The sequence below is a fragment of the Ascidiella aspersa genome, chromosome 1 (genome assembly GCF_963924565.1).
Source record: "Ascidiella aspersa chromosome 1, kaAscAspe10.2, whole genome shotgun sequence".
Classification (NCBI taxonomy): Eukaryota; Metazoa; Chordata; class Ascidiacea; order Phlebobranchia; family Ascidiidae; genus Ascidiella; species Ascidiella aspersa.
Window position 1 is genome coordinate 26,322,658 of NC_139447.1, and position 278,348 is coordinate 26,601,005.

Consider the following 278,348-nt stretch of genomic DNA (forward strand, 5'->3'; position numbering starts at 1 on the left):
TATTGTACTAGACGAGTTTAATTTCTACTCAATTATATTTTAAACTTTGTAGCAATCCTGACATTAAAGCAAAAGCGTAAAAATAAAAACTCAGGAGAATATGGATAATATTATCTTTTTTAATGATTGGATTGACAAAGCTTTAAATTCGGATGGGTATTGGGCAAGCATACTCTCGACGTTGGTCCATACTGCATTCAGACTAATACTATACCCAAAGGTCTAATACTAATAAATATGCCAAAAAGCCTATAACTTTGAAACAGATAAAACTATGGGCTCGACAAACATTACTAAATTACCATAGGTAGAAAATAGTAAGCATAGACAAATATCTAAACAAATAACTTTAACAAAACGTTAAACCTTTATGTGAAGTGATTTAGGCAGAGGTGATGTTTTTCAGCTAGGCCAAATCTAAATCTACTTAACATATTTTGCAAACGAAGATTATAACACTAACTTCCTTTTGTGGTGAGAAGATGTGAACAGCCTCATTAAATAACCCAACATTCTACAACTGGGTCAAGCAGCGAATTCTTAAGAGTTGAAAACTGTGTTTTGACTAAATGAAACGAAAATAAAACGCTAGAAACAAATTGTTGTCACATTTGCACTGCAAAAATGAAAAAGTATTTTAACAAACAAACAAATTAACTAATAACAGTGTACTAATAAGCGTATAAGTCAGAGTAGAAACGTCGTGTACATAACAAATTTTTATTGAAATTTATTGTCAATAGACTTAGCAAAAAATATTTTGCAAAAACAACTTGCGAATGTTTGTTTTATAAACTTATATGGAACCAAAATACTCATTATCTTTTGGTTCGGTGGAACTGTTTGCATTTTAGGATACGGTTTTATAAAATATATAATAGTGGAGTTCGAGTGCCACGATTACACCGTAAATCCAAGGCAATTTGCGATAAATTAGATGTTTAATAACAGGCAGTTTAACAGAGTGTATTTATATTTTACACTATATCAGCGGAAATAATTTTTGCACATTGTTGCATGTTTCGCCACAACGGGTTGTTTATCAAGATACGACATCGTTGAAAAAATACTTTTACAACCTGCGTATCTTTACAGCGGCAAACTAAACACACAACCATAAGCTGTTTAAACAAGTTTCAAGGTGAAAATTGAAAAGTGATTCCTTTTGACGCTCGTATTATGCACTGTTTGCGCTTAGTGATTTCGACCTGGAGCAGACCGTGTGCCACTTTGAACACCCCTAACTTTAAACTTTGTTAATCTTTATAAAAAAAAACACAGAAAATGCTAAGACATCAATTGTATATAAAATATATCAAATTCATTTTAAAACATATGTAAAAAGTGGATAGTTTGTTTTCTATAGCTCGATTAACAAAAAATTAAGAACGATAGCAAAGGAATGTTTATCATCAGGTTAATTTTTAAAATACGTCCTTTTCTCAAATAGAACTTGGTACAGTAAATGTTCGAACCCTGCGCAACACACAATTTCATACCGCTTAAAAGTCGACAAACAAAAATCAAATATATTTATCTGGTTTTCATGAACTAAGAAATGTCCAGAATGAGATAAATGACAAACAGTTTATGTAGTTCATTGTTGTACTTGTTTGTATATTTACTAAATATAAAAACAGAGTAAACGATGATTCAAAAAACGTAATAAAACTAACTACTACTTACATAAAAAATTTATGGGCACGAAAATATTGTTTTTGTCAGCGAATGGCGAGTTTAGGAAGCGTTTGTTTTTGATAGGGCGCCAATAAACGGACCGTTTCAAACGCTTGTTTTTAGATGATTTTGTTGTGTAGAAAATAGCAAGGAATCGACGATTAATCATAAAACGAAGAACCTTGCCAAGAGCACAAACAACTAGGGCAGTGAGGTGAACGACTTAAAACATCTAAAGTAAAAACGCAAGAGAAAAATACATGAGAGCAGTGTGGTGGCGTTCAGTCCCCATGAGAGATCCGCAGGTTGTTCAGTGATGGAACGTCGGCGATTTTTAGGTTTTTCTCGTTGGCCAGATGCAAGAGACAGGTGAAGGCGAGGGGAACTGAAAGATTTTCGCTTAGGGTCTGCGGCATGCTGTGGGGCAGCTCTTTGTATAGTTGCGAAAACAGCGTGTCACCGTCGGCTTCCGGTAAGACTGAATCGCTGGCGGCTGGGGCGCTCGATTGGCCGCCATCTTTGGTCTCGTCGCCATTGTTATCGTTTGGAACGTCTTCTAACGCTTCGGGTACCTACGAATGGTGCAGCAAGCGTGTTATTTTATATAATAGCCTGACATATCTAGGAAAGGAGGTTTGCTAAGTTGTGCTGAAAACGAATTTAATCCAGCACGGTTAAGCACCTTTTTTAAGGCAATAAACAAGGCATTTTAATCTAGCAATGCGAAAACGGTCTTGGTCCGCGAATTTAAGTGTTTCACTACACTCAACTTCGATATTTTGTTGGGTTTTAATTGCTTCGGGCCAGCAAACACTAAAAAAAGGTACGTTACAATAGATAACATATTTGAAAAAAATGAAATAAAATAAAGGATAATATTTTGTATTGTTTGGTAACGACCAAGCTAGAGTAATGCATGAAGTGCGGGTATGGCTTGCAACTTACCTCAGAATCCTGGGCTTGGACGTTCGTGGCAGTTTGGTTCTTGGAAGGCGAATCCAGAATGGACCACATCGCCGATTTAAGCTTTTTCACGTCGATTCGCTTGGCCCGGGTGGCGAAACCTACGTCTATCTTCGCCACCTGGATAAGTACGCAAGAGTTGAAAGAGATTACGAAACACAGAGTTAACCTGATTTTTAATTAACTTGTGTCTAAGACTCTACTACACGCAATAGAAAAAGGAAAATAGATACGAACTTGAAGTAAAACTATGTAATTTATTTTTGTTCACTTCAGGGTACTGTAAACCTGTGGCACGACATGTGTCTTTAATTTTGCATTAATTTTAATGTACAAAACATTTATGTCCGTTTTGTACTATAAATATAGCAATAAGCCTGATAAAGGTTTTCCATATTAAAAAAAACATTATTTCGTTAAACTTTAAATACCAGTTTTCTCATGAAAAGGCTAAGAAAGGACAGTGTTAAAAGCCCTTAATAGACAGGGATGACTCGTTAACGACGAATACATTGTTAAAATTAAGAGCAATACCTTCTTAGGTTGCGAAATGAGGTGGTCGCCGTGGAAAAGGGTGCTGTATTCGGCGTGGTTCGATCCGTCATTGGATTCTTGGTGCGGTTGCGGCACGAAACCCGGCAGGATCGACTCACTGGCGTTGTAAACGCTGTTCGGAAATCCCAGGTCGGCTTCGTCAACCTCGTCTGTTGTTAAACAGTCAAGACAAGGTTATTTGTCTCCAGGACTATCTTTAAATAGTTTCACTTTTGCAGAAAAACGTTTTTGGGGGCATTAGGACTTCGATTTACTAGTAATCTGGTCTACTTCGCGGATATTGCTAACTTAGAGGAGATTGTAAATCAACCTAAACACGAAATCATACTGTTTTTTTTAATTTACACGGCAATTTTTATGTTTTGAGCCCTCAGAAAACAAAAAATATTGACATTACAAAAAAAAGAATTTAACCACGCAGAACGAAAAAAAATTAGTCAGATACGGCAACAATAGTAGGAAAACAAAGAATCTTGATTAATTAAAAATTTGTTTGAACAAATGTCTAAATCTTTATCTAGTGTCTACTCATTATTCATTGCGCATAACTTATGCTAATATGTGACAATAAAATAAATTTTAATTTAAAATAAATTAAATTCATGGAAAGTAAATTAAATTCATTTTCGATGACGCGTTATTTCCCGATGAACAGTCTCTAAAAATGACATGTCGCAGACAACAATTTGTCCGCAGAAAAAGGCTTGTTTGTAAATCACTACGAATCTCAGCCTCTGTGTAAAAAATCTGTCTTTTCGACTTACCGTTATTGTCCTCAAAGTCACTTTCGACTGGGGCTGGACAAAAGTCATCGTTCTCGTAATTAAACTTTGGCAGGACCTCACCGCCGTCACGCACCGTTACCCCCGCCTTGCTGATCATTTCGGCCGTTAGGGGTTTGATGGTAACAACGCCCTTCACCGTCTTGCAGCTGAACAGAGGAAATCAGAGTTAACAAAAGTGAAAAAGAAGATCTATTCACGCGGAATGTCAGTGTTCATAGTGACATAACCGAGTCAAAAAGATCCACGCAAATCAGGGGAACGTATTTACTTCTACTACATCAGTTATTAATTAAATGCATCGATGGCTTTAAAGCAAGAGAGCACAAGCATAGATTAAAAGCAGTTTAAAAAAAAACGCTTTTATTAAATAACTGGTTTTGTATGGGAGGAAAACTATTATCAGTTGAAATATTCAAGACACAATGTGCTTTGTAATGATTGAAGTAACTAGTCTTACTCATAAAACACTTACACTAAAATTTGCAACAACAAAAGGTTAACAATAACAGATACCATAATCTATGTTGGGACCAAAAAGCATACATGCCCACTCAACACTATAAATATACAAACTATGTGACCCGCTTTAATACCAAAGATAGTCGGTTCGACGTTGGCAGCAACGGAATTCTAAACCAGCAAGACGTTAGTTTTTAAAAGTTGGGTAAGACACGAACGGTCTCTTCTTAAGGCAGCCGAGTGAAATCTAGGTTTTCAGCAGTTTCTTTTCAGGAATGCTTGAGCGTAGGATGGCTAAGCATTATGCTTACGCGAGGATGCTTTTCTGACAGAAGCTGGCGCTCTCGACCCCGAGTTTGTTGTGTCTGCTCGCCTTCAGTTCGTCGTTCTTGGCCTTGGTCAGCTTCTGCGGCTGCAGCTTCTTCTTCTCGACCTTGCCGAGAGTCTGCCACGGTTTCTCCACTTTCTTCTCGCGCTTTTTCGCTTGACTTCCGCCGTCTGTTGATTTTTCACCTAGAAGGTTAAGGTTAGCGAATGATTATTAAAAGGTGAAGTTAGATGGCCGCCTGGGTTAGAAGTATCCGGTTATATCGGACCGGAGCCGATACCCGATATCAAGTGACATTATCCCCACTCGACCAATACTAGGTTCGTATCGGTGCTTAATCCATCTGAAATTAGTGTGTGCAATGTATACGTCAGCCATGCCATTAAAAACGAAGATATTTAGGATTTCAAACTCTATAGAAAAATTGGCCTGAAAACCTGGTAAACAATACCTTTGTATTAAAGGTAAAGTACATACGATTACATTTGCCTGATATAATTATATAATTTCTATTTTCTCAAAGCATTATGTGAAGCATATTTGTTTCATGGGTCGCCAAACTTTATAAACGGGCGAATAACTGCATATATAATCCACGGATAACTTAGATAGATATAAATCAAAAACAACTTCTCGGGTAATTGTAATTGTGAACCAACGTTTCGGCAACCTATACAAGCTGCCTTCGTCAGGGTGAACTTAGATAGATGTTCTAGGGATATCAACTATACAGTATTGTTTTAAACCTATATGACTTGGATGTTGCCCACGAAGGAAACCTAAAAAATTATCAAAATATTTAGAAAGCTGCCTGAAATTCTTGTTTAGTTAAAAAAAATTAGCTTGGAAAATTTGCAGGTCGGTGCCCTCTGCTGGTTAACGGCAATAAATGCGACAGTCAAATAAAAGGGAAAAAACAGCGACATAAACTAACTAGTTTCAGAGGTGCGGGCGCAGTGCCTGGCACTCCTGTGTCGCCAGTGTTCGGGTCCATTGTAGACAGAAAGCACGCTCGGCTTGAAGTAGGAGTACTCGAGGGGCTCGACCGACACGAACTCCGGGTCCAGAAAGTCCAGGTTGATGACGGGCTTGCGGTCTTCCTCGTCGTCTGCGACCCCGTTTACTTGGCAGGCGAACACAGATTCATCGTCGCACAGGTCGGGCTGGAGGTCGTCTGCGAAAAATTAAATCGTGGTCTTTGCGCCCGGGGAACATTTCGCCGACAGGCTGTGGGGTAAAATCACGCTTCGAAAGCATGCGAGTGCGCGGTTTAAGAACGACCTTTAGGTTAGCTAAGATGTATTATAACTGGCCTTCGAACAACATAAATCGCGCAACTTGATATCACCTCTGTTAAAAGAACAAGTTAACAGTAATACAGGTGCGCCTCTTAGCACGTTAAGATAAGGCAGTGTTCTCAACTGGGGTGCCGCGGCACTCAATGGTGCCATTTTTAACGCTCAAACGTGTCGAGAGATATTTAAAATTGTACAGGATCCAATTTTTTGGCTCTATTGGTAAGCTTCTAGATACAATTTTTTGTGTACGATAAAAGTGCCTAAAATTAAAAAGGTATATTCAACCTTGTTGTACAGTTAATACGCTGTTTCAATCTCGTTTATTGTAATGTTACAGTTAACCACTCAGCAAAAATTTTAGCATGGGTGCCGCGAACTATTTATAATTTCTGTAGGGTGCCGCAAGCCAACAAAGGTTGAGAACCACCGAGTTAAGGACTTATATTTACATAAATATCGAAGACTTTGCAAAACATGCAAAAAGCTTAAACAGTCGAGTTATACGAAGCAAAGGAAATACAACAGATTGTTCTGGTTGGGCTTTAACAAACGCCATAAAAAAACCTAACTATTGCTACACGTGGAACAATGAAGTTAGAGTTATAATCTCGTTTACCAGGAAATGTATATTTTGGTGTTTCGAAACTTCTGTAAGCAAACCGAATAATGACCTATATATTTATATTTAACTATTGTTCTTTTAAGACGCGATTTTCATTGAATTGATTCAACAACAAACAAGAAGTAAAACAAATATGCACGCTTTACACACCGTCGTATTATATAATGCATTTGCTGCCTTTGGACTAGAATCCGCGTTACTAATAAGTTCAAATATTTAAGAGCACAAGAGACATTCGACTAGCACTTTCTAGTTTTAAATAAATAATACCAAACAGTTTTTTTTAGTAATTAATTTGTTTTGGTTGTTAAAGATAAAGTAGAAAATGATGTAAACACCTTCAACACTTTCCATGGCAGCAGAAAGAAGATCTTCACTACCTCTGTCACTTCCCAACAATAAGCCCTGAGAATCGTCTGACTGAGATTTCTGTGATTGGTTGAAGTCCATTGGTTCCACAGTTTCCTTAAAAAATTATTCGTTAGGATCTGGTTTAAATTAAAACAAAATTAAAATCTTAAATAAAAAAAATGTTTTTAAGCAAATGCTGCAAGACAAAACTGTCTTATCAAAAAATAAAATTACACTACAGATGAATAATATAGTTGTATTTAGCTTTCTTTCGCAAGTTGATAGGAATTGCGTGTTCCCAAGTTAATAAATTTTTAACATATTGGCCAGAATGAATTCATTATAAATTAAACAAAATATACGCTATTTTTCTAAACTTACGATTCCAAACTCCAAGTCTGATAAAGTTTCACAGGTCATTTTGTTAGAGGGTGCGTCGTGTAACATTGTAAAGCAAATGTCAGGTAAAGAACCCAGTATGTCACAGGATGGTTGCTCAGTTGCTGGATAAGTAAATAGTTCAGTTCTTGTTAATGTTAGGATCGATACCAACAAACTTAGACAGTAATAATGCACAATTTGATTTTAGGTGCTTTTCCGTCTAAAAGACCCATTTTGCTTAATTGCAATACAAGCTTAATTGCAATTTGAACACAATGAGAAAACAATAATATGTTGGTTTTGCACTTCAGCTGGCAAAAACATAACAAAGTTTAAAGAAGACACAAGGTTTAAACAACCCAAAGTAACTGATATTTTCCGAAAGACAAACCCACCATTGGGCACTGGTTCTGGACAACATTGCTCATCAAACATGAGTGTTGCTTCCAACTCGTCGACTGGCGTTTGATTAAGCATCAAGCTCTTGCAACTTGCAGCATCGATGGCCGCAGTTCCGGGTCTTCCACCTAGGTATAATGGCAAGAATGCATTGCTGGCTGGAAGTCTCAAGTTGGCTTCATTGGTCTCCAGAATCTATAAAAACACAGAGGCTTTATATTTTTACAGCTTTGTTGTTAGTATGATAAAGAGGGTTGTCTTTATGATAAAGAGAGTTATCTGCTTTACAAAAGACATTTACAAGAAAAGTCTGGGTATTCTAATTTTACCATCGTAAACACATCAGACAATACATAAGATTTTTATCTTGCCTTTTAAAATGATAGACAGTAACTGAAAGGGTTGTGCAGCTTATAATTGTATAACGAAATTGATGTTTGACATATTATACACTCTTTTAACAATCAAAGAGGGATCTCTATTTATTACAAAATGGGCTTAATTAAAATATAACATAACAATGGAAACACCATACAAAAGGTATAAGCAACATAAATTATATGTTTTTAAATAAATTACTTAAACAAACCTATTGTAGTTCTAACCTTGCTGTTCTTTTTCCTTTTCTTGGTCTTTGGGACACCATCAGCATCATTTTCAACAATTTCATTATCATTTTCAGCATCGTCTTCTTTGTCTCCACCAAGACTACTGAGTACTCTATTTTAACATAACAGTGTTTAAATTGTTTACTATTTTAAACAATATATACATATTTAAGATTATTAGCAATATATACATATTTAAGATTATTAAAATTTTAGACATAAATTGATAAGATTTTTTATTAATACATGATGAAATTATCAACAATTGTGATAAATGTACATTTTGATGTAACATGGTAAACCAGTCAAAGGATATCAATTGTGATTCATAACATGTTTTTGCTAGTTCACATACCAAATGAGCACAAACTTTTTCAAATTATTAAATATTAAGCTTTTAATCGGTTTTAGCTTTTGAAAAACAGGATATATAACATATATATATATATATAAAAACAGGGTTGCAAAAAAAAATTTACAAAGACCTAAAATTCAATTGTACTTTGAATCTAATTTAAAAGCAAAACATCAAGTTCAACACAATGAAAAAATAGTTTGAAAAATAGTTTTACTGCAACACTGTAAAAATACACCATAAATTAAGCTCTATCAAAAAATAAAGAATATTTAAAGAATCTGGGTATAAACAGGGTTTCAAAGACTTTTTAAACATGCAAATCAATTCAAAGTTTTAAAAAAAATTGTAGCAACGGGCAACAACCCTAAAAAAATCAACCTTTATTTTAAAAAAAATTATACAATTTGTAAATCACAATCAATCATATATATATTTCTTGTAATAATTTTAATACTTGTATATTTCCGAGTGAACTGCATCCACCCTAGAGGCATATATCTTCGCTCCTGCAAATATGGTACCACCTGCCAGCCTGAAATTTAGCGAACCGTCCTGTCGAAGCATCTCATTCATATGTTCAATTAACTTCAGATCAAAGGCATTCTTGTGCTAAAGGTAAATAAATACAATTAAATGGAATCTACTGAGCTGTCAGTAATTTAAAGGTATTACTTTTTATTGAGCTAGCTGAAGAAATATTCGTCCTTTTAATTTTTTTTTTTTGAAATAGTTAACTTATTATTGTACCACAAACAGAAAAAAATAAATCGATATGTGCAGTACAGTAGGCACAAATGGATAAAATGTAAATCATATTTATTGCACAAACAAATTGACCATACATTGATTTTATTTTCTTGGGAAAGTTTAATGCACTGTGAATAGTGCTGAAGCAGCTGATCCTTGGTAAAGACTTTAGCTCTTTGATCTGCCAGCTCAGAAATTTGCTGTCAAAAAATATATAGGATAAGTTTTTACAATATATCGCCTCACAACCACAGAGCAATATAACAACAGCAAACATGTTTTGTATTATAGTATTATAACACTTTTCACAACAAATATTCACCACTGCATTTTTAGCATGAAGAGTTTTGCTGAATCCCCTTGAGTGCCTCCTCTGTCTGCTTGTTTCAGAATCTTCTTTGTTGACAACATCGGGCAGGCATGGTGACTGCACAGTGAGCCCGATGCTCATTCTCTTGTGCAGTTGCTTGTTGGGTGCCGACTGTGGGGAAATAAGGGCAACATAGGGGTTTGGCCTCACGGCCACTGGGGTACTAGCCATATCTGCTTATCCTAAATCCTAAAGAGATAATTGGTGGATTTTAGCTAGACCAGGGATGTCCAACACGCGGCATAAAAAAATGGCATACAAGCTTCCCCAAACTACTAAATTTGTTATTCAGCCAATTGTCAAAAAATACTAATTTGTTATACAGCCAATTGTCATTGTTTATTAAAACAATTGCGGCAATTGCGACAACTAACAATTACTTTTAAAACATTAAACTGTAGTGGAGACTAGCATTCACATAATTATATAGCTTGGTATAAAGAAACAAGAAGTAATTGTCATCTCACCGCTGGAAACTTATAATATGCATTAATGCGCACCGCTACTACACAGCTTAAGGGCGATCTTCCGAGTTTGGCTGAAAACAAACGTTTGCAAACAAGCAGTTTCGGCCAATTATGAATGGCTTGCTTAATTAAATAAAGTTACGTTTTTCATGAGCAAACAAATGTTTTAATTATTCAGAGAAAAGCGCTCAATATTAGAAAGAATTAGTTACTAAACTTTGGCACATAAAGAAGTTATAAGTTAAAAATTTGCACACCGGCATGTTTGAGCTGGACATCCCTGAGCTAGACCATAACAATGCTTCCAACCATGTTAAAAAGTTATTGAAGCTTGCATTTTAATTACACAACATAAAACCTAAATAACAAATCGAGCAAAGGTGCAGCAATTAAAAAAGCAGAAGCAATCATTTTAATTCCCTAGCAATCATTTGACTGACAATACAATCAACAAAAGATGATATGTTTAATTCCGCATCTGTTACTTTGTATACAGATTTAATAAAATCTTTGTCGCAAGAAAGCTCAAGGTCTAATAAACTGCCTTTATCGCCTAGTACAGATTTGGAAACAACTTCAGCATCACTTGCTCTACAAACAATGACAAAATTACTTTCAGAGTCCTCCACGCCAAACAATTTAAAACATTCTGATATTTTGTTGCTTGGAGAGAGACAGAAAAGAACTTCTGAAAAAACATTTCTTGTAACAAGTTTGTTATCTGATTCCCGAAGAAAAGCTTTTCCAGCGGCAGCTAACACTTGAAATGTTCCGGCAATCATACTTCCTTTGATGAGGGAAATATGAAGTTGACCATCTGCAACCTTTTGTTTTAGTTCTTTAGTGTTAGTTACATGGTTGAAATGTCCAATTGCTATTTCAACATTGGGAAGAAATGGCGACAATCTAAACCGCTCCATGTCAGAATTGTAAGGTTTAACTATAAACAATATTTTAGGTTTTCAAACAGGCAGTAAAAACTTGTTTTTTTAAATAAACAATATAGCTTAATGCTACAAGTGATCAATTTAAAACTGAAAATAAAAAATAAAATATTATTACTAAGGTCACGCAAATTTTTACATTAAGCTGGTTATAGCCGCATAATTTTAGACTACATTACATCCTTTCCATTGCCAAGTGTCAATCTGCATTGCACACTGGCACTGTATGGTTAATTATGTTATTGTAACAAATCAAGACTTCTCAAACATATCTATATGCACTTTACTTTCGCATATATTAACACAAAACGTGCAATTTTGACGTTTGGTGCACCCATCACTCCATCAGTCAGCCAAATTATTTCGGCAGTGCATCCACAATATGTTGTAGACATCTTACACTCTAGACTGACACATAAACTATTGAAAGTTTGACACCAAAACAGAAAAAGTTGAGGAAATGTTTTTGCAGCCTAAAATTGCATCCGGCTACAAGCAACTGAAGGTTTGCACATTCAATGACTCCTTTTGTGGCAATTTTAATAAAATGAGCGGCTACAGTGGTGAGTGGGATTCCAAATCAAAACTATGATTCATTGCACCCTAAAAGGCGTGATGGGACTGCTAAGATGCAAGAATTGTGGTGTATAAATAACGCAAAGTTTTGGCTAAGGCTAAACTCTTTTGGCAGAATACATGCGACCAAAAGTTATGCAGACAAGCTTGAGTGCGAGGCACAACACGGTAGAGTTTAAGTGTTACTGTACACCCGTTCGTTAGAAATTAGTGCATTTCTAAGCAAAAAGGTCTATGACAATTAGTGCATCCAAAGGATCAAAAAGTCCGACTTTCAGACTTTGAGGTCTTCGACAATGCACTAATTTCATTTAACAATGTGCTTCAAAAGATTAAGTTTAATAATACTTGACCTACCTAAACCCAAACGCTAACCAGCACCCTAACCCCAATAATGTGCATTGAATTAATAATTACATAAACGATTTAGGCTCCAATACCTCAATTTGTGACGTAACAATCCTATGGTACCATAGACGAGAAACTATCTTATGCCCACCTGAGTTTGGGCTTTTTCACCAGCATTCAAATAATTATTACATTAACGCACATTATTTGGGTTATGGTTCGCGTTTGGGTCGGGGTGGGTCAAGTGTTATTAATGCCATCTCACACTGTTTGTAATCTTTTGTGAATGTTTAACGAATATTTTCAATTTATCTACGCCGGGAGTTTACCTAAAGGTCCAAATTAGTGCATTGCCAGGACCTCAAGGTCTAAAAGTCTAGACTTTTCTGTCCTTTTTGCTTAGAAATGCACTAATTTCTAACTGATCGGGTGTACTGTATGTGTTTCACGGGTTTCTGCTACAGCGAAATAGTTTTCAAACGTATATTTACATTTTCAAACAGGTTCCATCTTGTACACGACGTAAGATTAGCAATAGGCAATTTGAAAGACTTTGTACTGCTATTAAAAAGGTAGTTTTCTACAACTATTTAATTTTTACAATGAGAACGAATCGTTGTGAAAATGTTTCCCGCTAAAACCCACTGATGCGCATCCATTAGTTTAAATCACCATAGATAGTTTAGTTAAATTTGTTTTATTAAACCGCAGCTTTTAAACCGCAAAATCTTAATAAAAGAATGATATCTCTCCACTATTCAAACGGTGTAAAATTATAGCAGGTACTCTTTTAGCGATCTCACACAGATGTGATATATGGAGGCCTAATGATTTATCACTTTCAAACGAATCATGTTTTTTTTGTGTGTTGGACAAGGTCATTTAAAAACGAAATAAACTCGAGAGAAACAGACAAATTTGCTGTAGGGCCCTATTGTTTGTAAAATATCGCGTTTATTGCAACTGTAAATACTTTATTGCCGGGCACACAGTTCTGTTCAAACAGGTATACAGGCTATAGCCTAATGCTAACCTGTATGCTGAGAAATATCCAGTATGAACCAAAAAATGTAAAAAGTTTGAACTTTTTGTTTAGCTTTTGTCATTGTATTTACCGCCGTAACGATCACAATAACAATGTTAGCAAACCGTTTCGAGCAGCAACTGACTGAGTGTTAACGCAATACTCCATATCCAAGAAAACTATTCAAACAGCAAAAACTGACTTTTAAGTAGTAAAACTACATTAATGTATAGCAAATGTAATATTAACTACATCGTTTGTGACGTAACAGTGCATGACGATTGAAGGTGTGGCATGCCTGTGATCGACTGTTGTGGTACTGCTCACAAATGCTAAAAAACAAAGTATCAAGAGTAAAATATTTATAAATTTTGACCGGAGTCGGACTCGGGTTTATTTTTTTTTGCCGGAGTCGGACTCGGGAGTTGGAGGGGTACCGAGTCCGGTTCCGGTAAAATGTGCGACCTGAGCCCCGGGTACCACTCTAGCCTGTATTTCACCCATTTACTTAACGTGGTGAAATGTAATATTCATCCACCAAAAATAAATGGTAGGAAAACATTTCGCCTCGGGAGTCGTAAGACATTCTGCGGCCTGAGTCTGACGTGTGCAAGCGCAGCAAAGGCGTAGCCAGGGTATATTGCGCCCGGGGGCAAACTATAAAATTGGCGCTCCTCCATGTTTGGTCACATTTTATATTACATTAACATATTATACATAATTTCATCGCAAAGTATAAAATGTAAAGGTTGTATAGCACGTGGAACCATGTATTTAATGGTTGATTACTGCAAAAGTTGTGCCACTGTAGCATATAGCTATTTTTAGAACGTGCGCTGCGTAAATAACTATTTGTTCTCGAATCAATGAAGTTTTTTGTGTTTAGCGGTACCTTTGTTTATATTTTTCGCGCAAACATGCATTTTTTGTATTGTTTTTATTTCATTTTTATTCAGGCTATAGATTTCCTACTTCTACAATAATTCCTATAATATCCTGTGCAAAATTTCAGAATGCATAATAAGAAAATAGTATTATAGTTTACGTATATGACATTCACTGCGAAAGAAAACTAAATAACAAATATTTTTTTATATGTTTTTATTGTAGGCTACACCGTAATTAATAACAAAAACAAATTAAAAATGACACATTTGAGCAACAGAGCACAATTCCATAATAAGTTAACAAATCCTATGGGTCTTCCTGTTGCTGTTCTTCTTGGGTGCTAGCAGCAGTACAACCAGTATCTGAACATTGGCATGTGAAAGCGTTGGCCCCGTCCACACAGGTTGTCCCCTCTGGGCAGTAGTTCAAAGAGCACTCGTCGAAATCTGAAGACGTTTAAAAATTTTTAGAGGTAATTTAGGCTACGCCATACCGTGACTTTAAGAATTACAAAAACTAACACCACAAGCTATATTTAAGTATACAAATGTCGTATCATTTTATAAAAATGTTTATATATTTTTTTATTGAAAATGCTAAAATTATGACAAGAACAAGCTTATTAAAATATTGTAATTCATCTTTCTACTGAAGTATGGTTCGTCTTATCTATTTTACAGTTCGATTTTTCGTTTAAGGTACAATAATAGTGGCAGACCAGTGAGATCATGCCAAATAACTTGGCTAAATTAGTCGACACATAAACCAATAATTTAGAACTGAATATATTCAATTGCTCGTTTAATTAATTTTACGGTCGGATCTTTCTTTTCTTGAACAATAATACCAAATTTTACTTGTAGGAACACGTCTAACTTGTCACTTCTGCGGACAAACCAACCCTGGGATATAATGAAATGCACTAAGCTGTTTTGTATAAGTCAAAAAGCGATATTGTCCACACAACAACATTAGTGAGCAATCGTGATAAAACACATCGTACAGCTACAGGTTTAGGCAACCGTGGCTCGCAAGCCACATGCACCTTTTTGTGTATACACTGCACTTATCATCGCACAGTTTGTACATAAGCTACTACAAAGGTATATGCATATAGTTTAAAAGCCGTGATCTTCTAAGAAAAAATTTAAGGTTTTCTATTAACACAACACATATTTACAGATTTACATTGCATTTCATACGAAAATATAGGCTTCATAAGACAGAAACAATCAACAGCATATCATTCTTATTCAAATAATGGTCAAAACGACTATTTTTTGTGTTTGCAAAGGTAGAAACTACATTAGAACGAAATTAAACATCGTTTACCTTTTTCGCACAACGTGCCTGTGTATCCTCCATCACACACACAGTTAAACGAACCAGATTCGTTCACGCACTCGCCGTGCAAACACGGGTTATCCGGCAAACACTCGTTTATGTCTTAAAACAACAATAGGCTACTGCAATTTCACGTTTTACTAGTATGAATTATAACTGGTTTATAACCTCTTTGTATGGACATATAAAACTCTGGACATACAAAACTAAAACTTCACAAGATAAGCATGTCATGTGTTTTACGTTTACTGCAGGTGAGGTTTATTTATTGGTGTGAATCACATTAAAATAAGCGCATTTAATTAATCGAAATATTTTTTGGTCATTTATTTTAAAATCTTTGAACGAAAGTGTATTTTTTCAAAGTTTACTTGGCTGCCAAAGTCTAGAAAAGCAACAGCGCCTTTATGGCGAACTTCTAAATCACACCTGTTCATGCAGCGGACTAAGGTAATCCAGCATTCAATAAAGGTTTATTACGAGGTGCTCTACCTCGATGTTAAACCTGGTAACTTCTCACCTTGCGCACAGTCGCTGCCTGTCCAACCAGTCGCACACACACAACCATACGATCCCGGGTTATTTAAGCATGAACCTCCGTTGTGACATAATGTTTGCCACATTTCGCACTCATTCACGTCTAAACAATGTAAACCAAACGGGATTAACCTATAAAAATAAATATAGGTAAAACAATTGTTGGTTTGTGATATGGTTTTACATCAAGAACTTGATTATACTGTACAAACTCAAACAGTTAAAAAAAAACAGACTAAACCAAATTGGTCAACACGTATTTCAAAAGTATTCAACCCAATTAGTACCAACTAAATGAGCAACAAAAATCAATTAAATTTATTGCCACAAGTCTCGCGTTTCTAAAATTTTTATCATTTTTATTTCCACCCTCTACTGGTTTCTTTTAAGCTTATACCGTCGCTAAAACTTCATCCTAAACTACACCGACAAACCCTTCCTTACCGACAGAACAATTGTATCCGCTGTAGCCGCTGTGACAAACGCATCTGAAAGTACCAGGTTCGTCGAAACACGACCCATGTTCACAAGGTTCACTGTCACACTCGTTTACATCTTAACAAATATTATTACATTATGCATACGAGAAAAAACCGACACAACCGAACTGTCATAAACAGCGACCGACATAAATATTTCAAGTGAACTAAGGCAACGGTTTCACTAAAGACCCACATCTGACCATTCTGAGATGTTTGAATAGAAGCTATTTTGCAATTTTGCACTTCACAGGCCATCAAAGCAAAGGAATTTTATCACCAATATCATCGACAATTTTGTATATACCAATGTTTTTCTCACCAACATCACAATTGCTACCGGTCCATCCATGAAGACAATCGCAGCGATAAGATCCTACTTCGTTTATGCAGCTCACGTGCACACCAGAACAAGCATTATCCGAGTCGCACTCATTAATGTCTAAACAAACAATCCCACAAGTATGTAATAAATGCATTATATTATGGACCAATGGTTTAACCACCGTGCTAACCTTTAAAAGAAAGGAATTTTGATAGGTAAAAGGGTGGAACTCCTTTCTTGTATTGACTTATTGTTCCCTGACATGCGACACTTTAAAAATAAATCTATTATGAATTATGATATTTGTTTCGACAATGTGTTCCGCCGTTAATAATGATTTTAAAAATTGCTTCTGCTTGGGGTTAACAAATATGTTGTTCTCAAAACGTCAGTATACTGGCTAAAGTTTGCAAATAACTTCACGATTGCCAGATTTAGCGACCTTTCATGGCTTATGCTCATGTTACCTTGTTAACTAAACCACGTTGCACACCCGACAAACATTTTAAAACAACCTCACTTACGCACGTTGCACACCTGAATGACATTTTAAAACATTAATGGCTGACGTATCATCCTTGTTTATTAACCGATGTCCGTATCAAAGTGTGACTCGTTTCGGGTTAGCGGTTTGATAGTTTTTTTTTTGATAAAAAATCGATCAATCTTGATTTTTAACTTCGATCCTAACTATGAAGCCAAACAAGCAACGTCACACACCAATTTCCAACGAAAAAGGCCGGGTTATTACCTGACACTTATAAAAACACAAATCGGTATTTTGAAAAAATAAGTCGTCAAACTTGAAGCAAAATTGTTTATTTTTTGTAACTGGTGACGCTTATAACCGGTTATGTAGAAAAGTGTTATGGTCTAAAACTTCAATGTTACATTTTATGCGCTTTTGCGACATATTTTTCTGTCATTCAGTGCAAGCAAACCAAAAACAAGACCTCTCTAATCACTGAAATTTATTTTACTCAAACCATTGTTAAAAACATCATACCACTAAAACTGAATAACGCTATCTGACATAACTGCTAAAATGTTTCGTCAGTTGTGTTTTATGTGCCTGCCAGGGGAGGATATAGGTTTTGTTTAGACATGATTTAACGTGCAGATGTAACTTTGTGACGTCACGTTATGAATTAATTTTATCACGTCACGTTATGACTTAATTTTTTTTTAACTTCACGCCTGCCCTAACAAAAATCCCGGATTTTGCCTAATTCACACTCTACCAATGTTGCAGTTGGTTCCAGTAAATCCAGTGGCACAGATACACGTATGGGCATTGTAGCTGTTCTCACATCTGGTTGTGCCCGCCTCATGACAAGGGTTGCTGGCGCATTGATCTGAATGCAGAAAAACAATGCTGGAAAACCGCTTTTCTGTTTGTAATTTTGTTAGTAATACGTATACCACTATAATAAATCCAAAGTTAAAGCTAGAACACAGAACACTCTGAAAGGATCTAGTCTCACCGGTCAATTGTTCCCATTTTTGTCCCTGAAATACAAAAAACATTGTATTTTACTAATTTTCAAAAATGTGTTGTATAAACATGATATTTATAAAGCAGAAAATCGCCTGATTTGGATATACGAATAGGCAAATATCAACCGTACGCTATGATACATATTGTCAGGTTTTTAAACGAACGAAGTACCATCAAGGGTTTAAGCATATAATACCAAACGTACGCACGGACTATATAGAGTTGCAACTTAATCAAATGCATCCTAAATAAATGAGCAAACGAATAACTTACGGCGACTGCGTCGTTTTCAAAAACTTCGCGAACCTCCTCGTAGCTGCACTGCTCTTCAACGCACTCTCGCTCCCAGTTTCCTTGCGCAAATTCCTCCAAAACCCCGTTGTTGGCTCTTTTGGGGCGTGCTAGGAACTGAGATGCCTCTCGTTTACCAAGAAAAGCTGCTCAATACATATACTGGTACGTTATTGCACGTATATTTCTCCGGAAATCGGACTGATTTGTACAAATTAAAAAACATTAAATTAAGTACAACTTTTTGCAAGAAATGCTGCAGGTCACTATTAGGTTTACCTTGGTCTTTGACGCTTGCAACTTCACTAGCCATTATAGCTACAAAGCCAATCAATCGCCAGTTTAGACTGCTCATTTTGTTAACGAAGTAATAAGAATGGCGATAAATTCAAAACCTGCATAAAAGAAAACTATTAAACGAGATTAACCAGACCTTAAAGAATGGTAAACTTAATCCTTGGCAAGATTGTTTATTTCTTTCAACGAACAAGTTGACTGCATTTATATCCTGTTCTAAAAAGTGTTCACAAGATTTGCACATCAAGCCTTTTACAATCGCTGTGTTAGCAAAATTGCTGAACTTTGATATTTGTTATTTATTCATTGCAGCAAAGCGAGTCCAAAGTATCAAACAATGTTTGCGCTCGAACTGAATGTTCTGGCTCTTTTATGGCAACAATCTTAAAAAATAATTCGAGTTTTTTAAATATTACATGCTGTAAATATAACTTTTCAACCACAGAGATATAGCCTAAACACACAAAACGGGTAGTAAAAATGACACTAAGCCATTAGTAAAATAACACGTTTATCTCGTTAAAGTTGATAAACTCTACAATTTAGAAATCACCTATACAACAGAATTTACATGACATTATGACTAAAATAAAATGCGGAAAAACGCTATGGCGAAAACATTTTGATAAACCGGGGATCACCAAACCACTTTATAGTGAGCCGGGTAACTAAACGACTGGCCACCACGGACCGAAACATATGTGTCAAGTTTATTTACTTAACCTAAATAATTATAAGTAAATAATAGAAACTTAAAAAAATACACCTGTCAAATTTTTAATTAAAAAACAAATAATAGTCGTATTTTGGCTTTATTAAGGCAGTATTTCCCCCGAAAGAAGTAACCCGCAGTTGCGGCCAGCGGGCTGCGCTTTGGGAAGTCTTTTGTGTAAAACTAACCTAGATTAACCTTAGTATTGTATTACCACAGTGGAACTGACCTGCCCTCGCCGACTTTACTTAATGATTTAAACTTCTTACAATTTTGATTGTTTTACCTTTGTGGTAAACATATAAAGTTTCTATGTCGTTGGGTAAGTATTTTGCAGATTTTTGATTTTATGACGTCACGTTATGACGTAACTTTGCAACGTCTTTTCTAAAAAAGTCATTGCACTTGACATACATATATTATGTCTCTACAATTAAGCCACTGTACCTTAATAACACATCATTCCGAAATAGCGCTCCTCTTTAGGCTATAATGACAAGAAACAACAACAAAAAAATTGGGGTAATTCCCAAAAGTAAACACAGTTTATTACTTTTCGGAAAGTTTTATTAAAGAATACTGGCAATCGAAAAATCACAGAACGTTTACAGTGTGCTGTTACCAGCAGTTATGTTCAAAATTAGCACATTGTTAAAAAGGATATTGTGCATATCCTTTAATGAAGTAAATAAAACCTGGATGTTTAACCCAGTCAAACGCGTTTCAGGAAGGGAAAAAAATGTTATTCACTCCTTGGAGGCAATTGTTGGAGCTAAAAACGTAATAACCTCCAATGCAGTTTGCGAGCATCATAACCATGATGAATCCTATCACAGGTATCACAGTCCAGAATGCGTTATATGGCCAAACTGTGTAAAAGAGGTCAGTGATGTTGCTAAGATTTGTTCACAACATAGGTTGTCTATGATTCCTTATGGCACTGGTACTGGCTTGGAAGGGGGTGTCGCACCTCTAGCAGAATCAATTTGTGTTAATCTTACCAATATGAATGCCATAACAGATCTTAATGTGGAAGATCTTGATGTAAAGGTACAACCAGGTGTAACGAGGAAGCAGCTAAACACGGATCTTCGTAGTACAGGGTTGTGGTTTCCAGTTGACCCTGGTGCAGATGCTTCTCTTTGTGGAATGGCGGCAACATCTGCATCAGGAACTAATGCAGTTAAATATGGCACAATGAAAGACAATGTTCACAACTTGGAAGTGGTTTTGGCAGATGGAACAATAGTCCATACAGGTGGTGAAAAGAGGAGATGTCGCAAAAGTTCTGCAGGTTATAATTTGACAGATTTGTTTGTGGGCTCAGAAGGTACATTAGGTTTTATAACTTCTGCCACCCTAAAACTTCACCCCATACCTCAATGTGTCTTGTCTGCTGTTTGTTCTTTTCCAACCATATCAAATGCGGTAACTACAGTGACCCAAGTGATGCAATCATGTATTCCTATTGCCAGGATTGAATTGCTGGATCAAGTAACTATGAATGCTGTGAACAAATTCAGTAAGTTAAATTATGAAGTTGCGCCTACCTTGTTTTTGGAATTCCATGGATCGGAAACAGGAACAAAAGAACAAGTTGATGTCACTCGAGAGATTGCTGCTGAAAACTTAGGATCTAAATTTAAATGGGCAGAAACACAAGAGGAAAGGAATCGCTTGTGGCAAGCACGTCATGATGCATTGTATGCTATCATGGCAACAAGACCAGGATCAAATGTATATTCAACTGATGTTTGTGTTCCTGTTACAAGTCTTACAAAAGCTATTGAACATTCTATAGCAGTTTTAAAAACAGTCAATAAGGAGGCTGGAATTGTGGGTCATGTTGGTGATGGAAATTTTCATTGTTTATTTACAGTTGATACCAGTTGCCATGAAGAGGTTATGAAAGTCCAAAAGGCTGCTGATGATATTGCCAGGAAAGGAATCGAGCTTGGTGGTACCTGCACTGGGGAGCACGGCATTGGAATGGGCAAAAAGTCATTACTCTATGAAGAATTAGGACAGAGTGGTATAGAAGTGACCCAGGCAATTAAGCGATCTTTGGATCCCTTGAATTTAATGAATCCCAACAAAGTAATTAATTGCTAAATTATTACTATTACAAGCTGAATTTTTTTATAGCAGCTGTATTTCAAATATATTTTGCAGTAATTTGATGTTTGCAATATAATCACTGTGTAGTTTTTCTATTTCTTTTTTTTAAATAAATCTGATTAACGAAGCATAATTCAAACAGAACTTGACTTTAAGTTGTTAATAATGCAATTTTATGTGGATAGATTCATTATTTGGTGATCATATTGTATTTATGCCATAAATCTTGTATTTTTACTAATTATATATAAAACAAATTGTAAAATTCCTTTAAATTTGATACTTATACTCCAACTTTATTGTAAATTTGTTGCTTTATTGTATTCCATTTATTATAACACTGAGTGTTTTTCCAATTTTATTGTTTACAAAACAAACTAAGATGCACCCCTGATATCTTTATTTTTGCCCTTTTCATTTTAAATGCAACATAAAAATAATACAATCATGCCAACAATGTTTTAGGTTTTACAGTGACTGTTTTGAACTATCGATTTTACTCGCTATTGTTTTCTGATTGTGTGACATTAAATGTCATTTTTATGTTCTTATTCATGTCATGGTGGTTTATGTCACTCATTTTTTTAGCTAATAGTTTTGTAATTCAAAACTGCTAGTACCCTTTTATAATAGGGCTTGGCTTGTACACCATTGAGTATATTTTCTGTTAAGAACCCACCATTCTGCTTTGCCAATCAACTGGGTAAATACAATTTAAAACATCTAATGTATTCCCGCTTTTTCGTCCAGCATAATTATTTACCTTTTTTAGTATTAGTAACCGTAGTTTGTTCGCGTTAAGTAGACACAAATGAGCAGATAAAAAAATGATAAGGTTTGCCAAAAATTAATTGAAATCAGTATCCCAGAGCAAAATCAAATCGAACACGTGTGGTATTTTTTTCAGTTTGTCCAAAACGTTTTGTAGTCTTTCTTAGTTTGCCTAAATGCCAAAATAACGCCCGAATCTGTGTGTTGAGGGTATGGGACGATCGAGGGCCATCGGTCTGGCATCGGCCGTCTTGGCGACTACGTTTGGACGCCCTAGTCTGGCAGGCGCCGCTGTTTTGGCATCGGATTTTGGGGTTATTGGTGGGTAATGGGTGGAGTTAGAAAATCGGTTAGTGTTGAAATTATTAGGGGAGTTAATGATGTACTTAGGGGTGGAGTTTGGGATTAGTTAAAGTGTTGTTTAGGCCTGATTCTGACCTTATAGGTGTTATTCCGACGGATTTAGGACTTATTCCGATTAAGACGGTACTAGTATCATTAGGTATTAGTCCTATATTGTTGTTTATCCTAACGTATAGTAAATACATTAGGAACACGATAAACAAAAAACGATATACCGTAATATAAAAACATTTCAATAAGTCTTAATAAAAAAGAAAATCTGCACAAAGTATTTTCAATGTTTGATGTATCCCCAGTAGTTATGACTTATGAGAGACGTTAATTGAAAGTTGTTTAGGTTTAAAATGGTGTAAGTCTAGCAGAGCGGCCTGGCTGGAGCTTACCAGGTTCAATGAACGTTTTTGTTTCATTTTTACTACCGGTACGTCGTTTTAAGAAAATCTATTCATCCTAAAAATTCACCATGCATATTGTGCCATGCTTCGCCATTTGAATTAATAAACTCCAAAGTGAACTATATTTGCTGTTTTTTTGAGCAATATGCTCTTTTGTGAGCGTAATGCGGCATTTACCCATTTAAATTAGTTGATATCCGTATTTGTCTTCTTTGAAGCTCCAATCAAGTGCCATTGTTCACAAATTGCAATTTTAAGTTAACGACCTTTCGCACTACCGTGCTTCGTCAGATAAGTGTGAGAATCAAAATACGATGGAAACTAGCAAAGCAAAGACGAAAGCGCACTAAGTTAAAGGCGATGTAGACCATCAAACACTTCCACAGGCGCACGTTCGTTCCCTGAGACGAGGACCGACGCAAGAGCATGCGTAGCAGCGCTATTGTACGTATGGCTGCATTTTTTAAATGATGCAATGCGACATGAAACAGAAATTACGATTGAGTCCGGTGTTGAATTTTTTATAACGTGGTGTTCAAAGACGAGCCTGTCGTAGTGTAATTTTTTGTTACTGAGACCCGGACGTCTTTTAAAATGTGTGATTTTTCATTAAAATGTTCATTTCACCAACCGGTTTATCGATGTAGCTAAATCGTATGTCACTTTTGTGGCCGTTGATACGCTTTCTCATGCTTGTCTGGATTCACCAATTTATATTGTATTATTTTCACTCTACGTTGGCTGTGTCGCAGTTGTATTTTCCTCCCACTTTGATTGGGCTGCCATTTGATCCTTTGATGTCGCCATCTGAGCTCAGAGTTAACGTTTAACGCTTTCCGCAAAGCAGTGTTTCCTACGGGGAGCCTACGGGACACCTAAATGTTGCGCATATTGCGTGGTTGTCCAAACAAAGCATCGGTGTCGATCGAATCTACAAAATGAAATTTCTGTTAATATTTCAAGCAATACGCGATTTTCTTTCATGTGCCTATTACGCCATTTTTAAGTCGAAAATTTTGCGATATTAAACAAAAAGCTGCAATTTTTTACGTTTTGCGAAAATAGACTTGTTTTTAGCTACACATTTGTGAACGAGTTGGCTTGAGAACAACAGTTGTTTTTAAAACTGATTTTAGTATGAGGTCATGTTATTTTGTAACGTCATCCCTGAAATATTCATGCAACTTCAGCATGCGACCCGTGATTTTTTGTTCTAGTTGCGATCCTTCTACCATTTTAAGTTGTACAAGCATATCGTAGAATTTATTTAGAAAATCGTTTGTTCTGCTCTTTGTATCTTATATTTTAAGCCAAGCAGATATTCTGTTGCTTAACTAAATGGCGACTAAAAATCCATTATTCACATTAAAGTCTGTTCTTAAAAGACCACCGGTTGACAAAGATTGTCGTGAATGGTTAGATCAGTGGTTCTAGCCATTTTTAGTGGCCCGCGAGTTACTTTTTAATAATTCAGTATTATCATGTAGTTGTGGGCCGCGTGATAGCCGTACGTTCATTGCACTTTATTTTAAAAGTTCGTGTGGCCTAGAATTTTTATACCGGTATGTTTCAGCGTGCTTCAGACCCACGTGCCAAATGTGGTCCTGAGAGCCTATAGAACTATAATTTTTCCAACTTTATGTTAGCGCAAAATTTTTCGCGCTTGGCGCGTATATTCTTCGTTTTAAACTAGTATGTTTTACATTATGGCATGGCGGTGCTTTGGGCATCAAGGCGCCTTTTAATTAATAAAAAAATATCCTCAATCCGTCACTTTTTTGTAGTTGTTTTACGTAGTGGGCCTTCAATAGCACTGAAAAGAGTACTTTGGGCAGCGACAAAAAAGTTTGCCGATCACTGCATTAATGCAACTTACCTGGAAATAAATTGCTGTTCTGCCTTATGTTTTTTGATTTTGCAACAAGGTGGGGCGCGAGTTTTGTTAAAATTGTAAAAGGGGGTCGTGTCTCAAAAAGTTTATGAACCACTGGCTTAGATGAACCGTAAGCCCGGCTAGCAGTGGCGTAGCCAGCCGAAAATTTTGTTTTGGGGGGGAGCAAAAAGTTTTTTTTTTGTTTAGCTTTTGTCATTGTATTAAATGCCGTAATGAACACAAATAACAATGCTAGCCAACCGTTTCGAGCAGCAACTGACTGAGTGTTATACCGCAATACGCAGAAAACAGTCAAAGAGCAAAAAGTAGTAAAACTAAATTATTCTATAGCAAACGTTGTATTAACTACATCGTTTGTGACGTAACAATGCATAACAATTGAAGGTGTGCCACACCTGTGATCGACTTTTGTGGTATTGCTCACAAATGCTAAAAAAACAAATTATTAGGAGTAAAATATTTTCTTCAGTAGAGGTTGTTGTTTTACTGATGACTAGGGCCATTTAACCTAAAAAAAATTTTTTTAACTTTATTTTTATCACATTTTAACTTTATATTAACCTAACGAAATGGCTTGTTTGTACAGGGCACAGTTCTTCCTTGAATTGATGCCAGTTACCCAAAAATAATATTTTGTCGATTTCAGACCCAAACGTAATATTTTGTCGCAAAGTCAAGTTGTTTTATTGATTATAAAAAGTGCTTCGTGTTTTCTGGCGTTAGATTTAGCTTGCTTAGGCATTTTTGTATTACAGAATGTCAGTAGGCTATTTCTAAAATTCAAATTGTTGATCTTCAAACAGACCACATTTATGAAGATAAAGTGTTTTATAAGAATTATTTACATACGTAACAATAAATAAAAAAATGGACAATTTGCGATAAAAGTTACCGCTGATCTAAGTGGGCATTGTGACATTTTGCCTGCTTTTATTGGTTAATATGGTTTAATTGTGTCGCAGTTCCTGACTTACAATTCTTTCACGACGATTTTTACAAAAATTACTCTCAAGAAACAAACAAACTTTGTCAAAAGCCATAATTTGACATATTTTAACTTTATTGAAAAAGTTTAACTTTATTGTAAATTTTAACTTTATTTTAACCTATAAACTATTTAGAAACAGTCCCCTAGGTGCTGAAAACAACTTTATTCTTTGATTCGTGGACAGACGAGGTCCTTAAAAAATGTTAACTTCATTGACTTTTGCGGGCCCTACTGATGACCTTTGTGTCCTGCTATTTCTAGGCTAGTCGTTGTCTGATGAAAATACTCCACAACTCTTCGGTTCCTTCTACATTTTTTGCCAAAAAATATAAGCTAACAAAATTAGTGCAAACCGAATATTTGAAAAAGAAGATATCTCCTCGCCCTAATGCACGTTAGTGACGATAATGACTTCGAATGGTAGCAAAACAGTATAGTTCTATACTGTTTTGCTAACAAAATTAGTTTATTGTTTATGCAAATATAGTAGCCTACTTATTTAATAGATAATTGCTTTCTTTCGATTTTTGCGGTAGCCAATCCCCATCTTTAACAAGTAGCATTCAAAAGTTAAGGAAAGTATATAATGGAATGTTCGATCAAACTAGCAGTTGGGTAAATACAAACACAGTGGTTGAAAATGTTTGTGAGTTTGTTAAAAACCCTTTCAAACAGGGACTTCAAAGCACCTGCTTGTTGTGTCTCCCGTTCTAAACTACTTGAACTTAATTAGTCGCAGAGTCGGTAAGTGGGCGATGATTGCTCTCTCAGCCAACTTCAGCTGAAACTCTTGCAATATTACCTCGTGCCACCGGAACCAAGCCCGACAGAAATGTTGGCGTGGTTCGACGAACCAAAGTGTCAGCCTATTTAATATCGATTCTTTAACATTAACATGTGAGGCTGTTAAGTATGAATACTTACTTTAAGAAACGATGTGAAAATTAAATAGATCAAGATCAATTTTAGTATTTTGCGCTTTGTTCGAAGTCCACATACGGCCTGTGCTGTGTATATGTAGGTTTGTCGTTAGTTTAGACATATGTAGGTTTGTCGTCAGCGAAAGCCAATCTTTTTTTGAGTAGGCTATTGCTGTCCGAACGTTAACTTTGTTAAAACCGTGTGCTTTTGTTAGCGCCGTCGTTGTTTTACTAGGAGCTGGTGAGTATTTACTACAACAGCATGAAAGCTTTATGTTACCGTATCGCTCTGATGTTTGTTGCAATATCTGCCACGATGAAAACCTGTGAAGGAACAAGCCGTTCTCCACAGGACATCATAACCAACACGACACTAAATGAAGAAGAAAAGGCCTTTTCGGTGCTGCGTCATAACCAGGCGAGAAAAAACACAAGTCCAAGCGCTAGCAACATGCAGAAGGTCTTTTGGGACGAGGAGTTGGGCGTGACGGCGCAGGAATACTCACGCAAGTGCATTTACGCTCACAGCACGGGCAGAAAGACGAGCAAGTTCGACTGGGTGGGCGAGAACCTGTACGTTGGCTCGCCAGAGGTGGAGCCGATCAAGATCCTGAACACAGCGATCACGCACTGGGACGACGAGAAGTACAACTACACGTACGCGACTACCGCCTGCACAGTGACGTATTGCAGCCACTATACGCAAGTGGTGTGGGATGACACTTGGGCCGTTGGCTGCGCCATGACCACCTGTCGCGACCTTGACGTAGGCGACGGCGAAACATGGGAGGTCGGCCAGCTTGTTGTGTGCCATTACGGACCTGGCGGAAATCTAAACAACCGACAGCCTTTCGACCTGGGCGCCCATTGCTCCGTTTGTCCAAAAGACTTTGTGTGTGAAGATAACCTTTGCACCAACTCCGCTTACCGCGTTTCGGTGCCTTTTGCTTTTCTTGTTTGGTGCGCTATTTTTTTGTTTGCTTTTGCTTTTTACTTTTAAAGTCGCGTCGGCTTGCTAGCTTTTAGAAAATGACGAGATATTTATTGAAGAGATGGAATCTAGGTTAAACGTTGTAATAAACACCTATTTCTGCTAGTGCTACAACGACAAGCAAAGCAAGGCCATTGAAAATGCTTAAAAATAGCGTTCGTCTGAAAAACTTTGATTTAAAATGTTTAACTGTAAAACGTAAAATCGCTGCTTTAGTACAAAACTGTCACACATTGATCTGTAGGTGTTCCAAGCGTATCTTATATACCCGAAAAAGCGCCTAAATGTCCAAACCTTTTAGTTTTCCGTTTTAGAGAAAGGACGAAAAAGTGCAAAATTATTTGAAAAATTGTACTGCTTAATACATTTTTTTTTTGGTTTTTACAGTGTTAAATTTATTTTTAAGCTTTAAGTTCATAATATATAAACCATAAAATTAGTATTACTTAAAACATTTTTAAAACTGTTAAGCATTAAATATATTTGTTGCGTAACACTTTTGAATTAGGGTATTTAATTACATTAATGCAAAATTATTTTGCGCGAAAATATACATTCACATATAGGCTAATGGTCAGTTAAAGTTTATTACGGTCTGCAGAGATCTTTCTGAGTTTGTTGTTTGCCGTCACTAAAAAAAGGTTGCCGATTCTTGTTTGGTCTTTGCACATTTCGCATCAAGTTTACAAAAAAACACTATTTTGTGATAAAAAACTACCCTTACGAAATGACCGCCTTATAGATAAATTGTGCTGGCATAAACACAAACAGTTTCTTATGAAGGCCTACTTCCGTGCTTTATTTGTTACCATGCTGAAACTTATTCAAATATATTCTTGCTAGTTTAATAAACTTTATTATGCTTGGATGCAAGTCGGTAGTCGTTTTAAAGATTGAGGTAACTTCTAATTAAAAAGGCTACGGTTACACTACCGCATACCCTCATAAAGATTACCCAATTTATATATTTATGTATAGCCTAAGTGCGAGACGCGTGACCTTCCTGAAACAATCCAGGCTAAAAAATTGTGCAATACTCGTCTAATTACATGAGCAAACTAAGGTTTTACAAACGTTATTCTTGGTATACGAATCATAGAGCTAATTTATACAATGTATATTTATTTAACATTGGCAAATAAACAAAACAGTAAACAGGACAACCGTTAACCTACGTGATTATCTCTAGACTCTAGAGCAGGGGTCGGCAACCTTTTTCTAGTCGCGGGCCAAAACCAACCTCAGAAAGGTCTCTGCGGGCCGCACAAAATGTTAACTAAGAATTGTGTTATTTCAATGTTGGAGAACAACTGTGAATCAATCGTGTCTCGAATCTTTTTTTGCACGTAAAAACGTGTTTAATTACATTCAGGAAGGCAGTAAACTATTAGCGCGAAAAAAGCGTTTGTTTGATTTAAAATCCGAGTACACGTCGTACTACTAATTTATACTACTAATGGAAAATGTAATAAAACTACTTTGAGGGAAAGCGTTAAACTAGTTCAGTCTTATTTATCGTTTTAAGTGAAAAGTATAGAAGGGTAATCGTTACCCAACTTCTAAAAGTTCGTCTATACATAGTATCGTGGATGTATTTCCAACCTGTCTATTACGTAGAGCGTAGTACATAAATATCGTGTGATTCAGCCAAACAACGATAGTATACTGTGCAGAAAAGCAGCAAACAAAATCACTATAACGCAGTTAAACGACGTTGTTTGGGGCGAAGAGCTGCACACGTTTTCTTGGCAAGTATAGGGTGGCTCACAATCTACAGTGCACCGCGCTCCTTTCCTTGGTAAAACGTCCCTCTCGCTGTAGCAGTGGTTGATAATGCATCGGCTCGGTGATCGGCAACCGAGACAACCATTGCCTGTGTCAGGTTCTGCAATCGTGGTGACCCCGGACAGCTTTTGATCCCAGAAACAAATTCCCTCTGAGCACACGCGACCGGAGCACAGCGCGTGAGAGCAAGACGATCCGTACATATACGGGATTTTTCGGTTGAAGTTTCCGCCGTGTCCGTATTGACAAACTATAAACAGGTTCTCGGCCTGCAGCTGTCCGCGCACAAAAACGTTGTTGCAAGTTGTCACGCCACAACCCAGCACATATGTTGTGTTCCACACAACTTGACGGTAATGCCCGCACACGCCGCCGACGCATTCCCCGGTGCGACTGTCGAAATACTGTTTTTCGTTTCCCCACGACCGTATAGATTCCCTCAGAAAAACCGGAGTCGCGCTAATCGTACCGGTCACGTACATATTCTCCCCAATGTGGTAAAACTGTTCCGATGTTCTTTCGCTTCCGCTACTGTGCTGCATTATACACCTGCCCGCGTGGCGTCTCGCTCTCTGTTCCAAATCGTTGCCCCACTGTAAGCTTGGCATGAAGGCAGCTGGTGGGTCGACTTTCTTTCTGAATTCAGTGTGCACGTCTAAAATAAGCTGCTTTTCGGATTCCGTTAGGGTTTTAAGCTGGTTACTGTTGCGTTTCAACCTGCTCTTTTCTTCGGCACAGCTTACCGCCATTGGGAAACATAGTTCGATAGAAAAGAAAGCGATTAAGGTCAATTGACAAACGGTTATCCACATTTCTGCCAATAACAATTTCCTGTTGTTGCAAAAAGTCACAAACTGTTGGAATTACGGCTATGCTCTCGCTGAATTATACTAATTGTGTTTCCTTTCTGTTAAAAACACACATCCATAATGTGCTATCGGTGTTCACAGTGCTGTTAACTTTGTGTTCACTCAATTTTATGTAGGCAAACTGGTTCTGCATGTTAAAGTGCGTGTATCAGACCAGGTAGCTGTTTTACATAAACTACCACATAGGTATCACCCTAGTGTCGTTGTTATACCTAGACGACTCATCACTTTCCGCCTAACAGATCACTTCCGGAATTACATATAACGTTTAGCACGTCATGGAAATAGGCTATTCGTCAATCTAAAATGCACTGTGCAATACGGTTTTCAAAATGCAACAGCACATATATGTTTGGTAGTTTTATCTATAAAGCCACCATTAGTAGTACTTTAATCAAAATTTAACATGTGTACAAAACAAAACTTGTGAATTCAAGCATTTGCAACAATGTTTATTTCGTTCGTTCAATTTAATTTGAATACAACATTCAACTGTTTTCGCTAATTAAAGTGCAACTGGCAGACGAAGAACAGCGTTGCGAGAATAAGGTGCAAAGAATACCTTTGTATGGTAGGTGCTCCACTAGTTTTCGAACACATGTTGTCGACGCAGTAAGGGTAATCTTTCGCGCAATCACTACATGAAGAGCCTTGCTTGTAAGGCTGCTTTCCGTAAAAGTTGCCTGCCGGGCCATAATTACAAACCACTATGGAGGACTGAGCAAACGTGCGACCTGCAACCTGAACGTCGGCGCAATAACCAACTCCACATCCGATAGCATAAGAAGAGGCCCAGGCTACCTGTGTGTAGTGACCGCAAACTCCAGTGCAAGCTTGTGTCGCAAAATTGTACACGTTCTTTTCGTCATCCCAAGATCCCACCGCTTTTTCAAACAGATCACTGGGTTCAGTTTGAAAAAGAGTAAAGTACATGTTCTCTCCAATGGAGGACGAAAACTTGGAAGTTTTTCTAGGCGATTGAGGGCTATGTGCAAAGATGCACTTTGAAGCGTAATCTTGCGCCAATGTTTCTAATTCGTAGTCCCATTCCATCTTGAGCATGTTGCTGGCAGTAGGAGACACGATTTTCCTAGCGGCATTGTGACTCTTAACTGCTGCTTGTCTGTCTGCCTCGGTTAGTGACGTCGATTTCATTAGTGAAGCCCGTTTTACCCTTGAAAGTTCACTTTTCTGGCCAAAAGTGACAATATCAGCAGCAATCCAGAAGAACATTAGGTAGGCCAACTTCATTTTGCTAAATGCAATTCGAGTCACATTCATAAATGCAAACTTTTATTTGCTAGAAAATGTCTAAAATGACTGTGTTTTTATTTGCATTGTTACGTTTTTATAGTGACCAAATAACTAATTATTCTTTAACAAAGTCAATCATTTTGGTCCAAGTGAAAACTTGTTATTAGTGTAGCCCAGTGGTTCTCAAACTTTTTTTGTTGCGACGCCTCTGGAAAAGTTTTCTGGACTTGGGACGCACCCGAAAATAAAAGTTAATGAGAAAACTTATTATTTAAGTTCTTCTATTGATACAACAACAAAAAGCAATGTATATTATTGAATGTGGCGTGTGGGCTTGTTTGATTTTAAAAAGTTCATTGAATCTTGGGAGAATTTTGGAAATTACCACACGCATTTCCCTTTCTGTGTTAATTCGTGATTGATATTTGCTTTTATCACCGCCAAGGCAGAAAATCCTGCTTCACATAAATATAGGGCTACCATATTTTCAGCACCCAAAAAGAGGACATTTTTTTGCCTGTAAGTAAAACGAAAGTAGAATTGTTACGTTTGAGAAAAACGTGCCATATCCACAAGTAATGCATTCAGCTTTGAAATCCATACGTCCTTTTCTGAAACAAGGATACTTCTGGCTTAGCTCATCAGTAAACAGAGTTTCGGCGTATTAATTTATTTTGCTTTATGGTTGTCTATATCTAAAGAATAATAAAGAAAAATCAAAGCATCTGCTCAAAACCACCTGTATGCCAGTGGTTCTTAACCTGACCTTTTTCCAGCCGCGCCCACCTTTGGTAATTTTCCTATGTCTTTCGCTTCCCCTCCCCCCACCTACAAAAAGCAATTCGGTATTTTCAATTAAACATTACTGAGAAAACGTGAAAATAGTGATTTTCTTGTCGGTCGCGTAATTGGTCGAGTTGGCGCTAAACGGTAAATTCGGGAGGTAAAAATAGTTCGAACGGTGAATGAGTTTTGTCGTTTATCTATAAGTTAGCAAAATTGTATTTAAATATGGCCGGTATACCTTTGATGATATGAAAACATGCAATGGCACTCAACGAGACTTTGTGCTAAAAAAGTTGACAAACGTAGAAAAACAAGATTCGCGCGGAACGCGAAAATTTTTGGCAGTTTCAATATTCAAGTGGACAAAAAAGAGTTTCTACAGCGCTGTAGGAGTGGTGGACAACCCAACGAAACCATTATAATCATTGCATAAAATTTAACTTAGAGCTCGCCTCCCCCGGTTAAGAACCGCTGTTATACACTTGTAGCAGTACTTCGTCACATTGTTGTTTTTACCACAGAGAATTTTTGTTTATCGCTGTATCACTATAGCCTAAATTCCTTGCAATCGCCTTTCAGTGTTTGCGTTATCTTTGCAGCAAATGTGCAAACTGTACATTTTGACATTTACTGCAAAGATAACGCAAACACTGAAAGGCGATTGCAAGGAATTTAGGCTATGGTGATACAGCGATAAACAAAAATTCTCTGTGGTAAAAACAACACGGTGATACAGCGATAAACAAAAATTATCTGTGGTAAAAACAAATGTGACGAAGTACTGCTACACACTAACTAGACAAGCTTCTGTAAGAAATAAGAACATAGCCACTAGGCCTGCAAAACTTTAATACCTTTGCTTTATTAATGGGCCTTTTTAGATGTGAGGTTCTGTTGCCATTTTTCTGGCGCAATGTTGGTAAAAACAATCAAGAAGGTAGGGCTGGTAGGGCAATTTGTTGGAAAACCTGTTTTAAACCAGCAATTAAGCATGTTTCATGGATACAGTATATTTTTAGGAATAAATACAACGTCTCGCCTAAAATTCTTGTTAAAAGTATAAGCAAGTAACTCCAAATGCGAAAAAAGAGGACATTTGAACATTTTTGAGCGTCCTCGGAGGACAATTCAGTTTTCTTGAGAAAAGAGGACAAATCCTCCTAAAAAGGAAATATAGTAGCCCTACATAAATACGACATGGCAAATGGGATAATAATTCGTAGTGCTTTCTGCACCAAAGCTGGATAATCGGCATTCATTGAAATCCAAAAGTTTGCCGATTTCCTGAATTAAACATCCTTTTCAGGGAATTGTCACAGGAATCGTCAATGTAGGCTTCTTTTTCTTCTGCAGTAAAAAATATATAGTAGGTTGGACAAAAGGGTCACGAATCCATTCGTAGTTTGATAAAAATTTAAATTGTTTTAATTAAGCAATTAATTATAAAATTGCGTTATTTAGCCCAATCTTTGCACATAAAAGAATTTGCTTGTTATATGCTGCTTTTATTTTATTTTTGACTTGAGTTGCTCATAATAATCGGAGGAGTTAGCCGGTTTTCATAATTTAAAGTTTTATTTTTTTGACAAGGGCTGGACTTGAAGTTCACTTGCTCTAATTATGACTTGACTGGGACTTGACTTGGGCAACCGATGACTTGGACTGGGACTTGACTTGTTATTTATTGAAAAAGAATTGACTTGTACTTAAGTTATTTTACGAATGACTTAACTGGGACTTGAGTCATTTCAAAATGACTTGTTTTCAACACTGAGCCTATCTGATATAAGAAAGCATATCACAGTAGATTGTCAATAAGGTTTATCGGTTACCATTTGGGCACTTGCACTCTTATACTTAACTTTACAAGCAATAGGTTGCCTGCTTTAACAGGAATTTTGGTCAAGTAAGTATAGTTACAGTGGTATTATGCAAATTTCACAAAAAATGTTTTTATTTGACTGCTATTGTGTAAATTAGACCGCAGCCTGCTACGCTTAACAATGCGTGAGAAACCTGAGATGAAATACAAAAATTTAGTACACGAACAAGGCAGAACAGTGGGTGTTCTGTTGGTATCGCCTCGTATCGGCATATTTAATGTAAGCTCAGGCTTGGCTAGCAGACAGGGCCGTTTCTTTTAGCAATTTGGCTAGTTGTAAACAAATGAGACTAAGGCATTAAAATATAAGCAAAAAATGTATATTAATCTTTCGGGGTCAGAAATAGCGTACGCAGATGGAACATTCTACAGATTTGAAGTAAGAATATTTTTCTGTCCACTAGAACCACAGATATGAATTAAAAAAATTAAAATAAGTCCACAATTAATACCTTGGATAATGTTTAATGTTGACAAAGCAAAGCTTTTAGATTGGCATTTTTAGCGAATTACATAGTTTTAACTAAACAATTTGTTGAGTTCAGCCGTAGATCCCCTAAATATTCTTTTTTGCTATATTCCGTTTGGTAATAGACAATCCACACACATTATATTTTAGATTTACTCTAGAGTAGCCTACTTAAATCGATCTACACTTATTTCATAACAGGAATCTCAAGAGAAACCATGTTTCACAGGTGATTGCATGTCGATTCAAGCAACAATGCTCACTACCCTAAATTTTATCGAATTAAGGCTTATTGTAACAAGAAAGTGTCTATGTAGTCGTACCACGTGACTCACACACTGCAACAGTTAATGTGACGCACTGTTACGCACATATGACGAATTTAGGAAGTTACGTTACAAGAAAGTCGAGTGGATGCTGATAAAGTTTCATCACAATAAAACGGCCCGTCTTTTTTTCTCTTAAAGGTTAATTGTTTATTAACAGTTCACATCCGTCAATAGATTAACCCGCAGTAATTAGGAAAATTGCATTGTTCTAAGTGTTGAAGCAAATGTTTTATCTATCCTAGCCTATAAACCAGTAAATGGGTTCAAGCTGTTAGAAGGCAACAAGTGGGAGATTGGCTGATATTCTCTTGGCTATTTAATAATTTTTTTCGGGAAATATATCTTTAAATATTTTGGTGTTTTGAGCCCGGGCCCAAACTATTAGTGAGCGTGGGTCACCAAACTGTTAAGGTTTTTACACCATACAATCAACCAAACCATTAGGCAGTCATTGTAAGAATAACAATATTGGATAAAAGCTGCGATAAACGATGTCGGGGTTTTCTACAATATAGATCGACTTCAACGAAACGATACATGTATTTTATTTAAAACATCTTTTGCTCTTTTCTTTTCTTTGTTTTTTCTAGGCTAAATCTGATTACAATTAACACAATAATACTACAATACATTGCTATAAATCGATTTCCCCTAGTTTTGGCCCACCCCAAGCCAAATTTTGTTTATAATAATCATTTTTGTAACAGACATGTGCTCATGGAAAGACAAACTTTAACAAGAATGCTTTCAGAACCAAGTTCTCCACGATGGTATACTGCAATTCGTAATAAACCAAAGAAAATATATTCCAGGATGCTGGGGTGAAAATATATAAATTTTTGGCATTTATTGTGTGCATTTGTAATCAGTTTCAACGTTTCACGTAAAGCTAATGAAGTAATACTCAAATTAATAAAAAGCAACTACTATTAGCAAACAGCAATGTTACAAAGCTCAGAAGAAAGAAGACTTAGTTAACCAGAAGCAACAAGGGCGCAGAAAATTCCCAGGGATGTTGCAAGCAAATGTGGAGCTTTAGGTTTGAGCGACGTTGGCGCAGAAGATGTGGTGCTGGTGAATTCAGTGGTCGAATAAATCGTCACAGAAGTCACCTCGGTTGTGCTTAATGTTGATGCAGGTCGTACTGCAGATACAGTTGAACTAAAATCAGCATCTGTAGATACTGGTAACCTACCTGTAACTGAAGGTTTGACGGCTGTGCTAAGTAATGTCGGTTTTGGAGAGCTCGAATGCGTAGTCGACGACTGCTGAACGGTTGTATATGGCCGAGGAAGGATTTCTTCTGTATGAGGCAGCCGTGCCGAAGGGACACTCTCATCTGTATCTGTAGGTGTTGGCGAATGATCGGGAAAGGTATCAGCGTCAGTCAAAACTCTGGTATCCAGAGAAGTAGGTGCTTTCGTCGAGAATGCTTTTTCCTCTTCTGGCGGACCAGCTGGTTGCTCGCTTGTCTGGACGACGCACAATTTGTTTTCACACGCCGAGTGCGCTTCGGTGCAAGCAGAGCACCAGTCGCCTGCCTCGTAAGGCTGGCCGAGTTCCTCCGCAGTCGGTGCGTAATCGCACACAACCAGGACGGCCGAGCTGGAACTACTCGAACCCAAAACCATGCTGGAACAAACGGTCGCACCGCATCCCACTTTATTTGTGTTGGCCCACGTCAGCTGCTTGTACTGACCACACTGCGAATCGCACTTGTCCGACTCGTAGCGGTAGTTGGTGCGTTGGTCGTGCCACCAGAGCACTGCTTTCTCCAGGTTTTCGGTAACATTAGCGATTGCTGTGATGCTAAAATAAAGGTTCTCGCCGACCTGAGCAACACTTCCTGGATTCCTGTTCGGGTTCATCTTGTAGACGCACTTTCGGCTGTGGGATTCGGCGATTTCTGCCAGCTCGTCGCTCCATGCAAGTTTAAGCATGTCGCTGGCGGCAGGTTCGACCGAGCGACGAAACTCGTTGTGCTTATTAACAATCGCTCGCTGCTCGGCCTGAGTCAGTTTAACAGCGTCACGCACAGACGACCCTCCTCGTTTGCTTCGAGAAATTATTTTGCTGTTTTCCGCCTCGACTACGGAGCGACAACTAACGCTGACCAGCAAATATACGACTGAAATCTTGCGCAAACACATTTTTAGCTTGATGTGCCACAGCAACTTAGTACGCAACCATAACTTAGACACACAGCCATAGTTCTGGCCCGCGAGCGCAGGCGAAACTACAAAAAATGCCACGTTTATACCCCGAGGGGTATAAACTTGCTGCGTTGTGCTCTATCGTGCTCCTTATTGCCAGTGTTTGTTGATAATGCCACAGATTTGTTCTTGTATTCGACTTACTTAAAAAAATGCTGTGACTCTTCACCAGCTCTTGTACACATCTAACTGAACCTATAAAGCTAAGTTTACTATATTCATCCGGGCTTAATGCGTGCTTGCCTGCTATTGCGTTGCTTGCACGAACGAAATTCATTTTGCGTTTTGCTGCCTGTTTAGAACGAAATTCTAATTGCCCATCAAAGCTTATGCGTACCGAAACTCTGGAAATTCCTGTTACAGCAGGTATTTTGTTGCAACACCTAAAATACCTGCCTCGTACGATGTTAAATAGGTCTGTTAAAAAGTACGACAATTCAAAAAGTAAGTGCCGATAGTATTTTAGAACTATTTTTTGGAGGTCCGGTCATATTATTCGCTGCAAAAGCGGACATAATTTTAGGTTGCATTATTTTTTTGAGAATGAATTCGCTGCCAATGTTCATTGCAAGTCTCAACAGCCCTTATTTACAGGCATAAGTCTTAAGATTGTTTATTACGATTTCTTTTACGCGCCATTATCTTAAGTGATTGCATAATGCGGACGTTTCACGCAATTAAGATATGGGAGTCGTTAAAGCATTAGCTAATTGATTGTGGGCTAAGACCATTTACTATATGATGAACTTACATCGGTTTTTATACTTTATAGTATGTAGCCTATCTGATATAAGAAGGCATATCAGAGTAGATTTTTAATAAGGTTTATCGGTTACCATTTGGACACTTGCACTCTTATACTTAACTTTACAGGCAATAGGTTGGCAAAAAGTTTGGTCAAGTGAGTATAGTTACAGTGTTATTATGCAAATTTCACAAAAAATGTCCAGGTTGTATTTATTTGACAGCCATTGTGTAAATTAGTCCGCAGCCTGCTACGCTTAGCGATGCGTGAGAAACCTGAGATGAAATACAAAAAATTTAGTACACGAACAAGGCAAAACAGCGGGTGTTATGTTGGTATCGCCTCATATCGGCATATTTAATGTAAGCTCAGGCTTGGCTAGCAGACAGTGCCGTTTCTTTTAGCAATTTGGCTAGTTGTAAACAAATGAGTCTAAGGCAATAAAATATAAGCAAAAAATGTATATTAATCTTTCGGGGACAGAAATGGCGTACGCAGATGGAACATTCTACAAATTTGAAGTAAGAATACTTTTTTGTCCACTAGAACCACAGATATGAATTCAAAAATTAAGATAAGTCCCCAATGAATACCTTGGATAATGTTTAACGTTGACAAAGCAAAGCTTTAGATTGGTATTTTAAGCGAATTATATAATTATAACAAATTGTTGAGTTCAGCCGTAGATCCTTTAAATATTCTTTTTTGCTATGTTCCTTTCGTAATAGACAACCTACATACGTTATTTTTTAGATTTACTCTAGGGTAACCTACTTAAATCGATCTAAACTTATTACTTAAAACGAATCGTAAAAGAAAACATATTTCACAGGTGATTGCATGTCCATCCAAACAACATACAATACTCACTACCCAAAATTTTATCGAATTTAAGGTTATCCTTACACCAGGGGTTCTTAAACTGGGGTCCATGGATCCCTTGGGGGTCCGTGAACTAGTTTAAGGGGGTCCATGAAGTTATAATTGAAATATTAGTGTATATTTAAGAAGTAATCAGATTATTAAAGAAAACAATTTAATCAAAAATAAAACGGTTTTGCACTAAATGTATTTAGACTCCATTTCACTTTCACATTTTTGGACCAAAATCAGCTAATTTATGAAGTCTATTTGTATTGTGACGTCAATTTATGACGTCATTTTTTTGCCTATTGTGACGTCAATTTATGACGTCATTTTTTTTGCCTATTGTGACGTCAATTTATGACGTCATTTTTTTTTTGTCCGCGCGAGATGAAAGAGAATTTTAGGGGTCTGCGCTAGAAAAAAGTTTAAGAACCCCTGCCTTATACTAACAGGAAAGAGCCAATGTAGTCGTGCCACGTGACTCACACACTGCAACAGATAATGTGACGCACACATGACGAATTTAGGAAGTTACGTTACAAGAAAGTCGAGTGGATGCTGATAAAGTTTCATCGCAATAAAACAGCCCGTCTTTTTTGTCTTAAAGGTTAATTGTTTATTAACTGTTCACATCCGTTAATAGATTAACCCGCAGTAATTAGGCAAACTGCATTGTTCTAAGTGTTGAAGCAAATGTTTTATCTATCCTAGCCTGTAAACCAGTAAATGGGTTTAAGCTGTTAGAAGGCAACAAGTGAAGGACGTGATGATTAGTTAAACCAGGTTACAAAACCAAATTATTGACGAAGTTCTTAGGTAGATTGGCTGATATTCTCTTGGCTCTTTAATAATTTTTCGGGAAATAAATCTTTAAATATATTGGTGTTTTGAGCCCGGGCCCAAATTATTAGTGAGCGTGGGTCACCAAACTGTTAAGGTTTTTATACCATACTATCAACCAAACCATTAGGCAGTCATTGAAAGAATAACAGTATTTGATAAAAGCTGCGATAAACGATGTCCGGGTTTTCTACAATATAGATGACTCGCTTACCGAAAAGCGATAACGAACCTTTGTAGTAGCAACATTGTATTGTCATATTCTGCGGGGTCACGCTCACCTGGGTTCTATCTACCCGTAAAACCTGAAACATTTTCAGTTGCGTTGCTTCTGTATCTGTTCATGCGTTTATATCGATATGTGCGGAAGTGATTTTCATGTTCGTTAGCATTGGTGTTCCTGTTTTAGAAGAACTTTTGTCTGCAGAGCGCATGGGTTTACCACGTATCTGACCGTATGTCACTCCGCACTTGAAAAATGCAACTAAGAATAAGTACGAAATATTAGAACTACAATAAAATTTTTGTTTTCAGAAAGGTAGGAATAACTTGCTTTATTGGTGATGAGCTTTGAGTTAAAAATATTTTGAAATGAAGTTTCTCGGCTTTGTACTTATTTGGGTGACTGTCACCAGTTGCGCAGACAATGAGAACGTACTGAAAAGGTCAAAACGCGGGACTTTAGATAATGCAGCCTCGATAACTCAACAAGTCAAGGAAAAAGCCGTTGCAAGTCACAACAAGGCTAGAAGCACTGTTTCGCCCACCGCTTCTGATATGCTTTTAATGAAGTGGGATGAAGGTTTAGGCAATCTGGCACAAGAGTATTCGAAAAAATGCTTGTTCGAACATAGCTCAAATCGTCAGACCGCCAATTTCACATCATGGATTGGCGAGAATCTCTACATTACCACTGGGACATTCGCACCGGCAGACTTGTTGGTGAAAGCCACCGAAAGCTGGGATGCCGAGAGAAAGGATTATATATATTCGACGTCGGCGTGCACCAAAGTTTGCGGTCACTACACTCAGGTCGCCTGGTCGTCTTCATATGCCCTTGGATGTGGTGCCAGCTCTTGCAGCAACGTGTATATCGACAAGACTACAACGTACAAGAAAGCAATGATAGTGGTGTGTAACTATGGCCCAGGCGGAAATCTTCGCGGCTCAAAGCCGTACAAAACAGGAACTCCCTGCAGTGCCTGTCCCAGCGAATACAAACATTGTGTCGAAAATATGTGCTCTAAGACCGGTGGTGCCCCTGCAATCAACGCTAATATGTTGCATGTTTGTGTTGCTGTTCTTTGTGCTGCTTTATTTTCTTTACAGTGACTAAGCTAGCAATTGGCCAGTTTAAAACTGTTAAAATAGAGAGCCTTTATAAAGGAGCATTATAGTTATACCCTGCGATATAATCGTTTTAAATGCCCGTACTTTAATGTAGGCCTATACACATAATTTTGCACACAGTGATCTGTATAGCAGTTCCATGCTATTGCACGTTTATTTGGCTACCGTTCAACAGTGTTAATGGTTTATGACCGCGAAAAAACAGATTCACAAATAGTGGTCCGTGGTCAAACAAAGTTTGGGAAACCCTGACTTATAATAATGTCATTGTTAAATTAGATATAAAGTGATTTTTCTGTTTTTGTTGTTAAAACCGATGTCATTGGTATTTCTAGTGTTATAAAGTCAATTGTGAAAAATAACAAGCCAAATCTAGCAAGTCATGTGATTTGCATCAATGTAAAATGTTAAACCCGTGCGATCCTCTGCAATATTTTATAGAGAAAGAAAAAAAAGAATAGAAAATAAATACATCGTAGAATATGTTTACAAGATAATTGGTAAAAAAAACGTTTTTGCAACACTGGTTATTTCCGGCATATGTGTTACTCCACGTCATATGTGTTATCAATTTTCGTTGTTGTTATATTCACCTGTTATAATATATGGACACACAATAGCAATTGAAACTTCTGGCAATAAATTTTATATGTTCTAACGTGGGACGTGAAAAATAGCAGAGGTACATTAAACGAATTAATTATTGTTACGCAAAATTTATTTTACAAAATGTATGTTATATTTGCAGTAGGAAACAGAACAGACACCACTACAACGTTACAAATGTAACAACAACCGATAAAAGCGGAGTATATTTTAGGCGACATGGCAGATGTGAAAGTGTAAGTGCTTTGCATTGGAAAGGTTCCAATAATATGTCCTTGTTAACAGGAAGAGATATTTCCATACTCTACAAATAGAAGCACAATTTTATTCGTAGTACATCATACAGCAATATCATGTAGAAGGGATAGGCAGTTAATTGTTTTTGACAGGGGGTGGATAAGAAAATAAGCCACTTAGGTGGCAGGGTTAAAAATAGTGTCTCAATTACAAATAATATCATGTTTTTAAAGAAAGCTGTAATAATCATTGTTTTGACCAGCTGGTAAAAGTAGGGACGTAAGGTATAATAACGCAAAGAGATATTTTTAATGGTTTTGTGCAAAATTGTCCTTTTGTGTTGTTTGGCAATACATTTTAGATTCTCAATCTGGGGTTCTCAAACGTTTTTTACCGCGGAACCCTATTTTTTTTGCTTTGCGTAGACCACGGTTGGCAAGAATTTTTCAAAAATAACGATTTAATAGACTTTAGATTTAATAGACTTTTAGAATATGCTTATTTTTTCATAATTTTACTTCAAAATAAAAATAGACTTTCAGAAATATGCTGATGATTTAAGCCGGTGATTTTTCAATAATTATTTGACCTAAGCATCGTTCTCGGTCGTTCCGGCTATCATCACTGCTCCACAAATTAACAATTAGTCGGTCTACGTCATACTAATGTGCTTGCGTTTTTGGTTTACTTTCCGACAATGTGGCGAGAAGCACTAACTTTAGGCCAGTTTGACAATGTAATAAATTTTACCCCAGCTATAAAATTAATTTATTATTCTTTGAATTTGCAAGTTCGCAAAACCTGATTTACAGACAGTAGATCGACGGACCGCTTTAACCGAGCCAATGAAACAACCACAGTTAAAAGTGAAAGTTCTTAGATGACAGATGTCAAAGTGATGGTGGTTGGTCATTTCGCACTGGTTTCGTTATTTTACGTGTCAACAAGAAGTTGCGGCTGGAGCTACTCATGTCTTTGTTTCTTGTTTAAGCACATCTCAAATGAAGAGTGTCGTACATTCGTGAAATCACAGGTCATGGGTACATTCTTGGACGTAAAAGATTTTACGCAAAAATGGTCTTAGAGAAAAACACCACCTGTATGTCGTTTCTTCAGCGCACTTACTTCCAGATCCAGGGGAACGAGGTCACAGACACCAAACATACCCTGTGAACATATCTGTAAAAAAAATCTGCATAAATTAGCATCCTAACTCATCGTTATATCATATAGTAATTCTATGTTAAAATTTATTGAATTCAAGACCTATTATGCTGTTGCTTCTTAATATCGGGCAGTTTCACCAATAAATTAAACAACATTTTAAAGGTATAGTCAATAAATTTCTTAAGTTAAGATTTATGGTTCACGTAATTCTTTCACAATTATGTGTAAAAAAGTGTCCAAACTGATTTTAAGATATTTAAAATTCGAAAACTTGCAAATACTGACAACAATTTTAACGCATTTTTTTCATTGAATACGTAAATATGAAAAGCATAAACTTTTTTATCATCTACTCATTCCAGTGGCTATCTGACGCGTATTGACGCTGCAATATGTCTGTAATACTGACATTCCACGTTAAATATTAAAAGTCGTTTAACGTTTTCAAAAGAACATTGCGCTCCGCTAGTGGGCAGGAGCGGCTTGCTTAATCTTTGCCGGCAATACAACTTGGTAGCCAAGGGCGCTTTAGAAGTTCTTTAAACAGAATAAAGATTAAAACTAATAAAACACTGAATAGCATTGATAAACCGCCTGCCATCATCAGCGACAAAAACTACAGATGCAAACTGGTCACAACTAACCTACTTCACACGGCATTTTTCGAGATCAATTTACAAAAATAAAGGGTATTTTTTGTGCAAAAATAACATCTAAGGTATTGTTGAACATAAACGGACTACAACAATTATAGGCAATGTTCTACTCTAAACAAATACAGTAGGATTAACAGTAGAAACTTTACATTGTTAAGGAAAAAAGAAATAAAATATTATAGTTTTTTCCGCCATGTTTTAGTAAAATTTGTAACCACGGCACTTATTTGGTTGGGCATCAACTTGTTGTCCTGGAAGCAAAGTTTATATTGATCCATTTAGAGCAGAGTTTTTTAAATGCTCCTAAAATGAGTACTTCAATTCTTAACGCCATAATGTTAATGTATATTTTGTTTGATTTCCCAATTATTTTTCGCAAAAGTGTAATAATATATTCCTACAAAGAAATGTACCACTCAACTCAGGATGGGCATTGGGCAACTAAACAAAGGCAGAGACTTAATTTTCTCAACACTACATTACCGACTTCATTTTATTTTTGAACCTAATAGATATCATGCATTGCCGTTTTGATAGATTCAATATTTAAATTTGGCGTAAGTCTGAAACTTTCATCCGAAACAGGGCAATATTCTAATGTGGTTTTGTTCCCTGCATTATTTTATTTTGCGATTGATAAATCTCAACCTTGATGATTGTGGGTATAAATCCCCTTGGCATATTTTCTATTTGACAAATCTTGTACCCTTTGATGTATTGCAACAACAGTGCTCCACTTGGCTATTCAAAAAGTAAACCAAAGTAAGTTAATATCAGGTCTTGGTAAATATTAGATTTCATAAAACAAAAAGTTATCGGTCTTCTTGTATGATGATTATGACTCGCGAACACAATACTGTTTCCCCGCTGTTCTTAACACCCTTTTTATTTATATTTTATTGCTAAAACTATAAAAAGCACAATACCATCAATGTATACTGTCAATGTTAGTCATATATATTAGTAAACGTACTTTTAAACCATTCATATACTCCGTCGGACGTATACGGATATTATTTCATTCTTACCGTTCGTAAAAGCACCATAAATGCAGTGTATGTTTAAAAAGCTAATCAGAACGCAAACATGAGACGAAAGATGGTTTAAATCAGTCTATTTTGATATAATATATAAAAGGTTGATATTATGAGGCACAATTTTATTTTTTACATATTGAGCTTGATAACGGGAGTTCTTTAAAGTAAAACTATTACATAGGAACCCAAAGATGTCATGATGGCAGGGCTGCGGAGTCGGTTGAAAACAATCCGAGTCCGACTCCGGCCAAAAAAATACACCCGAGTCCGACTCCCGAGTCCCGAGTCCGACTCCGGCCAAATGTAAGATTTTGTCGAGTCCCGAGTCCAGCTCTGACTCTACAGCCTGTATTTTACCCATTTACGCAACTAAATCAAGGTGGATTTTCTGCAATCCACTTATATTGGTGCCATAATTGATCCACCCGTATTACATGGTTTAAAAATATTTCACCATTTGCTATAACACTTTTACAACTTACATTTTTCCGCTTTAACAGTTTCAAAATTTGATACTGCGCATGCGCACGTCGGACTCGGGACTCGGGTAGTTTTACGCGGTCTTACTCGAGTCCCGAGTCCGACTCCGGCAAAACAAACCGACTCCGTCGAGTGCCGAGTGCCGAGTGCCGAGTGCCGAGTGCCGAGTGCCGAGTGCCGAGTGCCGAGTGCCGAGTGCCGAGTGCCGAGTCCGACTCCGACTCCGCAGCCCTGCGTGAGGGTTAAGCGAGGAACTTTGACAATGGCTGTGCGCTGTGCAGTCAAGCAAGGCAAACATGCAACCAATTCTCGCTGGTCACAAGATATTAAGAACCAACGTGCGACCGACGGCCCAATATGGTCGAAATGCAGTGGGACGAAAACCTCGCAAAATCGCTCAAGCTGACTCGGAACGATGTAGATTCATGCACAACCATAACCGATCGTCAAACTTCTCAACTTCAGTTGGCGAGAATTTGTACCTTACGAGCCGAACTGGCGCAGTCGCCAATGTGCTATTTACCGCGACCAATTCCTGGGGATTAGAAGCGCTAGATTATACGTACAACAACAGATCTTGCCAAGGTTTTTGCGAACAATACACAGATGGTTTGGGCGAAATCACTTGCAGTTGGATGTGGGGTCAGCTTTTGCGCCAACATTAGCGGTTTACCTCAGGCTACTTTTTTTGTTTGCAACTACAGCCCTGCTGGCAATGAACGGAGAATGGATTCATATTTACAAGGGGGCTCCCTGTACCAGGTGTCCTCACAGCCACCCTTTCTGTAACGGAAGATTGTGTACAGCATCAGGATCACCTTCTGTCATCGTCCGCAACTGGCTCGTTTCCGCGTTCGTAATCTACGCCGTATTCTTCATTTTGATTTAATACAAAACCTTCGGTATAATATTGGATAAAAGAACCTGGCAAGCATAACGCTGTCCTTACATGCGCGAGTCCAATATTTGTTCGTTGTGTACTCCATTAAACACATTTATTCACAAATATTCATAATAAAAGACAAATAACACACACAAAAACATTTCTGGGGCGTATAAAGAGTTGGTAAGTAAAATATATATTTTCAATTAAAAGATGTTCTTTTAAAATGTAGAAGACCTCATAAACAAAAGCGTCCAGACGACGGAACAGAAGTTAGGCATGAACGCTGCACAAACTTTACTTTAATCAGGAACAAATGGATTGATTCAGTAAATTATATAAAAATGTCAACAAATATTATCAGTGCCGTTTGAATAGGAACCTGCACACTTAACTGGGTTGGACGAAAAACACCAAAAACTTCGCAGTCAATATTGCATCAAAGCGTACCGTAATAGCAAGGATAAAAATATGATACAGGGCTTCGAGAATACCATTGTGAAATTGAAAACAAACTTCCTAGACGCCACCGTGATCTTTACCATATTTTGGGGGTTTTACAAATTCTGGATATGTTTTCATCATAGTTTTTAAAGTATAGTCATAGTAGTTATGTGTCCCTCGTCTTATTGTATGCCTTATAGAACCAGGCCTACCGCTAAAAAAACCTGAAATACAAGCGAAATCCACAAGTGAAATAATGGTATTGATAGTATTGTTGCTGCTGAGCATAAGTGGTTTATACATGTTGTGTAGTTTGCGGGACAAGCATCACATAGTATTGTTGCTGCTGAGCATAAGTGGTTTATACATGTTGTGTAGTTTGCGGGACAAGCATCACACGGACGTCCTTGGATGTAAGGCTTCCCACCAACGTTACCGCCTGGCCCATAGTTGCAAACCACAAATGTGGCGGTCTTATAAAAGTTGCCATTTCCAATGTCGACATTGCTGCAATGGCTTACACCACAACCAACAGCATAAGTGTTGGCCCAAACCATTTGAGTGTAGTGGCCACAGGGTTTTCCTCGCGTACACGATAAAGTTGTGTAGGTGTAATCCTTCCGTTCAGCATCCCATCTTTCAGCTGCTCTCTTCAATATTGCTGAAGCTGTTTGGCTAGTTCCAGTAGCTAAGTATAGGTTTTCACCATTATATTTAGAAAAATTTTCCGTCTTTCGAGTATTACTTTCGCTGTGCTTGTACAGGCACTTTCTTGAGTAATCTTCTGCCAGTTTTCCTAGACCCTCATCCCATTTCATCTGAAGCATGTTGGATGCTGTTGGTGACACGGTTCTTCTGGCTTTATTGTGACTGTCGACTACTTCTTGTTTATTGGCTGCTGTCAGTGAAAGCGCATTCGTCAATGTCCCTCGTTTGATTCGAAGACCTTGGGTGTCTTGGTTTGCAGATGTTAACAAACATAGGCCCACCACAGTAAGAGCCGAAACTGTTTCTTTTAAACTCATCATGTCGTATATTATTTAAAAATGACGCTACAGTTCGATGACTCTGATGGTTTTATTTATAACCTAGACATTATGTTCAAATTTTTAGATTATGCTTATTGTTGTATTTTTACAAATTGAGCAGAAGTTGTAAACCTTGTAAACGATTTTTCCTGTCATTAGGATTCTATCTCCTGGTGGAAGGCCTACGCCTATACTTAAATTTAGATAGCCTACCAAAGACTTGGCGGCATAGGCGAAAATTAGTGCAAAAAAGTTTTTAGTTTAATCCCTTTAGGAGTGTTGACCATCTATTTTCTTCCTATGTTGAATGTTCACAGATGCCATAAAACTCGACGATATTGCTTTATCCAGTGAATAAAATGTTTTTTATTTATCCCTCTGTTTCATTTACCATACGTTTTGTTTCTAGCAAGTCTAAGTGTGTGATATTTGTGTGGCAAATCTGAATTAGACGTGAAATAAATTAAAGCATGAGAAAAATGGTTGGCCTCCCCCAGCCAGCTGTGTAATGTGCAATGTAGTAAAGATTTAAATTAAGTCAAAACAGTTTTCTGGCAGCACAAATACCTATTTTCACGAGGCATACAACCAAAAACTACTCGAAGCCATAATAGTAGGTCTAACCAAAATCCATAATTACTATTAATAATTTTATACTTTGGTAGCTTCTATGTAATAATCAGACCACTTTCAAGTAAAAAACCTCCACATAAAATTACATTATTTATTACTCTACTAAGGTTTTAACGTAAATAAATGCAGAACCGCTATTATATGGTATAAAATATTAAATTTTATTTTACTGGAACACTTGTGTTCCTTTATCTGTCTTGCTCAATATGCTTGCTGCAAATAAATAGACTTTTATGCAACATCCTACTGACGTTTGTTCAAAACTTAAATTGCCAAAATGGTCTTCAACGCTCTACTTGATCTGACTGTGATGTCTCCTTTATAGTGAACAACGGAGGATGGACCTGCAACACCTACGTTTCTGGGGTTAAAAGGTGATGCGGAAGGATTTTACCTTTATATGATCTCCTGTCCTCGAAACCATAACTATGTGTATTGTGTGTGATGTTGACCAACCAATTTTTGTGTGGCGCGAGCTCTACTCTAATATTTACCTTTTTGTATTGATTTTATGGGTTCCATGTTGCGTTTGTGAGTTGTTAAATCAGCTATGCTTTACATCACAATTACACATTTGTAGAAAAACAACTAGCAAAAAGGTTAAGAACCACTGCTATACAATGTAATTTATATAGCATACATATATAGGCCTATATATAATGCCACCTGGTTACCCAGATTAATATAGTTTAAATAGTAACTTGCATAAAACGTGAACCTTATATAAAATAAGCCGCATTATTAGTGGAAAACATATCAACACCTTCTGGTTAAAATAGGTAGTTCGATGACGAGGCCATCATCAAAGAAGGAAACTATTAACCAGTAATTGAAATTTACTGGTCACATGGCGCAGTCGAGTAATTCGTGTTTTCACTGTCGTTAAAATACAGTGAATGATATTTGTATCAAGCGAAAATGAATTGAATTAAAAATAAAAGTTTAGTCTACAATAGCAGAGATTTATTAAAAATCCAATTTTGAAGATCTCTATAATTAGTTATGTTCAGTTTTACATTATAACATAGTTGAGTCTAGCCAAGCGTGGTTCAACTAAAGGCCCGGCGAGTGCGGGGACCCTTTTAATTGTCCCGCGATGTTCTTTTATTAGCCAGTGATGGAATCGCCAAGCAAACTTCATTGTTTGCCAAATTAACCTATCTAAACGCATTTTTTGCGCTTTGTGCAATTTTTCTTTGGTTTTTGTAGAATTTTTTTTTTCTTAAGCATGGCGTTTTTTTTAACTTTTTTGTTATGAAGGCATCGTGTAAAAGTTTCGCATTTTCTATCTGTCCACCGCTGTGTGGCCTCAGACTCTCTATAAATGAATTTTCTGCTAGATCATATAGTTTATCAAGAGTGTGCAATATTTCTATTGTATCATCAGTGCGACTTATTCAAAGTTTAAAACAAGATAAACGCAATTTCTACTTTTTGCGTTTATTTCCGAGCCACACAGGTGTGTAGATCTAGTGCTCTCTTTATGGGCCCGATGCGTCCAGTATACTTCTAACGTACACTGATACCAAACATATCATATATTTGCAAAACGACACATTTCGTAAGATCCTTGCAACATAGGCCCACTATATAAAACGAGTTGCTTCAGATAGATCGTGACTTATACGCTGATAGCCCATAACTTATATTACAAGTTATTTTCTCCACTAATAAACGTCGAAGATCCATAATACACAAGAACAGGCAATGGACTTATGTGAAAACTTTCATTATTGTGTACATAATACAGTATGATTTTATTGATTGACTACGTTACTTACTTGAATTTTTCGACGATGCTTTGTTGGACATTATAATTTGATATTTGTTGTCAGACGACAATTATAGGCGGAAACAAACAATAAGGCTTACAAAGCAACAATTTCTAAATCGGAATAATCTATAATACGATAACATTAAGACCAACGACATAGTAATGCCAAATACATAGTAATATACCGAACAAAACAATATATAAAGTCTAAATAAGGCCTGATACTCCGAAAATTTTATTGGAATAAGGCCTAAAGCCTAAATGGTCAAAACAACGCCGAAAACTGTAGGCAGCGTGTATGAAGCGATTGGATACCTGTCTGGCATCAGTCGTTTCGGTTTTGACGTTTGGGCCCCCTAAATTGTAATGTGCCGTTGGGGCGCCGCTGTTTTAGCACCGGATTGATTGCTCGTTTAGGGGGTTAGGGGGCGGGTAAATGGTGGAGTTAAAATTGGGTTAGGGTTGAAACTATTAGGTTGATTAAGTTAGGGGTGGAGTTTTCAGTTAGTAAAAGTTTGCATAGGCCTTATTCTGGCCATTTAGGTCCTATTCCGAACGGTTTAGGCCTTGTTCCGTTTTAAACGTTTTATTTATTAGTACTATTTTGGTCATATTCCGTGCTACTTTTATTCCGACGTTAAGGTTTTTATTGTTAGGTCTCATGGCTGTAGTCAAATTAGGCCTAAAATATAACAAAATATCCACAGAATAGTAGTGGCCCGCACAAATAGGCAGTTTCCGAAATTATTTCTCCAAATATAAGATTGGTTTATACCTTTAAAAGGTATGGGTATTCAAAATGAATACAACATTAAAAATATATCATTCCAGTTGTTCCCGGTGTGTGGTGCTGCGCTTTAAAGTTTTCGAGTCGCAACTTAGATTGCTAGTGAATTGGTTTGAGGCAGTTGGGCATGTCTGGCCGACAAACGCAGTGTTGCGACCCCGAACAGCATCAAGCTTGTTGGATGCAGCGTGCTGCTCGGCGTTAGCGCTCTGAAACGAACAGCGGGCGGCGAGAACGCTTCCTGTAATAGGCCCGCGAGCCGAAATAATTAGGAAGCCGTTTATTCTGACTAGCGCGGGCTTTCGCCTTAACCACAGCATCAAACGTGTAAATCGAGTCGCTTTCTCCCCCACGCCCGTCATGTCATGGGCTTCTGCTGTGTGCGTTTTTTGACTACTTAGCGGTGACGTTGAGTGGCCAGTCTACACGCGCCATAATTGTGTGCTTCAAAAAATGCGCGTCACTTCCTTTTAAATCAGCAAAAAGTTGAATAGCGCTGGGGAGGGAAGCCGCTGATATCGAATTGCGGCTTGGCGGGGCCTAATTTATTAAGCGACTGTCACCCGGTTTAGGCAACCCTTGCTGAAGTGCGAGCTGTTGTAAAGTAGGCAGGTAGGCAGCGTGGAGTGTTTCAGTATAACATTGCCCTTGGTTGTGCACTTGAATATTTTACTGCAGGAGCGAGTGCTTTGTATCACAGGTATTAGCGAGTGTAGCCTACGCATTATAAGCGAGTCGTCTATGTATTGGCAAACGTGCTTTATATAACTTGCTGCCCATTAGCTGCCGATTAGGATAAGTATTATAGTGATCTTAAGTGGTTGTTTCACAACTGAAACATAGTTTGGATAAAATATAATTAAAACATGATTTAATTTGCTGTTTAAGATATTTGATATGAGACCGTGCGTATAATTGCTGCTAGTAACTCCTCTGTCTGTACCCGGCTCGTTCTAGCAGAATTTCCCAAGGCAGAAGGTTACCGTTATTCATTCGACCTAAATAACGTTTGAAATTGAAATATAGAACACCAATTCAATAAGGGTAGTAACGTCGCCGTCCGCTTCATTGCTGTTTTACCCCGGTGTGCGCCCTCCGCCTTACAGAGTCTGGTCACGCTCCTCCACGGTGACGTACTTACTCTTCGAGATGGCGAGTGCACACACGGCTGATGACGTAATCGCTCCGAGATGCGGAACCACTCGCCTGTGACGCAACTTTGGTGAGAGAAGTCGACCGGTAGAGAAGCGACTACGTGAGTGTGCCATTTCACTGGTTGACGTCAGCTTGAATGGCAGTCTTGCTTACAAATTCTTCAAAACATCCGGCTCTTGGGGGTGAATTATCTGCATCGCGGCGTGTGGCGCAATTTCCTAATCACGCGTGTCACGAAATTGCCGAGACCGATTGCTTGTTGTTATTGTTTTGTTGTTTGACTTGTCAACCGCCAGGTGTAAACACGGCGGTTCAATTAAATGTGCTGTTGGGTTTGTGTGTTTAAATTAAAAATATTGCCGCGTGCGGCTTCTAGTCGCAAAAAAGAACGCAGCAAATTTGTACAGCTTTTATTGGATTAAATATCTTTTTACATTTGACAACTGGAACAACTTGGCAATAGTAAAGAAGAAGTAAGGGGTATACAACTATTACCGACCAGATTAGGAAATTCGGAAGACTATTTTAAAGCAGTATTTGTTTATGTTGTGGTACGAATTAATCTGGCGTTCTTTTCAGAAAATTTAATGTAAACCGTATCACGAACGTTCCTCCCAATTTGTGTCGTGATCTCGTGACTGTTTGATATATTTTCCGTAATTCGCCACACGTGGTGTGTTTACCAACGGCAAAAAGCTGGTCTAAAAGTTCGACGTAAAAAAGGTTAAATAAATGCAGGAACATTCCATTTAAATTCGCACACGTTCAACCTCGCATCCTATTATTTAAGTTCGCCAATAATTATCGCAAAATCTAGGTTCAACTTTTTTTTGCAATTTGTTAGTATTTACAATCAAACAATGTCACTGAAAAGTATTAATATCATCAATCGATTTGCCAGCTGTGACTTACTTAAAACGCGTTAATTTTCCTGACATTATATGGTCATTAAGAAGATATTATGTGATGAGGTTTTTAAAAAAAGTACAGCTTTAGGTAATGCGTCTACACTATCTGTATTTATTCGTTACGTTGGCCCAAGGGTACGCAATCTGCGGCACTTAACAGTAACTTAAAGAGCGATGTGTAATATTGTCACCTTTTCCATGAATCCATGACCTAGCGCTGACACTGTGTGGATTCAGACTTCCTACAAAACGCAGCTTCTGCTCAATCATCTGGTTAACGCATTTTTTTTGCTGTTGGCACAATTCTATAACGGAAACGCACAGTATGATTTTTTTGCCAGTAGTTCGAACCTTCTACGTGATTACGGTAAGCCGTTGTGGAGTGAATAGTGCTATTATTTTTTTTGGCCCAATTCGCCAAGTCTCCTTTTAAGAAACGCTTGGCCACCTAAAACTAAATAAAAGCAGTTTTTAACGTCATTTTGCAGCATATAGCATATGACAATACCAGTTTAATCTAGAACAAAACAATTCTTAAAATTACCCGATTTACTATGTACCTTGACGTCGTATCTCGACAAAAATATTCATAAAAGCAAAATTAAACCCTTAAAGATAGTTTTCCTGGCTACAAAAATCGCTCTAGGTTTGACAAGTTTAGTATTAATATATTTTATTTTGCCGTTTAAAGTAGACATCGCTGCATTGAAACGTTAATCATGGCTTAAAACACTTTTATTGGTATCGGATCGGCGCTAATACTTCCTTTTAGTATCGGACGAATACCGATATTATCACTTGACATCGGGTTTCGCCTTAGATCCTATATTCGGACATTCCTACTTGCGGCTGTAGGAAAAGTACAGACTGTTTATGTGGCTGTGAGTTAGTTCGCTTAATTAAGCCTTGATTTAACAGAAAGGCGAATAGCCTTTTGTCTATTGCAATATGATTGGTATGCATGGCTATTTACCGAAGAAACTATATGTGTTATGTCGAAAGCTATCGGCTGTGGTTCCCAAAAGTGTGTTGTAAAACCCTTCCCCCTGATTAATAACAGTGGAAAGATCCAGGCAGGTTAAGAATAAAATTTGAAAGGCAGTAAGATGACAGTGCTAAAATGTAGTTTACACTTTTGTTGTTTTCTGTTAAAAAACATTTACTGATGATTGTAACTTTACGTTTGTGAAAGATTTTACTTCTTTAGTATCTTGCTTTAACGTTGTGACGACAATATTTAATAGCCGGTACAGGTTCGCAATAGAAACACTTAAACAAAAGTTTGTCACTTTCCATTTTGATAAATCGCTTTAGTCGAATAGCGCCGTGCGTCACATCTAACCCCGGCAAATTAAAATTGTGGTATTGTCAGCGATATAAGGGCATATTTTCAGTTTTGCTATAATCGATAACGATGAAATAGGAATTTAACTTTTATTTTGGTAGTAACCCCTCTCCAACGTAAAACTTTAATAAAGTAAAGGAACTTAAGGGGTTATTTTGGTTACCTCTTTATCATATTAAGGTTATACGTTATTTATGACGTCACGTTTTAACATAGCTTTGTTCCGAATAAAAGTTTTATGACAATTTTACTCCATTCAATAAATCTAATTAAATTTAATTAAACAATCTCATTTTATAAATTTTGTTTTAGATGTGTTATGGCTGAACATGGCCAACAGCAATGCAACGACGTACTGGATTTATATTTTCTGCTTTGTTTTGCTACAAACCTGCCTGTTACGCATCAGTAATGGTATTTCGATAACCGTTAGCGATACTTTAACTGACGGTAAAGATGGAGTGTGCACACCGCCAAGAACAACTGCGACGAACTATCAGAGTTGCCCCACCGGTTGGAGTAAAAGAGTTACTCCATCTTTATCACGCTGGATAACGGTATCGTCTCAGCCGTCATGCTTATTCCGGATCACCTTTGAAAACCAAACTTGTTACTCGGGTAAATATATGTAGACCTGTGTTGCTCAATATGAGGTTTTATAACTGAACTGACAGCAAGTGTGAGTTAATCGTCGCTAGTTTACATATTATTAAGGCCATAAACCAAAGCTTTCTTAACGAAATTTAATAATGTTTGAAAGTGCAACTACTGCATTTGGTCTAAGACCATTATACTTAATTCTTAGTTTATAAGAAATAGTCTACAGCCAGCCGTCGCGAGTAAAACGCATTACTTTGGCCATAACTGGGTCACTTTTCATTATTAGTGGCTCGTTTAGGAGGACTATGAACTTCTTTGAAATGGCGTTACTATGGTTTCGAACCCAATTGGCACGTTACGTTAAATTTAAGTGTACGTTCCCGCAAAGGTATCGCACATGTATTTTTATTTTTATGTAGTTGGCAAAATGTCGGTATATTTCGATTTAAGGCCAACCACGCAAAGAAACTTGCAAACGAACAAAGAAGAACTATGTGTTTTCTGTAAGATGCTACAACAGATGGCTGAATTGGGAAAAGTGCGACAAGTCTTGCGGTGGTGGAAGAAAAACGCGATACAAGTAGGTTACTTCTATATGCTAAATGTTATCCCACTAATAACTGCCATTTTGGCAGATTTAAAAAGGAAGATTACGATCGAAATTATTTATCACTATCTTTGATATTCCCAAAAATGCATGGAATTTTTAGGAAACGTCACATCTTAGAGCAGGGTTTCTCAACCGTGGCCCTCGGCACCCCTGGGGGGCCACGGAGCTGTCATTGGGGGGCCACGAGCATAAGTTTGTAGCAATGTCGTGGTGTTGCAAAACCTGTGTAATTGTTTTTAATTTTTTTTAGCTTGTAGTGTTAAACCTTCTTTGACTAATTGCAACGCATTTTTCTTACCCGTTACTACTTGCTATTCGTGAAAAGTTTTGCAACAGTCGACGTCAACCTTACTATTCTTTATCTGCTCGCCTAATTGCCAATCATTGTTACGTCACACACAAGCAACATTTGTGTTTTTCTAGTTTACTCATTTTTTTTCTTTGGAACGTTTAACCAGCATTTTATGAGTTTGTAAACCACAAGTTGGAATGATAGCAAAATTAATACAAGCAAGTTGAACATTTTTTTCACAAAACGATTGTTGTTGTTCCATTGATTAAATTTGTAGAAAACAAGGTTTTGTGTTATTAAATGTCGAAAATACGTCTCTTTTGGCTTAACAAAAGTTAGACGAGACGGTCATGATTGTGTGCAGTGTCTGCAGTGCAGTGCTCGGTAGTGATGTCAAATGAGTCATTACGACCCTTAAAACCTAAAAATCATTGTGATCAAAAGCCAAAGCAAAATACGGTACCCAAACAAAACATGATGCCGCCGATGTTATTTCTGCCAAAAGAATACGATTCGACCAGGAAGCGACGTTACCTAATTTTGGATTTTAAGTGTATTTATTCATTGGCTTTCGTTCAATCGAAGTGTTTTTTATTGACGTGGTGAAATAAAATAGGTGAAAACACGTTTAACACAATTCTAGCTATATTTATAATCGAGGGGGCCACAAGGATTGAAAGCCTTTCGAAGGGGGCCACGAGGCATGAAAGGTTGAGAACCACTGTCTTAGAGTATATTTGTAAGAGTATAATTTGCTCACATGTTTGTCAACAACCCGTAAAATCTGAATTTTGGCTTTTAAATTAAAGGTCAATCATACTACCATAAAGAAAAATATTTGTACATGCCAACCTGGTACACCAGAAATGTATCCCATCAGACTGGCCATTTGGGGGGCAGGCAGACGTTTAAAAGCATATTTATTTATTGCGACGTGTAAAACTAAAAAAATTAAGGCAGGAAGTACAAAATTATAACATTGTTTGTAATGCACAATTAAAGTTTTATATCGCTTAAGGGTCAATATTTGTTTTTTGACCGTACAAGATGTCTATAGTCCCATTTTACACACTTTCAATTATTAAATATTTGTACGAACCTTGAGGTTTGACAGTAAATTTATGTTGTCTTCTGCACACATTTTTTAATTAAAGTACAAATAACAATTTATATAAATGTAACATTTTGTGTGAAAGTAATGTAACCTTAACTCTCGACCCCTACAACTCACTGCTAGACCCCTCGCAGGGTCGCGATCTCCAGTTAGAAAAGCACTCAGGTTGTGCTTATGGCTCATGTTATTTGAGTAATTCTCAACATTGTTGCAGGTTTTTCCAACCACAGCGCATGTATACAAGGGAGATACGAACCTGCAACAAACAACTTTGTCCATACTGGACAGCGTGGGCGCCAGAAAATGATCTTTGTGACGCCGGTTGTACGCGACAATGGAAGAGAGAATGCCGCAACGACAGTGGGATTCAAAATCCTACGTTATGTGGAGGAACCCGTAACGATGTCGTCCAAAGGCGCCCATGTCCTGTCGTAATGTGTAGCAACTACATCCTACGGGCCACAACAAAGGCAACTACCACAGCCAAAACTACGACAGAATATACAACAGTAGCTGCTGCATTTGACCGTGCAGGAGGGCAAACGAACGAAACGGGTATGTCGGTGACTGGACGGGATATCGTGCCACGTATTGTGATCGGGAAAGTTGCCGACGATAACAATGGCGACGCAGCTCCAATGGAGTCTCAGCCTTTGCTGTGGGTCGGAGTGCTAGTGGGGATTTTGGCGCTGTGCATCATTTTGCTCGCGTCCTATATCGGAGTGCAGAAGCACCGCAAGAGGAAGAGACACACCGTGGTGACCTTCGGAACTGGTGCATCTGCAATGAGTCAGCGCACTCCTTCGAGCGGTGCAAACCTTAATCACGCAAATGGCCAGCAAGCCTATCAGGCTTCCTCCATCGATCGACTCATAGCAAGGCTTCGGGACATGCATCAGGCTGCAACAATACGCAGAACGCCACCAAGCAACAACGTTTATCTGCAGCCAAGTGCAACGGACGGCACACCGGACCCTTTGCTGGCCGAACACAACGGTGTAAACCAACAAATTTCGAACCTAATTAAGGAATATGACAACAACAATGGGACGGCACCGCCAACTAGCTCGAATTATGCAGTGGTTACCGGCGATGCATCAACATCGAACGACACAAGTGCCGAACATGACGATCCGATTTACGCGGACATTCCGGCATATCACGGCCGAGGCAACGTCCACGACGACAGCTTTACTTCCGATAGCGAGGATTTCGATGCGATCGATCACAGAACTCTGCCAGCGCCGCCGGTCGGCAATCAAGCCGCCTTGCGCAGAACTGCTGGTTCGTTCGTCGCTCACTCCCACGCGCAGAGACCTAATTTACGCAGGCACGAAACCGAGCGTCGGGCACCGATAGATGTCAACCAGCGGCCGGTGGTTGATTACAAAACAAAGCCAAGCCAGACGACCAAGGGCAAAAGCCTTCCGAATCACGCCCGACTGGACGATCCTGCTGATGCCGTACCACAATACCGTAAGGTTCTGCGAACCAGCAACTCCTTTAACGGCGGCTCGCCGCGAACGAGGCCGCCGCGCCCGATTCCGGTTATGCACAGCGTACCCGAAAGCAGTCAGGAGGATTTGTCGGCGTCCCGGCGTCCCCTCGGCCCGTCCATATCGCTGCCGAGCGACGACAAGACGCTATACTTGAAACCGAAAAAGAGTTCAACGCCGAACGGTCCGGAGAGCGCACAGCGTTCGCTATCAGAGTCCTCGCAGCCGAAGTCGCGAAGTGTGAGCGAGAGCAGTGGCAGCCAGAACACGCCGCCCATCAATCTTAGGCGAGCGAAGTGCGCTGGCGGCGCTGTGTCAGCAGCACACGAGTTCGGCTTCCAGCGCAATGCCTCCAGCGGGAATTTTAGCGAAGCAAGCTCACCGCGAAGCAGCACGGCTTCCAACCAACTGCAGCAAGCTAACCCCGACAGCTATCGCGAGCCCATGGACGCCAGTCGCAGCCAAATTGAGGAGGCTTATTCGACTTATAACACGCCCTTTGAGTCAGATCATAACATTCAGCATCAGCCGTTGCAGCCGCCGCATCAGCAGTTCATCCGTCCATCAAACCGCGTATAAATAATTGTTTGCTCCTCAATCGTGAAGTGATCGTTGGGAGCCGTTAAATGAACAACATGCGACAACGAATTACTGCGACTCAACAAGCATTGATATGACCTACTAATGAAGAAGCTACAGAGGAGACTGGGTTTGCCTTGTAACAAAAATCGTGAAGTGAAGAATCGCAACAAAAATATGTGGTATTTTTTTTGCAGGGCGGAGATAAGTGATAAATGTGTTTATTATGTCACTCAAGGACAAAGTTGCCAACCGCAAAAACGGATAACGTAAATAATAATTTGTGTGTTCGTTTTCAAAAACCCGAATATTGTGGTTCCTTTTATTCTACAAAGTATCATATTCATCATTGCATCAATTTTAACAAATAACATTAACGTGTATTTATTTTACGCGTTTTGTATGAGGTCTTCCCAGCACTGCCCGCAATAAACGTCGATATTTAAATTGGAAACACTTGAACAATTAATAAATTTATTTAAATTTCAAACTTAGAACCATTTATTCATCACGAATGTGAGTCGTTTGTGTTGGTCGTAAAAAAAACTCGTAAAAATAACCCTATACTGCTGGTAAAGTGTATCAGCTGGCAAATAAGCCCTATTTCTTAACCACACCGGTTGGTTAACATTGGTCAATCATCCAATACTGCCCACATCATCACCACACTATAGCACTATGGTGGCCCATGACTGCCATCCTGTTTTTTTTTTCAATTTAACAAAAAAAAAAAACTCGACGTGGCCCAGGACTGCCATTCCCATATAAAACGCATTACGGTCGGACCATCACTGCCATCATAGAATACTTGAGTATGTGCAATTTTCTATTGTGTGAAAAAAATGTGCCCTACTTGTCATTGCTATATTCGCGGTGATGTCAGCTATAGGGCGGACTTTTTTGCCCGATTTAAAATTATTGTCGTTTATGAATTTTTGAAGGAATATTAATAACTTATCCCCGAATAATTGGCGGTCGAGTCGTATCTCATTTTAAAGAGTAGACTCGTAGCTATCACCCTATGTAAGTCACTTAGGGCACATTTTAATTTAAGGGCCGAATATTACTGAATATGAATATTCATAAATATGAATATTAATATTTTTATAGTTTTTTTTTTAAGTCTGATTGCTGGCTAAGTTAGGTTGCTTTGAGTAATGTGTAAAAATTTCCAATCGATATCTTGTTTACTTTCGGAGATATTACGCAAAGAATTTCGAGCGAGCTTCCATCTTCCCTTTGGTGAATCCCACCAGAAGGCCTAAAAGACTAAGTGGCAAACCTCCATGCGCTGACTTGGAACTTAAACAGCACACAATAGAAAATTGCATATACTCAAGTATTCTATGATGGCAGTGATGGTCCGACCGTAATGCGTTTTATATGGGAATGGCAGTCCTGGGCCACGTCGAATTTTTTATTTTTATTTTTTTTTTTTAGTAAATTTTTTTTTTAGTAAATTTTTTTTTTTAATTCTTATTTTTTTTTTTTGTTAGATTGAAAAAAAAACAGGATGGCAGTCATGGGCCACCATACAGCACACACCTGAGCGCTCACAAACACACACACAAAGATTGGCAACGGGCGTATGACGATCCTGTATGAATCTTGTACATGTTCTAGTTTTGTTGCATCTTTCCCTTTACGCCGCTTTGGACTGTGCGCGCGTAATTTACTGTAATTTAACTCTTTCGTAATAAATGATAAATCAATTGAGGCTCTGCATTTGCCAACAGTGTTGTGCGTTCAGCAGAAATGGTGGATTGCGGTTTGCTTGCACACACACACAAGCACAGCGGACGTAGGATGTTCAAAATGCGATTGTCGGTAAACACATGCGGCGTCACTTCTTGCGTGTGGCGGGTAAGTCCGCTTAATCAGCCTGTTTGTGCGCTGATCAGAAAGAAAATGCAGATTTGCGTTTTTGTAAGCTTACATAACGTTCAGAACACATGCTTACTTTTCAGTAATTTAGTGTTATATTGTCGGCAAATTGTGACGTAGACCGATAAGTTAGAATTATTTTTTGATATAAAAAATACAATCAAACAAGCTGTTTTAATAATAAGAAAAAGTTGGGACGACGATAAAACAAAATGATTATCTATTTTAGCCAAAATTGGTTTATTTTAGGGAAAACCACCTGTCATAACTAATCAAGTCATATCACGGTCTCGCTATAAAGGGTACGTATATGTGAGTAAAGGCAACAAAACAAGAGCCCGGGCAGAGGGGCAGTATGATCATTTGTATCAGTATCATCACTTCCTTCCGTCGATGTGACTTATTAACTTGACGCAGACAGACTCACACCGCTTCCTGGTTTCGTTCACCGAGGGCACTTTTTGCTGCCTGTGCCAAGGCAGCAACTGATAGGTGCTGGTTGTCTTCTGCTGAACAAACCTTCGACCCTTTGTTGCGATTTTCGCGGGCCTGGGACCGTCGCCATTTAGCCCTGCGGTTGGAAAACCAAACCTGAATAGTCAAAACAATAACACCAATCAATTCGCGCAAGTTAAATTAATACACAGCGCTGTTTTGAAAAAGTAACATGAAGAAATGCCGATTACACAGAACAGTCCGAGTTTAACTTCCCAAAAAATAATTTGCTTTTGAGAAGATTACTGCCGTTAGTTTGTACCGCACCGCATTGACCTCCCAGAGAAGTTTGGTATTCAAATAAGACGTATATAATGAACCCAAAGGCTTCGCCAGCAAACGCAACCCAGCCAACCCACACATCTAAAAACAGCCTGATTGTTCAACGTTTCCGGTAATTCTATTTGGTTGAACCTAGTGCCTCCAAGACAGTTATGGAAGATATAATAATAATTTTTTGCAGCGTGAAGAATTGCAAAGCTAGCCGTTTAAATAACAATTAGAGTGTCATTTATTTAAGCTTTCTGAAGCTGTTTAAAAATGAAGCAGATAAAATATTAGAATAAAATTTAAAACGTTTGATTTTTTCAAGTTTACATTGTTCATATAAAAGTAATTCGTTATTACATGTTTAATTGGATATGGTTTATTGGTGATTCTTTGTTCATATTGGTGGTGACAAGATCCTTTCATAAATCTATAAATAATTATAATTTATAGGTGTTTTCTATAAATACGTTTCCCTGTAACACGTTAGGCCTACCATACTTTGAAAATGTTGCCAGAAAGTAAAATGCAAACGTGTTACGTTTAAACAAACACACTGTTACGTTTAAAAAAATAGAGCATAACGTATATCCGCAAACATAACAGCAAACAAATGCAACTGTTTTGCGAGACCATAAAAATATCGTCATTCCCTTAATTTTGCATCAAGAAGAAATGATCAAAAATTTATCTACCTTATGCTGTCGCCAACAGCATTTGTCTTGACTTAGGCGTTGCTGAAATGGCGCATGGAGATAGAATTCATTTAAAAAATGAAGAAATCACATAATGTAAAAATGGGGCATTTGGGCAATTTATGGGCCCTCAAAAATGTTCATTGCTTGCTACAGATTACAAACCCTTCTTAAAGATGACAAATGGTAGCATTGGAATACTGACTTGTACTCTGGCTTCTGTGAGCCCTGTTCGATTAGCCAATTTCTCTCTAACCCCCACTGGCGGATAATGACCAAGGCTGAATGCTGCTTCCAAAACCGTTAGTTGATCTAAGAAAAAACAAATGGTTAAACCTCCACTGGACATCCTGATAAAAAACTTGATGTTACAATAGTTCATTTTACAAATCTTCTTATGTTTTAGAGTAGTGCACAATAATTTTTTATAACTATTTAAATAAAATGTCCAAAAACAACCCATTAGTGATATTTAGCCTGTTCTATCTTCTCAATTTTCGAAATGGATTTGTTTTTAACCGTTAATGAAGCAAGAAAATCGTTATCTATAGTCTCATTCGATAGATACTCACCTGGCGAAAATCGAGTTCGACTCCTGCGTTGTTGATGACAAGCGATAGAATCGCATGGTTTTAGGTTGTATCCCGCGGGATCGTACCCGAATGATATGACGTGCGAAAGATTTTCTTGCGTCCGAAACGCAGTGTTTGAGTTGGCTGCGTTGAAAGGATCATGTTTCGACGCAGCTTTAACTGTTAGAAAGCATATAAAAGGTGTTTTCAAAAGCTGGAATAATAATTAATTAATCGGACAAACATAGATACTAAGAGCAAAAAATGTTGAAAGTTGTCTTTAGTAGAGAAAATAAGCCAACAAAGAGTCAAGAAGTTTAAACTAGTTTACCTTTATTTTAACAAATAACTTACAAGCTGTTTTTACAAACTAATGGTACGCTGCGTTGCTGTGCCGCCTCCTTATTTACTACTTGATAAATATTTTGTAATTAACCTAATGGATTTTGTAATAATAATTATACATACAATGTTTTGTTGAAAGATGTCACATACTTAGTATTAAGCTTATTTATGCCCCAAAATACAACCAAATGTAGGATTTTTTAACAGCAGAGATTTATCGAGTGAGCCCGATCGACCTAAATTGGTAAACGATACGATGTATAAATATGACCTACGCTGTTTCCGTTCATCTCGTTTGGATTTCTCGCTGACATTTATCTGATTCGCATGCATCGAACTCGAACATGCAGGCGACTGAACGAAGTCAAACTCATTTGTTGTTTGTGCTGTCGTTCTATTGATAACGAATGTCGGGTGGTGATTCGAGTTTCGATTAGACAGGGTTGGAACTTTATATTCATTGTTCAGATGAGACAGTGATTTTCTGGCAGTCGTACATCCGGAGACACATCCATTCTAAAGAATATGTTTTTTGTGTTTGAATTATAAAAAAATGTAGAAACAAGTTTGGCGAATTACCTTGTTTTCATCTAACTGATCTTTTCCATCTAAACAGTTGCGTATTTTGGAATCTAAACAGAGAAATCTGGTAAATGACAGAGCAACGAACAAACAACAACTGTCATAAAACGATGTAACGTATAGTGTAATCAGAGAAAAATAATACGTCACAATGTCTGAAAGTTGTTAAGCAATCTTTGCTCACTATAAGTATAATATATCCGTGAAAATGTCAATACTGTCAGATCTCTCGTACTTGATTATATGAGTAGGGCCTATGTACAAACTTGTATCCTCAATGTGAATAGAACATCCTACAATGAAGCGATATTTATTTATATTTGGTTTGCTGAGTATGGGAATTTTAAAACGTAATTCTATAATTTTAATGCAAAAATGCTACTTGCCTCTTATATTTGCGTACATTATTCTTTCTTGTAGTGTCAATTGATTTTGTACACATGCTGCAGCCTGTTGAAATATATGGGGCAAAAAGGAAATCGGAAGTGTTGAAAGCCAATCTAGGCTTACTGGAACAACTCTGTTAAAACACAACTTTATTAGAAAAAGAGTGGCCCAAATAAATGATAAAAGATTCATTCTTTTATTTGCATACGTTTCGGCAGTGTGCTTATTCCATATGCAAATAAAAGAATAAGTGTTTTATCATTTATTTAAGCCACTCTTTTTCTACTGAAGATGATGAACAGATCCGTGTTTAGTGTTCACAGCTTTATTACTTCACAAAAAACACGTTATAAAATATCTATAATCCTTCTACGACATTTACAAATTACGCAAAATGTATCATTGTTCTATCAAAAATTTTCGCATATTTGTCAGGGTGTTATGATTATAATTTACCAACAGGTATACACAAAACACTCAACAAAGATAAATATTATTTTTTTTCTCTTATCGGAAGCAAAACATTTTCTCTGCTTGATAACAGAGGTTGGCTCTGTTTAGAGATCGAGACCGTTTCGGTCAGTTAAAGTTTAACTGTTGAACAATATTTAAAAAAATGTAAGTTTCTAATAGTTAGCAAAACAAAATTAATACACAAATACGTTTAAGCGAGCAAAAATATTTGCCTTTTTAGTTCGGACGATCCTAGGATAAAACAACTATAGCATAAAAATAAACCGAACTGGAACCTAAAAAGTTATCCATTCGGCTGTAAGCTTCGTTTGCCTTTGACCAGCAACCAAATTGGACTGTCATTTGCTTTAGGGCTCATGGTTGCTACTTTACCAGACATACGTGTACGTCGCGTTTATATTTAAAAAGAATAAAACAAATAATCTTTATTTACACTATTTAAAATAGTGAAATACTATTTTAATAATTTTTCAAACGATAAGGTTATCGTATTTTATACGGATATACCTGCTGGACAATGTGTTTTCGGGAGAAACTGTACTGCTATTGATCGAATTTAGACTTTCCTGCCATGAAGACATATCGATATGCTGGAAGTTTAGCGCATCCACATCAACAGTTGACATTAAACCTTTTCCGAAAGTGGCTTTTCCCAAATAATTCATGTCTGCTGCATCTAGTGTTTTTATCAAAATGAACTAATTTAGTCAAAATCTGCCTTTTAAATCAAACGCATAAAAATGTAGGCTATTGGCTGGCAATTGTTATCGATTTAAGCCAAAGCGCAAGGTTTGGTCTTTAATTAGATTTATGCAAGGTGACGAGCGAGGAAACAAGCTTTAGAGATAGTTTGTGTAAACGTAAATTAATAAACACTCGAAATCAATAGCGCTGTAATAAAATCATGTGTAACAATTAAATTATACTTTCTCCTAAGTGTTTCTTTTACCTAGGAACATCAATATTTGTCTCAAACGTACTTATTAATCATACTCAATTCTCAGTCGGTTAGATCATATATGGATTTGATTTAATAGACCGTCACAAGAAGATGTTTAAAATCTTTATGTAAAATTTGACAGCATTACTATAAATCTAAAAAAGCGTCCATTGACTTGAGTGACGTGGCCCCTAAACACGGAAACTTCTATGTGTTAAAGTGCTTTTTATGCAACAAATACGCTGAGCGCCAGAAAAGTTTGCGTAATCATTCGTACATGACCGATGCTAGATTGCATACCAAAACTTTTCGCCACGTTATACCTTCGAATTTACACAAATTCATTAAAAGTTATTCTTTACAATATAACTTTGATTGTATGATTAGAAGAGTAAATTAGTGTAAGTTTTAAACTTGCGATAGTATGCCTAAATATTTTAAGAAAACAATAATAGGCTCCAGTTTCCTCGGTTCAAAAATGTTTGATTTTTTATACACATGCATTTTTCAGCCCTAATTTTTTTTGTGCTATTTGAAGTTTCCAAATAATCAGATACATAGCTAAATCTTGTTTTTTTGTGATAAAAGTGTTATACTGGTAACTTTCTTACATTTGCAGCTATACAACTGTTATAAACATCTTTTAAACAATGAGTGTGTTTAATGTGTTGCCTGTATACCTCCTTTTTGCCGCACTCCTATCATGGCTGGGTAAAATAGAATGTGTTGAACTTACTTTCGAACTAGAAGATAACTCAAGGCAGTGTTTTTATGAAGACATCAAACAGGGAACGAAGGCAACTTTGGAGTACCAGGTATGAAGGAGTCATTTTTGCGTTATTTAGGTCACTACTGGGCCACTACATTATGCATTTTGTTATATTATGCATTTTGATATAGAAGGCACTTGGATATAGTGTGATGCATTTGACTCTTTAAATTGACAATAATGATCTATTTGGCAAATATGGTACTTTACCTAAACATTTGCAATTTCATTTTCTGCAAAGGAAAAGGATCAATATAATATTATGAATAATTTGAGAAATTTAATAGCATATATCTATGATTGATGATCTATTATCTCCCCTATTTTTTTTTAATTAGGCGTTTATTTGATCATTATATTACACTGTAATTTTTTTGGAAATTAAGTTTGTAAAAATAACAACCATTGTAAAATTGATTTAGGTAATTAGTGGCGGAAAATATGACATTGATTGTACGGTTGAAGATGCTGATGGCCTTAAGCTTTATGGAGAAAAGCGCAAGCAGTACGATGCTTATGAATGGGATGCCCAAAAAGACAGTACATACCAGGTTGGTTTTCTTAATTAATGGACTATGTATTTTTTCCACTAAAAATACATTAATGTTTATATATTTTATTTTGTTGACTAGTTATTTTTAAACGTTATATCCACCATTCCTTCAAGAGTTTTGTTTAGGTATGTTTCAGCAATGAGTTTTCAACCATTACCCACAAGGTTGTTTACTTTGATCTAACTGTTGGTGGCGAAAAGCCTCTGCTGGACAACATGGACCGATCAACTGCTCTAACACAAGTAAGTAAAACTAAAAACATTAGCGTACTTTGAGATTTTAGCGTTTCTAAAAGGTTTATTTTAACGATAGTCAACAGAATATGTTTGTAGCACAACTGAAATGAAATAATTATATGTTGTTGAACTCTTTAGATGGAGAGTGCATGTGTGACCATTCATGAAAGTCTTAAGCGTATCATTTCTTTGCAAACACACTTCAAACTTAGAGAATCATTGGGAAGAACATTTGCTGAGCATCTTGGAAGTCGTGTTCAGGTATAGATGTTACCAGTTTTTTGTAAGGCATCAGATGTAAAATCAAATATGTTTAATTTATTTATTGTGATCAGTCTTTAATGTTGTTCAGATATACAACTAACTTTTAGGCTATAGATTTGCAAGAAAACATGCAAATTTAAATAAAGTCTTAAATTTTAAATCCAGTTTTAACTATTTACAAGACCTGTGTGCTGCAACCCTATTGTAACTCTTGCTGCAGTTTTGACTTTTATGTTATGTCAATTAACATTATAAAGTCACTTGCTCCTTAATATTCATGCCATTTCAATAGCCAAAACCAAAAAGTTTAGGAAACAAACAAATCCCTGTTTAAAAACTATGTTTAAACTTGTGTTTTGACTTACGACATTTTAACTTTTAACCACTGGCATTTTGATTACATTCTGAGTATTGTATGTTTATTCAAAACTGTCTGTAGTAACACCCTTCTGGGTTATATTTTGTATTAACCGCATTCAAAGTGTTGTTTAGAACTAAAAAGTGAAAAACATTAGGGTTTTATTTACCTTATACTAGTATAATATTCCCTTGTTTCCATTAAACAATCAATATTCTAACAGTTCACATATTTAACTCGTTTTTAGCTTTGGTCTATAATTCAACTAATCATTATGACGTTTGTGATAATTGGACAAGTTTATGTGCTACGAAGTTTCTTTGCAAACAAGCACGGAGTTCCACGAAGGACAACCACATAACTGAGTACCTAAGTTAAAGCTGTAAAGTTCTTCTTTACAGAGTGTTATGTTTCTAAATGCGATTCATGTCCTAACATTTTTACTTGAAGCATGTGGGCTGTGGGGGTAATAGAGGCTAAAATCTTGATTTGTCTAGGCAATGTTTTCACCAGTTTAATGTATTATCGTTGTAATAGTGGTGTTTTTGAAAATCATAATTAGAAAAGCGCCCTGGCTAAGTAGTAACATCGTAGTTGGCTAAGCTTACACACTTAATAATTGTATTAGTAAAGATTTTGAAAAAGAGTATATTGCATCTATATTTTATTAACAAAAGTTCAAATATATATATATGGTTTGAATCGTGTGTCAGCAAGCTTTAGCATTGAATTGCCTGGTTTTAATCTGGTTTAACTGTAGTCTTCATATTAAAACAAAGTCTACTTAACAAAATGTATTAAAGCAAAACGTAATGTTGTGTTGGTTTATTGAACGTCTAGAATGCAATACTAATCTTTAAATTATCCCATATAAGCACTTTATTTCACAGATATAAAAGAGCTGCACACAGCTCCAGAGCCACAATTTGTCGATTTATCTTTTAAATTGAACCTTTTTGTTGTTGTTATATATAACGTACTTGCATTTACCCTTATTCTACATTAAGACAGTTTAAAGTCTATCTATAAAACGTATATGAATAACTAATTAAATGATTTCTTAGATTTTATTTTTAGTGACAAACATAAACATGTTACTAGATTTTCAACAACAAAATATATGTTTGTAGCTATTTATTTAGTTTTTTTTATTATAAAAAGTCCTTAAAGTAGTTTTTTGGGATTTGATGTTTAACAGTTTTATATTGCCTTGTTGTCGCTGACCAACCATGTATTTTACTCAAACTTATCTATAAAATATCGGAAATTGCTGCGCATTTTTCGCATTAAAATGCAATTTCGTGTATTGATTTTGCATAACTACCGACTGATATCTGAACGTTGGGAGTGTTATTAACGCATTGGAACATTCATTAATGGCCCTTTGTTTTTTGTATGCAGAAAACCCACGTTCTTCGTTATATTTAAAAATAAATGTTTTTCCGAGGAATTTTTACTTTAGCGTAGTTTATATACGTTGAAGCCGATATACTCGTGGAAATATATTCTACTGTTTGTCTCATCGTCGCATTTTATTTAAGTTTAAAAATGTTATCATTATGAGTTCACTTTGAAGCCCAACACGTTTTTGCTTATTTGTTGGTGGTTTAATGTTCGCGATATTACAGTACTGTAGTTACGTGTAGTCACAAAGCGTTGGTGGCCTGCTGTTAAAATATAAAGTCTTAGTTGTTTTGTATAAATATCTCCGATTTATTATTCTTTGCGTTTAACACTCTGCGACATACGGGATCTCTGTGATCGCCAGGGTCTCTTCGTAAGATGGGTCACGTGTGATTCTCCGAGGACGTTTGAATTCGAATGGTATCCGGTTAAATATTTTGTAGATACTCTAAAAATGAGTTTATGAATTTATTCTATTCGAATGATTTTACTAATCCCTCGCCATATACTACCGTTACTAGGATTTCGGTTTACTTTGCCTGAATTTATTAAAGGGCTTGGCATATGACTAACAGACCGTATCTCCATCCCAACGAACTGAACTTGATGATCCGAGCGTTCCCGAGTGTTTTAGATTCGCATTATTGTTGTTACTCCTCGTGCTACGTCAGTGAGTTCATTGTGTCTGAGGGTTTTACTGTGCCTCCTGCTATGTTGGGAGATCTTCGCCCTTCACCCATGAAGCGTTGTGACCGGGGAAATCTTTCCCAGGTTACGTATTTATACTAAAGTGTTTTATTGCGCTTTTCACGACTGAAGGTACGCACACTGCCCGAATTTGAATAAACGTTCAATGTAACAAAAAGTTACTAAACAAATTACGTGTCGTACAAAGCAGATCACGGTCATGTATGGAAATGCCAGTCGTTTAAATAGAATGTCCTCTGGTTTTTAGGCTAAGATTTTATGTAATTACAGTACAACATTCTGTCCATTATTGCTAATTCCCAAAGCAAATGGTTTTATGTCAATAGAATTAAAATTCGAAGATAGGCTTTAAACAGCCGTACTTCAATGAAATAGTTTACCACCAGTCTAAAAAGATTTATTAAAAACGTTTTAAAGTTTATAAAAAAAATTGTTTAATCCATTATTAGCTTGCACAGAACGGGTTATTGCAGCTATAGTGTTGTGAAAAGTTTTTTTCCGGTATAAGGCGATATTAATATATGGTACATTTTTAAGAAAGCTTTTAAACGAGCTTAGCAGAATCATAAATTGTGAATGTGTCAAAGCGCAACCTCCAAAGGCAACATCGGTAATATTAGATCTGCAGCACCAATTGTAGCCTAATTTACCAACACAAAATAAAGAAACAGGATTGGAGGCCTTTGTCCGCTGAGACCACCAGTTAGAACTGCAGCTGCCCTCAGCATTCTTTAGATTTTAGAACCACTATCTCGGTATTATGACGTAACGCTAAGGATGAGATATTTTTCTTCCATACGATATGCGATGCCGCCCTGTTGTTCAAACACTAACGTGCAAATAAAGCTACCTCGTTACATGTGCTCCGTGTATACAGTACACAACGGTAAACTCAGCAAAAGGAAAGAAACGTAGGCCAGTTAATGTGTAGTCTTTCTTCGCCATAGGAGACGACGGGAAGATAACTTTTATATTGGCTGGATCATAGGAATCAAAATGGAAAAAAGCACAGACGTCTGCTTTTCTATTGTTGAAATAGGATTGTGAAAAATATAGTTTTTTTGATAAACAGTTATTTATCTTTTAAAGGCATCTTACAAACTTAGTAATACAGTTAAAGTTTAACTATCTGTCTCAGTGCAATGGAATCTGGACCGAAGTATGCTATTTCCAAAGAGGGTTTACTGAAGCTAGTGGTGTTGGTGTTCGCTTGTACAGCATTTTCATTACTAGCAGCAAGCGGTGCCTACACAGGTTCCGCCGAAAAGACTTGGGCTTTCGCAGCGTTCATCATATCGTTTGCCATTTCATTTCTCTTCTATTTCTTCCACGTTATTGGTAAGTTATCGCTATTAGCCATATTACGTTTAAAAAATATACCCATCCATATTCCGTAGACCAGGGGTGGGCAAACTGCGGCTCGCCGGCATGTTTTTTGTGGTTCTTCTAGTCGAATCGTAAAATTCCAAAAAAAATTTAAAGGCTACCAAAAATACCGTTTATAAACGTTTCGTTTATGCATGTTACTCTGTCATTACCGTTATTATTATTGTGTTAAATATTGCTGAACCGCATTATTTACCGTTTTGTATTAAAATAATTTTTGGCTCTCTGGTAGCCTACTTGTATTTCCCACAAATGGCTCTTCCATTGAATACATTTGCCCACCCCTGCCATAGACTTTCACTTTACTATGATAGGTAGCCTACTGGTAGACCCAGTGTTGTAATGAAGTCACAATTTTCAAATGGCTTGACTAGAGTCATTTTGTAAAATATCTTGAGATTAAATAAGTGTTTTTCAATAAAATTAATCTCAAGTTTTGCACCTTAAACAATTTGTTTGCTGTATATTGCGTTTGGAATATTTTTTGGTTGAATTGTTCCTTAAATCGGAGTTTACCATTTTTAATAGTTCAGCCGTTAACTTTTATGTTAATGAAAGAACTTTAAATTGAATTGCCCTCATAATACCTTGACTTTGAAAGTCGATGACAGGGACTTTACTTGTTATTTTTGCAAAAGACTTGGCTTGGTCTTTGCAAAAGACTTGGCTTCGACTCGGACTGAACTCATGTTAAACGGCTTGTTTATAATACTGGGTACAGGGACGCCGGAGCGATTGCAGGGCAAGGGGGGCGACTTTTTTGGTAAGGGCAACATAGACCGCAAGCGAGCGTAGCGAGCCGAAATATTGGGGGTGCGGGGGTATTCCCCCGGAATAATTTTTGCGGCCACGCCCTCTAGATTGGCTTAAAATGGAACCAAAATTGTTTTAACAAATGTCAAGCATGTCATTTTACGAAATTTTTTGCATTTTAAAAAAACGTGCCATGATCTGGAAACGACAAACTAAAAATAGTTAGGTCCACGAGGAAGAAGGATTTTCACACACAACTTTCTGCTCAAGGTTTGGCAGGTCGTATGAACTGCAGCGAGTCCTGCAGTTACATGGGGTTTGAGTTTCTTTGGTCTTGGATCAGCACAATACATTTTTTCGCCGCCTCAATTGCTTTGGCTATAAACATCACTTGCACAGCTGGAGAGTAAGTTGGCTAATATAAGAAGATATTTAGACAGCCTTACTGCATATCTGAATGCTATTTTGAACTGTATGTTGTTCGATTTGTGCTACATCTCAATGTATTGGTATACATTTGACTTTTAGGCTACCCAAAATCTAAGTGTAGTAGCATAAATTCTTAGCAATTCAAAGCGAATCTTAATGGTATTGCAAACCAACAAAATATAACAACAATGAAATGTTTTATTTTACCGTTAATTGCAGAGTGATAGGTAGCCTAAAAAAAACCAAACACTTAACATGTCAACCTTTATCTCTTACCATCATATGCTAGAAATATTATTTTTAGTTCTAACAACTTTCACTTTGTAGGCTTGTTGTATCGTTTGCGCCCACTGTGTTTACATTGTGTATTATATGACTTATATATTATAAGGACTTAAAACCTTTTCCTTTTAAATAAAAAGGTACCGGTCTTTAACAGAATTTTTACCATAGCCAAAATAACCCAAATCCGCCCGGCTTACCTTTAAAGTTTTTATTTTTTATTTATTTTTTTTTAGACAAACAAGTACATGTTCGATTTAATTACTACCAATTTACTAGCCTTCGCCATTATACCGCTAAATTGGTGTCTAATTATACTGCTTTGCACTTTTACTTTTATAAGATTCCATTGTTAATTTATAAGTATTTGTACTACCTCGACCCTTTGATAAACGTAAGTAGAAGTAAACAACTTTTTTTTCAAACAATGTTAAATTTTTCAAAGGACTGTTTTAACAAAAAGTGTTCGCGACAAAAATGTCTTTTTAAAGCACTGTTGTAGGCTGCGTTTAACACGCTTGTGATACAGCTGTCAAGGTAAAACTATTTTTCTAGATTAAAAACAAAAGTTAAACATAACAAATTATTAAAACTTTGTTTACTGCAGCAAATATTGTGACCTACAAATCGCAAGTGTTTGTATTGCTTTCGCCACAGTAGTTCTTTACGCCGTGGAGTCATACTTTTTGAGGAATTATGCACCAGCAAACGTCGGTAAGGAAATGGCCCTGTTTTTATTCAAGAAGCAAATAACTAATATTAGCCTCTTTTCTTTACTTAAACCTTTTCATTTTAAGTTACACACTCTTAATTTACCATTAGGCTGTGATTTGTACAACAACAATTTAAAAAAGTTAAAATTTTATCTCAATTGTCATTTTTTAGCGTTTCTAAAATTAGAAACATAAAACGCCTCGCTTTTTCACGATATTGTTAAAATCTTAGTACTCATAAGAAAAAAGCTGCGTTATATGTTGGCCCAAACAATAGCTTACTGTTTTGCTTATAGCAATTGTTTTTTACGAATACTGTACATCTTATTATTAAGGTTACATAGCCACACCTAGTGGATGGCTAAAAACCCTTATTCTGGTGTTTGGTGGCGCATCTTTCAGCCTGCTGGTCGATTCTGGATATTTATGGTGTATTTACAATAGCAATGGGTAACAAATAATGACATTTACTTATGTTATAGTTTAAAGGTTCGACTAACATTTGTTTTTTTAAACAAATACTTTATTTTTAAAACTTAATGCGGTTTTATATTTTCCTAGCTAATATTGTTAGTTACATACAATTTTTTAATCTAGATGCAACGAAGGTATCACTTATGCCCTGGTAGTTTACTGCATTGCTTGGAGCGTAACACTGCTGCTATTTTTTGCAATGATGTTCGTGCCGAACAAGTGAGTGCTCTGATAACTATCTGTCAGCATTACAATTTCATTTAGCAAGATAAATTATTTTAATTACTGCAAAATTAAATAATCGTCAAACTATTACATTCATTGTAAGATTTTCGTATCCAGGTTTAAAAGGTTGCAGTTTTCTGTAGTTGTAAGGGTTATTTTTCATGGCTTGTAGTGGGTAAAAGTAGAATAATGTTCTCACCGGACGCGGGGAAATTTTCAGAGACGACGTTACAAAATGACAGTAGATCATAACTGGGCGATAACAAGTAAACTTAAGAAACCTAGGTTGTCGTTCGATGTCGTGCACGAATGTGTAACTAAAATCCTAGTGGATATTAAACAAATTGAAGGAGATAATGGGATGGCCTGGAAAAAATAAAAAACTTTTTTCTCGGCCGGCGTACCCGCAAAATTATTTTACCGAAACGTCGTTCTTGACCGATACAGCTTGCTTTCATCGCTGATTTGTAGGCTAGGTAGCCTAGGGTGTTCGATCGAATACGCGACAAACCCATTAAGCCTCCATTCCATGGAAGACCAATTGAAAAACCACCGCATTTCTCTTCTTGTTTCAGGTTGAGTTCAAAACCGTTTAAAACGTTCCAGTTCGCTTGGTCGGCCTTATGTGTGCTCCTCTGTATTACTGCTTCTGCCTGCTTTGCCGCCTATATGGAATGCTCCAACTTCGACCGGTCAAAGTGCAAGAAGCGGTTGGCTGGGGTAATCTCCGGTTTTATCACAGCCGTCCTTTACGCGATCGACGCGGTGATGAACAGACCCAAACACTAAACGGCTTTGATACCCTTTACGACATTAGCTTTAAAACAAACAGTAGAATTGTAGGTACCTTCCAATGTAGCAGTAATTCATCTTATCACTGTTTTAATACATTTTTTATATTTTTATACACGTATCTTCGGCGGTTAGTAAAGTAATTAAAGTTGTAATAATACCTTAATAAACATTTAAATCAATGCATAATTTCAACTTACTCGATAATTATATTCATCGTTTCGAAAATGTTTTATTACTGTATTTGGAGGCCCAGGATCACCAAAATGGAAAAACTGAGAGAAGTGCTTCGAACCCAGATTGTTTATCTATGACAGGGGCCAAAAAAAAAACAGGAAGTGTTGAACTAGGATTATTACCCGAAGGTCATGTTGTATCTCTGACGCATCTACCGTCATGTTAAGGTACCTTAAGGCCGAGCCCGAGACTTAAAATTTCAAGGCAGGCTATTTTTCTCTAGCATGAAAATCCTTATTTGGCGACTGATTTGGTTAGGAGATTTTAAAGCTGTTCATCAAAATCTTAAACATTGTTTTGACGACATATAGGTGCAAACAGTTGTCAACTAACACGATTATACTCTAATATTCGTAAAGTTTTGTTTTTCCTTTTTGACCTGTATTTCCTGCCGCCATGACTCACCATGCCACTTTTATCGGCGCTCGGTAATTTTAGCGGGACTATAAAATGCAAATTACTCTATTAGTCAATTAATAAAATAAAAGTTGCAAAAGGCCTACATATTTGTTAACTAACTGTATATTTGTTTGTTAATCTTATTTCCTTAAATTTCAAAGAGGTAAGGGGTCTTTACTGCCGCATTTTATCGGTTAGTGATTGTTTTAGAATACTGCTGTTAGCCAACATCACGCCAAGTGAGTGTCATATCTATAAAAAAATGTTTTCGATATTTATAAATCTATTCATTATATTTAGTTGCGGCGACGCCGGGCGATTTTGTGAATGACTCCCCGTTGCGCTTTCCACAGTAACCGCTTTAACCTGTTTTCATTCAACCATACAAAAATCAAATTATCACTCTCGTAAATAAAGCAATTATCAAACGTGTCGCTTGGTTACCACAACTATATCCTAGTTAAATTAGTTTTCTCCACAGATGTTGAAGTCATAAGTTTAGTTTGTTATAAGTGAAAGCGCACAACACGCTATCGCTGATCTACTTGGCAGTGTTTTTGATATTAGCTACGTTTTAAGAGCACAGTGTTTTTGTTACTGTAAGGCATGTCTTTACGTTTTAAAAGATAGCCCTAACCTAAAAAAATTAAATCTAAAACTTGGTTAGTTACTTAAAAGCCACAGGTAACTAAACTAGCGCAATTAGTTACTCTTCGTCAGTCTTGTACTGACTTAAATGACTTGACTTGAGGTCAATGACCCTAAGTCAACAACAATGACTTAAATGACTTGTTACTTAGCTTAAGTGGACTTAAGACACTGCTTTTGAACGACTTGGTTTGAATCAAGTCTTTTGGGTAAAATGACTAGGCTTGACTTAACTACTTTGGACAAATAACTTGGGTTGAAATAAAATGTTTTTACAATTTTTATTTTTTAATAATTAATTAATTACTTAATTTTTTTTTTCAAGTATTTAAAATTTTAACAATTTAATGTTTTACTTTTATGACAAAGACTTAATAAATAAAACTTATCACTGGAATGGTCTTCGTATTTTGTTACCACTGAAGATTTTTTCGCAAAAAGCTACCACAGTCAAAAAAAATATACAAATAGTCAGAGTATTTTACCAAGGAAACCTGATAAGCATGGCAGGTTAACAACAAACGCAGACTAAATGATGCAAGGAACAACCAGCGCGGCGGCCACTAGACTAGCTCGGGTCCTTACTGGTAGTGCTGACCCCAGTGGCAATTCGGGCGGAAGCAGAAATGACAGCACTGTCAGGAGCCACAATGCAACCGACGACAGGAGGCCTTATACGACTACGTCGGGCTTGGAAAAGACTCAAGAAAGTGGGTTTCCAGAAAATTATCTGTTATCAAGAATCACATATTATTATAAGTAATTTACAAAACTGCAATACCGCATGCATTATGTTAAATAAATGTATAGATAAGATAATTAAACCTCGTCCAATATTTTTCGTTAGGTGGCAGTAGCAGTCTACAGTTTAGCATGGACACTATCGTACGACAAATTCGCGATGACATCATCTCCAGGTGCACGAAGATTCGAGAAAGAGTAAGCCTGATGCGCCCAGAGGAAAGACAAGGTCGGCTTAAAACATCAAAGAATATGCTTAGTTTACATGCATGACTTTTAAGCCTTTCCATTGCAAGCAATTACACTGATAAGGCGTTTAAACCCATAACACGAAACAGAATAATATTGACTAATTTTTTTCGTCCGTCAGGTGATGTACATTTTGAGGATAACGAATCAGTACTTTAAATTGCATTTCTTTAATTAAATTTATCAATTTTAAAATATATTAAAACACTAAAGCGAACAGCGCTGGCGAGTTTCAACGTTACAAGGTTTTTATCGCTTTAATTTTTCTTTTTATTAATTGCGTAAGAAAACTACTTAGCGTAATCGACTGTTTCCTATTAACCATGTCCATTTTCATGGTCATTGCGTCAAATGGAATATAGTATAGCATAGCTTACGGCAGGCACCCTAGTTTTCGTAACCCTGCGATGTTTTCGACTGTATTGTGTGTAGTACATGTTAGAACTGGCTGACGCGCTTAATTTAGTTTAGTGTAAAGCAACAAAACCATATTGTCATGACAACATGCATTAGAGACTTTCCTACAGCCAGTCGAGTTTATTCATATTTTATAACCAGTAACATACTTTGGTTCTAAGCCACCGGCATCGTGCCCGACGAGTACAGAGCGGATCTGGAGAAACGACTTGCTGATCTCATGATCGTTGGCGAGCGAAGTGGCCTCAGCAGACACAAGTTGTGCGTGTTTGAGCTGGAATGCCACTTTAACATCAAGATCGCCATGATGCATTTAGAAGGACCAACCGACTCTCTTGGTAAAACATATAGCCTAAACAGCGGTTGATTTTTTTGGTAGAAACGAAAGTTTTTGTTTTAAAACAATAAATTGCGTAGTTGTCTATTTCATGACAATCCAAAGTAAAGGGCAACCCGGGAAATAGCCTGAGGGCCTGATCCAACGAGGTAGGCCTTTTTAACCATCCTGAATTAACTGAAAATAGTGCCTTGCATTTAAGATGGCTTAAAAGTGTTTTGGTGGGCCCAATGTTTTACGTATAAAGCTTTCTTAATGTCTTACGAAAAGCGGGTATTTTGATCGCTCAATTTAGTAGTTTAAAAACTGTTATATGTACTACATTATGTTAAGTAAGCATGTCACTACCGCTAAACTTATCATATTGCATTTACAATAAACACAGAATCGTTTCAAAATGCGGATTGACAATTTTGTTTTGTAATTTAAATCGTTTCAGACAAGGCTGTGCAATTATATCGAATGGGCCAGTACTCAGACGCACTCCCCATGCTTGAGCAGCAACTGGAGAAGACCAACTGCTACATGCACGAGCTGATAGCCGGCTCCATGTTCAACCTGGGCAGAATAGACGGCGCCGGTTTTCATTTTCAGCAGGCCATTAAAAACATGCAGTCGCGCCCGGTACAAGACCGCACAATAAAAACCGATAAACAGGTTACTGGTTTCACAAATTGCATTGAATACCTACCTAGCTTTGTAAATTCTTAGTGCGCTGCACAGCTTAAACAATTCCGCCAGGCGTTCATCAGCAAAGTCACACTTGACTTTGATATGTGCAACATACAGTTTCAATAAAAAATTTGAATTTTGTAATACATATTGACAACATATTTTTTTGTCAGTAAAGTTTATCGTTGGCGATTATAACCAGCATAAAGTTTAATCCGGCGTTTTAATTAGCATAATCCGAATTTTAATATAGAAGTAGTTTTTTCCTATTTTAGAAGGTCATTTTCGCAACAAAAAAAACAGAAAAATATAAATGCACACTAGGCATTCCCTTTCCCACTCGCACTCTCTATCGGCGATATTTTCACCATTTGAGGATTTAACCATTCCTCCAAGTTGCACTTCGTTGTAACAGAATTTAAAAACGCAATCGTTTATGTTTATGTTTCGTACAATGTTGTGCAGCAAACAAATCTGCTTGCAACCGCGCGCAACTCTAAAGCCAAGGCTGGAGAGAGCCTAAAAAACAAGCAATACCAGGACGCGCTGAGATTTTACAACATGTCAAACGATCTCTACTCGGCCGTGGAGGCGCGGCGCGAAGGTGTTGAGGTGAATACGTTTTTGCTTGTGAACGCTAAATTATTTTTGGCACTATAAGAAGTTTATAATATTTCCCAATGAACAAATTTATTTCTGAATGAAGTTTGAGACAAGAGCACTTCGAGCATTTCAGTTTGATATCGGCCATCTACTGTTTCTATTTGGCTGCACGATAACCTAATCGCTCGTCGATAGAAACAATTAGCTACATACAATCTGATACAATTTTGTACACTTGAATGTTGTCCAGGGTATGATTTTGTGCATCGGTGGAACCGGTGACGTCATACAGGCTATGTCGAAGCTACGCGCGGCCGACGGAAATTCAGAGGTCAAACAAACGCTTCAGACGATGTTGCAGATGTACGACAAGTTCTCGGACATTCTCATTCACACCGGACTCGAGCCCGGGTTTCAGAATCAATGCCACGGAATCTGCCTCAACATAATTGCAATCGCTTTCGAAACTTGTGGCAGGTGGGTTTGCATGATCTCGCCAGCTGTATGATTAAGCTGTTCTTTTTTTTAGTTTTTTTTCCTTTACGATTTACAAATCTCGGTAATACAGGTGTTTCACTAAACTGATTTTTATTTGAACGAACGTTGTGTGGTTGTCATTTGTAAAGTGTATTATTTCCATTTCGTTTGTTTTGTTTATAAAGTTCTACTTACACCTGTTATCTAGAAAGCTAGCTTGCCTTAAGGATTTATATAACGTAACATCTTCATCTGTGCCAAGGTACACGGCTGCCGTTGGCCGCTACAGCGAGTCGCAAGAAGCATACAGCAAACTCCCTGACGACAAACAGCGCGTTTTGCGCATGCGTGAGTGCGTCATCAAGGCGCGTCACGTGCTTCGCCACCTGGTCAAAATGCTGGGCGGGGCAAACTCGGAAGGGGAGCTTCCAACACCGGTACCTCAAATTTTGAATACTCGTTTTCCTAACGCGATGTTCGTTTTAATTAAGTAATTTTGTTTCTTTATTTAAAAATTAAAAGGCCTAAAAGCATGTTTTCGAACGTTTATATATTATTTATTTTGGATCGAAACTTTTTACTAAAATTGAATAATAATACAAAATATAACGAAGCAATATAAAATACTCTTTACTGTGATTGGAAAACTGAATCTTAACCTTTTTTTCATTTAAAAAAAGTTTAACATGTCGCCGATTAGCATATTAAAAGCGAGGCCGATAAATATTTCAGTTTTAACATTGTTTAGCAAAAAAACGACAATTTTACTTCAAGGCAAAATTAATTTCTATGAAATATTTTGTACAAATGCTATAGCAATTTAATTCGACATGAAACTCAGGCCACCTAATTTGATTTAATGTGAGATGGAAAACACTGCGGTTAGAAATATCTTATCCAATTACTTGATAAAAAAACCTCGCACGACTAGGGTGTGGTTGTCAACAACGTTTGTCACGCAATTGAACCTGAATAACGACTCAAGTTGTGAGCAATGTTTGGAAAATGTTGCTTTAAAGAAGATTTAAAACCAAATTTTCGAAATACCACTTCTCAGCGCCGTGCCGTCTGCTGATGGTAGCAAGATTCGGAACCAAAAGAGTCGGCTTCGAGGAAACAATCGCTTGTCTCGCATCTCTTTCACTGTCTGAAATTGGCGACATTTAAAAATACTCATTTGGGAGAAAAATATTTTTGTCACAACTAGTGCGAAGCATCGTGTGTCCGGCCTCATGAAATAAGCTAGACCCTTTGTCCTCTTGCCGGATAATCGTATGCACTTTTTTTTAATATTATGATAGTAAAGCTGTATTTAATTTAAACAAGTGCCGAAATTAAGATGTAATACAAAAACGACAGGGGATGATCAAAGAAAAATTATTAAAAATCAACATCAGGTAGAGTTTCTATCATCTCTTGAAACCACATTAGTGCCCATGTCCGTCATAATACTTTGACCGAACAAGACTGTTACCTGTTTCGCGTTTTAAAATAATATGCAACAGGTGCAGAAAAACTGCTTCCGCTGTTCGACAAGACACGTTTGCAACACATTTCCTGCTTGTCAAAGGTGCGCCAGGCGATGGGGGTGATCCTTCAAATGCACGACAGCTTCATGGCGGAGAGCGATCGGGCCAAGGTGGACGCGACCTTCCGCGCTGAGAACCAGGCCGAGTGTTTTAACAGCATCGGGATCGGCCATTACGAGCTGCGTCAGTTCGACCAGGCGGAGGCCATGCTGAAGCGGGGAGTCGAAGTCATGAAAGAAAAGTTTGGGGCTTCATGCCGGTGCGTTGGTAGACTTGAATTGCATTTTTTAAGCTGAGTTCGGATGACTGCACTCATGTTGTGGTTGTGACTTCCCAAACTTTGCAGTCTGCGATCGACTTTGAGCAAACTTTCCGAGACCCAACGCGTTTGGCATGAATTAACAGGACATACTTTGTTGTTCGCTTCGTTATAAGTACTACGCAACTCAGTTAGGGCACTCCCTACGTAAACGTCAGATAATGTGTAAGTGTAACATTGAGTGTATGAGAAAAATTTGTTTGCGAAAATGGACTCGAATCCCCTATAGTCGTTGCACGTTCCTTTCCAGGAAAATTACTACCAATTGTGAATACTTTTTGTAGAGCATTCGATACTACATGTAGGCCATAACGTGTGAAATTTCGGTTGTTCGCAAGAGTGATTTACGGTACCTCCATTACTATACAGATATCCTATATTTCAGACTAACATTACGACCTTCCGATCCGATAACAAATCTCCTCCTAATGATTAATCGAACAATAAGATGTAGAAATAAAACGTGTGAAGACGGATCGCAAATCAAGACTGAAATGCCTACTTAATTTTGTTTTAGATCAGTACCAATACTACCTTTGTATCGGATGATTACCGATACAATAACCTGGTACCGCATTTCGGCATTAATACCATAATTTTCAACATAACTATAGGAGGAACTTTACGTGTACAGCACACGTTTTAATATACAGCATATAACCTAGACGGTTTAAGCTGTTGGCAAGCTATACCCTATTATTGGAAACGATGAAACACTTATGTAAATATTTCTGATTTGTCTGCAGTTTTCTTGTCGTGACTGATTACGCCAACGAGCCCCGCGCTTATAGTTGCAAGGGTGCTTGTCGACTATAGCGTCACTCCTAAAGGCACTTACGTCTTTTCGCGTTAATATGTAAACAGATATATCGAATAGTCTTACTTTTAGAAAGAACAATGAAAGGCGAGGTTATAACATTTGCGCTACTGTAATCTTAAAGCCCGAAGTACACGGCTTCTCGTAACATTTTTGTCAAACAGATTTAAACGTAATTTAAAAATAAATCGATTTGTCGCATACTACATTTAGACGAATATCTTATTTAAATAATAATAATACAGTTAGGAGTCACAGTTTGGTTGGGCATCGTTGTAAAATGTTGCATAGGCAAGTTAATATTCTAGTATGACTCGATAAAGCGTTTTCGGTCAATTTTTCCAATCGTGTGCTATTTTAAATGAACATGGCCTAATCGCGGCCGACCTAAAATAACACACGCAACTTTTTCTGATTTTCACACAACCTACTGCAGCATGTAACTGCGTATGTAAGTATTTTAGTTTAACGGACTAGTCGCGCAAATAAAATTGGACATATTGTCGATTGGCTGAACATCGAGACAAATGTACACATATGATAGCAATGCGATTCGACATAACTGCTGTTTTTTTTTCAAATATGTAAAAACAATTGCTTTACTTTTTTTAAATGTAATTAATACCTTAACCTATAAGGATTAAGATAGTTTATGCATTTAATATAACTTCATTTTGTTCGATGAATTATTTGAACGAGTTGTTTCGTTTTTCCGCATGTATAAAAGTAATTTTTATACGTTAGGCATGTCTGCTGGTCAAGAAAACGTTTTCTGAGTGGCGCCAAAATTGCAGCCGAGGTACTGTCACGAATTTCTGAAAATAGCTTCGGCACAGACGCATGTCGCTGGCAGTAAAACTGTGCGTCAATGGGCGATTTACCCTAACGCCTTTTGTTTTTGTGTAACGCTTCTTGGCATACACAATGCAAATACTCCGTATTTCGACAGCTTATATTGTGTACCTATACTATCGATCGCCGTCTTCTTAATGGTGCGCCGCTCTTTACTTAGGCACAAAATGACCACAAAGCTAAGTAACAAGTCAGTGAGCAATCATTGCCTTTTAAGGTACGATTTTATTTTCCTAGGCATATAACGTTGGCGCAGCTCCTGTACAACTTGGGTCTACTCTACCAGGACGTGGGCCAGCTGGTGAAAGCCCGGGGCTGCTTCGAGGATGCCCGGGCGCTATACAACCGCCTGGAAGACATGGAAACCAGAGAAGAAGGAATCAGGAAGACGCAAAGCGCGCTAGAAGATATCGATTAAACTTTGCTTAATGCCAATTTCTAAGAGTTTTTTTAAATGTTGTTTTGGGTTGATAATTCGCGACAGTTTTTATCTTTTCGTAAAAGCATACCTACTAATGTTAAGATGCTAAATATCGAGCACGCTTCTTTCGAAAAGTTTAACAGAAATTTAGAGTTTCCTCTTTTCTTGTTTAGGATTTTTGTTGTTGTTAAAATACAGTAGATTCACACAAAATTCCTAAGTCGCGTAGAGGTGGCTTGACCACAAGTTGTAAAAATACATTCTGCATATTATTCTCGACACGATTTTTTTTTCAGAACATCACAACACCATGTCATGACATGTTTCTTTTAGATCAGATTTTTTTCTAAAAGGCCATGTGGCGTAGCATAAAATGACGGCCTAGTAATACCAAGAAAAGTCAACCGCACATGGACCATAAAGCACCTAGGTTTGGTGCATATAGCTAAAAGCTTGCTTCACTAAAATATTACATTTACCTGTAATTCTCTAATTAAGTAAGCTTTTATTGAGGTTATACCCGAGCGAAAAAAATAAAAAAAGTTGCGTGGAATGTGAGCTTCTTCTACTTACAGATTGCGCGTATCATGACCATACAAGTTATTTAAGACAGTTGCATCAAACTAATAGCAGAGTGGTTGCGCTCGTCCTAAGGTGATTGCGCTCACGATTGATTAATTGATCCTGGCAAGGCATGTGGCCCTGGTTGACCATCAAGGGGCGTCGTCGCTGCGTTGTTGCCATTTAAAATTCCAGCTACCACAGCCGAGAACAGAAGCAATATCGATTTGTTTTGTAAGCATCTTGATTGCACGGTGGAACGGCTTCGTTTGATTCCGCAGTAAGTCCGCGATTCGATCGCAATTTATCTCCAACCTTTGTTAAGGATTGTCTTTGCCATGCCAAGTGACAAGGGTTTACACGTGCCCTTCTAAACTTAATGATCATTTTTTTTCTCCTAAATACCAGCACCACTTCGATTGAAACATAGACTTTCTCCTTGTCTCTCATAAATAGTAAAATTTTAAGTTTTATATGCGTTCTGTAGCGCTAACGAAACGCAGTTTTGCAAAAAATGAAGCGAAAAAATGCACTTAGGTATTACTTTTAACACAAATTACCTCATGCCTAAAATTTAAGACAAACTGTCATGTCTTTAAGTCATTTGGACAAAATATTTCACTTAGATTTATTCATTTAGGATTTAATTAAACTTATTTTTACAAAGTGTCTGATTCGTTTATACTTCGTTGTTGTAGGTTGTGCGTCTGGACTTAAAACAAGATCATTTTAACTTACACATCCGCCCAGACTTTTTGATGCACGTAAAACCAGCAAGGGACAGAGGCGGGGCAGAACGTTGAGCTATTTACGTAATTTGTATTGCAACCGCGCACTCCGACTAATTTGGAGCGCGTCGCGACGCTCGTGTTTGTAACCCGGCCAATTCCTAAAAACTTCAAAGCGTCTTGACATTTCTCCGGCAGGTTCAGCTCTTTTTAGTCTCGGCTGGCCGATTGCGCGTGTTGATTGTACGCGTCGCCACGTAGGCTCCGCCCGACCTTAACTGTTTGACAGGCGAAAATGCCAATTATTTGTTTGGCCGGAGCAAGGTCTACGATCGAAACATTTTTTCTCTCGGCCTAATATACAAATTCTGCCAAGTTTTACCTTAATTGCTTGCGGACACATTATTAACAGCGATGTTACCTGAAATGTCATGTAATATGCGCTACAAATGAAGGAGTAGTTTCACTTGGGTATCTTATATATAAGAAATGACATTGAACAAAACCGTATTACCTTATGTAATTTATTGGCTAAATTACGTACATTGGGCCGAACTCGACGCAATTCACCAAACTATTAGGAACGAACAACGTTGCCTTGCGCAAGTCAGGACCTATATTTGGGAAGTTTTCAGGGCACGACCTATAGTGCATGTAGCCTAAATATGGCAAAGGGCCTTAAGAAATGTCCAGTGTTGCATGAGAGGTCAATTGTACTTTGAGATATTCGACACTCTCTGGGTTGCTTTCGAACAATCGCTTCATCCCCTTTTAGAGGTACATATTGTGCTCGTATTCAATTGACTCTAACGCTAAGAAGGTTAAACTTGAGATGCATCAAATTTCGGAGCATAATTCCTGTAGGTTGTATTGTTAGACGTAGAACAAAAATTAAAGCTGAAGTAGCTAGCAAAAATGTTTTCCAAACAAAAAAGTTCTCCCAAACCCCTAAATTAATTATGTTTTTTATTGCTTACAATAACTTGTTTTTATAAACAACGTATATCGCTAGTTATATTGGTTTAGCCCAACAACCAGTACTACAACAATACAAAAGCCCACATAAGCTGCATATGGCATTCGACAATCCTCGTGAGGGACATTTATTCCCTGACGCACAACGCAACTCGTTTAAAACAAACAAGAAAAACAAATTCTAAGAACTTAAAGTGCCAGCGGTGGGCTGTAGCGACGTGTCCCAAGGGTCATCTGCAGTACCTTTGCCATATGCTCATTTTGTTTGGTCTGCTGAGCAAGGCGACGTATTTCACGTATGTTGCAGGATAATGAACGTCGAACTGTCGGTAACCGTTGGGAATTGAAATGCGTTCAACTGCATTATGCGAGCGCAGGAGAGACGTTTCGTATAAACATTCACAGTCTTGTTTACCATAAGATTTTATTCTGCTTTTTAACTACTGTACTTTGGGTTGTAAAATTGGGTATTCTGTAGTACAGTTACAGTCATTCGTAAGTTGTACGGATCAATGATAATGGCACACATATTAATAGTTCACCGAGTGTATTCTGGGCATACAGTTTCACTAAACCAGATACAGTTTCACTAAACCAGAGCCTAATCAGAATTATATTGCAAGGAAAGCAAATTGCGACGGTCCTAAATTGGCCGAGGTGGTGAGTTCGGACCTCACTTCCTCATACTAGATAAGTTTATCCTTGCCATGTTTGCAACACAGTCCTAATTAGGCCTACTGGTTTCGTAATATCCTTTCCAATGGGGTAACGGTGTAATGCTTGTGAACGTTTGCATTCCTCGCAAAACAGGTAAAAAAACTGTAAAGAACACAAAAAATTACAAAACATCATGTGAACAAATACATTCTCAGCTACCCTAAAATAACTTGACCTTGCAGTTCGTCTCTTTAGCAAATATTTTGCAACAAAGGCACGATAAGCAGAAGCCAAAAACGACCCATTTTTAAAGGTGAGAGCAGAAGGTTTGAATCGACGTCAAGCAGATGGCAGCATTTAGCACGAAGCGCATTGAACGAGGGTCGACTGAAGGTTGCGGCCGGTTGACGTCACAAGATTAAAAAATAGTGGCTCTGCAATTGCGCTGCTGGCGAACAATCCTCCCTCTGCAAAACAGCAGGTTTTGCCGAGCGTATGAAAAACCCGTATAACATTTCTAATACATGTATTGTACGCATTGCAATGATTTTGGTATGTAAAAGCAAATTTAAAATAGCACCAAACAAACAAAAAGATGTATAAAACCGATACTTAAAACAGCTGGCCGTATCAGTAGTAGGTCTATTTATTCGATATCTATATACTTCAGTGACACTGGTTCCGACCAGATACTGTTCTCCTGCGTTAATATCTATCTAATGTTCAACGATGACAATTGGTTTATATGTTGACGATAAAAAAGACGAAACAAGGCCAGCTTCCATCACAAGGATATGTATGGAGCAATATCTGGAAGAACATAATATTTGCAAATATAAAATGATAGACATTTTGTTTCGTGCACCCGTCAGGTAGGAATCTACTCGAGGCTGCGATACGTTTAAAATTAACTGTCGGGCGGTGGTTTCGGATTGAAACCCAACGGGAGTAAAGGCAGTTGTCTTTGCAAATCAATCTAAATGAACAGAGTGCGATCTACACTTGACAGAATTACGTATCGTGCACTATTTTTTACATAAAGCATACTGTTATGACAAGAAGGACAAAATTGCGTTGCAGGACATGTGACTAATCATGAGAACTGCGCCGCAGATGCCTTGCTCTTCCTTTCAATTCTATATTCCACGAAAAAATCCGATCCCGTGTACTCCAACCCCAACCTGGAACCCTGCCCATATTGTGACAGCGATTGGTTGAACGTGGCAGATATCATGACGCCTTCACACGATTGACAAGGTCCGCTTGGCGAAGGCTGTCGGTCCAAGGGTCGGACACTTGATCAATTACTTGCGGTCGATTCGCACTTGCGCGGCCTGAGAACACACGTTGTGAGAAATGTTTTAATTCGGCGAGTATGGACGAAACGTTTCATTTCGGATCATTCAAATTATTTTCTTCGGCTTTGTTTCAATTGAACATAGGGTAGGCTAGGCCGGCTAAAAGTTTTAGGTCGTTTGTCACCGTGAGTTTACGAGCATAGACCCTATAAGCTACATGGTAAAACAGAACCTCCTAGTGTTTTCAATTATTGGCTATCCGCGTGTCATTTAACGAAAACTCCCATCATCCTCATTCCAGAAGTTGACGTGTTTCGATGGGCGTCCGTCGAACGGTCGGCATAGGGTTTAAAGGCACCTCTCACCAGACGAGTGAAAGCGACTTTTGTCAACAAGCCAAGTTTGAGCAACAGTCAGTCATCGGAGTGCTGCTTTCCCTTACCCGCGTTCTTGGATCGTCCTGGGAGCAGCCAGCACGCGAAAGGCGGAAACAATTAACCGTTCGATGCGTGCTTCGCATTGGAACGAATTGAACAAGCAAGTACCCGCGTAGTGCCTTATAAGTTTTCGGGCCCACACCAACGAGCATCTACGACTAGTAGCTTGCCTTGTTTCGGTTGAGGTTCTCACGGGTAGTCACGTTGTCGTTCCGACGAACGATTGGCGCAATGGCCTCTCGCAGTTGCTGCCCGACTAATGGAGCAGAAGTACTGCCCTAGGTCGGCGCCTTTCTGGCGAACAACGACCCCAGAAATTCCGTGCGGTGAAGTCAAAAACTACTTACGCGCAAGATTTCACAACTCCTCTTTTTGTTAAACGCGCTCTATTTCTTCACGCTTTCCGTGCTTCAAATTAATTTCAGGTAAGGACGCACTCTTATAACCCGTTGGGAAAGTGTCGACTTTTTCTTAGTGTACCTTGAATTAGTTTATCGCTCTGGTAGTGAGCAGGCGTGAATCAAAAAAATAATTTTAAATATAAATTTCTCTTTTATTAAAAATACCTAAAATAACTAATCATGCCAATGTGCACTTTACATGTAAATCAATAATTCAATATATCCATGATTAAACTGTCAAAATCAGAGTTAAATTACCAATTCTTTACATCGATATCATAAATTATGATGAATTATGTAAGTCGCTCATAAAACAGTTTTGTCAGAAGTTGTTTGTAGCTGTGAACATTGTTCAAAAACATGATCGATATTGTGTAATTCCTAATCAATGTGATGAACCTTCTCATTCTCTCTCTCTCTCTTCCATGATATTAGGTTTGAAATGAAACCAACAGTGTTGTAATGACTTATTAAGTCAATGATTTGACTTAAGTGCACTTCATTCACTATTTTAAATGACTTAACTTGATTCAAGTATTTTGAGAAAAATCACTTGTCTTGACTCAAGTCTTTTGGACAAATGACTTGACTTGACTTAAATCTGTTTAACAAATAATATATTTGGGAAATATTAAGTGTTTTATTAGGCATTTAAAAATGAGTTATTTATCCAAAGTTATGCACATAAAAAAATTTGCTTGCTATATGTTGCGTTTTGTATTTTTTAGTTGAGTTATTGCTTTAGGAATTTTAATAGTTTTACTTTTAGTTTTAAAAAAACTAAAGGACTAGACTTAGAATTGACTTGCTATAATTATGACTTGACTGGGACTTGACTTGCTCTTAGTCAAAAAGACTTGACTTGAACTTAAGTTTTTTATACATGACTTGACTTAGACTTAATTCATTTGGCAAATGACTTGACTGGGATTTTAGTCATTTCAAAATGACTTGTTCACAACACTGGAAAACAAAAAATAATTGTATTTTGGATTGGACAACATAAGAAGTGTGTCTATTTGCACGCCCAAATGCCATTCTCCAGAAGTAAACATTTTTCTAAAGATGTATTAACGAAACGTGTGAGCCATATCAAAACAAAGCAGAAGCTATTTTGATGTTTTTTTCTTTCACTATCAAACGTTAAAACAGACGCACGAGTTGCATAACGTGACGTGCAGGGCCAGGAAGTGCTTAGTGCTAACCGGGCTGCGAGCGCCCAGCAGAATAGCTCGTGTTGCCTTTTTCATCTTTTGGCAGCCGCTCTCTATGCGCCTCTGCGAGGAAAAATTGCAAGCCGACGGGATCGTGTGTCATTGTGTGTTAGTGTGCTGTACAGCACGCTACATATTGTTTTTGGAAGGTTTCAGTTTCAAGTCTTTAGCTAGATAAAAATAGCAGAATCGCAACATTAAAGCAGCATGATATTAATAGATGTGGTATACTGGTTTGATACTGACAGACCAAAATAAAATCAGGATAGACGCCTACGGTAGAAGATAAAAGACTGGAAACTAATTAAAGCTTGTTTTACGCCGAAATCTTTTTATAAGTTAAAACTTGATTTTAAAAGATTGCCGCAATTCGATATACAGCTCACCACAACGTTTCAAAAACAGAGTGCGTTAGAAGCAGATTGTCTGTGTGTGTATTGTTCTTCTTTCGTTGAGTGGGCCTACGCACGCATCTGTCGATCAGAAAATAGCGACCAGCAGTCTCTGTAGGCGTTACCTATTTTAAAGACTGTCTGGGGTCGCTTTGGGTAGCATCTATACAAGCAAGTCAGTGAACAATCCGTGACCTATGACAACATTATTTTCGTGTCAATTATTATGAGCTAACTACAAAATACACTTAACATGGTGAAAAGACGTATAACTACTTGGGATTTTTGGCAATTAAGTACAACCGTCGACTAAGCTACCCCGCCACGTACGATCAGACAGCTAATAATAAACGTTTATTTTAAAGCTAAACATTCGCGTATAAATGTTTTACTACCTCATGGCGAATTAAACTTTACGACACACCACGAAGAACGATTGTTGAGTGTGATTCAAGGCGGAGGTCGCAAAACCAAGAATTGTCATCTACTGTTCTTAACGTTTATTTTGGTTTGCAGAACAGTAACTAACGGCCTTTGCCTGTAACTTAATGAGATTACTGCCAAATCTTAGCAGAGCGTCGGCGTAAGGACGCCTTTGCGCTGGGACGAAGGACATCCATTTGCATCGAAGGTATCATCAATAATTCAAACTTCATTACTGGAGCCGACGGCTTATTGGAAAATGGGTAACAGTGTGGCCACTGACCTGCCTCGAGATCAACGAATATCGAGCATCGAAAATCTTAAACAGGTAAAATTACTATTGTATGTTTGTCAGTTAAGAATTACGATTAGAAAAGTGGATTGCTGATCGAGAATCACAAAATAATCGCGATTGTAATCTCTGTGGAACGACGTGGTTCATCAGGCTGCTGTAGAGATACATATTGATTTTCGGCGATGAAAAATCTATAAATTGTCGACGCGGCTGCCAGTTTCCTGATTAAAATAGGGATTTCTGCGTTTGTATGGCTATAACATATCGTAAACGCATCCTGGTTCTCATGACGTGTGAAGACCACGGTGTATGTCGTAAGAGAACTCGTTTCTTTTTAACTAGACGCCAAGTGATTATAATTCTGTCTCAATGTTTTGAAGCACAATGCAAGCCAATGTAGTCGTGTGTTGTTGTTCCTGATTTCGCTGCCACAATGCCAAGTATAGGCATGCAAGCCTGCTTGGAGCGTTCTGTCTGGATCTCGTTCACATGAGTGCCAGACTGGGCGTCCGACATCAATTATTAAACACAAAAGCGAAAACCGAAAACAACGAACGGTGGCCCAGCCAGTCAATATATGCCATCCTATAAGCAATCGATTGGTCGCAGACTCCAAGCAATTAGCTTTTGGTCGTCTACGCCCGGTGTGAACGCAAAAGACTGGAGATGTTTTTTGATCTATCCAAATTCATCTAAGTATACTGCGGCAAGCATTTCAAGTATAATACGATTTGTATATCGATTATTATGAATAATGCGATGGATCTATTGTCAACATAACATGAAGACCGATTCTCATTAAGACAAGGCATTTATTTGTTCGGGTTAACGTTACCAACATTTACCGTAATTATTGTTACTGATTTCAAATCATAAAAGACCCATTATCCACAGCTGAAAACATTCTCTTTACTTTCCCGGAAAAAAGTAAAACTAGATATGAGGCATGTTTCACATTACGATTTGTATTTACTATGTCGAAAAGTCGGATTGAATCCAATAAACAGGATATGATATGTGCTCTTCGACGTGATTCGTTTGATGTTACGTATACGTGTGTAAGAAGCAAACCCACTGCAACATCATTCGCGCGGGTTCTCTCAACTAAAAATCCACTGAATACAGTATATACCATTTTTATAAAAATGCTTTGACAAAATAATTTGTTTGTGAAAACGCGACATGTTCAGGGTCTTACACGAAGTGATGTGGTTACAATACTATCAATATAGGCACATTTTAATGAACCCAGCTTCAGTACTTACGTCAAACTAATGTAGCTGGTGTATTTCGACGCAAAATCCCTGTATCGACCCTCAACGTTATCGCACGTATTTAATTACTAATTGTGATGTTCAGGGGGGTATTTTTTCGACGAACTTTGCAAGATGGCCCGTATGTAGGTTTAAGGACGTCACGCTAACCCTCACAACACGATGGGACGCTAATCGTGAATTGATTACCGCAACCAGCGAATTTGCTGCGCACATCCTCCTTACTTTGAGCAAATGACTAGGCGCACGAACCCTTTGCTCGCTGGTGCAGTTTAAAAGCCTGTATCGGCCCTCCTTGTCGAAGAATGGGGCGATTCTTACGAGTGGCTTGCCTTTTGCATCGTCTTAGATCGGTTAGGTTCATATCACCTTCCGGAAGGTGTCCGTTCCAATATGCAACAGCACCTCTTATCATTTGCATGTAGTTAGATTTTAGGTTCTTGTTGGAGTTGTGCAAAAAGGGGCGGTCTTATGTCCTGAGTAATAAGTTCGGCAGTATTTAGTTATATTTATCAAACCAATACAGCCTCTACTGTAATATGGACAACAAACGCACCTATTAACTTTTAAGCTTTTGTCCTTTGGAGACGCAATATATTACAGCCTCTTAATACAACGATCCTCGAAAAACTTAAAAGAACCGTTTTATAAAGCGTGGAACCCCTTTTATACAAGACCCCATAAACAAAAGAACTAATATTTTCTATACCCTGAAATCGGACAAATTTTTTTGGTGAAAATGACCTCAACCTTACGGCAGCCGACGTCAATCACCTGCAAGCCTTGTTTGGTTATATGCGCAACAATAACCAAACGGCTTCTTTGTGTCGCAAAACGTATTTACAAGGCGTACAACGTACGCCAGTATAGGTGGCGGTTGCGCAAAACACGCGGATGTGAGGCAAGTGCCCTGTTTGCCCGCGCTGGCCGGCTCCCACAAACTGAATGATGCTGCGACTCGAGGACGGAAGTCGCTCGTTGTTGTGGCGCATCATCTATTTGTCACCGTCAGTATAATGCACCCGGCGTCACTCGGCAAACATAGACAATCGCCGTTTGTCCGCCTGCCCTGCTCTACTCCATTAGCAAAACTTTGTTACACGTCTTTCCGAGATCTTTCTTCCTCGTCACCCACCCCGCGCAATGGTGACGCGAAATGTGGCCCAATGCATTTCCGTAAACACATTGCGTCACCCTGTACTGCACACCACAATGCGAAATAATAAGTAGCTTCGTCCTCTGATCAAAGGTTATTTGTAGGTAACGTTGACACGTCACAAACGGGACCCCTGCTTTTCTGTAAACGACATAAATAATTTGCTTAGAGGTACACAAATGCTCGCTTCAAGACATTACTAATTTATGTCATGTTCACGCCTACTTCCACAATGTTAAGGCAAATTACAACGTATACAATCAAGTAAAAGTGGAACGATAGGTAAACTATACAGCCACCATGATGCTTGATTGGGACCAAACAAAGATTATGGATTAAGTTGTCGAATCCGAATGTGCTTGCCGATGGACACGTGATCTCGAGAATCTTAATCTGCAGAATTGTGTCGAAACGTTTTTAAACATAATATTAACAACAAAAGGATTAATCTCTTTGGGTTTGTGTCGCTTTGTCTCTAATAAGGTATAGCTGTCACATTGTCATAAACAGAGAGCTAATCACACAGGAAATAGCGCTACGTGTTGTCATATCCTGGCTGATTTAGTCTCCCAACAGCCTGTTGTTGGTAGTATGTGTGCTGGCGCAATTTTTCGGTATACTGCATAGGATAAAACGTAAGCGTTTGCAACACGTCGGAAGTGCAGTTCTGGTCCTTTTGAAGACGAGCACTCCGTCAAGGTCGAATCCTAACGCTAAAACTTGCCCTTTGTAACCAAGATTATTAAAATCGATTAGGGCTTTGAAAAAAATCAATCCTATTCTGCCCGAATATTTCAGCTAAATTGGTTTCTGTCCGTCAAGGGAATCAAAGGCCTTTGCTTATAGTTGCGTATCGATTTTTAGACGAAGGAAGTTAACAAGGTGCATCTTGGCCTGTTTTCAAGATATGTTGGTTGAGAACTTATGTCCGTTGCACAGTAACGAAATAACTATGATAGAACACAACCGCTAATAAACAAGTAATGCCTCTTTTTAGTAATGTGAAACAACTTAGTTTGGCGTACGTTATTTATTTTTTTAGTGTACGTGATCTAAAGTTTTTTTTTAACTTCGTGATGCTGCAATACCAAGTTGCAGTTGGACCAAGTATGCTCTAGGTCACGCAAGGCAAAACATTCGCGACACCTATTTTCTTTCCTATCAAAAGGCAATTATTTCGCATTATAGCAACTACGTCAGCAAAAGCGGCTGCAATTACCTGTAAATTAACGTGCTTTATTTCTTTTATAGATTCCCTACATCGACACCAATCAGCATGGGCGAAAAAAGCGATCGATAATTTTCAGCAGCACAGCCTGGAAGCGACTGGTCGAATCGACTAGACGACGTGGAGGAAAAGGATCTAAGGTTTGTTCATTATGTAATATTCAATAAAAATATTTTACTATGTTTGTTTTTGGTTTAATCTATAGTAAGTTATTCTTTGGGGTTGAAATGCGTTTCGTTCTAGCAAATAACATCGTTCTAAAAAAGTCCCCGCATGCGTTTGTGCGGTTTGTGACAAAAACGTGATTGACGTTTAAAACTTTTACAGTCATGTAAGGTTAACAGAACTAAAGCGCAAGAAAAACAAATTTGGTAATTAGGTTGAAAACTACCCTTATACTATTTGCCTTCGCCGGTAATTCACCAAGTTATTTTTCCGCCATGCAGGTAAATCCCTCGTTATCGTATCCTGATGGAACACTGTATCAAGCCAATCAAGGCGGCCACGTGAATGCGCGACACCCGAACGGCCTCCCTGCTGGCCACAACAGCAATAGCCTCAAGAAGTCGCAGTCTCTTTACGTTATAAACTCGAAGCCGCCCATAAGCGGCCTTTCAAATGGTGTTATTGACACCAAGCCGGTCTACCAGCAGCCGCGAACGCAGAAAAATGACGACCAAAATATGCAAGACCAGTACAAGAGCTTAACTGTCAAACAATCGCAGCTTTCCTTGGCCAACAGCAATGGGCGCGAAGGCGTTCAGAAAGAAGAAAAAAACATTGCGGTCCAACGAGGCCAACCTAGGGTTACGCAACAATCAAAGCCTGCTATAACGGCGGGGTCCAAACCATCCGGGGGCGCGCCCCGAAAAGTTGTTATTCAAGCGTCCACTGCCGAACTATTGCGCTGCCTGGGTGAGTTTATTTGCCGGCGCTGCAAGCGACTTCCCGAGTTAGACCCGAGCGACGTGATTTCGTGGTTGCACGGAGTCGACCGGTCGCTGCTGATGCAAGGATGGCAGGACATCACCTTTATCATGCCCAGTAGCGTCGTGTTCGTTTATATGCTGTGCCGCGAAATGGTGCCGGAAAACGCCACGTCCGTGTTCGAGGTGCAGTGCATCGTGCTCACCTGCCTCTACATGAGCTACTCATACATGGGCAACGAGATCTCCTACCCGTTGCGGCCCTTCCTCATCGAGCCGGAGCGTTACGCGTTCTGGGGCCGCTGCTGCAAGATCATGGACCGGCTCTCGGGCAAGATGCTACGGATCAACAACGACTCGCAGTTTTTCACCTCCGTTTTCCGCGATCTCAAGTCGTACTGCGCGCCACCGTCGCGACCAAAACCGCCTGCTTATTGCTCGACGGTCACGACCGCGCGCGGCCCGAGTATGCGTTCCATCACTGTAGGCGGCACCGGCCACTAGCCCCGCACTCAATGACGTCAGCCTGCGCGACTGACTACGTCACACACTTCCGGCCTGCGCCCTGACTGATAGAAGAGATGACGTTTATGGCCGGGTCAGACAATCCAAAAATTTTGCACATGTTCCGAAGTTTCCATTTTGTTTTTCTAACTTCATTCGAACCACCAATGACACTACAAGAAAATTATAAAATAAGACAAAATGGTTTGTTTTTAAAAATCTGCTAATTATACTAAAATATAGGTAAACAAAATTACAGCTCGTTTAGCCCCAACTGCCATTTGAATTTGCGATACATTTTTTTTCGCAAATCATGCACACATAAACCGTTCCAAGCAAATATTTGCTCTTCTTGTCGTTTTGTCTTTCCATAACTTGCAGCTACCACGTCGCGTGCAAGTTATCACAGCCTGTTTGAAAAACAGAAAAAAACTTTCACTCTCAGAGCTCCAAACATGCTAAAGTTGTCGACGTTGTTAACAAATATCACTGTGGTTTTTTTCGCTCGCGAGTCCTATTTCTACCTTAGTTCAAACGAAGCAAACTTAAATATTTCGTTGAAAAAGGTTTGGTTGAGTGCGTACTTGCCCTTTGTGCAATATGTATTCTGCTGTATGCGCATTTCAACTGGCTTGCATTTTCATTTTTTTAATAGAGTTACCTTCCTTTAACTTCCAAATTAAATTAAAAATTATTATCATATTTCTGAAAAAATATGGCATAATATTTTTTTTGCTATGGTTTGTAATACGACGTTTAAATAACATTACCTTAAAAATCGGGAACATTTTTCATAATACTTAAAAAAACAAAATTTTCGTTTTATCACTGATGCTGTTTTTATTGATTTAATGTTTTTCGCTTTATTGCAATTCATCGTTCGTATGGCAGTACAAATGCAGTGTTAAAAGCAAATTTCGAACAAACCTGGTTGATATTTATGTCGTGGTTACGTTTGTCGCCGATTATGAAACAACAAAATATATTATCTATATAAGCAAGTCTTTGCCTGTTTCTTGTAGAGTTATGCTTCTTGCAGTTTTAGTAAAGTGGTGCGCAGATTCATCAGGATTGTATTTTTTGTAAGTATCCAAGAGCATATGATTTATTATTTCCCACTTCGATTATTTTCCTCTATTTTTTTATTAGGAAAACGGTTCAATTGCTTTTTGCTTATGCTCATAACAGCATGTAAAAACATTATCAACAAGTTGTAGCGCAAAGCTGGTTTGTTAAGTTGTAAACTTCAAGCTTCTCAAAACAAGACGTAACTTGAAAAACGGACAAATTCAAAATTCAGACATGGCAACGTATATATAATTAACGCCCTAATATATTTCGGACTATAAAAAGTTTAATACAATCTTGAATTCTTCATCATAGGCCACTATCGACATCAACCTGACTGTTCTTTAAATGCGATGCGTTAAAAAGCATGAGACATTGCACATGCACGTCGTAGGGATGCTGGGTTGAGTGGCCGCCTTGCTTTGTGCCGCAATTGTTTGGACTGAGTGTAACCTCCAGCACTGTACGGTTGGTGTTCTTGCAGGTGAGATCCAAAAGGTCTTCTGGAATCCGCTCGCATCGATATTCCTTGGTCATTCTTTAATGCAAAAAATAACGTCTAAATATAATTTAATTTATACCGGTATTGGTAATTTTGGACGTTCATGCAAACAACACACATCAAAATAATTATCTTAGGGTATCAATTTAACATTGTTCTCTGATTGGGAATACGAACTATTCGTTTAAAATCTAAAACAAAAGAATGACTTTTTGCGACAAAAAAGGCTGTCGTTAACGTAAAATAGCCAAACATTAAATGAGTTACCACTGTCTGTTAGATGGTTCAATAACAAGATTGTTTTGTGCTAATCGTAATTACAAGTATAGTATTATTTGTAGATAAAAAAGTTGTTTTGTAGATGCAAACCTCTGCTGCCGACATATAAGATGAAAAAGCAGTATGCTCGGAGCAAAAACACCAATATAAATAGCGTGACCCTATCGCGTATGGAGAACAATGGGCAGTGACGCGCATTGCCAGATGGCAAATTTTATTTCATAATATAAAAATGGAAAGTTGCGTAGCATGCACACGATACCTCGCAGCACGAACCGCTTGTATCCATATAACGACACAAATTTGAATTCGCAGATTTCACAGGCTAACCCTATAGTAACGTTTTGCAAGCTTGAGGATGCTGTTGTCATAAAAACTGACGACTATACATTTTGTATGTAATTTAGAAGCAAGCTCAAAGAGAGGGTGCGCTAAATTTAAATGTTGTAAGGCTTTCACGTTTACGCCTGGTATATAAAGCCGTGTTTTAAGTACATCCCATTTTGAATTAAAGTAGTTCACGCAATGCAATAAATTCAACTGAAAGGAAATGATGCGACGGTTCGTTGCCAATTCATTTGGATTAACATGGGAATTGAATACGACGACAAACTTTCTATTTCTACACTTCTCCTTTCGTTACCGACAGTAAAATTCGAAATGTGAAGTACGAACTGATTATGCATATTATGTAGTCAATACGTTACCAATGATTTACTTTCAGTTAGTTGCGATTCTTCTTAACAATTTTCAATTTATTCGAAAACAAAATACCAAGTTTGAATGGGTGACCGCTTAGTAGAAAATACCAAATGTGGTTGGTAAAAAATTATCGTTTTCTCCAAATTTCAACATGTTTTAGGGCACAAAGAAGCAAACAAACACTTAAGCGAGACTTTCTATAAACCAAATGATTTCCTTATCATAACCCAGGTAACATGGCGAAAGTAAAATGTTCCTGAATTTTCGATAAAGAAACTTTAAAAAATCCCAAAACAAAGAGTGATTGGGCAAACTTGTTTGCTCACGAGCTGATGAGACTTCGAATTGATCCGCTGTGTGCGACGACGAGAACGTGCACTGCTGGTTGATCGGCTTCCTGGCTTTTTCGCGCGTATTCGCTGTTCCACAGTCGGTCGCACACAGTCCTATGCACATATACGGGTTATTACAAACCGATTGCCGAACACGGCCGTGGCCTACTCGTCGGCGTGCGTAACGGAAATCAATTATTTATACATAAATTAATTTCGCCGAAACTCAACTGCGGCATTAACTTATATGCATTTTTAGGTAACAGAAAAGCTACATGTTGGAAATTGATCTATCCGTCTCGAACACCCCGAAATGCAGTATAATTGAGTCTGAGAAACATTTGTAGAAATAGTTAACTTTATGTGTTCGTTGATGATGAAGTTGAAGTGGTGATTATAGAGTCTTCAATAAGACACATGAGTTATCACAATTTAATTCAAAATTAAACGCAAAAGAGTCGTTGCGTATAGATAAAATGGTTATGGCTTCCATCACCAAACCATTTCCTAAAATACAAACGATTGCAAAATACTATACCTGAAGAAGTTATTCATCCTTGTCTCCACCTGTTTTAGGTATTCTCCACCCTCTGGGGTAAATGTACGCCTGTGTTGGTTGTAGCTGTTTGCCATTTTTCTTAGGTCGGTAATGGGTTTCCCTTAACAATTTACATAGAGGTTCCTTTACTGTGGTTTATATTTTGCATATAAAGAATAAGGGTCTGGCGTTTAAGTCTCAATTTAGTCACTTAGTGCATATTTAACGACATGTGCCTTTTACACATCACAGAAACCCATTAACGTAACGAATATTAGTGATAATGCGTGTATATAACATTAAATATTGCCTGCATAACAGGTTTGTTTTGTATGCCTAGCCATATATACTGTATTTGTTTGACATACCTAAGGTTTTAATGTTTTAAATTGCCATTCAATAAAAATAAATAGTGAAATAACGTTTATTGCACATTTTGACTGAGAGTAAAACTTTGTAAAGTAAATTGCACTTAAGTAAACTATATGGTTTTATGATTAGTGTTCGGAACGGTTTATAGTCCTATTTAACAGAAAAACCAACAAAATTGAAACGCAATGAAAACAAACGCGCATTTCTCGGTCTGCTTTAGAAAAATGCTGTGAGCCGTTGGGCTATGAATGCGCTATACATTTAAATGTCTACCGCAAGACTGAATGAAGACGGAAAGCTGTTTCCTCCTAAGCAAAGTAATGAATAGTATGTAAGGAGGTCGCCAACAGCCGAGGAGACTCAATACTAACCCTCCATTACTCCCATGCAACGCTCACGCAGCCGTTCGTCTATCTCGTAACGCGAAGCATCGATAACTTTTTCGAGATGCTGCTGTTCGTTGCAGATATTGTCGTTCATTGGTCTATCTGCAAGGTTGGAATCTGTAACGATTAACAGGGAAATGAAAAAATAATCAAATAAAAAACATTAGGGTGTATCTTTATAGAATCCCAAACCATCGGCGGCAGGTTTTAGCCAGTCAATCACTGCTTCGCTGACGCGTATATTAACAAGTAAAACTCATAGTTAAAAAGTAAAAACAGGATTAGACGTTTTGTTTAGAAGACAAAATATATTTTGCCAAGTGGAATCGTCAGTTCCTTAATTCGAAATTTGAACTAATCAATAAAAACTTCTGCAATTAAAAAACTAAAATGGCTGAACTCAATGCATGCCTTTCCTAGGCTATTTTATTGCACCATATACATAAAATCGGATCGTTTGAAAGTCGTTGCCTATTCTATTTTCCCTAATTGTCTGTTTATTGATGCAAATAAAAATATATTGCCACTTTTATGCTTTATTTAAAAAATCAAGTAGGACAAATAATGTTTACGGTGCGCAGTCGGGTATGGCATAACAAAATCATAAATTTGCCTATCCCCCAGTATGAATAAAATTAACCTGTTCATTAATCTTCGCATTTGAAAAAGACTACAACAACATTTCCGTGATTTAAATTCAGCAGTTTCTTAGATTACCCGTCGATTCAAGGACGTTCTCTTCAAGAATAATTCGACATGTTTCCTTTGCTCGCTTGGTGTCGCTGCAGTAGACATGAGAGAACATCTCTTTGCTCAGTAACCTGTCAATATCAGTTAGTAAAATTAGACGTGCTTAGAAGGTGTTTTAATTGACGCGATATATGGTTTATTCACGGCTGTTAATATTTTGGAAATTTAGCGCCACCTTGTGACAAATAAAAAGACACCAACACGACCTTTGAAGCGAATATGATCAAGCTAGTGGCCATTGTTCTACAACTGTTAAATCTCGTCTTCAGAATATGTTGCGGTGTTGATGGCCATTTGGTCGTCGAATTTGACGACCTTGTATTGAATATCACCAGCAGCAGCTCATCTTGTCTCTACATTTAATAAAGGCAGGTAGACTACACTTTTGTCGCACAACCAAGCAGAAGGACACGTGGTGAAATGAAGCTAATGGCGGACACATAAACAGATATATATATTTGTGAATATTATAATTTATTCAGATGACGAGCAACCTTCAGTGGGTTGCATGGCTATTTGAGTCATTTGAAATTTTGATCACTAACACGAAACGCAGAAGACTGTATCAAGTAGCCCAAGTTGTGTCTAAACTTAAGTAATGAAGCAAACGATTAGGAGGCCAAGTGTTGCGGTTGGGTAACGTGCACTATCGGGCAAAATTTTAAGCAATTTATATTTAAAAAGCGATAAAAAGGAGCTTATCTCAAAATTTGTGATGTCGTAGGACGTAGACTGAACAGGTGGATAAAAAATACTTTTAATAAGGCTCTCTTTTTATTATGCTGTGAACCAAGATAGAGTAAATCATTATTAGTTTAAATAAGGTCTGGTAAATAATTTTTTTGTCGACATATATATTTACGGTTACCACCGCTACAAATTGTTGAACTAAAAGTATATAATAACAAACAAAACAGTAATGAAGCATAAATTCGTTATTTTAGCTGAAATTGCAGTTTGAATTCATGCGAATAACCTTTTAGGAACACTATCATTTATACGGTCAAAATTAGAGTGCTGCCAAGCAACGCACGGAGCCTTTTCGCTGAGATTCTAAACTGGTTAATTAACATAAGACTGTTTAGTGCGACATAGAATTCGCACTAAACGTGCCAAAATGGGTTAGTATGCCATATGTTCTCGTGCAGCTTGGATTCGCACCGTATCTCATTGTATTTTAGAAAGTCTCTGATTTACCCATTTTATCTACTGCAAAAATTTAATTTATTGCAAGTTGGTAAAACTTCAAAATCAGACCATATCATGTCAGACGTGCACCAACACAAATTAGGCTAGCGGCTAGCCATTCATACTTTAGCAGAAGAGAATATATAATACAGTATTTGTGGGCAAAATGTTTTGGTTATGTGTTAAACACAAATTAATATAAAATAATAAAGGCGAATTTGAATATTTAAGGGGTATAAAGGTATCCCTTTCACGACCTATTGGTTCCTGAAAAATTTTTACGTCATTGAACGGATTACACAAGTTTAAAATAATGTGTGATCCCATTTAAATATATCCATTTAATATGTAATATGTATCAAAACACGCAGGTCATGCAACGAAACAAGCCAATAAGAACAAACCTGCCTAGTTGCCGGGCCTGTCTCCTACCCTTAGTGTTGAGAGGTGCATCGAGCATCTGACCTTGCAGCAACTGAAGCAAATTGTTCACTGTTTGCCCGTGACGAACTAACGTCAAAGTATAACTTATGGCTGTCATTTTACGATTTGCTGGTATTCTTTGACTATCGGCGAACGGGTTATAGGTGAAAAATCTTTCCTCGGTTAAATGACACCCGTTGTATCTGTATAAATGCTTGGTAACTTACGATAATATCATCTAATTTTCTCCCTTAGCTGTTTCAGTCGACTAATATAAAACGCATCTGTGTAATGCTTATAGCAACGACAAAATCCCAGGAGGTGATTACAGCCACAAGCGTCCTAAAATATCTGAATCGCACTGCTGTTGACAAGCCACCGTCTGGAACCCTGGCGTCAAATCGGTCCATACAGGCTTGTTTGTATCTATATCTGTCTGTCTGAATGACACTAATAAAGGGCAACTTTAATTAGACGGATAAAGTACGAGCCGTATCTCAAAAGTATACCAAGTTTTTATTTATTAGGTGGCGATACAATAATTTTTGCGCAAACTAGCCTATTCCATTGTCGTACAATATATAAATCGTTCTGAAGAAATCATTTCAGCCCAAAGGCGCTATGCATATAGGATATCGCATATGGCGTCGTGTTAACTCTAGTGTAATTTATGCCAAGCTACTTTATAAATGCTATATATAAAAATATGCAAATATTTTTTATGTGCCCGATGCGTCATGCCTCCGTTAAAGGTAAAAGTATGTAATTTTAACAAAATAAACGCACAAAGTAAAATCACGGTGCCGCCCATGATTGAGAGTACCATGGCTCCAGTGTCCAGAACAAACTCCGACGTCTTACTTTATCGAAATGAAAGTTTTGCTAACTTAAAAATTTAAATAGTTAAAAGATAAGAATTGTACCGCTTCATTAACACTTAACTACATGCTCTTAGGACTTCCGGGAAAAAATCCTACAGTGTCATAAAAGAAAGATTTATTCATTTATGTGATTTAAACATTTGACTTCATAATTTGTATGATAAATTTCGCAAACTAATGTTTTACGCTTTTTGGCTTTAGCTTCCATTTGAAATCACTTTATTTTTTTATTGGTAACGATCGATGTGGTCGAACTGACTTGTTTGTGACACTAAGTATATGTTTGGCGTGCATAGCTGTTGGGTATTTAGTCCTTGCAGCGGTTTTGATAGTAGGCTAACCAATTTCCAGTTCAAGCGAGATTTTACTTACGTTTGAAGAAGTATGGTACCGGGCTTTTACGTAAAAAGCACATCACATGTTATAATTCATGTTAACGAACGTGTGCAACGTTCCAAGTATAGACTTAAGTTTAACTTCGAAAAATATACCGCGTTTGTTGTCGCAGTTTGAACAGTAAGCAATTTATATTTTTTAACGGGTTCCGGGTTTGTCTGACGTTGGAGGCAGCTTAATTTGGCGTTTAGTGCAAAGGTTTAGCAATTTTCACTTTCTCTAAACATACTGAATAAACATCAGGAAACCTACACGGATATCTTACAACAAACCTTCCCAACAATTGCGTTTTTTGCAGCAGTTTAACAGTAAGCATTTTTTTTATTTCAAATAGGGATTTTTCTCACGTTTGACGCAGTTTAGTACTGGGATCACGTATTTGCTTAAATATCACGCTATTAGGCAGTCTAAACAATTGCTGCTACAACCTAAAGTTTTACGTCTGAGAGTTATTCCCAATAGGCAAATGTTGCGGGGTTTCGTTACTTAAAAGATGTGTGACATGCTTACCCAAGTGACGTGTGATATAGTCAATTATTTAGTCGCACCATCTCAAAAACATCACGCAACATTGTACATTTCCAAACATTTATAAAGCAATAACCTGCGTGACCGTAAAAATCAAGTCATGTACATTGCCTTGGTAAAAATAAAATTTCATGCGGCAAAATTTCTACTTTTATTATTAATAGCGTTTGCCGTTTGTTTACCGACGTAAATGGAGCCTAAGCTCGCAAAATATTGCGTTTATTGCAGCGTTTTCCTTAACATTCCTTCATGAGGTATTAGGACACTTACAGAGGCAACATACAGCAACCCTAACCGAGTATAAATCACGCAACATTTGGACTGCGTTTGCAAAATATTGCGTTTATTGCAGCGGTTTAAACACGTAAAACAAATTTGCTTTTCAAACGGGATTTTCTTTCGTTGGATGTAGGATGGTATCTACCGGGATTACGTATTTGCTTGAATTTCGCGCAATTTGAACAATTGCTGCTACGACTTTTTTACGTTTGTTAGTGATTTTCGATCAGAACGGGTTTTCGTTCCGTAAAATATGCGAAACGTGTTTACTGTTAGGCAATGTTGTGTTTAGTAGCTCCATTGAAAAAAACACACATAAGGTTGCAATTTGGTTTAATGTTAAATACCCCAATATTTTTTTAAATAATCGGCTATAACATGCGGCTTCAGGAAGATTATACAAAGCTGATAACACGTGATTAGTGATTAAAAGGTCACAGTGCGTTCGCGCCTTTTCTTTAGTGACCTATTTCAGATACAAAGCAATCGTAGATTCTTAGGATTACTTTAATTATAACGTCATGCTATGCTTAACTTGCAAAAAAATAATTATGCCCTCCCCCCTCTCCACACACACGCCCCTAGTGTCTTTATTATATAGCCTAAGAATTGACGTTTTAGACACGATGGTTTTCCGGCGACTTTTTTAAGAGTTTCTAGCACTTATTTCTGATTGTATCAAATACAAACAAGAAAAAAGACAAACACATAGCTAAGAAAATTAAAATCATACCATAAAAATAAAAAGCAAATAAATATTTTACCTTTGTAAACGCAGTAAAATACCTGATAAAGCATTATAAAAAATCACGAAAACTTACAATACACAAGGTAAGTATACTTACCTTTTATTTTCTAGTTTCAAATGGGACCGCTCAGTTCCCATTTAAAAGAGTGTAGTCAAAATGACAACTGTTGAAAATACAAAATGCCCTAGTTTTGCACAATAATACAATATTGCCAACAAGGTTGATAAATCAAGTGCACAAGACACATTTAAGAAAATTTGGTGACTGTCATTAGGAAAAGTAGAATTGCATAAACAACAAAAATGAGGTATACAAATTTTGTCCCTACTCATATAAAATAATTCCTTGTTTAAAAATCAGAACCCTTAAAACACATTGGTACACATTTCACAACGCTTGACAGCATTCCAACTTGTGCTACTTTCCTGTAACAATTGTCTTTATTTCCCTTCAAATCACAGTTTTTCCTCTCCAAACTTTTCAACATAGGATTTTTCTTATGGTAATATAATATCCGCTGTATCTCCACCAATTCACTTCTCACTTTGGTTAAACTTACAGTGGTCACTTGTCATACCCAGTACATCTTACAGTCATTCCTTTTAACCAGTCTTGTTTTTTTTCATCAGTCTCGCCAAACACAATTCCATCGTCATACGTTGGAAAGTTTACAAGAAATGTAGTTTTACTAGCATTTGAAACACCTTTGTTGAAGTTTTTTCCATTGAATTCGCACCCAAAATCATCTTGCAACCTGCAAGGTTGATCGGAAATTAATAAAAGCTTACCCATACTCTGTTTTAAAAATACTTTATTGTCGTGGATGCCACACATTAATGTATGTCAGTTAGTGTTTCAATTTTCCTTAGTGATATGAATCTTGTTTTCTCATTTTAGATATTTAGATACATTGGTAATGTAGCATAACAATTACTAAAACATTGTATACTACAATTACGAAAACAATGTACACATCCAATTGATTATACTTTCTGGTGTTTGTTTTTATTTATTTTTTTGACTATATAGAGGGGTAAATCACAGCATTTGCTTTGTTACTACTTACTAGAGCCTTTATGAGTAGATCTATTTTGCTTTTGGGGTCCACAATTTTGGCAACTATTAGTTACCAATTATCAAAGCCATAGCAGTGACCAATTGCACATATTGGATGGCTATGATTTTTATTTGATTTTGCCTAATTATTCGCCAGCAACTTATCTTCATCACATTGGTAATTATGTATGAACATACAACCTTAGTCAGCTTAGATGAATACACATAATTACATTGCAACTGACTTTCAGCTAAAGAAAACAAAGATACCAAACAACATTTAAGTTAATTTGCCAGTTTTAAATATTAAGCGTCTCTTTGCCCTGTCTCTGCAATTAATCTGAAAATCTGGGTTGTATTAATGCAGATCACTCTACATTAAAATTAAACACACATAGACTTAAAGTCAATTAAAATCATCATTAATTAGAGAGTGGGAGTGAGTTTTTATAAATTTTATCAAGTGGACTTCTCAGTTTTTAATTTCAAGTGCCTCTTTGCACTGTCTATGCAATTAAACCATATCATTAATAGATTAAATTGTTTAACCAGTTTATCATATATTACCTGATCATTAATTTAGGGATTATATTTATAAGGTTATAAATTGGATTTTTTGCTTGCCTATAATAATCCTGTATAACTTAAGGCACCACACATTGTAAGTAGTTATATTTGATAAATTATGGTAATAATACATATTTATAACAAAAAACAAATGAAAACATATTACAGTGTGAATATGATAAATTACTAAAAAAATTAAATTAAAATTATTGTACAGGATTAAGACTGGTCTGCTACCAAAAATAATACTTACATTTCAAAATAAGCTCTTAAAAACCCATTATGAGTTACAATCATCACATTAATAGGTTTTGCATCATACATGTTGTCATTTTGCATAATACTCCGGAGTTCTTCACAAAGTGATCTAAGATTGAACAAGAATTACATCAATTTATTTGAAAGTTTTGCCTGTTGAATTTTTCATGTTACAAGGTATTTTAAACATTCTACAAAGTGTATTACTAATACTCCAGACATGTTCATGAAAATCTGGGTGTATGACAACCCTTCTATACATGCGACAATACCTGAGGTAACTGAAAAAACGTGTGATAAAGGCAACAAAAATAGTGAAAGAGATGGCAGCAAACATTACCTCTTCTTATTCTATACAATGTACCACTCTTAATGTATATTTGCTAAAAAACTAACAGAAATAAACACTAAGTAATCCAAGGTACGTAACCATTTCTAATCAGCATTGATTTCCTAAATTATATACAAATGTTATATTCCTTGAAATGATTTAAATGCACAGATTTGCACTTACCTAAAAAATGTTTTAACACGTTTGCATAAATGGGTACTTGATTCCCCACCTTCTGCTACAAAATCGCGAACAGGGAGGCCAGCTTTTCTTGCAGCTTGAATCAGTTCTGATTTTGGTTTTCCTATTTATAAATAAACAGTGTAACAATTTGAAAATAAACATGCACATTTGTTTTCCTGTGATTTTAAAATTTAATAGCTAGCGTACCTTCCATACATCCATAATTTTGCTCTCTAAGAATAGGATCAGTTTTTATTCCATCCGTCATGTTAGACCCTAACAAACAATAATTCATATGTATTATGGTATATACAATAAAGTAAGTTACTGTTTCCGTATGTATGTATTTCTTACCAACATATGAACGATTTTCAGCCAGTGACAAACTGCATGTTTGCTTTGCCCTAAGTAAGTCACTGCTAAAAATATGTGTGAAAACCTCCTTTGAAAAAGATCTAAAAATATTAAATGATGGAAAAGCAATTATTGATGGCACCATAAATTATTTTTTACAACAGTAACATATAAACGACTTCAAAGTTTAAACCATAACTTTTAAATTTTCTGCCAAATACAATTGAATAATTTAATTATAGTTAATACAACACTTACTTTCCCAGTTTGTTTGCTTGTAACTTTCCAGTACTGTTAAGCGGTTCATCATAATGGCCTTGTAAGACACCTATTTTGTTAAGTTCAGTTTCTCCATGACGGATAAGCATCATTTTAAACATTTTATAGCTATCTGGACATGTTCTAAGGTAAAATAAAAACATAATCAAAACCCAGATGAAAATCCATACCAGAAAGTATAACACAGAGGATTTCTTGTTCTGTTTGTATAAAATTGGACTACATATAAAAAGTTGGATTGGGAAAATAGTTTAATTATGAATGCAATATGTAGGGGATTTCAAATAACCAGCTAATTCTAAACATTTGTCAGGGACTGGAACTAACTCATCCCCCAGCATAAAAATTTAGGTGTGGTATAAAACTTTATGAAAAAAACGGAATATAAAACTTTTGTTAAGGAATCTGTACTAATCTGACTAAAGAAAATAGTTTTGCATAAAAATTGTAAGTCTAGTATGGATAGCTGGACTGCTAACTGCTAAGTTGTACTTGGACTAAGGGCTCAGTGGAGAAACCAATATGGCCAGAAACTGTAAATTGTAAAGGTAGAATAACGTATGGTGAAATGAGTGAAATAAAAGGTGTAGAATCAGAGCCAGACTCTACAAAATCGCACATTTGGCCAGAGTGGGGCGAAGGTTATTTTTAACAGACTCAAAAGCCATGTTGGAAATTATGTCATTTCTTATTTCTAAGGTAATTTTAAGTAACTAGTTTACTTGTGAAAAATTATCAAGTAGCTATATTTTTGAACAAAAATGTTGGGTATTAGTTATAAAATAAAATTATAATATAAAATATAAGAAATAGCACAACCTTGGTTCAAGTTTAAGTGTTATATCTTTTTGAGCAAAATTGTCTTTTCTAAAGACTAAACATGTAATTCAAACAATGATAAATAATTTCCTGTTGTTGATATTCAATAACAGTTTGAAAATATATTATTTTAGGTTAAACACTAGTGTGTTTTAGCATGTAGTATGCCTAAGCGATTGTTAAACTATTATATTTACGACAAACCCAATAAACGCATCTTTTTTACGAACGTATGTGAGCCTGTGAGGTAGTACATTAAAGTTTCGCTGTAGCGATGACAATCCCACTACATTATACTTTATGTGAATGTTGTATTTTTCGTGAAACTTGTAAAAAAACATTTATATTATGCCAAATCCTCTTACAATAAAGTAGTAAGCAGCTGTGACAGCTATCCAGCAATTTTTGTATTTCTCATACCTATCCGTGTAACCCTACTGGGAATTCCCCTTTAGTAATAACATTATGACGTAAAATCCAGCTGATAGTGTTGCTAAGTTACCGGATAGAAAAGTGCAACCTGCGTGCATTAAACGAAGTTAGACACCAATCGAAATTAAAAAGGTGTTCATCTATCGTTAAATTTACGCCTAATGAACCGCTTTTAAACACTTCATCAGGGTTGTTATTCTGAGTTCTTTTTAATATTATTCAAAACTAGTTTTTCATTTTAGTTTTTAGATAGGTTTTATTGTATAAAACTAGGATGACTAAATAACCTGGTTCGTATTCGAATCTTTACTGTTTATTTTGGATCATCTATTTCAAATTCTGCTGAGAAGGAATATTACCAGTGTCTAAGGTAATAATGCTGTTCATTTTAATTAGCATACAGCCTACAGTAGATTTGTGTTATGACAAGTACACCCACGATTTGTTTGTCTACACACAGAACCAGTACCCCATAAACTGATGTATGCCCCCATATTTTTCTATTTGTTAAACTAGAGAAGTGGTCGAAAAAAAAACTGTGGGCTGTAAGTTACTTTTAAATAGCTTAGTGTTATTATGTAGTTGTGGGCCACGTGATAGCCGTATTTCACATTATTTTAAAATTTGGTGTGGCATAGAATTTTTAAATTGGCTCAGCTTGGAAAGGCCCACATGTCAAATGTGGTCCTGAGAGCCTGTCGGAATATATATTTTTTCAACTTTAGCTTTATGTAAATGAAAAATGTTTAGCGCTACACGTGTATATTATTCGTTTTATAGTATGTTTTACATTATGGCATAGAAGTCAAATTTTATTTAGATTGGCCATACTTTCCAGACTGGCCTACAGTATAATAACTGAAAATATTAAAATAAAAAAAATCTTATATATTTAGATGTCTGCATCAATGTCTGCTAGTGCATTGCCAGAACAGGATAGCTATCATGACTCACAAACACGAAAAACCTTGACGGAATTGCTGGACCTGTCTCTAGGCACTCCTGAGGTAACATGGTTGCTGGTTTTACAAAATAAACTGTTTTGCTATTTACTGTTTCCTAACAATATAAATACTTTAGTTTTTTTCTTCTTTTGTTACTTCTAAATGTTTCTTTCTTTCGTTGCTTCTAAATTTATTCTTTTGTTCCTTCTAAATGTTTCTTTCTTTTGTTTCTTCTAAACTTCTTCTTTTGTTGCTTCTAAATGGCTTTGTTAATTTTTGCTTTTTTGTAAATTTTAGATTGGTGCTGTCAATTTTAACATGTTGCACACCTTGCTTAAATCAATCTTGCAAAGGTTGGACCTTCAATTTGTTGTTACAGATGTCAGTTCCGGTATGGGTTTCTTATTTAAAACTATTTTATTTCATTTGATCTCACCCGTTGCTTATGTCATATCAAATTTTAGACCAAATACCTAATTTTGATCTCAAAAAGTCCCGGTCAGTTGAAATCTTGGATCAAAAGGTCTCAGAAATGGAAAATCAGCTAAATGTTTTAAATTCTCTTCCAAGCAATCATGATTTAATTGAAAAAGCAAGGTTGGGGTTTATTTTTTAGAGATAAAAGCTACTTGAATCACCTATCTTTTAGAATAATAACTTTTGTGGAATTAACATTTATTAGAAGATGACCATTAAATATAAGCAGATTTGGATTTGTTCTATGCAGCAGGAACTTTAACAATATGTTTGTTCATATTTTGTAATAGGTCAGGAACTTCATTAAGCCCAGCTGCCGATGTTTGGCAACATTTGCAACTTCAAAAAAAAGTTGAAACCAATGAAGGTGGAGTCAGTAAGGTAATTAATATTTTTAAAAGTTGTTTAAACTTATTTTAGCATCTCTTGTTAATTTATTCGTAGGCTTTGTCATTAATTGATGATTTGCTAAAAGAGATGAATAGATTACGACAAAACCAGGACCTCATGCAGAAGAACATGGCAAAAATGAGTGCCAAAATGGATAAGGTTTACATTCTTATTTTATTTTGTGGAATGTAAATGGAATATACGTTTATGTGTTTTTACATTGAATATCACAACAATTGTATCCGTTAGGCAAAAGGCATTTAAATTTTAAAGGCAGCTTTCAGAATCTTTATTAGAAAGTTTAAATGTACAAAGTGCCTTTGTCTACCAGTGTCTTCATCACACTGAAAGGCCCTTCATCACTTGAGACAGTATATATTTAGATACCATCCACAGTCCCACCAATCCTGGCATGTTTATTGTGAGAACCTAACAATGGGCTCAATAAGTTCAGGCATGTTTAACAAGGAGCCATACAATGGCCAGTTTGAGGCTTTATCTTTGTGAAGAAAGACCATCCCCATTCTTGTGTGACAGATAGGTTAACATTTTACAGATTATTACTGGAAGACAATCTTTTGATTCTCTAAAAAGTAATAAATTGTAATAAATAACTTTCTATCAAATCAATTTTTTAGTTATATTATATGTTACAAGTAGGCTTGTTAAACCATTTTGTCTATTCTTCATTCATAGTAAGCCTTTAAAAAGACATTATGTAATTTTCTAATTTTGTGTGTGGTGTTATTTTCAACATCATACATTCTTTTATTTTATAGGCTGGAGATTTGACTGATATTTTGTCACGATTAGATTCCGTTGAAGGCTATGAAAAGCGTATTGACAAACTCCAAAACGAAGTGGTAAAATATGATTATGAATGCCTTTTTGTCAACTAGTTTAAGACTATTTGAAATATATGGCATGTAATTACACTTAAGTATGGAATAGTATTTCTTTTTTTTAATGCTTAAATTTAATCAAGAAAGTTGCTTTTGTTATTAGGATGCTCTAAATTCTAAGTTAGCGAAATATCCAGATGCCAGTGAGTTTGACACATATATAACATGGCCTGTGCTAGAAGAAGCCTTAAGTCAACATATGAAAAAGATGGAGGAAATGCAAGAAAAGGTTATTAAATATGTCCTCCTAAATATAATTTGTTATGTCTAAAACACTGGTTTCATTGAAAAAATCAACTTTTTAAGAATCAACTTTTAGCATTTATTTAAAGTGTCTTAAAGAAAGAAATACACAACTAAGAATATTTAAAAAGATATTACAAGGTATTTTTTATTGAATTGTATTAGCTCAAAGAAGTAAGTGAAGACTTTCCTTCAGCGACTTCATCTCACAATACTTCAAGGCCAACAAGTTCAAGGTTAAGCTCAGCTAAAGAAAGATTTCCACAGGTCAGCCCATAAAGCTTCAATTTGTTGATTATTTAATCTGCTGCATTAACATAATACTTACCTATCACAGGCAACAGATATGCTGGAAAGAATTGGTGCTTTGAATGAAAAACATATTATTCTTGAAAACAGAGTGGGAGATTTAGAGGTAACCTTTTTTGTTGTGTTTGTTTGTTAAGTACAATTTTTTTTTTACCTCAGCTGCAAGAATCTGAAACATCTTCATCTGTATTTTCAGGAAACAATGCCAACAAAGGCAGATAAATCAGACCTAGAAGGACTACTTGAACAAGGTTTTTTCCTTACAAACTTATCTTTTCCTAACAATTAAATATTTTATTGAAATTCAACGTATAATTTTACAGCTGGCAATCAAGCAATACCATCCGATCTACTTGAGCAATTAGAACGTTTAAAAGAAGCACTTAGTTCTCTGGAAAAAGAACGTGATAGGGTAATTATTATAGCTATAGCTATCAGCTGTTGCATATATATATATATAACTATATATTTATAGTATAAAAAAAAAAAATGATTGTCTAATATGTATTTGTTTTGGAATTGATTCTTCTAACCAGGGCTGCGGAGTCGGTTAAAAATAACCCGAGTCCGACTCCAGCCAAAAAAATTAACCCAAGTCCGACTCCCGAGTCCCGAGTCCGACTCCGGTCAAATGTGCGATTTTGTCGAGTCCCGAGTCCGGCCCGGACTCTACAGCCTGTATTTCACCAATTTACGTAACTAAAATAAGTGGATATTCAGCAATCCACTCATAGGGTTGTCATATAATTCATTCACTCACATTACATGGTTGGAAAATATTCCGCCATATAATATTCCACCTTTACAATTTCCATTTGGCGGCCATATCAGTTTCAAAATTCGGTACTGTGCAACAGCAAAATAATCTAGCAAAGCTAGCAATTCAGGTCAGACACATTAACCAGATCTTAAAATATATATATATCTTTTAAGATCTGGTTAATGTGTCTGACCTGAATTGCTAGCTTTGCTAGATTATTTTGCTGTTGCTGATCAGGAATTAAGGTCGACATTTATCTTGCAAGGGTCAAGGTGATTTCTATTTTTCACATATTCAGTGCAACATCGGTACTGTGCATGCGCATGTCAGACTCGGGTCTCGGGTAGTTTTACAAGGTCTTACTCGAGTCCCGAGTCCGACTCCAGCAAAAACAAACCGACTCATTGAGTCTCGAGTCCGACTCCGCAGCCCTACTTCTAACCAACATTTCGAGTTTATTTTAAAGTACATGGTTTAGATTTAATTTCTGTCATTGCTGTTTGTTGCCAATTTCATTATAAGAAAAAAAAATTAAGAAAGTTAGGAGCCTAAAAATCAAAACAGTCAGATCATGGACAAGAACTTTAGCCCCTGTTGTATTCCAACTTAAACAGGCTGCGGAAACTATGAAGATGCAGCAGGACAGCATAGACTTCATGTTGAATATGGGAAGCTCAACCCCAAGCGAGGGGGAAAGTTCAGGTTATGAATCAGGTGGTGGAGTTTCAGCAGTGGAATTGCGCAAAGTAGAGCTGGCGTGTCAGCGACTGGGCCAGAAAATGAATAGTCATGTTCAGTAAGAAATTTCTCTAGCACAATTTGAGGTTGATATATTTTAAAGGTTTATAAAACTGTGTTGTTGACCAGTTTTACAAAAGTGATTGGTAGAAATCTACTGAATACAAATATAAAGTGGTTTAAGCAGGCAAAGTTATGTTGTTACAGAAAGTTACAAGAAACAGATGAAGGCCTGGAGGTTACTAATAAGGAAATAAAGAAGTCAGTAGATGATGTTCAGGGCAAGTTAAAAGACCTAAAAAGGCAACTTGATATAATGAAAGATACAGCACATTCACATAAACCAACACTACCACCACCAAAAGAAAAGTTACAGAGCACTGTAGTTTTATCTCCTAAAAAAGCAGCTGCTAGAAAAAAGGTTAGGATTTCTAAAGTCATTTTTCATAGATCACTTTCATTTCATACTTCATGATTTCTATGAAGTTTAAATTATTTCTACAAAGTTTAAAACATTTAATTAGATGTACAGGGTGGCAAGCTCATTGGTGTTTTTAAAAGGCTTTGAAGAGAGAAAATTGTGCACCCTAATTTAAACAAAAATATTTACAACCTAAATTAAAACAACTAATTATATTACATACAAGGGTTTGGTATCAGGTTTGACACAAAATTATAGTAAAAGTTTGTTAAACAAATTATTATGTTTAGGACTCTGAAACGATTACAAACATCCAAAATGCTCTGCTAAACCTTCAAGCTGAAATGGAGAAATTACATCGCTTAATTAACTCTGCTATAGAAGAACATACCAACAAACAGAAACACATTGATGTAATTAGCTTCTGATTACATGGTTAGTTTTATTATGTTTTTCTAAGATCTATGAACTATTTGTTTTAACCAGGCTCTTTATGGGTATGTGGAAAAATTGGATGAGAAAAAGGCTGACAAGGAAAATGTAAAAATGGAAATTGATGTGGTAAGAATGTGCTATGCTAAATTTGTACAAGGCCATGTCTAGTTAAAGCTTTGAAATTTCAATTTTTTAGCACAAAAATTCGAATTTTTTTAATTGCAAGATTTTAACATTTCCAGTAAATTTAATGCACGGTAAGCCATGGTTAACAACTTTTTAGAAAGCGGATAAACACCAACTAGCAACGAAAGTCAACCGTTCAGATTTCGACACAACTACAATGGAAATAACAAAGAACCTCGATGATATGTTGGAAAAGATTTTGGGCCAGGTACGATAACTAATACTATTCTGTATTTTATTTTTTTGCAAACGTGCCAGCCTAGAAAACTGTAATTTCAGCCTATCTATTATGTTATCCGATGTTAGTGGTTCGGCGATAATGTTGTCTCTTCAACCTAGTTAAAGTATAAGTTATTATTTAAAATGACAGAAAACATACTTCAGTGGACCTTAATAGTCTTTCCTGCTGTACCGTGAGTGGAAAAGTTCTGTAGAACAGCACGCGTACTTTCAGCGTCTTACCGGTCATTGTCAAGTCGCGTAAATTCCTTTGTCGAAGCGGTTTAGTCGCGTCGCGGTCTGCCGTCTGGCCTTTCGGCATGGCGCTGTGGCGAAGTTACTTATTTGGACAGGATTGTTTACGACTTCGTAAGGACGGACGTCGTAGCAACACTGCAGTGCTGATTGACAGCCTGACTACTTTGCCTGAGAAATCCCTTTTAATCCGAAGGGCCAAAATTTGCTTTTTTCAACCTGATTTTAATAGACCGTGGTGAAATGTCTTAGTTCACATCAAACATTTCCGAAAAATCACTTCAACTGGTGATTTAAAATGCTTTATACAATATCAATATACAATAACCGTGCGATCTTAAACAGATACAGTGGAAGATTGAATGATGTGAAATGACACTATGGGATATACTTATGTTTAACTTCAACCCCCCTTTTTACATGTCCATCATATTTTTACTATGTCAATCATCAATCAATCAGTATCAATTTTGGGTCGATAGTCCTTTCTTTCAATAGGAAACGGAATGGCAACAAGCAGTTAAACGACTATCGTCGGATGTCGACGGAAAGTTGGATCGAATGGAACTTGAAGCACTCAAACAGCATTTGGAGAACAGGTAAGTTTCTTTATTGTAATGGAACGTTATTCTATTTTACACACCAAATGCAATACAATCTTTAAGGTTGGGTACTATATCGCCTTGGGGCCGATTTGTAAACTACAGTAAATACATTGCCAAAGATAATATCGTTATCGAATTTGTCGCCCGGCATATTGTACTAAATTTAGTTTACCAGAAATCCATTCTCGTGTTTCCGATAAATATTTGTGTCGTGATGTTATACCCTAATCGCGTACTAGGCCCTTTGATCTACTCAATGGCCCCGTCTGATTTGCCGATGCGCCTGTTGTTTAACAGATTAAAAGCAATGCGCAAGTTGTTGGAACAGCGTCCGGTCAAGGAAGGCTATCCCGACGGGGACGAGGCGGCTGGATTCCGCAAACAACTTCTGCAGAGCTACCATTGCATATCGTGCGATCGACCGGTGGATTTGGCGCCTGTCGGGTATGGTTAGTTAATGCAACTGGGCGCGCAGCGCTTAGTACTAAGAGGACTCTATATACTCATCCACACAGATTAAAATGCATATTATTTAAATACCTGTAATACAGTGGACGATGCAGAGATAATGCCAACTAAAAAAACTTAAACATCACTTTACATTAGTATGATACAGTTTTGTCAAATGTCATCAACATGGCGGATACAATACTGAACCTAATGAACTGTCTAAACCAGTCCATTTTGTTTCACGTGGTTCTTTTTTTTTATTAGTGATGCATTATGCTTGAAATGCCGAAAAATGTCAACCTTAACATGCTTTGTGTACTTTATTATAGACGTGATATTAAAGCAGCATTTAAATTTAAGTTAAAAGTCATTTCGTACACAAAGCGTTAATAATTTTTCCAGTCTTGTTTGCAAGACGCAGATATCGTAACAAATTTAGTTTTTTGTTTTGTTACCTTTATTTAATGAAATCCTGCGTCCAAAATATAATTTCACAGATTTGTGATATAAGATATATGTATGCCTACGTATATTGATATTGGTATAAGCTCTTTTTTAGCCTCATAAATCTGACCCCGGTCAACAAATGAGCTGTTTATCTCTGCTTGGTGTGCCCTTTTGTTAAATTTAAGCCTCATTACCGCCAAAGAACAGCACAAAAATCGGTATGTTTTCCCGCAGACCAATGCCTTCGATTCCAGCTACGGCGGGCTTACCGGCGACCAAGTCGGTGCGACCCTACACTTCGTTCGAACTCGACCAGATCCGGCAGCAGGCCAGGGGGTAAGTGAGTAGTGGGGATGGCAGGTGGATCGCGCATTCAACAACTTGTACCTCGTGTTTGGTTAACCGGCGCGCCCTCACAGGAGGTCTCCCCGTACTTCTGTTTGTTTAGCCGATCCTCCTGTGTCCCGATGCATATGTAACTGACTGACTGGAGTGTATCGCTCGAACGTTCGGCCGCGCTGTGGAAACAAACAGTTGTACCGCATCGCGCCTACCCAAACATTCTAAATGTCTTTCTTTTCGCGCCCGTTATAAAGATTGTTCCACAAGTAATAAGATAAACGGCAAAGCAAGGTTTTCTTTGCAGAACATATGATTTGTTTCTATTTTAATACTTTAACAACATTTTTTACCTAGATAAACAACCGTGTTAGCATTCAAATAGTTAACATGCCTTATCCCGAACGTAAACTTTAATTAACAATGATCTTTTGTATGTTTATTTCGTGTTTATTTGTAAAAAAAAAACTTAAAACCTAGAAAAAACTTAGAGAAATATTCAGTTAATTAAACTTTTATAAACTTTTAGGCGCGTTTGATCATTAAGCAAAGAAATGTTTTTTGATCCCTGTGAGCCTAAGTGCAATCAGCATTTATGTGCATGCCACGCACTGTTACCAAGTTAGGCTAGCATATCAAACCTTAGCTTTTCGCTTTCATGTTAGAATATTATCTCTGAATAATACAATAGTTTCATCAATTGGACTTTGAAGTCGGGTTTAAGTTGCAGCCGATGAAAGGCAGTGTTATCTCATGTTTGGATTTTTCACAGGATGCTGATTGGCAAGAACGCAGCAAACTTTAAAGCAGCTTTAGAGGAACGCGAGCTGGCCAGGTTGCGCAAGCTAGACGAGATGGCGTTCAAGGCCCATTACCCGCAGGGAGTGTATCAGCCCTCTGCTAACCCGTACGCAAGCTAACACTAAGAAACTGTTTGAGTGCCATTTAGTTTACAATTTGATTATTATTGAAGTCTACAGTCTTCTCTGATCCGACTCAGCAGAGCTTGAAACAAATTAATTCTCGAAGGTTTACTCTTTTGTCTCCAGAGCGAAAGCATAGGTAGAGGTGCGACTTATTTACTTTAGCGAGAATGCCTCAGTGCGCACAAAAGAGAGGATGTGAGAAATTTTATCAAGGCATATTTGATTGCAACGTATAAGTTAGCTATCAGTTCCCGAAAAAACCTATTCCTAGCCTGGAATTTACATCACAATGCGAATTTCATTACAATATAAAATATACAATATACATTCGTTTATTAATTAACATGCTTTATCGAATATATATTTACTATCAAATTTATATGCAGGCAAACATTGAACACCATTTAGAGTTTAGACGTTCTAAGTTCCAATGCATTTCCAACACATAAGCACATTTTTCGGCTTGTATTTCCTTGCTTTCAGCTAGGCAAGAATTTTATTTCCTATCTTTAGTAACTCGTGCCCTATCATATCAGGTCCCGAAACCCTCCGGGTGGTTCACTGCCCCCTCTACCCTCTCACGTAATGCGGGCACTCAGGTAACATCACAAAGTCGCCATGGTCTCGTAATCACATGCATGCTAAAATTTTGTTTTGGTGTGCTTCATTATTCGCACGCTTGATGCTTATGACGTGCGTTTTAAACGTTTTGCTTTTCGGCCAGCTTTGAAGACAATTTTCCTTGCCAGTAATTTCCACCTTTTGCAATTCACAGAGAACAGTACACCATCACCCTATGGGTGACGCATGTTTCACTATTTGGTAACACACGCACGGCGTTGACACTGTTCTATTTTATCTTTTTGTCAACTTTGTAATTGAAATTTTATTTTTGTGTTGGATCTGTATTTGTGCAATTTAATTTTGTGGCTTCTGACAAATTATTTTAAATATCCTAAAGCCGTTTAATTGACAAAGTGTTTTTGAGATGAATCAGCCCACAATTTCCCCTAATACTATATTTTATATTGATGGTATGAAATATTTATATTTGTATATTTTACAGTAGCATTTTACCGAGAGCGTTTTTCAATCTCTAAAGCTCAACTAATTCGTATTTATGACTTTCCCTGTTTTTGAAACTGTGTAGAGAAGAGGTTGAGGCTGTGGAGAATGTGATTCCTTCGGGTCGAGCTTGCGGCGGCAATTACACGCTTACCTACCCGCACCGCAGATACACAAGACTCACACATTTGAGGTGAGCGGTAACAAATTTTATTGGGGCTCTTGTGGGTTAAAGTCGAAAGCCCAAGAGATTAGGTCACGCTTAAATAGTTGCTACACCCTTTAACGGCGAAAGTCAAGCTGTAAACCCTGTAATTCGTTTAAACAAAATGGAATGTCATTTAAAAATGATATGTATCTTACAAGCAAATCTATATAAAACGCCAATGTTTTGTTTTTCTGCAGCAAACATTTTATTCAACAGCTCAAGGCATAATTTTTTTTAATTGAATGTCCACCGTTGAAATGTCCTCAAGTTTGACCGATAGTATTTATTCCCTAGCGAGCTTTGGCAAGACGAGGAGTCGGTTGTCGAAGTGACACGTGAGGAGGTCGAACTTCAAGGTCACGACGGCCACATCTACAAGGGCAGACTTCCAACCATACCTTTGCCTGTTCAGGTATAAGCGTGCCATGGCTATTTCATATTGGGCCAGCTGCCGACTCACTTCCCCTGGGTATATCGTTTAGTTTGCTTTTGGCCTCAATTGATCTCCCGTTTACTTGAAGCCGTATGATCTTTTGTGAACGGCGTCGAGGCGACTCACTACGTTAGATTCCGTCGTTTTTGTCATTTTAATTGGGTGTTTTCCGTTAGCTTCGCTAAACTTGGCCGGTGTAGAACTTTTGTGCTGTCTTTGTGCTAGTTAGACACAAGCTGTAGACTAATGTGCGCACTTGGTGCTGTGTTTAATGTACAGTTCGCTAAAAAAGTCACACCTTATCCTTGAGGCATCATGGGATTTGGTCCCCGAACTTGTCTGCGTTATAGACGGTGCCATTTTGAGTTGCATTACGAGTTGACAAGACGCATAATCCCAATTGGTCTATCGTATTTTAGTTCGCTGGATTTGATTGTATGTAGTGCAAAAACAGATCAATATTTCGTCTGATGAAATGATAACTGAATTGTGGAACATTAAAATTGTAGAACAAGTTATACGTTTTGTTACACTGTAATGACAAAAAAAGGTATATTTCATTGCGCCGTGCAAGGTACCACCATGTAGACCAGGGATGGGCAATTATTTTTACCGCGGGTCGCAGGAGAAACTTAAAATGTTGTAGCGGGCCGGGTCAAAAATAGAATCTCAAATATACACACTATAACGTCATATGAGCAAATAAGCTAACTCCCTTGTTATTACGTTAGGAGTTGTGTGCAAATGTGCAATTTCAATTAAATTAAAAAGAAAGAAAAAAAAAAAAAATCTAACAATTTTTCTTTTTGCTTTTGAGGTTATAAGTTACCGATGTGTTACTTTCGGTATGCAATGGTCATATTGCAAAGACGGTATAAGTCGGGAGAAACACGCAACATGGCATTAACTAAATTATGTCTGGATCCCGCGGGCTCTCTGATGCCCATGTCTGATTTAGACTAACGCAGCGAAGTTGCAACGGGTTTGATAACCTTATGCGCTGTTTTTTTCTCTAGAATCGCAAAGGTCTCGTTCAGATAGGAATGGACAGCGGTTACGTTGGCGCCGGCGCCCAGTCGGCCATCTCCCCGCGGCCCAGTTCGGCGCGCGTCGGGGGAAGACCCTCATCCTCCGGAAGGCGCCCAACCTCATCGGGAGGAGAGAGGCCCAGGACCGCCGGTATGTCCCCTCCCGCTCTGTCCCTTGCAAGTAAGTCGCTGGCTTAAGCGTTCGAATAGGCCTGCACTGCACGGCCTGCGCAACCTTTAAATTCGTCCCACGAAGTGACAATATTTTTCGATTCATTATAGTTGATTTTAATGTATCAATAAAACATATCGCATCATATTAACAATCAAATAAAAAATCGCTTGACCTTAACAATCAAATATTGCTAGTGGTATGTTACTTAGACGGTGACTTTTCGGGCTGTTATTTTCATTTTTACTTACTTGTCGATATCTTTTATTCGACTATATCGCATAGTATGCGCGTTATCAATGTTTTTTTTATCAAAAGAAAAAACATCTTCTAGTTGAGGCCCATGTACAATTTTGACATGTACCTGTTGTAGGATATTTAAAATAGGTTCTTCTGGCATATATTTCTTCAACCAACATTTCGGCTTACTATACGGCAAGCCTTCGTCAGGGACTGACACACATAGCTAACAGGACGCAAAAGTCCCTGTCGAAGGCTTGCCGTATAGTAAGCCGAAACGTTGGTTGAAGAAATATATGCCAGAAGAGCCTATTTTAAATATACTATGCCTGGTAGCAACAGCATATTTACTGTTGTAGGATGTAGATATAGCCCAAATCAGAACTTTTTAGCTCATTTTACTCAAAACTTTAGCACAAAATAAAATAGGCTTTAATTTTCGGCAATTCTTGTCAAGTTTGCCATGTTGGCGTATTGTAGAACACTATACAGTGTAATATGAATCGCTTAAATAAACTATTTTACCGCCGTAAATCGTCTTGGTTGAAGAGATTACGAAGAACGGGCAACGCAACCAAACTTTGTAGCTTTAATGTTAGTCGAACCTGTTAAATTAAGCAGATAGATAAATATCTTTTATCCAACAGAACTGTACTTTTTTTGCTTCGCAGATTCCAACAGCAGAATTTCAGCCACTACCAGCGTCGAGTAAAAATCCTTGTACTGCAATTTTTTGTGTATTATGTTTGTAGTGAGATTTAACTTTAGCGTTCATCCATCCAAGAACACCTGCGTCCTGTATTTTTGTATCTACTATGTCTGTTTTATGTATATCGTGCTATGTGTAGTAACCGACCTGTACATAAAGACGTTATCACCGCCTCGTTGTGGTATGGTTGCTAAAAGCGTTATATGTACTCTCCCATACTCCAAGCCATTATAGTTTTAGCCGTTCAGATTATTTAGCACTCGATGCACTGTTACCCTTTTTCACGTGTGGCCTTGAGCCTTACGCGCGAGACTATTCTTATGCACGTACTACATTTTAATTAATTCTACCCGTCCTCTTAGTTAAGCTTTGCAGTGTATGGCCCGAGTTAAGGGTCTGTTAACCGTTTCTTCCAACACTGTCCCTTGCGCTATAACACCACTGTTATTGTAGTCTCATAGACGAAAAGTATAGTGTTCTACAATAAATGCTATAAAATATACATTTATGAACGTTTTATTATTTTTTTCGTGTTTTACCTGTGCCTATTTTAGAAGAAGCAACAATTGATCAATGGCGTACTTTGGCAGTGTCACTAGTTTCACTATAACACTTCTCAAACTAGCGTTGTCTTTTTTGCGTACCTGTATAGAACCAACGTTCAACACTGTATAATTCATTGTTAACGTATTAGTATCCAATCTACACCTATAAACTTATTGCTAGTATTTTTTACAAATAAAAGACAATTTTTGTTAAAACTGTTGTTGTTTTTAGCAGACAATAGTAATACACAAGATGTTTCTAACGCAACCTATACAGGTTTATCAGTAGCCTATAGTTGGTTATATGTATTGTCCTATAGTTGGTTATATGTATAAAATAGTGTATTAATTTACCGAACGCAATCAATCGTGACTTTTGATGTCTTTCTTATTTCACAGTTGGCCTTCATAAAATACGCTCTATTTCAGGGGTTCTTAAACTTTTTTTACCGCGGACCCCTAAAATTTTTTGGGGGCCTTGCGTGGACCACGGTAGGGGAAAAAAATTCAAAAATGACGTCATAGATTGGCGTCACAATACAAATAAACTTCATAAATCTGCTGATTTCGGTCCAAACATGTGAAAGTGAAATGAAGCCTAATACATGCAGTGCAAAACCGTTTTATTATTAATTAAACTGATTTCTTCGAGAAAATGACTTTTAAAATATGCCGGAATATTTCAATTAGGCCTTCATGGACCCCCTAAACCTAAAACTAGTTCACGGACCCCAAAGGGGTCCATGGACCCCAGTTTAAGAACCCCTGCTCTATTTGATGTTTTCAAATTTTCAATACTTTATTCTCTTTAAGTGTCATATATAGGGGATCAAAACTTTTAGTATCAGCCTACTTACTTTACTAATTTTTCCAGTAGGCCTACTTTTTTTCAAGTAATTTGCCTTTAGGTAAGCGAACACTGTAGATTATGATATATGTTCTGTTTGGTATTGAACGCAATAACACAGATAAAATATGACAGTTTTTATTGTTAGGCCTGTCATGTTTAATTATTGTTTTTGTTTGGCTAACATTTGAGGCAGGCAGTCCAACCGTTTTACCTTACTGGTTGTATTTTGCAGAGTCAAGTCAGCGCCTATCTATAATATATATAGATAGGCGTTGGTCAAGTCATGCCATGTTCGAAAAAAAAAGAATATTAATCAAATAATCATATATTTTAATAATGAGCTGCTTGCTTTTTGATAGGCCACGAAACTTATATTTCAAGCAAGTTACAATTCAATAAGTTATTCCCCACATTTAATGACCAACAAGTTTGGATTTAACGCAACTTAAATTTTACCAAAACGGAAACTTTATGAACCTGTTTTGAAATACCTGTGGTCGAACCGAAATTTTTGAATTGCTTCAAAGCGAAACCGGAACTGGACCGTATTCCGAAAGAAATATTGAACCCGAACCGAACCTGAATTGCAAGAGTCAAACGATTCGACTCCCTTGTTCTGTACACAATTAATGCAAAGGTACTAATGCTCTTTTCACGCTTCATTGCTGACGGAGCACATAAGCTCGGCAGATATGCTGCGGTCAGCAAAATCGTGTCAACTTGGAAAGCCTATCTTTGACCTTTTGTCCGAACAGTAAAGGTCCACAACTCCACATGCTAATATTTTTAGTTGATTCACGCCACATTACGAATTTCCTTTATTCGGGTTGAAAAGTGGAGTGACGCTAAGTCATTCTATTGCAACAGAGTTAAGTTTGGTTATTGCAGCTTCTGCAGTTTTAAGTTGGCGGAGCCTGAACCTTTAGTTTTATGAACGTCAGATGCGTCGGCCTGGTGTTGTAGGTAATTTGTAGCATTTATGAAAAAGCAAACCCTAAGCTATATTTCATATGCAAAAATAAATGGCGCTCTTTCACTTATGTACGTGAAAATTAATAAAAAAAAAACTTTCTTGAAATGCCGCATACCACAACGCATATTGTTTGGGTTAGGATGCGGGTTAGCGTTTGTTGAGGGTGGGTCAAGTTATTATTAATAATAAACATAATATTACTTGACCCAACCTCACCCAAACGCTAACCCTAACCCAAACAATATGCGTTGTGGTATGCGGTATTATTTTGTTTTGTTTTTTGCATAACTTTTCACGTACATAAGTGAAAGAGCGCCAAATAAATGTATGTTAACCAATTAATGTACGGCCGATTTTTTGTGTTCAACTATAAAACATTGGTAAAATGAGTTTAAAAGTCTTCAGGTGATATCTATTATGTGGTTTTAAAATTAAAATTCGTTACAGATTAGTGAAACTATACTAGCATTAACTATATTTTAGGAAGTTATAAAATGTCAATGTTAGCGCATACCCTGTTATTAGCAGTTGCAACTACTGTAGTTTTTGCAAATGATGTACAACTTTATGATAAGGCCATCCACATTCGGCCAGACGGCGTTGCTACATGCAATGAATTTTTCCAAGGAGATCCATGGCCCAAACTTCTAAATACCAGTGATGCTCAGCCAGTAAAGCTTTGTCAAAATCAAAACAAAGGCAATAATGCGGTGGTGTTTGCAACTTTGTTCAGCACTAAATACCGAATCCCACTGTATACTGCCAATGTTGTAACATTACATCATATCTCTGGCAACCCAAGACCTGATGATTATTTATGGAAACGAGTTTCTTCTTCTCTTTGCAATTTTAACATTCCTCCAACAAATGCATTTTTTTCTGAATTACAAACTGTCAGGAAATCCAAACTTAAGCAATGTGGCAAACTTCAAGCTGTTGACAATGATTATGAACACAACAAGCTTCATTTTGACAGAGGACATTTATCCCCCAATGGCATAAACAACCAAAATAAAACTAAGCAATGGGGTACATTTACACTAACAAATGCAGCACCGCAATATCCAAATTTTAACAGAGTTTCTTGGATGGAGTATGAATGTGTTACTCAGTTTACCATTCTTCAACTTGTACCAGGTGAAAGAGTGTTTGTTATAACTGGAACACTTGGCTCTGCCCTTGATAAGAACAATAAACCAATTTGGATGAACTCTGATCAAAAGAGTGATAAAAACCAGGTAAAAGTTCCGGGATTTTATTGGAAACTTGTTTGTTATCCTGGAAACATTACACAGGGGAAGTTGCCTTGGGGATATGCTTTGATTGAAAAAAATGAAAACATAAAGAAGAAAGCTCATATGTCATCTTATATCACTATAAAGCAGTTTGCTTACCAATATTTCAAAGATCCCCCATTTGCACCAAACTGCATGAATGCACCTTTAGGTGCATTTGAAACGTTTATGATAAACAATGCACGTATAGTGGAGAAAAAGTGTGCAGTATCTGAATAAAGGTAATCTTCTAATTTTAATTCTTAATTTTCTTTTCTATGCAGATAAAACCATGACAACACAAAAAGATCATGCCAAATGTACCACTTTTTTGTACTATGTCTGTATAACTAACTTTAATAACAATGGTCAATTTATTTTATTTTTCACACTGTATCTTTTTATTGTATTTTTATCGCTTAAAACATGTGAATTGCTGCCTATTCATAACAATGTGTTTTCCCAAGCTTAAATTGATTACTCTGTTGTTTTTGCCTGTATTTTGATATGTGCAATTCTTCCTTTTGCCTTTTTAACTTGTTTATATATCCTAGGTGTTTAAAAATTGTATTGGATGTTAATGCAGAATAAGGTTAATGTCGCATAACATGAATAACAGTAAAGATGACAACAGTGATATGGTCCAAGCCTCTGTCAAACGTATTCTCGAGGCTGCTACAGATGGAAATGTTACAGCACTACAAGATAACAAGAATGTTCTATTGTCAGTTACCACTGAATGCAGAAATAAAAAAGGTTGGACCCCGCTCATGCTGGCAACAAGGAATGGTCACATTGAAGCGATGGAATTCCTGCTTCGCCTTGGGTACAATACATAAAGATACTGTTTTTATTAGTCATATTATTACCGAATATTGTTTTATTAACTAGTACTATATATATATGTATCTATACATATATCTAATTTATAGTAGTAGAAGCAAATAGAGGAATATATTTTGATAATTTAACTAGATTTTAAATGACCTGTCTAACGTTGCATTGCAGTTTTCACTTTGGTATTGCTAATGTTTAAAAAACATGTTTTGAAATAATCTAAACTGCTTTTCAATTTACCACTGATTTGCACTAACAGTGTAGTCCATGCTTGCTGTACTTTAAGCACGCACACGGGTTGATGCTTGATTGTTAGTTAATTTTTTTGTAATTGTTTACCCAGGGCAGATGCTAAAGCAATTAACAAAAGTGGACAAACACCATTAGATATTGCTACATTTTGGAACCAGAATGGTGCAAGGAATACTCTGAACTTGTTTCTCAATCCAAATTCTTTGAATTATGAGTTGCTAAATCACTTCAGCCACACATGTGTGGATCGTCAATCCTACAAACGGACTGATGAAAACCACATAAGAGAAGTCAAGGAATCTGAAAAGGCAAGATACATGGTGTTTGCCGACTTGAAATTGCTCATTACTAAAAACAAACCACCACAAAGGGGTACTCATACAATATTACTAGGCTGGAATGAAGTTAAAAAGTATCTCCAGTCTTTTAAAAATGACCTTATTTTCATTGGTGTTGGCAACATTGAAACTGGCAAGCTACTTCGGGAAACACCTACCTCAGATCAAAGTGACCTTGCTTACTTTGCTGTAAATTTTAAACAGGTATATTTGGATGTTTATATTAGTGCGGAAAAAAATTCACAAAAAACGTATATTTCAGTGACTTTTAATTTCACTAAACTTTTATCAATAACAAAATCTAGGTTAGAATCATGTATTGTATATTGGTTTCATATATAATTTAAAACTACCAGGATCTCTCAGAAAGCGATTTTCCCATCGCACATCTAAATGGAGAGTTTGTTGGACCTAATATGAACCCTGGACTTATGTTTCTAAGAAAAGAGGAGTCTGGAGTTGTTGCGCAAGCGAAGTCTGTTCTGGCATGGCATGACAAGTAGGTTTAGTGTTTTCCAAATTAAAAGCAGTGTACATTGTTTAAGATTATAATAATTCTGATTAGCAAACATAGTAGAGACACCAATGGTCAACCTCCATACCTGATATAGGTAGTGCTGATAAACACATTTATAAACATGTCATTACTCCAAGCAAAAAGCTTGTATTTCAATTGTTCAAATATTTAGGAAGTGATATGTTATGAACAGCCAACCCATTTTGTTACCTTAATCAATAAATTTTTGAAAGGTGCAAAACCAAAGATGCTTTTCCAAATTTCTCGTCCTTGTCAAATAATACATTAAGCAGTCATTAACTTTTTGCATTTTTATTAATGCTTTTTGTTTTTATTTTATTGACCAGATACGTGTTTTGTCCTACTTGTGGTAGTACCACCAGCATTGGTGACTCTGGTTACAAAAGGATTTGTGCCAATGGAGATTGCATTAGTCACAAGGGAGCACAAAACACCTGTTTTCCAAGGTGACAATATATTGACCGCTAAAAGTAAAATAATCCTAAAATTATTTTTAATAATGGCCTTTTTTAATGGCCTTTTAACTCTCAAAAAACACAATACAACTCAAATGCCAAGCAACTGGGCTTTGCTATATTTATTTATAATTTTACCATCCACAGTTTAGTTCCAATAGTGTGTTAATACTTTAATAGGTAAGAACTCTTCACTGTATTGTATTGTTGAGCTAGTGGTTATCTATAATTATGGCAATTTTATAGTTGCCTTGTTTAATTTGTTCTAACTATATGTGCAGAACTGATGCTGTTGTTATTGCATTGGTAATATCGAAAGATGGCAGCAAGTGCCTGCTCTGTCGCCAAGGACGTCACCCTCCAAGGATGTATTCCTGCGTTGCTGGATTCATGGAACCAGGTAAGCATTTCGCCGATGTACATGATTTTTTTTGGCAGGTATGCTACAATATTTTACCTTTTTGTGCTGCATTTATATTTTTCCTGTGCTTAAGTATGGGAATCGTTCCTTTGTTTTCTATAGAGTCATTTGTTTAAATGATATTGTGATTACGTGGCTTAACAAAGCATTCCTATAAGTCTTTAAAGTGTTTCCAACACTATGAACGTAATGTTGAAGATAAAGAGTTGTCAATCATTTGTGGCGATTTTTACCACACCGAGGTTTGGACTATGTACACTGGCTTATCTTATTGACTCGTGATACCGTTATAGTTCAACACTGGTATTTTTGCTTAAGACGCGTGTTTGGCTTTGACTCATTTAAGTGGATTGTGTTTGCCTCAAGTGTAGAACTTTTTTGTTTTCCAAAATCTGCAATTACGTTCGTAAGGCTTAACAAAGAGCTTAGCTGCGACGCGTTATATGAATAGTGACAAAAAGTAGCAAATAAAACCCTTAACCACAAACAACAACTTAACGTGCCAGCCGTAACCAATGCTTTTATCATTGCTACAAATATGACAATATTAGTAAGTGGAGCTAATTTGAATAACAGCCAGTTGTTTGAAATGACGATTATATGTTAATAAAAAATGGAATGTTTAAATCTGTCACGGTTATGCTTGTTATTTGTATCACGAAGTATATACACCTCAAATTAATATGTGTTATACCGTTTTCGTATGAAGGGCGAAACAACTTATGTTGTATTTTTTGACGTTTCGAACAAATCGAAGAGATACGAATTATCACATGTTGCTACTTTTAAGCCTTCTCCACTGTACATTATCGCTAATTTAAATACAAGGGAAGTTCGTTTAAGCAACACGGGAAATGACGTTTTGCGTCCTTTATGAACTTAGAGCTGTATAATTAAAGAGCTTTCGGTTCCTGGGCTTATCAATCGCAAAACGAAAGTTTGTAATAAAATCGAGATCGTTTTTTTTTTATCTATATTCGCTCACTTTATTCTCCGAAAATAAAACGAAGTTTTAAACATCGTGAATTTTACTGTGACCGACGAGCCAAAATGAAGCACTCTTTTTCCTTCACGGACAAGCGCGGTAACTTTCGACGTGATTTGAGTTTATTTTCCGTTTTAAGGTGAAACAATCGAAGATGCGGCTCGACGCGAAGTCATGGAGGAGACTGGCGTTAAGGTTGGTGTGCTAAAGTACCACTCGTCCCAGCCCTGGCCCTTCCCGTCCAACATTATGATCGGGCTCATCGGCAACGCCCTGTGCGATGACATCACGGTCGATGAGGTCGAGATAGAGGATGCAAGGTAAAACTCAAATTGGACAAATTCGTTCATTCGCTAGAACAGCATTTCTCAGCCTTTCATGGCTAGTGGCAGCCCTACAAGATTTTTTCGTAGGTAGTTTACTAGAATATCACAATAAACGGAACTGGAACAACCCACATCAACTCTATACAACGTTGGAAGTTACAATTTGGACTTATTCCGCTCAAGTCTTACACAAAAAGTTGTAAGAGTCTAGCACAAACAGATTCCTAAAGATGCACAAATATCTCTCGGCACCCTTTAGGATTAGAAATGGCACTTGTAGGACAGCCGAGTAAACGACCTACCTTTATTAAACTAAAATCTTCCATCGCCATATTATACGTGCTTGTTTAGCAGCTGGATAGGGCGCGCTACTAATCTTTAAAATAGACAGTTTGTCAGCTCGAGGTGCTTGGTTTTAATTATAGGCGGCACAGTAGTCTTGGTACGGGACAATTTATCCATTCGTTGCTACCGAGCTTATTTACCTCATATTTTTTGCAGATGGTTTGATCGCGCGGAAGTAGCTACCTCACTTATCGAAGGATTCAAGCGACCAGAGGGGCTTATCGTCCCTCCACCTTACGCCATCGCTCATCAGTTGATGAAAGCCTGGCTGCAAATGTCACCTAATTTATAAAGTTGATTTTATTAGCAGACGCTTTAATTCCTCTTATATTAATACAAAGGTGCAATTTTTCTAATAAAATCCTAATTCGATCGCAACGTATTTTACCGTAAAGATGGCTGCTAAAACAGAAAAGTGGAATGCATAATGTGCAAACAAGCTTAAGCAATACAATGTTAGGCAAACGATGATTTACAAGTGCTCGTATGGTAATTTATTATTCACAAAAAGGAATGGTAAAATAAAACTTACTTTCTACCTCCTAAAAATGTTCATGCAGCGAAAATATTGCGAAAAGTAATTTTGGCAAACAAGCGTAGATTCTCAATACGTCACACGAAATCATGAAAAAGTAGAGTAGGGTAAGCCAGTGCTAACTTTTTTACCTTTGCACAGCAAAGGAATTCGAACAGCGAAAGTCAGATGATAAAAAAATAGTAGACAAAAGTGGGTGCATATTAAAAGGAATAAGTTTTGCCCTTTAAGATTAATGGTTTTAAATGGTAGAATATTTTTGTTTTTCGTTTGTAACACAATAAACAAAAACTCAAATTAGCGATTGGTTTAAATATCCATAATTAACGTCTCTGGCATCTCTGTATGCGCAACAATATTTACAAAATTAAAAATAATCACTTGTGCAAGAAATGCAAAAAAAATATTACTGCAATGTTCCATTCCATGAAAGGAAGTATAACATAGTATAACAGGCGCACTAGCAAATAGTGCACAACAAACCAAAAGCGTCGAAGAATTTGCAAAAAAGTAATGTGCTTAAAACTTTTTAGCAGTTTTATACAGGCACAAATATATATAAGACTGAAAAAAACAATAAAATAGGTAGAAAACTCAATGCAGCATTGATTCCAATAACCCGACAATATAATACCATCGCAGGAATAAAAGATAAAACGGTTTAAATATTCGATACATAAGTTTTGATAGTACTGGCCTAAAAAAACTTAATACGGGGCAAATCCCAATATCCCGATAATAACAACAACGCAGATATAAAAGCAACAAGTTTTTAAAAATGCGATACACATCATAAAATAGGGCTCGCCTATGTAAACTTTTTGAGTAGTTGATACTAAAAAGTTTTTTCAAACGTTTGTATTTGGCAATTAGTGCTGTTTAGCGACCAATCCACGTAGAGATTGTCCAACCGGAACACTTGCTTAGGAGTCAGTATAAGAAGGGTAAAGTGCCATGTTGTTGAAATCGGGTTGGGCGTAAGCTGCAGCATTTCCTGGCTCCATCATGCTCGCCATAGCTTCCTAGAAAAATTAAAAAACAGATATTGATTACTGAATATGTTCATTTACATGGTATGTGTACGCGCAATCGAATTAAATATATTCTCCAATAGACCTTGTACTTTATATTCTATATTTATCGAGCATGTTGGACGTACTATCGACATACTGTTGGTCGCTTTAGGATCAAGGGGTGGAGGCATTTATAAACACCATTTTCGACTAGTGATTGTTCTTTTTTCGACTAGTGATTTGTCATTCTTTGTTTAACTCAGAACCAGTTAATGACTGCTTCAAGTTTCGTATGAGGTACTACAACAATTTTAGTGTATCGAAAAAATTCAAGCGTCAGCAGTCTTGCGACTTCCTTGATGCAAGGTTTTCAAAGTCAGTAGCAGCGGTTAAAGTAGACCGGATTGGCCAGAAAGGGGTCTCATGATACGCTGTACTTGTAATCTTTTAATGTCCATTGCGTTACGTCCCTTATGGATATATTTTTTTTGCAAATTTTGAATTGTAAACCAATACTAATAGATATTTCAAACTATGGCTGTGTTTTCGGTTGGAGCACATTTCCAATAATTACAATACCAGCAGTCCAAGAAATGTTTTTATTATACTAAGTTTAAGGAGACGTAAAACGCTTTTTGGTTACATTTATAATTGTTACAATTTTTTTAAATCTTTGGCTTTTAACGGGGACGGTACGACATATTACGTAGTAATAAAGAGGCCACAGCTTTAAGGAGCTTTCGTGAACTGTGTGTCTCGAGAGGTTGTCAAGTGTGTCGCGTAACCTTTTGGTATTTTAGAATATAACCTATTTGTATTACAAACACGCATGGTTGAATGCATACCATTCATTAAAAATTGACGTTATTAAAGCATTTAGCTAAACCAATACCTTGCATGTGTTGCGTTATAAAGTTGTTGTTTTGTAGAAATTGTGCCGGGAATATTTTTTGACTTTTTTCTAGGCTTTCATTAAAATTAGATCGTGATAAATTGAGGCAATTGATTTGACGTGCATCAAGCGCTTCGCTGTGTTGTTGCCAATTTTAAATTACTGAAGGGTTTTTCTTTACACTGGAGACTGCTCGCGTGGGCCGCCTCTTTATTAAACCGCCCAGAAAACGATTTGGCACCAGTAGTGCTGTTTTATTGGAATATTACGCTAGTCGATTTATCGCTGCTTATATACTGACACCTTATGTTACTCATATTATGGAAATTATTTGATAAACCTAATTTAGACACAATCAGCGGCAAACAGAAGAGTCGACCGGTGTCTTTGTTGTTTAGAGCAGGCTCCACGTCTTCCGTTTAGGACAAAATGACAATGTTACTCCACTTTAAACGGTACTTATATTTTAGCAATAGTGTTTCGCTCTCCAACAAGGATGTCAAGTTGTCAGAAACCTTACTTTATACTTACAGCGCACTTATAATAATCAGACATGTTAAAAATAGCATGCATTTTTCGCAAACGATGAAGATTTGCACATAATTCCAACATATCATTAAACTTTAAATTGGCAAACAACCTATTTAACCGGACAGCGTCGGTTATTTCGTCTAGTTTGACCAGTGGTTCTCAACCTGTTGAACAAGGCTTTTTAGGTGGTACACGAGCAGCGGAGTTCAACAAAAAAACTATAAAAAGCGTCAGTCACAATGAAAAGACAGTAAGACACTAACTATGGTGGAACGGGTTAAATTTCTTAATCTTATCAGTTTTTGCATTTAATTCCCCTAATTAGAGGTTTTGTCAATTTAAACCAGGGATCGGCAACCTACAGCCCGCGGGCCGGATCCGGCCCGCCGATGAAATTCATCCGGCCCGCCGCCTCTTTGACAAATTAGGCACGATTCCATTTTAAATACTTTTTAACTATTTTAACTACGTAGGCGTGAATGATCCTTCTCCATTCGGTTTGTTTACGTTTTGACATTGTCTTTTGAAATATAGATCAGCGCTTCTTAACTGTTGCGGACAAACGGAAAACGTATTTACAAATATTGGATATATATTTTTTAGCACTTTTTTATTTTTTATTGTCGGCAATGTAGGCTAATGAAAACTTGCAAGAAATTGCGTTATACTAAAATAAAATCTCGCTCGCTTCGCTCGCCAGGTGTGCCCGGACTTTAAAAGGTTGACAAACACTCAACTAGATTAACTAATGTTATTGCGTTTCCTCAAAGTAGTTTTATTACACTTTTCATTAGTAGTATGGATGACGATGTGTGGACTCGGATTTTAAACCAAACAAACGCATTTTATTCGCGCTTGGCGCCAACACTTTATTACTGCCTCCTTAAATGTAATTAAACACGTTTTTAGGCGCAAAAAAGATCCGAGGTCCGCCTGATTCACTGTAGTTTTAACATTTTAATAACATAATTCTTATAGTTAACATTCTGTGCGGCCCGCAGAGACCTTTCTGAGGTTGGTTTTGGCCCGCGACTACGAAAAGGTTGCCGACCCCTGATTTAAACTAAATATACGCGATTATACTGGATTTCAAATTTATATTTGGCACGGGCTTGTTAGAGAACAACAGTCAACAGGTGTTTAAGGTTATTCAATTTATGACGTAAAAAATCAAAGAAAAGTTACGTCATGCCTGAAAATTAATCAGTTGACTCTCTGAAGGCGCACACCTTGTGAAATGTTATTGAAACTATATTACAAAACATGCAAAAAAGGTAGGTCACCTGCTGTTGTTGCTGATAGGCGTCTCGCAGTGGATGATGCGATGCCCCTGGGTAGGGCACGACAGGCGGGGAGGCTTGGTAAGCTGCTGCTGCATTGAAAGTTGCCCCCGACGCATGTTGGCCTGTTACTGGGAGTGTAATAATCAGTTTAGCACGGACCACTCGAAACAGTTTTAACAAGGACAACTCGCAAAAATATTATATTTGAGACAGTGAAGATATTGGTTATTTGTTGCGTCTATTATATACAATTCACAAATGTTTAAAATCCTATTTTTACTATTTATTACCTAGGCTCGATATTTTTCCAAACACATGGCAAAATAGTCAATCAGAATCCTGGTAAAGCTTATGTCAATAACTTCATGACAATGTTAGTTTGTTTATGTTATTAAAAAAATTAAAATTATCCATTGATGAAAACACATAAATAAATGATTTGGTTAAATAATACTTACTGCATTAATAATATATCTTAATTATATGCAACAGACATGTTGTATAGACAAAAAAATAATAAAATTAGTAACTAAAAATACTATCTCACTTAAGTTTGATGGAAATCGTTCAGCGGCCGTATGTTGTGGCTGATATTGGGTGGCTGACGGTGCAACTGTACCAGGGTGGTTCCAGCCACTTGCCTGGCCGGGTGAGTGGAAATGCTACAAAATAAAAATAATTAAATAACATCTGTTTGTCACATTACTCACAACGTCAGAATTTTTTTTTTTTTTGGAGTAAAATTTTTCTAACTCTTCTATAAAGATGAATGTGTTGTTTTTCGTTTAACTAAATCATTTGCAGTCAACTGCTTTAATGATTTGGTGAGATAGGCTTTAAATCGGTTAAGACTTATGCAGTTCTTAGCACTCAGAAGACCTTTTTTGCTTTACAGGAAGAAACTATTTTGGGTTGATGGAGGATACATGCAGTGTTCCCTCTTACGAAAATTTTCTACTGCGCAAATATTTTTTGTAGTGCGCAAGAATATTTTTGTAGTGCGCAAGAATATTTAAAGGCTGCGTTGGCAGGGGCCCGCGACCGATCAATGTTTTTTGTACTGTGGCGAGGCGTGAAAATGTTAAAGATGACGTCACGAAACCCATATTTATAATTAATAAACTTGCATGTGCAACTGCAATCGAGTTAAATATGTTCAAGGATACAGCAACAAAGCGATGGCGCGCAAAAAGAACCGATTATTTGGATTTAATTGACAAAATGTCCAATTTTAAACAAAATAGGATGCGTGATGCCATTAGCGCACAATCAAGAATCACGAACTATTCGCTCATTTGAATTTGATAAGATGATTTTGTCAATTTGTGAGAGCCTTTATTGACCCCACAGCTGTATCTGCACAGAAATCATGTAAAAACTGCAATTGTGTTAAAAATTTACGTCCACAAAAAATGCATTTCGGTTTCATAATCCCGAATTATCGTCAAACACTCCACTGCTTGGTTCGGCACTGTTCTAAACTCATATTTTTCTTGAAGCTTGATTTTGAGTAGACATTTAATTCTACGCGAGATAACAAAAACATACACAGCATGGATTATGAAAACCAATTAGACAAAGTAATTTATTACGTCACGAAGATATTTTAGTTTTAATTTGAGAATGATGTGCGCAAAAGCAAATTTCACTGCGCAAATTGTCTGATTTTGCTGCGCAATTGCGCAGTTGCGAACCTTAGAGGGAACACTGGATACATGCACATATGTCATACGTGCTTGCATAAAAATCCTTCATTGATCGACTGATTCGGTTTGTCTATTAAAGACTCACGAGGTTCTTTAATTTGTTCATGATGATTTAGAAAAGTTTTGATGATGTATGTTCTTATTTTAATTTTTAGAGGGGACAAAAAAAATTCTTTATTTGAGTAAATTATTTCCAATAGCTTTTTATATTGTCACTAACCGCCCATGATTTACCCTTTTTTAGCCCTAAGAATTACTTGCATACATACCTGAGGAGAGTAGTCCATTTCAGCTTCTGGGCTTTTCACAGAAACTAAAACAATAAAAGGTGACACTTTTAGGAAGACATAACTACCTGGGCATATTTATTTCTTAAAATACAGTTAAAAATAATCGGATAAACTACTATCTAACATTGCAAACACATACTGTATTTATCTTTCGTGTAGTTGTAATTGGGATGTTAGTATTGGTACTTGTTCGATACTAGGGCGGTATCAGATACCAATCTAATATAGACATTTCAGCATTAATTTTCGATCAAACACAGTGATTCTACCATAAAAGGTAATTTTGTCTTAAAATAGTACGTTACAACTGTGTAATAGAACTTATTAACGCTAAAGCACCTTATGTAATACTAACCTAAAAAAATAACTTTAAACGTCTTATTTGTATCTGTATCGGACATTCCTAGCTGTAAGACGAGTTTACATAGCATACCTTGGGCCATAGGGTACTGCTGAACCATCTGAGGCGATTGCTCACTCGGTTGGTGAGTTGGATATGAAGGAATTGCTTTGGGTTCCGTTGATACAGGATTGGACACTTCCAATGGTTGGTCTGCACGTGGCTGCCTAAAAAAATAAGGTAAATTACAAAACGGGAAAGTTTGTATATGTTATAAAAATGATTCAACAATTCATAAGTTATTGGATAAAATAATATGTTCAGATAATGATTTGAGTTTAATTGCTTTTATTAGTAGCCCCTTGAGTCAGCGAAACAGTTTTGTGTGGTCATTGATTCATTGCAACTAAAAAATAAAAAAAATTGCGTTACTGGCAGCTTATTGTCACTCCAGGGATATTGCTGACAATTATAGTGTTCATTGTAAAACTATTTGTAAATGATGCAATGCTGAAGTACTTATATTAAGCTTATATATAACAATTGTATAAACTATAAACATTGTACAAGTATATGGGAATCAGATCAATCACCAGACAATAATGATAACAGATGTTGAAGTTTCTGTGGGCACCAAGACAACAATGTGCCCCACAAAAAACTTTTTTAATCCAATATTTTACTTTTCAAGGAAGATTTGTAGCCAAATAAATTTATTGTATCAATATGAAGTTTACAAATGGATTAATGTGTAGTGGTAAAACTGCCATAACAAAATAATGTGGTAAAAGCAATAAGTATAAAATACTTTTTTTTTTATAAATGAGCGTTCTACAGACATAAACAAAACACATGCCGATGAACACTTGATAATTATATAATATTGTCAGATGTAGTCGAACAAATCAATACGTAGGTTTCAGACGCTAAAATGGTGTTTTGTTAATTTAAATTTCTTACTTGACCACTGTATTGGTGCAGACAACATATTCCACTTCATTGTTGTAAGGGTTTTGGAACGCAAACGAGCTAGTCCTCAGCCAAACATACTCTCCTGACTGTGAACGGAATCTGTAGGTCATCGTCATCACCTTAAAACAAGTTTGTCAAATAGGTTGCACTTACCAAAGATGTAGTCTACTTAGTGTGGTGCCTTGAACAAGCAATGTACCAAGATGAACAGTTCCAAATATTTATAATTACCAACAGTAGTTTTTACCAAAAAAATAATTGGGTAGTAATATCTATCTTTGTCATAAAAGGAGAAGCTCCAAGACAGTACTTGGCCTTTTAGAAGAAGAACTTGCTTGAAGCTCTCTGACATATGATCAACATCTTCTGGATGGTAAAAATCCGACGGCATCTTTTTCAGCAATTCCTTGTGAATAAAAATCAAGTTGATCAACCCATTTTTAAATTTAGATATTTTTAAGCAGGGTGTAAATTACACTAGGTGCCTTAAGAAAGTCCAATGTTTTTTTTTAACTGGCTAGAAAATATATACATTGATACAAATTTTTGTAGCCTAACCTTACCGTTGAGATGCATATATTTACGAGTGCTTACATGTGCATAATAAATGATTTATTAGGTAAGATTCACAAAAAAAAGAATATTTAATATTAGTTAAAAACAAGATTTTATGATATTCACCTGAGGCTGATACCCAAGTACGCCAGATACCCGGAGGTCAACAAAGGTAAATGTCCCATCAATTCCATGCCTAGACACAAACTCTGTGGAATCCTGTGCAGCATTCAACTCGGAGATGTTTGGATGACTTGTCATCTGAACAAGGTAGGAATGTATGTATATGTTATATATAAAGTTATTTGATTTGAAATTTAACAGAAAATAAGTTTGGTAACTTTATTGAACGTACGAAGTTAAAAAACAGCCATAACAGTGGCTCAAAAAAGGAGAATACATTGCCAACTTTCAGCTGCCTACCAGCCCCAATTTAAACGCAAAATAACATTTGTTGTCAGTGGCATTTACCTGTAGTCGGGCAACTGCTACCAAACAAAAGTTGCCAGAGTTGTTGCCAGCAGCGCTAAGTGACACCTCATCCATGGCATCAACCTCGGCACCATAACCAGCTGGGGGCCAGGCTCGAATGAACCCAGTAACGTGCATCACTGCATAATGGTCCTTGCCCTCATCCTGTGGACCTAGTGTGTTCCTCCTAAAGGTTTATATACAAAAGCCATTTAGTATATCTTTATATTTTTAAGTAAAAATTGTACTTTAGTGTTGGCTATATTTAAAAATGAATCTATGTACCTTTCTACATTGATAAGATGTAATGTATTTTTTATGGTTTATCAATTTCTAAATATATTAAACTTGACAAAAAATGCTATTGTAATAACATTAAAAAATGCTATTGTAACAACTTTTATGTATTCCACCATTAATCATACTTCTTTTCTAAATAGTATTTAAAACAACAAAATGTGCAGTCAGCAGGCTCTAATTTGTTCAACTTAGGATTTTGTGTCAGACTTTGACATGCGGATTAAGCCCCAGATTGTTGCACTTTTTTTTTGTTCATACAGACTATATTGCGGTGAATCATGATTAGGAGTATCTCACTGAAACTAAATATTAAAATATTTTAAACTTATCACTTACTGGGCTCTTAAGTATCTTGGACGTGTAATGTTGTTTGCCAAAGTTCCACATCTCATTCTACAAATGAATGCACGACGTGAGCCCATGCACATTCGTACAGAGCTCTGCTGACCCTCCTTTTTTACAGTTCCTGTTTTCAGGTCTAACACACGACCTAAAATACAATTCAATTTTTTCACATGTGAAAAACAATATAAATCTAAATTTTAACATTTTAGTTTAAGTTGTGAAAATTACTGCCTTGAATACCTAAATCATCACTTTATTCTAAATATGGGGGGGGGGAGATTTATATATTCATATTAATTCTTCCTTACTTTGTGCATTAAAATTAAATTCTTATTTGAACAATTTCATTTACTAAATGTTTGCCACCTGAGTTTTGAGATTCACTGATGTTAAGCTGCTCCTTCACTTTGGTAACGTCATCAGGATGTATTAAGTCAACCAGTGCATGACCGTTCCAGTCAGATTGAGCCTGCAGAAATTATGTAAATGATTGTGTTTGCTTAAACCAAAAACATAAAGTTCAGCCTAAGAAGGTAGTGTTAGGCTGTTTTTTTAGACTGTTGCAAAACAAAATAAAAACTAGACGGGGGTGCGGTTTTTGTATATTGTGTCAGGGGGTATATTTTCAGGGCTTGGTGTTTTTTGTTTTGTTTTTAATTTAAATTTAAATTTTTTTTTTTATATTTTGTATTTTGCATTGTATATTTTATATTATATATTTTGTATTTTTTTCCTTAACTTGTTTCTGGAAGCAAAAACAGATATGGGCCGACAACTTCTCACTTAACTTCTGGCTATGATGCGAAAGGGGTTCAAATATGGCGTCGTAGTATTTGGGAAATAATCAAAACATATATTTGATAAACATAATTTGCGTAGATAATGCATACAAGCATGTTATTACACTTTAGCTAGCTAACATGTTTAAAAAGCAAATATTATCATTCTGCTAAAATGGTTTAACGTACATGGTTTGCTATACTTTTGCCAACTTTTACTGGGTAAATTTTTACCATGGCTTGGTCCGAGCAATCATAGTTATAACAGACTTTAAATCTGTAGTTTCGAGCAATATATAAAACAAGTTTATGTGCCTAATAAACCACCTTTTAAATTCAAAGTTTTGCCAATTGAAATCCAATAAACGCAATGTTCTTAATATTTATTTTAGTATGACGCCATGTTATAACGTAGCTTTGTAACGTGCTCCCTAATAATGCGTTCAGCTTTATGTTTTGCTTGCTGCGCCCTTGTACAATTTTAATTTGTTAAGGCTTGGTGTTGATATGTTTGATTGGAGTAACATGCGCAACAGTGCCAAATAGAGAGGCGTACACTGCCATCAGATTTCGCATTTAAATTTGCGATGCTAAATATGTTGTGTTGTAAGAGCAATAATTTTTTTTTACTAAGAGAAGCCTCTTTCTAAAAGGCAAGTCGCATGCGCCTAGTTTACGACAAAACACTTCACTGTATGAACGTTGCACGCGCCAGACAATAAAGCGCAGCAGGATACAAGCAGCCGCCTCGTCGCGACACGAGCTGAATAAAGCAAGTGATATTAAAGCATTCTGTATTGCAGTTTTTCTGCCGCTAGATAGGAGTAGATAGCTATTATAAACTAAAGCGATGACGTCACAATATTGATTTTTTGTCCCCCAATCAAAGGCACCTAGGGGTGCAGCCTCATAAACATCGACATTGCACCTTCATACCACTCTACGTCATTTGAAAATTTGAAAGTTCTACGATGTATACTTTTTCTATAATGCTTCGGACAAAAATCGGTCTGAAACATACCAAGCAAACCATAAAAACCAAAAAAGAATAGCGGCAAAAACAAGATATGTCCCGAAAATAAATTTTCGGCCTATATAATACTCCAGACATACCAATGTGCAGTAACTTCTTGTCAAGAGAGTAATACGATAATCTAAATTTGTGACAAATAAAACTTCACAGTTAACTAGTAATCTCACCAACAAAATTAAGTGGTTGCAAATGACTTTATCTTAAAAGATTTATTTTTGTAAAAATCATTAAGGTACAATAATAAATTCATTAACATTGGGTGTAATTTAAACTTTTATGTGTTTCGGCAAACTTGGTGAGCTTTTTAGGTAGTTTTATAACTTGATTACCAAATCTACACGGACATGATAAAACCCAATATGCATTTTTATATTTTTTAATCTTGCATTAAATTTAGATAGCATAAAAGAGATTGATAATCACTACAATGTGACATAACAATACACTTTCAAAATTCCTGTACATATTTTACTTGTTATACCCTAGTATCAAACATTTTCAAAAAAGATACATTAAAATTTAAGTGATTTTTTATTGCAAATGTATGCTAACCTGATTCAATATAGCGGTTACAGTGTCAGAAACATATACAACTTGACTTGTGTCACAAGCTGTCACAAATAAGAATCCATCAGCAGCTTCCAAAACCAGATGCTTTAATTCCTGCAAACCGACAAAACAAATGACAGAAAATAAATTTCACTTAATTTGTTAAACCTAATACAAAGAACTGTTTTTGACTCAGTGGTCCACCAAGTAATAGATTTAACACTATTAATAACATAATGTTAAGAACTACATCTTTTTACCTGGTCAGTGAGAAAAGATGGTTTGTAGTTGTTTTCCATTCCACCTGCCATTGCTCCCCTTAATTGCTTCATGTGAGATACTGCCATCCTCAGAATGGTAAGTTTATCTGGTTTCCTAAGGTTTAAATAATAATAAATGGTAAAACTTACTATGAAATAAATATTCTGTGAACAATCAAAGACAACAACGAATACAACAACTTATCGCATCATAGTGAAAGGCAGGTTATACCATTGAGAAAAATATTGAGATAAGAGAGAAATTCGCAGATGGTGTTACAAAACTTTTAGCTAGTATTTTGTCGTCCATGACAATGCCAATTATAACTAGGGATGTTCAAAGTAGAATCCCAAGGTATTCTAGAATAATAGGTTTCGAATCTAGAATAACGAATCCAGAATAGCGAATCCTAGTATATTTTTATTAAATTATTTATCCTCAATTTTGTTTGGGGAAGGGATTAATCTTAAGCTACCCTACAGGGCCCACAATCACAGCAATAAATCGCCCAAACAATTTGCCAACATGTGTACATTATAAAAAATCTCCCATATGTTTAGCATTCTTAACAACTGTCATCTGAAGCCGTTCTGTAAACTGTAATATTTAAACTGTCCAGGTTGTTGCCAAAACTTTTTGCCAATAGTGAGTACAATGCAACACTGCACACAGAAGTCTTAAGCAATTCGGTCCTGTTTTTGAAAGGATTGTTGAGTCTTCTTAGTGCTTCTCTTTTGACTAGTCAAATGATGTACTGCAAAGAATACAAAGTTACTATTGATATAACGAATTCTTGACAATTACGTTGTGCATAACTGCATAACTTCGCTGAATATTGGCCTAAAGTTGACCTTAAGTAACCCCATAGCGCATTTTGTGGGCGGCCAGCACGTTTTGCAACGTAATATTACTTTTGCAACTTAACACATTTAGGGAATTTGCGAACTCCACACCAGACATTACATGTTAGCCTCTCGCCCAATAACGCTTGATTGACACTTAATTATTAGACGAACGTTATCGCGAGACGCGGTAATTGGTCGCCCAAAAAACGCTGACACTGCACTACCAGGTTACATTTAAAGCAAGCACTATAAATTGGTCGCCGCAGCGACAGGCCAACTTACCACACGCGTTTGTACAATTAGGCGCGACGGTCGGCGGTAAAACGTTAAATTATATCGGTTCCAATTACCCGAAATAAACGGCAGAATTGGATTCGAATTTCATCTGGATTCGAATCCAAGGATTCGATATTCTACTTTGAGCATCCCTAATTATAACTAGTATGTTTAACCATGTATGTAATTAAATTATATCTCAATGGTACTAAACCAATATTTAAACCACAAATTATTGTCTGGAAAAACATATAACATATATGCATACAGTACCTTGCCAGAGCAGAACATGTTGGGACCATGTCGGACAACTCTGTAATGTAAGCTGTCATTTTATTTCGGCGCCGCCGCTCTATCTCCGAATGGTTTTCCCTGGCAAACTTTTCTTTTTCCTTTTGTGACATATCGTCAATGTTTTTTCTGTGGAACAAATATATTTTAGTTGCCCATATTACAGTTAGTCCTGAGAGGATTGTTTGTAAGTAAACATTAGAGGATCGGTTTAAAATAAGAAAGACTATAGAGATAGATGTATTTCATTACTTGTTTTGGGTGTTACCCCGGCCTAATTTTGTTTTGTTTTTTATAGACAAGCCTAAATATTGAACATGACTATGATACCATTTGCATACTTATATTTGCAAAATCTTTCAGAACAACTTGAAAGTTGGTATTTTAACAATTGATTAAAGAACAATCATACAAACAGTATGTCCAGACACATGACAAAATGCCAAGCATAAATGTGAAAACGATCAATACAAAATCTAGAAATTATTTTGCTACTTCAAACTAAAATATTTCTATATATATATATATATATATGAATCTCAACTTATTAACACTTTATGCATAACTTTTACTATTTTTGTTTTTAAATAACAGACAAATATTTAAAAAAAAATTTTGTTTGTTAATTTCATTTGTAAATTGTTATTTTTTAAAAGGGTTAGGGGCAATATATCAGGTTCTTCAAAGGTTTAACTAAGTTAAAAGTTTAAGGACCATTCTATTTCAATAAACCAGAATAAAGTAAATAAAGCAAATTACACACAACTAATTAATATGAAATATGCAGCAGGGTTGGCCTTAAGCACTCGCCCGCTCGCCAATGCGAGTGCAAGTCGCTCCGGGCGAGTGCCGATTGACACCCACTTGGGTTTTCGGCGAGAAATTTAATTAGGTGTAGGACAACTTGTGTTGAGCACTACTACTAAGCGAAATATTACTTAGCGCCAGTTATTTCCTAAACACTAAGACGCAAATCTTCAACACTACACAAATAATAAGGTTAATCGAAGTCACGTTCGAAGCTCGTAATACAGACTCTTTGTCCCGTTTAAAAAAAATCGTTTAACTGCAAACAATCAAAACGTCATTGCTGCAGTGGCAAATAGTTATAAGGTTATAAGGTTAAATCTGTACAAAAATAATGAAAACATATTTTTGCGCCCAGTGCTTAAAAGAAATAAGGATGAAAAGGCAACAGCACTTGATAGTTGTTGTCAAAACCAAATGTTAAAAATCTGTAGCTTTTACCAAGTGTAGTAGTTTATCAAGTCTTATTCATTTATTTTTCACATTATCCAAAACCTTGTAATCAGAATTGATATTTGTAGACAAAAAAAAAACTAACTTAACACCCAATTATATCTTCAGCAGAACGAATACTTATATACAACACAGATGCAGCACACAAACATAATTAGTAGCATAAACCTGTTAGCTAAAATAAAATGAAAATTCAGCTTCTTTATCTAAACTAACCTTTGTTATATTTACAGCCAAATTTGGCTCAACACTATGTATGCTGTACCAACAAGTAAAATAACCAGCAAACTTGCAGAAACAGGGCAAAACCGTTTACTAGCAGAAGAGAAAAGTTAAACTGCTCTGTTCAGTACCATCCATCAAACATGTCAAGGATGTCATAATCCTAAAAAGGCACGATCGTGGCATATCCTGCCTGTTGTTGATGCACACGATTTGTAAGTTTATCTATTATATTCCCTTAAGTTTCCTGAATCACATTCATCAAATTATGCAGTTGTTTTGCATACACCACTTTAAATTCTAGGATTGTTGCCCACATTATCTAGAAATGCAGGTACAGAGTGCCAAGTAAATTTAGCATTATATTTAAGAGTTTGGACAGAAATGCAATTTACAGGTTTGAAAGATAACAGTGTTGCTATCATAAGGTGATCATCTGTGCTTTCTGATATTAAAACAAGCTGATTAAGATTTTTTCATTTTTAACACAAAAAAAAGATAAAGTAAAATGGATATATAAAGTAAATTAGTTATAACATAAAGTTTTATTTCGTTTCAAAATTTTTTACACTTATAAATTATGTAAAACAAGACACACTTACTCTCCATCCATGATGTTTTATTGGCAGGTTAAGGATTTTATTGGCAGGATAAGGATTTCACAGGAAAGTTAAAAAGATAATCAGACTGGATAATAACAAGTTCTATAAACTGTTTATGCAAACAAACATTCTGAGAAACATCAGCTGCATTATTATGTAACATTAGCGTACCAACAGACTTAAAAGTAGCAAAACTATTGTTGTAAATTAAAGTAAAGTTAGAAAGTTAGAACATGTATATTGATATAAAATATACTTAAAAGAAACTGCCCGCAGTGCTAATATTTGTGAAATGCTAGTGGTATTACTACAAAATAAGAAAAATAGCTTTTAAGAACGCGTAATCACACAATAGGATGTTACAAAACTGTTATATTATCAAAAGTTTCAAGGAAAGTTGTTATTCAAACAAGAGACAACTACTGCAACATTTAGTAACTAGTTGCTTACAAAAATACAGTTATTTAAGACTCAGAACACAACAGTTACTTTAAATTTTGTTTTGAAGCGATAGTTTTCTACCCGCGGTGTGCCCTGCCAATGCAAGTGCCGGATGACACTAGGGATGTTCAAAGTAGAATCCCAAGGTATTCTAGAATAATAGGTTTCAAATCTAGAATAACGAATCCAGAATAGCGAATCCTACTATATTTTTATTAAATTATTCAACCTCTTGTTTGGGGAAGGGATTAATCTTAATCTACCCTACAGGGCCCACAATCACAGCAATAAATCGCCCAAACAATTTTCTAACATGTGTACATTATAATAAAAAAAAATCTCCCATATTTTTAACATTCTTAACAACTGTCATTTGAAGCAGTGTAAACTGTAATATGTCAACTGCCAAGTTGTTGCCAAAACTTATATTTTTGCCAATAGTGAGTACAATGCAACACTCACAGAAGTCTTAAGTTCGGTCCTGTTTTTTCAAGCATTGTTGGGTCTTAGGGCGTATTTTTTTACTAACGTGATCTGTTATGCAGTCAAATAATGTACTGCAAAGAATACAAAGTTACTATTGACTTAACGAATTCTTGACAATTACACTGCGCATAACTGCATAACCTCGCTGAATATTGGCCTAAAGTTGACCTCAAGTAACCCTATAGCGCATTTTGTGGACGGCCAGCACGTTTTACAACGTAATGTAACTTTTGCAACTTCACGCATTTAGGAAAATTGCGAACTTCACACCAGACATTACACGTTGATCGCTTGCCCGCTTGATTGACACTTAATTATTAGATGAACGTTATTAGACGAACGAGACGCGATAATTGGTCACCCGAAAAAACGCTGACACTGCACTACCAGGTTACATTTAAAGCAAGCACTATAAATTGGTCGCCGCAGCGACAGTCCAACTTACCACACGCGTTTGTACAATTAGGCGCAACAATCCGCGGTAAAACATTAAATTATATCGGTTCCAATTACCCGAAATAAATGGCAGAATTGGATTCAAATCCCATCTGGATTCGTATCCAAGGATTCAATATTCTTCTTTGAACATCCCTAGATGACACCTTCAAAATTGGTTAAACCCAGTAAAGTCTACCAATTAGCATTTGCTCGAACGAAGTTTACCAGACTAAGGAATACATAGGACTTTTTACCATTTAACTGCAATACACTTGAACCTTAATTTTGTAAATGCAAAGCATGTATTGTAAATGTTGCACAATTTGCCGCAAATTTAGTCCAGTAAGTCTGACAACAACAACAACTGATTTTGCCTTATGCACTCGCCAGTTGCATTGGTAAGCGGGCTAGTGCAAAATCCCAACCCTGCATGTGCTACTAAATAAACAAATTAAAACATGTCAAAATGATTAATCAGTCCAGTCCTATAAACAGCCCATTCAGGATAAATGGAAATATGCAAACAGATTACTTTATAAAAACATTACAGTAAACAAGCTACTAATTCAGAGAAGGCGTGACGAAGTTCAACACAGGGTTATTTTGTCTGGGTTAGCACTGAGGGGTAGCATAGATCCTAAATAATAAAGTCAATCATGAAAAAATTGGTTGTATATTAATTTAATCATTTCTATTCTTAGTATGAAAATGAACACATGACATATTGAGTTGTGGTTTTTCAAATTAATATTCTGATTTAAAGCTTGGAAAGAAATTTTTATATGCAACATCAGGGCTTTTTAATAATTTAATATCTCAAGATACAAGTTTTCTTTGTAAATTGATGACGTCACTTTACTAATACAGTAAAACATTGTGACTGAGTCCAAATAATAATGAAAGGGAATTAAGTAATAATGACAGGCCTTGGTAGGGTAAAGGCTGTTTGTTTTGAGGGTTGCTACAGAGTTGGAAAGCAATGTATAATTTTTAATAACTCTTTTAATAAAATCAAGTTTAAAGAGTGGTGCCAAAAATGTATTACCAAACATCATCTTACTATTTCAAAACTTTTAGATATTGATTGAAGGAAGATATTTGGGTTAGGGTGGGTCAAGTATTATTATTAAATAATTAATACTTAACCCACCCACACTCAAACGCTAACTCACACCCTAACCCAAATATTGTGCGTTGATAAATTATTGGAGAGGGGTTGGTAGCCGAGGTCGCATATACGGGCGTTTATGTCGCATATACGGGCGGTTGTTGGTCGCATATACGGGCGGAGATGTCGCATATACGGGCGAATTTCTCTCTACCGAACATACTGTGTGGTTTAAGGCGTCAAAACGGCGTTCGAATAATTTTTTTAACTTAAAATTAAATAAATTCATTTTTTATGTTCCTAATCCTTCTTGTCACTTCAGTCGCGGTCCTCAGTAGAAACACTGTGTTTAATGAAAAAATCTAGTTTGATATATACTACGCCTGTTATTTATTTTTCATTTACTTATCTGTTGTTTTAAACATACAAATAGCCTCCCGCAAGTGAGTATATACTATTATTATTGCAATATCGTTGCGTTCTTTTTTGGATTTCGCGGTATTTTATTTTACGTTTTACAGTATTTGTTTGGTAATTGTTTTCTTTAAATAAAAGATTATACGATTTTGCTGCCAAATTTTGGATTGGCTCGCTGTATATCGAAATTTACCATGGAGACAAAGCCATATTTTATGACGGTCAGCTAACCGACAAGAAATCAAGCAAAATGTGAAATACATTACCAGAACAAAAATCGAATGTATGATGTAACAAAATAACCTTATATAAACCGTTTGCTAATTTATAGTCTTGTTTTATAGTTTTGTTTATATTTTTTATTTATCCAATACAAATGTATTTTGAGTGTGTTAATTGGCAGCTGCTGTATTTTGTTAGCAAGAATCGTTAGGACCGTCAGTATTACAGTATGGTAATTTACTACACCACTAGATTAGTGTGGCGTAATTATGAAGACATAATATGACGTTATAACTGTCAGGCAACACAAACATTTTATAATGGTCAACTAAAATTCATTCGAACGCCGTTTTGACGCCTTAAATCACACAGTATGTTCAGTAGAGAAATTCGCCCGTATATGCGACATTATGCGAACTCCCGTATATGCGACCTAGCCAAATATGAGCTATTTACTACAGCACTTGATGAGTGTGACGTCACGATGAAGACATGATATGACGTCATAACTGTCAGGCAACACAAACACTTCATAATGGCCTACTAAAATTTGATAGAACGCCATTCCGACGCCTTACACCACACAGTATGTTCGGTAGAGAAATTCGCCCGTATATGCGACATTATGCGAACGCCCGTATATGCGACATCTCCGCCCGTATATGCGACCTACAAGCGCCCGTATATGCGACATAAACGCCCGTATATGCGACCTCGGCTACCAACCCTGATGAATTATTGTGGTAGGATTCTAGACCAGCGCCCAGGAACGAAACGAGTTGTTAAAATTGAAACGGTCAGAAGAATGTAAATACAACATTACTTTTAACCGACCAAAATAATGTTAGCAGTTTAAACCTGGGCGACAATGTGGTAAGATTCTAGCCAGACCTGCGCCACTTTTACTTATAACTAACAAGCGACGACATATAAATTAATTAACAATCTAACAAAAAATTATCAAATATGAATAAGATCCGCATGCCATGCGCCTTTATGCTTTTCTGATGTGAAATCTTTTCCTACACAGCAAGATATTTAGCTTAACTAGTTCTGGACTAACATTTAAATTAAAACTAGCGTATTTGCTTGATAAGAAATTTAATTCAAATTAGTTTAAAAGGGTAATACTAATTTCCGGAATGATGAATGGTCGGAACACTCAATAATTTAAGTGTTACCCCGAAAAAACAATTATTAAACCAACGCACACTATTTGAGTTAGGGTGGGGGTTAGCGTTTGGGTGAAGGTGGGTCAAGTGTTATTATATTTAATAATAATACTGTGAGCGTTCCGACCATGCATCATTCCGTAAATTAGTGTTACCCGATAACGATGTTCGCAGCAGCTCGCTTAGATTATGTTTTTTTTTCATTTAATATTATATGTTTGGACATATTGTGACGTAAAACAACCAGCCGGCGACTAAGTAAGTTAAACCATGGTTCTTCAATAACAACAATGTTGTATTAAACAAAGATGAGGGTGAGGTGTTTAAGCTCAGCTAAACACTACAAGGGGCACAACAAATCATTTTTTTCGCGAATTTCTTTTTTACCATATGTTTTTGTTGTTGATGATTTTTGTCGAGTAAAACCGGATGACACAAAGCGGAATTTTTTGCATTTTTACTCGGATATTTTCTTTCCAAGTTTTGTTAAACTGCTTATCATAACGCACATATATAAACTCAAATAACAGATCAGTACCTATTTTTTTGCTCATTTTCTAAATATGCATAATTTTATACCGAGACAAGATTTTATACAGACACAGCCTAAAAATTAATACAACCCCCCAGCGTTGCCCAGGTTAAATAGAATATTTACCATCATAATGTACGAAGTCTACCTGAATTTTATCGCGTTAAACAAAATGCTTATAAAACGTTTCTACTGCGTGACACTAAATAAAAATATCAAATCATGTCATATCGTGGGCCTAAAATCGGTTAACTTATGCTTGCCCACAATCAGAGTAACACCCCACAGCCTGTGTGAAAGCGACATTAATGTGAAAGCGGAATGGCGTGTTTTATTCTTCGACTTAACTGTGTGGCTCTAAAGATCTAATTCTTTGTTCTGTGTAAGTGTCTTAATGCCTCATAGAAGAATGTTAAGGAAAACGCTGCAATGAACGCAATATTTCGCGACCTCTGTTAAGTATTGCGTGTATTGTAGTGACAGGGGTAAATTTATAGGTTAATTGAATATTTTAAACGTTTATATAATCTGTGCATTTATCAAATATGTTATGATTTATGATTCTGTCATTCTTGCTCGCCTTTTACTAAAAGCATCCTCTGTTTTTGCTGCCGCTTGAGACCCAAGAGTCAGGCTCTTTCACATATGATTAATGTATATTATGACTTATTATTTCCGCTTTTCGCCGCCTGTGAAATGTCTCTCGGCACGTTTCACAGTGAGTAATCGCCAGGTAAAAACTTCCGCACCTTTTTGAGAAGTATGCTGCTGTAAAATGTCGCAATTTTTCATGCAAATTTTCACCTTGTTATAAGCAGCGCGTTATATCAATCCAGTCTTGTCTAGTCAATACAGTGAGTGGTTGTGCTTGCCGGCATTAGCCGGTTTGCCCATAATAGCCAACACAAACTGTGCGGAATTGTAATCAGACAACAGCAATACTTATTGAAGTAATAGTGAGGTTGATTGCCGAGGCAAATTAGTTTAATGAGACTTGCAATTACACGCATGCTTCAGTATAAACCCATTGTAAGAAGTCATTAGACTTTGGCTCAATCAACATCACAAGCTGGGAAGGCTTGTTGTACGATATACGTTTAGGTTTCCTGATGTTTTTTCAGAGTATGTTTAGTATACGACCCGTGTGGTAGCAGTATTTAACGTCCAACGAAAGAGAACCTCGTTTGAAAAGTAAATCTGCTTAATGTTTAAATTGCGACAACAAATGCGATGTTTTGCAAACTCTGTCTAAATTTTGCGTGGTTGAATATACTGCTAAAATTTTTAAGCTTAAGTCTTTACTTGGAACGTTGCACACGTTCGGTTACAATAAATTTCATAACATGTTATGTTTTTTGCCTTGAGCCTATTATTTACACCAAAGCGCTGGTCGTCCCTTGACTTATAAGGATTGAAATTAAATTACTCTTTTCACACGTTTTTTTATACACAGCAACAAAATATGTAGCGACATTCATCGATCCAGAATTGCTTACAAACGCCTTAAAAATAAAAGTTGCTCACCCGTAACCGGTTTGCGACGGCGCTCGCTTGAGATGCGCGACTTTCTCTCATAGAAAGAAACAAATTATTTTCTGTCTGGGAGCACACGAGTTTCTTTCACTTTCCCACTTGCTCGGCGACTCGCTTAAGAGGGAGCAAAATGAGCCACGGTTGCTCTGTCTGTCTCCCTAACATGAGCCACGTTGCTGAGTCTGTGTCTCCCTAAAACGCGAACTGCCGAAAACTCTGCCGACTGCCGAACCTTTTCATTTTATTATGTTTAGATATCGACAGTTAAAAAATGCTGTAGCATTTTTTATGGGATTACAGGAGTTCAGCAGAAAGGTTTTCAGCATGATAACAGGGTATGCACAATTTTTAGTCTGCGAGTTCTTGATTTCCCGCCACCCTTTACGTTTTACAGAAGTGGTCGACAAACTTGTTTTGTCGCGGTCCAAAGTACTGTTTTCAAAATATTAAAGGCCAACCACGTAAAACTACGAAAACAGTGGCGGATTCAGGATATTTGGTTTTAAGGTGAAATATTTCACGGCGCTTTGAGCCCAAAACACTGCCATGCCATAATGTAAAACATAATATAAAAGAAGAATATACGCGCGATGCGCGAAAAATTGGGCGTTTACATACAGTTAAAGTTGGCAAAAAAAATATAGTTTGACAGCTAGGCTCTCAGGATACATTCAGCACATGAGCCTTTCCAAGATGAGCCAATTTAAAAAGGATATGCCACACTAATTTTTTAAATAAAGTGTAATGAATGTACGGCTATCAGTTGTGGCGGCCCACAACTACATAATAACACCAAGCTATTCAAAAGTAACCCGCGGCCCACTAAAAATGGCCCTGCGGCCCACAGTTTGCCGACCACTGTTTAACAGCGATAAACGAAATGATTTTAGTTGTCTGTTTTCTACACGCACTTGTTGAAGTGCAGTTAATGTAGGCCTATGTTCATCACCACTAAAACCCTTTTGCACGACCCACAGATTAGGCAGCCCTGATTTAAACAATATAGTGCTATTTACCGAAGAATTGTTTTTTACATTTATCATTTCCTGAAAATGATTGATAACGTTTTGGTATTTCTAGAGAGCCAAGTGGGTCATAAAAAATCTGGTGGTGGGTCACTTCGTGACCCGCGGGTCAGTGGTTCGCCATCCTTGTTATAGCCTGTCACAGCCTAAATATTTTCACTCGTCTGGCCGCATTTGGCCCGGGCCACAGGTTGAACATCCCTCGTTTAGAACGTAAAACACATAACAAGACAAGTTTCAATTTATTATAGGACCAAAATCGACCTATATTTTGGTCGTTGTTTTTGTAACGTTTTCTTAAACCGTCCCAATTTTGGTTTTTGGAAACATTAAAATTAGGTGCGCTATATTGCCAATCTATTAGGCTACTTTGTATTTATAAATGAACGTCTATAGGACTATTCAAACCGTAGTTTTATGTAGCCTACAGTGTGAATTAGGCAAAGTGCAGCAACGATGAATATAGGCTCAAATAATTATAGATACAGTTTTTATTTCTTTGTTGTTTGAGGTAGGACGTCACAAAGTTACAATATAACCTGACGACAAAAAGTTTCGTAAAACCGTAGCGTTCCATAGTTAAAAATGTCACGTCGCAAAGAAGTAACATTCCGAAGGTACAAAGAGCGAAAATCGCTTCTATATTGTTTAAGTTGGCCAAAATGTCAGTTTCGAAGGTGTGATTAGAAACACACGACCTTGTCTTTGTACTAAACCATATATCAAAATTATCAAAACACTAGAAAACTAGACGGGGTCGCGGTTGTTATATATTTTGTAAGGGAGTAGTCCTATATTCTCAGGGCTTGTTTTGTTTTTTGTTTTTTTGTTTTTATTTCAAAATAAATTTTCTGTTAGTGGGCCGTTATAAATAGCGATGTTTACCAGGGTTACTTCCAAGTATTATTAATTTCACTTTGTTTAGTGGTTTAATTTATTCGTTACATGTTCTCTGGTTTCGTTAACTTGTTTCAGCAAGCAAAAACAGATATGGGCCGAAAATTTCTCCACCTAACTGATGGTTTGATGTGAAAGGGGTTCAAATAGTATTAGGAGAATGACCGTTACACGGCGTTACATATAATACATTTTATAAATACAATTTACGTAGGTAATGTGTACAAGTACGGCCATGTTATTAAAATTTGGCCTGCTAACATGTTTAAAAGCAAATTTATTCATTCGCTTAAAATGGTTTAATGCCTATATGGTTTGCTATACTTTTGCAAACTTTTACTCGGTAAATTTTTACCATGGCTTGGTCCGAGCAATCACTGTTAAAACAGACTTTAAATCTATTGTTTCGACTGTTTCGAGCTATATACAAAACTATTTTATGTGCCTATATAATACGCCCTCCTTGTAAATCGAAAATTTTGCCAATTTAAACCAAATAAACGCAGTGTTCTTAAGATTTATTTTTGTATGACGCCACATATGTTATGACGTAGCTTTGTAACATCGCCCCTAATAATACATTCAACTTGGTGTTTACATGCTGCGCCCTTGTACAATTTTAAGTTGTGTAGGCCTGTGGTTTATATGTTTGATTAGAGTAACATGCGAAACAGGTGCAAACAGAGAGGGGTACACTGCCACCAGATTTCGCATTTAAATTTGCGGCGGTAAAATATGTTGTTTCGTAAAAGCAATAGCCTACATAATTTTTTTACTAAGAGAAGCATCTTTTTAAAAGGCAAGTCGCACGCGCCCACTTTTAGGCGACTCCGCACAATGAAAGTCTCGCGCACGGGACAATAAAGCGCAGCAGGCACCCTGTCGCTTCGTCTTCCTGAGCTGGACAAAGCAAGCAAATATGAAGGAGTTCTGTATTGAAATTTTTCTACCGTTAGACGGGAGTCGATAGCTACAGAGAGCTAAAACGAGACGTCACAATATATTAGTTTTTGTCACCCATTCGAAGGCCCCTAAGGGTGCATGCAGACTCATAAACCTTTTATGCACACTTACATACCACTCTACGTCCTGTCTAAAAAATTGAGAATTATACGATTTATACTTTTTCTATAAACCTTCGGACAAAATTCGGTCTGAATCTTTTAACGGCGAAATCAACATATGTCCCGAAAATAAATTTTTGGCCCATATAATACACAGATTTTCGAAAGACAGGAATTTTTTTTTGCACTTACGTCTACAGTTAAAATAGGCGAAACTAGCTTTGTTGGGCCACGGCGGGCACCACACGGCCGCGGGCTGGACCGCGACAGGATTTTGAGCGGCCCCCAAACAGTTTACGGCAGTGGTTCTTAACCTTTGGGGACCTGTCGAACCCCTATGCTATTCTACAAGCGTTCGTCGAACCCCAAGTTTTCGCTCAGTATTCGTTTCTTCCTCCTAGCAGCTGAAACTGGGCATATTCAAATTATAAACTTGCATTTATATAGGTTAAATTGGCCAAATTTTCAATTAACAATGTTACATGACACCTTGGCACATAAAAAAAGATTCGAATTTAGCTTGAAATAACAGCATTTATGTTCCAGAGGACGTTCTCGCCGAACCCTTGAAAAAGCTCGAACCTTGGTTAAGAACCACTGGTTTACGGTCTTACATGATAATTTGGCACGCGGCTACTTGCTTACTAGAACAATTAAATTAGTATTCTAAAATAAAACCCTAAAAAGCTGTTACACATGAATAGCATTAAATCAAGCGGAAAACTCAAAATAACCACGTGCTTGGTATTTTTGCTTTTCAAAACAGTAGCAATAGCAATTCGAATCAATTCAACACAGAATTTTTAAAATAACCGCGTTATATCTCTGTTTGTAAGTTTCCTCTATAATACTATACATTTAGCATTTGTGCAAAGAGAAAGTTAACTTGTACGGTAACAAAGTATTTTATATTTTAATTTGAACTAATTTAGTGTTGTGTAAATAGCCTCTTTCGTAAAAAAATATGCTCAAATTACTTTTTTGTTTGTTAATTATTACAACTTCAGGCTAACACTTTTCCAGTGAAACTTTGGTGCTAAAGAGGTGTCCATAGCCAGTTTTTATCTTACAAAAGAATAGCATCACAAATTATTAATTTTTGTAGAGTTGGCAGATAATTTGCAATTGATTTGTTGAAAAGTATGAAATAAAATGAGTAGCGTTGATGAAGACAAGGACAGAATTCCTTTTGAAATTTGTTTTCTTCAAGACATCCATGAAATTTTAAGTCGCCTTGAAGCAGGGCGGGACATTGAAAATTTAAGTCACAAAGTAATAGAATTTAAAGAGAAAATAAAGCAAGCACAACAGGATATAGAAGCTGCAAAGGGCATAAACAACACCAAGTCTGAACAAGAAGAACTTCTGAAATCCCTACAGCAACAACTCCTAATAAAAAAGAACATAGTCGAAAAGTACAAAAACTTTCAACTTGAAAGATTTGATATACAGAGTTGATCCAAAAATGTACACACTCAAAGACGCTAAGCCAAAACAAGATATTATTTGTGATTACTCTAATAAATGTGGTACTGACATTCCAATTATTATTGATAATGGCTCATATCAAAGCCGTGTAGGCTGGTCAACATCTTCTATACCAGAACTAATTTTTAAAAATGTTATTGCAAAAAATAGGGCAAACCGTAAAGAACAAGATTGGGATCTGCTTGTAGGCAATGACATTCAAGATATTGAGGCTGTAAGATGGATGATCAGGAGTCCATTTGATTTTAATGTTGTAGTTAATTTTTTAGTACAAGAAACATTGTTTGACTATGCTTTCCAGCACCTGGGTATAGACACTGAAGGATCTGTGCCACATTCTATTGTTGTGACTGAACCAGTCGCGAATCCTTCTAATTGCCGTAAAAGCATGTCTGAATTGCTGTTTGAAGCATACTCTGTACCAAGTGTGGCTTATGGAATTGACAGTCTGTTTAGTTGTGCATACAACGCCAAAGATGATACAAGCACAACAGGTTTGGTTGTGTCTGTTGGTTTTCAAAGCACCCATGTTCTTCCACTTGTCAATGGCAAACCTGATGTTGTAAACAGTTTACGTATGAACCTGGGTGGATACAATTGTTCTGCATATTTACAGTGGTTACTACAATACAGGCAACCACAGTTTATAGGGGAGTTTACATTAAGCCGAATGGAGACTCTTATCCATGAATTTTGTAGTGTTGCAGAATCTTACAATGACAATATTAAAAAATGGTCTGATATTGCGTACTGTAGTGACCATTCAACTGTTGTTAACTTCAACATGCGTTACTCTACATCTAAACCTCAAAACTTGCAAGTTTACCCACTCAATCTTGAAAAGAAACTAAAGCAAGCGGAATACAAGCTTTATGAAGTTGAATGTGTATTGGAAATTGAACATGATAATCCTGAAGGTGCTGTAAGGGCTTCCTGTGATCTTGGCTGTAAAGACATATGCTCTCTTAAAGAATATGCAAAATCTCTTCAGGAAAATGTTGATGAAATACAGCTTGAGATGGATGCTCAATACAAATCTGAGTCAATTTCCAATTTTCAAGAAAGTAAGTTCAGGCTTGGGGTCGAAAAGCAACAAGTCCCTGAGATTTTGTTTCAACCGTCATTGGTAGGTTATGATCAACAGGGAATAAGCGAATGCATTAACACTGTTTTAAATTGCTATCCCACAGATGTGCAGCAAACTATGGCTGAAAATGTATTCTTAACTGGAGGAACATCTTGTACCAATGGTTTTCATTCTCGTATATCCTGTGACCTACAACAAGTTAGGCCCTTTAATTCAAAGATACTGGTTCACCAAGCAGGCAATCCTTTATTAGATGCCTGGAGAGGTGCTGCGAAGTGGGCTTCGGATGTTTCAAACCAAAGTTTATTTGTAACTAAGCAAGAATATGAAGAGCACGGTCCTGATTATTTTAAAGCACATCAATTTTCTAACAGAGTATGTTTAAGAAACTAATTTTTATTTGATATTATTTTATGGCTGGTGTGTTACATGTCGCTAATAACTACCATAAAGCTGTTTTGTTTGCAATAAAATTACAATTCTTGTTATGTTAACTAGCACAAAATACCTATACAGTAAGTGTTCTGATTCACGGGTAGGGATGTTCAAAGTAGAATATCGAATCCTTGGATTCAAATCCAGATGGGATTCGAATCCAATTCTGCCGTTTATTTCGGGTAATTGGAACCGATATAATTTAATGTTTTACCGCGGATTGTTGCGCCTAATTGCACAAACGCATGTGGTAAGTTGCGGCGACCAATTTGCAGTGCTTGCTTTAAATGTAACCTGGTAATGCAGCGTCAGCGTTATTCGGGCGACCAATTACGGCGTCTCGCAATAACGTTCGTCTAATAATTAAGTGTCAATCAAGCGTTATTGGGCGAGCGGTCAACGTGTAATGTCTGGTGTGGAATTCGCAATTTACCTAAATGCGTTAAGTTGCAAAAGTAACATTACGTTGTAAAACGTACTGGCCGTCCACAAAATACGCTATAGGGTTTCTTAAGGTCAACTTTAGGCCAATATTCAGCGAGGTTATGCAGTTATGCGCAGTGTAATTGTCAAGAATTCGTTAAGTCAATAGTAACTTTGTATTCTTTGAAGTACATTATTTGACTGCATAACAGATCACATTAGTAAAAAAATAAGTACTAAGACCCAACAATGCTTGAAAAAACAGGACTGAATTGCTTAAGACTTGTGCAGTGTTGCATTGTACTCACTATTGGCAAAAATATAAGTTTTGGCAAAAACCTGGACAGTTGACATATTACAGTTTACACAACTGCTTCAAACGACAGTTGTTAAGAATGTTAAACATATGGGAGATTTTTTTATTATAATGTACACATGTTAGAAAATTGTTTGGGCGATTTATTGCTGTGATTGTGGGCCCTGTAGGAGGGTGGATTAAGATTAATCCCTTCCCCAAACAAAATCGAGGTTAAATAATTTAATAAAAATATACTAGGATTCTGGATTCGTTATTCTACATTCGAAACCTATTATTCTAGAATACCTTGGGATTCTACTTTGAACATCCCTATTCACGGGACTTCCTTTATGTTCAGTTGTACTTTGAACCACAATTTGCATGATTAATAATAATTATAAGCTTGTTTTGTTAAGGTTTAAGCCTTTTACTTAATGCTTTGCAACAAAGCATACACATAAATTTGTGCAAAATGAAAGTTAAATGTTATAATAATGTCAACCACAACTGATTTTGTTATGCAAAATATATATCTTTGGTGCATAGTAAACATTATTTTAATTCTATAATTGTAAGTATATATCCTATATGTCATATTAGGATTTTTGACATGTAACTGTTTTATTTTAATATTTCATTTTTTAAGCTTGTATAACAGATTAAGTTAAGAATACAAAAAAATGGTTCAAACAAGGCCCAAAAAACGTCAAGCAATGGCAAAAGCAAAGCCATTTCATGCCAAGCGTCACATGAGGGATCCAGATGAAATATCAAGTGATTCAGAGCTGGACGACTCTGAGCCTCTCCCTCCTAATTTACCTGATTCGGAATCTGACAATGACGAGACAGCCCAGGAGAAGAAAATGAGGCTAACCAAGAAATATTTGGATCAGCTTCGCACACTTCAGGAAGGAAGTGACGAGGAAGGGAAGGATTTTGTTGGAGATAAATTGAAGGAAGACGTTTTAGAACAGGCTGGAAGACTACAAAGAAAAATCGCTCACCTTTGTGTTCAACCTGACGAGGAGCAAATCAAGAGATTAAAAGGTCACAAACTGTCAGTAACATGCCTGACTGTATCAAGTGACAATAACTTTATGTTTACTGCTTCAAAAGATCGTTCTATTATTAAGTGGTGCCTGAAGACATATTCAAAGCTGGCTACTGTTAAAAGTGTAAGATCGAGTAGCAATCAGAAAGCACACTCTTGTGACATATTTAGTTTGTCATTAACAACTGACTTTAAATTTCTTGCATCTGCTGGAAAAGACAAATTAATATTTATCTGGAACCCAGAAACAATGCAGCATATTCACACTTTTAAAGGCCATAGAGACTCAATATCCGGATTGGCCTTCCGCTTAAACTCCCATCAGCTTTTTAGTTCTTCACATGACCGTACTGTAAAGGTTTGGGATCTAGACATAATGGGTTATGTGGAAACCCTGTATGGCCACCAGGAGGCTGTGCAGGCTTGTGATAGTCTAACAAGGGAGAGGTGTGCAAGCTGTGGTGGCAGGGATGGAAGTGTAAGTTTTTATTGCCATTTAAATTGTACAACAACATCTACAGTATTTAATACAAATAATTTTGTTTGCTTTCAGGTTAGGATCTGGAAAATAGTTGAGGAGTCTCAACTGCTCTATCATGGCCACACAGGGTCTATTGACTGTGTCCGTTTTATTAACGAAGAGTACATGATATCTGGGTCAGATGATGGCTCTGTGTGCATATGGAGTATCATGAAAAAGAAACCAATTGTAGTGATTCGAAATGCACATGGGCAAAAACATGGATTGGCTAATTGGATTTCATCGGTGGCTGGCTTACCCAACTCCGATCTTGTTGCAACTGGTTCCTGTGATGGTTTTATTCGTTTATGGAAATGTGGTGAAAAGTTTCTTAAAATGACTCCATTATTTATCATACCTGTGCAGGGATTTGTTAATGACCTACGTTTTACCAAAAATGGTAGATTTCTTGTTGCGGCGGTTGGTCAAGAACATAAATTAGGAAGGTGGTGGTCTTTAAAGGAGGCTAGAAACAGTACCCTTGTCATACCACTGAACAACGTAAACTAATAAATAGTAGCAGTTTGTGTAATTAAAATGATCAAAATAAATATCAATTAAACATGTGTGACGTTTATGTGAGTTTTATTATTTATTGCAATTTAGATTTTTTTACAGTACAATGCTGGGTATGCATTAGGTCTGTGGTCGGGAACCTATGACTCTTTTTGTGGCGCCATAAGGCTCTTTTGAAAAAAGAATGTTGCTTGCAGAAAAGTCTAAGCTATCAGTTCTTAGCATAGTCCCAAATAAAATTTCACGCGACCACAGCCCTTTCCTAACTTATTTTCTTTTTTGTTATACATAGTAGCAAATTTTCAGCGCTTCGTGGGAATCCTATTTGTTTTGTGAGACTGCTATCCCGTTAAGAGGAATCTCTTAGTATCCAAAAGGTTCTATTCTTTTAGCGGAATTCTGTAATCAAAGTTGTGCAAACTTAGCTAATTCATTTTTGGTACATAGCATGTTCTGTCCTTCAAATCAGAACAAAATAAACAGCCCTGCTCAATTTACTATTCTGTGCCAACCTATAACTAGATGTTAAAAAAATATAATATGGCTTTCATGGAAATAAAATCAAGAAAATTTGGCTTTTATCGCTTCCTTAGCTGAACATGTTCCCTGCTTTACGTGGTATAGAAATACATCTGAAGTAGTTGATATTGTTTGACATAAAAATGCAAACCAGTATTGAAAACAAACACACACAAATGAAAAAGCATCACATACTCTGTCTAGGTTATCTATCTTTGCATATAGTAGTGTTCATCATTTACCAATAAAAGTGGGTGGGGTTCTTGAAACAATGGCAAATGTAATGGCAAAATTTAACATTTATAGTCCTTACACTTATATTTCATTCTGTGTACACATTATTTCTTTTGAATATCTCAATATTGCGGTAAAATAGTTGAGACATAAAAACACAATTTTACAAATATTAAATGAAAAAATTTAGCAAGTCCAAAATCAACTGTGATTTAATTTGATCATTTGTTTGTTAGTGGCATGAATTTTGTCATCAACCCTAGTGGTTTTTTGGTGTAGCCTTTCAATTACTGGGTCCTGTGCCTCCATTTCTTCATGCATTCCTGTCGCAAGTCCCTTTAATCTGGACAGACCTTGGCTCATCAAATCTGTGAAAAAGATTTAAAGATAAATACTTTATTTGGAAAACCAGTCAACCATGAGCCAGCTGTAAGCATTGTATTTGTACTACAGTAGAAAATTAAAGCAAGCTATCATCTCATATAAACAAAGTCAGGTTGGCTGCAGCCCCAATGGGTTTGTGACATTTCTGTAATCAATTTAAGTAACTGTTATGATGGTAATTATCATGAACTAAAATAGCAGCAACGATAAACATTGTTCTCCCAATTGGTAATTTGTTGCATGTTGTGTCTTACCTAGATTTTCTTCCACTTTTTGCATTTTGTCATTTTGGGGTCTACTTTGTTCATAAGAACTCCCAGGCTCGTTGAATCGCTGTCGGGATTGTTCCTGTCTTTCCAGAACTGGGTGAAAGGATGCTGCATTTCTTTGGTCATACGATAGATCAGATGTTGTCATGGCGTTTTGCAAAGAGCTACTTGAAGCAAACAACAATATATAGCTTCTTTATTTTAAGTTATCTTAAGTTTTAAACATATCTTATTAATTTCAGCTAGCTTGATTTGTGTTCATTAAAACATGAAACATGTTAACCTTTGTGCATTGCTTCGTTTGGTTGGTTCATCTGGAACAGTTGGAGTGGGTGGGGGTTCTTTGCTAAATTTATTTACAAAGGCTCCCCAAATGCTTTTTATGCTTCTTAAGTGCCGGTCGCTTTCTTTTAAATCCTGTTCCATCTTATCCAGTTTTTTCTCAGTTCTATTTAGTACTTCTCCTTGTCTAACAAGTTCCTGTGTTTTTTAAAATATTAAGATTTATATAATTTGTAAAAATATGTTCAGTTACTATTAAAGGCAGCGTAATGTTTGAATTATTTTGGGTAAAATATTAAGGTAACAAGTTACCTAGGTTAGAAAGCTTATTCTCATAAGGTTAATATTACTTCATACATACTTAGTTGTGGCTGTAGCCTTGTATTTTGAAAAAAAAATGTTCAGATGTGCAAGTCAACAAATGCAGAAAATTTTTCATGCTTTTAATAGTAATTCATTCAAACTGCAAACATTTTAGCAGTATCTTTATTATGGCCATACAAATTTAAGCTGCTTAATCTCTCCGTACAATATACACAGTTTCCAATGCAACCAAATTAAAACAAGAATGAAAAGTAATATTGAGCAGGTGTCCCGTAAATATAAATAAAACACACCTCGCCAGTTGCTACTCCAATCCTTTCTGACTCATCTATAGCTTGAAGTGAACGCATTGTACTTTCATACATGTTATCTTGTTTTCGCTCAACAGTTTGAGTAAGGTAGTCCCTGTTGGGATCAAAATCTTCAAAGTCGTTATCATCCCATCGACTGCTTTCTTTTGCAGTGGGCTGTACATCATCATCGTCCAACCAACGGTTTCCAGACATTATAAGTTTAGTAAAAAATCTAAGAGCATAACATATATTAAGGCAGTTCAAATAGTTCCAAATATATAGGATTAGAGGTTATAAAAGTATAAATGTTCAAAGCTGTTTTGTTATTGATCACATCCAAATTTCAGAGTTCTACGAGTAGTTACTTTCTAAAGTAACACAAAACATGGTCTACAAACACCACAACGCACATTTTTTGGGATAGGGTGTGGGTTAGCGTTTAGGTGACACTTCTTCAGTTATGTACGTAGAAATTAACCTAAAAAAACGTAGAAGCGTTAAACAACAAAAAAACATAATTAACCTTTATACTGTTCAGGCCTAAAATGAAATAACAATGTAATTTAGGTGTTAAAAAAGTATGCCTAATTTAAATCTGTTAATGCATGACCTCATAAGAGTTGCACAACATGGCGAAATGTAAAGGTTCAGCGCTGGTTTTGTACATCGAAATTAGGGCTTCTTACGTGATAGTGATGACGAAAAATCAGCTGAGGTTAGGGTTGAGTGAGTTTAGGAAAAAATAGATCGGGAAATATGTATTTTAAGCATAGAGTTCTTATGTCAAAACAGAAACCTTGCTGAAAAGACACTGTCTCATTCTTACAGTATGCTTCTTCGCAGCCGTCGACTTTTGTTATGTTTCCTTGTTATTCGCACAAATTATGGCAATATGAAACACAACAAAGTTTCTAAAATGGTGGTCACAAGTACGTCATACTTTTCGTAATCTTAAGAGACGTACTTTCCTCAAACGAACTGGGGCTCAAATATAATTCAAAGAAAGTAAAAGTAAAAAGTTAAGCACGAGTTAAATTCTGCGTTTATTTGGTTTCAGTTGGCAGTCGCAGGACACATATTAGAAATTTCTTTTAATTACATAGCTAAATGGCTGCACCGTAAAAAGGTTCACAAAGCGTCTAAGAAAACCAGGGACGTGCAGTCAGGGGAGGCAGGTGAGGCACTTCCTCACCTGTCAACATCTGGCAAAGCAAAATATATATCAAGCAAAAGTTATATCAGTTATATCTCCGTTTCTATACCTAAAGCGTGCCTTATTTTTTTCTTCTATTTCTCTTGCGTTATTCATATCAAGCGTTCACGCGGTCAAAATCATTAAAATACGCGAAGAGAGGCAGTGCCAAGCTGTGCCTCTCCTCAGATCACAGAACTTCCATACACTGCATTTTTCTTTCGCAAATTCTCTCGGAAAACATGACGAACGATTTAGCTATGATTTGAGGCATGTATAGTAGCCACTTCGTCATATTGTGTTTACACAGAGAATTTTTGTTTTTAATCGATGTGTCGTAACGGAAAATTTTCAGTAAAAATCTATGGCCTAAATTCTTTGCAATCCTTTAAATGTTTGCGTTACTCCTTGCAGCCAATGTGCAAACGATAAGCGGAAAGTTTTCGGTAAAATTCCGTTACGTAGATTTCTTGCAACCACATTCTAATGTTTGCGATATCCTTGCAGCGAATTTGCAAAAATTCAAATTGCTGACACCAATTTTTATGCGTCAAGGCATTTATATCCGTTTAATGTGAGCGCTTTGTTTTGAAATTCGCCTTATTGTCAACAATGCGGTATTTTTTAGAATCGAACGCCAGTTACGTCGCAATGTAGATCGAAGCGCTTTTGTTCAAGCCATATTGGGACAAAAATATTATTTCCGTCTATAAGAGTCGAGAGAAAAAGGTTTAGACCACGCCTTGTTGTCACGTGATTTATTATTGAAAATCGTAAGAATATCTACGTCAATATTTCCTGTGCATTTTATAAATATTTTCGCCAATAAGTATAGTCGCACAATCGAATAAAAACCAGTATCACCCAGTACTGCCTAGTGCAGGGAGAGGCTTTTACAGCTTTTACTAAGACAGCAAAATTGACTGTTCATGTATCTGAACTAAAGGAAAGAATTGGACCTGAATGGCCTCACGAAGACAGGCCATCTCAAATCTTGTAGGAGTGTGGTCGATTCATCTTGGCAATTATATAAATGAAGACTCATTAATCCGACCCACCCCTACACATGCCTCAATTATGACGTCCCAGCTATGAAACCTTTCTTCGTCCAACTTGAATGCCCGCATAGTATGTGTGTCGTGTACATTGACTTCTTCTAGTTTAAAGCTCTAAAGTTGAAGTAATAATTAAAGGCAGACCTGTTGCAAATTTAAAAGTTTTGCATCATACGACTGGACAAAAAAAATAACACGCAACTTTAGATTGTTAAACAAAAGGAGTGGATGTGTGGCTGTCATAGGCGTAGCCAGGGGGGCTATGGCCACCCCAAAATTTATAAATATTGTACTGTTAATAATAATTTGATTTGTAGCATTTATGAGCAGTACCACAACAGTCGATCATAGGCATGCCACAACTTCAATTGTCATGGACTGTTACGTCATAAACGATGTAGTGATTATTACGTTTGCTATATGAATGTAGTTTTACTACTTTTTAATCATTTTGTTTTTGCTCTCTGAATGTTTTTTTAGTTTTATTAGTACGATACCGTTTTTGCGTTTGTTAAAAAAAAACGTGACTTGTCTAGCAACCCATCTAGCAACCTCACCCTACGTCACAGAAAAAGGCACATGCGTTGCTTAACTCCAAAGTCTTACGGCCGGTTTACACTACAAGCGACGCGACGCGGCGCGAGCTTAGGCGCTTGCGACGAGGCGTTTACACTGCAGCGCAAGTTCGCGTGTTTACAGGTGGCGCTCGAGAGCGTCACTATGGATACAAGGCAAACTACGCGCCCTTCTGCTGTCAAAAAGTACAGTAAACAGTTCAGTCAAGGTCAAAAAAATATGGCACGATTTAGCAATAAAGTAAACAAAAAGGTGGTGGCATTGCTTTTAGCAAGAAGAAACCTAATGAAAAGAAAAGGGCGAAGCCGGAGGTGGTGGGTTCATCCTATATTAAAAAGAAGGAATGAACTTGGTAAGTATAAGTACCATTTAATTCTTGTTGGCTGAGCTATGTTTATATTTTAAAAAGTGCGGAATAATGTATTAGTCTACGATTAACAGGTGAATACCATCGATTAATAATGGAATTGCGTTTGGAGAGGACGGCGGAATTTCAAACATACCTCCGTATGTCGCCGGAACAATTTGATACCTTGATTAATAAAATAGGACCTCTGATCTCGAAGCGGAATACGCACTTAAGGACATCGATATCCGCTGCAGAACGTCTTGCAATAACTTTACGGTACTAGTCTTTACCTTATATCGTATGGGTAGATTATTAATTGTAAGAGTTTTATCTTGATTTTGCAGTTATATGGCTACCGGGGATTCGTACACAACAATTGCGGCCTCATTTAGGACGTCAAAATCCACCATATCAATTCTGGCCCCAGAGACCTCTTCAGCCATCTGGGAGTGTTTGCACTCCGAGGTTATGCCACGACCATCTAGAGAAGATTGGCTTAAAATTGCCGGCGATTTCAATAAATTTTGGCAGTTTCCGCACTGCACTGGGAGCATAGATGGCAAACATGTTGTGTTGCAGGCTCCAAGCAACTCCGGGTCCATGTTTTACAACTACAAGCATACACATAGTATCGTCCTGATGGCTGTTGCGGACGCCCAGTATAGATTTATTTATATAGATGTCGGTGCTTACGGTAGACAATTTGACGGAAGCGTCTTCTTTAATTGTAATTTTGGAAAAATGTTGGAAAATAATACGCTAAACTTACCTAATGTTACTATTTTGCCAAACAGTTTAAAAACAACTCCTTTCGTGTTTGTTGGGGACGAAGCATTTCCTTTAAAATGTAATTTAATGAGGCCATTTCCTGGTCGTAACCTGGATGTTTCCAAACGCATTTTTATCTATCGCTTGTCTCGAGCAAGAAGGATAGTTGAAAATGCGTTCGGAATTTTATCATCAAAGTGGCGGGTTTTTAGAAGGCCAATAACAACTGCGCCAGAAAGTGCAGACTTATTAGTGAAGGCATGCTGCTGTCTTCACAATTATTTACGCCCATACTGCAACGAGGGTGATTTTGACCGAGAGGACCGTTTCGGAAATATTATAGAAGGCAACTGGCGGGGGGAAACAATTGGCCAAGCATTTGAAAGTTTCACAAAGTTTGGCCGTAGGAGTTCGCGGAGGCTGCTGCAGAAGTGCGGTCTACATTTATGGATTATTTTAATAACGAGGGTCAAGTAGACTGGCAAACAGCATTGGTTAACAGGTGTTCAAAATCAACACTTTTTTAAATTGTATATGTGTTCATTTATTAATTCTTACAAAAATTCTGCTTCATGAAATAAAGTTAAAATTTTAATCTTCAGTTCTGATGATTTTTGTGGAGGAAGGGCTTTCAATTTTGGAGCAAGTGACAATAGAAAAAGTTTGTCTGGATCTTCTTCTTTGTCTAAAACAGAATATTTGATGTGTATATATACTGTTAAGATATTCACCTATTATATATATAATCCTGTAAATATCAGTGGTGTTTATTAGGTTAAACAAAAACATTAATCTTTTTGATGAAATTTACCTATTTGAAAATGTTACTATAAACTAACTTTGCAATTCATTAAAAAAAAACCTTGGAGCCACTTGAACATATAATATTGGATCAATTATTATATGATAGAAGTTTTTGCCCAAAAGTTACTCACCACCAGTTTCTAAAATTTCCAAATTTTTTTTTTCAAAAACATCTACATCGCTCTTTTTTCTTTTTTTGGGTGGTTCAGCTTCACCCTCTCTGGAACTTGAGCTAGGTTCAGAGCATGGCTCAAGTTCTAACGTAACCATATCATCAAAATCGCATGATGTTCTTTTAAAAAAGGAAAAATAGTCAAAACAATAAAATCACATGTTTATTTACTTCGCAAGCTATACTAGTTGTTAAATAACATACAGCTGCTTCAATTAATATTGTCAAACAGTATGATAATTTAATGAAGAACCATAGCTAAGCTATTTTGTAATAAACCAAAAGCTAATACCTCCTTGGTTGAATGTAAGGCTCAATAAAGGACATTGCTCCGAGCAATGGCCAGCTATTCACTGGGCTGTAGCCTGACCATGAACGAATATTATTGGATTTCTTTTTTATTTTATCAAATTTGTCTCTGAGGGATTTCCATTTTTCTTTTGCATCTTTTACTGAAAAATCTTTACAAAAATATCTCAGATTGTAATATTCAAATAACTGAGAAGCTCAGTTTTTAATAAGATGACACAAACTGTATTTTATAACTATACTGTGAGCTCAACTGCACTGTCTGAATTCAACTGTCAAGTATACCTTCTAGTCATGATCTAGTAGTCAAAATTTGCTCATATTTTAATATTTAATGAAAATTGTGACAAATAAGCCTTAAACTAAAATCAAGTATAATAACAAACTTTAGGATAAATGCATAGCAGCATAGCAATTCAAGTTACTGAGATTAAACTGCATTATTTAATATACCAACTACTTTATATCGACCTGAAATATTTAAACTAGTTGCAACTTGCTGCCAGCTATTGTCCTTTGCACTCCGATCATGATAGGCATGACGGCGCTCTTTCACTATTGTACGTAAAAATTAATAAAAAATTGTTTTTCTTTAAATGCCGCATACCACAACGCATATTGTTTGGGTTAGGGTGCGGGTTAGAGGGTGGGTCAAGTTATTATTAATAATAAACATAATATTACTTGACCCACCCTCACCCAAACGCTAACCCGCACCCTAACCCAAACAATATGCGTTGTGGTATGCGGTATTATTATTATTTTTTTTTTGCATAACTTTTCACGTACAATAGTAAAAGAGCGCCGGCATGACAACTACAAAACTAGAGAACTCTTTCACTTTATTAATAGAAATCTCATACATTATAATATTTTTTCTTTAACTTTCAATGTTGACTATACCTAGAAAAAAGATGGTAGGAATCTAGACCAGCGCTGAAAAATGGAAATAAGTACTACAAAAACTTCTAGCATTTGGCATAGTTGTCGCAAAAGGCACTAAATATATACCAAATTTCCTAAATATTCATGTTTTACTAAAGCAAACACCAAAATACCAAAAAAATAACACAAACAGCAAAATGTCTTTCACTGCCCTTCAAGGCTAGGTTTCACGCGACAAGCGGTTTTTCGCTTCGCAAGCGATTCGGCGCGACGACGCGCGTCGCGTCGCGTCAGTGCGCACCAGTGTAAACGGTTACGCTTAAATCAATGGAAGCGATCCAGTGTCGCGTCGCGTCGCTTAAAAAAAATCTCTCCAAACGTAACGTTTTTCTATAGCTGCACGGGGCTTGAGTTTAGCAAAGCGTGAAAATCGCTCCAAAGCGTATTTTTAAGCTAGCTGCAGCTGCTGCACGGGGCTTGAGTTTAGCAAAGCGTGAAACGCTCGCCACAATAGAATTTAAATGCAAATTACGCCCAGCGCAGCTCAGTGCAGCTGTAGCGTAAACGGGCCTTTACAGTGCAGAGGAGACAGATCCAGGTGTTCGCTTCGATTTTTTGGTTTACTTAAGATTTACAAACCTGATATTAATACAGCTTCCCCTTATGATAGAAACCATCCCATTACGCCGTCACGAAGGTCTGATGAAACTTACTTCCGCTTTTCGATAATTGCGTCAGTAGATGTCCAGCAGCAAGTCATTAACATGTGACATACGCAGCATAGTGGTTATAACTTAAAACTGCACTTTTATCTCACTCGTCACATATACGTTATTACCGGTACCGATATTATTAAATTACTTTTGCGGAAAATCTTTCTAATATTATTGGAGGTCACCAAAAATAATATGCACACGTTTTGGACGCCAATATTGTCATGTACATCAGTAGGCCTAAAATGTGCACATTCGGGTTTGTGCATATCTAGAAAAAAATGTATCTAAACGTGCACATCAGTGTCGGATCAATTTTGGCGTTGGAATAGCCGCTAAAACAGGTCCGGCTAGGCCAAAACTGGTCCGCCCTAACCCTAGCCAGACCTGTTTTAGCGGCTATTCCAACGCCAAAATCGATCCGACCGGACCAGTTTTGGCGCTTGATTACGACCCCGGACCAATTTTGGCGTGACAGGCACACTTGTCAACTCTACGCTAATTGTGATACCAGACGCGGATCTAGGATTTTTGTTTGGAGGTTATTTCAGAAATGACGTCACAAAGTTTCATCTGAACGTTGCGTCATAAAGAAGTAATCCTAAGAACGCTACACGGTTGGTTTACATTTTTAGGTTGGAGACGTGTTACTTTTAATACAAAAGCTGCGGTTTATTTATTACATTACAAAGATGTTATCGTTTTCGCAAAGCGAAAAAAAAACCTTTATACGGTTTAGGTCAGTGGTCCGCAACCGATGTGCCGTTTCCGAAAGTGTGTTACTTGCATTTTTAAGGCTACTTTTTAATGATCAGTCGAATTTACGCGTAGGCTATATGTTATCGAGGCAAGTATTTCCACCTTATGCAATAATCCATGGTGTAATTTTATGAATTCCGTAATATTTCAAACTTTTATAAAACCTATGTTACCATTTATGACCGAAAATCAATTTTATAAAATAGTTTTTACTGACTCAACTACCAGGATTTTAAACAATCCAACATACAGCAAATGTAGGCCTGGGAGATTAACCATACCGTATGCTCGAAACCCATAAGTACATCAATGTGAATAAAAAATCATTATCTATTTTTCATAATATGTTATTGCCTAATTAGTATCGGCAGCTGTTTCAAAAATTGAATTAAGCAAAAACATAGCCTACAAAGCATCAAAGTCAGTTTTATTTTTCAAATGCTATTCAAGCCGTCTGCTTTCTAACCAGCCAAAGGGGGAAGAATTTTCAGGACTTTGACCGGCTTTGGAAATTTTAGGTCTGCAAAACCGCAAAATCAGAAGACAAGGGAATGTAATACATAAAATGTTCGACGCGTTTGTTATTAAAATGTTTCTTTTCATGTTGGCAGCTTGCTATATTTGGCGATGTTGTTTATTGTTGATCGATATGCATTCGGAGGCGTGCTGCCGAATTGTTTTAGCTCTGTTAGTGTGCCGCAAGTAAAAAAAGGTTGCGGAGCACTAACATAGGTTGCAAAGCGCAGTACCAAAGTTTTGACATGCGCAGTACCAAATTTTAAAACTGATATGGCCGCCAACTGGAAATTGTAAAGGTAGAATAGCATATGGTGGAATATTTTGCAACCATGAATTGTGAGTGAATTAATTACACGACACACCTATAAGTGGATTTTTGAATATCCACGTTATTTTAGTTACCGTACGTAAATTGGCGGAATGCAGGCTATACAGTCGGCCGGACTCGGGACTCGACGAAATCGCACAATTGACCGGGGTCGGGAGTCGGACTCGTGTTATTTTTACCAACTCCGCAGCCCTAGGCCAAAGTACCTGTAAGTACCGTACTGATCTGCCGTTTGTTCATTTTGGGCAAGACATGTTAGAAACGGAATCCAGATTCTCGCGAAGGACAAACATTTTTTGTATTTACTTAGTTAAAATACGCAAAACATGCAGTTTGGGGGAGGGGCATGGCCATGTGGCCCACCTTTTGGATCCGCCCCTGTCAATGAGGCGAGTGTGAGCAGTGCGACTTCAGGGGTGTGCACATTTCTCTGCGATTGAATATACCAGGATAGCTGATCGGAGTTTCAAAGCGCCGCACCCAAGCCTTTTACCGCCAGTCGTCTAAGCAACGCAACACGTGAAGAAAGTTTTTTGCGCAGTGACTGAAAATGACAGGGAAAAGTTGGTGGCCTGTCCAAAGTTACTCTAAGATATTTGAGCTCGTGGGGTAAGGGCAAAATGCAATAGCCTGGGTGAAATTTTAATTAATATCTTCCTTCACGTAGTTTAGTTGAAAGGCTGTCGATGCTGTTTTGCTTTTACCAAGGGTTAGACTCAGTTTTGAAGGTAGTTATAGAAGGCTGTCATGTCTTGTGTTGGGTTTTCCTCAATATAGCGAATCAGCAGAGGAATGCAAGATAGCTTGATCGTCAGCCTAATATTTTTGGCAGATGTTGGGTATACGGCCCTTTGCAACTTGTTTGATAAATTACACTATTTCGAGCAATTTCCCGATTTTATTTAGATGCTGAATTTCTGGGTCACTCGCGTTTTCGTTTAGGTCTTACGGTTATTCACGTTCATTCCTTCCCCTTTTACGATGTCAATTTGTTAGGAAGTTTTGGCAACCGTATGAATTCGTGGGCGTGTTTTGTTTTAGTTAAATAAAATATATGGTGGTCGAAATCAGTATAATGTTTTTAACCTCCACGCTTAATTTACATCAGATTTATAAATTTACCATCAAGAATGAAAGCAGTACATAAGTAAAAAAAAACATTTAACGTAGCTCAACTGTTTTGACATTTCATTGATTTCGGTTAGGTAATATTAACCTTGGAAAGGGGGTATTTTTATGTAGTAAACAAGATGATATGACAAAAAGGGTTCATTTTATCCAAAATAGCGACTTTTTTAAATAAAGTTCACAGTTACAAATAAAAACAATACAACAATTTGCACTTGCGTCAATGTATATATTTAAACAATATAATTTATATAGAAATATTTTTTTTTCTGGAAACGATATCAGCAACATGCGTTTTGTCGCATCCTTCAACAAAAAACTTGAACGCACGGTCAACTCAAATCCGCCCTACATTGTGTTTTAACTTAGCCTTCGCTGCTCTGAATGACTGTTCTAATTTTCTCCGCATCCGTCTTTAAATTTTCATTGTTGGGTTCAATTTTTAAAGCAGCTTCGTAATCCTGAAGGGCTGTTGAAAAACATATATTTTAAAGGCGTGGCCAACAAAACATTTGCAAAACGATAAAGTTAAATCTACATTTACCTTCAACATATAACTCCAGTTCACAGAAGGCTGCTGCCCTTCTGAGGTGAGCCTTCAGCCTGCCCCTTGCATTACCCTGCACGGCTGGTACCATGAACTCAAGGGCCTTGGAACAATCCTCGGCACACTTGTACAGGTTGCGCAATTTCAAATGACAAGCCGCTCGATTCACGTAAAGTCTGGTGTGTTTCATTTTAAGTTGTAAAGCATTTGAAGAAGTATTAAGATAAACATTGAATTACAGTACATATGAATGAAGCATAGGAAGTTTTACATAGATTTTTAGTTAATCGACTATTATTTTATTATTTTTGAATTAAGATTATCCCGATTTACACGTTTAATCGAAATTATAAACTACAGTGGTTCAGTGGCAAAGTACAGTGGTTCTCCAACTTTTAACCATGAAAACATAAATTAGTTTGTGGCATCCTTACTAGCCTTTGTTCACCAAGTGGTTAACTGTCATGTCACAAAACTAACATAGAACTGTACACGTACAGGATGCCGAGGCATTCTAGTTTGAAACCACTGCTAAAGTGGGTCAAAAAAAAAGTTAAGACTTTTTCCGAGAAAATAGGAATGACAGATGGCGTCTGACCACAATAAAGTAACCTGAATATAAAAGGTTGCAGCAAAGTACATGCAGCAGGTGATTTAACTCCAATGGGACACTGTTTTTTAAAAGAAGAATAGTTTATCTTAATATCTAAAATAAGAAGGATACATTGGCATTTTAGGTAGAATTCTGATCGCCAGGTTGTAGGCATTTTCTGCTGCCAGATAATTTTGCGCTGCAAAGAGTCTCCTGTAAAATAATAATAACGAGTCTTAAACTAAATACTAAGAGCAACAAAAAAAAGAATAAAAAATTACCCTGCCTTGTCTTTAAGCCATTCAGGGTCCTTCTCGTGTTCAGCCAGGTCAGGGTCATCGATCGTCGCACGTTTTCTCGATTCTGCCTGTTTTTGAAGCCACTATATAGAAAGAGCAAGTGAAAATATCAAGATTTAATACAATTTAAATGTATTATTTGCATTTTATGCTGGCCATACATTTTATTTAAATTTATCTGGTAACGAAAAAATTCATACTAAAAGGTAAAAGCAAAAATACATAACTTAATGTATATGCCATTAAAAGGTGTAGTTATAAAGTTTTAAAGCAAGGTCTAGTTACTAGTACGATGGCTGAAATCGATTGAAAGTAAAAACTTACATCGGATTTTTTATAACAGCCTAATATGTTCAAATGTTTGTTATTCCTTGACTACAAAAAAATATTTTACTACAACTGAACAGCAGTTTGGTACCTCATTTTCCTCGGCTTCCTTTGATTCTCTTTGAGGAGTGGGAAAAACTCTAGGTGTAAATTTGACAGAGATGTTACCCCTCTGTCGTGGACCGCAAGTTTTTTTAGCTTCCTTTTTTGTCGGGTGGTTCTTCACATTACTTGTACTGGTCGTAATTTGTGTTTTTACATCTTTTTTAACTTCAATATGAGGTACTGTTCACAATAGAAACTATTATTGGAGATAGTAATATTTAACTAATATATTATTGTTTACATGATAAATCCTTAACATTATATGATCCTTCTCAATGCCTAATCCAAATAGAAAACAAAGAGCAGGGCAAACTTTGTCAAAATTAAACAGTGGGTCTGATTTTTATTTATCTTATGTTTTGTAAACAAAATGCTCTTGTTTAGAGTGAATACTATTGAAACTCATATTTTTATTTGATTCACCTGAAGGAGAGCTTTTTTCATGAGGTTTTTCTTGAAAAATATCTTTACTTGGAGGTAAATCATCCTCAGAATCAGATAATTCGGTTATTTTACATTCACTTTTCACAATCTTCTGGTTCATCAGTAGCAGTTTTTCTTGTTCTGCTTCTAAGCGTTTCATTTCCTTCCACTGATTCAGTTCATCCATTGCCTTTTTACGCTCGTATTCTTTGATATCTTCAATGCGCTTTCGATCTTGTTCTTCTGTCTACATTGAAGTATACAAATAAATTAAATCATAAATATACATTAATCCCACTAATTTTGTTGATTTAATTTTCACAAATAACCAGTAGTTATCAGTTCAGACAGCCATATTTTTGCTAGAATATTAGTATCACAATAAAATACAAAGTATTAACCAACAAAACTGTACAGAATATAAAACCATGTAGTGTAATACTTATAAAAATGTCAACTAAATTTTATTGGTACACTGAAAGCCATCGCAGACTCACCAAATCTGTTGATCTATGGTGCAAGCAGAGCAGACTAGAAAAACAACTAGCCTGCAGTGAGGTTCGAACTCACGACCTCCGGTCAATCCGGGACCGTCGCTCTACCAACTGAGCTATGCAGGTTCAGAAGGGAACAAGTCGAGAAACAACCATGCGCCAATGCTTGCTCAATCTGTTAGTACAAGCAACCGTGACATTAAACATTTGTGTGAATGTTTCATTGAATAAATGATATGGTACTGTGGATCCCCTTCTATGAGGTTGCTTGTGCTAACAGATTGAGCAAGCATTGGCGCATGGTTGTTTCTCGACTCGTTCCCTTCTAAGCCTGCATAGTTCAGTTGGTAGAGTGACGGTCCCGGCTTGACCGGCGGTCATGAGTTCGAACCTCACTGCAGGCTAGTTGTTTTTCTAGTCTGCTCTGCTTGCATCATAGATCAACAGATTCGGTGAGTCTGCGATGGCTTTCAGTGTACCAATTATACGTAAGCCGTAGTCGTTGGTCAAAAAACAGCTTCGAAGGGCTAAATCTCAGTTATTAACACACATTTGTGTGAATGTTTCATTGGCTAAATTTTATTGTTGTTAATTTTTTGTATGACAATTCAGTATAATTGTAGGTTTGCTGAAATATGACAATCATGAAACACAATATAACTAAAATGAGTGTATAATTTTTTTGCACAGCAATGCAATGTATAACTGACCTTCATCATTTCCCTTAAAGTGTATTTTTTATTAGACTCTTTAATTGCTGATTTTTCTTTTGCTAATTCTTCATTACGCTTTTGGGCATATTCAAGAGCTTCTTTCTTTTTTGTCAAAACAAATGCTTTGTCATCTAAGAATAATTAAAAAAAATCTTGTTAAAAAATGTGTATCATACACCTAGAACATCTTACTTTATTTTTTTTTAATATTGGCTAATAAATTGAATAATGGAACATATCGCATGGTTTTTAACAAAAAAAGACAATTGGAAAAAATAAGTTATTTAAAAAAAAATTGGTAATTATGTTTTAGTGTCACATTCCACATTGCTTTATATTCTCCATTGTACGATTTACAGAAGTCCTATAACCCAAATTTGACATATTTTTCTACATACAATTTTGAAAATTATGGTGAAAAATAAAAGACAACCCTGACATTAAAGTTTAACAAAGAATTATAATTTTCTATCAAAAGTACAGAAAGTTAACCTGATTGCAATGAATTCAATCTTTTCCACAAACCAGGTTCTTTCTTAATAAGAGTAAAAACAATGCATCCTTCATGTAATCTGGCAAGGCTTTTCTCATCATCTATTTCTGCATAAAGTACACTTTCAAAAATATAAGGTGGACAGGATACCTGAAAGCAAAAAAACAACTAAATAGTAAAAAGTTTTAACAAAGTATATAAATAAATAAAAAAATCTTGTTTTTACCTAATATTAGACTAAAGAAATAAATTTACTAGTGTTGGAAAATAGTAACTTATCCATTAAACACCAGGTTGGAAAGTATGATCTGCACAGTTTCCCACTGAGCCACGGTCATAGCCGCGCATTTCTTGTAAAATCAACGAAAATGCGGTCAGCCGCAAAAAATCGGTCAAACGCGCAAAACTTTCATCGCGCTAAAAGTTTTACTCAATTTTCAGCCGTGCAAATTTTACAAATAACGTTATTACAGCCGCGCAAATTTCGGCGAAAATGTTTTTACAGACGCACAATTTTAAGCCCACAAAATAAGTCTTCCCCACGCAAAATCCAAAGTTTCCGATCTGGACTAAACACACTTATATTATAATAACTAATTGATTAAAATACAATGGTTATTTACCGATACATATTCATTGGTTGAAAATATGTTAGCATTTTCCTTATTTACACCATTTAGTGGAACATTTATAAAAATCCTTTCATCTGTTTCGGTCCAACGATAGTTTTTTATAACCAATGGCATTTTAATGCTGCAATAGACGAAAAATATAAATTGTGATTAATTTCATAAGTTAAATAATGTAAGTGGTACATTGAAGTTAAATATAAATCAATTAATATTTTTTTAAATAGTGCCACAATAGTAAAAGTAAAACAGTAAGCTTTTCGTTAATTTAACATTTTAGTTAAATATTTAAAGGTAACGTATTGGGGCATTTTAAACAAAGCCGTGTGCGGCAATAAGTATCTCTATTAGTTATACATTTTTTTAAGTAAACGGTCCTGAACAAAATATCGCATTTCAATATCATGACATAGAAAACAACTATGAATATTTGAAAGCCTAACACCGATTTTTAAAAGCTTTGCTACCATAAAAAAATGTAAAAATGGCGTTGGTTTAGTTCCTACGGTGATAACAGAAGCGTTGAACATAGAAATGTTACCAAAACACAATTTATAATTTTTTTGAGACATGATATAACTAATTTTTAACATGTTATTGTGTAGTCACAGTATTAAATTATAATGAAAATTTAAACTTAAATAATAGTAAAAACAAAGCAATATAATTAGGCATAACAACTAAAATATTAGAAACCACATGTGTTGGACTGCGAAAGCAGATATTACGTAACGTTTTCATGTTGATACACCATTATTAATTTTTTATTTCGACAAAGTCCAGCAGTCACTTTTGCCAAGATTTTGCATCAAACTGTGGGTAAAGGTATTGTAAATGTGATAACTGCAAAAACAGTTATAGCGTTGAAAATAAGAAACAAAGCACAACGGAAATCTATAACGAACAAGTACTCATGTGTGACTAAAGCTGTCTATGTCTCACGTAATAAGTCAAACTACAAAACAAAATTATTATTTTGTAAAATTTTTATTATGTGATCATTTTTTCCAACAAATCGTGTGACAAAAGGGATTTTGCTCATGGCTTCGCGATTTAAAACTGTCGATCCGATCTCCACACTTAATGTCGATAAAAAATTTAAAGACGATTATCAATATTGGAGAGGCTTGCAGGTAAACTTATAGATACACTGTTTTCCGGCGCTGGTCTAGAATCCTACCGCAACGTACTTTATTTGGGTTTCGGTTGTTCAATCATTATTATTGAAAAATAAATATAATGCTTAATACAATCACACCTAAACGCTAACCCAAATGTTGTGCGTTCATTTATAAATTGTTTGATCGCTGTGGTAGGATTCAAGACCAGTGCCCTTTTTCCTATGAATAATATAAATGATAAAATTTATGTTTAAGCTTTGTGTTTGGTTTAAACTTTGAATTCAATTAATAAACTTATTTCATGTGGTTTTAGTTACGGATTCTAATTAGGCCAGGTATACTCTCACATTGTTACTTTTGTGTTAAACAACATGAATAACCTTTCTAAATTTAGTATGTTGGCTGTAGCCCACTGTGGAAAGTATGACAAGTGCACCCGCGATTTTTTTCAACCTGTTAAAAGTGCACCCCGAAAAAATCTGAACTGCACCCGAAATATGTAAAACACTTGTGCGGAGGGTTTTTTTTAAGGTTTGGTTTGGGTGACCGCTAAGTAGTTTTAAGAAACCGCAAGTGTTTCATTTAAATACCAAAAAGTTGCAAGTCCAAAATTTGGGAACGGTCCCCCAAAACACCTTAAAAAAACACTGCTTGTGCGAAATACGTTTACAGTGCAATGTATGCAATACAGAGTGCATCGGAAAATCAAAACGGCACCCGAGGTGCACTTTTTTTACCTTTGTTCCACCCGGTCACCCGGATTTTTTCGGTAGTGCAAATGCGAGATCTCGTCGAGATCTGCCATACTTTCCAGCAGTGGCTGTAGCCAGATATGGGATAGTTTTGGCTAACATTTGTTGCAACCAGACCAGTTAAAGCAATTACTTCATTACAGCCATGCTACACAACTTTGTTTCTTGAAAGTAAAGTTCCATTCTAGTGCCGTAGTGTTTTTATAATACTTTTTGGATTTATGTTGGATTCACCAGTGAATGATATATTGTATGCAAGCAGAAGTGTCTTTTAATATGTGTTAATGTGACAAATTATTTGTTTCCTAATATTTTAAAATGCACTAAAACTTTAATATCCACAAATTCCACAGTTTCCTGTTACTGTAAAAGAATATGGAGCTGTGACAGACATTGAATTTCAACCAACTTTTCCCCACCACTTTGCTGTAACCTCATCAACAAGAGTAAGTGGTTTGAAAATTATTGCAATGTTATTCAACCATCATGATAACTCATTGAAAACTTTTTAAAATAATGTGCCACCCAATTATTATTGTATTTAACTGTTATGGTCAAAAAGTACAGGCCAAACATAAAATTTGTGGATAGTTTCATTAATTTTCATTTAAAATGAACAGACCATATGTGTAGAGCTTTCTGAAACTGCTGTTAAGGTAAAAAAATATTTAAAATTTGGTATAGATCAGGGGTTCTTCAACTTCTGGGCCCACAACCCCTTGACACAATTTATTGCTTTTTATACCCCAGCATTATGATAGTGCAAAACAGCGCTTCGATGGAGAACCTGCAACATATGCAAAATTTTATTGATACCTTTAGTTTAAACGTTAGTTTGGCAATGTAGTCATGACATGTCAGCATCGAACATTCAAGTTGTTTATTATGTAGCAAATTACAAAAATTATAAATTCATAGTCATACCAGAAAATATGATTTTCACAGCACAACACATGTGATAGTGTCCACAGCACCTTTTTGACTGAGAACTTTCCTTCAAAACGTAAAAAAAAACCTTTCTAATAAATACATGAAAACAAAGTTAGTCCCTTATTAAAGAAACCTCTTGTTTAAGAACCGCCTGGTATAGATTTTCAACCAATAAACATTCATATTGACTTATATTTAAATAGGTACAGTTGTACAGCCAAGAGTCCAATGAAGTTGTCAAAACATTTTCTCGTTTTCACGATGTTGCACATGGGGCAAGTTTCAGAAATGACGGACGTTTGCTTCTTGTTGGAAATGAAGATAAACAAGTCCGGCTATTTGATGTAGATGGCAGGGTTCCTCTCAGAATATTCAAAGGCCACACAAGGTTTACGATTGCTTCTTGAAAATGTTAATATATAAACATTTTCAAACAATTTACTTTTCCTAGGCCTGTTCATGTCACACAGTTCTGCAACAACACTAAACATGTATTTTCTGCATCGGATGATAAAACAGTTCGTGTGTGGGACATCGCAACTGAGCAGACCCTTCACAGTTTCAACGCACACAATGTAACAATTTTTTTTTACTTTTTTCTATCAGTATTATAAACAATGTTACACTATTATTGGTGAAATATTAATCAACTTTTTTAAAATTGATTTTATATACAGGATTACATCAGAACAGGTCGTGCAACTAAGAACTCTGAAAGCCTTTTAGTCACAGGTAATACCTTATGAATTTGTGTAAAATTACCATTAATCCTCAATTCATCCAGTTCGCTACCGTCTTGTAAAGATTGTGGTATTTTTACAGTGTGGGATCCTATATATATATATATTTATATATATTTTAATGTCAGGAAATCAAAATAGGCTGCCTATACTTTTATTTAGTGAAAACAAAGTTTCACCCTGTTTTTTTTATCTGCAAGCAATGTAGAGTGAAGTGCAATTTATTGTAGAAAATCTTTGGGGATTGAAAACCAAACATGGAAGTTACAAGATAATTTGTTTATAATAATATTGAGTTTTCCATTAACATGACTGATCTCACACATATATTATTATTATTTATTGCACACTATAACACATTTATAATTAAGTACTAAAAGTAATTTAGTTAAAACCGATACTTTAGTTTAGAATGGCTGAGTAGTTATAACATCCCTTAAAAAGGTAAAATGTGTAAAGATAAACAATGAACTATGTAGAATAATAACAATTGTAGAATTCCCAGGAAAAGTTTGATGCTCAGATTGTTGGTCAATAACAAAAAAAATAGAAATAATTTATTAAAATTACCCCAATTAAAAAAATGTTCTGTAATACATAAAGTCACTATCAGTTTCTGTTACGCCCCCACCGCGACCTGTGCAGTGGGGCCTGGCCTCTGACCCCATACAGTTGCCCGGCGGGTCGCAACCGCACAAGTTTTTGGCGTTTGCAAAGGTTTCTGGTCAGATATGCTACCAGTCAAAACCACAACTGAAATTCCAATCAAAAGTACATTGTTACAATTTGCAGTAAAACGTTATCAAAAGCATTAGTGAACGTATATTAATTTTCAAGTTAATGTGAGACAGACAGCCACCGCCTATTGCAGCGACTGTCGGCTAAGACTTCGCAAAATACTTCTCTAGAAAAAGCTCAAAGCCGCTAAGAAACGACATGTATATAGCCAATACGTAGGAAGAAAAAGAACACGAAAGTTACGTCATATTTGGCCAATAAGACTGGCCGGCACTCCAAAATCATGGCTAGGCATTACAGCGGCCATTCTAAGGCCAATTTGCAGCGGGAGTCAGACGCCGGCCAAACAAGTGGCTTATTTTGCAGAACGTGAGAACACTGCCCGCAAGACTGACAGTTATAGATTATACGAGATTAAAGGTTACATGTCAAGTTTGAAACGAGGCGAACTGAAGCAGGAAAACTCAGGAATTCTACACACAACAATACGGAAAACTTGCATCATCAAATATGATATTATGTAACTGAAGAACATATTTGGCAAACGAAAGCTGAAACGCGTAATCTAAAACCCTATTTATCACATCGTAAAATAACTTAATGAACTCTAAGATTTGGTTTATGGCAGTTAATCAATTTGGGTGTTTAAGTGTTGATAAACAGGTAACAGTTTCTTTTATTATAACATAAAGTAACATGTTGAATTTGTTTGTTACCTTTGTATTTTTCATTCATTTAGGTTCATATGATCATACTGTCAAGATGTTTGATACAAGAACAAACGATGCCACATTGTCAGTGAACCATGGATGCCCTGTAGAAAGTGTTTTGGTTTTTCCTTCTGGCAGCTTGGTGGTCAGTGCTGGTAAATATTTTTTTTACTGCACAGATTTGTCATTATTGTTTTAGGTTCATGGTTTTACTGCCAAAGCAGTATAGATTCTAAATAAAAAGCTTTAACTAGGTTGATTTGGCAAAAGTTGCAGTTTGGGGTGTCATAACTTCACTACGCATCATGCTTTTAAGTTCAAAATATTTTTTTAAACAAAGTTTTGCACGAAAAATTCAGGCACCTTAAGAGTTTAAAATTGGTAAAAACGAAACTAAAGTTTGCTGTATTCTTGCTTATATCTTTACGATTTCTTCTGTGCTACTAGGTGGCAGTTCAATTAAGATTTGGGATGTATTGATGGGTGGAAAACTTATTGCTACAGTCAGTAATCATCACAAGACCATTACTTGCATGTGCTTTAACCATGATCACACACGTTTGTTATCTGGCGGATTAGATAGGTGAGCAAAAACTGTTTGCATGTTTTTTATCATTGAACTTGTACCGTACATTTTTGTTGTTGTCAGATAAAATATACATGGTTTATTTACAGGCATGTTAAGATCTACGATGTAGCAAGCTACCAAGTTGTCCACAACATTGATTATCCTGGTCCTATACTTAGCATGGCAGTGGCGGTAAGTGTAAAGCTTTATAACTAACCTCTTTACTTGTTTCGGTCCTTAATACCATGTTGATTTGTTCTAGAATGAAGATAAAACTCTTGCTGTTGGAATGGCAGATAAGATGCTTTCGATTCGACATCGCAAAGAAGCACAAATAAGTACTAACTCAGAACTTTCAGAGACTTGTCTATCAAGAAAAAAAAGGCGCCAGAGATCTGTTTTTATGCAAGGCATGATAGCAGTAGTAACATTAAAAAAATATTCACTAACCTCCAAAATATTACGTTTAGGTCAAAAGTTTGTACCTAACCCAACCGACATTGTGATTATGCACAAGAGCAAAGATTTATTGGAAAAGTACGATCATTACTTTCGTAAATTTGAGCATAGCAAGGCTCTGGATGCAGCACTCGCCGTAAGAAGAACATTATTTACCACGTTTTTCATTATTTAAGTATTAGTATAATACAATCTGTTTAATTCACAGCCATTTGTTCATGCTAAACATCCTGAAGCAACAGTTGCCGTCATTCAAGAACTTATTCGGCGAGATACCATCAGAGCTGCCTTAGCTGGAAGGGACGAGAAAAAACTTCTTGTTCTAATGAAATTTTTATGCAGGTAATTGATTTTGTCATTGTTTTAATATTGTTTTAAATGTATAGAATAGGTGAAACCATGGCATTTAAACTAATTACTATTTTTCAGAAATATTACGAAGATCAGCTTTGCACCCATTCTTCTGGATGTGGCAGAGATGGTTATAGGTAATACAAAAATCCAATCTGTTAAAAAAATGTATAACTTTTCCCACACAAAAAGCGCTAATATGTTTGCTATTTAATTAAAAAAAAAAGATCGCTGTTAATTGTAAATACGACTTCAAAGTGTACATTTTTCAGATATTTATTCTGACGTATTGGAAGATTCGTCTGTGGTAATTCAAAACATGTTTCAACGATTGCGAGACATAATACGACGAGAAGCAAAATTGCAGCTGGACATGCACAAGTTAATGGGGTGCATGGAAGTTCTTCTCACAGCTTCAAAACCGACAGAAACAAAACACTGTACAGATGCACCACCCATAAATGGTGTTGATTTATTAAGTCCAGTGCCAAGTTGAGACATCGCCAAATAAATTTTTCTCGTGATTAAACATCGTTCACTTTTTTGAAAGAATTGCAAAACATCTTGGTGATAGCTTTGGATTGAAAATAGGGCAAATCTCACAGTCCAAATCTGGAAATAATAGAGAATATGAATCAGTGTTGTAAACAACAAGTTGACGTATAGAGAGCAAACTGTTTTACAAACAGAAATTGTAAATTCAGTTTATTTCCTTATAATGTATCCAAGTCGATGCATAATAATCCGGCTTAAAACATTAATTTACTCCGAAATTGTTGAAACACACGTATGTTCAGTCAAAAAGCAATGGGCGAATTTCATCCAACTTTAACAAAGGGTCGACCTTCAACTACATTCATAAGCGTCTTATCTATTTAAAATCACTTTAATTCCATGCTGTGGTTTCTCTCCCAAATTCCCTGTGTTCGCGCACAGCGGATAATGTTCTACCGCCGGCCGCACACTGAAGTTGAATGCTACAAAGTTACGTTATAACATGACGCCATTAAACAGTTAACATTAAAAACACATTTTTTCTCGAACGACCTCTAAGTAAATACTGAAATTAAGTCTTAACGCGCGAAAAATTGGATTCGTTCGGTTTAAACTGGCCAAACTTCATAATTTTAAGGTGGCATATTTTTTGTTCGAGCTTTATACGAACAAAAAAATGCCCAAATTAGTTTTTTTTTTTTAATTACATGTGAACAAAAAACACAAGTGAATTTATAAGCTTGTTTAACTTTTTCCCTCATTGTACATACTTTTCAATGGATTATCATGTATGTGTTTGTAATTAGTTTTTTTTTATTTTATTTGACACATCCTAAAACAAAAATACAACCTAAACGCAAAAAAAATGGTTCAAGGGCCCCGTATGATCTTGAGACGCGGTAACCCTGTTTTAGTGTATAAATAAAATAATAAAATTGAAATTAATTATAACTCAAGTATTTTTGTTTTGTGTGCAACCAGGCTAATCTCAGTAATTAAAGATTATTTAGCTTGCTATTCTGCATATCCCAAACATTAGTGGGCTTTGGTTGGAGTTACTGTAGAAGTAGGGTCAAGGATAGGACAGAGTTGATAATTAGTTCGTTTAAATCTTATTCAACGGTTTACACTTTGTTTTTCTAGATTCGGCATTTGTCTTACAATGAATTCATTACTGAACGAATTACCAGCTCTAATAAATAACTATTAATTCGCATTTAACACAAGGAAACAAGAAGGAGCATCATATTTTGCTCTAAAACTAATGTGAACAATTACAGCATTCTTATATTCGTATGCAGGATAATGTTGGCTGACCAAAAAAATCTTATCCTAGCTAAAACAGGATGAAAGGTACTGGTAAGCCCACTTATATATCATATATCAATCATTTTCAAAAGCCTTTTTTAACAAATTTTTACACAAAAAGTATTTTCTTACAATTTTCTGACATATGTGTTCATGTTATTCATACAAGAGTAGATGTTATAATTAAAAAAAGAAAATATACAACTGGCTTCATTCATTTAACAGAAAGTATTTTATAAAAAAGAACAATGTTGATATAATCCACAAGTTACAAAATTGTATCCGCTATACATCGACTTTTAGTCTAATTTTACAAATCCACTAACCATTTTCCTTTAAATAAATCATCCTGTCCAACAAAATAATAGATTCCACTGCTGGCCCTATCATGAGGCAAAGTGAAAAATATATTACAACATGTACCCACTGCTCAACCAATGTCTCTGCTTTATGAACATCAGTTTTACAGGGCTGTGGAAGCCTCAGTTTTGAAAATGCCAGTTTTACGTACCTAGAATAATTTTTGTTAATTTTATTTGACTATGGTAACAGCAACTTTCTTTGATTATACTATGCAATATTAATGTTGCTTACTCCGTAAAATTAAGATTGAAAGCTTTTTTAATCGTTTGTACTGGAGGTCTTATAAGATCAGGGTGACTTTTTCGAAGAATTGTTCCAAGTGCAGCTCGATAGCAATGCATTTTAAGTTGGGGTCCAGTGCCTGGAACATAATAAACACTTTAAGTTTAAAATAAACCGTAGCCTATATGTTCATTCAGTAGCATATTATTTCTTTTCTTTACATTAGAAAAAAACATGTGCACAATTTGCCAATGCGCTGTTTGGAAGATGTAGTGCCTGCTTAAATATATACTTTAAAAGCAGTGTTGTAAAACTATTTTAAAACTGGCTTGCAAGTCAAGGAAACTAAATCAGGTCAATTCTACGATAACTTCTGAAATTAGTAAATACCTTTGATTCAAATAATAATGTGCACAGAAAACACCAAAAGTAAATCAGGTAACCATGTATAAAAGGTTGAAGAAAATTACCTATTTTATTAAAAGAACTTTAAAAACGTCAAGTTACCAAAATTACTTAGGAAAGCAAGAAGATGATTTTTGCCTGTAATTGTAACCAACCTTTCAACCTTTGGCAGTAATCCTCGATTGCATGACAGGATATTTCCCTCGCTTTATATGAGAGGTGGTGATTATCCAAAGATGCAACATAACTGCTCATTGGATAACCGGAGAGTGAACATTCTTGATGGGTATCTTCAGTTGTTAGCTTCATATAGCAACATGCAACAGATACAAGAGCTTCTATTTTTGGATTTTCCTTATACAGTCTCACCATAGTTGCACTGAGGTCACCACATGCATGAAGACTTGTTAGAAGGTATTTTGAAAGTTTCTCTAAAAAAACGTGTCAGTTTTGTACACTGCAGTTGGTGTTTAACAAAAAATATCACCTGTTTGATTTGGAATACAATGTTCAAATTGACTAGTAAAATCATCTGCTGAAATGTCCAGACTAATGCATGTTTGAACATGGATTGGTGAAACAATTTTTGCATCTGACTGTAAAGTATTTTAAAATTTAAAACTACATATACCTTTGTATACATGTTATAGATGTTTACAAATATACATTGTTACAGAGCTAAGATAAAATACTCAACCACTGTTTTCAAAACAGTTGAAATGGCTTCCTGGTCAAACTTTTGGGCTTTTTGTAAAAATTCATCATTTTGTTCTAAAGTTATAACAGGACGACCAAACCCCAAGCTAAGAGATCTTGCTAAATGGCCTTGGCCAGATCCTATATCCTAACAACAAAAATATATAAGATTTGTGGGTGAATTAGACAAAAGCTTTCTGAAAATTCATATTCTATTAATTTTTTACACTTTTTTCTAATTTTTTATTTCTATTGTCTAAAATCTCTTCATTGAAGAGTATTATACTAATTAAGATAACATTTAAAAGTCAAATACAGAAACTTACAATTATAGAAGAACAATGGCTTGATTCCAGAAGATCATTCACTGTCTAGTTATAAAGCACAAATGGCTTTAGTTAAATGTTACACTACAAAGAATTAAAGTCAGGTTAAGACCATTGTAATAAAACATACCTTGGAAAAAACGTAAATTTCATGCTGTTTTTTTGCCTTTACATGTTTTCTAAAAATAATCTGAAGAATCTTCTCCTGATTGTAGTTTTGACTTGTTTGTTTTTTTTCATAGCCACACACTAGAAATATGTGTAACTTGAAATTTTAATGAATTACTTTGATTTAGTAGGTAACTTAAAATTACCAATATCAGGTTTTCTTTGGCATCTGCTAATTGGAAGAAAATGAGCACATTTCTTGAAAGCAATCAATGACAATGGCCACACTTTGCAGGATCTGCATGAAAATAAAATCAGCAACTAAAGAAACTATGAGCCTATATCTTTGATAAATAAGCATTTTTCCCAGTCGTAAGTATATCAAAGATCTGTGCAGTTTTTTTTTTAAACCGTAAGAAGTAAAGAATTCATGAAATTACATAAAAAAATAGTTGTTAGTGTTGTTTGGTGTTACTTTATTTATCCCGAAAATTTATCTCCTAGGGGTAACACTTTTCGTTTTGTGTGTCATTAAATAAGCGAAAAATTTATTTTCGGGACAAATCTTGATTTTGTCGCTGTTCTTTTTTTTGGTTGATATGGTATCTTTCTGATCGATTTTTGTCCTTTTATAAGTTGTGTTTATAAACAGAAACCAAACTCACTTTTCTATCCGTGTTAAACATTTTGCAGTTACTTATTTTGTTTTAGATTTAAAACAACTTAAAAATATTAAAATACTAGATTTAAAAGTTTGAATGATCTGTGACATTTAACAAACAACATTCACAATTCTTAAATTAGATCAGTCTGTTTACCTGCGTTTTTGTTTTGTTTATTATGTACATAACTAGCCAGGAGCAAGAATATATATATATATTTTCACAGTTATATTTAACCTACTGATAGCACATATTTTGACAATTTTATAATAGCTTTACTTTGAGGTGGTATTAGGAGTGAGTAACAATTCTGCAACATCAAAAGTACTAAAATCTTTTAATAAAATCCTCCATGTAGATGGAATTTTGTTCCAATGACATGAAGTAAAATATTCCTAAAAATGTAAGACAGATGAACATGAAAAAACCTCTATACTTTATTATTTTAAAAACGAACAGAGTTTTATTAAATAGACTTACTATTATATAGGAATCTGTGAAAACTTTAAAAATATTGTAAAATGTGAGTAAAATCTTCAATCTTGATTTTAAATCTTCAATTTCCACCATTACCAGCAGCCAATGGTCAATTTACGTTTGCTGCATTGAAAAATAAAAAGTAAAGCTGGACAGTACTCTTTGTCAACAAAATTTAAATTTACAGATATAATATTTAACAGAAATATAAATTATTTATTAATGTGTAGGTTAAGTGCCCTTATAACTGTCCAACACATGTTTTTTTTTTCATTATACGTATTACCTAATGTTCTTCATTTTTAAGTTTTTGCGTGGAACGCAAGCCAATCTAACAAACCAGGCTTTAATTTAAGGGAATTTTAGTGGTAACTTCCCTAAAACAAGAACATTGTAGAATTTTGTTTTATGAACGTTGGTTTGCTCAAAGAGATTATATATAATCTCTTTGGTTTGCTTTGCTTTAAAATATTTCAAAGGGGTTAATCAAAGTTTAACTTACTAATATATTCTTTAAAAAATAGTTTTTGCTACACAAATTGGAAAACAACCTGACCTTGCAAACAAAGTTTAGTGGGTCATGTGTAGGTTGTTGTTATTGTTGCTAAATTGCATTCTAAACTAAGTCTTTATAATCAAACATTATTACGAGAGCCAACTTCCTTTCACCATGAAATCCGGACACTGTAAAATAACACGAAGGCGTTGACATGCCTAGGCTTAAATACTTTAGCCTATGTTTAAGTGTTATAAATCAGTGCTTGTCAATCTTTTTCGGAATGGTACACCCTTTTTACGTTTAGTCAAAACCTTAACACCCCAGTCCACGCAATACACCGCATCTGTAGTAATCCTAATCGGAATAAGGATAAGCAGGCCTGCAAGTATAGGAAATCCGTACCTTGCATATCTTTATACAATTACAAAATTTCATCGTTCATTTAATGCGAGCGTCGCTATAAGAGCAGAATATCTTTGCTCGCAAAGGTATGTCGACTATGTCGTGGACATGCGAACAAGGATGGAAATCGCTTTTTCGCTGAGATTCCGATATTTAGGAATGTTCCGAAGCGATACCCACAATTCCACCCGATTTGTTAGAGATTAGTGCAGTTCTAAGCAAAAGGTGTACGACAATTAGGGCATCCGAGGGCAGAAAAGTCTGACTTTTAGACATTGTGGTCCTGGCAATGCACTAATTGGACCTTTAGCTAAACTCCCGGCATAGATAAATTGAAAATATTCGCTGAAAATTCACGAAAGATAAAAAAATGTGAGATAGAATAAATAACACTTGACCCACCTGAACTCAAAAAAATCAACGCACAGTATAGGTCAAACTGGCCGCACGATAATATAATATAGTAGGAATATTACCCCACAATGGTCAGTAAGAGGCGGTAAAGTAACGCAACTGCTATCAGATAGCTAGTCATCGGCCAATTGCCATGCGTGTTACTGGTACACCCCTGTACACCCCATCAAAGTCGTACATCTTTGAAAACAAAATTAAAAAAGGGTCGCAAAAAACAATATGACACAAGGCACAATTATCCCCGCTCAACCAACCTAATATAATACACAGGGGTTATATATGCTGGCTATTAGTACCTACTTCACCCTTAATCTTCTGGTATTCCTTTAAGTTTATTGTCGCTCTGTTGTTGATTAATCTCAAGCCTCCTTTTGAAAATGCTTCTATTAATTCGACTAACGTAGGATTTTTCACTTTTTATATTGGGCCCGACAACTGTTTGGCGAATGCGTCTCAAAAATGTAAGGCCGGATAGAAAACTTTATATTGAGTTTATTTACTTGATTAAACGAAGTTAGTAGTATAACAAAGACAGTAACAAAATATACAAGTTTACAAAAGTTCTCGTAAAGTTACATTTCAAATTTTATTAAAATTAGGTTTAATGAACTCGTTATTATTATGTATTGTTTGTAAGGTTTAACATTTTTAAAATATGAAACATCTGGTAAACCAGAAATCACCTGTTTTGTGTGAAGAATGCGTACTAACAAGGAGGTATTGTCGAGTTTTGTGTGACAGTACTGGTAGTTAGTCTAGTTTTCAAAAACAATAGAATCTTAGCAGCCTATACAAAGTGGCTCGAAGACGACAATAGAACGTGGTCACAATGTTTTCTCTTCAGTCAGCTTTGGCTTTGTACAATAAGGCAGTAAAAAAGGTTGCTAAAACATCCTTATATATTAGGCGGAACATAACTCTAAAGCGGTTATTGGACGGTTATACGTAAATAGTGGAGCAAATGCACTAAGTCGGTGAGGAAAATTTTGTATTTATATTTTGTTGTATTAGTAACGAGTTGTTCGTAGGCTTTCGTTTTATGTTTTTGTAAGCGTACACAAAGCTTACAAGTTGTTATATCCCACATTGAGCATATTTGCTTTCTACGGCGCTTGTCGCAAGGTAATCGTCGCGCAATTAGAATTAAAAGAAAGAAGTTATACTCGAATGCACACGAGTCATTAGGGAACTGATAAAGGGCGTAGTCAAGCCGGTCACCCAAGGGGGGAGAGAAGTATGTCTCCGTACAAGTGTTATTTTCAACCTGTCAGCTTATTTGTGAATTTAAAAATAACCGGTTTACAAAACAATTTTTATTCAAAAAACGCTTGCGATCCATGGGAGATGTATCTTTTGACCCCTAATCTACTCCATGCCGCATAACAGAAGAAATGCCAAGCCATTATTGTAAAAACGCCGGTTGCTTTGTCTGCGAGTGCTCTCACGTTTCTTTTCATCAAGACATTCCCGCCAGTCAACCGTTTGACCTCCCGCTTTATGCAAGGTCGCGCGAGTGCTTCTAGAAAGAGTAGGTTTTAGTTTGCTGAGTTGGTTAGAAAGCCAAACGATGCCAGGCCAAGTTCGCATTTTGCCGCGTTGCTGATTTTCGTCACGTATCTGAATTGTTGGTAGAAAATCACTCTTGCAGATCGTAGACTGATTGACGTAATTTAATGCTCTGACACGTGGCTTCAACTTGCCGATGTTACTATTTAAAATGTTACCGTACTACAGGAAAGGTTGTTGATTTTTGACGACAGCTTTCGCGTTGCGCTTTTTTAGGTAGGGTAAGCTTATTGTTGGTATTATTGTATTAAAATAAATTTGATACCACAATAAATATAACACTAAATAACCTACGTTATATATGTTTTTCATCGCTGATGACTGACTGACTTTGTTTCAGGGTTTTTATCTCTAAACAACTAAATTTTAATCTGTATACTTTTTTACGGAAATATTTGTGCAATAAAAGATGGCACTTTCGAAGACAGCAAAATGTTTGAATATGCTAAAGCAATCTGTAAATGTTTCATCCATCTGTGGAATGAAACCTGCTCATGCTCAACCGCAGCGCTACTGTAAGTTGCTTAATAGAACAAAAGTTCAACCTTCCCACAAATATATTCATGATTATAAAATGAACTGTACTGTAATACATATACCACTAATTGAAAGTGTATGGCACAGTAAAAGTGTACTTCATAATAAATATCCAAGTTGTTAATTGCAATCGGCAATTGCAGAACTTAATTTTTTTAACTTGTGGATTTTCTTTTTAGATTCAAAAGACAAGCGCATTCAAGTTGCAAACCCAGTTGTTGAAATGGATGGAGATGAAATGACTAGAATTATTTGGGAAATGATCAAGGATAAGGTTTAACAGTCATTTTAATCTGTGCAGTTCTATTAGTTAACATAGTACGCAATATGTTGTTTAATTGTGTCTACTGAGAGTCTGAACGTAGAGCCTGCACCAGATACATTTGAAAAGCTTTTTGTAATTAATTGACCCATTAACCAGCACCTGGCAACACCATTTGCTGTATCTACAACATGAAAAACACACCATTTGATTTGTAAATCTTGGCAATTGATAAACAAATGAAGCCAAAGTTCTGCCAAGCATGTTTCAAAATACATCTTGTAAAAACTAATTAAGTTTGTTATTTATTTCCTTTGTTATCTTTTTTCCTATAAAAAGCCACCTTTATTGCTTATTAGCAGATTCACCGACAAGCTGGCAACCTATTTTGCTACACTAAACATTTGTCAAACACACTCAAATAGAGATAAATTAAACGCCAAATATATTTTATTACCAACATATATAATCTTACTTTCAGTTGATCTTGCCCTACCTGAATGTTGACTTGAAGTACTACGATCTTGGTTTGCCATACAGGGACCAGACTGATGACCAAGTCACAATAGACTCGGCCTTGGCAACACTAAAGTACAATGTTGCCGTAAAATGTGCTACTATCACCCCAGATGAGGAAAGAGTTGAAGGTGAGTAATTTAAATGAAAAAGTTATATAATGTTTCTTTTTTATTATTATTGGTGGTTATTTTCTTACCAGAAAATGTTAAAGTTTTAACATAGACGTAGGAATAAAACACAGTTTGGAATAAGTCCAATATAGGACTAAGTACCTAATAGGACTTGCAAAAACATATAAATCGGAATAAGTTCTAAACCGGTCCAATTAAGGCCTAAATGTTGAGAATTGAGCCCATAACATTTTACCAAACCCCACCTCTAAAAACATCACCAACTCCCCAAATAATTTCAACTATAAACGATTTTATAACCCCACCCATAACCACAAACCCCAAACAATCCGGTGCCAAAGCAGCGGCACCCTTACGGCCCTTTTAAACTAGAGCGCCTAAAACAGCCGATGCCTGACAGATGTTCCACGATCGTCTCATGCCTGTTTCCTACATTTTTAGAAGATATTTAGGGTTATTCCAATGAATTTAGAACTTAATCCAGACGGTTTATGTCTTCATTCAATTTATAAAGTTCTGTTGTAGCTATTACTGTGTATTTGGCTTTATTATGGGACTTAATACTATGGTGCTCCAGATTTCTTTGTTTCAGGTATTGCTGCTTTGTAGGTCTTAATGTGTGTTTCCTGATATTTTACTAGAATTTGACCTGAAAAGCATGTGGAAGAGTCCAAATGGAACCATTAGAAATATCTTGGGAGGGACGGTGTTCCGTGAACCAATTCTTTGCAAAGTTGTACCTCGATTGGTTCCTGGTTGGTCTGATGCCATAGTGATTGGTCGCCATGCCTTTGGCGATCAGGTAAATATGAGGAGGGATTTCTTAGGATTTCTTGTTAAAATGACATATTATTTTGTTAAAACCTCACATTTCTTTTTTTATACAAAGAGCGCAAGAACATGATTTGTTGTCTTATGTTTTATAGTACAGGTCAACTGACTTTGTTGCCCCTGGACCTGGTAAGCTTCAGCTTATATATACTCCTGATGATGGCTCTGCTCCACTGGATATGCCAGTTTACGACTTTAAAAATGGTGGTGGTGTAGGAATGGCCATGTACAACACTGATGCTGTAAGTTTTTGACCTTACCATGTTACTAATACTTACTATATTTCAACAAGCAAATTTTAGGGTAGTTAAATTTTTGTTGGTCACTATAACGTGGATGTGAAGAGCGTTTTTAGTCTTGATTACTTACCTGGCGTTAAAATTCCATGGAATATGACCAAGCTAAGTGCCTAGCCGCCCAATTAGTGCCCTAAATTAGTTCCTAGCACAGTTTTACCAAAAGGTGAAAAAAAAAATTCCTGAATTACTCTGTATAAGATTGAGGCCATGAAAACTACATTTTTTTATTATGCATAAATGCATTTTTCTCCATTCAATGTTACTTTTTCCAATTTCAAAGGAAACATTTTTAGCCCAAAAGTGCTACAATAAAGGTGCACTATGCTAAAGGGTTTGTTTCAGTTATGAGGTGCAACAGCGAAAAGGTATTATTTAAGAGCTGTCATTTATGTAAATAATAATCATTTATTGCACTGATTGAAAAATACCCTGGAATATTGAAAGTTCAGCATCTATTGTAGTCACATGACACTTCTCATTTTGACACACCCCCTAAAAACCTAGATTTAGTCAGCCATTCATCAGCTGGAACTGAAGTGGAACACCACACACCTGAAATATGTGTGTTAATAATTAACCACAGTCGTCTTGTTTTTAAGCCGACCTGCAGCTTGACAAGTTTGTTTGATTTTAGATTAGGTTATTATATGTATCATTAACCTAGGTATTTGCTGTACTCAAAATAGAAGCAAAGTGGTTTGTTTTGAAGTGCCTCCCCAATTTATATGGCTGTTTCATTTAGATTAAATGTTTTACATATTTTTATTGTTATTGAATTTATTTTTTTAACTTGTTTTAATAAAACTGATTAACTTTCATAGATCATTATCTTTGTTTTTGCAGTCCATTTCCGACTTTGCGCACAGCTGCATGCAAGTAGCGCTTCAGAAGAAATGGCCACTTTACATGAGCACTAAAAACACCATCATGAAGAAGTATGATGGAAGGTTTAAGGACATCTTTGAAGAAATCTTTCAGTCGTAAGTATTGTAGATATAAAATTTAAATATAACAGTCGGTTATGCAACAACACCTATTTTAAAAGCCCAACTGAAACCCTTTATGATGTACAGAACCTACAAGAAGGACTTTGATGCCAATGGAATGTGGTATGAACACAGATTAATTGATGATATGGTTGCTCAAATGCTCAAATCATCTGGTGGGTTCGTTTGGGCATGCAAAAACTATGATGGTGATGTTCAATCAGACATTTTAGCACAAGGTAAGTCGGAAACTAAACTATCAAAAAGCAAATTAAAACAGAAAAAGCTCCTTTTTGTTATATAATGGTACTCTCTTTGAAAAATCGATTTATTTTCTCCAGACAACAACGTTAAGTTGCTGTAACAAGGGCCACCCATCACTGACCACCTTGCAGTACATCTTAAAATCAACAACGTTATTAACCAAATAACAATTTGTCGTTAAAAGGTTTTGGATCCCTTGGCCTCATGACAAGTGTGCTAATGTGCCCTGATGGCAAGACAGTGGAATCTGAGGCTGCCCACGGAACTGTGACTAGACATTACAGGGAACACCAGAAGGTGGGTGGAAATTACTTATTTTATCAATACTATTTTAGACGAATTTGAAAACCTATTAATTTGTTTTCTTATCGACACGATTCAAACATAGCTTTAAATTACCATCACATAACTATGGAAACAGACCCACAAAAGCAACAATATCTGAATAATCTATAATACCATAGCACTAAGAGCAATGACACAATAAAGCAAATACACAGAGAGTATACGTTTGGGCGCCTTAGTTTCAACGGCGACGTTGAGCGCCATTGTTTTGGCACCGAATCGGGTTTGGGGTTCGGTAAACCGTTGTATAGGCCAGTGGTTCTCAACCCACGGTCCGCGGACCGGTGCCGACCCGCGTCATCTTTCCTGCCGGTCCTCCAAATATAATACAATTTTATATCTCAATTGCAAAATTCAAGATGTTGAGGGCTTATCCATCAAATTTAGAACTTAGCCAGCTCCGTAATTTGCAACATTGTCACGTAATATACAGTTAATGGTCTACTTTTGGTCTAACTGTTTAAAAGTATAGATACAACTCGTTTAAGTATTGTATGTCAAAAGCTAAGAAATGATTCAGTTGCATACTGTTACGTTATTAAATTTTGTGTGGATTTTGATTTTTGAAGGTCCACCTAAAAAGGTTGAGAACCACTGGTATAGGCCTTATTCTGGCCATTTAGGTCTTCTTCCGTCGGGTTAGGTCTTATTCCGGTTTAGACGTTAATAGTAAAACTATTATTAGGTATCAGTTCGGTTTTGGTCTTATGCCAAGCTGTGTTTTAATCTGACGTTGATGTTGTTCTAATTATCTTATGATTGGAGTCCATAGCTATCGTTATGTGACTATAATTTTACCTATGGTATTAGCGTCATTTTGTAAATTTTATTTACCTCTTATACTATATTGTCTTGTTATTACTATATTTGTGGTATTTGTCTATTACTATATTGTCAATTATTTACTTGTGATATGCAGCAACAGTAATGTTCCATTGAACAAAAAGTTCAAGCTATTTTAACCTCGTTTCATTGGTTGGACCAACGCCACCTAGAGGACAACCTAATAACTTTTGCGCCGCTTCATCGAGTCCTAACCGTCGTCCAATGCAAAACGCAGGGCAACCCGACCAGCACCAACCCCATCGCTTCTATCTTCGCGTGGACGCGCGGCCTCGAGCACCGGGGAAAACTGGACGGCAACAGCGACCTGGTCAAGTTCTGTCAGACCCTGGAGAAGGTTTGCGTGGACACCGTTGACAGTGGAGTCATGACCAAGGATCTCGCCGGCTGCATTCACGGACTCAAGAAGTAAGTGGCTGGTCGCGCTGGCGAGCGACGCTCTGTGTGTTTGTGACAAACTGGTCGTTTTGAAGTCGTTAATAGTTTTTAATTGTAAGATGATCGTACCACTTAGCCCAATAGCTCGCAAAATACCGGAGTAAGGTATAGACCAGGTTTTCTCATCCGTGGCCCTCGGCCCCCTAGAGGGCCACGGAGCGGTGATTGGGGTGGCCACGGGTATAACTCTCTAGCCCGGTATTGCAAAACCAAAGTGTAACTTTTTTCAAAATTTTCCAGTTGACTTGTGGCCTTTGTTATGACTGTTGACATTTTTGTAACGTTTTTTAACACATTAGTCTGACACGTTCTTGGTACTCGTCAGTAGGGGGTGTTTAAAGCAGGGCTGGGGAGCTGGAGCCCAGAGCCAGGAGCTAAGCATTTTCTCTGGAGCCGGAGCCAATGTTGTTATTTTTGTGGAGCCGGAGCCCTTTTTATTATTTTTGTGGACCTGGGGCCATTTTTCAATTTGTGGTGCTAAAGCTGAGAAATTATATTTTGTTCCATCTGCAATGTTAGTTAGCCAAAGTAATTTTTAAAACTTGCCATTGAATAAGTGAATGGTGGCACCGGACCTGGAGCCGGAGCCAAAGGATATGAGTTTTACTACTCCGGAGCTGGAGCCGGAGCCATTTAATAATTGCCTGATGACTCCGGAGCTGGAGCCGGAGCTAATGCTATTTTACGGTGGCTCCCCAGCCCTGGTTTAAAGTAAAATATTGGATCGTTTTTATTCGTGCTGTTAGGCGAGCAACTAACGTCTAATGCCAGGTACAGAGATTTTGCAATTTCCTTGAAGGGCGAAAAATTGAAAATGAAACATTCGATCGTAAAATGCATCAAGTACGCTGCAGGGTGACTCAATGTCAATTGTAGGGCTATAATCAGCAAGGTAATAATGCACAGCCTAATCGTCAATTAATAGTAACGCATTAATAAAACGAAAATCGAGAATCATCTCAACGAATGTAGTGACATTCGCTTGGCTCTGTACAAAACAGAGCCGAGTATCAAAATACTTTGGCGGAGTCCAATAATAAGCTTTGTAATGACTAGCTAAGTTAATTTAAATTCAAATGACTGATTTGTTGAATTTTTAGAAAGTAGGTACATTTATAAGATGGTTTATGGCTCTATTTGTTATATATGTGAACAAGTAAAACAAGTCAAAACACGTTACAATTCTAGGGGCTTTTTATAAGCAGGGGGCCACGAAGCATTAAAGGTTGACGGTTAATTCGCGCGAATATTATATTTTAGTATGATTAAACTATCTTCCTCTTCAAGTTTTATTTCGTTTAATGCTGCGCCCACCATCCCCGAGCCGCGCCATATAGCTATTCTTTGTTATTGCTAAAACACGGCCATAAGTTGTTTATAGACAGAAATGTTTGACGGATGCAAGTACAAACTAAATGTTAATGGATTTTAAGCGTAACAACATTTTTATAAAGCTCCCAGTATTTTTCTAATGTTTTTGTGTTTGCTTAGTTTATTTAATAAAATCGAGAATTTCTTAGTCCGTCTCTCGGTCGCCAACAGTTATCCAACCCTTTCAAAGCTTGTTTAATTTAACTTAACCGAGGGTGTAATTCATATTTAATTTACAGCGTCAAATTGAACGAGCATTACGTCATCACGACTGATTTCTTGGAGGCGATCGAACAAGGATTAAAGAAAGCAACCAACTAAAAGTTAGAAACCGGAATACCGGCAAGCCGTTAGTCTAATGACCTCTGCCAAAACATCCCACAGCTTTTATAATGTAACATCTAAAAAAGAAAAATCAATATCCCCGGGGAATAGCTTTTTCTGTCTGCCAAGAAATCTGAAAGTTTTTAAGTATAGGTAAATACCACTAACAACTTTTTCAAACACCACTTCTTCTCTACAAACACCAACAAGTGTTTTGCGTCTTTGTGACCAACATTGCCTATTTCTGTTTCAAGAACCGATAAAGAAGACCTTTTTGCTTCTGTAAATCTCCTATTAAGTCACTGTTAATACGCTCATGATAAACGTGTTTAGCTTCTTTAATCGTGTGCCAATGAAATGTCGCGTGGTTTAACTTTTCAACGTGTTAAAAACGTCATGTTTGCCAACTGTTGAACTGCTTCAGGGTTCGAGTCGAATGGTGCCTGTTTTGTACGAGTTTAGGCAAATTTCGTTGTTTTTTTACAAATCTTGTAAACTCTGCTTCACTATTAATGCTCGATAAAATAAAATAAGAAATTGAAACTTTTGTGCTTATCGACTGTTAATTTTTTTATTAGGTTTTTATCAAAAAACAACAAACAAGCAGTAAAATAATAAATTTACGAACAATTTGATTTGACCTACTCTACTATTGCTCCGAGTATAGTATGGAATCGTTTTCCAATTTACCACGAACAAATAACGTGCACCAACGTGAAAAAATCTTGCGCGGATAAGTTGGACGACAGTGACGCATCTGAGCCCCCACTAACTATAAACGTTACACTTCGTAAAAGTGCCGTTTAATTTGGATCATACAAAGTAAAGAAGAAACGTAATTCCGGCCGTCGCCGCAAATCGAGTCATTTTTCTGACCCTATGTGACATCCAGCGAAAACGCGGTGACAGTACAGGAATGAGTCCGAAAATCCAGGCAGAAAAGAAAAGCGCGCAGGATATCTTTACGAACGTCACCAGTCTACTTTGCGGGATAGCGCAGAAGTTGCAGCTCATTTTGCAGTTTCGCTTCATCCATCTTGGATAGTGCTTGACGGTGTCAGAGTTGCAGTAACCTTTCTCAGCCCAGACTTTGCAGTCTTCGGCGTGCGAAGGATTGTCCACGCATTCGCCATCGGCTGATAAAAAGATCGTATTACAAACGTTAACCCTTAATTAACGTCACGACAGACGAACTATTAGTATGCACCTAGAAATGTTTAATGTGCTTAACAGCAGTAAATCTATAACACATTAGATCTCTTTTTGTAAATCGAAAACATTGATAATAATGCTAACTTGTACCAACAAATTAAACGAATCAATTTTTATTGCGTCTGAAATAAACATTTTTGCAACCTCGATTATTTGCGTAAATGTAAAAAGATAGAGGTTAAATGTGAAAAGAAATAGTCTGTCAGAAATTAGGTTGAGTTTATGCATTGTTAAAATCTAAACATGTTGCAGCTTTCGTAAACATACCACTCCAAAACTCAGGTGGAACGGGAGGAAAATTCACACTGTTGACGGGATTGTCAAACTTTGGAGATTTGTCGTTTTCACCCTTAAAAAAAGAAGTGTAACTCAAAAATGCGCATATTTCTTTTTGAGACGATCAGCTTTACGTAGCCATAAATCAGGTTGAAAATGATAAAAATATGCAACCAAAGTCTAAGTCTAAATACATTCAAGAAGATAGTCAGAAAGCATCTGGGCCACGAAAAAAATTTTTAGGCCTAAATAGGCAATAAAAATAAAAGTGGCGTAACGGATTAGACCTAAATAAGATTGCTACATTGCTCGATATAAAACAGTAGGGTTATATGCCTACTATAGATTAGAGTTGATGAACACGTATGTTTGTATATCTTTCATTGCTTAATATAATTTTTTTTAATGCGTGATTAAAATGGACAGAAAAATACTTTGGGGAACTAACTCCGTGATAAAAATATTATTTTGTTTACTGCTAGGCCTACTGCAAGAACCCCGTGTCGACTTAGGCTACACTGCCGTAAATTCAAAGAACTTAGTATACAATAATAATAATGAATGATCTGTTTTTAGCGCATATCAAAGTAGTAATATTTTTGTTGACAGAGTCGCGAAGTACGCGGTTGTGCTGGTGTTCATTATAAATCTTGTTTCAGTGAATGCGCGTGATATCAGCAGAACCGAAACCCGTACAGCTCTATTCCTTTAATCTGATATATGCTGCCTATAAAGGGCGCAATTGCTTTCACTACTTTTTTTTTACTTTTCCATAAGTATTTCAGGTGTCGCTAAACCAGTGGTTCTCAAACTGGGGTCCGCGAGACAATTTTCTGGGACCGAGAAGCACCTAACAAAAAATCAAAACGACGCTCCTGAAGAAGAAAACCTCTTGTGCAAAAAAAATTCAGAAAACTTATTTTTCCAAAGCAAGCTGATTAGTTTCTCATTCACGTTATTGTACACTTTGAGTTGAATTGTCCATTGTGACGTCACAGTATTGCATTGTGCTAATGAGAGTTACGTTTTTATAGCTTGATGCGCTGTCACTGTGAGCTGTACGGTCATGGCTTAAAAACAGGGTTGAAAATTTAGGCTTGTTTGAATTTGAAAATTTAGGCTTTTTTTTGAACCTCTCGGGATTTTTTATTCAAAAAAAAATCCAAATGAAATTTGGCTTTTCAAAGGCTTTTTTTTGTTTCATTTCGAAATTTCATGAGTTTTATGTTAAGAAGAGATCAAAATTTTTTTTTACAAAAAGCGACAAAAAATTGAGAATAATTGCCACAAAAAGAGAAATTCAATGTACAAGCATGATCATTTATTGTATTTTTATTAATTTAAGGAAAAACATAGGCTTGTTAGAGTTTGTAGTAGATTTGGCTTTTTTCATTTTTTCCATCTGGCAACCCTGTTTTAAAACTGTTCGTGATTGCTTCACACAAAAAACTGATCCGTTAGAGGTCAACATAGCCGAGCTGATAGCAAAGAAGCAAGTGCACCCATCCAATTGATACCATTAAAAACAAATGTTATTTTGTGTATATTTTCAAGGGACCGTGAGCAATTTAAAAAGTTGATGAGGGACCGTTGCGCAATTTTTCTAAAAAAGTTTGAGAACCACTGCGCTAAACAGATGTTTATTTCCCCAACAATGACCAAAATTATTATTTGGCGCACATCAACCGTAAAACTAAATAATCGTTTCCCAAAATGCTTTGTCTACAGTCATTTAAAAACGACCCAGATAAGAGGAACGATCGACTTAAAATAAGGCCAATACCGAGTATTTGCTAACCACTGAAACAAATAAAATATTTAGGTCCTATCGAAATACTTACCTTTTGAAGAGCAACGGCGACAGACCACAAGGTGATGACTATAAAAAATATCTGCTTTGTTTTACTGCGCATTACAAAGTCCATTTTTCTGGCAAAGGATGCTATAAACGTATTTTTAAACGTTTCTATCGCATAAGTACGTTGAAACCTGCGATTTAGCCTCCGACCAGTGGTTATGCACCACCCTACGAACTTGCTGCCAACAGTCAACCCTTGTAATGGCCAATAACTTAGTTAAACATTTTCGTTGTTGGAAAGTGGCACACGTAGTAATGGGCAGACTGTTCATAGAACATTGCCCCAGGATATGTGGCGTGTCTTTCACAACGTCAACTAACTCATTGGCATATCGTCGTGTTGTTGAGACATGACACCACGTTTGCCAATTACCTTCGTTTAGAATGTATGTTTTGGAGTCGCAAGTTTACGGTTACTTTGTGTATTACAAACCGGGACGCGACCAGCTGTTTTTGGTCTTTACTGATACGATGACGTGGCGATGCATGTGACCGACTGTAGTTTAACTGTAGGCTCATGTGATGGCAGTTACTTCGGATGACGTTCAAAACATTTCATTTTTCTGCCTATATCCTTATTTTGCTTAATTACAGGTTTAAAGCACAAAATATACAAAGTCAAACACTGAAACGCAATTAACACACGGTTGAGACAAAGGACAATATGAATGAAGCTGTACTTTTTCAATAGTAAACCTAACAAAAAATGATCTTTTAAGGGATTTAAGTTGTCTTTTCCTACTTGTTGTAACGTTAAGTTTATAGATATAGCTTAAGGAATGCAATAACTTTTCTTACAACGCAACGAACGTAACGGAAAGAAGAAAATAGGTTTAACTAGCTAAACGCAGATCAGCTGCTTGTTGACTGACGGAGGCGCCGACATGCCCCAGGGTCTCCAAGGTAATCCTAACCGGGTCGTTGTTTATCAGCAAAATCGACGTGGCCCTCTTTGGTCTGCCACGCTTTGGGCTTCCGGTCGTAACGCGCGCCGGCGATTTGCCGCTGCGAATCAGCCTTCTCCAAACGGCGCCTAAGGCGTCGCTTCGTTCGCTGCTCACACTCATTCCGGCTTTTGGCCTTTTGCTTTTATTTCGCTTTCTCTTGGAGTTTCTTCTCTTGCGTCCGGTCCTCCGCTCGCGATGGTCGGTCATCTTCTTCAGGAAGAACACCCGCGTGTCCCCCTCCTTTACGAAGCTGCCGCAAAAGTGATTGTTCCACAAGCCCTGGATGATCAAAATGGGATTTCCCTGATTTCCAATCTGGGTGAGCGCGTCCCTATCGATTTCGTCCGATAGTTTAGTCTTCCTTTTTCGTTTCTTGTTCGGTCGCCTTGTGTCGCTGGTGGTGCGCATGTTTCTTTCTAAGTGAAAAAACGTTGCCATAAAAAACGCGGACCGCTCAAAAATGTAATAAAATAATAATATAATTCTATAGTTTAATGCGATTGCCCCATGGTAAAACTCTATGAATAAGGGTAAACTTTTTCTCATTTTTTTGTTTTCCAAAAAGAGAAAGACAACTTTGCGAATGTCTGCCAATGTGGCGATATTAGACCTTCAAAGGACGAGCCATCGCGGCTATTTAACCAAATGTCCTATTTTAGGAGGATTTGTCCTGTTTTTTCAAAAAATGTGAATGGTCCTCCGAGGGCGCTTAAAAATTCCCAAATGTCCTCTTTTTCGCATTTCGAGTTAGTTGCTTATACTTTCAACAAGACTTTCAAGCGAGACGTTTTATTTATTTTCACAAAATTAATGCGGCTATGAAACATGTTAAATTTGTGGTTTAAAAAAAGTTTTCCAATTAAAAAAAAACGTTGACATTAATAATGCTAAACTGTTCGACCAGTACCAAGACTTGTGCAATGTCGTGCAAAGGCGGCATAAACCTGATGCAACTGCATTTCTAAAAACGATGGCACATGAAAAATAGACAGAATATTTCCAACATTCGGAACCGAAGAAATGTTTAGTGAAATTTCGTGTAATCAATTTCACGTAAAACATCATCAAATATAGCGTAACAATTCTACTTTCGTTTTACGTGCCGGCCAAAAAATGTCCTCTTTTTAGGTGCTGAAAATATGGTTGCCCTATCTTTTGGGAAATAGAAATATACTAGGCCTAACTATAACGCGCCCCACGGCAAATTAGGAGTACAATATAATTGCGTTTAAACAATAAAGCATGTCGCTTTTTTACGTCTATTTGACCGTTGTATTCACCATTAAACTTATGAACAGATCCGTATATAGTGTTCCAATAAAAATGCGGTTTTGCAATAGATCCAAATTACGAAGCTAAACCACGTTTCAATCATAAACGTCTTTGTCCAGTGTCGGATTGACATTCCCGCATGCGTATTAATATAAATTGCCAGGAAAATGGCGCTATAGGTCGCCAAAGTTCAATGCTAACAATGAGTAGGTGAATGCACGAACGACGGGAAATTGTAGGTTTGTATGCGCGGATTGTTTAAAGGGCAATTGCTGGTGAAACTGTGACTCACGTCATATAAGGATTGTATAGAAGGGCCACACAATGGTTTCTAGTTATTTTTAACAATGTGCTTTGGCGGTCAATACCGACGGAACTGTATTTGTACATTGCTCTGTTTATCTGAGTCAAATGTTTTCGAAAAACATTGTAGTGAGATATCTCGCCGCAACTGACAACTACAAAGAAAAACCTTCTGACTCACATTACCGCGTAAAATATCAGCAAATATAATCAGAAGGCCTTGATACGAGAATGCGGAAATTCAACCCAAACCAAAGGTAAAGCAGTTATTCTCATGTGTGCCGCGAAACGTTTTGTTATTTTGTTAAAAAACTATGCGTGTTAGATATACGCATACAAAGAAGCATGCGAGAATTTAATTTTACACCATTCACCAATAAACTGATAATATTAGGACGTTAACGTATTGTCTTGCTGTGTATTAAGGGCGACTGTCAAGGTATGGAATTGTTGTTTTGTAAAAAGTGTGCCGTGTTTATTTTGTCATCTACTGTGCCGCGAAGACAAAAAGTTTGAAAACCACTGCCGTAAAACCGCATAACACAATCCCCTATGGCCTATGCGACTTACCCGGCGACCATCTCCTCTTCCGCGATACAGCAATGCCGTCCACCGTCCCCTTCATAATGCGCCAAACTTTCACGTGGGCAGAAAGGGTGCCGTTCGACTCAGGGCGTCCGGGTTCGCTGGGGCTTCGGACCCGGCCCATCGCACCCCTGCGTTGCGGGAATATTTCCAGAACAGTGCCTGTGAGAATCACGTCGGCGCTTGACGTTTTAGCATCCAGTCCACCTGCACAATAAAAGCGACAGGAATTTAGGTTAGGTTTCCTACCGTCGAGATGAGTGGTGTTACTGGTGCGGACGGACGACCGGCACGAAACACCTCAAGCGTGCTTATTCTGAACGTGATGGTTCATGTTGATTAACCACGTAAACACCTCGAACGTTTAGTCGATACTTAACGTATGGTATTACAGACTTGTCCAAATACTTACCCTTAAAATGGGACTTTAGTCGTAAGTCAATCAAACAAACGAAAATATTTTAAAATTAGCTTTATTTTGTTAGTTTGTATGGGACTAGGACAACAAATCACATTGTATTATTGGAGCTCTCATAATGCATTTAATGATACACGGTTTTTGCCTTATAAATAGTACCTCCTACATCAAAACAGTTTCTTGCTTTGTCCGAGTATGTCCAGCTTCTCCTAACAAGCTCTGTGTTCAAGCCCAAACACCTTCTGCAATAGAATAACAACAAAACCACAATCGCCAATCGCATTATTTTCAAATCTAGGATCTTGATTATCATCCGATTAAATAATTACCCATTACACTCCTGCATACAGGATAAACATAAAACAGTTTGCAATATAAAACGAAAACTACTAAAAAATACGTTTGTTTTAAATTACTACTTTCAAGTTGCATTTTACTTTATACAATGAATAAAACATGTAAACCTTATAATAAAATTACACATTCTTGGCTGTCATGATTGTTGGTTGCTAAGAGAACACATGCCTATTCACCTACGTCCTATAAATAAGGTATCGACACCCCGTATAACTTGCACCTTAAAACGTTTGCCGATACGCCACTGACGTAACACAGCGTTTGCACTCAACATGACTCTATTGTAGTCCAGTACAGCAGACTAATGTTGCCGATGATAGGCCTGGTTTAATTTAAAAAAAGCTATTTGTTTCTCTGATATATATTGCCTACTGTAAATTTATATATCATGTTTTACCTGGTTACAAATTTGTCATGCACTGCAGTAGGCTACAAATATAGCTAACAGTTGTAAACCCAGCCCTGGTAAAAAATAACCTTGTAATGTTTGCTCATTGTCTGGTTCTTTGTTGTTTCTCTGGCTAATGCGGTTTGATGTTTTTCCGCATCGGCAGCATGACGCTAGGCGAAGAAACACAAAATTGTTTTTATTTAAAAAATGAAGCTTTTATCGCTAAGCATCTTGACTGAGTGTTTCCTTCTGGCATAAACTACTACATCTTATTGGCAAAACCAAGTTATCACATTTTGTCTTTTCTACAGACCCTTTAAATAAAATATGTTATAGGAGAATCTAGCAAAGATATGATCACATTGCTCTGCGTTTATGGTACCGGTAACATGTTTAATATGGCGCAATTCATCGGTTTTCTGTGAAGTGAAACCTGTTTATCGAAATTCACGCTGCGAACGTTATTGACTGACAACCGCAGTTTCATTTCTCACGCAACATTATGCGCCGATAAAAATAAGACAATATTACTCCTTAGTACAACGCGGAAACCAAGACGCAAAATACAATCTCCAGCACTGAACGCCCACGTCTGGGCCAGCTAAGGTTTGGCCTCACTCGTTATTGTGTATCACCTCTCACCTATCCCTGGCTGCTGCTTGCGAGAAAGGTGCCTCTGAGTGTAGTTTGCCCTGTGTCAACACTAAAACCGATAAATGTCAATTGCTGCGAACGGACACTTTCACAAGTTGTCTTATCTTCGTTTCGCGAAGGAAACGCTTTGATCAGATGGTTTTCTGTTGCACTGTGACGCGATCTTGTGCGTATTGTCATCGCTCTTTCAGTGATGCTGGATCGCGGCACCACCCATAAAAGGACGCTGTGTTGTATAGGCGTCCGGGCGTTAAACGGCTTACATATAAGCTTTGTTTACGCTGGCATCAAACCCGCCCCTAATTTGATATTTGACCTTTGTCGGTCGGATTAAGGGGATTGGCACGATTAGGTTTTGGTTCATGATTATGTTTCGTATGCCACGTTAATTCACGTCTGTGCTATATGGGTGACTAAATTTTTGTCGTACAATAATATAAGGAGAAAAAAAAAATTAGAGGTAACGTTACGAAGTTATGTGATAATGTAACGTCACGAACTTATATCTAAACGTGACATCATAAAGAAGTAATCTTAAGACACTACACAGTTCGTTTATTTGGTTAAAATTTAACGTTGGCTTAATGTTACTTTCAATTATAAAAGATACATTACAAATATGTGATCGATTTGAGGTAGATCAGTCCCTGTCCTTAAGTTGTCCGCTCTAAAGATAAAGTTTATTTTCCGCTAATTTAAAGCTGTGCGAGGTTACCCTTACTTAATATACCGCAAGGTAGCGCTACCAACCTGTTTTTAAATCTTTGGCAATTTTTGCGATATGTATATATTGATACAACCACCTCTAGAGTAGGGATGTCCAATAACTTTGGAGTGGTGGTATCGGTACTCGTCCGACACTACGTTGATATCTTTAACTATCGGATTCTAAACTAATATGTGTACTTTAGCCATGGTTTGCAATACAACGCGGTAAATTATAATTTGAAAGGGAATACAAAATTATTGATTTAAAATCAGTCTAAATTGTAAACATTATAAAGCAGTATAGCAAAATTTGACCTGACAAAATTAAAATATTACATTTACACAGTTCAATGGCATTCCGGTAAAGAATTTTTAATTGGCGGTACCGTAACGTTGACCTGTAAAATTCGATGTTTTTTTCACGAAGCCATGTTCCAAAACCACGTTTACTTTTTCAATGGCATAATTATAAACAAAGTAGTGCATTTGTTTCATTCACGCGAAACTAATTTTTCTTAACGCGAGTTTAATTTAGTTTTAGAGTATGCATTATCCCGCAAAATATTTCCAATCCAAATTGAAAAGCACCGTGCAGGTTCAACTGGTTGTTTGAAAATGACGGTTTTCTTAATGTGACTTATAAATGAGCTGTTTACTTAGTTTCCGTGGAGCCAATTAGATCCAATTAGATCGGAACTCCTAATTCTTTTATCGGATCGCCGCTCCGGCAATAATTATTTTAACCGGAATGCCATTACGGGCCGTTCCGGCTTACCTTCACAACTTATTTAGCCTAAAATTTGAGTTACATAGGTGAGCCAGTGGGTTGTTTGTTATATGAATAGCTTTAGACACTTTATATTGCCGTTGCATTTACATAAGTCTCAAGATTTTACTACCAGAAACTTACCCAGTTATAATTTGCAAAAGTTTTTGGCTTAGCGCAAAATATCTCCAAACCTCAGTATGCAACCACACGCTTTCATTTGTTTAATGTAATGTATTTTTTTTGTTGGTCATGCATTTAGATTCACCTTTTTCTGTAATGTATTTTGTTTCGCCTTTTAACTTTCAAAACTTGCTAAACGGATTGAATCACAGCCAAGGGTAGTCGAACGCTGGCTCGATGATTTAACAGTCTTTCGCTGCCCCTCGGAACGACGAACTCTTCGCTTATTTTAAATATGTCGTGGTTCCGAAACGAATTTAAATCTGTTCTATCTTAATCGGGTTTATAAATTGTTCTTATGCTTATTATTGTGAGCAATGCTATTATTGACCATATTAAGGTAAGATTTACATATCGGATATTTTGTGGGTTCTTAAGAATGCTAAAATACAAGGGGTTACATATCCCGGTGTAGCCTACCTATATTCTATTTGCGAGAAAACAAAATGTTAGAAGCAAAAGTGTACAGGTCTTGCGATATTGTTACTCAGGGCGTGTGTCTTATTTCGTTGAACATAATCTGCTTTTGTAAAAGCGCTGTCGCAGACAATCTATGTTGATTTATGCACTCGAAATGGATTTCCTTCAAGTGGATTTTGCTAACTTAACAAGCACGGAATTCAATGGTTTGTTGAAGGAAGCAAGTAGCTAATACCGATTTAAAAGCTGTGATTATAAAGAAGTAAGGGCATATCGTTACCCAACACTTTGTTCAATATAAGTGTTGACGTCAAAAGCAAAAATAATTGTTATTTTAAGTCTTGTTGTTTCAATTTGCAAATTAATTGAAAACTTCATAGTTCATATTCGTGCGTGTGGCCATTTCTTCTGGAAAACGATAAAGCGCAACTGCGCGTTTAAAATATTTGACGCTTTTAAAGCCCCTGGGCTTAAGTGATTCCTTTGTCCTGCTTCGATCAGAGATTTTTAAAAATACGCCATTTAAATCGCTCACTAAGCCTCGTGCCATTCATTCGGTCTCCCGATTTCAGGAATGACGCAAAGAACAATGGACCGCCTTTTTCGCTTGTGTTGTCGCTTTGAATCGTAGTAGCGTTGGCCTTCTGTGTTACCGTGGTTACAAGATACGCCACTCCGAAAAAAAATTGAGAGCCTTTCGTTGGTTTTATGTTATTTATAAGAGCGAAGAGACCCGATGTGTACGTAATGTTGGTTTAACGCGGCGTTGGTATTTTAAGATTTCTAAGTGGTCTGAATTGCAAACGAGAAGGAGAACCTATATAATTTTCGAGGTAAGCTACAAGAAATAAACAGATAACGTTTTGAGAAATTTGATAACATCTTCGAAAGCAAACGGTGCTACCCCATTTGTTTGTTTTGTTTTTCAGATATATCATGTCATTCATCAGATTTCAAACAAACGCCAAGAAGAAAATTTAGCCTACAAAGCACAAGCCATTTAAATATTGGGCGCTGGTCTAGAATCCTACCACAACGAAACACCATTTGGGTTAGGGTGCGGGTTAGCGTTTGGGTTAAGGTGGGTCAAGTATTATTATTAAACAAAGAATATAATAATACTTGACCCACCCACACCCGAACGCTAACCCGCACCCTAACTCAAATTTTGTGCGTTGATTTTAGAACTGTGGTAGGATTCTAGACCAGCGCCAAATATTGCTTAGTTGCTAGAATGATATTTTGGAATTATTATTGGATTTTTGTATATATATTAGGTTATTTTCAAAGGACTGTTGGACAGCAAGGTACTAGTAGTTTAATTGACTATTACTCTTCATATAAAAAGAATACCTATATAAAAACACACAAAAAAAATCAATTTTTCAATGTACGGTATGTTGATTCAAAATTAATAGTTTAGTTTCTGTTATTTATAGTTTGATAAATTGATACATATTTATACTTTTTTTGTAAAATATACTAAAAGTGAACATTACATATTTAGATAATAAAAATGAAATTGTTCAAACATCGATGTCATATGAATTATCGGACAACTTTGAAGAATTGGAAAGCATTTTTGCTAGTATATTGCCCCAAGAATTATCTATGTCCACTATTCTTCCTGAAGAGGTCTTATCAACACCTGCATTTGATAAAGTTGTATTAAATAGTAAGTTAACGTTAAAACATAGACTTTTAGATAAGAATCTTTAAGTTGAAATATAATTTTTTACTTTTCATTACAGCATATTTTTTTGAAAGTTATTTTATTTGTTATAGGTACACTATATACAGTATGTGTTATGCAGTGTTGTTACATAATAATTTTTTAAATTTTTTTAATTTTAGTAAGATATCTCTACAGTTATGCTGAACACTTTTTTTTTTAATCACAATGACCAATGATCCTTGTTGTTACAGGCATTGACCCTTTTGAGTTACCTGGTCTTTCTCAAAGAGGTTAGTCATGTCATTAAATCCAATATTGCAATACACTGTTATGTTTTATATTTAGTAATATTTTAGTATTTAGTAACCACAATTCTTAATGTTGTTAATTTAAGGTGATATATTCGTAAACCAGTAATATATAATTTTTTCTATTTTTTTTTAATCTAAGCAGTACATTAATTAATGATTTATCTAAATATTTTATGCCTATATTTTATTTTTTGATATTTACAATAACTTGTTTATTAATTTCAATTTGTAATTTAGATGAAAGATATCGTCGCAATGTTGACTCAAATGCAGGTATGTTAAGCAAGAATAGCCTTTAATATACAATCTTTCTCAAGTAACTATCTTTTTAGGTATTTTGTAAGTTGGTAGGACTTTTTTAACATAAAGAGTAAAAATAAAAAGTATATTAACAGGGCATAACTTACCGTTCAAAATTTTTATTTTGATTAAAAATGCTTACTAATATTATTATTTTATTTCAATCTTAAGGTATATATAGAGTTTTAAAAAAATTATTACAACCAACATACAGCATACATACTCCTAAAGTGCAAACAACAATTTCAGACTTGTTTAACCTGTTTATTTGCACTTTTACTGTGATGAATATTTAATGATAAGAGTGTGTGTGACACATGAGAAAAATATTCGGATAAGCATTGTACAATGTTTACAACCTGGTGATGTACAGTTTGTTAATTCGGTTAAATCAAGTTGGCATAAACAACAACTCTGCTAAATCATTTTAAAATATAAGACCACAGAATTCATAACATTACAATAAACAAAACAAGATATGTTTTTTTGTACTTTACAGCTGCTTTTCATAAGCAGATTACTTTTGCTAATTAATTGATATATTTTTAGAGGAAATTGGTTCTGGTAAGAACTCAAGTTAGTTCAATTTTACATAAACTTTTTTGTTAGTAATAAAATGAAAATACAATAGACTTGCATAACTTTAAAATAAACTGAAATCACAATGCCTAAAACAATAATGGTTTTAAGCTTGTTCAACAGAATTATGTTATTATGTAAAGTAAAATGTGTTTAGTTGGTGTGAAGGTAAATATAAGTATTGCCTATAAAACAATAATATTCAATTTTTCATGGTTATCTAAACTAATGCTTACCTAATAAATTCAGAATGTAAATAAACATATTAAATATTGTTATAATGAAAAAAATGTGAACCTTATAATTAAAAGCTATGAATATGTGAAAATTGTGTTAATAATGATATATTTGGTTCAATTGAGTCATTATTAACTCTCTCAGATTTCACCTCTACTGTTGCTCTTCCAACTAGTAGTGAAGTATCAGCAACAATACCAGATACTACCAAACCCACTGTTGAAACAACTACAAATTTTGATGGCAGTGGCAGTGACACAACAGCTCTTACTACTGTATATGTTTCAACTAATACAGAGACAATAACAACAGGTATGACCACATTTGTTAGTTCTGCTTACCCTGAACTACAGGTATTTATTTAACCACAGCCACTTTCACTTATACAACAACTCCATCTGTTAACAATACTTTTGCATTATCAACCAACCCACCTATTGACCATAATACCAGAGTTATCCTACAAAATTTATCTCCTCACCAAACTTTATTATTTTATTGTATTTCAAAAGGGTTGGCCAAAATACATTTCCTGCTTTGCAAATTACAAATATTTTATCATTCCTTAGCTTTTTATAAATTTTAGCTATATAGAATATACTATTTTTTTACTTTTTTACTTCATGGCATATTTGAATAATTTTATTACCGGTACAAATATATAAAGTATTTATCCAATTCAATTATATTTTTGACTAATCTCAACTTTAATTTAAATTTCATATGGTTTTGGTGATGTCATACCTCTCATCATATCATTAAACCACTTTGGGTTAATATTTCATGAGAGCTTTAATAATTACTGTAGGGCAGATGACAAGGTCAAACAACTTTTTTTTAATTAGATGTTTTACCAAGACTAGTCTAAGACAGTACTGGATTTTATCTTTTTCTGTAACACCAGTTTGACTTTTTTAGCAATGCTAAATATATTTCGTAAAATATCTCAAGAATGCTTGGTGTTTCTAATATTAACATGTGCTTTTCAATAAATGGTATCTAAATTCACTGTTTCTTAAGTAACTCTTAAAACACCTTTAATGCTTCCATTGTCTCAACAACTGAACAGCAATGTTTATCAAAGGTTCTATGGTTACTGCTGGAAGTACGTCCATATCAAATTCAACCGAAACAACAACAGGTACAAGTATCACAACTTATTCTACTCCAATTGGTACAAGTATGGAAACAACTATGGATTTCAGTGGATTGAACCCTACAACGCCAGATTCAAGCACAACATTACCTAATTTAAGTACTATAACCACAGTATTTACTATATCAACTGGTCCAACTGGTGATATGAATACAACCGCTACGGATATTGCTACTTCTGCAGCAACCACTGTAACAACAATGGACACAACAAGTGATATTGGTAGTGGATTTACAACTTTAGATACCACTGCAGCACCCTCAAATGCAACAATAGTAACAACCATCTTTCCTGTGCCAACCAGCATTTCACCTAATTCATCTTCTGTAACTGACACAACTTCTACATTTACTGGTGCAATCAGTACAACAGAAACTATGGTCACTGAAACAACTTTTTCTGTGCCCACCAATGTAACAACATTTAGCACCACAAGTGATACTGGTAGTGGGTTTATCACACCAGATATGACCACAACCTCCCCTAACACAACCTTTATCACAACAACAGTTACCAATACCACAACAGAGGCAACAACAGCTACCTCTACTTCTGTAACTACAGACCACACTGCAACATCAGATACCACCACAACCTCCCCTAACACAACCTTTATCACAACAACCTTTTCTGTGTCAACTGGCAACACCATTGCTTTAAATACAACAGTTACCAATACCACAACAGAGGCAACAACAGCTACCTCTACTTCTGCAACATCAGATACCACCACAACCTCAGGGTCAACTGGTAGCACCATTGATTTAAATACAACAGTTACAACTTTTTCTGTGCCCACCAATGTAACAACATTTAGCACCACAAGTGATACTGGTAGTGGGTTTATTACACCAGATATGACCACAACCTCCCCTAACACAACCTTTATAACAACAACCTTTTCTGTGTCAACTGGCAACACTACATTTACTGGTGCAATCAGTACAACAGAAACTATGGTCACTGAAACAACTTTTTCTGTGCCCACCAAAACCAATGTAACAACATTTAGCACCACAAGTGATACTGGTAGTGGGTTTATCACACCAAATATGACCACAACCTTTATAACGTCAACCTCAGGGTCAACTGGTAGCACCATTGCTTTAAATACAACAGTTACGGATACCACAACTGGGGCAACAACAGCTACCTCTACTCCTGCAACTACAGACAACACTGCAGCATCAGATACCACCACAACCTCCCCTAACACAACCCTTGTCACGACAACCTTCTCTGTGTCAACTGGCAACACCATTGCTTTAAATACAACAGTTACGGATACCACAACTGGGGCAACAACAGCTACCTCTACTCCTGCAACTGCAGACAACACTGCAGCATCAGATACCACCACAACCTCCCCTAACACAACCCTTGTCACGACAACCTTCTCTGTGTCAACTGGCAACACCATTGCTTCGAATACAACAGTTACAGATACCGCAACTGAGGTAACAACAGCTACCTCTACTGCTACAACTACAGACACTAGTGCATCCACAAATGCAACAAGTAGTACAACTACCACATCCATGTCTACCGGTATAAATGTTAGTTCAGCTTCAACAGTTACGGACAGTACCACTGATACTACTACAGCAGTGACAACTATGTTTACTGGAGCAACAGCAAGCACTACATTAGCAACTACAGTAGTTATAAACCCGACAACAACCATTTCTGCAAATTTAAGTAGTGACCTCCTAATTACACGTAAGATTTGTTTTCATTTTGTGTTTTTGATTAGTCTATTTTAACTTAAATCATTTTTTAGAATTTCGGACATCTGAATTTGTGGATGCAACAACTGGAACATTTAAAACCAATATGAAAACTGCTTTAGAAAGTTTGTATAACAATCAAACAACTTCACGCAGAAAAAAGAGAGCTATTACTGGTAACATCACTATTCAGGTTAAAATATGCTTCCATCTATTTTCTACGATATGGAGCAAATAATAATGTATTATAATACTAGGTCAATGTATTATAACACTAGGGTTGTGAAGCCAAACCAGTATTTTCTTAAAACGATTGTTATTTGAATAAATCATACTTCTAAACTGCTTTTGTTATCATACAACATATCATAATTGCAGCAGTGTGATCATTTAATCATTATATAAACCAATATTATATGGTATTTAAAACATGACCACACTTGTGCAAATTAAAATTTGGAAAAAAAAAATTGGGATAAAAATAATGTATTTTTTTGTTAGTTTGTGCAAATGTCCTACTAGATACAGCTTATTCATACATATTCTAACTCTTACAGCATTCATCAATGTTTATTTTGTTATGTTGTACTTTCAAAAAAATTGGGTTGTGCTATTTCTTTATTAGTTACAAGCTTAAAAAATGCTATACTTTTAATACACAGCAGAAATGTTACATTTTTATAGGTTGCCCCTAAAATAAAAATGTCTGACAAATTTATTTCTTCCTTGTTATTCAGGTAGTGGAGTCCACCAATGCAGGCAATGACAATCTTTCAATTAGTGTCAATTATCTTGCTTTTGGTGAAGGGGTTACTACGAAACTTGCTCTGGATGCTATAGAGAGAGTTTCTGTTACTAGATATGCTGCTGTGGTTGGAAGTCAATTAAGTACCAATGTCACTGTTAATGTCAAGGCAAAAGGTATTTTAAATTACTATTTGTAAATTTTTGGTGATTTTTGCCTATTTTTTAAATGTTATTCTCATACACAGATCAACCTATTGTCAAAATACAAAATTGATATATATATATATACATATAGTACAATTTAATTCTTGTTTTTAGTTTTCATTGCTGACATTTACTTGATACAAACAGGTTTGTCTTGTACTATTTATTTAGTATTTAGTAAAATGTAAATATTTTGTATATCCATTGTTTAATGTTTGTTAATAATCACTCATGTGTCCATTATTTGTTTACTGCTATGCATGTTATACAGTTGTATGTCTGTATATGGGTAAAATGTGTTTATTGTTTAATGCTGAGGTTCGCAATCTGTGCGTCACAACGTCCTGATGCATCATTTTAATTTTCCTATGGCATTGCACAAATACTCTGTTTCATATCTAATCTCAATTGCAGGAATGAAATGCTGGGTACCTCTAAATGGCTATTACTGTAATAAGGTTAATCAGGGTTGTTGTGCTAGAAAGAAAATTATTTAAGAAGCAATACACATAATTCATTCAAATAACAATTTGTTAAGAACTAATTGTATAACCTATTTTGTAATTTATTTTAGAATTTAATGCTAGTAAAATCTTGAATGATTCCGAAACTAAGCTTCGTCTACAACAAGCTTTAAATGAAACATATCGCTTGTCTGGAATGTATGACATCATAGTAAGTCCTGTTTTACTGACAACTTTTAACAGATGTGTTTCTTTTTTTGTCATTACTTTTGTCAGTAGTTATGCTTAAGCTATTTGACGATTGTCGCTTTGTTTTAAGGTGGATAGTGTGAGTCGTAATAACACTTGGTATAAAGGCATATACGCTGTGGCTAGAAGTTCTTCTAACATTAACTCTCTAGAGGCTGTGTTGCTCATTGGAAGTATCACCAATATTAAATATGGAAAATTTTTAGAGCCAACATTTGGAAGTTTAACAATATCAACAAAAGCTAAACCAAGTATATAACTATTTGAATGGTTATTATAGTCATAAATGGTGATTTGTGTAATACCATAGATTATTAAAAATTACCATATATGCATCAATAAAAATGGAACTTATATATATGTATGAACCAAGGAAAATAATTAATATATATTCAATTTAACTTGTATACATATACTTTGATAAATTCAGTAAGTGGTATATATGACTTAGTCCGAAGCATTTTGTTTTAAATTACCACTCTTTAAATTTTCAGTTAATGAATCCAGAATTTCATTTCCAGGTGAGTAAATTTTTCTAATGTTTTATTAGAAGGATAATCACTTGAAAGTAATATTTGAAACCTTAGCAATCTATACTACTTAAACTTTGGCAAATATTCTACCACATTGTTCTCCATCTTTACTATTTTACATTTTTCGGCCTCATCAGGTTCAAATTTCGTACTGCGCATGTGCACATCAGCCTGTCAACTCTAGGAGTTTTACATAATCTTACTCTGGTCCCGAGTTCAACTCCAACAAAATAAATTGACTCTGTTGAATCCCGACTCTGATTCCGCAGCCCTGACCTGTAGTATGATGGTACAAGAAATAGTTACCAAGGCAAACAATTTGTTTGTATCCTTTATAGCTAATGAGTTGTGTGACATTTCTGGCAAAGGACAACTGAGCATTATTTTTTTGGGCGGCGATATTTTGCACTTATATGTGAACAGCCTTATTTCTTTGCTCATGGAATTTTCTAACAAGAATGCATAGACTTGAACAATCGTTCAGTATATTTCACATAGGTTGACAGTCATTTTGTTATTTATCCCTTCCTTTTAATAACCAACAAATATAGATAAGATTGAGAGCTTCTACTTTTTAAATTACCTTGATAGCAAATTAAGCCTGTAAAGATCTTCTTTGGGTTCTTATGTCAACCATGATGTTTACAGGAGCTTTTTCTGAGTGCTTTAAGATTACCTGAGTATTGAAACAATAAATGAAATAACCATTGCATTACCCATTATTGCACAATTTTTAATCAATCCGCTGTAAATAGTTATTTGTTTATGTTTTGTATAACATCAATTTATCTCTGCGAGGTAGAGGTTGCAGTGTCAAGTTAATAAATTATAGTTTGCCTGCTCAGCATGTCTTGCATTTTTTTGTCATGAAAACATTTTGCCCCCAAAAATTTTAGGATGGCGACGCCACTGACTGGCAACCTTCACTTGTAATGTTGCCCGTACATCAACAACTTTTATATTAAAAAAAGAGGACAAAATTAACCATACTTTATTTATTTTAGTGTATAAGTATATTAAACACCAAACAACAGTTTTTTATTTTATAGGTATATGTATTATCAAAGGTATGCACAAACTTGAGAAAAACAACATATTTTACCTAAAAATGTTGAACTAGCAATAACACATTTAGTGGTTTATTCATAATACATATTTCTTGTTTTTAAATAGCTGCGAAGGAGTATACCAAATATGGAGTAAGCATATGTAAGTTCTATTTGACAGTATTGGATTCGTGAAATATTGTGTCTCTTATTTTTTTATACTTTCAGCTATAAATGACACTATGGCTTTTTCTGCACCAAATTTAAAAACAGCTTTGGAAATGACTTACAACCAGAGTTTTGGAACTAATTCCACTGTACAGGTACCAGTAACTAGGAAAAATAGATACTGAAAAATGTGACAAGGTTATAACACTAATGTTCAAAAACAACATTAATTGACTTAATGCAAAATGTTTAAATACAGTTGATGTAACTAGCTAGGTCGATTGATGGGTCATCATTCATGTATCTCCTCTAAATTTGTGGGAGACCCTGATGTTATTATTGTAATAAATCATAGAAAGGTATAAATGTTTTTATAACAAGTATGTAAGAAAATACTTTTATAAAATATGTTTTTGACCAATTCAAATAAGCTAAATGCAGCTTTATTTCAATTATTGAATTTAGTTTAAAAGTTTGTAATGTCATTAGCAAATAAATAAATTGGTCAAAAACAATAATTAAAAAATATTTCAGTAAACTTGGTCAAAATAAATTGTAAATTCAAAACTGAAACATTTCTTTCTTCATCCAAAAAACAACGAATGTTATGATTACTAAAACAACAATAAATGTTTTATCAAGTAAAAAAACATATTCAAGATCTATTATGCAATTTTGCATAAATACAAAACCAATTTAAAGCTTGTACATGTTTTTATAGTCAGTTAAATAGCAAGTCAGCATAGTTATGATCCTTATGTGTTGTACAAAACCAGTGATAACTGTCATAATTGTTCCAGCCAAATCTAGAATGGATAATATTTTGCAGACAAAACTTTATTCAAAATGGTAAAACTGGTTATTATAAAATAGTGTTTAAATTAAACCTCAGTTTTTCTGGTAAAAAATTAGTAACAACTTTAAGTCGTACAAATCAACAAGGCGAACTAACAACGTTGAAACTAGATTTTCAATGATCAAATAGACTGTTTTCTTTACAATATATGGTGGTTCAATGCATTAGTATTTTTTGTTTAGATATATGATTTTTCTGCTCGAACGGCAACATACACAGTAACATTGGAGTCAAATGGAGTCATATCAAATAGTGCTTTTGCTGCCGGAACAATCTGGTCGAATGCAGCATTATTTAATACCTTTTATGGACAGGGATTTATTTGGGAAATTTACCCCGTAAATAATGAAACTGATTTTGATTGCCGAAGTGAATTAGTTGTTTATTTGGGTGAGTTATGAATTGTTTAGATTATTTAAATAACTAATTTCAGTAAAACTTCTAGTGTTATTAGGAATGTTGTATAAGTGGCTTTTGGCCAGAGTGCAAATGCTAGGTATCCTAATGGTTCACTTTTAATATTTTCCAAAAAAATAGTTGTTTTTAACAGAATTAAAAAACTAAGTTTCACCATGGTTGACTAATATCACAATTATATCTCGCAAGGTTTGCAATAAACCTAAATATTTTAGACTTATATTTTTAGGATTGCCATAGGAATAAATTAAAATCTTGAAAATTGTCTCAAAAATTAATTTCTGGACCCCAATTGAGATGCTATATTATTCTTGACAGACTTTTTCCTTATTTATAGAATTAAACGATACAACTGGTAATTATTCTTCTGCAAGCCTCGCTCAAGACGACTTTGTTTCAAAGTTCGAAGACCCTTTAGACTTAAAGGTAAAATTGTAAAATATATTTTAAATACTATAAATTTTTTATTTATTTCATGCAATAATTTGATTTTTTGTACAATAAATATAGAATTTAATAACAGTGCTAAGATACTTCTCAGTAGAAAACAATGGACTTTGCATTATTACTCTGTTTGATTTAAATGATTTTTACACATGTACCTTTAACTTTTATATTTCACCAGGTTTGTCTGGTGTCACTGAATTCTTCACAAATTATATCTATGAAAATTACTCGGTTATTGGGTGAGGGAGATGCAACTCTGAAGGGACTGGTTTTAGATGTAAACAGCATAGATATTCCTGGCCTTATAGTTATTCGTAAGTAATTTCATTTATGTTATATTTGTTTTCTTACAGTTCTACCTGAAAGATGACGTTTAATCCTTCATTTAATCACAGCATATATTTGTGATAAAACAAGGTAAAATTACTGTTTACAGGTAATCCAGGAATTGAAATTATACCCTCCTTTCCAATACTTAAAGCGACAGTTCCTACTACGGTTTCACCTACCACTATAAGCATACACACAACAACAACAACAACAGCAACAACAACCATTGCACCACCGGGAACCAGTACCCAATCTTCTACACCGACAACAACAACCATTGTAACACGAGGAACAATTACCCAAGCTTCTACACTGACAACATCGAGCAACGTCACCACTACTACTATTTCTGTAGTAGGTCCCTGGTTTTGGGAAATTGTAGGTCCCCTGATTGGAATCGTCCTTCTTCTAGTAATTGTAATCAGTATTCTGTTGTGCTGCTACCGCAAGATAACATCATATTCTATCGACACTTCAAAATCCACAGTAAGTACCATAAAAACAGTTCTATTTAAAAAAAAAATGAGGACAAAGCGTTACATAAACATTAAATATATAAATCCTAAATGTATACCAAGTTAGTGGATTTTTTTACAAATATTACTGAAAGATTTACTTTAGTGTTTTTACCTTAAATTTTTTAAGATTACCCAGGACACATCAACAAATACATCTGGAAGATTTATCCAACCTTTGGAACCTCCAAAGTATGAGTGATTTAGTTGGGTTAAGTTACTTTTGTGCGTTACTCTTTATTATATTCAAATTCCACCTACTGCTTGATTATCAAAAATGTTTTTGAAAGTACATTTACCTGAATCCATCCTTTAAAAATACAGTTTTTAAAATCCGTTTTAGCTTCGAGAAGCAAGAATCTGAACAAGTTCGCACAGAAGAAGAAGTGCATTCAAGACCTGTGGACGTTTATCACGAGTCCAATGATAAGTCTGGTAAGCCAACATAGGGAAAACATAATATAACACTGCCAGTTTATTTCATAAATGTTTTCCAATTTAATTTCGTAAATTAACTGATCTGTAAACAACACATGTAGAAAAGCCTGAAAAGTCATTGACTAGGCCAGAAGAAGCCTTGATAGCGCCGACCATGATGATGGCACCGTCTGAAGCCGGAAAATCACAGCGCATACGAACCACTATCCACCCTGTCAGTCTTCCTCCCATTCGACCACCACAATTGGCGGACCGATTTCTAACCGACCTAGTAGTAAGTTTATTCTTCAAGGGTGTGATTTAAAATTGATTTCTAAACTAAACATGGACCTTTGAAATCGAATTCTCTAAATAAGTAAGATCGTTCTGAAAGCCTTGTTTCACTTTGAAAACTTGTAGAGGTAAAAGTCAAGTGTTTATGTGTGTTACTATCACAAGAAAGGTGTTTTGGGAGGTTCTGGGCCCCTGGTTTTTACGGTTGTACCTTAGGAAATTTAAGTTAGCCAACAATAAAATTGTGATCTTTGTTTCTCAAGCTACTCCTTTATTCGAAGTAATTTAATAAATATATTAAACAGTTCCTTTGTTAAAGAGTAGTATGTCGTACCTGTTTTTGCGTTGACCACAGATGAAAACATGTTCAACGGTGATTTTTCGTATCACGAATCAAGTTTACCCTGCCTAGAAGGTGTAATTTTAAAAAGCATTTTCACCTCGCGGTGCCTCAGTTTAAAGAAATTCACTTTTGACAGAGTTCTCCGGAACTGCGCCAGCGAGCTGACATAGAGCGGCACCGAAACAAGCAGCGGATGCGTAAGCGAAATTTGCAGAAAATCCCTCATCAACTCAACGGAGGTTCGTCTTTCCAAAACTATTTTTAAGCGTAGCGGGGACTTACCATCATCTGTTGTAGTGAGAATCCTACAGGAATTAAGTTACACGGCCTCTTCTAAACTTCAGCTAGAAGACCGGTGGCGGTGTACGGTTGCGCTCTACTGTAAGTGTAAGCCCAGTGCTGCCAAAACCGATTTAAAAACGATTAAAGTAGAGATAATTTCAATAAAAAAAAAGTCAATTTCAAGCCACTGGTCACAAGTCCCGATCCTATCAAATCTCCTAAGTCAAGTCATTGATATAATAGTTGATGTTTTTAAATTAGTAAATTCGTTCTATTCAAACCAAAATATCATATAGCGAACAACAAAAACGAAACAATTTGCAAGCAATATTTTTAGCAATATATATATATACATTAAGGTAATAACCTATAAATTAATTATTTTATGATTGATGTAAGTAATTTGCCCAAAAACTTAGTACAAGTCAAGTCATTTGTCCAAAAGACATAAGCCATGTCAAGACATTTAAAAACAGTTAGCTAAGTGCACTTAACATCATTTCAACACTTGTATGCGATAACTTAAGAACAAATTATGCGATGTGAAAACGTAAAAAGAATAAAAAGAAGAGATAGCGAGGACGCTGTGTATTTCACTTCAGTCTAATACTGGCCTTTGAGTACAGGTGGAAGTAAAAAATCCTTCTTAGCGTAATTCGTTCCGTAACGCAGGGAAATTTTCAGAGATGATGTCACAAAATTACATCACAACGGGACGCCTAAAACGACCAAAGGAAACCTTCTATTGTTGTTTCATGTATTGCTCAAATGTTAGCAGCTTTGTTATTCATACATGGTCTTCTCTTATTACACCATTCTCTGGACACCGTTATTGTTACACGTTTGCGCAATAGTTGCGATCTCGCTAACATGGCGGGTTTGCTGGCTTTCTATTGGTGTGAATCGTTTCTTTTGTAATTGTTCTGCACAGAAACATCTTGATTGCCAGTGTGACCTATAAATAGCCCCGTTTTACACATAAAATATGTTTTTTTAATCCATATTTCTGTTTTTAACGAGATAAAGTTGGTGAGAGCAAAGACCAACGTTTTTCAACCCAAGCCCTTCGTCCGCCAATTGTGTGAAGGCACACTTATAAATTGTTTGTACGTTTTTCAGCTGCATATTTGCGCATGGGTTCACTATATCAGGGGTCCGCAAATAAGGGGTCGCAACCCAAATTTGGGTCGCATGACCATTAGGTTTGGGTCGCGAAAGCCTTGATGTATTCACACTAAGAAAATGTTGTGAGACTTTTGTTTGATCCAGGTGAGGGAAAAGAGCTCTGGCAATCTAACACTATTTTTGGCCAGTACCGAAACACCAAACTAATCTGCTTAGCCGGAATCTGGGTTTACTTCCTAGTATGTTTTTCCAAAAAACATTATTCTACTTTTTAGCCCGTTTTCTTTAACCAAAGCGTCGTGAGCACGTTGCACTCTATAGTTATTTTGTCTGATAATATTATCTTTTTGGCAAACATAAACTGCTTAACCAGGTTACGTAGTTTTTTACAAACTTAAACGATATAAACAAGCTATTATAAGATCCTTTACGCGTATTCTATACAGCTGTGGGACACTTTCGGAAATATATTTTTGTGTGGTCAAGCGCGTCGACCATCCTTTTAGATGAAAAGTTTTGCTAACAAAACCAGATGCAGACAATCTGGTTGCGCTTGACGCATTGAGTTAGGTTGGACATAGCAGGGTTATTTAACGTTGTTGTGCTAAGATGTTGCGTTTTAGCTTAATTTTGTAACATCATGTCTTAAAATATATTGCCCCCGCAAAAATCCTTGAATCCGCGCCTTATAATGTTGAGTTTCCTAAAAGGATTGCGAGACGTCGGGCGTTTTTAGTGAGTTGCGCCAAAATCTATACCCCCGTTGCCAGTAATTATTGCACATCACACTTAGTAAAACTCAAGGCTTTATTCAGTTGTGTTACAGAACCCCTTTCACTTTTAAAATAAACATAACACAACGTTACTGTGTTGCTATTTAGTAAAAACATCTCGAGAAGTATTTGTGTCGCGAGACCATGGCACTGGTAATTTTGGGTCGCGCCAAAAAGTATTTGCTGACCCCTGCGCTAGATAACAACGGGTGTTTTAAGATTAATGGTTTTATCATATGACGTCTGATGAAATTTTTACTTAAAAGCTTTCATGCTCCCTCAAAACACAAATTCTCTTTACGCCCGCGTATACTATAGCATCGCACAAAATAAAACAAAGTTCTATCTCACTTGTTTATTGTTTTGCACACTTGACTGTAAAAACAAATCGTGGTCATGATAAAAGCTGTCCAAATTTTAAACATATTTTTGTACTTTATATTTAATGATTTGTTGTGCGTCAACATGAAGGTAAACCAAAAAACAACAAACATTGTAAAAAGAGAGACTGGTGTGCCGATAACACCAAACTTGCGATCTTTTGTGACGTTTTACTCCTTTTGAATTAGACGTGGACCCGGACATGCAGCGAGCTTACGCAGACGCCCAATCGAGGATTGATGACGTATTGTCTCCCTTTCCACCCGCAGTGTTTAACCCCCCTCAGAGGTAAGTCAATAAACTTGAAATCAGACCGATGTTAGACCGATTGCTTGCCGTACCTAATGTTTACCTTTAACCAACAATAAGACGCCAACCTTTCTGACACTGTGAGTAATCGGTGTTACGAAAACTGGTCGACTTTCCCATTGAATTTGATCCTATTATTGCCCCTTAGAAACCTAATGGCGACTTATTCAAATAAAAAAATCACTGTACTCTGTTATTTGTAGTTCAACCAAAGCTGGAATAATTTATATTGCATAAAAATGAAATTTATTCACAAACTATTATAAAGCTTGTGAGCAGACTTTTTTCACATCCATATATGAATGAAAAAACATTGCCACTTGTATTCTAGCGAATTGAACTATGTTTGAAAATTTGTTTTGACCAGAAAATGAAAAACACCGTTAGACAAAATAGCATTTTTGGTGTCGGATATAGAGTTACAATTAGAATTAGGGAAATATAACTAATCCAGAAACAAAATTACAATTACAATCCCCAGCATAACGCTTAGGCAACCAGAACTAACCATTTGTGTCACGTGTGGGAGAGACTGTATAAACTGACTACCATTCAAGTCAAGAGGCCACACTTAACGGATTTTATAGCATATTTTAAGAAAGGGAATGTTTTTCTAGTGGTCCTCCAAAAGTACACCCAAGCTTCGTCCGGGTTTTAATTGTTCATTCGTTGGTTATTAAAACCCAAACGTACGAAAAAATTCTGTTTGCTATAGGGTTTAGCGAAACGTTTAAACAAGTACATCTAGTACATAACAAAATACACAAAACTATTTGCTGTGTTGCCATCCCTGGCCAACATCGCTTTACAAAGTATGTTGCCAACCGCCTCTGCTGATTTTCTTAGGTACTATAATCGTCGAATGTACGTTTTTGTGACGTACGCCAGGAGTGACAAAAATGTGCAAGCGGAGTTATATCTAAGTTTGTGAAAGTTACATCACATATAGATTGAGACAACAATTATGTGCTAGCATGTGGATCACAATCTATATAAAAACGCTTTTAAAAATGTTCTTTCCATTTCCCAATTTTCGCCACTGGAACTATTGAGCACTCGCGAACTGTTTATTGATTGTACACGTAAAGCGATTTTTGGTTTTCTATGCATAAGCGTTGACAATAGGCGGTACATATTTACATAAACTCCAACTTGTAATGAAATTGTGAACTTACATATAGTTCACCGTAACACGAACAGTCCACCGTTTAAGTATCTTGGCTGGCATATCTTCGTTTTTTTAATTCATTATATACATTTTGTTTAGAAAAAGACCCCATAAACGAACGGGCATGTTAGATATGGCCAACCCAGCACCGGACCCCGACCTGAATGTGATGCTCGGACCTTCCAATCTTCCACCTGGCCAATACACCGTCATTACTCCGCAGCAACGAGCCGAAGGGGATCCACCCAGTACTAACGTCTCTAATTCCGGTATTCCATTATCTTTTTTTCGACCTGGAATTATAAATTTCGTGCCATTGCAATTTATTGAGGACAAGAGCTTCCTAAAATGCAACGAGTTTTAGGGGTCACGAGGAAGCACAAGTGTGTATCCATGTAAAAGTCTCTTTTTTACGTTAGATTCATACATGCTTAGATGTTGTCCAAAATCAGTTACCAAGTGATGTGAAGCCCCTCCTCTCGGTGAATATATGCTTAAAAATTGTCCAAAATAGAGCAAAACAATCCAATATACACAACTTCAATAACGACCAAACCAAATTTCCACGAGCTTTTTAACATTAATGATAATACCGCGGTAACCTGCAAGTTGAGCTCATTTAATGTAAAGTAGCACATATACATGCGGTCTATAGCTGCTAATAAAAATGCATAACAAAAATGCGGGAAAACTGACATATATATTTTGCTTGATTTGTTATATATTTTTTTATGTTGTTCAGCGTACCGACCTGACGACACTCGAGAGAGAATGAAAAAGTTGCTGGAAGACGCTTTCAGCCTGGTGTCACCCCGTTCACCTCAAAACTCTGTGGCCCCGGAACACCCTCCCATCACCCATGTCCCTTCGATTGACTCGGGCATTTACCCGTCGCCGCCGCTGGTAGTGATTTTGATACACTTCGTTTTATACCGGAGCTGTTGTTTTTACTTTTTTAAGTGTTGATGTTGAATTTCGTACACTTTTACTGTAAGCATGTACGAAATACGACTTCTATTTATTAGCGTAATACGTGTATCTGATCATAACTGCATGCTAACTCATGTTAAAAGACAAAAGTTTAGGAAAACAATTGTGATATCTGATACACTTCGTTGTATACCGGAGCTGTTTTGTTACTTCTGCTGTTAGAGTGTAGAAAACTATTAAGGTTTGTTTAGTTAGCTTTTAATTTTGTTAACGGTTTCTTAAATTCTAAACGTAAAAAAAACGCATATATATTTTGTCAGTAGTGGATTAAACATAGCAATTAAAATAAGACAGATTTTAAAGCCGTCCTGACTGTTAACACTAATGAGTCTTTCTTAACATGTAATTGTGAAGTGTCTATGGTCTGTATGGTGGCTTGGATACAAAACATGCTCATTCTGGACCCATGCGTCACCAAACGTTAAACTACCCTATTTTACCAGTTTTTATTCATTTCTTCAAAGGGGGCGTTCAGCACTCCCGAGGGCTTTTCCATGCCGCAGCCCCACGGCCGAGGAGCCAAAGTACCAAAAAGACGCCAGTTTAATTCACCGCCCGCGTCACAAGACAGTACGTCAGCAGGGGAAAATTCACCCCTTTTCACACGACGGCATCCTCCTTTGGTGCATGATCCAGAAGCAGGTGGATGGCTAAAATATGAAGTCTTTTTAGCGACCACTATATATTTTAAGATTTTTTGTAGCTCAGGTGTGGCATTTATGCGGCTACCGCATAAAGTAGGGTAGAAAAAATGAAGGGGACTTAATAGGATTGTTTTGTGTTTTTTTATTATGGGTGTTTTTCCGGTGTGCAAATTTGTGTACTACTTATACTTATGCGGGTTATATTTAACAAAAAAAAAGAGCAATGCGTATTTGGTGCTCTAATTTAATCAGATGACGACATGAAACCTGCTGTTCGTGTGTCATCTGAAGGCCAAAAATCCACTAAATGGCAAAGTAAAATAATTTATCTCATTTTGAAATGAGTTGCATTAAGAGCTTACGGTTTTCGTTTTTTCACGTACCAGTGTATTATTTATTAAAACCTTTACGTCACTCGACCTTTCGCAGGTGTACGACCTTTGACCTATCACGCCCCGTCTTCGGCGACCCCTAGCGGAAAAGATGCTTACATAACCCCTATCCGCAAAACCCCGAGTGTCGGTTCGTAATAAAAGTCAATGGCATTGGGCGAATCGCCCGGCGCTCTTGCCAGCTAACTGCATGCCCGCATGGTCGTTAACCTCACGTACTTACATCGCATGTGCTTCAGTCTGATATCATTTGGATTTTTTTTGTAATGAACAAGGATAGGAATGGATGTTATAGACACAACTTTTTGGGCTATTTATTTACGTCAATATACGTAGAATATTTATAACATTTTTTGCTAAACCATATAATTTTTTTTACATGGTTACATGGAGTTGAACCGTATATATTCTTTTGCGTTTATTTTTTTATCACGAAGTTAAAATCGTATATCTTGTTTTGTAAGTTACCGGTAGTATACGATCTATCTCTCTTAGGGCCGTTGCACAAATAACAAGCCTTAATGACGACTAACATGTCCAGTTTTCATACATCGATTACCAAATGATATCTTTTTAAATATTTTTGCGAACAGCTTTAACTTCGCAAATGTTATAACTTGTTTCATATGTAAGTTGTTACGTCATGCTGAACCGCTTGTTGCCATGTTCGGATTCGGTTCTGGTTCTTTTAAAATGTTCAGTTTAGTTCCGGTTCGGCTTCCTAAAGTTTTTACAATTCGAAAAAATGACTTTAAAAACGTGTGATAAAGATCGGTTCGCGATTCGATCTCATGCACGTGTATGTTGTAATTGTTGTATACATAAAATTTGCAATGACGCATATACATCATATTGATAAAGCTAACTTTCTACAATTATAAGGTTGTTCACACAATGTAAATAATTGAAGTTGGCTATATGACGTATTCTACAAGCGTATCGTCATTTTGTTTACATGAATCAATAAGTATTGTGATCCTGAAGTATGTCGCAGCTTCCCTTGTCAAACCTCAAAGGTGTTAGGCTTACAATATATTACTTGATAAACGGAATCATTTTTCAACATGGCATACTGTTGATCCAATTAGAAATATTGCATTTCTGTCCCAAATTTCGTATTCGTAGTATATCATTTTCGCGACACATACACCATTGCATGACATATTTAATTAGTAACTCATTATATTTAATACAATATCCTTTTAGATTGAAATACAGTGACGTATATAGTAAGCGTTTTAAATTTAAATTTTATTGCAGCCAAATGTTACCATCGCGTTAAAGGCTTTTGTTTAGTGTAAAATGTTATCAACCATAATGTTAATCTTGTCGCTGTTTTTGCAAACGCCTTATAGTTACTTTTAAACTTTAGTTTTTTACATGCGATGCCCAAAGTTTATGCGTGTCGACTTAAGTGCTTGGCGCTGCTAAAAACACATTAATCATTTATTACCAAGTAGCAGTTATATAAGCTTTGACTGCCGCAGGCAACAGCTTGGGGTGGAGTCCTTACCGCGCCTTCGACGAAGTTTCCCAGCTGGAAAGTGAGTTGAGTCAGATGCAGCAACGACCAAGGGAAAGTCTCGATTACCCCGTCAGCAGCACCCTGCCCCATTCGGCACCATCGCCTTCACCGAATCGTCCCGGGGCAAATTTTCAGGCGCCCAACTCACTTCTCAATCAGAACGGTGACGTCGGACCACTGGTGACGTCACTGCGTACCGAAGACGAGCTCATGCAGAGGGAAATTCGCGACGAGCTGGTGCGTTTGACCGATCGGTCCGGGAATTCTGGCGCCAAGTCGTAGCATGACATCGATGTTTTACGCAGTTGATTGCTCCGGGCAACGCAGTGTTGTGATGTGGAAGTAAACCACGCCAAACAGTTGGCACACCTTGCTGTGCCTTGCCAGAATTTCGCCACTTAAAAATTTAGTTCGTTTAACTGTGATTTACTTTACTGTACAACTAATCGTGTTTCGGATTAAACGCTAATCGTGTTCAATGTTCGCGCACAATATCAGGTTTTGTTGCACATTTTTTACGCCGGTTTCTTCCCAACACTGTCAATTTTTACCGCTTGAAAAGTTCCACTTTTCGGACATTTGTCTTAATCAAATATTGAGTTCGTGCGATCATTTGTATCCTTGCTATGGTCGAAATCGATGTGTAATCAAAAAGTAATTAGTTCTTTTATATGCTATTGCTAGTAATAACTTAGATCTTTAGTCACACGGTAGAATATAATATATCTGGTAGGCGACATATCTATAATGTGTGTGCAGTAGTGATGGGTGTAAGACAGTCTTGCTGTTCCGCGTTGCATAGTTGGGAAACACTATTTAAGATACATATTCTTAGTTGGTTATACGTTAAAATGTGATAAGTTAGAAAATAGAGGTCTGCAGCAGTTTCCAATCAAAATTCTTATTGGGCATTTCAATTGTTTTTTTAATAAATACAAAAATTTATTACTACCCTTCTTTTACTTTTGTTGTCACTCATATATGTTTATGATTGGGTTTTCAATTCAATTCCGTTACTAATGTAGAGTATTGGTTTTTCATTATGCGCTTTGGTTAATCTTCGTACTATATTTGATACTTGCATTGTGGTTCATAGTATATCTATTAATCGGGATGTTACTATTTAATTGTTTTTGCTTTGTTTTCCTACGAGCCGAACTACCAAATGAGAAAAATGACTACCTAAAGTTTGCTTGACAATCGTCTGTGATAGCCAATACCATCATTGTCAAGAACTGTTTAGTGTCGCTACTGTGTCGTTCTTTGTTGGAACATTTCATTACTTGTTTACTTTTATAACGTGGCTTTATTGTATTGTTAATCGTTGTACAAGTTAACTGTCAAAGTCGTAACCTTTTCATGGCTAAGCAAGTGTTACCTAATCAATTAAATTATATACAAAATATTTTACTGTATACACAAATATGTGCCAATTGGGTTTAAATACTGTGTTATTCTTTCTCTGTCGTTTTTTTCTGTCTGTAGATGCTTATAGTTTATTTTTATATTACACACCGTTTTGTCTATTCACTGTGTACTGCTGTTTAGCGTCTATAAAAAAGACGGCGTCATATGTTATTAAAAGTACTTGACTAAATATGTCCTGGCTAAGACTGATCCGATATAAACGACACTGTAAAGTGGATTTATCGATATGCTGCCGTACTGAACTTCATACTGCAGAACAGACTTCCACTGATGTGCTCCCTAAAGAACGTCACGCAGGATTCGATATACTTTTTTAATAAATAAAATGGCGAAAAAAAGCACAAGGAAAACAAATTATAATAGAAAAGCTCTCAGGCAGCTAACGATCATTTACTTGTATATCGCTATACTTACTCTTTTTAAAGCCGAATTTTGCTCGGAAGTTCCCACAGAAGATAACATCGTAAAAAAGCGTAACAGACACTTTCGGCAGATTTACATTGATAGATGACATACCTTGCTCATCTTTGTGCACTCCAAAGAGAAATTGCTTTGAGCAAAAACACACGATATTATATGGTATACGGTTTCCGTAGCCTTTTTGCATAAAGTACATAATATGTTCGATTCTACTTTACCAACGAATAAAGTGAATCGTTTGTTGTAATTAATGAGCTGTATTTTTTGTGACTTTTAGAGCGATTTAATCAAATGACGTACGGCGTCACAAGCGATGCGTAAATTTTACAACTTTATTTTCAAATTTATTTTGGTGCAACTTAGAGCAGATGCCGTTCGGTACCCCTTTTGGCATCACAGTGTGGACTTTCAACATGTATATAAAACTTTTAGTGATACCTGGTAGTCACACAAAATTGGCAAATGAACAGCTCGCAAACCGCTTTGCTGCAAGAACGTGATATGGCGGTTTGCAGTACAGGAAACGCCGAATTCCGTTTTATATACGAACTCCGCGCCAAACGTATGGAAGGTGCTTTTTATGTTTTTTGGAAAGGAATATGTGTACTTCGCAAAGAATTTGTTTTTGATATGGCATTTATGAAATCGCGTCAAAGGTTTTGTTCATGTCCTGGATCATACAAGAAGTGTGTGTGTGTGTGTGTGTGTGTGTGTGTGTGTGTGTGTGTGTGTGTGTGTGTGTGTGTGTGTGTGTGTGTGTGTGTGTTGTGTGTGTGTGTGCGTGTGTGTGGATCAGAAGCAATACTTACCTAATAGATATAAGTATTTTTACATTGATAATAACAGTAAACCAGTTTTTAAACCTATTTAAAATAGCAACCTTGATACGATTCGTAGCATGAGTTTCCTCCTTTATGTAAAACGTATTGAGAAAGCTATCAGATTGTACACATGTTAAGTATTGTCTAAAAATTACAGAGACAGAAAAAATGCATGCAACTAAACTAAGCCTAAATGCGGCAATCATTTGATACCAGCGAGGTGACTTTTACGACTTATCTGTCAATGACAATAGTTGTCACGAAACTGTGCAAAGTATTAAATGATATGTAAAATTGTCATCGATTTTGGCTACTGTAAAACTTTTATTTTCTAACACGAAACGCGCTATAGATAAAGCTATAGATAAATTAAATGACACTGTTAGTAGAAGTTGGTTTTACCGACTTTTTTAAACGCAGCAATCCGTTACTTTGAGTATGCTACTAATATGTCATTTTGAAAAATAATATAGAGGCAAAGTAAAACAAACTATCAAAAACTATGGGTTTTGCAAAGTTTCTGAAGAAGTTCTACGGGTCTGGTGAGTACGCGGGATCTCTTATGTTTATGATCATAATCGTCGGAACTACCCTGATACAGAAGCTTGTATCTTACGTGGGATACAAGTGCCCGTGCGTCACACCTAACCAAGTGGCCAACTGTACTCAGACTCATTTGCTCGGACAACGAACCTGCTCACATACGCTCAACTTCGCCTACGGAATGTCCTTTCTGTTGGGTCCTGTCATAGGTCTTTATGTTTTTGGGATCGCCGCTAACCCTAAAATGTGGAAATCTGTAACCGGTGTGCTGAAGAAAGTTCGCCTCCATCGACGCACCAATACGCAAGTGGCCTGGACCATGCTGGGTGTTGCCGGGAAGGCTTCTATTTCGCCCATTACTTGGATAACCGTAGCTTTTATCGACGGCCGTTACTTCGCGTGCGCCGTTACTACGATGCCTTATGATGTTGGACTCCGCTCTATGTACAAGGGATGTAACATTGTAAGAATTTTTAGACCATTCAGCAAATGTAGTGATTTATATCTTTATCATTTTACATGCGTAGAATTAAACAGGAACAGAAATCCATATAGTTTTTTGCTTTTTAAGCTATAGACATACTAATTGAATAATAATATATAGGCCTACGTAGAATAAAAAAAATTGGTAATTCGGAATTTCAAAGTGAATATTGCTTTTAAAAATTCCCTCTACTTTAACCGTTAAATTAAGCACTACTTAACCCGATTGCTTAATTCCGTAGTTTTGCTTTATCCTGCATTGTTTGTTTGTATACGTTTCGTCCATGATAAAGTCACGAAATACTTTTGTTATTTTTTATACCATTTTAGATAGCAGCAACCCTCAACCCTTATCCCAGCTACGAGTTTGAAAGGAACCGGCAATTCTCGCAAATCGTCGGATGGATTACGATTTCTTGTGTCTTGGTATTTGCTCTGACCGCTTACACCATTAGTCGGTGCATCATGCCATTGACCTATTACCATGCCTTGTACTACGAGTACTATCGCAGGTCGGAAGAAGAAGAATTTAAAGACGAAATGGAAATCAGGGTACGCATGACTTATGTCAATGGCTTGACTACAGTTTACTATAGTCACTGTTTTTAAATGATTTGACTTGACTTAAGTCGTTTCGGTAAAATGACTTGACTTGGACCTAACTCATTGAGTCAAATGTGACTTGAGTCATATCTATCGCTTAAGTTTTGCACATAAAACGATTAGATTGCTCCATGTTGTTGTTTTTTGTTATTTTTAAGTTGAATTATTGCTTATAATCGGACGAGTTTACCTATTTTAATTGTTTATCGTTTTTTATTACATTAATGGTTTGACTCGGAGATGAATTGCTATAATAATGACTGGACTGGGAATTGACTTGCTATGTTTTAGAAAGACTTGACTTGGAATTAAGTTATTTCACGAATGACGTTTACAAAACTGTGTATTCGACTGCTGTACAACTTTGAAAGTAAAGTGTTTTTGGTTCTCTTTTTACTTTTGTAGCTGGTCACGAATTTATATAAAGTGGCTGCATTCAACGTTTGGATGTTTCATTTTTCTTTTCAAGGCTCACAACGAAGCCGAGCGGAACGTGAAGGTCTTCTTGAAGGAACGGCGGGGCAAGGAGATCTGGGACAAAATCTCGACTGTGTACTCCTTTCACCGGGACGCGAAAAATATGGCTCTCTACTCATACCTACATAAATGGATCTTGGAGGAAAGCGCCAAAGGCAACATAGATTTGCCTGAGGTTGAGATCGAAGATGAGCTGATGCATCTTCTAACCGAACATTGAAAAGCCTAGATGTGGAACTCAGGGATGTAACTATTGTGTTTTGGGAAATAACTGGTTGTAATTTTGTCAGTTGTTGAAGTGCCTGTATTTATTTTATTGCTACAATGCAGCCAAAAATGTTAGATCACAATTGATGAGCAACTTTTCCTGTTTAATAATTTAGGCCTTGTTAAAATGAGTTTTAACCACGTATAATTAAATATTTTTTTGCTGAGTTGGGGCATTCTGAAGGGAAGTTTACAGGTTGCTTTAGTACCTAATTTTCCATTAGGTTGTGCTTGTACAAACTCCTAATCCATTGTGTATATATCGCTCTTAAACTTAGACCCAGGGTTTTTTTTAAGGTTTGGTTTGGGTGACTGCTAAGTAGTTTTAAGAGACCGCACATGTTTCATTTAAATACCAAAAAATAGCCATATTTGCTTAAACGAATTATTTATTATTATTTGGGACCGTTTCGGTCCCCCAAAACACCTTAAAAAAACACTGCTTGGACCTATACGAAAACGAAATATTGCAACAATTATTTGAAAAAATTATATACTGCAGGGCAGCCCTATAATCATAGTGAAAAAGAAATTTATATTATGGTAGGCAAATTGAAGTTTTAAAACAGGTTTAAATCCAAGATTTATAAATTTAAATTTAAACAGGGATTTTCATCAATAGGCCACTAGGATTAAAAGAAACGATTTTGCATCACGTCATGCGATGATTCATAGTTCTATCGTGCAAATCCAGGATATTAAATTTTTGTTTACACCACTGATCCGAGGCGGTAAATTTACATTACGCTACATATGACGGTAAATTTTGCACAAATCTCGGTAAATTTGCAGTTAAGTGAATAATGTTGATATTTTTAAAATGTACATAATAGGGGAAGCCGAAGAAAAAAGCAATATAATAAAAAATATACATCGATGTTCTATTATAAACGTTAAAATTTTTGTTAGTTTTTCTTCTGTTGTGACATAGCATGGTTTATCATCAACTTAAATCAGTTTTTGTTTACGTTTTTCAACGAAGGACCCCGAATAAAAATCGGTTTGCGTGAACCAGGGTCGGTTTGAAAATTTTATAGCTGCTGTCATACCGTCATCTATTGACGTCATAAAACAAGTAGACTTAAAATCCTAGTGTGTACAAAAATGTGAACTTGATATGAAGTCTAAATATACATTCAAGAAGAAGAGTTTTTTCTAACTTTCTAATTCACTCTAGGTAACTTTTGTAATTCACTACCCGACCCCAATTTAAAAACCCACGAACTAAATATTTTTGTTTGAATCCAGAGGTGAAAATAGAATAATTCTCATACCGGACGCATTTCATTATACGAAAATATTTAGCACAGGATAAACAATACATGATGAACTAAATTGACTTTTTCACCCGCAGGGTAGTTTTAAGTTAACGTTGTTGTGAGAAATGACGAGACAAGAACTTAGCGGCTCACACGCTAGTCAAAGTTACGAGGCAGTTTGTCGATCGCAAAAATGCCTTTTACCTTCGGGCCATGTTATTACTAGCAAACTTCGCAAGGTCAACCTCATGCTTTTGGAAAATTTTGCTCGTCGGACAGCTGAGATATCAGAAAAGCGAAATGGAGACTGAAAGATTTCTCTTAGTGTTTGTTTGGTTGGGATATCATGTTTCTGTCTGTTTTGCACAAGGTATTTGTTGTTCGCATTTGTTGTACCGTATTCTGTTTTCCAGAAGTAAAGGGTTAACTAAACTTGAAAACATAGGCTATGGCGGAGTGTTTTAAATAAAATAAGTATTGGACTTTTTTAATACCCTGTATAAGCAACTGGTATAAGTAACATTTGTAAAGGAAGGGTTTTCACAAAATCAAAGGGAAAAAAATGCTATTACTTTATTGACATTTTTTCTCAAGAATTTTACCAATTTTGTGTTTCTAAATGTACTAATAGATAGTATATTAACTCAGTTAGAAATTTCAAAATGAAATAATTTACATACAGACAACATTAACACAACTTGATTTATAGTCTTCAGTTATTTATCGTTTTATACGAGCATGTTTTTGTGTTGCCTCTTGGTTAGTGTGCCATTTGAAATAGTGAAACCATACTCTGTTTCCACATGCGCCATAGGTTGGCGATACCTGGTTTAAGGGGACAAAAATGTGCCCAGGGTTTGAAAAGCAGAACACGGTTTACTAACAGTCACAAACTTTTCAACTGTCCGAAATCCAGGTAACTGAGAATATTTCGAATGCAATGTAGACCACGGCAATGAATATTACCAATTGTATTTGTTGGCCCTGCTTATTAATCAGTTCATTACATAGTGATGACTGTAAACATAAGTTGTTCACATATACAAGTTAAATCTCGCATGTTGATTTCAACACCATTCTTAAAATTTCATATTAAAATATGACCGACTTAGTTACAGCAGCAAGATGACACATTTTTTATTGTAGCCTCATGCCAGGACAACATTGGCTCACTTGCATGTAATGCATTTGCTATCCAAGGCGCATGTCAGTCGAGAAGAGCCGAAATGGTTCTCAGCTGTGCAAAGACATGCTCTATGTGCTCTGATCAAGGTGAGTTTCGTTACTTATATTTGCCAAAAACAAAATTTAAGGCAATATACAACTAACGCTGTCAGCCTACCTATTCATGTTTCCAACCAAACCTCATATTTTAAATAAGCTTGTTCGGCAAACTAAACAAATTTAGTATCATTGTTTTGAGTCGAAAAAAATATACAATATAAAATTCAAAAGAAATTGTTTATTTTTTTGTGAAAAAAAAAGTTCTTTGGTACTTTTAACCATATCGGAAGTATAACTTCCACAGCAATTTTAAATTTTTTAAATTTGATTTTAATTTCAGGTGCGCTGCCTTGCCACGATGCTAATTCGGCGATTTGTGCGAACTATGTGGTGCTGAATTTGTGTGAGCAGTATAAATCTACTTTACATGATAAGTGCAAGCTGAGCTGCGGCTGGTGCACCAGAGGTAAACGTTTACAGTATTGGGCATGTTTAAATTACACATGACTTAGCACCCCGTCAAGAACTACAATCATCACAGTTAGTCTTATATCATCAGTAACTCAATGGTGTTACGTCAAACTATTCCAGAACTCTACTTAACGGCCTGCCGACTGCCAAGCGCTACAATGCGTGTCTTTTAATTGTATTAAAATAGGCTACAGTAAAATACTAAAACACCAAAACAACGAAAAGCGGCCAACGCCTAAAAAGGTGACAACAACGTAAATTCCCAGGGTTTCTATAATGAACTCAAGCTAGCCCTAAAACGCGACTGCCCCTATTGGATTCCGGGTACGTCAAATACAACAACGAGAAAAAAAAGGTGTGTGTGTCAAACGTAACTAATTATTAGGTGCCAACGGAAAACGTGATAAGATAAGAAATAAAGCGTGAAAGGTGAGGTGCAAAAGTGAAAAAGCGACATAATTTACGTGAGTGAGAAAGAAAAAGGAAAAGGAAAACACGCGTACAAACGATAAAGCTGAGAAACAATAACGCACACACAAACGATAAAATCGGTGCAACAAATGGTAATATCAATTCTATGTATTGTATCGCAGGTATAAATGTATCTTAGTAAACGTATCTTATACTTGCTGTTTTTTAATAGTGGAAAGGTGTCCATCTGTGTAGATATCAAAATTGTTAAGCAAAATATCTCTTAAATTGTATTGTTGTATTTTTTACACTTTGAAAAGTTTAAACTTTTTAATTCAAGCTAGTGCTTTTATCATGGGGTTGCGTAAATATTATTTACATAATACCGATAGCCAACTACGTTGTTCGGCTATTTAAAAGGACGTGTACGTCATATAAGGCCGCAGGCCAAAATATTTTCACTTTATTATTTTTTACTCTATAGCCTACGCAGCGGCACACACTTACCTTGCGCGCCAAGCAAGTTTGTTCCCGGTGTAGGTGCTTCGTGATGTAACATTTTCCTTGTTTTCTTGTTTCCTAAATTACCTTGTATTTTAACTTTGCAGGGAGGCTATCCGCCTGGGGAAAATGGAGCCGGTGTTCGACCACTTGCGGCGTCGGAAGCCAGTATAGGACTCGTACTTGTAACAGCAGGGATTGTGGGATTGAAAATACAAGACAAGCGCGACGCTGCAACGTGCAACCTTGTGGACCCAACCGTATGTTTACTAAATTAGGACTAAATAACTTTGGTACCTATATGATAGATAGTTAAGCTTACCCATCGTACTTTTTGTTTTAGTATTTAAAATTTAAGAGCTTTTTAAAATAAATATTCGTATAAAAAAGCCAAACTATACAGTCTGATCTTCCAAAAATAAGTATATATCTCATACAGAAATTTCAATTGCAGCCTATATAGGCTATTTTACGAACTGAATGTTCGGTTACGTATTTACAAAATATGCACAAAATTCCTTGTCATAAAAATTTCTAACAAAAGAAATTTTTTTTTTGAGGTATGGCATTATACACGCCTTGGACGCCTTGGAGTCGTTGTTCACAACGTTGCGGGGAAGGAACACGCACAAGGTTTCGCCGCTGCAAAAGTCAGCAGTACCAACTGTTTTGCCGGGTGAAAGAGTTAAACCAAGAAAAGTCATGTTATATCCGAAGTTGCCCGACCCGGGGTGAGATAAGTATAGGCTATAGACGTAACTTAAGTTTGTTTCAAGTTTGAAAAATTAAGTGTCCTTATATAGTTGAATGCAGTTGGTGATTAAAGCAGGGGTCGATATGCATTTATATTAACCGTGTATGTCTTATAATTGTCCTTGCTGAGTTCTTCTCTTTGCTGTTGTCAGTATACTCGTGGCTTCCGTGGTCAAACTGGCTGGAATGCACTCGGACGTGTGGACGGGGCGAAATGTCACGAAGAAGATCGTGCAACTATGACGACGGAGCCTATAAATGCGGCACGGCTTACGAAGAAACACGTTTTTGTAACGACCGTGCCTGCCCTCTAGGTAACAATATAGGCGCTGTCTAAGATATTTTCTACTTGTGTCAGATGAACACCTGTGTAGCCGCGGCATTTAATTAATCTGAACTGGTAAAGTTTTTTGCCGTCTTCTCTTGAAAGAACTATGGATGTAGGATTTTTATTTATACAATACAACAAAAAACATTTCACTTATCAGCCAATATCTAAATTAAGTCTACTCGTGGCTGCCTTGGGAGTCATGGAGCGGCTGTTCTGGCTCGTGCACGAAAGAAGAGGAGGTTCGCAAGAGATCCTGTAGATACGGAACAATCAGCAACTGCGGGACGGATTGGGTGCAGAGGCGTGCATGTCCTCAATGTCAATCAGGTCACTTTTTTGATAAAACGATTATGTTTTCGCTAGATGCAATATTACCGTTTATGTAGGCGATATGACAAGCCTGCTTTGTCCGTGAAGTATTTGGTTTCAATATTATTTTTGCATATTTGACCGTCAATCGTTGAAGAAGGTTTTAGATTTAGAGACTATAGCATATACTAACGATTTTAGGATTGGCAGATTTAAATTTTTATGTAAACTTTGCAATCGCTTACCTTTTAGCCAAGTGTTTCCCAAACTTTGTTCCACCCCCACGCCTTTACTTATTACAACACACCCGGGACGAAATTAGGATGCTTGATTGGGAAAAAATCACAACACAAAAACGTAACTTAAATTGAGTTTAAATAGATTCAGATAATTTGTGTCAGGGGCGTATAATAACTCGTACGCAGAAAAAAAAGCGTTCATCTATTTTCTATTAAAAAAGTACCTTTTAAGCGAAAACACAATAAAATGCATTTAATAAATAAAGCAAAATAAAACAAATGTCAACAAAGGGCCGAACAAGATTTGCACGAAGGCGAAGGGTTGTTTTGAAAATTACGTGTAGGCTATATATGGTCGCGCAACAACTTTCGGGAACAATCGTGATAAAATATATCGTCCAGGTCTGGGCTTTGACAACCATGGCTTGCGAGCCACATTCAGCTTTTAATGTATATTCACCGCAAAAAAAACTTGCCAATTTATTGCCAAAATCCTTAGCAGTTATCAGGTACGTTTAATGAGAAATAAGGCTGTTGGTCTCTTACTGTTTGGCTACCCAGATATACAAGCTTCAATAGTACATTTCATAACAACATTTGTAGGCTAAAAGGTGTTTTGTAAACAAAAAAATACAGCTTGGGCGGGGTTTTTCATAGAATAATTTGCGATACGATTAAAACTCACGTTGGAAAACACTACTCTACCTATCTTTACCAACTGATTCCTTAGGGTTAACATTTTTTTATGTTTAAAATTGTTTATAGGGGCGAAAGAACGGTTTGTATATTTTCGACATTAGGGGCGAAATATTCGGTTTGTATATTTATTTAGGAATCACGAAAAAAGTCTCCTGGTCGTAGTTTGCTACGTATAAGCATAGAAGTTTGACAACGTGAGTTCTATATCCAACGTTGACTGCCATACCTCGAATGTATTTTGTAACTTGGTTGTTAGGGATATCATAAACAAATCGTTTTTAACCTGCTCCAGAGAAAGCATTTTTTTAACATTTTGCAGTTCGGTTGGTTGAAAGTTTTATATGTTTAGTTAACGAAAGTGACGTTTGTTCTTCTAAAGTAGTCTTTTCATGGAGCGTCTGGTCATCGTGGAATTCTTGCTCCCGCCCATGTGGAGGGACCAGAATCCGTTCTCGAACTTGCCCGGGTGCTTCGTCCGTTACCAAGTGTGGCAGCACTCATATCGAAAGCCAAACCTGCAATCAGTTCAACTGCCAACAGCAACGTACGTGTTAAGCTCAACCTATTTTATGAATACACCTAACATATATATTTTTTGTTGTCTGGTGGTCTTATAAGTCTTCACTATACTGGTTCACGTTAATTATATGGAAAATAATCTGCAATGGGCATTATTGCATATCCAAAAGGCGTCAACTACTATCCTTCTCAATTATATTTTTACCACCTAATATGTCATTAAAAAAAATATTTTAATCTAGCAAAAACTGGAGACACCGTAACGGTTATTTTTTTAAAATTTTTGTCAACATAACGACTTTTTTTCGCTTTCTTTTAGCTATTGTTCCGGAGTGGCTAAGTTGGGATCCATGGGGGGCGTGCGATCGCCCGTGCAACACCGGTTTTCGTTTTCGCCTCCGGAAGTGCAATACCGGCCAGAACGCGGATTGTGGAACACAGAACTCAGAGGGCGAAGTCTGCAACCAACAGACTTGTCCGCGTGAGTGGATAGATTAAGAGCTGGACTGTAAAATACATTATAAATGTTTTATCTATACGCTGATCAAAGAAGGATATCTCAGTCGTTTATGCAGTGTTTGTTTTATTGTATAGGTCCACAACTTTAAGTGCATTTAATAATTTCTAAATTAAATAAGTTAGGCCTACTGTTTTAAACCAAATGTTAGGTTTAGAAAAAATTCATTTGTGGTTTGGACGTGAAAAAACAAAAGTCTTATTCACGAAATACAGGGATATTGCATCTATACTATATGCTATGCCACCAAATGATAAAAGCATTTGAACTGCGATAAAACGTTTTTAACATTAAGTCGGGCAAGAGTAAAATCACGCTTTTCAATCTCCTTCTTGCCAAATTCATTTCTTAGCAAAAGTAAACTTGTTCCGTGTAGGATGTTGGCTAAACTATCTAAACTACTTTTTAATATCAACCCAGAAACCAATAACTATAACACCTCAAAAACATTTCCAATATTCCTTATCACTGTATATACCTAACAAATAATTTTGTACACCTGTAAATCCTCCTATTGGTATTTCGTTTTTAAATTAGTCGCACACACATTTGCGTAAGCCAACATGTGAATGGTTATAATGCATATATTCACCACCAACTCGTTTTTCACACAAGTAGGCTACCTAATTAAATAAGTTTGCTCACAATTTGTAAGTTATTTTAAGTTTACCCAACAGCTAGTTAAACCAATACTATACAATTGATCAAGTGCTGTACCAATTTTGCCAATACCAATAGCGGTCCAATGGAATCCTTGGGGAAGTTGGGGTTCTTGTACGCATCCTTGTGGGGGCGGGACGCGCTCAAAAACAAGGATCTGCAACACGGGACGAACGCAAGACTGTGGCGCCTTAGACGAGGAGAGTGAAGAATGCAACATGCACAACTGTCCAGGTGAGTTAAGCCTCTTTAGTTATATTTTTCTATTCATACTTATTTACAACTTATGTTGCACTGAATATGTGATAATAAAAATCACTTTGACCCTTGCAAGATAAATGTCGACCTTAATTCCTGATCGGTAACAGTTCAAAATACTCAAGCACAGCTAACAATTGAGGTCAGACACAATTAACTGATCTTAAAAGATATATATATATATTTCGCCAACAAAGGCATCATCAGTATATCTTATTCAAATAGAATGAATTTCTATTGTTAATTGTGTCTGACCTGATTTGCTAGCTGTGCTAGAGTATTTTGAACTATTTACAACTTAAAATGATAAATTGCTTTTGTTTTAGACATTGCTTGGCTTACCTGGAATCCCTGGTCAACTTGTACGAGGTCGTGTGGCGACGAAGGCACGCACAAAAGAACGAGGTCTTGCAGCACTGGACGCATCAAGGACTGTGGAAAAGAGTTTAGCCAAACTTGGCAATGTAATACACAGCGGTGTCCATTTAGTAAGTAGAAATTTAGATAACTTTACAACCCGATCAAACTATTGTGAATAGCTTATGGTCGGGTTAAATTATTTCTTCGTTGATCTTCAGGTCGAGTGGCAGACGCTGCTGTAGATGATATTATAGTGTTTGATACGATCATGTCATTCTATTAGCGCCTATTAGTTGGTTAACAAAGCTAATTCTACTCAACCGTGGTCTGAAATTCAAACTTGATACGCAGTAAAACATAACAAACAAGACATACAGTAATTTGCTTTATATGTTTTGTTTAGGACAACACTCTATAAAATTATTTTTGGGCATTTCTTATATAAAATATTTTGTCCATTGTTTACAGAATGTTTCATCATATAAATCTGGGATGGGTTGGAGTTAGCGATTAGGTTCGGGTGGTGTCAGAATTTGTATGATCGAATTAAACTATCACAGATTTTCATTTTATTTATGATTTATGTTTTTATCCATAAATGCGCCGAACAGCGTTTCTAAGAGAGAAAGCCAGTAGAACAACAGCTATTTACTGTTTAGCTTAAAGGCCGAAGAAAAACCATTAAAATTTATCACTGTTAAAATAAAGTTGCCAATCAATAATTGTTTTATGAATTGAATTTTTGTAAAACGATTAATGTTTTTAAAGGCCACCGGTGGAATTTATGGGTGCAGTGGACCGCGTGTACCAAGCCGTGCGGTTCAGGAACACAACGAAGGACCAGAACATGTTCGACCGGCCGAAATGCGGACTGCGGTTCCGTCTTCCGCCAGATATGGAAATGCAACACACAAGATTGTCCAGGTATCCATTTCAATTTCGTTGATTAATCTGACAGAAATTATTATACCTAAGCGTATTGGTAGTTTTTTAGCCCGCTTTAAAATCCTAACTTCACCTCTGGCAAATTTGTTTGTTTCCAAATCCAGTCGGCCGTTGGAACGCCTGGAACTCGTGGACCCCTTGCACAAAATCATGTGATTCGGGATCTCGAACGCGCACGAGGTCCTGTAGCACCGGGAAAATTAGCGATTGCGGAACCAGCTCCAAGCAAGTTTTGCCCTGCAACCCACAAGCATGTCCTGGTAAACAAACGTTTGCTAATTAATTTACTGCAAACTTTAATTTCATATATCATTTTAGTTATTCCTGCGGACAGTTAGTTGAATTCAATTATTGAATATTGATTTTAGAATAAACTTGGTTTGTGAATATGTGTTTTCTATATATATGCTTTTGTCTTGATATAAATAATTTATTACTGTGCCAGAGGTTATTTGGATACTTGTCCTATTTTACACAGTATCAGATTGACCCTATCAGTCAAACCAGAATACTGTAGCCACTTTTGCAGCTTGGAACACTTGGAACGCTTGGACGTCTTGTTCCACCACTTGCGGTGCTGGGGAGCGCAGACGCGAAAGAACGTGCAACAGTGGAAAAAGAGAGCAGTGTAAAGTTGGATCCAACATACAGAAGGAAGAGTGTAATATCAGAGCCTGTGTAGGTGAGCAGTCAAATTATTGTGCAACGATAAATTGTGAGGATTGATATCATAAAACAATTCGAGTTTCTTTTAAATTTGCAATTATAATAAAACAGATCGCAGGAATCAGACATACACGATTTGGTTTCCAGAGGCAAAAACATTAAATATTACATTGTGATGTATAAATGACAAAAATATTATATATTACGCTACATGTGTATACCATTGTTTTATGATCTTTTGGTTCTTTGCGTACATTTCTGAATTCTTGTTGAATTTAGATGGAAAAGTGCTTATAAAAAGTAGAGGCATATATGCCGTGGTCACATACATATGTTGCTGAAATTTTCGTTTTGATGTGTCGCCATGCGGTAGCAACAGTTCTTTGTATTTGTTCTCCACAGTCTACTCTTGGGCAAACTGGCGTTCATGGTCTCAATGTAGCAAATCATGCGGCACAGGATCAAAGCAGAGATCGCGGCAATGTAGCTCACAGAACGTTCTCGACTGTGGCCAAGCATCGTTGGAGTCTTTACCGTGTAATGTTGATGATTGTCCGCCAGGTTCGTTTCACTAGCAACATATAAAAAATAATCTTTTTTACTTATGTTTTTGAATTTTATATTTTAGTGTTATATTGCAAAAAAAATGCCGTAAAAATGAAATTGATTCGTTATTGCCTTCTTTTGGTTAACAATTTTAGGCTTTTGTATGGTATAGTTTTTTTCTGTACTTTTTAATAATAATTCCAATAGTTTACAACTGGATGCCCTGGGGAAACTGGTTGTCCTGTTCTGTGCAATGTGGCGGTGGAGAGAGAAAGCGATTGCGATCCTGCAGCTCAGGAAATGTTGTCGACTGCAACGGTGACCCTGAACAAAGGTTACCGTGCAATCAAATCTCTTGTCCTGCCGGTATGACTATTAAGAACTATAAAGTATGTTTTATGTGTTTTTTGATAAAATTAATAATACACCAATTTTTTAAAATGGGCTACAACATGTTTAATATTTATGCTTGCCAATCTTTTTAATTTATTTTTCTTACATAGTTCACGTATTTCTATAACATAACATGCAAAATCAAGTGCAAGTAGTTAGACAGGTCTAATAACACAGTTAGGTTACTTAGCTTTTTAAAACACCCTTGAAACATTGTTGTTCTAAAGTGTGGCGTCCATGGTCAAGCTGGTCTTCCTGTACTAACCCATGTGGTGGCGGAACAACAACTCGAGATAGATCTTGCAGTTCGGGAAATATTCTTGATTGCGGTCAAAGCTCAAAAGAGACGGTCACTTGTAATACCGTTCCATGTCAACGAGGTAAATAAATTATACATGAGTAAGACTCTGTGGCGATGGATCGACTGATTGGTAAAGTCATCAGATTAGATAAGGAGTCAAGGTAAAATAGATTTCTTACCGGAAAGCATGAAAAGTGAAGTCATAACGGCGCCAAAAATAAGTTACCGTAGGAAACCTGAGGTAATCGTTCAATGTAGCGCATAAGTAGAAAACTGAAATCCCATAGTCTAAATACATTCAAGAGGATGGTGGGATGGCCTGGTGAGAAAAAAAGAAAATTGTTTTATGTGTTAGGAGTACTAGCAAGAAATATTTCAACAAATTGCCAATCCGGGAGTAATTTAATTTTCGCTTTAATCACTGACTTAGATACAGGGCTGCAGAGTCGGGGCCGGACTCGGGACTCGAGGAGTCGGTTTGGTTTGCTGGAGTCGGACTCGTGATTCGGGACTCGAGTAAGGCCACGTAAAACTACTGGAGTCCCGAGTCCGACATGCACTGTACCAAAATTTAAATTAAAACTGATATGACCACCAACTGGGAATTGTTAAGGTGGAATAGCATATGGTGGAATATTTTCCATATATGCATTGTGAGTCAATAAATTATACGACACCACTATAAGTGGATTGCTAAATATGCATGTTATTTTAGTTACGTAAATTGGCGGAATACAGGTTGTCGGGTCAGGGCCGGACTCGGGGCTCGACAAAATCGCACGTTTGACCGGAGTCGGACAAGGGACTCCGGAGTCGGAATCGGGTTAATTTTTTTTTTGGCCGAAGTCGGACTCGGGAGTCAGATTGGGGTTAGTTTTAACCAATTCCGCAGCTCTGCTTAGATGTCATAATTTTGGAATGACGTTGATCGCCATGCTGAAGAAATAGGCTGTGTTGTAAACAAGTAATTTTGAAGTGAATCAAGTCCCATTCAAGTAATTCGTAAAATGCCATACAGTAAGTCCAAGTCGAGTCTTTTCGAATAAATAACAATTCAAGTCCCAGTCCACTTCATCTACTGCCCAAGTCAAGTCCGAGTCAAGTCAAAATTAAAGAAAATCACCTCAAGTCAATTCCTTGTAATAAAAATTAAACGTGAACTGATAAACTCGTCTGATTATTATGATCAATAACTCAAGGTAAAAATATCATAAAAGCAACATAGCAATCAAAATGTTTCAAGTTCAAGAGATATATAACCTAATTTTATTTAAAAAATGCCTAATGAGAAATCTTCATTTTAACCTGTCATTTGTCCACAAGACTAGAGTCGAGCCAAAGAATTCGATAACAGTGACTTAAGTGCAATTAATTCAAGTCATTGACTTAGGTCCAGACTTGGACAACTATATTTATTTTAGCTTTTTAAAATTAGATTAGAATTAAAATTAGATCATTTCGGTTTTTCAAAACTAGATTAGAATTAGAATTAGATCATTTCGAGTTTTCTCAAATTAGATTAGAATTAGAATTACCGAATTCTTAAAAAAATCGAATTTAAACTAGAATTTGAACTAGAATTATATTTGATTATTTGCAATCAATTCCATTGAAATCGAGAAGTATTCTAGTAAGAATGGTCAATATATTTGTGCTAAGTTCGATGTCGTTTAGATTAACATATGTTTTTCAGACTGTAAAAATTAAGTTCAAACCAAAGAGTTTTAATTCAAATTCTTCGTTTGGACTAAGAGACTAAGAATGTCGTTGGACAAAGTAGCATTTTTGGTAAAATCCGAATTAGATTAGAACTAGAATTAGAGCGCACAAGCAATTCACAAATTAGATTAGAATTAGAATTTGCTCTAATTTCATTTGAATTAGAAAACTAGAATTATATAGTTGTCCAAGTCTGCTTAGGTCATTACAACACTGGAAAAAGCCAAAAAATGCAGTTGGATATCAATTTTTAATTATATTGCCGCAGAAATTGCAATAAGCTAGTAGTAAAGATTTTTGTCACCCTAAACCCGAAACAGTAAAGGATCTAAATGCTGCTGTGTTGACTTTTAGCTTTAGGTTGGAGCAATTGGAATGCGTGGGGCGCATGTTCGAGGACTTGTGGCTCGGGAGATCGAGTAAGATCAAGAAGGTGTCAAACAGATAACTGTGTCGGAGCGGAATTTGATATTGGCCTTTGCTTAGAAAAGGTTTGCACATCAGGTAATTGCTATAATGTTCAATCTGATGGTGGTTGAAACAACCACAACGATTTGGTTTACATTTTAGAACTACCATGGGGACCCTGGACTCCTTGCACCAAATCATGTAATGTCGGATACCGGTTACGCCAAAAGATCTGTGAGCCGGATTCTCCTCCCGATTGTGAAGTTAACTTGTTAACTGAGAACGCTACTTGTGCTACCCAGTCTTGCTTTTCTGGTAAGAAGAAGTTACAAAGGTCTATATAGACCCGACGTTGTTTCCGTTATGCGGAAATATGCCGAACTACGGCACTCAATTGTCACACATAAAGTGCACATGCCTATGTCAGTTGTCACGTATAGAAGGTATATCAAACATATTATGCTCTAAGCAGGTTCGTATGTTAGCCTTTAGAAAATTTTCTCCACCGTTGTTATTACTTCATGTCGTATAGTAATTTGATAAAGCTTTCGTATTGTATGGTTAAATATATATTTTGTTGATGACAAATTTGGCTTTGCCATGCACTGGTTAAAACTACATGATTTTAGTAGCCTATTAGGTTTTATAAACGATTTGATAAGAGAGCGGAAACAATTGTTTGTCTTTATACTGTGTTTTATAATGTTATTTTATTTGAAGAACTACCTTGGGGTTTATGGTCTCCCTGCACCAAGTCCTGTGGCATCGGACTGAAGTTTCGTGAACGAATATGCGAGCCGGATTCACCTCCCGACTGTGGTACAAACGTTCCAACCCAGAACACCACATGTGCTCTGAAACCATGCCAGTCTGGTAGGAAAAAGGAATAATACAACATTTGATTTTAGAAAGCAACTATACAGTTATTTTGTAAAAACTATAAACTAAAACTAATCAAATAAAAGATACAGATTGGAGCGATTGGAATGAATGGGAGTCGTGCAGTGTGACTTGCGGAAGAGGGACTACACGTCGTTCACGCAGCTGCACGGCACCGTCTTGTACAGGAATGACTGTTCAACCAGCCTACTGCATCACGTCGGATTGCCCGTAAGTTACTAGAGAACACTCTACACCAGGGTTTCCCAAACTTTTTTGGTCCACGGACCACTATTTGTAAATGTGTTTTTTCGTTGACCGCAAATACAAAAGCAAATAATAAATATAACCGAACTTTAATTATTTACGAAACTGGCAACATCAATGGGACGAATGACATTGATTCTTTCTGCTTCGTTTCACTAATTTTGCGTAGGCAAACGGTTGGAATGATCTCAACAAAGCCGCAAATTCCGATTGGCGATAGTATAATATTATTACGTCATAAACGATGAAAACGAGAATTTTTCGTAAACAACTCTTTGACTACAACAAAGGCGCAATAAGTAAGATTTACGATACTGAATAGCAAAAGCTTTCGAAATTATTAGGTTGTGAAAAACTGCGGCAATCATACATGAAAGAGTACGTACTGTACAACGTATATGTGCGACTTTTTAATTTCTTGTCATATCGCATTCTAAAAAAAGCCATTTAACCTTATCCAGAATCAGTTCATTTTAAGAAAAGTTTATGCGGTTGGGTTGGAAATACAGTTGAAAATAGATCGGTCTTTTTTAAACTTAACCGCAAATTTTCAATTGGCAGACAACAGGATCCAACAACGTGTGTTTGCAACTGCGCGGACGACCCTGCTGTAGACTGCGGATCTTTGTCTAAATATTGCTTTTTGGATCTGCAATATGCTTTAAAACACTGTCCAGTCTCCTGTAACATGTGCGAAAAATGCTCTTGTCCCACATCAGGTCAGATTTAGAAGAACATAGTGTCCGGTAGTTATATAATTAACGTGACACTTTAAAAAGTGTTACTGATGGTGTTTTATTTATAAATTACGGCGACGGACAACACGTTGTTATCCTATAATTTGGTGTAATATGACATATAACATTATAATAACAAGTTTATCATGACGCTTTAAAACATGAATCACATGAGATTATATATTTTTGCCTAAAGGAAAATGAGCGTTAAAAATAGAGCGTCCAAACTACATAGTAGCAATATTATGTAAAAATTAAATTGCATAAAGTAAAACATTCGTTAACAAAAGCACTTCAGCCTGACAGCCAAAAAAATAGTTCAAGCCATAAATCGGTGTGGATAACAGAAAAAAAGAGCAAATTTTTGCGGACTGCCGGCATCTCGTCAAGAAATGCGGCCTTCTTCAAACTTATAACTTTGGAAGCATCGGTCGAACGTTCAATTTTGTTTGCAGCACCAGTATGTCCAATTGGAGAACGACCACGATACAAATCGACAGGATGCTGCAAATCAAATTTAAATGTGACATGTGGCCAAAATATAGGCAGAAATTCGAATATTGACGATGGCATCCAAACGATGTGGCCATGGGTGGTGAGAAAATAAACTTACTGCATTATGTAAAGTATCTAAACGATTGGAAAAACAAGACAGTCTCTAAAACTAAATCTGTTTATTATGCTTTGTGGTTTAAACATATTTGATTAAACATATAGGTACACGTAACAACAGAAGCAACAACATGCGGCGGAACCTTAATTGCAAGCAGATGGGTTTTATCTGCTGCGCATTGCTACAGGTAACCACCATAATAACCATATTATAATTGATTTTTGCATAAAACTAATTACAACCGACATGGAAAATCAATTCTGTGTAATGTAGTTGGAAACAAAAACTCACAATTATGCTTAGTTCCTTGGAGCATAATGTTGGAAGTTGTAATAAGACGCAATAAGAATATCAAAGCCCATACCGATGTAGGTATCATTTAAAACGTTTCAAATACCTCTTTAGTTATTCGAAACGTTACTCTTTAGTTATTCGAAACGTTACTCTTTAGTTATTCGAAACGTTACTCTTTAGTTATTCGAAACGTTACTCTTTAGTTATTCGAAACGTTACTCTTTAGTTATTCGAAACGTTACTATTTAGTTATTCGAAACGGTACAAAATAATACCTACTACGGTATGGGCTTTGATATTTTTTTTATGTGTAGTTCTATTCGTCGAAGCAACGTTAACGTAACGTTGGGGGGAAAGCCGGAGGAAACAGGAATTAACTCAAGGACATACAGAGCGACAAACGTAATAACGCATCCGAACTATCAGCGAAGACCCACGACGGGAACAAATCAATACGACGTCGCCCTTTTACAAGTGAGACACAAAAGATTGCTAAAATCTCGGCTCCTGACAAATTGTGTAACAACTGCATTTTAAAGAATGTTAAAAACTTTGTTAAAAAGGAACAATGTATTTTTCTGCAAATAATTTGATACATATTTGTCTTTTGCTTTCCTCACAACCCTAAATGTCTCTTTTTAAGATATTGCTTGCAAAAATCCTTGATTTTGTTATATTAATATAGTTGCCGGAAGACGCTCCAACATCTGTCTACATCAGCCCTGTGTGCTTAAACAGTGTACCCGTGATTCCGTCAAACATGAACTGCTTTATTGCTGGTTGGGGAGGTATTACAAACCTTGTATATATTAGGATAAAAAGCTTCTGACAAGACAGTGTTTTAAAACTTATATTTAAGACATTTGTTGCTCAATATAATTGATATCTTAAAAGGTCATTTTAACTATTTGAGCGGTTTTTATGTTCGTCAAACCAACTATCATTGAAACATTTTCTTTAACTGCGCTATTCACAGGAACAAATAGGTTGCAAGAGTCTCAGCTTCGAATACTGGACAGGGCAGATTGTCAGAGAGCAATTCCGAATCTTCCGCAACATAACTTTTGTGCGAGATCAATTTCGTCAACTTGCAGGGTGAGTACTAACATGAATGATTCACACTTACAGTGTACAATACTCGTCTCTAACCCAGATATAATATGAGCTAGAAAAACCCTAAGAAACCTTACTCCTTGATTGAAACCTAATAAAATTTGTTGAGAAAACTAATGTTTTTTTTAGATAAATGTTTTGATGTTATATTTAAGAATGATTTTTTTTTCTTTTATTTCGCTTTTACACCAACTGATACCCAAGAAGTGTTTATTATTGTCCACAAATGGTGAACTTTACTAAGAAAAAGTAAGTAAAAGTAAAGAAGAAAGGTAAGGTATGCCGGGGGTTTCCAAAAAAGTCAGTAGAGTGTGTTGGGCCCAGTCCTCTGACAACCTGTCTCCATTCGGGAGCAGGTGCCGCAAGTATAGGTAATTATTTGGTTAAATCTTTAGTTATTTTAGACTTTAGATTTGCTGCCCCAAACAACCCAGGTTTCCCTGGGAAAAGGGGCGGGTTCTACTGAATTAGATAAGGATTTACAGAGAATCAGTATTCAAATAGAATCTAATACTCAGCTATTTTTGATCACTCAGATGGATAGCGGCGGGCCTCTAGTGTGTCAAATGTGCCAATCCTGCTCGTGGTACGTAGCCGGCATATCATCATATGCAGCAGCTGGATGCGGTACATCAACTGTTCCGGGCGTGTTTACGCGGGCAGCTTCGTTTTTGGTTTGGATTAACGCAATTACAGGCAACGACCAAGTCGGACCTCGCTATGACGTTTGTTTGTAATTTTCAATTCGTTTCACTTGCTGTTTCCTAAGCTTTTACAACTCCGGACCGAAGCTGTAAAATTGCGGTATTACTTTAGTTCTATTTTTAAAAAATATGGAATTATCATCCATTTTTATCATTATATATCGTGTTTAAACGTAGTCAGTGCTATTTTCTTTGGCTGTAATGTTAACTTGTTGGTTTCTTTTCTTTTTTTATTTTCTAAGTTCAATAAACAGCAGAATCATTGATCACCAGCAATACGTTTAAGAAGAACGAACAAAACGACGACAAATCGACAGTAAAATATTGGAAGTTAATAAAGGTTTAGGTTTATTTGTAATTATGTATGTAATAAGGTTATAAAACTAAAATGCCTCCGATAATTCAATAAACTCCATGTCAAAAAATATATGTTTGAGTTAACGCAGTCGTCGATTCATACTAAATACACATTCAGGTTTTAAATAGACATAGCTAGGGGAATCTTTTCTGGGAGAAGATAGTCGTATGGGACCATAGATCCCTCGTTTCTGGATCGAATGTGCGCGGAAAGATTCTGTACATCGTCCCTAAAGTGCACCACCGCCCTCTGGGCCGAATCTTCCGTGAACAGAGTTGTTGGATAGTCGGACAAATACACCTAAAAACAAAAAATAAAAACATAATAAAACGACTTTAGTGGTATAAGTTTGGTTTACATTACAGCACATTTCAGCTAAAAAATTAAAAGAAACAACCTGTAATCAGTTCAACAGTTATATTAACGTTACAGTTTCAATCAGTTCATAGTATTTTATTTACCTGTTCATCCGGTTGCTTTGAAAGAGTATGAGCCATAGCAGCTTGCATGCAACTCAACGGCTTGCTGGGAAGCGCTTGACTTAATGTTTCGTGCGTGGTCTACGATAATTTGTTATTATCATTTATTGCACAAGTTATTTTCTTTTTAACAAATATGTATAAAAATATTTTCATAACATTTTTACTTTTATTACGACTAATTTCCCCGTTTGTGGAGCTGTGGATAAAGTTATACATCCATACTGGTACCATTAGGTATAAACTTACCTTTCCCTTTTCCAATGGTGGCGGCAAAGCAGTGTTAAACGGAGCATTTGGAACGTTGATGCAAATGTCAAAAATCCCATTGCTCACCGCTGCACAGCGACAAGTAGTGGCAAAAATAATGCTTGTGACAAATTCACAGAGTTCTTCGATGGAAAGAAAGCTGTTTGGTACACCTGAACACAAACATCGATTGAGAGGAAATGTAATAACGTTCGGTATGAGGATTATACACCAGTAAATTTAATAACGTAATAAACACCAGTAACTGTCACCGTAATCAACTATTACAAGGCTTACCTATAAGGATAGTCACACTGTTATTTTAATGAAAGTTTTAATTAAAATTACGTATGCATTGAAAAGCATTAGAATGCAACGAATAAAAATATATTTTGTTTGTTCTAGCCTTTGTCTTTTCCGTTTTCCCAAGCAAACCCTTCACTTCTAATTTCCTGTATGCATGTTTGCAGCTCCTCGTCAGCTTGAACATCCTAAAAGAACAAACTAAATGCTAATAAAACTAAATAACTGTACAATGATATTTAATATTCTGTGGTATAAATATAAGTGTACAAAAATAAATTAAGCATTTAATTAGCACGTAATTGTTGTTCACTTTGCCGTTGTTTTTATTATAAAATAGTGTTTTGTTGGTCGTTTAATAATGTTTTGTATTGTAAATCTTATTTTCAAAGGTAATCAACAATTTAAAGCTAGAGTTTTAGGAAAACTAAAGTTTAAATTTGTTACTAAAAATGATGTTGTTTCACACCTCATCTGACTGATAGAATATCATGAGGATTTTCCAGGTAAACTTCTTGATGCAATCCCACAGTTTGAAGGCGTCATCCCGAAAGAAGTAACCCGGAAGCTTAGATCTATCATCGGTTTTGTTCTGAGACAGCAACTTTCTAATGTTCAACTGGTCGAAATTGAAGCTGCGATAAGCGTTCCGTATGAGAGATGTTCCACTGCCACCTTGTGTAAATATATCAGATATTTATCGTGAAACTACGGACTCATTCTACATCCTTGGGTTTTAAGTTTAAAATAATAAGTGTCAAAAAAGTCGGAAAAAGGACGTAATTAACTTTATGTGGTCTTACCAGAAATTAGATACAAATATTCATTTATGATGACTCGGTTTAAGTTCATCCCTGCCAATGTCAATCAGCTGCGTCAGAATCGACCTTACCATAAGACAAAATTCGATCCAGTGCACCACCAGGCGGAAGTAAATTCTTTCTGATAACCATGTTAGCAGCGCATATGTAGCGAAGGTGGGGTAGCAGTAGTTTGTGCACCGGGTGATTGAATGAGAGACAGCGTCGCACCCCGATAGCAAAAGGCTCCAGAACCAAGTGAGTCCGGAGGATTTTTTCAACCAACTTAAAAATAGTGTACAGATTTACAAACCAGCAGTGTTCTATATAGGTATAATCATTAAGAGTACCCCTTTAAATGAATCATTTGTCGACTGTTAAAATATTGCAATAACAAGCTGTAAACGATTTGCTAAACATAAATAAAATAGGAACACAGGTCCACAAATCTAATTGCGTAGACTTGCAAATGTTTTGTAGATAGTCTAAAACGAGTTGATAAGTTACATTTGTTTTATTTGAAAATCATATGAACACTCCTTGGCAAGCACTTACGACTTGCACGTTGCTCTCGGCGTTCCGGAAGTACATCTTTGCAGTGCGCCAATCGCAATCCGAGTCGTCTGGAGTAAACACTGGATTGTTGGCGCCAGGTTGCTGCCAGAGCTGGATGGCAATGGGCACGAGGTTCTTCTTGCAATTGACGTAGAACAGACACATGGGGGCGCTCGAGAAAAACACGGAACTATTGAGCGGATTCTTGCCGCACGGTAAACCTTCGAGCAGATCCAGGTCTGCGATGAACACGTTGCCATTCTAAAATGAGGAAATGGCGTTTACTTTAATGCAGTGTACAATGTATGTAAGATGGATAATATACGTTTTAAAAAACTATAATAAGTATTGTAGAGAAATAATTTGCATCGAGGTAAAACATCTGCTAACAAAGTGTAGTGGTTTTTAACTTTTTTCACTGCGAAACCCTAACTTCTTCTTTTCTTTGTGTGGACCACGGTAGGCAAGCAATTCTGAAAAATGACGTCATAGACTTCCGACATCTTCATTTTTGGTCCACAAAATGTAAAAGTTAAATGAAGTCGAAATGCATTCGGTATAAAAACGTTTTATTTTTAATTAAACTCTTTTCTTTAAAAAATTATTGCTTAAATATACATTAATTGCTTAAATATACATTAATATATCAATTTGGCCTTCATGGACAGCTGAAATTCGGGATAATTAAATTATAAACTAGCATTTATGTAGGTTAAATTGACCAAAATTTCAATTTATGAGGTTACATAACACCTTGGCGCATAAAAGAGATTCGAATATAGCTTGAAATAGCAGCATTTATGTTTCAGAGAACGTTCTCGCCGAACCCCTGAAACAGCTTCGTCGAACCCCAGGGGTTCGATTGGACCCTGGTTAAGAATCACTGCCCTAGGGGGTCCAGTTTAAGAACCCCTGCTTTAAATAATTCATTAACTTTCGGGCCAATTGCAACAAACTTTGTTTAGGCGTTCTTTTCAAAAAAAATGTCGCACCTGTTCAAAATAAAATTACTCGATGATTTTAAATGTTTTTAAATGCATGCTGAAAACACCGATCATACCATATTAAAGCTCTTTTTTTAACTCACTTTTATTTCTTCTTCCAGAGTCATTCCTCTTATAAGAAAGGAAGACACCATAGAGTTGGTTACATCGAACTTCTTCGGCAGAGAGTCGCATCTCTTCAGTATCGTTGGGTTGCAACCGTTGATTATCTGCCGCCCGAACTCTTCGTCGCGCTCCCAGCTGTGACGTCATAATTACGATGTAACTTGAAAGGCTTATTTACCGGAATTTATTTGCCAGAAAATATTCATTTTTAAAGTCAATTTTAAGCAGTGCACGCATGCATGAAAACGTTAAAATGTCGAACTTACTTCTGCAAGAAGTCGGGTATCTTTGGCAGTTTATGCTGAGTAAAGACGTTCTTCAGCTCCGTTAAGTTGTCACATTTATCCAACACGCCTACAACAACAAAACTTAACAAATAATTGCTTAAATACACTAACAACCGGCAGGTCTATTTTTTAAATACAGTTTCCTCAGCTGAGCAAAAAAATTAAAAGTCCGAGTATATGCACATGTCAAGGAGAGAACAATGTTACCGAACAAACTGTTTGCAGCCGTTCTATATTCATGGTTCAGAGGCGTAATTATATTTTCAATAAGATAATAAATAGTTTTATATTTTAAGGTTATCCTTTCATGACAGAGCATTAACTAAGAATTTTTTTTTATTTGAAGTGGTGTTATTTTTTGCTTAGCTAATGCAAACCTATAATAATAAATGTCGACGTTTTTTTTTTTTAATTAAAATGAGTCCAACGATCTTATGAATTGCTACCGTGCACAGATACTTATGTTTGAACTGTTAATATATGAAATGTGTTTAAGCACACTGACCGTGAAACTTGTCAAAAATGTAGTTTTTTGAGTTCTTTTTGGTTTCGTCAAACTCCTTGTACATCCCTTCATCAAGCTGAAAGTTCCGCGGAAGATCCTCGAGGCAATCGTTTGCAATATAACCTGAAGCACATTTTGTCATAATGTGAGTTTAAAGAGAAAGTCTTGTAACAAAAGCATATACTTGCATTATTTGTGTCAATCGTCAACGCTTGGGATTTATAGTATATTTTATAAATATTAATCACATGCTTTTAAAATTGATTGCTGCATTACACCGGGTTTGTTGTAAACTTACGCGGAAGTCCTTTGGCATCTTCATCTTCGGCCGAGCGCCATCTGATCTGGCGTTTCTTCCTTTCCAGCTCATTCCTCCGATGGGAAATCAGGACGGGGTTTTCTTCCTTGTGTGCTAGCTTAGCTGAACAATTTATCGTGTAATAACTACACGTTAGTACAGGCTTCTACGACATTTAATGTTGTCGCGAACGGGAGCTTTTTATTTCAGGAAACACAAAACGAAAAAAGCTATGATCATCATTCATTAAACAGACAGCGTTATGTAATTTGCTGTGTTTAACTAGGCAATACGTAAATAATTATAATTGACAAAGCTGCATTAAAAAAATGTCGCAGAGCAACCGGAAAAGTAAGCTTTACTTTATCAAAAGTGCTCTACCTGTTCCTATAGCGATATCTACCGTGCCGGAGACCCACATGTTAATGGGAAAACGATACACGACACTGTCACCGGCTTTTTGTACGGTGGCGCCCACCGCGTACCAATCAGCAAACATTCCAGCTTCATCGTGCTCTGCAAACAACATAGTAACTGATAAATCACACTAACTGAAATAAAAACACACTAACTTAAAATTAAAATCCTATTTTTTCGACATTATCAGTTGTAAACTTTTAATTTCACTATCCATAACATTTCTGGGCCACTTACTGACAGTCAGAATCACTGGCTGACCGATGTCCTCCAGTTTGACCTTGAATCGGTCATCCTTGCCTCGTTCGAAATCATCGTGAAACGAGTTGTCCAGTTTTGCCATGCTAGTGCGATCGCCACTGGCACCGGTAATGGCCACGTATACATTCGAGTCGGTTCCGGCGTACTTCATTGCACCCGTCTAAAGAAGAAAAAAACATTTGAAAGGTAAGCTCAGGACAAATTGCGTGTTTACGCGAACTTACCGTAACAGTAATGTTGTACACAACCTTGCCTTCGTCGCGAAAGGGGTTTGGTGGAAGGAGATGCTGCATGGCATTAGACTTCATGTTACGAAGGTTGTCGAACATTTTTGCTTGATTGTGTTGACTTTCAAAATAAAACTTAATGCTTAACTTAAAACCTATAGGCTACTTAGAAGCTTGAAACTTGCAAGTTGCTGGGCTGTATACACACAAAAAGCATTAACATAACAAAAAATTAAAGTAACCTATAAGTCTATATTATTAACACAGATATTTAAACACCCAGAATCTTCAGGTTGGCTCATTTAGCATATACCAGTCCTGGTTTTCTGTCGACGGTATATATACCCATAAACAATTTCATTAGTCGAACCTTTATTCTTTTTAATGCAGTTATTTCGAGAAAATCCGGATTAGTGGCATAATTTCAGCAGTTTATGCGCTAAGTAGGTCGCTGTTAGGAGATTAAAGACCGTACTACGCTGAGTGATTGTAAACTAGTAAAAACAAATATGTCGCCTTTGTAAGTTATTGCATTAATGGTATAAAATATTACTCTTTAAACAGCTAATTCGGGCTATTTAAATGTGTGATTTATTTTATTAACCAAGGATACTTGACCGAAAACTATAAAAAACATTTTATCTATCCTGTTAGGATAACATTTTTGTCTAATTAGGCTACTCAATTCGACAAAGTAACAAGCAGGCGAGAATAAACGATTATATTTTGAAGGGCCACTTTTTTCAGAGATGAGGTCACAAAGTTACGTCAAAACATTACGTCACAAAGTTACATCAAATCGTGCTGTAAAAAAACAATTAACCTTAAGAAGACCATATAGTTCGTTAGTCTTGTAAAGTTTTAAGATGGAGAGTGGTTAGCCTACTTTGATTCAAATTTTTTTCGGGGTGCAATGATACGCAGGGTGCAATTTTCTGTGTAAAACGACCTTATCAACATAGACCAAGACACTTTTAAAACTAATCTTTAAAGTCTACAAAAATCGTTTTGATCCATGTCGATAAGTTAGGAGGATAAAGTAGTGTGGGCGACTATAAACCACATTTTTTTTGTATTTGTGTATTTCAAAAAACGCTGAAAGAAATCAATTAAACTTTGCTAGTATAATAAAACATTAAACACATAATGGCGCCAGGAGAAAGCGTGTTCCACGCCCTAGATTATCTTTTATTTAATGAGTAACTCCTCAATCTACATTGTATGGAGTTTTGTGATTCGTGAGAATTTTTACTTGTTCTCTGTGCAGCCATACAAATATAGGTTTAACGGTTCTAAAAATTTGTTTGTTCACAATACTTTAATATATTCAGTCATGTAAACTTAAAACTATTGACGGTTTAAGCCGAATAAGCTCAAAATTAAGAAAGATTTGTCACTGCAGCCTACCTTCTTAATTTATTTTGGCTCGTTATCAATTGCACACCCCTGAAAGGTTAAAAGTTAAGGTATCCTATACCTCTTCAAGGCGCCATGTTTTGGCGTTACTCTCTGACTTAATCTTTAAAAAGAAGACTTGCCACGAAAAAAAATTCTGTGTCGGCCCCTGAACACCATCCAACTTGTTAATCGCCAGTGGGACAACAAACTGACGTTGGCTATGTTATTATTTTGGATTGCGGCACTTATTTACCAAATATTACAACCTTGCATTTTTAGATCCAAAACAAGGTGTGACTAACAACCAATTATTACAACGAACAAATGCGATTCAACTGTGATGGGAAACCGGTAGGCTACCCTGTGTTTTTTATTTTAACTGATTCTGTGAAATACAGGAGTTAGCGAAACCTAATTCAGATTAATATGCACTACATAAAAAATATTCGGCTGTACGCTAGAGCAGGGTTTCCCAAACTTTTTTGGACCACGGACCACTATTCGTGAATCTGTGTTTTCGCGGACCGCAATACAATTAAAGTTAAGTTACTGAAATTCACAACTAATTTAATGGCATTATAATTACACAATTAAATTATCCTATAACCGCACTTCGTTTCTCATATCTGCCTCACAACCTTACTCACTAATCTTCGCGCAACAAGTAAGAATAACTGCGGCCATTATTAAAAAGGTACGTAGCCTATACTGTACAACGTATATGTGTGACTTTTTAATTTCTTGTCATATCGCCGCGGACCACCTGTGCAGTCGTCGCGGACCACAGTTTGGGAAACCCTGTGCTAGAGAAGGTCATATATGACATTTGCCCAAGCCTATATTAAACAGCTCGGTAAAGATGAACGGGCCACTAAAGAGTTGTTTGGTTAACCAGCGGGCGATGGCCAACCGATTGGAAGCGCTGCCCAAAGGTACTAGAATTACTTGTATCGGGCTACTAAAGTTCGAATTACGTCCCAAATTAGGCGGGACAAACATAATACTAAGAAATTTAATTTTAGGTTTCTTCTTCTAACTGTTCTCCTCTAGCTCTTTCTCCTCCTAATTTTGTCTCTAACTCGCCCGTTTATCTCTTTCGCCAAATCGCCATCCGATTTTTCCTCTAACTATTCCTCGAACTTTCCTCCAACTTTTCCTTTCTCCAAATCCTCCCTCCAACTCTTCCTCCAATTCTCCTTAAAACTCTTCTTTAAAATTTTCTCCTAAATCTCGTTTCTAAAACTTCTATTTTTTAACTATAGCCCTTGCTCTCTTCTCCTTCTACTCTTGGTTAGACTATCTGTGTCTAACTCTAACTTTTCTGCCTTTAACTTTTCTAACCCTAACTTTTCCAACTCCAGCTCTGGTGATATTGCCATTTACACATCAGTAAAAATATACACATTTTGCCATGCGCACATTCTGAAAAAATGTGGACATATTTTTAAAGCACTTTTGCCTCGTGCACATTTTAAATATAAGGTACACTACTGGTAAAATAATTCATGCCGATGATATACTAAAAGTTGCTTTATACATGTTATGCTGCGTGAGTCTTGTGAAGAGGTATTATTTTTTTGCAGTGTAAATTAATTGAAGATAACCGAAAAGCTGTGTGTTTGAGCAAGTTTTGAAAAAATAAATTAATAAAGGCGGCTTCTTAGGTCGTCTTAAACAATCAGAATACATTTAGTCCTGTTTTTAGTTTGACTGGATCAAAAAATACTTTTTTCTTTCATTTAGTGACGTCACGCTATGACGTATTTTGCGACGTCATACTTAAATGATTACAAATGCTCGATCTGATGTTTAACTCAACAATATTATACTCAGCTAATTTGTATGATATATCGTTCCACGATATGGCCATATGCCCCCCCCCCCCAAAAAAAAAAACTAAAAAAGATGTACATTTTTTTACTTAATAGGCAGCTTATTTTCGCTGTTCCCTAGGTAGTATGGCCTATTTTCGCCAAAATAAGACATGTTTTTAGGCTTTGTAGTGGTGTACGAGCTTATGGCGCCATATAATGAATATTTCAAAAAAATTGTAAAATTCGTTTCGCGCACTCGCGCAAAGCGGCGTTTTTCAGATTTGCAGAAACGGCCTAAGTGACCGTACGCTGACCTCGACTATATAATATTAATAACTAACTTAAATCCAAGTACAATTAAAAGCTTTTTTGTTGTTAATGCAAATCTGTATCAGAACCAGCCTGCCAATATACTTCATCCGGCCCGCCGCCTCTTTGACAAATTAGAATTTTCGCACTTCGCACTAATGATCTTTATACATCCAGTGTGTTTACGTTTTGATGCACTTTTTGAACTAGATCAGCGCTTCTTTACTGTTGCGCCGTGGAAAGCTGCCAAGTGCGTCGCGGACAAACGAAAACGTATTCAAACATAATCGGCAAATAATTTTCAACCATTTTTTTTTAAATGTAACAAAAACAAGAAATTTAAAAGAAATACCGGTATACCAAAAAAATCGCGCTCGCTTCGATCGCCAGGTGTGCCCCAAATGGTTAACAAACACTAAAATAGATTAACTATAAAATTTATCGCGTTTTCTCAAAGTAGTTTTATTACACTTTTTTAATAGTAGTAGGGGGATGACGACGTGTGGAATCGAATTTCAAACCAAGTATACGCTTTTTTAGCGAATTTGCTACAAGACTTTACTGCCTCCTTAAAAGTAATTATAAACACGTTTTTAAAGTGCAAAAAAATCCGAGGCCCACCTGATTCACAATTGTTATAAAGTTGTAATAACACAAAATCTCATTTAACATATGTTGTGCGGCCCGCAGAGACCTTTCTGAGTTTGGTTTTGGTCCCCTACTACTACACAAAGGTTGCCGACCCTTGTTTAAGGAGTTGAATGACCTATCCAATGTTAGGATTAACTCAGCATAGAATTTTGCTCATTCAGCAACCTTATTTGGCAAAAACCAACTACAGTAACTTAAAAATTGAGAGAAGTGTCGTGAGAGAAGCACAGCCGACCGCAGTATGGTTTTATTGCGACGTCGCCTCGGCGCTTTTTCGGTGGCATGTGCGGTTGCTCTCGCCTTTTCGGGAAAAAGCAAGATGTGTAGACAATAGACATGGTAGCCTCTTTCAGCGATATTCTTCATACCGGGTCAAACTAGAAAACCGGCCCACTGTAGAGGCTAACCTCATTACTTTTTCGTGCTTTCAAAAGGTCTGTTTTTCGCGTTATTTTGCAGGAGTTTATTCGGCCAGCCGATGTTATTTTTACCTGAATTATGACGTCACGCAATGGTATACTTTTGTGACGTCATATCTGAAAAAAATTCATGGCCCTCCCCAAACTGAAATCCTAGATCCGCGCCTGGTCGTGGCCGCTTGCAGTTTTATTCAGATCATGATCCGAAGTGATATCTCAAATTTGTCTGCGGGCAAGATTCTTTAATTAAAAGAGCCATAGGATCCCGACCCCTGGGCTACGGCATGCAACAAAACCAAAAAAGAATAATAAATTAAGGTTCTATGTAATTAATGAAGGACTGCAGAGTCGAAAAGTAGGACTACCAGAGTCAGACGTGCGCATACGCAGTACCAAATTAAAAAAAACTTGTAAGGTCGCAAACTGTGAAGATAGATTAGCACAAAAAAAATATTTCGAACCACATGAACTGAGCGGACGAATTATAGGACACCCATATGACTGGATTGCTGAATATTTACTTTATTTTAGTCACATACATAAGTAAAACACAAAGTGTACAGTCGAATCCCGACTCGAACAAAACTTACATTAGGTATAGAAGTGGGACTCTTTAGCCAGTGTTTTAAACCATAGAGGTTCCCAACGTGGGCGGTACCACCCCCTTGTGGGCGTTGGCGAGTTACAAGGGGGCGCTTTGGGTCAGTTTCTAATTTGGGGGGCGCTGAATGTGTGGTGGTGTGGTCTGATAATGAGTCTTCATTTATATAATTGCCAAGATGAATCGACCACACTCCTACAAGATTTGAGATGGCCTGTCTTCGTGAGGCCATTCAGGTCCAATTCTTTCCTTTAGTTCAGATACATGAACAGTCAATTTTGCTGTCTTCAGTCAAAGCTGTAAAAGCCTCTCTCTGGTTCAGTCACAAAAGCACTCAAGTTTGCTGTCTGAGTAGAAGCTATAAAAGCCTCTATCTCTCTTTTTCTGGTTTATATTGATTGAACACGCTATTTATAGACGAGAATCAGTTAAGAAAATTTCTGCGATAAAGAAAGATTTACGTCATTAATTCTTATAATACTTAACAAAATATCACGTGATAACAAGGCGTGGTCTAAACCTTTTTCTCTCGACTCTTATAGACGGAAATAATATTTTTGTCCAAATATGGCTTGAACAAAAGCGCTTCGATCTACATTGCGACGTAACTGGCGTTCGATTCTAAAAATAATGGATTGTTGACAATAAGGCGAATTTCAAAACAAAGCGCTCACATTAAACGGATATACGTAACATCACATACAGCTCTGACGCATAAAAATTGGTGTAACAAGGCATTCGTTGCAAACTCTAGCAAGAGATATCGGCAATCGAATTTAAACAAAAACTTTCATGACGCAACATTAAGGCGATAAAACAAAGAATTAATTTGATGTGCTGACGTGTTGCGACAAATACTCCCTTTGCAAAGGTTTTGCAGTCATTTCGAATATATAGGAATGACATTATTTTCCAATTGTTTTCGTGTGTTGTGTTTCAGCTGTTGTGAAATGCTTATGGAGCATTGGACGCGAAATTGTCCGATCATTCAACGCATTTGCGCAATTGTTTTTGGTTCAATTCCTGATTCCTCGAGAAAATTTTCGTTTGTGCCTGAACTGGCAAGGAGGATTTTGATGTCAGCGTTCGCTGGTTGCTTGAAATGTGTTTCATCGACACGCCAGAGCAGTTTGCTGTGGCTTTTTTGCTTTTCAGGAAATCTGTGCGGCTTGCAGGAGAAAATCCCTGCACGGTGCGTTGCAATTGTGACGTCACCAGGAAGCCGTTGTTTTGCGCGTTGCATCTCGATCTATCGCTTTGTCCAACGCTTGTTGTGTTTGTTTTCTGAAATTTCAAAATATTTTTCCGGCAGATGTGTGTTCGAAATTATCTGTAGCAACACTCAGTATTCAAGTTATTTATATTTTGGTTATAGACACACATATTTATATTTATACATATAGGCGCTTTAGATTATTTTTAAAGTTTGAGACAATTAATTACTGCAATTTGTAATTACTCACGTTACATCTTTTGCGACTCAATACAAAATTAAATTCTATTGATTTTTAACATTGAGCAACATTTCCTTAAAAATTTGCATTTTTTTAGTTTGCACAATTCGTTCAATGTAAGTTTTAAAATAACGACGCATCACAAGAAAATACGCTTTGAAATTGTTGCTTTTTCACTATTAATTTTGACAAAGGCAGGTAATGGGCTTATCCCTAATTCGTGTTTATAGACTTACACGATTTTGAAGCATATATTTCGCGTGTGGAAAAATCATTATGCTTTTCTTCGAGGTATTTAGACTCGTGTTTGTTTTTTAACTACCTAACTAAACGCGGCTGCGTATGACGAGAGTTCCCTAAACTAAAACCCAAAAACGTACCAAATGTTTAAAAGAATTCGGAAATTTAACACAAAATTATTTCGTGCACAACAAAATTAAATCATGATTCACAAGTTTAACGCGTTGATTTCAAACTATTGAGCTCCAAGCACAAAAATTAAGCTCTTTTAACATTTATCAAAATATCGTGCGATCGATGTTTAAGCTTAGACTTCATAGATATAGACTATACATAATTTGCGAAATGCGATACATAATGGTTTAATAAAAAGTCGCACTAAAACAATTTACAGACCTTTCGGTCGGTATTTTAATAATTATACATATATATATTAAAAGTATAAGATTTTCACCTGATAAACTAGGCAGAATCAGTTATTGTGAAATCCATAATTCCGTTTCGTTTTCCATGATTCCAAACGGTGGTGATGTCTTTATCGACAACGCTTGTTTGTATTTCGTGTTTCGAATTCCAAGCAAATGCTTTGCTGACGCTATGGAGCGTCTCTTCACGTATCTTTCGATGAGATTATTTTCTTCTAAAGCTGGCTTCTTGCAAGTTCCAAACATGACAGTTTTTAGGCGGCCGTTTGTAGGTGGTCCATACAGATTAAGGCACATATTTTTTTTTTTTGAGCTTCGTTTCTTCAGTCTTCTTGGGAAAGTAGTTTGCAGGTGGTTCGTTCCTCACTCGGGGGCATCAATTAAAAGGGGGGTATGGGTCCGATTAATGAGTCTTCATTTATATAATTGCCAAGATGAATCGACCACACTCCTACAAGATTTGAGATGGCCTGTCTTCGTGAGGCCATTCAGGTCCAATTCTTTCCTTTAGTTCAGATACATGAACAGTCAATTTTGCTGTCTTCAGTCAAAGCTGTAAAAGCCTCTCTCTGGTTCAGTCACAAAAGCACTCAAGTTTGCTGTCTGAGTAGAAGCTATAAAAGCCTCTATCTCTCTTTTTCTGGTTTATATTGATTGAACACGCTATTTATAGACGAGAATCAGTTAAGAAAATTTCTGCGATAAAGAAAGATTTACGTCATTAATTCTTATAATACTTAACAAAATATCACGTGATAACAAGGCGTGGTCTAAACCTTTTTCTCTCGACTCTTATAGACGGAAATAATATTTTTGTCCAAATATGGCTTGAACAAAAGCGCTTCGATCTACATTGCGACGTAACTGGCGTTCGATTCTAAAAATAATGGATTGTTGACAATAAGGCGAATTTCAAAACAAAGCGCTCACATTAAACGGATATACGTAACATCACATACAGCTCTGACGCATAAAAATTGGTGTAACAAGGCATTCGTTGCAAACTCTAGCAAGAGATATCGGCAATCGAATTTAAACAAAAACTTTCATGACGCAACATTAAGGCGATAAAACAAAGAATTAATTTGATGTGCTGACGTGTTGCGACAAATGCACTTAAGGGGGCGTTACATAAAACCACTTATAGGCTAAATTTTATAAAAAAATTCACATAAAAATAGTAACAAACAGGACTGTAGGCAACTTTTAACCTTAAATGCAGTTTTCCGACCATTGTTACGTAATAAATGTAAAGTTGTTGGTTGTTGTTGCGTTTCACAGTTTTATACGCGGCAAAATCTTTGTATATTTAAAGCAGTGGTCGCCAACTTACGGCCCGCCACCTCTTTGACAACTATAGACACGAGTCCATTTTAAATACTTTCGGGCAAAAAATTTCGCGCTTCGCGGGAATGGTCTTTCTACGTCCAGTTTGTTTACGTTTTCATGCTGTTTTTGGAATAGATTAGCGCTTTTTTACCGTTGCGGACAAACGGAAAACGTATTCACAAATATTAGACATATATTTTTAACATTTTTTGATTTTTTTCGGCAATGTAATGAATACTAGCACGAAATTTAAAAGAAATGTTGGTATACCCCCTCAAAATTGCGCTCGCAAGCTGCGCCAGGGCTTAAAGGCCTTAACAAACACTGAATGACACTATCTATAAACACTAAGGTTATCGCATTTTCTCAAACTAGCTTTATTACACATTTAATTAGTAGTATGGATGAAAAAAATCCGAGGTCCGCCTGATTCACAGTTGTTCTAACGTTCCAATAACACAATTCTTAGCGGCCCACAGAGACCTTTCTGAGTCTGATTGGTGCCCCTGACAGAAAGTGGTTGCCGACCTCTGATTAAAAGTATTGGTGCAGAAAGTTGAATTTTTCCTGGTAATGACATAACCTGGTGAATTAATGTATCCATAAATTCCTATAGTGAATGTATGTTAGACAACCTAAAATATGACTGACAGCTTATCGAAACGAAAGTGAAGACAATAAGCGTTAGGCAACGATTAATATAATACTTTACTGGAAAGCAAGATGAGGGGGGCGATATGAAATATTATTGAGCCCAAGGGGGCACTAGTGTCAAAAAGGTTGGGAAATACTGTTTTAAACCATTGACATTTGGGCGAAATGATTTTTTGTAATTTTTTTTATAAATTTTTCAACCCGCTACCACAAAATTGTTTATTGCCAATCTAAGAACTAAAAAAAACATATTCAAGAAAATTTAATAGCGAGTTTTATAAACGCTTATCAGATAACCTATACACCGATATTTTTGTAAGTATTCGACTTAGGAAGGTTCACACATTTTTTAATTGCAGCTTGTACTGATAATAAACAAAACAAACTAAAACAAAAAAGTAAATACTGTATCTGTATCTCACTTTCTAAACATTTATTGATACAACATCAACGTAACCAATAACCATATATATTATTTTTTTCATTAGACAAGAAAGAATGACATGGGGAAATACCTTGGGGCTTTTAGTGGCGTAACAATAGCAACAATCAATAAAGGAAACGAACAACAAGGCAATAGTTTAAATGTACAGTATTGCATATTCACACAAACAAAGGTTCTTAAACAAATGTTGTAAAGAAACAAAAAACAATTCCTGATGAATTTTCCTAAAAATTTACTATGTGAATTTGAACATTTTACAGTTTAATTATCATGCGATAATCGAAACTTGACAGGCTATAACTTTTTTTCCCTTATCACGATTTTTCTAAAAATTACTGTTAAACAACTCAATACAACACTTGATAACGTAACGTTAGTCACTAACTCATGCCATTCAGATTTTTGCAGAAAAATAACTTTTTCGAAGGCCTCTTTACGAAAAAAATGCTATATTTTACGTGCGAAACCTCCCAGTTTGGCGGGTTATAACTTTTTGTCACTGCCCATGATTTTCCTAAATATTACTGTTAAACTACCCAATACAATACTTAATAACATAACATTAGTCACTAACTCATGCCATTAAGATTTTTGCAGAAAAATAACTTTTTCGAAGGCCTCTCTACGAAAAAAAATGCTATATTTTACGTGCGAAACCTCCCAGTTTGGCGGGCTATAACTTTTTTCCCTGCCCATGATCTTCCTAAAAATTACAGTTAAACTACCTAATACAACACTTAATGACATAACATTAGTCAATAACTCATGCCATTAAGATTTTTGCAGAAAAATAACTTTTTCGAAGGCCTCTTTACGAAAAAAATGCTATATTTTACGTGCGACAACTCCCAGTTTGGCGGGCTATAACTTTTTTCCCTGCCCATGATTTTCCTAAAAATTACTGTTAAACTACCCAATACAATACTTAATAACATCACGTTAGTCACTAACTCAAGCCATTCAGATTTTTGCAGAAAAATAACTTTTTCGACCCGCCAAACTGGGAGGTTTCGCACGTAAAATATAGCATTTTTTTTTCGAAGAGAGGCCTTCGAAAAAGTTATTTTTCTGCAAAAATCATTTTTCTGCAAAAAACTTAATGGCATGAGTTAGTGACTAACGTTATGTTATTAGGTGTTGTATTAGGTAGTTTAACAGTAATTTTTAGGAAAATCATGGACAGGGAAAAAAAGTTATAACCCGCCAAACTGGGAGGTTTCGCACGTAAAATATAGCATTTTTTTCGTAAAGAGGCCTTTGAAAAAGTTATTTTTCTGCAAAAATCTGAATGGCATGAGTTAGTGACTAACGTTACGTTATCAAGTGTTGTATTGAGTTGTTTAACAGTAATTTTTAGAAAAATCGTGGGAAGGGAAAAAAAGTTATAGCCTGTCAAGTTTCGATTATCGCATGATAATTAAACTGTAAAATGTTCAAATTCACATAGTAAATTTTTAGGAAAATTTATCAGGAATTGTTTTTGTTTCTTTACAACATTTGTTTAATAACCTTTGTTTGTGTGAATATGCAATACTGTACATTTAAACTATTGCCTTGTTGTTCGTTTCCTTTATTGATTGTTGCTATTGTTACGCCACTAAAAGCCCCAAGGTATTTCCCCATGTCATTCTTTCTTGTCTAATGAAAAAAATAAAATATATGGTTATTGGTTAAGTTGATCTTGTATCAATAAATGTTTAGAAAGTGAGATACAGTATTTACTTTTTTGTTTTAGTTTGTTTTGTTTATTATCATTACAAACTGCAATTAAAAAATGTTTGAATCTTTCTAAGTCGAATACTTACAAAAATATCGGTGTATATATAGGTTATCTGATGAGCGTTTATAAAACTCGCTATTAAATTTTCTTGAATATGTTTTTTTTAGTTCTTAGATTGGCAATAAACAATTTTGTGGTAAACGGCTTAAAAATTTCTAAAAAAAATTATCTCGCCGAAATGACAATGGTTGTTTTAAGTACGACAAACTTTTTGGGTACATATGTTTAACCTTGTTTTACTGTGCGAAGTATGGATGTGTGGTACTTAACATTTTGTTACGATCCCCTATGCTTTTATTAAATTTGCGTTGTAAAGCATTTATTGTTAATCTTATTAAAACACAAAAACAGTAGGCTATTTTTTTTAACGTTTCGTAAATCCCGTAAGCCAGGGGCGAGACTAGGTTTCCATTCCCTTTATCAAACGACACTTCCAACTAAATAAACAAACCATGTGATTACTTATTTACGAACGCACGATTAAAATATAATTTTAAGGCATGTCTTATGGAGGACAGAAAAATGTTAGGATTCGTTTACAGTGTTGTAAACGACTGAAGACCCAGTCAAGTTATTTACTTCAAGTCATGTCCTAGTCATAAAAATAAAACGTCAAACTATTGTAATTTTTAAACTCGTATGATTATGAACAATAACTGAACTAAAAAATAAGGAAAACGGAACATATAGCAAGCAATTTGTTTTTTGTGCAAAAATTTAGACAAATAGCTCAATTTAATTAAAAAAATACTTATGCTTTATTTTAACCCAAGTCATTTGTTCAAAAGACTTAAGTCAAGTCATTTTGCCCAAATGACTTAGTTATTTAGAAACAATGACTAAAGTCATTACAACACTGTTCATTTATGCCAAAGGCATCGCAAAATTTCAAATAACCAGCAAAACTATGAATTTTTAGCTCTGCAATGCAAACATTGATGTTTGGGCAAGCAAACCAACTTATTATTCAAAGGCAAGCTCAGAACACTAATCATTCACAAATTTTCAGATGGGCGAGTGAATAGTTCCATCATTGCTTGCATTTGACCATCAGTCAAAAATACAACATTGCGCATTCTCCAAAATACAAGTTTATTTTTCTAGTATTAAAGAAAAGTACATTAACGCCAAAGAACAGCAAGTATTACTTTTCCCCCTCTGGCTTGAATACATAAGTCAGGCCACATTTGCCACAATACTGTCAGTCAAAGTGTAAAACCATAAAAACCCCAGCGCCACATTCAGGAATGGGGCATTCTCTTCTCAGGCGGGTGATTTTCCCATTTTCATCAACCTTCAAACAAGGGAACATTTAGTTTTATATTCAATAAGGCATTGAGTTGGTGTAAAAAGGTAATCTAGTCATTCTCAGAAAAACTAATCGCTCACTTGTAAATCAGATCGGCGAGTGATTTTATCATCATAGATGACGTTTTAGTTTACATTCAATACAGCTAAGTGAAAATGCTACCTTGTAGGACTTGAGCGTTGCAAGCTTGGTGTTTGATTGAAGTGGTTTAAGTCTTCTTCCTCTTTTTGGCGCCTCCTCTTAATCGGAGGACAAGGTGAAGGGTGGACTCCTTCTGGATGTTGTAGTCACTGAGGGTTCTTCCATCTTCAAGGGAATTCCTAAATATCAAGTTTAGTTTTTAATCAGGAGTTTGAAAACAAAAACTAGTTAAGTACTATATATTACATTGCTCAGATTTTCAGTATTATGTTATTAATCACCTAGATAAATATCCATCATTAGGTGTCCTAAGTTTTAGCATCATTGCAATGCAATCCATATGCGATAAACATATACATATGCGAGTAAATATATTTACCTTCCTTATCCTGGATTTTTGCTTTCACATCTTCAATGGAATCCGAGGATTCAACCTGCAAGCATTTAAAAATAAACATTAAGACTTTAAAACAAAAGTTTAGCTGGACAGGAATCCTGGTAGGTTTTCAAAATTTGTTCAGCGGATGGCGGTTCTAACCATGGCAGTAGGCCGAAGCCACTACTCTTTAAAACCCACAAGCGGTATCCTCATTACAAATTTTTGAACAATTTTCAGTAATAAAATGTAATTTTATGAAATATACAGCACTCTATACAAGCAATAAAAAAGTTATTCTCTAGTCTAGAATCCTTACCACAATGCACAATATTTGGGTTAGCGTTTTGGGTTACGGTTGGTCAAGTATTATTAGTAAATAATGAATATAATAATATTTGACACACCCTAACCCAAATATTGTGCGTTGATTTAATAATTGTGGTAGGATTCTAGACCAGCGCCAAATAAAATGATGTTACCTCTAGGGTAATAGTTTACCCTGTTAGGGTTTTGACAAAAATCTGCATTGTGGCTTTCTTTAAAACATATCATGGCGCTGGTCTAGAATCCTACCACAACTCGCATTAATTGGATTAGGGTGCGGGTTAGCGTTTTGGGTTAGGGTGGGTCAAGTATTATTATTAAATAATAAATAAAATAATACTTGACCCACCCACACCCAAACGCTAACTCGCACCTTGACCCAAATATTGTGCGTTGATTTAGTAAATGTGGTAGGATTCTAGACCAGCGCCCATATCATTGTCAGTTTGAAAACAAACCTAGACATGTAAAAACAAGCGACAGATCTTTTTACTTTAGCTATTAGGCGTTAAAACCAGTGAAGGAATGCTAATACCGAATTTCAGTTTAAAGTGGACTAAATTACAAAAAAATACATTTTATATTATGAATTGAGTGTCACACAAAGCAAAGAAAACAACCACCTACCTTGACGCTTCACCTCGCTCAATTGCAAAAGACCAACGGAATGAAAACGTGCCCAGGCGCTGAAAATATTTACACACGGCTTCGATCAATTTGCATTTTTTCAGAAACTTGAAACTATTAACGGTTTAAGCATAGAGCACTAATACTAGAGGCGACACTCGTAAATATGTTAGTGCTCTATGGTTTAAGCCGAATAAGCTCAAAATTAAGAAAGATTTGTCACTGCAGCCTACCTTCTTAATTTATTTAGGCTTGTTATTAATTCCCCACCCCTGAAAGGTTAAAAGTTAAGGTATCCTATACCTCTTCAAGGCGCGATGTTTTAGCGCTACTCTCTGACTTAATCTTTAAAAAGAAATCTTGACTCGAAAAAAAACGAAATTCTGTGTCGGCCCCTGTACACCATCCAACTTGTTAATCGCCAGTGGGACAACACACTGAAGTTGGCTATGTTATTATTTTGGATTGCGTATTATTATTATATTACTGCCTTGCATTTTTAGATCCAAAACAAGGTGTGACCAATTATAACAACGAACAAATACGATTCAACTGTAATGGGAAACCGGTACCCTATGTTTTTTACTTTTAACTGATTCTGTGAAATACAGGAGTTAGCGAAACCTAATTCATACTAAATTGCAACTGTATATTTCAACAGGGAGACATGACCACCGTGCTATCTGACTCCACTAAATCGAAACAAACTGCCATTGTAATTTAAAGAGCATACTGTCAGGTCGCTTATAGATTTATTGTACATTCACATAATTTAGCATATTTCGCTTTCAATAAAAGAGCTTACAGCGCAGTAAAAACACGTGTTGCCAGTAAGGCGTGCATTGTTGACTGTGTTGCAGTAGAAAATATACGACTAACATTTTAGTAAAAGCGAATGCGTTGAGGATTAAAACTGGCCAGTTAACGAGCAGGATGCAGGGAAAGGAAATATACCAGAACGACTTAAACAGGCATTTAGCACACGCACAACAAACACAGTAAATAACAAATACAGACGGTGGGACCTCTACACAACACATAACAATATCCGGCTGTACGCTAGGGAAGGTCATAGATGACATTTGCCCAAGACTATATTAAACAGCTCGGTAAAGATGCACGGGCCACTAAAGAGTTTTTTGGTCAACCAGTGGGCGATGGCCACCGATTGGAAGCGCTGCCCAATGGTACTAGAATTAGGCCTACTTGTATTGGGCTACTAAAGTTCGACTTACGTCCCAAATTAGGCGGGACAAACATAACATTGAGAAATTTAATTTTAGGTCTCTTCTTCCAACTGTTCTCATCTAGCTCTTTCTCACCGTAATATTTTATCTAACTCGTCCTTTATCTCTTTCTCTAAATCGCCATCCGATTTTTCCTTTAACTATTCCTCGAACTCTCCTCCAACTTTTTCTTTCTCCAAATCCTCCCTCCAACTCTTCCTCCATTTCTCCTTAAAACTATATTCCTTAAAATTTCCTCCTAAATCTCGTTCTAAAACTTTCTATTTTTTAACTACAGCCCTTGCTTTCTTCTCCTTCTACTCTTGGTTAGTCTAACTGTGTTCTAACTCTATAACTCCGTTTTCACTCTAACTTTTCTGAATTTAACTTTTCTAACCCTAACTTTTCCAACTCCAACTTGGGTAATATTGCCATTTACTCATTAGTAAAAACATACACATTTTGCCATGCGCACATTCTGAAAAAATTAGGACATATTTTTAAAGCACTTTTACCTCGTGCACATTTTTGCGCACATTAAGCAGAATTCCGCTTCGTCCACTGTTGCCTGAACATAGAAATATATGGTATCACACTACTGGTAAAATAATTCATGATTCCGATGATATATTAAAGGTTGCTTTATACATGTTATCAGTGACGTGCGGTGAGGTTCCTAGATGTTGAGGCACAATTTTTTTCGAGTCACGTTTTTCTTTAACAACCACAAAAACGGTGTCGTAATAATAAAAATAAAAATAAAGTTTGAACTCTTTTTGTTTAGCTTTTGCCATTGTATGAACTGCGTATCGAACACAAATAAATATGCTGGCAAACCGTTTCGAGCAGCAACTCACTTTCAGAGAGCAAAAACAAACTCACCAAAAATTACAGTAGTAAAACCACATTAATATAGCAAACGTAATAATGACTACATCTTTTATGACGTAACAGTCCATGACAACGCCTGTGATGGACTGCTGTGGTACTGCTCATAAAAGCTACAAAACAAATTATTATTAAGAGTACAATATTTATGCCTGTGACAACCACACATCCACTCCTTTTTTTACCAATCTCTTTGAAAGTTGCGTGTTATTTTTTTGTCCAGTTGTCTGATGCAAAACTTTTAAATTTGCAATAGGTCTGCCTTTATTAATGACTTCAACTTTCGAGCTTTACACTACAAGAAGTCAATGTACACGCACTATGCCGGCATTTAAGCTGGACGAAGAAAGGTTTCATAGCGTGGACGTCATAATCGCATAATTGAGGCATGCCTCAAATCATAGCTAAATCGTTCATCATGTTTACCGAGAGAATTAGCGAAAGAAAAAGGCACGCATAGTGCAGTGTATGGCACTTTTGTGATCTGAAGAGAGGCATTGGCGCTGCCTCTCTTCGCGTATTCAATGATTTTGACCGCGTGAACGCTTGATATGAATAACACAACAAAATAGAAGAAAAAAAAGCACGCTTTAGGTATAGAAACGTAAAATTTATGGTGGAGATTAACTGATATAACTTTTGCTTGACATATATTGTGCTTTGCAAGATGTTGGCAGGTGAGGCACTGCCTCACCTGCCTCCCCTGACTGCACGTCCCTGCATGTTATGCTGCGTGAGTCTTGTGAAGAGGTATTATTTTTTTGCAGTGTAAATTAATTGAAGATAACCGAAAAGCTGTGTGTTCGAGCAAATTTTGAAAAAATAAATTAATAAAGGCGGCTTCTTAGGTCAAGTGTTGTACACCATGCTTAGGTAGTGCTTGCGAAAAGTGTGGCGTTGCAATCCCTGGAAACTCAGCCAAAATTCGTGTGTAGACTGACGTGCCCGAAGCGATTGCATTGAGGCGAGGCGCTAATTGCGGCGCCCTTCTGATTGGAGAGCTGCAGAACGTTTCAGCGTTGATTAGGCGTTGGTTGAGATCGACGAGTAGTGCGTGGGCCCTCAGAAAATCGGCGCCAAGTAATGGCCGAGCAACATCAGCCAAAACAAACTTCCAATTAAATCTGCTTGAAGGAAAATCCATTGATATCGAACGAGAACCGTACGTTCGAATTTTGGTGCCATTAGCAGCGACAAGAGTTTTGTCGGAAGGATTCGCGCGACGCTCAGGTCCTGTGGGAGGCAAAACGCTAATCTCTGCGCCCGTATCCACTAAAAAATTACGACCTGCTAAGCGATCCCAAACAAAGAAAAGGCTTCTAGTAGCTTGGCCGGCCATTGTAGCAGCTAAACATGGTCGGCTTGCCAGTTTCCCTGGGAGAATGAACAGGGGGGGGGGGTGTGCATCGATGAGCTTTGTCCTTAAATCGTCGATGATAAAAGCAAATTGCACTTTGTTCGCGTAGTGGCTTCAGTCTTGATCGAGGCGTTGGACGTTGTAGTTTGCAAATTGAAAGTTGTGAGGTATTTTCTCGGGCTGCTAGAAATAAGGCATCAGCTTGCTGCGCTAAATCGCGGTTAGTTTCAAAATCTTTCCCTGCTAAGCCCGTACGTACCTCCGCAGGCATGTGCCTCAAAAACAATTCTCGAAAAAGAAAACACGGTGTGTGGTCACCAAGCAATGCCAGCATCTCGTCCATTAATGCCGATGGAATTCTATCGCCTAAAGGAGCCATTTCAAGCAAGGCGCTGGCTCTTTTCGAACACGTGAGACTGAAAGTCGTAAGCAGCCTGTGTTTGATTGATTGGTACTTGTTCACGTCCGGTGGCTGATCAAGAAGGTCTAACAAACTAGTTGCAGTGTGCTGGTCCAACGCCGAAACAACATAGTAATACTTGGTTTGATCGTCTTTAACGCCTTTAATTGCAAACTGTGCCTCCGCTTGTCGAAACCAAACTCGTGCTTGAGCAGTCCAAAACGTGGGTAGTTTTATTGCCACTGCGTTTTGCGAATCTTCACTTGCCATGCTTGTTTCAGAAAAGTCGTTTCTGAAATTTCGGGGTCACCATTGATGCGAGACGCTTTCTGTGTTGCTTCGAGATCGTGTTCAGCGAAAAAGGGTAGACGATTACTCATTGCAATGCAGAGGAAAAGAACGAAAGGAAAAAGGCAATATGTCCGGTTCGGTGCAGTATTACTGTGTGCGTCGGTAAACATAGAGCGTCGCTACAACATCATATTTAAATGACTACAAAATGCTCGATCTGATGTTTAACTCAACAATATTGTACTCAGCTAATTTGTATGATATGTCGTTCAAGGTAACAACATTTGTTTGAACCATGTTATTTTGTGATAGCCTGTAGGACTTTTGGTGATTTGGGTC

General features: G+C 36.5%; 35 protein-coding genes, 1 non-coding gene and 1 pseudogene across 49 annotated transcripts; 19 read left to right on the top strand and 18 right to left on the bottom strand.

Moving 5' to 3' along the window:
* Positions 1-569: 569 nt before the first annotated feature.
* On the bottom strand, positions 570-10,083 carry LOC146168852 (condensin complex subunit 2-like). The gene is made up of 13 exons (XM_083389081.1): positions 9,854-10,083; positions 9,627-9,731; positions 9,239-9,393; positions 8,424-8,538; positions 7,815-8,013; positions 7,420-7,541; positions 7,026-7,152; positions 5,702-5,941; positions 4,751-4,952; positions 3,960-4,126; positions 3,175-3,344; positions 2,623-2,760; positions 570-2,249 (listed from the first exon to the last, which is right to left on the bottom strand). The coding sequence occupies exons 1-13, from the start codon at positions 10,070-10,072 to the stop codon at positions 1,959-1,961; spliced, it is 2,250 nt and encodes a 749-aa protein (XP_083245207.1). The 5' UTR covers positions 10,073-10,083; the 3' UTR covers positions 570-1,958.
* Positions 10,084-10,121: 38 nt separating this feature from the next.
* Positions 10,122-11,378, bottom strand: LOC146168853 (EKC/KEOPS complex subunit TPRKB-like). The gene has a single exon (XM_083389517.1). The coding sequence runs from the start codon at positions 11,286-11,288 to the stop codon at positions 10,776-10,778; it is 513 nt and encodes a 170-aa protein (XP_083245643.1). The 5' UTR covers positions 11,289-11,378; the 3' UTR covers positions 10,122-10,775.
* Positions 11,379-14,454: 3,076 nt separating this feature from the next.
* Positions 14,455-18,935, bottom strand: LOC146168854 (uncharacterized). Its single transcript, XM_083386297.1, has 8 exons — positions 18,902-18,935; positions 18,605-18,768; positions 18,318-18,342; positions 16,831-16,950; positions 16,474-16,584; positions 16,013-16,132; positions 15,481-15,594; positions 14,455-14,594 (listed from the first exon to the last, which is right to left on the bottom strand). Exons 1-8 carry the CDS (start codon positions 18,933-18,935, stop codon positions 14,455-14,457), a joined length of 828 nt encoding a protein of 275 aa, XP_083242423.1.
* A 1,275-nt stretch (positions 18,936-20,210) lies between these two features.
* Positions 20,211-22,399, top strand: LOC146168855 (D-lactate dehydrogenase, mitochondrial-like). Its single transcript, XM_083388968.1, has one exon. The coding sequence runs from the start codon at positions 20,262-20,264 to the stop codon at positions 21,741-21,743; it is 1,482 nt and encodes a 493-aa protein (XP_083245094.1). The 5' UTR covers positions 20,211-20,261; the 3' UTR covers positions 21,744-22,399.
* A 4,997-nt stretch (positions 22,400-27,396) lies between these two features.
* On the top strand, positions 27,397-28,219 carry LOC146168856 (GLIPR1-like protein 1). The gene is made up of 2 exons (XM_083386298.1): positions 27,397-28,017; positions 28,178-28,219. Exons 1-2 carry the CDS (start codon positions 27,397-27,399, stop codon positions 28,217-28,219), a joined length of 663 nt encoding a protein of 220 aa, XP_083242424.1.
* A 1,495-nt stretch (positions 28,220-29,714) lies between these two features.
* On the bottom strand, positions 29,715-30,605 carry LOC146168857 (GLIPR1-like protein 1). Its single transcript, XM_083386299.1, has one exon. The coding sequence runs from the start codon at positions 30,603-30,605 to the stop codon at positions 29,715-29,717; it is 891 nt and encodes a 296-aa protein (XP_083242425.1).
* A 621-nt stretch (positions 30,606-31,226) lies between these two features.
* Positions 31,227-48,050, bottom strand: LOC146168858 (uncharacterized). Its single transcript, XM_083386300.1, has 5 exons — positions 47,302-48,050; positions 47,170-47,235; positions 36,425-37,681; positions 32,741-32,807; positions 31,227-31,980 (listed from the first exon to the last, which is right to left on the bottom strand). The coding sequence occupies exons 1-5, from the start codon at positions 47,996-47,998 to the stop codon at positions 31,227-31,229; spliced, it is 2,841 nt and encodes a 946-aa protein (XP_083242426.1). The 5' UTR covers positions 47,999-48,050.
* LOC146168859 (peptidase inhibitor 16-like) lies at positions 40,655-42,090 on the top strand. Its single transcript, XM_083383617.1, has one exon. It carries the CDS (start codon positions 40,702-40,704, stop codon positions 41,440-41,442), a length of 741 nt encoding a protein of 246 aa, XP_083239743.1. The 5' UTR covers positions 40,655-40,701; the 3' UTR covers positions 41,443-42,090.
* Positions 48,051-54,919: 6,869 nt separating the features above from the next.
* Positions 54,920-59,991, top strand: LOC146168860 (uncharacterized). The gene is made up of 3 exons (XM_083383370.1): positions 54,920-55,218; positions 55,651-55,780; positions 57,431-59,991. The coding sequence occupies exons 1-3, from the start codon at positions 54,930-54,932 to the stop codon at positions 59,289-59,291; spliced, it is 2,280 nt and encodes a 759-aa protein (XP_083239496.1). The 5' UTR covers positions 54,920-54,929; the 3' UTR covers positions 59,292-59,991.
* A 6,564-nt stretch (positions 59,992-66,555) lies between these two features.
* On the top strand, positions 66,556-68,997 carry LOC146168861 (transmembrane emp24 domain-containing protein 7-like). Its single transcript, XM_083383627.1, has 5 exons — positions 66,556-66,747; positions 67,124-67,252; positions 67,381-67,497; positions 67,630-67,752; positions 68,361-68,997. The coding sequence occupies exons 1-5, from the start codon at positions 66,583-66,585 to the stop codon at positions 68,472-68,474; spliced, it is 648 nt and encodes a 215-aa protein (XP_083239753.1). The 5' UTR covers positions 66,556-66,582; the 3' UTR covers positions 68,475-68,997.
* Positions 68,998-71,317: 2,320 nt separating this feature from the next.
* Positions 71,318-76,337, top strand: LOC146168862 (myeloid-associated differentiation marker-like protein 2). The gene is made up of 6 exons (XM_083383544.1): positions 71,318-71,563; positions 72,635-72,770; positions 73,683-73,789; positions 74,124-74,238; positions 74,386-74,481; positions 75,063-76,337. Exons 1-6 carry the CDS (start codon positions 71,368-71,370, stop codon positions 75,274-75,276), a joined length of 864 nt encoding a protein of 287 aa, XP_083239670.1. The 5' UTR covers positions 71,318-71,367; the 3' UTR covers positions 75,277-76,337.
* A 758-nt stretch (positions 76,338-77,095) lies between these two features.
* LOC146168863 (uncharacterized) lies at positions 77,096-84,033 on the top strand. Its single transcript, XM_083386301.1, has 9 exons — positions 77,096-77,273; positions 77,411-77,533; positions 78,132-78,308; positions 78,747-78,964; positions 79,445-79,591; positions 79,833-80,059; positions 80,322-80,496; positions 81,630-81,847; positions 83,814-84,033. The coding sequence occupies exons 1-9, from the start codon at positions 77,096-77,098 to the stop codon at positions 83,992-83,994; spliced, it is 1,644 nt and encodes a 547-aa protein (XP_083242427.1). The 3' UTR covers positions 83,995-84,033.
* A 7,148-nt stretch (positions 84,034-91,181) lies between these two features.
* On the top strand, positions 91,182-96,667 carry LOC146168864 (uncharacterized). The gene is made up of 3 exons (XM_083383520.1): positions 91,182-91,411; positions 95,060-95,176; positions 95,483-96,667. The coding sequence occupies exons 1-3, from the start codon at positions 91,343-91,345 to the stop codon at positions 96,464-96,466; spliced, it is 1,170 nt and encodes a 389-aa protein (XP_083239646.1). The 5' UTR covers positions 91,182-91,342; the 3' UTR covers positions 96,467-96,667.
* Positions 96,668-97,140: 473 nt separating this feature from the next.
* On the bottom strand, positions 97,141-103,261 carry LOC146168865 (fructose-2,6-bisphosphatase TIGAR B-like). Of its 3 annotated transcripts, XM_083383567.1 has the most exons (7): positions 102,988-103,115; positions 101,602-101,748; positions 101,363-101,466; positions 100,631-100,762; positions 99,888-100,008; positions 99,344-99,463; positions 97,141-98,072 (listed from the first exon to the last, which is right to left on the bottom strand). In XM_083383567.1, exons 3-7 carry the CDS (start codon positions 101,448-101,450, stop codon positions 97,844-97,846), a joined length of 690 nt encoding a protein of 229 aa, XP_083239693.1. In that variant the 5' UTR covers positions 101,451-101,466; positions 101,602-101,748; positions 102,988-103,115; the 3' UTR covers positions 97,141-97,843. The 3 variants fall into 3 exon arrangements, with proteins under 3 accessions (XP_083239693.1, XP_083239686.1, XP_083239678.1); XM_083383560.1 differs by having other exon boundaries at positions 97,142-98,072; positions 101,363-101,748; XM_083383552.1 differs by lacking the exon at positions 101,602-101,748 and having other exon boundaries at positions 97,143-98,072; positions 102,988-103,261.
* A 2,537-nt stretch (positions 103,262-105,798) lies between these two features.
* Positions 105,799-108,982, bottom strand: LOC146168866 (fructose-2,6-bisphosphatase TIGAR-like). Of its 2 annotated transcripts, XM_083383586.1 has the most exons (6): positions 108,847-108,982; positions 108,589-108,689; positions 108,442-108,510; positions 108,235-108,355; positions 107,716-107,829; positions 105,799-106,593 (listed from the first exon to the last, which is right to left on the bottom strand). In XM_083383586.1, the coding sequence occupies exons 1-6, from the start codon at positions 108,966-108,968 to the stop codon at positions 106,404-106,406; spliced, it is 717 nt and encodes a 238-aa protein (XP_083239712.1). In that variant the 5' UTR covers positions 108,969-108,982; the 3' UTR covers positions 105,799-106,403. The 2 variants fall into 2 exon arrangements, with proteins under 2 accessions (XP_083239712.1, XP_083239705.1); XM_083383579.1 differs by having other exon boundaries at positions 108,442-108,689.
* A 1,376-nt stretch (positions 108,983-110,358) lies between these two features.
* LOC146168867 (uncharacterized) lies at positions 110,359-123,774 on the top strand. 2 transcript variants are annotated; one of them, XM_083383356.1, is made up of 25 exons: positions 110,359-110,488; positions 111,015-111,125; positions 111,360-111,453; positions 111,527-111,659; positions 111,830-111,920; positions 111,984-112,088; positions 112,709-112,792; positions 112,935-113,060; positions 113,240-113,341; positions 113,412-113,489; positions 113,580-113,634; positions 113,719-113,795; positions 114,758-114,939; positions 115,089-115,302; positions 115,593-115,715; positions 115,789-115,863; positions 116,021-116,131; positions 116,896-116,996; positions 117,300-117,446; positions 118,134-118,235; positions 119,011-119,145; positions 120,315-120,422; positions 120,732-120,849; positions 121,887-122,079; positions 122,982-123,774. In XM_083383356.1, exons 2-25 carry the CDS (start codon positions 111,015-111,017, stop codon positions 123,020-123,022), a joined length of 2,706 nt encoding a protein of 901 aa, XP_083239482.1. In that variant the 5' UTR covers positions 110,359-110,488; the 3' UTR covers positions 123,023-123,774. The 2 variants fall into 2 exon arrangements, with proteins under 2 accessions (XP_083239482.1, XP_083239483.1); XM_083383357.1 differs by lacking the exons at positions 114,758-114,939; positions 115,089-115,302; positions 119,011-119,145 and having other exon boundaries at positions 113,707-113,795.
* A 2,064-nt stretch (positions 123,775-125,838) lies between these two features.
* Positions 125,839-127,215, top strand: LOC146168868 (endonuclease domain-containing 1 protein-like). Its single transcript, XM_083383527.1, has one exon. The coding sequence runs from the start codon at positions 125,882-125,884 to the stop codon at positions 126,899-126,901; it is 1,020 nt and encodes a 339-aa protein (XP_083239653.1). The 5' UTR covers positions 125,839-125,881; the 3' UTR covers positions 126,902-127,215.
* Positions 127,216-127,219: 4 nt separating this feature from the next.
* On the top strand, positions 127,220-131,450 carry LOC146168869 (NAD-capped RNA hydrolase NUDT12-like). 2 transcript variants are annotated; one of them, XM_083383457.1, is made up of 7 exons: positions 127,220-127,487; positions 127,847-128,292; positions 128,445-128,587; positions 128,953-129,072; positions 129,363-129,481; positions 130,627-130,807; positions 131,315-131,450. In XM_083383457.1, the coding sequence occupies exons 1-7, from the start codon at positions 127,286-127,288 to the stop codon at positions 131,448-131,450; spliced, it is 1,347 nt and encodes a 448-aa protein (XP_083239583.1). In that variant the 5' UTR covers positions 127,220-127,285. The 2 variants fall into 2 exon arrangements, with proteins under 2 accessions (XP_083239583.1, XP_083239576.1); XM_083383450.1 differs by having other exon boundaries at positions 127,270-127,487; positions 127,842-128,292.
* A 185-nt stretch (positions 131,451-131,635) lies between these two features.
* Positions 131,636-146,977, bottom strand: LOC146168870 (aryl hydrocarbon receptor nuclear translocator-like). Of its 2 annotated transcripts, none has more exons than XM_083383389.1 (15): positions 146,510-146,977; positions 144,408-144,554; positions 143,013-143,127; positions 142,756-142,866; positions 140,758-140,860; positions 140,383-140,536; positions 139,747-139,930; positions 139,402-139,536; positions 139,031-139,126; positions 138,709-138,839; positions 137,842-137,975; positions 137,376-137,431; positions 135,960-136,074; positions 135,413-135,534; positions 131,636-132,715 (listed from the first exon to the last, which is right to left on the bottom strand). In XM_083383389.1, the coding sequence occupies exons 1-15, from the start codon at positions 146,518-146,520 to the stop codon at positions 132,617-132,619; spliced, it is 1,713 nt and encodes a 570-aa protein (XP_083239515.1). In that variant the 5' UTR covers positions 146,521-146,977; the 3' UTR covers positions 131,636-132,616. The 2 variants fall into 2 exon arrangements, with proteins under 2 accessions (XP_083239515.1, XP_083239507.1); XM_083383381.1 differs by having other exon boundaries at positions 135,413-135,540; positions 137,388-137,431; positions 139,747-139,933; positions 146,510-146,968.
* A 10,183-nt stretch (positions 146,978-157,160) lies between these two features.
* Positions 157,161-158,812, top strand: LOC146168871 (actin-related protein 5-like). Its single transcript, XM_083383409.1, has one exon. The coding sequence runs from the start codon at positions 157,310-157,312 to the stop codon at positions 158,810-158,812; it is 1,503 nt and encodes a 500-aa protein (XP_083239535.1). The 5' UTR covers positions 157,161-157,309.
* Positions 158,813-160,255: 1,443 nt separating this feature from the next.
* On the top strand, positions 160,256-162,156 carry LOC146168872 (U3 small nucleolar RNA-interacting protein 2-like). Of its 2 annotated transcripts, none has more exons than XM_083383479.1 (2): positions 160,256-161,104; positions 161,180-162,156. In XM_083383479.1, exons 1-2 carry the CDS (start codon positions 160,256-160,258, stop codon positions 161,654-161,656), a joined length of 1,326 nt encoding a protein of 441 aa, XP_083239605.1. In that variant the 3' UTR covers positions 161,657-162,156. The 2 variants fall into 2 exon arrangements, with proteins under 2 accessions (XP_083239605.1, XP_083239614.1); XM_083383488.1 differs by having other exon boundaries at positions 161,185-161,335.
* Positions 162,157-162,319: 163 nt separating this feature from the next.
* LOC146168873 (synaptosomal-associated protein 29-like) lies at positions 162,320-164,584 on the bottom strand. Of its 2 annotated transcripts, none has more exons than XM_083383599.1 (4): positions 163,968-164,584; positions 163,352-163,548; positions 163,054-163,235; positions 162,320-162,783 (listed from the first exon to the last, which is right to left on the bottom strand). In XM_083383599.1, exons 1-4 carry the CDS (start codon positions 164,178-164,180, stop codon positions 162,617-162,619), a joined length of 759 nt encoding a protein of 252 aa, XP_083239725.1. In that variant the 5' UTR covers positions 164,181-164,584; the 3' UTR covers positions 162,320-162,616. The 2 variants fall into 2 exon arrangements, with proteins under 2 accessions (XP_083239725.1, XP_083239732.1); XM_083383606.1 differs by having other exon boundaries at positions 163,054-163,232; positions 163,968-164,576.
* Positions 164,585-168,453: 3,869 nt separating this feature from the next.
* Positions 168,454-170,057, bottom strand: LOC146168874 (uncharacterized). Its single transcript, XM_083386302.1, has 5 exons — positions 169,982-170,057; positions 169,664-169,747; positions 169,176-169,335; positions 168,843-169,003; positions 168,454-168,592 (listed from the first exon to the last, which is right to left on the bottom strand). The coding sequence occupies exons 1-5, from the start codon at positions 170,055-170,057 to the stop codon at positions 168,462-168,464; spliced, it is 612 nt and encodes a 203-aa protein (XP_083242428.1). The 3' UTR covers positions 168,454-168,461.
* Positions 170,058-173,664: 3,607 nt separating this feature from the next.
* On the bottom strand, positions 173,665-178,266 carry LOC146168875 (dynein axonemal assembly factor 4-like). Of its 2 annotated transcripts, none has more exons than XM_083383500.1 (9): positions 178,141-178,266; positions 177,517-177,667; positions 177,022-177,155; positions 175,818-176,064; positions 175,381-175,574; positions 174,945-175,045; positions 174,796-174,876; positions 174,069-174,247; positions 173,665-173,993 (listed from the first exon to the last, which is right to left on the bottom strand). In XM_083383500.1, the coding sequence occupies exons 1-9, from the start codon at positions 178,261-178,263 to the stop codon at positions 173,890-173,892; spliced, it is 1,314 nt and encodes a 437-aa protein (XP_083239626.1). In that variant the 5' UTR covers positions 178,264-178,266; the 3' UTR covers positions 173,665-173,889. The 2 variants fall into 2 exon arrangements, with proteins under 2 accessions (XP_083239626.1, XP_083239634.1); XM_083383508.1 differs by having other exon boundaries at positions 175,381-175,559; positions 175,797-176,064.
* On the bottom strand, positions 176,363-176,437 carry Trnap-cgg (transfer RNA proline (anticodon CGG)). The gene has a single exon. It is a non-coding gene; the product is annotated as a tRNA-Pro (tRNA).
* An 870-nt stretch (positions 178,267-179,136) lies between the features above and the next one.
* LOC146168877 (U3 small nucleolar RNA-associated protein 15 homolog) lies at positions 179,137-185,152 on the top strand. The gene is made up of 13 exons (XM_083383399.1): positions 179,137-179,279; positions 180,373-180,465; positions 181,153-181,337; positions 181,401-181,524; positions 181,627-181,681; positions 183,167-183,292; positions 183,585-183,720; positions 183,813-183,897; positions 183,968-184,115; positions 184,176-184,300; positions 184,373-184,506; positions 184,594-184,652; positions 184,788-185,152. The coding sequence occupies exons 1-13, from the start codon at positions 179,187-179,189 to the stop codon at positions 185,009-185,011; spliced, it is 1,587 nt and encodes a 528-aa protein (XP_083239525.1). The 5' UTR covers positions 179,137-179,186; the 3' UTR covers positions 185,012-185,152.
* Positions 184,776-189,948, bottom strand: LOC146168878 (methyltransferase-like protein 25B). 3 transcript variants are annotated; one of them, XM_083383439.1, is made up of 12 exons: positions 189,864-189,948; positions 189,581-189,700; positions 189,380-189,495; positions 188,645-188,736; positions 188,461-188,579; positions 188,331-188,375; positions 188,006-188,152; positions 187,796-187,904; positions 187,464-187,739; positions 186,913-187,042; positions 186,645-186,701; positions 184,776-185,127 (listed from the first exon to the last, which is right to left on the bottom strand). In XM_083383439.1, coding segments are annotated over exons 2-12 (1,182 nt in total). In that variant the 5' UTR covers positions 189,671-189,700; positions 189,864-189,948; the 3' UTR covers positions 184,776-185,126. The 3 variants fall into 3 exon arrangements, with proteins under 3 accessions (XP_083239565.1, XP_083239548.1, XP_083239556.1); XM_083383422.1 differs by having other exon boundaries at positions 186,645-186,829; XM_083383430.1 differs by lacking the exon at positions 189,864-189,948 and having other exon boundaries at positions 186,645-186,829; positions 189,581-189,821.
* Positions 189,949-192,802: 2,854 nt separating this feature from the next.
* On the top strand, positions 192,803-200,871 carry LOC146168879 (isocitrate dehydrogenase [NADP], mitochondrial-like). Its single transcript, XM_083383467.1, has 10 exons — positions 192,803-192,973; positions 193,175-193,269; positions 193,739-193,904; positions 194,549-194,709; positions 194,834-194,980; positions 195,881-196,017; positions 196,111-196,262; positions 196,472-196,584; positions 197,693-197,883; positions 199,524-200,871. The coding sequence occupies exons 1-10, from the start codon at positions 192,868-192,870 to the stop codon at positions 199,603-199,605; spliced, it is 1,350 nt and encodes a 449-aa protein (XP_083239593.1). The 5' UTR covers positions 192,803-192,867; the 3' UTR covers positions 199,606-200,871.
* On the bottom strand, positions 200,159-203,178 carry LOC146168880 (uncharacterized). Its single transcript, XM_083383658.1, has 3 exons — positions 202,938-203,178; positions 201,088-201,169; positions 200,159-200,744 (listed from the first exon to the last, which is right to left on the bottom strand). Exons 1-3 carry the CDS (start codon positions 203,019-203,021, stop codon positions 200,422-200,424), a joined length of 489 nt encoding a protein of 162 aa, XP_083239784.1. The 5' UTR covers positions 203,022-203,178; the 3' UTR covers positions 200,159-200,421.
* Positions 203,179-203,395: 217 nt separating this feature from the next.
* On the bottom strand, positions 203,396-206,814 carry LOC146168881 (uncharacterized). The gene is made up of 3 exons (XM_083383536.1): positions 206,639-206,814; positions 206,047-206,268; positions 203,396-204,317 (listed from the first exon to the last, which is right to left on the bottom strand). Exons 1-3 carry the CDS (start codon positions 206,790-206,792, stop codon positions 203,788-203,790), a joined length of 906 nt encoding a protein of 301 aa, XP_083239662.1. The 5' UTR covers positions 206,793-206,814; the 3' UTR covers positions 203,396-203,787.
* Positions 206,815-211,177: 4,363 nt separating this feature from the next.
* Positions 211,178-232,153, top strand: LOC146168882 (uncharacterized). The gene is made up of 19 exons (XM_083386303.1): positions 211,178-211,265; positions 211,466-211,633; positions 211,885-211,923; positions 212,182-212,217; positions 213,205-213,372; positions 214,145-215,764; positions 220,965-221,053; positions 221,253-221,388; positions 221,511-221,890; positions 222,050-222,111; positions 222,263-222,354; positions 222,459-222,631; positions 223,110-223,212; positions 225,723-225,822; positions 227,111-227,280; positions 227,754-227,914; positions 228,466-228,643; positions 229,075-229,167; positions 230,525-232,153. The coding sequence occupies exons 1-19, from the start codon at positions 211,193-211,195 to the stop codon at positions 230,842-230,844; spliced, it is 4,161 nt and encodes a 1,386-aa protein (XP_083242429.1). The 5' UTR covers positions 211,178-211,192; the 3' UTR covers positions 230,845-232,153.
* LOC146168883 (uncharacterized) lies at positions 215,755-219,518 on the top strand. 3 transcript variants are annotated; one of them, XR_014494642.1, is made up of 7 exons: positions 215,755-216,136; positions 216,681-216,864; positions 217,009-217,041; positions 217,469-217,569; positions 217,678-217,858; positions 218,102-219,349; positions 219,415-219,512. XR_014494642.1 is itself a non-coding variant. In XM_083383640.1 (6 exons), the coding sequence occupies exons 1-6, from the start codon at positions 216,050-216,052 to the stop codon at positions 218,134-218,136; spliced, it is 621 nt and encodes a 206-aa protein (XP_083239766.1). In that variant the 5' UTR covers positions 215,755-216,049; the 3' UTR covers positions 218,137-219,518. The 3 variants fall into 3 exon arrangements, 1 of the variants encoding a protein (XP_083239766.1); XR_014494643.1 differs by lacking the exon at positions 219,415-219,512 and having other exon boundaries at positions 217,678-218,128; positions 219,314-219,349; XM_083383640.1 differs by having other exon boundaries at positions 218,102-219,518.
* Positions 232,154-233,733: 1,580 nt separating the features above from the next.
* On the top strand, positions 233,734-235,557 carry LOC146168884 (calcium homeostasis modulator protein 6-like). Its single transcript, XM_083386305.1, has 3 exons — positions 233,734-234,237; positions 234,588-234,809; positions 235,330-235,557. Exons 1-3 carry the CDS (start codon positions 233,734-233,736, stop codon positions 235,555-235,557), a joined length of 954 nt encoding a protein of 317 aa, XP_083242431.1.
* A 1,553-nt stretch (positions 235,558-237,110) lies between these two features.
* On the top strand, positions 237,111-253,942 carry LOC146168885 (A disintegrin and metalloproteinase with thrombospondin motifs gon-1-like). Its single transcript, XM_083383355.1, has 28 exons — positions 237,111-237,233; positions 238,010-238,135; positions 238,428-238,553; positions 239,578-239,730; positions 240,031-240,201; positions 240,376-240,537; positions 240,729-240,881; positions 242,184-242,345; positions 242,640-242,801; positions 243,576-243,731; positions 244,082-244,243; positions 244,884-245,039; positions 245,165-245,320; positions 245,590-245,742; positions 246,129-246,287; positions 246,480-246,638; positions 246,893-247,045; positions 249,040-249,189; positions 249,256-249,408; positions 249,814-249,966; positions 250,065-250,203; positions 250,801-250,958; positions 251,432-251,571; positions 251,694-251,776; positions 252,198-252,357; positions 252,569-252,671; positions 252,860-252,978; positions 253,533-253,942. Exons 1-28 carry the CDS (start codon positions 237,164-237,166, stop codon positions 253,731-253,733), a joined length of 4,098 nt encoding a protein of 1,365 aa, XP_083239481.1. The 5' UTR covers positions 237,111-237,163; the 3' UTR covers positions 253,734-253,942.
* A 236-nt stretch (positions 253,943-254,178) lies between these two features.
* Positions 254,179-259,650, bottom strand: LOC146168886 (polyunsaturated fatty acid 5-lipoxygenase-like). The gene is made up of 14 exons (XM_083390405.1): positions 259,546-259,650; positions 259,298-259,481; positions 259,025-259,159; positions 258,644-258,766; positions 258,346-258,468; positions 257,820-257,907; positions 257,532-257,688; positions 256,445-256,705; positions 255,982-256,174; positions 255,559-255,764; positions 255,193-255,277; positions 254,787-254,959; positions 254,520-254,618; positions 254,179-254,358 (listed from the first exon to the last, which is right to left on the bottom strand). The coding sequence occupies exons 1-14, from the start codon at positions 259,648-259,650 to the stop codon at positions 254,179-254,181; spliced, it is 2,112 nt and encodes a 703-aa protein (XP_083246531.1).
* A 12,411-nt stretch (positions 259,651-272,061) lies between these two features.
* On the bottom strand, positions 272,062-273,423 carry LOC146168887 (ubiquitin-ribosomal protein eS31 fusion protein-like; annotated as a pseudogene).
* A 3,857-nt stretch (positions 273,424-277,280) lies between these two features.
* Positions 277,281-277,988, bottom strand: LOC146168888 (uncharacterized). Its single transcript, XM_083386306.1, has one exon. The coding sequence runs from the start codon at positions 277,986-277,988 to the stop codon at positions 277,281-277,283; it is 708 nt and encodes a 235-aa protein (XP_083242432.1).
* Positions 277,989-278,348: the final 360 nt, after the last annotated feature.

Coding starts and splice junctions, on each gene's coding strand:
- LOC146168852 (XM_083389081.1), bottom strand. CDS start 10,072: ATGGCTAGTACCCCAGTGGCCGTGAGGCCAAACCCCTATGTTGCCCTT. Junction 4,953..5,701: donor CGCCCGCACCTCTGAAACTA/GTTAGTTTATGT, acceptor TTAACCTTCTAG/GTGAAAAATCAACAGACGGC. Junction 2,761..3,174: donor TCATTTCGCAACCTAAGAAG/GTATTGCTCTTA, acceptor GTACTTATCCAG/GTGGCGAAGATAGACGTAGG.
- LOC146168853 (XM_083389517.1), bottom strand. CDS start 11,288: ATGGAGCGGTTTAGATTGTCGCCATTTCTTCCCAATGTTGAAATAGCA.
- LOC146168854 (XM_083386297.1), bottom strand. CDS start 18,935: ATGGCTAGTGAAGTTGCAAGCGTCAAAGACCAAG. Junction 18,769..18,901: donor TGCAAGCGTCAAAGACCAAG/GTAAACCTAATA, acceptor TGTATTGAGCAG/CTTTTCTTGGTAAACGAGAG. Junction 16,951..18,317: donor AAAATGGGAACAATTGACCG/GTGAGACTAGAT, acceptor TTGTTTGTTTAG/ACATTAATGAGTGCGACTCG.
- LOC146168855 (XM_083388968.1), top strand. CDS start 20,262: ATGTTCAAAATTAGCACATTGTTAAAAAGGATATTGTGCATATCCTTT.
- LOC146168856 (XM_083386298.1), top strand. CDS start 27,397: ATGAAAACCTGTGAAGGAACAAGCCGTTCTCCACAGGACATCATAACC. Junction 28,018..28,177: donor ACTCCGCTTACCGCGTTTCG/GTGCCTTTTGCT, acceptor TATTTCTGCTAG/TGCTACAACGACAAGCAAAG.
- LOC146168857 (XM_083386299.1), bottom strand. CDS start 30,605: ATGGCGGTAAGCTGTGCCGAAGAAAAGAGCAGGTTGAAACGCAACAGT.
- LOC146168859 (XM_083383617.1), top strand. CDS start 40,702: ATGAAGTTTCTCGGCTTTGTACTTATTTGGGTGACTGTCACCAGTTGC.
- LOC146168858 (XM_083386300.1), bottom strand. CDS start 47,998: ATGATGAGTTTAAAAGAAACAGTTTCGGCTCTTACTGTGGTGGGCCTA. Junction 47,236..47,301: donor CTCAGCAGCAACAATACTAT/GTGATGCTTGTC, acceptor CAACAATACTAT/CAATACCATTATTTCACTTG. Junction 31,981..32,740: donor CGCGGCTGGAAAAAGGTCAG/GTTAAGAACCAC, acceptor AATTGCATTTAG/CAAAATGAAGTTGGCCTACC.
- LOC146168860 (XM_083383370.1), top strand. CDS start 54,930: ATGGCCAACAGCAATGCAACGACGTACTGGATTTATATTTTCTGCTTT. Junction 55,219..55,650: donor AAACCAAACTTGTTACTCGG/GTAAATATATGT, acceptor TTTCGATTTAAG/GCCAACCACGCAAAGAAACT. Junction 55,781..57,430: donor GGAAGAAAAACGCGATACAA/GTAGGTTACTTC, acceptor ACATTGTTGCAG/GTTTTTCCAACCACAGCGCA.
- LOC146168861 (XM_083383627.1), top strand. CDS start 66,583: ATGAGTGTGTTTAATGTGTTGCCTGTATACCTCCTTTTTGCCGCACTC. Junction 67,253..67,380: donor AAAAAGACAGTACATACCAG/GTTGGTTTTCTT, acceptor AGTTTTGTTTAG/GTATGTTTCAGCAATGAGTT. Junction 67,498..67,629: donor GATCAACTGCTCTAACACAA/GTAAGTAAAACT, acceptor TGAACTCTTTAG/ATGGAGAGTGCATGTGTGAC.
- LOC146168862 (XM_083383544.1), top strand. CDS start 71,368: ATGGAATCTGGACCGAAGTATGCTATTTCCAAAGAGGGTTTACTGAAG. Junction 73,790..74,123: donor TTATGCACCAGCAAACGTCG/GTAAGGAAATGG, acceptor CTTATTATTAAG/GTTACATAGCCACACCTAGT. Junction 74,239..74,385: donor TGTATTTACAATAGCAATGG/GTAACAAATAAT, acceptor TTTTTAATCTAG/ATGCAACGAAGGTATCACTT.
- LOC146168863 (XM_083386301.1), top strand. CDS start 77,096: ATGATGCAAGGAACAACCAGCGCGGCGGCCACTAGACTAGCTCGGGTC. Junction 79,592..79,832: donor CGCGGCGCGAAGGTGTTGAG/GTGAATACGTTT, acceptor AATGTTGTCCAG/GGTATGATTTTGTGCATCGG. Junction 80,497..81,629: donor AAGGGGAGCTTCCAACACCG/GTACCTCAAATT, acceptor TGCTTGTCAAAG/GTGCGCCAGGCGATGGGGGT.
- LOC146168864 (XM_083383520.1), top strand. CDS start 91,343: ATGGGTAACAGTGTGGCCACTGACCTGCCTCGAGATCAACGAATATCG. Junction 91,412..95,059: donor GCATCGAAAATCTTAAACAG/GTAAAATTACTA, acceptor TTTCTTTTATAG/ATTCCCTACATCGACACCAA. Junction 95,177..95,482: donor GTGGAGGAAAAGGATCTAAG/GTTTGTTCATTA, acceptor TCCGCCATGCAG/GTAAATCCCTCGTTATCGTA.
- LOC146168865 (XM_083383552.1), bottom strand. CDS start 103,124: ATGACAGCCATAAGTTATACTTTGACGTTAGTTCGTCACGGGCAAACA. Junction 100,763..101,362: donor GAACGTCCTTGAATCGACGG/GTAATCTAAGAA, acceptor TAATCGTTACAG/ATTCCAACCTTGCAGATAGA. Junction 100,009..100,630: donor TTGCATGGGAGTAATGGAGG/GTTAGTATTGAG, acceptor TAAATTGTTAAG/GGAAACCCATTACCGACCTA.
- LOC146168866 (XM_083383579.1), bottom strand. CDS start 108,968: ATGTTTAAAATGATGCTTATCCGTCATGGAGAAACTGAACTTAACAAA. Junction 108,690..108,846: donor CAAGCAAACAAACTGGGAAA/GTAAGTGTTGTA, acceptor TAATATTTTTAG/ATCTTTTTCAAAGGAGGTTT. Junction 108,356..108,441: donor AAATTATGGATGTATGGAAG/GTACGCTAGCTA, acceptor ATTTATAAATAG/GAAAACCAAAATCAGAACTG.
- LOC146168867 (XM_083383356.1), top strand. CDS start 111,015: ATGTCTGCATCAATGTCTGCTAGTGCATTGCCAGAACAGGATAGCTAT. Junction 113,061..113,239: donor TGGAGGAAATGCAAGAAAAG/GTTATTAAATAT, acceptor GAATTGTATTAG/CTCAAAGAAGTAAGTGAAGA. Junction 119,146..120,314: donor TATCAGCCCTCTGCTAACCC/GTACGCAAGCTA, acceptor GAAACTGTGTAG/AGAAGAGGTTGAGGCTGTGG.
- LOC146168868 (XM_083383527.1), top strand. CDS start 125,882: ATGTCAATGTTAGCGCATACCCTGTTATTAGCAGTTGCAACTACTGTA.
- LOC146168869 (XM_083383450.1), top strand. CDS start 127,270: ATGAATAACAGTAAAGATGACAACAGTGATATGGTCCAAGCCTCTGTC. Junction 128,293..128,444: donor TTGCTGTAAATTTTAAACAG/GTATATTTGGAT, acceptor TAAAACTACCAG/GATCTCTCAGAAAGCGATTT. Junction 129,073..129,362: donor CAAAACACCTGTTTTCCAAG/GTGACAATATAT, acceptor CTATATGTGCAG/AACTGATGCTGTTGTTATTG.
- LOC146168870 (XM_083383389.1), bottom strand. Junction 139,127..139,401: donor TACTTGGGTATCAGCCTCAG/GTGAATATCATA, acceptor TTTATTCACAAG/GAATTGCTGAAAAAGATGCC. Junction 137,432..137,841: donor GCAGTACCCTATGGCCCAAG/GTATGCTATGTA, acceptor TTATTGTTTTAG/TTTCTGTGAAAAGCCCAGAA.
- LOC146168871 (XM_083383409.1), top strand. CDS start 157,310: ATGTACACACTCAAAGACGCTAAGCCAAAACAAGATATTATTTGTGAT.
- LOC146168872 (XM_083383479.1), top strand. CDS start 160,256: ATGGTTCAAACAAGGCCCAAAAAACGTCAAGCAATGGCAAAAGCAAAG. Junction 161,105..161,179: donor GTGGTGGCAGGGATGGAAGT/GTAAGTTTTTAT, acceptor GTTTGCTTTCAG/GTTAGGATCTGGAAAATAGT.
- LOC146168873 (XM_083383599.1), bottom strand. CDS start 164,180: ATGTCTGGAAACCGTTGGTTGGACGATGATGATGTACAGCCCACTGCA. Junction 163,549..163,967: donor TTGGAGTAGCAACTGGCGAG/GTGTGTTTTATT, acceptor TAAAAAACACAG/GAACTTGTTAGACAAGGAGA. Junction 163,236..163,351: donor AAACGAAGCAATGCACAAAG/GTTAACATGTTT, acceptor GTTTGCTTCAAG/TAGCTCTTTGCAAAACGCCA.
- LOC146168874 (XM_083386302.1), bottom strand. CDS start 170,057: ATGTATGAGATTTCTATTAATAAAGTGAAAGAGTTCTCTAGTTTTGTA. Junction 169,748..169,981: donor GCCGGCGCTCTTTTACTATT/GTACGTGAAAAG, acceptor TACGTACAATAG/TGAAAGAGCGCCGTCATGCC. Junction 169,336..169,663: donor AACTAGTTTAAATATTTCAG/GTCGATATAAAG, acceptor AAGATTTTTCAG/TAAAAGATGCAAAAGAAAAA.
- LOC146168875 (XM_083383508.1), bottom strand. CDS start 178,263: ATGCCATTGGTTATAAAAAACTATCGTTGGACCGAAACAGATGAAAGG. Junction 176,065..177,021: donor CTTTAAGGGAAATGATGAAG/GTCAGTTATACA, acceptor ACTTCAATGTAG/ACAGAAGAACAAGATCGAAA. Junction 174,248..174,795: donor ATTCTACCTAAAATGCCAAT/GTATCCTTCTTA, acceptor GAAACACACCAG/ACTTTACGTGAATCGAGCGG.
- LOC146168877 (XM_083383399.1), top strand. CDS start 179,187: ATGGCTTCGCGATTTAAAACTGTCGATCCGATCTCCACACTTAATGTC. Junction 181,338..181,400: donor ATATTCAAAGGCCACACAAG/GTTTACGATTGC, acceptor TACTTTTCCTAG/GCCTGTTCATGTCACACAGT. Junction 184,301..184,372: donor CTCTGGATGCAGCACTCGCC/GTAAGAAGAACA, acceptor TTTAATTCACAG/CCATTTGTTCATGCTAAACA.
- LOC146168878 (XM_083383422.1), bottom strand. CDS start 189,670: ATGGTGGAAATTGAAGATTTAAAATCAAGATTGAAGATTTTACTCACA. Junction 188,580..188,644: donor CCAAAGAAAACCTGATATTG/GTAATTTTAAGT, acceptor ACATATTTCTAG/TGTGTGGCTATGAAAAAAAA. Junction 186,830..186,912: donor TTCAATCTTAATTTTACGGA/GTAAGCAACATT, acceptor AAATTATTCTAG/GTACGTAAAACTGGCATTTT.
- LOC146168879 (XM_083383467.1), top strand. CDS start 192,868: ATGGCACTTTCGAAGACAGCAAAATGTTTGAATATGCTAAAGCAATCT. Junction 192,974..193,174: donor TGCTCAACCGCAGCGCTACT/GTAAGTTGCTTA, acceptor TTTTCTTTTTAG/ATTCAAAAGACAAGCGCATT. Junction 197,884..199,523: donor TGCATTCACGGACTCAAGAA/GTAAGTGGCTGG, acceptor TTTAATTTACAG/CGTCAAATTGAACGAGCATT.
- LOC146168880 (XM_083383658.1), bottom strand. CDS start 203,021: ATGGACTTTGTAATGCGCAGTAAAACAAAGCAGATATTTTTTATAGTC. Junction 201,170..202,937: donor TCGCCGTTGCTCTTCAAAAG/GTAAGTATTTCG, acceptor TCTTTTTTTAAG/GGTGAAAACGACAAATCTCC. Junction 200,745..201,087: donor TCCACCTGAGTTTTGGAGTG/GTATGTTTACGA, acceptor TCTTTTTATCAG/CCGATGGCGAATGCGTGGAC.
- LOC146168881 (XM_083383536.1), bottom strand. CDS start 206,792: ATGATAATCAAGATCCTAGATTTGAAAATAATGCGATTGGCGATTGTG. Junction 206,269..206,638: donor AAACTGTTTTGATGTAGGAG/GTACTATTTATA, acceptor TTTATTGTGCAG/GTGGACTGGATGCTAAAACG. Junction 204,318..206,046: donor GAAGAGGAGATGGTCGCCGG/GTAAGTCGCATA, acceptor TTTTTCACTTAG/AAAGAAACATGCGCACCACC.
- LOC146168882 (XM_083386303.1), top strand. CDS start 211,193: ATGATATTTTGGAATTATTATTGGATTTTTGTATATATATTAGGTTAT. Junction 221,054..221,252: donor AAGACCCTTTAGACTTAAAG/GTAAAATTGTAA, acceptor ATATTTCACCAG/GTTTGTCTGGTGTCACTGAA. Junction 228,644..229,074: donor GGTGCATGATCCAGAAGCAG/GTGGATGGCTAA, acceptor GACCTTTCGCAG/GTGTACGACCTTTGACCTAT.
- LOC146168883 (XM_083383640.1), top strand. CDS start 216,050: ATGAAAACTGCTTTAGAAAGTTTGTATAACAATCAAACAACTTCACGC. Junction 216,137..216,680: donor CTGGTAACATCACTATTCAG/GTTAAAATATGC, acceptor CTTGTTATTCAG/GTAGTGGAGTCCACCAATGC. Junction 216,865..217,008: donor TGTTAATGTCAAGGCAAAAG/GTATTTTAAATT, acceptor TCTTGTTTTTAG/TTTTCATTGCTGACATTTAC.
- LOC146168884 (XM_083386305.1), top strand. CDS start 233,734: ATGGGTTTTGCAAAGTTTCTGAAGAAGTTCTACGGGTCTGGTGAGTAC. Junction 234,238..234,587: donor TGTACAAGGGATGTAACATT/GTAAGAATTTTT, acceptor ATACCATTTTAG/ATAGCAGCAACCCTCAACCC. Junction 234,810..235,329: donor AAGACGAAATGGAAATCAGG/GTACGCATGACT, acceptor TTTCTTTTCAAG/GCTCACAACGAAGCCGAGCG.
- LOC146168885 (XM_083383355.1), top strand. CDS start 237,164: ATGGAGACTGAAAGATTTCTCTTAGTGTTTGTTTGGTTGGGATATCAT. Junction 240,202..240,375: donor CCGAAGTTGCCCGACCCGGG/GTGAGATAAGTA, acceptor TGCTGTTGTCAG/TATACTCGTGGCTTCCGTGG. Junction 242,346..242,639: donor GTTCAACTGCCAACAGCAAC/GTACGTGTTAAG, acceptor GCTTTCTTTTAG/CTATTGTTCCGGAGTGGCTA.
- LOC146168886 (XM_083390405.1), bottom strand. CDS start 259,650: ATGTTCGACAACCTTCGTAACATGAAGTCTAATGCCATGCAGCATCTC. Junction 258,767..259,024: donor AGATATCGCTATAGGAACAG/GTAGAGCACTTT, acceptor TAAATTGTTCAG/CTAAGCTAGCACACAAGGAA. Junction 254,359..254,519: donor CAAAGCAACCGGATGAACAG/GTAAATAAAATA, acceptor TTTTGTTTTTAG/GTGTATTTGTCCGACTATCC.
- LOC146168888 (XM_083386306.1), bottom strand. CDS start 277,988: ATGGCAAGTGAAGATTCGCAAAACGCAGTGGCAATAAAACTACCCACG.